The following is a 247,139-nucleotide window of genomic DNA, read 5'->3' as shown; positions in this document are numbered from 1 at the left end:
GCTCCTGTTCTGGATTTGTAGTTGGACTTTTAACATGAGCTTTACTATATAGGCAATTTTTTCTGACCAAGGTTGAACGTAGGTTTGTATTGAAAGAGGGACTGCTTTTTACCTAGAAAAATTATACGGGTGAAAAATAACTCTATTTAAATAGAATTTAATCTCTTATTTCTTAGAGCAATAGGATGTTACTACATTCTTCCCTCTGCTCTCTCAAGTCCAGGGCTGGATAGTAAGCAATAAATCCTTGCATCACAACTACATGGACTGAAATACATGAAAAAAAAAGATCACATCCTCATCCTTAAACATACTACTTGTGCTGATGTTCCAGTACAAAGATTCCTAATGTTAATTTATTTAACATTATTTCTAGTTGTATGAGTGACAGGAAAAGGGTTAGGAAAAAAAAAAAGAGTAAAAGGCTTAGGCACATTGGTGCTATAGGTATATTTTATGACATTACAGTCGAGCCTTTGTAGTGGTGATTAGATTTTGTGCGATTTTTCCAAACTGGGGAAACTCCAGGGGACACCAGAACAATGGATACGAACATGTAGAAGCCCAGGCATGGGAAGCCGAATACGTTTCTAACTTTTTTCCTGTTTCACAGCCCATTTTGTGTTTACAGTTGTGTTAAACTGCTGGTATTTATCTCAAGGTGCTTTGGCATTTTTGAACTAAATGTCCTACAAACAACCAAATGATGGTGAGGGCAGCAGAGAATCAATCTAAACAGAGCAGCACAAGCAAAACTGAGCACTAGACATGGGAAGAGAGGAGGATGGAAGCCTTAGCTGCATCACCAGGTAGAACATGAGAACAGGAAAAACACTTGGTGGGGTGGGTGATGAGAGACGTACATTACTGTTTTCTCAACAAGGAACACGTTTCCTAATAATTAGTCAGGTTCTACCTTTTCAAGCTGGAATTCATTACTGCATCTAAGGCGATGCCTTGCTGCTAACAGAAAAAAAAGTCTCTATTTAGAATGTAAATGAGAAAAATGTATGAATTACAGGGCATGTAAAGAAAAGTGAGTGGCTGGGTGGAAGGAGTTAGTCTTATTTTAAAAAATGACTCCGACATAATTTGATAGTAAGCAATAAGCTTAGTTTCTCGTTCTCTGATAATTTGAAATGTAGCAAATTGTTATTAAACGTGTATGCTGCATTACACGTGAAGCGTACACAGTTAAGGGTGGGGGTGTGTGTTGTTGTTTTGGTTGCTTTTGTTTGCAATCTGTCCACCTCCCTTCCCACCCTCCCGCTGTAATAATGCGGTGCGCTCGCTCCCTGGCAGACCACCGTGAGGGAAGGCTGAATTGTGCCAGTTTGAGGATGCTGCCCTTTTCCAGAAGAGTGTGGGAGCCCTTCAGGGATCAGGAGACGCCCGTAACTAGAAGAAGTTACGTACCTCCTGTGTTCTCTCCATCTCCTTCTGCCTGGAGGAGAAATCTGTTCGAAAAACCTGTACTGGGCAATTCTTGGAAACAGGCACCTGGCTGGCAATGCGGCCTCATCAAAAGAAAAACCCAGAAAGCATTTGCACAGATGTGGTTGACACAGGAGGCCGTGATCTCATTTCATATGTCACTGCTTAATCTTAGCTGAGATAATTACATACATATGGCTGTCTAAACATGAAGTCAACAGGAAGGTATCCAGCTACATGTGGGTAGTACCAGTAAATCAGATTTAACTGCAACAGCCAGCCACGGAGGATATTAGGTGAATATCAGATGTTCCCTGAAGTAATTTATCTTTAAAAAAGACAGCAAATTTACTTTTATTCTTTTTTGTGTGTGTCTGTCTATGGGCTGATACCAATATGGATAAAACTCATGTTAGAATCTTTTAATGTTCAAGTACTAAACGATACAGGATTTAGAATGAATGATATAGTTCAAAACATGACAGAATGAATACTCTCTGTCCAGGAAGAGATGTAACATACCGCCTGAACCACCTGTAGTGCTGTGTTGATGTTGGCAAGCCGTGGATACTCTACAGATGATGAGGTGTGGAGGGTTGTTCTACTGGCAAGCAGCCCGGTAAGCGTTTATCACTAGTTAAGGCCCTGAGCAGCTGCTAACCCCAGCAGCGCAGCAGCTGTCGGTGCAGTGAAGCCCTAGAACGGGGGCCGTTTTGTAGCACCCAGAACCAGTACGGACTGCCCCTGATGCCTGCTCTTGTGTTGACCCTAACCATTTATTTTACTTTCAGAAGGCCTCGCCTCCTGGCCGCACCACTCTCACGTTTCTGTGCGAGTGTTTTAATAGCGGCTCACGTCCGCGGCAGTACAGCTCTCGTTCTGGTATTATTGCTTCTGGGGACTGAGCTGCTCGGGAAGCCCGTGGGGTATTTTTGCACGATGCTGCCTTTGCAGCACGCCGACAAACCTCTTGGTTTGTTCCAAGCTCAGTGGCAGTTTCCTGCACAGCCATAAACAGACACCACGGTCTTAGTTTCCCAACCTTTAAACAAGAGGATCATCTTGTCATACCCTGAGGGTGACAGAGCACTGGAACAGGCTGCCCAGAGAGGTAGTGGAGTCTCCAACTCTGGAGACATTCCAAACCCGCCTGGACGCGTTCCTGTGCAACCTGCTCTAGGTGACCCTGCTCTGGCAGGGGGGTTGGACTAGATGATCTCCAGAGGTCCCTTCCAACCCCCATCATTCTGTGATCTCTCTCCCACTCCCCCTTGCTGTGCTTTTAAACCATTTGTGAGATTTTTCTTTTTTGTCCTACGTGTAGCAAACTGAATGAAGTCGAGCTCCGAAACAGTGTACCAAATCAGATTTGTCAGATTCCTTGCTAGGGTATTTTTTTTTTTTAACCAGGTCACAAGTAGAGACCTGCGTGACGAACCTTTGGAAGGTTCCACCTGCCTACCGGGCACGTGCTTTTCTCAGAGTGAGTGCTTATGCTCTCTAGGTCCCTACCCTCTGGTCCATGCGAAGGCCCACACCCCCACACGCAGCCCCCCCAGCACTTTGCAGGACTTTTTGTCCCAGACTCCAGGGAGGCTCCTTTGCAGGATGAGAGTCAGCAGCAGCGCGAGCTGGAGGTAAGTGCCCTCCCTTGTGTCTGCACGCCGCCTTCGAAACTGAGATTTCAGACATGCGAGTGAAGACATACTTCAGTTTTATTGTTGTTTAGGCATGGATAGAAACATTAATTCTTTTGCGCTCTTGGTTCTTGAAACGTGCCTATAGTGAACTCGGAGCAGTGAAAAACCCGGCTCCTAGGATTGACGATTTAAAGTGCATAGGAGATCTGGCAGAATCCCAAAAGGCGAGGAGTTGGTTTTATTCCTTTGTCGTCGCTCTGGAAGTTGAAGGACTCTTTCTTTTTTTTTTTTTTTCTCATTTTCTCCTCTCCCCTGTGTTCCCCAGACAGTGGTATGAAAATTTTCAGCCCTTCCCTATGCTTTCCCTTATGATCTTTGGAGGTTTCTTCTCTGTGTTTAAGAACTATTTGTAGTGTTAGAAACAAAGACAGGTGATGTTTGCACACTCCTCCACAGGACTCTGTTACAACTTTTCCTGTTTAGAGTCACGCCCACTGCGGTGTTTTTTTTTTAAAAAAAAAAACATGTATCACTTGGCAGTGTTCTCGCACCAAAGGAAAAAGATATATTTGTATATAAAGTAACTTTTTTTTGTGTGTTCACGTTTTATTTTGGAAAAACAGGTGTTTAAAAATTTTAGAATTTTTTTAACAAAATTCTAAAAAGAAAAAAAATCACAATATTTACAGAGATAACAGAATGGCTTAGCCATGCAAAACAAATTACTTTGGTTTTTTTCCCCCATTTTACTTTGGTTTAAATATTGACCAAGATCATAATTTTTTTTCTTTTTGCCAAATAAAACAGTAACAAATCAAAGTTTAGAGGCATATAACAGGATTTCCCTCTCATATTTTACAGAGCATAGAGTTTATAGGACATCTTATGTATTTAATCCATGCCAATGCACTACAGGAAGCTTTTATTAAGACATCAGTCACTACTGCCCAGACATGTAACATTTTACAAATTTACAAGTAACAGTGTTTTCTTCCCCCTAAATAATGCAAAAGTGGCAAAATACATTTCCTAACGTCCATCTTTTTCTCTTTTTATTTATTTATTTATTTATTTTTGCCTACCAGTCTATAAAAACTTACTTTTTCCCTGGATATTTGTAAATGGAAACCTGATGTTCTGCTTACCCTCCTCTTCCTCTCCGTCCAAGCTGCCTGATACTTTCCTCCAGAAACTCACCTGCCGCATAAGGTTAAACTTCTCTCCCTTACGTACAACTTTCTGTTGGCCATTTACCCTAAAACGTTTTCTTATCAGTACCATTCTAAAAATTCCCTCAAGCATAAAACATGTTTATAAAGTTACAAACTTTGAATGTAACTAAAGATACATCGACATTTCATTGTTACAATTATATGTACTGTTTGATAAATTAGGTACCAGTTAAAAACACTAAAATTATCTCAAGGTGCATTCAATATCTGTAGCATAGTTAACAAAAACACACAAAAAATATATATATATTCTATTTTTGTGGCAAAAAAAATGCAGCTTTGATATGACCACTTTTTAAAAAAAGTTTCCAATTCTGACTGGTATCTTTTTGAAATGAAGAAAAGGTACAGTACTTTAAGGCAGCAGATGACATAAAGGAATCAAAATTAACCCAGAATTCCAGTTCCTTATCCTAATTCTAACACGAAAGTCGACTGCTAATGTATCAATAAAATGTGTGTCTTGCTCTAGAAGAAAAGGATTATTAGCCACCGTCTGTACGTAGGCTAGGAATTTTTCATTGTGTTCCTCGCTCGATACCCAGACTTCTCCGTAGAAACTCTTTATTCCCTTTCTGGCTGCTTAGCTTTGCATGGTTTTTTAAGTGTTCGCTTTTATTACCAATTTAGTTTATTCTTGTCACAGCTGTCACCCTTCCTCTCTACTGTGATTGCAAAGAATGAAAAAGGAGTTTGACATTTTCCTTTAAGACAACCTTACACTCTAGGTACTCGCTACAAAGCGGAGGCTTCACTGATAACAATCAGAATTAGACATGTACCTGCTCAAAGGGTGTCATAAAAACAATTGAAATAAAACCATTACACTATACATCAGATTAACAGCAACTCCCAGAACAAAGCCTTACAGTGTATAAAAATAGCTACGTAAAAAATTTACATAAAGGCAAACAAAAAGAAATCTTCAGTGCAGACATTTACAAAAAAATATTTCAAACAGAACACAACATGGTGACCTATTATCACGGCTGTCGCCAAAATTAGTTTGTGGGGTTTTTTTTAGCTTGAGATAATTGTGTCTAAAATCCTTTGAAAACTTGGTAGTATGATCTGTTTAATAGTTGAACCATGAATAGCTGTCACTTCTTTGTATATGTTTAAATACAATCCACGTTCATGCTTCAATTGGTCTATATGTATTCTCTGAAAATATGAAAGATAAAGCCAGTTAAACATTTTTAAATACGCTGACCAATGTAACTACTCAGTATCTAACCTACAAATAAACAGCTACAGGAATAGTACTTTCTTCTGCCGTTCAATGATGAGAATACTTTCTTTCATGGTAAGAATAGCTGTTGCGATACCGTTCCTGGTAAATCCACTAAGTTTATGCGGTAAGTAATGGATTTACTGGGTAAGTTGTCCTTTATGTAGATCTACTGATCTGAAGAAATAAAATAACTAGAGTAAAAGATTGCGCTGAAGGCACACGATGCTATTTGAACCCACAAGTTCAAAAAATACCCTCAGCTAACTTCAGCTCCACCTAATCACCTCAATATTGCAATGCTGCAGAAGGTACCAGGCCCAGAAAATAAATAGAAAACAAGCCCTAACCAAAAAGATTACAGAATTTTCCCACAGAATGGCACTAGAAGCATTTCGGGTATTTACACCGCAACTTTTCCAAGATCCAAATTCATTTTCCACTTTTAAATCACTCATAGGGCATAATTTTGTTATTCCCAAATCCCTCTTTCAAACTGGTAAACCAGTGATATTGCTAGCGAAGCGCATACAGCCATCTCTTTGTAACTATATAATCAGTCTACCCAGTGACTTCTGAATATTTGGTACAAAAATAATGCCTAGTACTTAAAATTTTTGGACAGCACTACCATATTTTAATTATTAATAAGGAGAGCTGTCTTTAAGGAAGAAACTTTTTTGATCTAAATATGAAACGTGGTAATTCCACTCACAACGCACCACCACTGAACACTTACTATTGTCATTTTTAAGAGGACAAGAAACCTCACCATGGCTATAGCTGGTTTCCACACTGTTGTGCTACCACAGCGTCAATTTAAAATGGCCTCATTTGGTCAGAAAAATGGTCTCAACCCCTACTTTGGGTACTAAGGGGAGAGATGCAGCAGTGGCACGTATATATGCAGCAGTGGTGTATATATATGTGAACACCGGGTGGTGCTGTTGGTGCTTTGGAGTGCTCCTGTAATTCCTGACTGAACTGCACCCACCTAATTATTTGTATGGAGTTTATTTTGTACGGATCACGGTCGGGGAAACTTTCCTACCTGTTGCATTGTTACTAACTGAATATACAGTGTCTCTTCCCACGATAAAATCGATAATAGCATGAGTACGTGAAATCTTGAGCAAAAGAATGATTTTGTTCTAGGGAAAGTTTCATGCACTGATGATGAATAAAGCTGACCAAAGACTTAGAAACAATTGCTTTCAGTAAGGGAAGAAGGTTCCCATGAACATTTAAAGTCATAACTCAAAACCTTCTAAACTATGCCTAACCATACTCTTCATAAACATATATATGCACACGCACACATATACCACAGTGATATATTACACAAATTTGTATTTTAGTTTTCCCAAGTATGTGGATTAAAATAAAGCCAAGTACTAAGTTATGCCTAAATGTCAGGCTTCTTGAATACGTGCATATGCAGGTATGACTTCTTAACTGGCCAGGGGCTGAGTCTGTCCTGATAGTCCGCCACCCAAAATCACTGCCCTGCCTCACCTCTTGACAGGGAGCAACAGCCTCCGAGCTACCACTGTGATGGCCACACTCAGATTGCTGGGGAGAAACGGTGGACAAAGAGGTGATGTGAAACACTGCAATATGAAATGCTTACCTGGAATATGACTGACACGTTTTGCCTCTTAAGTTTCAGATTTATGATTGTTTTCTTCTAGTTTTTTGTTTTCTTCTATATTTCCAAGATCTTTGTCTACATGTTTTGATGCTGCCCTATAACGAAAAAATAAGGTCACTTTTGCATGTCTAGAGCACTTTGTGCCATCCTCCCATTAACGACATCTCTCCTCCCCTCTCAGTACTACATAAAATTCTTACAGTTCTGTTCTGAGTGGAGCAACAGGCGTGCATATGTCTGTAAAGAGACCAATGGCACCAGTTCCTCACTGGCGTTAGGAAGTATTCCAGTAGGGCTGTGTATGTGTTTTTTACTTCTTGAGGAACTGAGAATTGTTCCGAGCTAGCAGACATTTAGTAAAGTTAAACCAGTTGTGCAGATCCATGTTTCTTGGCAAATTAAGTGTGTAGCTTGTTTCAATAAACAAGAGCTTGCTTTAAGGCGTACTAAAATGTTACAAGGGTGGCTAAGATATCTTGATCAACACAGCAATCTTTTGTGTACTTGTAGTAATTGACTTTCAGAGCCTGTGCCAAATGGGAGCTCTTTAACTGTGAAGAAATTAATGAAAACTCCAGCAACACCGAAAAAACCCACTCTGGCTTCTGGATCTGTGCTGGCTATGACTGACAAGCTTTGGGTAAAGAAGAGATTGTGTAAATGTTTGGAGGGGGGAAAGAAAAAAAGAAGAGAGGAATGCCTCGTTTAAAATAGCAGGTCTTCCTTAATGCAAGTAGTGGAGATGAATTAATGAGTTAAGCGCTTAGTTTAGCTTAGCACAATAAAACCACTAAGCCATTCATTTAACGTGTGAGAAGCCTCACTGTCTGCCAAGGTGAAAGATTCCTGCAGTGCTGCGATAACATTTTGAAGGCCACAATTCTTAAAATGTAAATGGGCAAATGTGTTTGAGCAGGACAAAGTAAATCCCTTGTGTCAAAGCAGATTATCGTAGACGCTTTTTCTCTACGGGTAATTTGTTTCCCCTACAGAAAAGTAACGTCTGTTGTGACAGATTCATGCATATGCTCACCCTTGCTTCAGGGTAAAGACCCGCAGTGACACTGACTTGCAAAATACAATGAAGACACAGGTTCGCGAGATAGTGTGACATGTCACGCTGACACCATGCAGGTATGTACCTCCCAAAACCCCTGTTCTGAATTTCCGCTGGTGGAGTGTTTCTGTGCGCATCCTCCATCTGAGCAAAGGCCGCTGGCAGTGGCTAAAGCGCTACGTGTGCCCTGAGCTGAAGGGGGCCTGAACAGAACTGTTAAGAGAGTTAGTCTAGTTTTTCTTTTAAGTTTAGTTCTTGTCTCGGAAGAGCTTCTGATGGGAGTGCGAACGCACCTCACCCTCAATGCCTCTGGGAGCGCTGCTGAAATGCTGCGCTCTGGGCTGGGGAGGTAGAGGTGTGTGGTGGAGGGCCGGGGGGCCGTGGGATTCTGGGCCCAAAATCACACACCGAACGGGACCATTCTAAAATCTGTGGTTTTAGAGTAGGTTGTTTCCTGAGTGACTATAAGTTTTAAGGCTTCGAAGCCGCATTTACCTTTCACTATTGGCTTTAGAGTGCCTCTGTTACGTTTGTGTGGCTGACAGGGAGGTGTCTGTGCTGAAAACCCACCTACTGCAAAGACCCAAACTTCTGCTTATCGCAGGCAAAGTTAATTTTTAAAATGCTGAGATTATATCACAAAGTAACTTGTTCTACAGTGGTAAATTTCTACTGTTCACAGTAACTTTCTACTGTCTTCTGGTATTCAAAACCTGAAATACGTGATGTGCACAGAAGGAAAGGATGTAAGAGGCAATGAAGATTCAACGCTTTGGTAGAGATTGACCTTCTGTGGTCATAATAACCTTTCACAAATCTCTTTAATCCTAGTGAAAAAGAAGCAAACCTCCAAACAAACAAATCCCTTAAAAATTTTAAAAAAAACCTTTCTTTTTTAAATTAAAAAAAAAAGAAGTTTGGTTGAGGTAGAGCATGGGATTTGGCTTGTCATGTGGCTAATGAGTCCCTTCCATAAATAAGTCTTACAAAATTGGAGACAGTGGGGAAAGAGATGAAAAGCCGAAAGAATCTGGACTCGGGCAATTACCTGAGTTGAAATGAGCTGGAGGGGAGAAAGTAGTATCATGCCACGTCTGCCCTCGTATAACCGCTCACGTCTGCTCTTGGAGACAACAGAGTGGACTGGATGGCTATTGGCATGGCTCAGTATGATCCTCTTTTTTTTTCTTTTTTTTGGCCTCTTATTAAGAGAGTTTTACAGTATGCGAAGCAGACTGGATTTCACATGACCTGACACTTAACAGCGGAGGAAACTGTAACTAGCATTACTGGTCTTTGATTAGGTTAAAATTGTTCAATGACTAAACCTGGGAGGTTCTGCAATGCGATCAGGTTTTGATTTTTAAAGTGTTCTATTTCAGTTCTGCATTCAACGAAGCTGTTTGCCTCACTAAATGTCACCTCTATTTTCCTAAAGCCAAAATGAGTGAAAATGGGAGATCTGAAAGGCAGCACTCTGACTTTGAAAGAGGCAGGCAATCCAGAACTCTTTTGGAGTATGGTGTGTACACTGCTTGCATGAAATGAGAGTAGCAGCAGTTTTTCATGTCTGACAATCAGATGGATTTAGACTCTCAGTGCCTGAGACTGAAATACGGCAGTTTAATTTTGGTGTTTCGGTGATCTTGCTGACTTTTTTTTTTTTTGGGGGTGGGGGGGTGGGGGGGGTGTCCCTAAGTACTGATACCTAAGCAGATTCACCACCTCAGCACAAGCAATACTGCTGCCTTTTTTTCAGCGCTACCTAAATAGTGTTATTAAGGGACAGAAGCGTAATTTTGCACTGAGTGGCAGCAGTGTGATCCATTGGCAGTGCTGTGCCGACGGCAGAGGAACAGGCGACCCTGGCATGGAACCAATCCTCAGGGCTCGACAGACGTGGCCTGGGTTTGTAACAGAGAAATGGCTCAAAACATGGCTTCCATCGCTTCCTGAGGTGACTCGAGGCACAGGACAAATGGTCCTTTGCCAGTTTAACATTCAACAACAGTTGCTCCTTACTTTTTGTGTGCATTAACTCCTGTCAGCTGCTCCATTTGCAACTCAGGAGCGACTTCCTGATGATATCTGAGCAGCTGGGCAACGCGGTCCGGATGGACAGAAATATTCCCAGGGATTTGCCAAAAAGGGCAAGACTTTGCCCAGGCCATCTCGCACACTTTAACATTATCTACAGCTCCACAAACAAAGCCCACACCTTAGCGTGCTCCGGCCATATTCTTCTGAAGAGTGAGAAGTTAGGTGTACTAATATGAGTTTACTTATATGTCTCATCTGTTTTTTTTTTTTAAATTCATTTGTAAAACATGGATCATTCCGAGCTCTTGCTAAAATTATGACTCATATTTCACATTTACCTATGCCTGCTCCTCAGGAAAATAATTATCCTCAGGGAATCCTAATCAAAATCTCCCTGCAAGTAGTACCTAAGTCAGGTTTTTAGTTTTCTTTAGAGTGTGTGTGTATGCGTGTGCTGAGGGCCCAATATTTTCATGGATTTTGTTTAGATACTGTTCATAGCATTGTTTTTAATATAAAGACCATTTTCCATCTCAAGTGCTTTTCCTGCTGTAGAGTAAATATAGACTTACATATAGATGAACCAGAAACTGTTGTTGGGTTTTAATTCCTAATTTCTTTTAATCTCACAAGCCTAGGCCTCACCCTCAACACTGTTTAAGGAAGAAAATCTGCAGTGCTCTTTGTCCTTGTTACCCAAGCTTGTGATAATGATGGATAAGAGAATACACAGGGGTGTAGTTCTGGGTGCTGAAGAAGGAGCCATAAATTTAATTAAAGCTTGCACTACTTTTGAAAGGCATGTTAGATGTTCAACTGCACTGTTGCAAAAGATCTTCTAGGAGCTAATGGTTTTACACATCCAAATATGGATTATCTGCAACCTCTTTCTATTCACCCCAATCTTGCCTTCCACTTCCTCCAATTATTTTCAAATGTCCATCAGCAGGGAAAAAGGCAGAGATATTAGAAAAATATTCCAGTCATCGAGAAATGAATGACTATTTTTTAATTTCTGCCACTTTCATAGAAGTTTTGTAACATGAATTGACAGTTTCAGAGATGTTTGTAAATTTGTCTTTTCTCTGGAAGGGAACTGCACAAAAAACAAGACAAGTGCTGAGTCTTGTTCAAAACATACAGCAAGTTTCCTATGTATTTGGGCTGCCACGTTTGGACTCATATGTTGGTTTCCTATAAACTATCAGAAAAGCAGAATTGTTATGCCTCAAGTGTTCAGAGACACTGGTAACATTCTTGATTACTCTGATCTAAGAAGAATTTCAAGAGTCTGGTGTGCTTCAACTTGCCCAGCTGAATTTCCCCTCATGGCATTTTAAACAACTTCAACCTTGATCTAGCTTCACGGGACTTGAGATTTGTGTACCTCCAAACCCAAAGAACAAAAACGGGACAAAGGTCCAATCCACATGCAAAACTTCCGTGCCTAGAGAACAGGGACACAGAGTGCTGGGTGCGTTATTTTCTTTCTAAACCTTTAACTTCTACTGTTTCTGGCAAGGTGAAAATTCCATCTATGAAGGATTTACTGCAGATGGGTGTCCTAGTAATCACTTGACTGAGGCCACACAAAAATTTTAGAAAGATTCTGAAGTGCTGAATTATATTCTGTTTGGTGCAAATTACTTTAAAATATCCTTTTTGGAAAAAGGAGAAATCTGTAGAAAACAAATCTTTGGCCTTCTGCTCAGATGAAGGAGAAACATAGCATGCTGGGGTGGGTAGCCTCAACTCTTTATTCAAGAGGGGGCTGGTTGCAGGATGTGGAATACAGATGAGTCCCTGATTTATGGGATAATATTCATTGTGAAAAGAATATGTGGCAATAATCAGCTTTTGCATCAAGTGGAGCTGAGGCAGTGAATAACTATGTAAGTGATTTATTGTGAATATATTCCAAGGCTACAAGTATAATTCCTACTTAGTGTGGATGACAAGACAATAGAAGATTATACAAACCACAACACCGATAATGAAAAAAAGTAATGTTTTTCTTGCCTCGGCAGACTTGGAAAGTTCTGTGCTGCTGCCTTCTCAGACTTTCCTTTGGCGTCACTTTGGGGACAGAGATTAGGTGAGTTACTGTTCAAGGGTGGGTTCAAAAAATAACTACTAACACTGTTGGCCTGTACAGAGATGGAGGGGTTGTGATTACACACACGTTGTGTCTAAAGGTGGAAGGTGCTTTTTGCAAGGTTGACTTTCATTCCTAATGCTGAAAACTTTGTCAGAATAGGTACTGACACTTTGCTTGCTCTTGCAAGTACAGGGTGCAGAAAGCAGGGAGGATAACAACAGATCAACTTAAATATATGCTGAGAACAGGAAACTGTCAGTGAAGATGCATCAATTAAGGGTTTCAGAGGCCAGCAACCATGTATCAAATATGAACACTATTATTTAACTACACAGGGATTTTTATTTTGTTCCCAATGATCCTGACTAATCAATTCTAGCTCTAATTTTTACTCTAAGCTTGTAAAAGAGAAGTTGAGCATGAGGAAAACAAGTGTTGTGCATTTAGAATATGCTGTATCCTATCTTTGAAGCTGAAAAAGTTCTCTTAAGTCATAAACTCATCTCAGCAAAGGACATGCTCTGTTCTAAGATTCTTCTTCCATCTCCCCACACTACATAATGGTACAAGAAAAAGATATGTCACCTTCTCTGCCCTCCTTATACCCAAACTACCTCTTCCAAACAAACCTCAAACCAGTGAATCACAGTTTCATGATTCTGCATTCTCATATTCAAAAGGAAAGACAAAAGAAAATGATTCTAGACATTATTACACAAGTAGCAAAGTGTGGGAGGAGGAGCCAAATTTTATCAGTACTTTTTAATTGCTACCAAAAGAAGCATAAGCTTTGCAAAAGATACTTTTTTTCCCTCTGTATAATATCTACTGTGGTTCTGTGCCTGGATAATTTACAGCAATTATTTACTTGATAAACTTCCAAAACCTGCTCAGTTATGGCTGGAGTAAAATCCTTATGTATTATCCAAAAAAAAGGGAATTTGCAAGCAGATGGAGAATTCCTTGTTGTACTTTCACATCAATGAAAACACATTTGTTCGTAGTAAAATCCCACTGGTATATTTTAGATCTCATTTGATCTAATTTCAATGAAAGGTCACAGAAGGAACAACTGAACTTTAAGACTGCTCCTATATCTGTACTGATTTGTGCATGTTATGCATAACTACCTTGATCTTCCCTGTTAAGAAGCAGCCATAAGACACCCTTCAGAAAGCAAGCCTGCCCTCAGTTCTCCCTAAAGACAAATGTATGGGGATAAGGCCAAACAGCATACAGTCATGGCCATCTTTATAAGGACGGAGAATCACAGTTACTTTTTGAGATCATCCAGTTTTCCAAAGTGAGCCTGTGTGATTAGAAACTTGTAAGCAAGCAGGACTCACTGTCAAATCCTGTTCTATGCCTAGCAAGGCTAAAATGTATTGATTTGGACAATAGCTTCTAGTTTTTCAGCAACACAAGGTCAATCTTTATGTATTTTACTGCAGAGATCTCAAAGTACAGAAGAACAAATGAATTAAGGATCTTTCTTCTCCCTGAGATGGTTTGGACTTATTCTGTAATTTATTCCATTTTTAAAGCAAATGAGCTATCCAACTTCTAAATGAAGACAGTTTCTTGTACCAGTGAAGCCACAGAGAGGTAACATCCCACAATTAAGCAGGTATTATATTTAAATGCAAGAATCATCACAGATGTGGCTGCCAGGAAACAGAACCTCATTACAGGTCATGATCTATGAACAGTCTTGGAGCCCCACCTCCAAGAAATGTGTCCTGTTAGGCATTAGCACAAGCTGATCAGAGGTACCAGGTTTCCCTTCTCTATTAAAATGCACCTACTGTAACAACTTTTCCCCGCTCAGACTACTGGAATGCTGCAAGAAGAAAAACAGGTAAACATACATTTCCACTTATAATTATTATTTTTTTTCAATTTAGTATCAAGTTTTACATAAATTCTTACTTTGATTTCTTCACATAGAGCCAGTAGACAACACCTGCAACCAGAGCAGCCAGCAGAAGACCGACTACAATCCCCACTATTAGCTTTGCCTGGTCATTAACCTTTTCGCTATTGTCATCTGAAGCAAAGAAGAAAAGTTAATGAGGTGACCTATGATAAAGTAAAGCATTACACCATTTCTAAAGAATTTCCATCAGAAACAAGAAAAGGGGTCAGAAAGTAAAAAGTCAAAAAAAAGTAGGTGTTGTTCTTAAAAACACATTTAAAGCTTCAAGAAAGTCACATTCTTAGTCAATCATGGCACCAGCTATTACAAATCAAGTCCAACTTTGAAGGACCGTGGAAATTGTTCAGTGACATTAGATAGGTCTTGAAGTGAGACAATCAACAAAAATGGTTATAGAGATAGAAAACCATACATACCATTTCTATCCTCTGGCTCATCGTATTCTGGAATACTTACTGAAATGAAAAATGTTAAAATTAAATTAAAGACAAAATGTGTTATACCGGAACATCACCTTTAATTGCCTATTTACAGCAATGACAGAAACACTGAAACTTAATGCAGTGCTTGCCAAACAACAAGGTAATTAATCTTATCTTTACGCGGGAGTCTTCCCTTTGTAACCATAATATATCTAATTGAAGAATCTCATTCAGAACCTGTAATATTAATCTCAGAATTAATACTCTAAGTGAGTATTTCTGTGCTACCCTTCCACAAACTGTAGCTTCTCACCATAGACACTGTAGCTTTCATCACTGAAAAGTGACATTTGATTAAAGCCCACTATGGCTGATTCCTGTTCTGAATCAAGTCATACCAGTAAATAATAAACTGGAATTTGGGGACTAAAAGATGATACTAATTTAGTAATAAATAAATATCTTCGTAACTAATGTATTATTTTGCAATATTTTTGCACTACTATCTCACAATATTATTTTGTAATATTATTTACAAAAGTAAATAATATATTGCACGCATGAGATAGCTGGCCAAGAAATTCATGAAGACTAAGTGATTTCACCCAGATGGCGATCAATAAATTTTATGTGCTACTGATCCAGACTTGATTTACAATTGCTTGACTTAAGACAAAAAGGTCTTAGTATCAGCATTAGTATCTCAGTATCAACATTACTATGCAGACCTAACTCTTCATATAAGCGTTAAGTGTGGGTACTTTATGTGAATCTACAACTTTAAGGAAATGGTCTTTAGAAGACACTCACTAGCAGAGACATTCAGGGAGGTCACAGTCCTTTCTAGCTGATTTTCTGCAATGCAGGTTAAAGTCACATTTTCCTCAGGAGCAATTACAATTTTACTGGAAAATTTGCCATTAACATATTTGGTCTCCTCTGTCTGAAAAGGGAAAAAATGAAGATTAGTACCCTTGAAAAATGCAAAAAACAATACATGCATTGCAAATGTTCAGAGGGAAATAACTTTCAACTAATATTTCCGTTTCCCAAACGATAACAATAGAAATAATGCATTATTTTAGTAAATGGTAACAGGAGTATTTGCAAGAAAACACTTTGGCCAAGATATCCAGATATAGCTACGTTTTGTATAGTGTGCACTGTAAGCCCACTGATAAAGACGCATTTTTGAGGAAGTTAACCATGCTCTGTATTTGCTTTTGTTTCTTTCAACTATTTAAAAAATATTCCAAGTGATGAAATTCTTAAAGAAAACCCCAAACCAAACTTCTAAGTTATCATCTCTTTCCATCTTGCTGTTTTTCATTTATATCTTTATAAGGAAAATAATCACTGTAAGTTTTCCACTTTCTGGCATTCCAAGTTGTTTCCACACTAAGCATTATTTTGCCAAGCTACGTATATCTAGTAGTACCTGCAGTATCTGCACCGTGATAGTGAGTGAAGTTGTTCCTTACATTTGCTGTACATCATTCTTAGATTAATACAACGTCCAGAGAAAATTATTTTCAATCATTTATATAGTTTCAAGAGAATTCCTGCCCTATAACTTCAAGTAAATGGACAAAATTTGACAGCTATACATAATTTCTGTAGGATTAAAGCAAAACCTAATGGAGTAATGAAATCTACAGGAGTACTGTACGTTGTACATCCAGTCTCTGACTGCTTGTATAGACGTCTCATTCATTTTTCCTGCTAAGGCAAAATGGGGCAATGCTTTGCATGTGATTTGGTAATCAATATGAAAATACTTCAGTTTGCTTATTTTTCCAGGTATTCTTCCTGCTGCATATGGGTACTCCTTATTTCTCCCCCAGGATGACTGCGTTATGGTTGTGTTTCCAGTGAGAAACAACAAGTACAAACATACAAAAACAACTATAAAAATTAGGATAAAAACGGAAAAGCCTGTAAGGAACTGTATTGACGGTACTTTCTGACTTGTACTTGCCACATTTCATTACATTTCACCCAGTTAATGGCTATATCAAGTACCCATTTGCTTTCTAATGTAAGTTCTATAGTTCCATCATTATTTGTAAATTCTTTATGCAAGGCAAAATTACCACAATATCCAGATAAAATGACTAAGTACCCTCACTTAAAAATGCATAATTCATTTGTAACCTTTTCTTTTTCCTTCCAGCTTTGGCTTGTAGCCAGTGGATCTTCTGTGCCTTCCCATGCTCTATTCAAAAGAGCTTCTCATCAGAAATCATCCATGTAAGTACAATGTAGCTACAGCTACCACTTAACCTTCTCTTAGATAAATGAAATAGACTTAGTTTCTTCAGTCTCACTGCCTGGAAAATGTTATTTCATCTTAAATCGCATCCCCTATGCACTATCTTTTGGTGAATAAAATAATAAGAAGATACTTGCTTTATTTATGATGCTTCCACTACCAGTAACTGTCCATTGCACTGCTGGTTTGGGGAAACCTTCCACATGGCAGACAATTGTTTTAGACATTTTGTTTGTGTTGGTTTTCTTTGTCATTTTGATTTGAGGTTTTCCTACAAGAACAATATTACAGTTAACCATTTTGTTTGAAAAGGACAATTAATAATCATAACTATATGCTCCCTTACCTTCCACAATAAGTTTAAGTGTCTTTCTTTTCTGTAACCCTTCAACCTCCTGTAGAGTAGTTGCACAGATGTAGTTTCCAGCATCTTGATACTGAAGACTTGAAAATGATGGACTTGTTTGCATTCTGGTATTGTCCTGATAAAGCAAGGAGTTAATCTCTGAATTCTAACTCAGAATACATTAACCTCTAAATTACAAAGGTGCATACTACCAAGAGAATTTTTCACATGCTTTGGCAGAGTAGAGCCTCACTCTTTAAGTGTTCCCCCATTAATAACTACATTTGAATAGCTGACAGCAACGTAACAACAGGACAAGTGGAAACTACTGGAGATTTATAAAAGTCACCTCCTTTCTTCTTTAACAAGTTCGCTTTCAAATCAAGGGCATAGATGCGATCAATTGTTAGCCCTGAGTTTTTCTAGTGGGCTACACAAAAACAGGAGTGGTACAAGCTGTTGAGACACAGACAACTTTCCTCTAGGAATCAGGCTTTATGAGATCAACATATGCTACTAAATAACCATCAGGTATCATTATTTTTAGTTTCCAGCAGTACAGGTTTAAATTAAAACCCACCATCTATGACATCTACCTTTTTCACCAACCACTGAACACCAGTTGCTAACGTCCGATCTCTCAACCTGCCTTGCTCTTTCACTATGTTTGTTGGCACCAAGACCAAGCTTGCCTCTGAGAAAGCGATTACTGAATCCAAATTTCTCCAAATGGGCTTTCCTTCTTAGAGGGATCTGATTCTCAAAGGGCCTTATACAGACCATTTCAAAAAAGTTATATTTGTTTTACAGTAGGCAGTACTTCTCTCCATTTGAAAATTGAGCTGATAATTACAGTAACTGATTTTCAGTCAACAACTTGAGTCAGTAGCTCTCATTTTAGCCATATGTGTAAGACTCATTTAAAAATATTCTTAAAAAAGCCCAATGAATTTCTTCCTTCCTTCTTTCCTTCCAAAACACTGAAGTAGCAGCAGAAATACGAAGAGGTGAACGCTCAGATGAAGTGTGAAGCAGATGAATTACTGACCTTTATCCAAAACACAGTTGCATTTCTACTAGAAGAAATAGTGCATGACACAGGCAGGGCCTCTCCGATCTGTTTTGTGACTTCTCCGCTAGGAGTCAGCTGCAAATCCAAATCTGGGAGAGAAGGAACATTTGTCAAAAGTTCATCTCAGAATGCCTGGCCAATTTCAAAGGCTTACCGAGGATAGAAAATGTGACTAATTGCACTCATCACATTCAAGATTTCAGTTCTTCAATAAAACCTAGATCAATTTTACAAGTAAGAGAGAAGAGAGAATGTGAAAATAGGCACTGCAGAACATTCACGTTTCTACTGTAATTACAAGCTAAAAGGAAAAGCAAAACCCCACTAATCACTAGACAAATGGATACATTTTTTTTCACCTTGTACTGCTGCAAGAATGACAAAGGAGGTACAAGAAGCTAAAGGAGTACTTCACATAGCAGTACGTGCATCTTGAAAGGGGAAGCACAGACTGCTGTGAGGGTAGCTTGCTGTGGGCCAGGCAGGCATGTACCTTCAGGGGAGGACTTGTGCAGGTGGGGACAGATTAACTTAAACAGTAAGTGTGGAGAAGAGGACAGGGGACAAGGGTAACTTTCTTGAATCTGATAAAACAAGTCGATCTTTATCCTCAGCATCTGGAGAGGATGAGGACTGTCAGTACAGGGCGTGTGAGACATGATACGGACTGAAGTGGTGAGGGGGTCTGAATTAGAGGGTTGGGGGAGCACATATGAGGCCCTTTGATTTATTTGTTTTCATTTTTAACTTTAAAAGCCATTTTTGTGTAACTCAGGAGTCCAAGCTTTGCCTGACCCACTTTGGCTCCAGAGAAATTACAGAGTCAGTGATAGCTGTGTTTGACACAAGGCAGGGTGAGAGCCAGTAACAGAAAGGTCAGGAAACACTGCTCTAGATTTTTCCTCCTATATGGATTTGGCCAGCCAGCAATTTCTTTTTTTAAAAAAAGATCCTAGACTGAAAGAAAAGCAGAGTTTGCCAAGCTAAGCCGCTATTTCGCTTCCCCTCTCACAGTGCCTTGCTTGTAAGCCAAGTTGCCTGGTCGAATGACTATCACAGACGCGCACACACACACAGACTCAAATGGCAAGCACACATGATTTCATCACAAATATAGTACTTGCTGGAAAAGGACTGCAAGACATCCTTTCAGCTTTTAAGCAGAGTTTAAAAAAAGCTTGAGGCAAAATCACAGTTGGTAGGAGAAAGGGAAAATAGTGAGTTTTCCTTAACAAAACAGTGAACTTAGCTACTGGCTTCATTCAGTGGTTGCCCTGGGAACACCATTATAATTAAAGGCAGAACTTCAGGGAACAACTAGGGTCCGTTCAGTACCATCAGTCTACAATATTATCTGTGTTATGAGTCTAATGCCTAGTCCGAAAGGTCACAAGAACTGTACTTTCATCTGTGCATGAGTAAAGCAAAGAACTTACAGAAGAGACAAAATGGCATTTTGTTTCTGTATTCCCATGGGGATTTCTCCCCCTGCCTCCCTAACTAGTAAATGCAACCAAACTAACAAGATTCTCCCGATCTTACTACTGCTGGCAAAAGAAAAAAAAATAAATTAAAAAAACCCACAAGACTTGGCCAGTGAGCATTTGTATATAGATTCAGAAGGTGCATGGAATGTGTCTCTTCCTGCTCTGTTACTCTTGAGCGCATACTACCAGGGCAGAGGGGTGGCTGAAGAAAAAGCTAAGAATTATTTCTGTTTTTCCTCAGTGTGACTCTCCTTCAACATCTACTTAAACCTTTTGTTCTTTGAAGGAAGCCAGCACCTCAAACCCACGGGATCACCAAAGACCATACAGGAGGGGTTCCTCTCACATACACCACAGGAAGCAGAAACTTACCCATTTTTTGGCCTTCATCTCAGGCATGACTGTCACTGAGCCCAGAGCAATCCTTTAACCCAGTCTTCCTCCAGGGTACCATGCCTGCATCCCCCACCCCACCCTTTTTATGGTATAACTGAGACTATAGTCCCTGTCACACAATGGTCTCGGCTGCTACAGAAGTTCAGGAAAATTTACGTTGTGCAAGATGAACTGCACAGCTCAGAGCAGTATTTGTAAGGTGATTTATGAGGCAAGTATAGAATTAAGCTACTATTTAGCACAAGATTCCCTCTAGGAAGTCTCCATAGAGCAATTTGATTTGGATTAATATTCTGCCAGTTTATCTGTAGGGTCCACAAAGAAGTGTTATGTAGATAGTTTTACCTTTTAAGTTATATGCTCCATTAGTAAATAATCTCTTCTTGGTACAGAAGTATGAGGAGGAAATATTTCTTGCATACAGAAAACTGCCCAAATTCATTTTCGTTGCCGTTGAAAGAAAAACTTTGTTGCACGAATTTTCCATACATTTCCTGTTTGTCTTTGAAATGTTCTTCATAAACAAACTTCTCATCAGGCACCATTTCCGATATATGCTAGCTTTTAATGTGGTCTCACTTGAAGTCTTCCATTGATTTCAGCGCTATCTTTGCATACCAAATAGCACAGGGAAGAGGCAAACAGCGCATTCTGCATGTATTACCACATCATGTGAGCGAGGTATGGAATTAATGTGGGGAAGACTGGAGCAAACATTTCAGTTTTGAAACTCTATCGCACATATAGGACAGGCTCCCAGCATTTAAAGGAGGCCTCTGATGGAATACTGTGCTACAACTGGGAAAACTATGCACAGAACTTGCCTGTAGTCTGAACTCTCCAACTATACCAGCAGACAACCAGAAACTTTTTCTAATATACTGAGAATAGAAGATTTTTTTCCATGCAATTCAAAAGGTTATTTCTCCTATATTTTCAATGTGTCTGTAAGCACAAGAAAAGACTATAAAAAATATCTATGGAGAAACACAAACGGTAAATCTCTAAAACCTTTGAATTTACCGGAAGGTTTGCAAATCCTTTTCCCCAGAAAACACACTTTAGCAGAAACGTAAGCATCACTAAGAGGAAGTTCCAGAGCCCTACTCCATACTGGGTTAGACGTGCAGAAACAAGTCTATCAAGAGATAAAGAAAAATGACTCTGGGTGGAAAGTCACCTGCTTCTTCATAGCTGAGGGAAGGTATACCCGTCCTCTATTGCTAGGTGCTTTCCTTACCTTCCACAGGGCATGATTCTATAGCAGTTTAAGTGGTTGTAAACACGTTCTGCCACAGCCCCCTCCTTTTTCCTTCCTGGCCTCTGCCAGTTTTGCTCATCTGATCCTGGGCAAACTCACTCAAGAGCTGGCAGAAAATTAACAACCTAGTGTAAAACCCACCAAATCCACAACATAAATCCTGTTCTGTTGCTTCCTCTCTTGAGGGACAAATCATGCCAACCACAAGCACTCAGCTCTGCCGGACTTTAAACTGGGACCTGGGTGCACAGACCCCGCACCTGCTCTGTAGAGCCAAGACCCCAGGTTGTCCAGTTTGTCCCTTATGTTCTATGGATAAAGAAAAGACTCTTTCTTCCCCTCTCTATTTGCTTTATAAATAATTTCCCTAAACATTATGGGTAACCCAGATGCTTTAATGCCAATTTTCAGCTTTCTACGACTCTCATAATTTACATTCATCTTGGAAAAAAAGAGCTCGGTATTGAGCCAGAATATTTTGCTAGAAAAATATTTAAGGCCTATAATGTGCTAATGTATTTTCATACCAGTGAGAAGCTTTCCCTATGTAAACACTGAGAGGAACCAGTGTAATTATAATGCTCAATAAAATCTGTTTGGGGAAAAAGCACTACAGTTGAAATGTAACAAATTACTATAAATGGATGCATAGGCTTAAACTAAAATTGCTATATTGCCTGTTTTTTGCTGTGTGGTTTGTGTTTTTTTTAAGTGAAAATTAAAAAAAAAAAATCTAAAGTTTCCAGGTCGGATGTGAAGAAACAAAAAGCCCGGACTCAGAATGAAGACTCTCTCAGTGCAACAGCATAGACAGAAATATTCATCCATATGTGAAAAGGTACGCAATAAAGAAAAAGAGGGTGAAAAAGCAGGATTTGATAGGCATTAATAAGTAGGACTTGAAGGACAAAAAACATCATGGAGGCAAAGAAACTAATCTGAACTTCTAACACCAAAAATATTTATGTACATTAGAAGGAGAAAGCACTAAAAATTAGCGAGTTATGCTGGAAAATTAATATAAAGCAAGCAACTGAAAGATGGAGGCCTTATGCCTTTAGACCAGCATAAGGCCAGACACTGAAGTAAGCTTAAAGATAGGGCACGGTCTGGGCATTTAAGAATTACAGAACTATTCCAGGCCGCTGTGCCTCACTTAAGCAAAGGCTTTATTGCAGATAAAGGTGTTTAAGAAAAACAAAACTAAATGAACCTAAGTGGAGTAAGGCAGCAGGGTACCAGATTATTCCTATGAGTTCTGAGTAGCTGCATGAGCTGCCAACACTGGAAAGACTTCTGTCAAGAAAATACATGCTTCTGTCGTGTAGTAAGCTCTTCTGACATGCAGACAAAACAGCAGAGAAAGGAAACTCGCTTGTTATAAATAACTTGGGAACTGAGGAAGTCATTCTTTAGAGTAAGTATTTATGGAAGTACAAGTAGGCATGCAATCCCCTTGGAGTAGAATAAAAGGGTCAGTTAGACCATAGTGAACTACCAGCAAGCTACCTTTGATATTGGGCAGCTAGCGGCAGTAGTACAGAGCTCTCTTCAGATCTTACATAGCCCGACTCTCGGCAAAGAGAAGAGGTGGGCAGCAAAACAGCAGATGACCTTACCAAATGGAAAATATTCATTAAGTGGAATAGCATAATTATTCGTATACAGATATTTCCTGCATGCATTGTACCTCTTCCAAGAAAAAAAAAACCAACACAGCACAAAAAGCATGTATACAAACATGAAGTTTCTTTTTATGCAACGTGTAACTACTGTTATACTTTATATATATATATATATATATGTGTTTGTCTTTAAACTTCTTTATCCATCATGTCCCTCTGAACCTGTCAATTATTAAAGGTATTTATGTTACTGTGAAGACTACCGACTATCAGCGTTTCCAGGGGAAACCTAGAACCATTGGCCTGAGCCTCATTTCACAGGCTGTGATAGTACAACGAAGTCTGAAAGAGTCCCAGCTCTCGTTTTCTCACCCAAACAGATTAAAAGCAACCACTGAAAAGCAACCATTGCTTCAATGGTTCAACCAGTTCAATGGCTGCTTTTACAGTGGTGCTGATAAAGTGTGAGTAAATACCTTAGTACCCAGCTGAAGAAACTTCATTGAGTTCACAATTCTGGGAAAGGTGAAAAAAGCAACTTGCCCTATGTGAATATAATGAATTCCTAAGTCACTTCTCTAGACTCCTCACATGTTAACCTCATTGAGGTAAGATGAAGGAATAGCAGACTAATGTGAATTTGACTATGAAGCATGACCTTCAGTGATACACCACTGTGAGCCAGCTTGTGTGTTTGAGTACATTCTAAGGCACAGCTGGAGCAGAATAATTTGCCATATATATGTTCACGAGTGAAACATAAACCGCCAGAATTTTCACTGTACGTGACGCTGCAAGAGTATCATATGCTACACAAAAGTTACATAAAGTGAATCTGTATCTGAGCCAACGAATTGAGAAAGTTAAGGTTTTTAAACAGATAGAAAAAGTAAAAAAAAAATAAAAAATACGGAACTATTCTACCTAAGTAAAGAAGAGACAGACCATCCCAGAAGGTGCAAGACAGCTTTGTATCCTAACTAGGAGTACAAAATGCAATGGCTTACAGTGCACAGTGATGGTGGTTGAGTCCATCATGCTTTTGTCGGTCAGAGAGCACTTGTATTCTCCTGTTGCATTTCGTCTCACATCTGTCATTGAGTAAGTATCTGAGCTTCTTATACCTTCTGTTTCTCCCTGTGGATGGAAACAAAACATTTATTGTATATGGGCCTGATAAAAACATTTATTTTTGTTGAGGATTTTTTTAGTATAAGGACGGTGAAATACTCCAAAATACGTATAGACACGGCATCATTGAAGTGTAGTTACCTGTTAATAATACTAAGGTTTATTTCCTGTATGACACCATAGCTTTAAAAAACACCTACGATTAAAAGCTTACTCTTTTAATTGAATGACTAACTTATTTTAACAGGACATTAAAATACAAAATTTGAAAGCTTAGCAGAAAGAAAAAGGGGAGAAAACAAAAAACTGAAACAGGCTACAAATAAGAGTGTTGCAGAAATCACAAGAGCAAAAGACCCCGTATTTCTAAATCTGTATCTGAAATGATACATTCAGTTTAGGAAAAATCATGATGTGAAGCATACTGCATTTTTAAACAGCACAAGCAAACCTTGCACTATCCACATCGTGGTATGGAACCTGTTAGGGTCTACACTACTTTACATGCAGTTATCTACAGAAACTGGTGTTTTGAATTAGCCAGCAAGCGATGCTTTCTGCCTGTCCAGTTCCCAATTTTCACCTGATTACAAATGACTGACTTAGATCCGCTTTGAAACAAGGACAGAATGAAACTTTAAGTTGTATCTCTGAATCCAGAAAGATTTATGATACCCGTAAATCTTCCAAAGAAATCACCTATTCTAGCTCTCCTTGAGCAAAAAGACTAGTATCAGGTAGCAGGGAGACTGAAGACAAGACAAACTGAGGTGGTTTAAGCTCACTCACTGTGATCGTGGAGCAAGGAGAGATACCATAAACTTTTTCCCTGGCATATAGTGAGTTCCTAGGATGGCTCACTGAATCTAAATGGCCGTTCTGAAATTAGAGGATGTCAGCTCCTAGTTTCCCTTGCTGCTCTTCAGCAATTCAAACATGCCAGGAGTCCAAAGTAGATGAGGATTATGTTCAAAGGGCGACATGCATTTTTTGAAATATTTGAAAGCATGCCACTGCTTTTGGCCTCTCTCAACATCAGCTCTGCTCACTACTGCAGTAGGAACAAAAAAAGGGATATAGAATAGGAGAGAGAAGCAGGACACGGGAAGCAGGACTAGGAATCTTAGAATACAAAGCCACATCTGTCTGCGATTTCACCAATACTAATGGTATCAAAGCCTTTATTTTTCTCAATCTGCATCTTCTACATTTGACAGATTTGTTCTACACTTTCTCCTGTGCCGTCACACTTTTCTTTTTTGTGTTATTATGCCACCAAACAATTAATTAATTAACTAATGAAAAGAAAGTGCACAAAGATTCATCTGTGAAGGTCCAAAAAAGAGCTGAATTGATTTCCTGTACTTTCACTGCTGGAACTTTGGCTGTTATGACAACAGATGAGGTGATTTAATTCAAGGTGCTAAAACCCTTTTGTCAAAACTGCTTCTTATCAAAATATCTGATGATGGGAAATGAAGCCTAGAAATGTTTAGTAGGTCCAAACCCCCAAAAACTTCATGCGGGGTGAGGGGAAGGAGAGGTTTTTTCAAAATATTTTGCCAACTCAGTTGAGGCATTCTCAGAGTCTGATATAATAGTTGATTGTCTATCTTCCGATTTAGTCACATTGAATCCATTCCTTCATTTGTTATAAAATCACGTATACACTGACATGCAGCAATGGCTGTAGGAAGGGATGATACAGAATATTTCACTAGGCAGTGACAGCAAGGCAGGACTTACCGGAATGTAAAACAGGAACTCCTGCGGAGGAGGGTTGCCATTTCCTGAGCACTTCAGAGTGATGTTATCGCCTTCTTTAATGGTACTACTTTGTGGCAACACTTGAATAGTCACCTTCTCCGTTGGATCTGTGAAAATAACGTACACATTTAATAGCTTCTGCAAAAAACCACACAGTAACACTATGCATATGATATTAATGGCCGAAGAGTATGCGATTTTATCATCAAGCAGGTGAAGGTATTTGCATGTGTAGATCTTTTTATAAAAAAAAAGTGGGTTTTTTTTTGTATTTTTGCCAATGAAGTGAGTGCAAAGAAGCCATATGATATAAAATTCATTTTTCTTCAACAAAATACCTGTAACTGAACCAGCAATGATTACAACCATGTCATGTGCTTGAAAGAAAAAAACCCTGATCAGTATGAACAGTTTCATGGTGTGATTTCATTATGAGGGATTAACTTGTCCTCTGTGAAGCTCGCTGTTTGGAGGACTGCAGCAATCAGAAAAACAACTGAAGCTCTCAACGCCTTGTGTTAGTACTAGATAATAGCCTTCTTACATTAAAAAGAAAGAAATATGAACTAAGCGACTATGTTCAGCCTATTCTATATGCTGATCACAACGGGCTTTCAGAAAGATGAATTTGGTGAATGTAATAGGACCCTTAACATAGTCAACAGAACTGTAAATGTAACACACTTCTGTCATGTTCAGTGAAGTTGAACTATAACTTACATTTCACTTTGGTAATTTTTTGAAGACAAAGACAGAGTACACTTTAGACGCTATTCTTTCTAAGTAGAAGCCTAAATTTAATTTTTCAAAAGCAAAGCGAAACGAACAAAATTAAAAGAAATAATATGGGCAGATAACCCTCACTGTTTTAATGAATTTCAGTGAATAAATAAAATTCTACCAAAGATGCCAGTCTTGCATTAAGACATAGTACAATGCACGTTATTAGACACTAAAACACTCTACACGGCAGAGAAACCCTTGCCTGACAGTTGATTTCGGGTGTTTAGCGAAGCGTGTGCTCTACAGCCCTCCCAACCCTTAAGGCATTCATCATGTCTGTCTTCTGCTATGGGATTTCTCAATAACAGGAATGGCATTCCGCTGTGGCCTCTCAATGACTGAGAGCCCTAACACAGCATCTCACTCCTCATCATAGGAGGAGGGGTACCGGGCTTCAACAAGCCACGTCCTCCGTCCTTCAGGTGCAACAGCGTCGGCTCCCTTCCACGTCCAAACAGCTTCCCTTCTCAGTACCCGCAATGCTGAAGCACAGCTTTGCCTGCTTAGGAACGGGAAGTCCAGCATGGCTGCTGGTGTGGAATACAACAGATGTGATGAAGTAGTGGGCCAGGAATCACATGCATGCCTCTTGGCGGCTGCTGGGCCAAAAACCCCAGTTTCAGGCTGTCTGGTAAGCTAGCCTGCTGCAGAAACTTGTCTCTCCTGTCAAGTTTATGTGAAGGTGACCAAACGTGAAAAAGTTATTATAAAGGACGTCTAGATATACGCTGGAAGTGCTCAGGCTTTGTCTCAAGACTGAAAAGGGATGAACTATAATGAGAAGGACTTTAATTTGGAACAGGTTTTTCCATCAGAGATGAACAGAACTGGATTAAAAACGGACACAGTTAAACAAGAATGACATTCCTGCAAACCATCAGTCTTTCCTGTAGGAATATCTTACCCTTGCATCTACTGCAATCAACCAGAAGCACATTTTTAATTTCACTCTCTAAACTGGAAAAGAAAAATAAAGTAAATATCAAAAGACTACATAATTTATTCTCTAAGCTAAACAGGTCACCCTTCTGAGGAAGGCGCAACCTGATGACAGGAAGACACAGTGCTCAATGCAATGCTGAGTGCTGCTAAGCATGAGTAATGTACTCCCCCACTTTCACTAATAAACAGGAGCAGCCTGGTGAAGGTATATATTGCCTCTCAGCGACACGCATCCCTGGCCTAGCCCATCTTAACTTGTGCTTTTGTAAACCTGAGACTTTGTACCTGCTTTCTGCAAGAGCAAAATTCTAGGAGCCAGCACGAAGAGGCAGTTATTTAGTAAATGAATGCTGCTATCCCAGACCAGCCACAGCCAGAACTGACATAATTCTGCATAATTTCAAGAAAAATACCAATGCTGGAAGCAGCATGAGTATAAAGTGTCTTTGAGTCTAATCTGTTATGTAAAGAAGTTTATCCATAACAAGACAGACGCTTAACAACAGGGCATGATTAGAAAGTTCGCCTGACAAATGTTATCTGTTTACACTGATTAATGCTGAGCAGAGCCCAACACAACTGGAGTCCAGATAATTTAGATATCTGAGATACCATCTAACCATCCAGCTCCACGAGTTCTCTTGTATTACTCGTGTTACTTTTGGTAGCTTGCTTGCTACAGCTGCAAACCAGAGCCCATGGTTAACTACTGCTAGCTGAGCTAGGTTATTAATTTCCAACTAGCACCCAGCTTGGCAGGAACTAATTCACTCTTCTTATATTAGGTTACAGTGCCTGGCTGCTTCCAGGATGTCAACTAGCTATTAAACACTTGAGTAGCAGAGACTGCACTAACCCAGAGCTAAAAACCCAGTAAAACATTTCTTCAATCCTGACTGAACAGATCTTTAAGAAAATCTTCTGCAGGCATAGTTCTAAGCATGCACTCCCCATTTCTTTATGATAAATGGGTAAGTTGCAAGGAATCTCTCACTAGATACCAGAACGAACAGCGTATTTTCTTTATGAATTTTTTCTACATGCTTTAGAGATGCAAAACATGATAGTTTTGACAGTCAATCTGAAAAAAATGACTGAAAGGAAGACTTCCATTTCTTATTCCATTTCTTAGAGTTGGAGCCTGCTATCATTTTTCATATGCATCACATTTGACTCATAAAAAATCACATTTATTGAGAAAGAAACTAATTAGGATCACTGAATCAAATTAAAAAAACAAAAACAAATCAGACATGTCATCATCGTCAACTAACATCAGTCAAGAAATCCATCTGTTGAAGCTCTGGACGTCTATTAATAAAGACTTTCAGAAATTCATTTGGAGATGCATTTGAGCAGAGTAAGGAATTGAAGTTACAGCAAATCAAAATACTCAGAAAGGAAATTGGGTAACCCCATACTCTAAAGCTAAACAAAGTTGATACTTGAGGCCTCGTCAGTACTGAAGGGGTACTGAAGGGTGTGCCTGCCTCTCATTGTTGGCTAATTAGCAGTACAATCATACTACTCGTCCCTGGAGGAAGAACTATCGTAATTAAATTGTGTCTTACTAGACCAGGATTAAAAGAGCTAGTATAGCAAACATGAAATTTTTAATACGGAGTGCATGTGATATCTGGCGCAGTGACTATTCTGCACTGCTCTACAGCCTTCTTTTTCCTTCCTAATTGCAAGTGCACCTAATATGGGCATCACAGACATCTGCAAGAGCCTCATACTCAACAACTGCAGTAGCCTAATACATGAAAGTGGTGGGGAAATGGGGACAGCAGAGCATCTCTTGGCAAGTAACAGCAACAAGTGCTTTCTGGGCATTACAGTTATGTGACATTAGTGTGAATATCTGCCATTCACAGCATGAGTTATTCATGGTCACAGATGACAGAAAAAAACCCCACTGAAATTTGGTACCCAACTTTAAAACAAAAACAAAACCTAAAAAACCTCCAGCTTTAAAGCGATGGGACTGAAATTTCTATGTTATTTCAAAGGATAATGGCTACTATCCCAGAGGTTTTCTTCTCTGTTAGTTCTACCAGTTGTCATTCTGGAGAAACAGCTGGTGAAAAGGTGCCCTTAATTTATTCTTGTTTCTCCAGGTGAAACCAAAAAGCAACTGCTCCAAGGTTTGATTTGATTTGACCAAAGTCAAAAGTGATCCCCTATCTTTCTGCTCAACAAACTTTACACATGAAGGAGAAGTAACATCATCTAGGAAGAATGTACCCTACCACTTTGTTTTGAAGGCAATGGAGCACACCTGCTGGCTGCAGAAATCCACTCTGCATTACTAATTCCCATTGTATTCACTGGATTACGGAGTTGTTACACAGAGTATACTAAGGCCCTATTAGATGTCTGGACTGTATTCTTAGATCCCATCATTCCCAAAACAGGGACTTTTCTTTTATAAGTTGAGGTATTTCCTGAAGGGTACAGAAAGATAACATCTGACTGGGCATCTTGCATATCTCCTGTTCCTCTTCATTCTTCTACGATCTGCTGCCTTCTACAGTCCTTCTGAAGTGTCATTTTACAAGACTTTGAAATGCTTCTCCCACCTCCTCTAATTGCTACTACCCTCTCTGACCTTTCCTCGCTAACTGTGTGTTTCCTTTACTCAAAGGAGAATTATGATTTCCACATTGGTCAGTAATACAGTAAGGGAGTTGCTTTAGGACTTCAGCCAGCTGGAAGTAATTATTTGCACCAATCCTGTACTACCAATATATCCAATATTCAAACGCTACATTTTAAAGGTAAAAATCAGCATCTTACAGCTGTAGAGACGCCACTATATTTTATGCAAGGTAGTTTGCCAGCATTAGCTGTTGTGCGCTGACTCTGCAAAAATGAAAAACATGTGAGTATACTAAAAATTAAACTGTGTATTTATTGCATATTTCAGGGGGCACAGAGAGTCACTCTAACCAACCACTCTAACTTCTGTTAAAGTTCTGAAAAGCCCATTTCACTGTAACTGTTTGTGGTTGCTGCTTCCCTTTTGTCAATGCAATCTTGATATTCAGTATTCCACTGTTAGACAGAAAGAAATCTCAGGTAAATGTGAAGATAACTAAAAATTACACAATGTACTTGGACCTTCTTGCTGCAAACCAGCTTTGGAGAAATGACCTTGACAGCCAGGCAGCAACGTCTCTGTAATTTTGTAAAATGTCTCTGATTTTGCTTTTCCCCCTGAGGTAGGCTTTGTGCAGCAATAGATGCTTTTTTAAAAACTTACAGTGAACATCGAAGACAACTGGTTCAGACTGTATTGTTTTCTGGCCAGATGGTCCATAATACGTCACAACGCAAGAAAACTTGGCATTTGCATCTTCCTTTGTTGGCATGTACTGAAGAGATGATGTCATGGTGAAGAGTCCAGTTGATCTGTTCGCAATCTTTTGCAAATTTATGACCACAGCTGAAAAGGAAATACTGTTTCAGTGTCACACAGACAGAATTTACAACCTTTTTCCTACATATTGTTGCCTGCTCTGTATTTGTTATTTGTTTGCAGGCTGCAAACATGCAAGCAACATGACAAATTACCCAAAAGACTGTACAGTTTTCCTCTAGTATTGCCACTGACATATACCAGGAATGTTTTATCAACAACACACTCCTAACATATTGTACATTTTAAATCAAATTAAAAAAAACCCAAACCAAACCAAACAATAGACATATAATTGCAAACTAGTGTTACAGAAAGAAGGCCTCAAAATGCTGGCAAAACCAATTTTTAGGATCACATTTATAACTAAATTTTGTAAGCATTCGCTATTTTATCGAATGGTAGAATACTGTGGTCTGATCAGCCTGTCAAAATCAAAGTTGAAAAGGAGGGTAAAAAAATTGTTCTTCCTAAATACCCTGGAAAATAAATACCTTTATAATGAGGTGATGATCTACACGGTCCAAAACACAATATTGGACAGGTGTGAAACTCAAGACTAGCTTTGCAATAGCATTAACAAAGGCAACTCTACACCCCTAACGTGGTTTTAAAGCTGGAACTGAAAGACAGAGATTTAATGGCATAGCTTGGGTGCTCTGTAAGGCCTAGAAGTTTCCTTCCAGTTTCATCTTTCCATATGAGTAGTCTTCCTCAAAGGAACAGTACATTAGAGTAAAGCAAAGTAACTCTTATAAGAACTGTTCTGCATGCATACACCTGTCTGTGCAGTAGGGACATTGGCCACTACTGAAACGTACCTTCTTCCACGGGCTGCAAAACTCTCCCATTTTTGTACCACGTAACATTGCCTTCGGGATAACTATCTCTTGCAACACACTCCCCGAGCTGCAAAACAGATAGGAATTAGTCTCTGTTTTCCTCCACTGTTTTAACATAATTTTATTTTTGCTTATGCTGCTTTGGCTAAAGATTTCCAGAAAATTCAAATGCTTAGCCCCAGCTATTTTTTAAAAAATAGGACAAATCCCATCAATGAGGCTTAGGTATGATTTGGAAGAGGGTTTGGTGGTGGGTCTAAGATCAGGATGGACCCTGTTTGCACAATCAGGCAGGGCTAATATAGCAGTGGCGAGAGAACTGCTCTGCGCTCAGCCTGGCTATGGACCACAATGTCTCACAGGCAGGTGTGCACGCATGAACATGCGCCCTCTCTGAGCCTCAGTCCATCACCTCTCTCCATCTTGACTTTAAAGGGACTTCAGGCAGCCATCAGGCACGTAACTTTGAGGGAGAATGCTGCTCTTACCATTTGTAGCTTCTCTGTTTCTAAGAAGTCTGCTTGATGTAAGATTTCTGGTTGAGAGGGTTGTTCTAAAACACAAATAGGATAAAGGTACTAGTGAAGGGAGCACAAACAGCTGTTTGAAAAACAAGAACTTACTAAAAGATACATGGACTTTGAGACTAAATAGAACAATCTGGCCTGGTCTAGTCTTACCTACCCTTTGCCATTAAAAGAAGAAAAAGTGAGATACTTCTACCTCAATATTAGCAAACGGATTAAAAAGGAAAATCCATCACATTATAATTTGTCATACCTTCCATAACAAATTCCATGCATTCTGACAACATATATTTTAGCCAGGCAGACTAGCTCAGCACCTGGGAAGAGAGAACCTGATCTGATCTATCTGATTTATATGATACGCGTGCTGGAGAAGAAACCAGTGGTACAGGAACTATAGCAACAGAAAAGCAGCTTTACTGTGGATGCTACTGTAGCTGAGCTGTCACATTATAAAGGAACAAATTCAACCTAATCATTCTTCTAATGTTTATTTTTCCTAACTGGGATTGTAACATTTAAGAAATTCAGATGATAGAGATAAGTGTAATTACTTTAACTAATTCTGAGTTAGTTATGACTCTCTTAAAAAAAATAAACTTTTTCTTCAGTGCCAGTATGTCTTCTTATTTACTTTTATTATGGTAGATGGACCTCTTAGCTTGCCAAAGTGGAGGATCTATCAGTGTTTCCATCATAAAAAACTACTTTCTAGAGACTATATAACTTGTCTGTTAAAATAGTTTGGCCTGAAGCCTGGAATGCAAATTTTTATCTCCAAAAGAGACAGTTTTCCCCACAATTTTAAAAGAAGAAGGGAACAGTGAGAGGAAAAAAAAATAACCAGTGTTCATACAGTCAAAGAAAGCCTCTACACCCTAGCTATACTGCTTAAATAAGCATACATATTATATACTTTCACAGACTGAAACATCCTTAACCATGCCAGCTTACAGACCCTTTTTCCCAAATCAATCTCCCTATAAAATAATGAGTATATGTCAGCAGTCCCAGCCCAAGGAGAACTTCACACCATCTTGCAAAATCTCTACACGCTGATGAAGTTACTAATGCACAGGTGTACTGTTCCTGCTGTCACAAAGATAGCAAGCCTACCTGTTTCCACAATAAACCATTCGCTCTGTCTGTCTGCACGTATGTGTGTGTATGCACGCGCGCGTACGTGTGTTTGTGTGCACATAAATGCACAGATATTCTTTGCTTGGAGGACTACGCCAGGATGGAACAAGAACAGCTCAAAAGGGAAATGAAAGGCGACAAAAGAAGCTATTCATTTGACATTTTCAAACATCCTCGCTTGTGGCAAAAACCAAAAACAAACAAAAGAAACAGTCAAAGCTATACACCAAAACCATCAGAATTTTTCCAAAGGGCTAATAAAGACTTTTATTTTTATTTTTTTACAGATACATGCATGTTTATGTCCCTCTTATTAGTTTTCAAGGACAAAGGTTAACCTATTTTCTGTAAGAACCTGACAAGGACAAAACATTGTCAGGTCAATTCAAGCAAATGACATTTTACAAAACCATTAACAGGCCTTCTGGTTCAAATTTTTGGGTCCCGTAAACGGGCATGCTTGGCTGCCTGTCACAGTCACCAGCTGACCAAACCACAATGCTGTCCCCCACCTCGGCTTTGCTTCCTTTCATCTCTCATCTCCCCCCCAGGACTGCTTTGAGAAGACGTACTCCATGCTTTGGATCCCCCCCCCACTCTGAGGGGAGGGGAGGACCTGACCTCCCGTTTGGTGGTCCCTCTGCGGCTCTCCCTGTTTTGAGTGCTCTGGTGACCGAGCGGGCGCTCCTGTGAAAAGTCCACCACCTGCTCCCTCAGAGCAGCCTCCAAAAGGAAACGCCTGCTGCCAGATCCCCGCAGCCGCAGCACCTGCACCCAGGTAATTCACTATAAAAGAGTCATTTGGCATTTGCTAGCTCAGCGTCTGAAGCGAGAAGAAATTTTAAACTTGGCAGCAGCAGAGCCCACTTTGGTGGGTTTGCAACTTCAGCACACTGCTTATCTCTCGGCTTAAGAGCTTGCCAGAGTACTGTGCAACTCTATATAGGCCCTATAATAGAGGGGAAAAGAGCTCACCGCCTGCAAAAGCCAAGCGTCGGTGTAGCAGGACAGCAGCTCATGTCTGCTGGGCTGCACCGCTTTGGAAGCTGGCCATTTAATTCCAGAAAAAAAGATGCTGACAGGATCCATCTGGAAAGTGGGTAGAGCTTGTTTGAGTAGTCCAGCAAGTGAGACTAGCAGGTGGTACCTGTGCAATGAGCCATTTCAGCTCGTTAGTTCTGAGTTAATCAGGTAGCACAGCTGAGGACGTGACAAGCTGCAGTGAAACCCAGCTTCAGTCGCGACTTCTGGGGTACAGCTGACTTTCAGGTACACAAGACTTTTGGTTTATGAGGGTTCGCGCTGTTGCAGCCTAGCTCCGCACCTGTGATTCAACGAGGTAGAAACTCTACTGTTTAAATAAATGAAGCTTGCAGGCTACTCCTAACTCTTTTGTAATTAAGACAAGCAAGCAAGCAATAACAAAAAATGAAACCTCCAAAACCAGACTCAAGAAAGTTAAATGCAAACAAATGTTAAGAGAACCCTAAATAAAGTTGTGAACTCAAATGAAAAACTGCAAAGGTAATTTTTTCTTGCAGTGCTATGTTTGCCATACTACATGTGTAGCATCCTCTATTCTTATCTTCCTTAGTAAATGGAAGCTTTCTCTATTAGTATTAATGCATACAATAAACCATACAAGCTGTGCTCCATGGCTGAGTTAGCATTGTGTTAATATTTAGTACAGTACACAGTAATTCAAGCAGTTAGCATTTTGTTTCACCATATACTGCCGTCTCATCTACATATTTACTGCTGTGCGGTAAGTAAACATGATAATTCTTTATCATTTTCTTTGAAGCACTGTGTTTACTATGTGTGCTCTGAGCACGCTCCTCCCTGTTGTCATTAATTCGATTGTTCTTGCAGCCCAATTGAAAGTGAAACGAGGGAAAGGAATTACTGTTGACTCCTAATCTAGCTTCAAACTCATTCATGCCACTGACAAACTTCTGCCCAGACAACACTGACCACTCCCTGACACCTTCTCCCTGAGAGAAGAGTAAAGGTGCCCTTCCAAAACATGAATTCATGTTTTTCAAGCAGAAGTGTGATCTGATGGAGACTGCCCATCCCGGCAAGCAACGCATGCCCACAACCGAGACTTACTTTGTGTAAATCTACATCTGAAGAGCAACAAAGGCCAAACAAAGCCATACAAGAACATGACGCTGAGGACGATACCCACTGCAGTCACTGGGCAGCATTTACAAACACTAACCTTAGCCTCAGTGGACCTGAGACCCTAAAAAGGAGTAACGGATGCCTCCACAAACTAAGGGAGGGTTTGAGGGATTACGTGTCTGCTCTGAACCAGCACCGGGAAGAGGTCGGGTTTGTCCATGCTCTTGTGCAAGCTCAGAGCAGGACTGTGCCTCAGAGCCCTGGGGTTTGCACTGCGGATCACCCTTGCGATTGGTTTGTAGCAATATCAAACGCGAATAAACTTTGCTGTGCTCTAAAACAGAACCGCAGACTGGTCTTCCTCCTGATAGTTCATCAGGGGGCAAAATAAGCATTTGGGGCTAGCAACTCGTTTTCCAGCCTCTTGCTTGCTCGCTCACTCACAGTTCGTACTGTTGTGTATCAGCTGCTCAGAGCTGCTTTAAACCTCTCCACTGATCTAATCCTGCAGACCGCACACAGTTAATGCTTCCCTCCTGCAGAAAAATTCACTCGAGAACAAATGGAAAATAATCAGTGCTAATTTTACATTTTTCATTTCCAAGGCCAAATGACATCATATAAGTGAGTCATTATCAAAGCCTAAAATTCTCTTTGAGACAGCACTTATCATGAATAAACTGCAAGTGCAGGCAGTCCTGTTACGTAAATGCCACCAGTAGATTACATTTTTGAAAGCTGCAGAAATTTGCTACTCTTAGTAATTTACTCAGCCAAACTTACTTTCTTGTCTTTAATCTTTCCCTTAAACAAAAGTTTCCATAATTTACAATTCAGATGCTGATGAATGTTAACAGTAGTAACAACTAGATGTACTTACTGAAAACTTTGACTATCGTTGGCTCTTCGGAAACATCATCTTCTGTAACTAGCATGCATACAAATCTCTTTTCATCACTGATTCTTGCATTCTTGATGGATAACGTATAGTTTTCTGACAGACTCAACCTGTCTTTGTAGTCTGGTACATCATCATACTGTACATTTTTTTTTGTCGATGATCTGAAGGCAATAAATACTGGAGATCCATTCGGCATTTCCTATAATAAAAGCATAAACACCTCTATTTTGCATAAACACTCATTTAGAAGTTCCTGAAGATCTGCAACTGGTACAAACCCATAATTTTAAAAAATCTGACAACTACATCAGATAGCTTTTTTCACGATTAATTTCTGCTGTACAAACAAGAAATTCAGTGTAATACGAGAGCTAGTTTAAGACTGCCACGGTACACATTAAGAATATCATCAGTAGAAATAATTTCAATCCTTTGGCTCAAGCTCAGCATAGCACAGGGCTTTCTCTGATGAAGGCTGGCGGTTCTGGCACCACCTGCCTCTGTGTGTATGAAAAAGTATTTGAAATAGAAGCATTCATGAGCTAGGCTCAAAAGCTTCAGTTTCTTTTTTTTTCATGCTTGTTTTACATATTCATATTGTTTGTCTGGGGTATTCAGACTTCATTCCAAATGCAGGATTTAATCAGGCATAACTGCCTATTTCATTCTAAATTAGTTTTTAATTTTTTTTTCTTTGTTTTTAAAGGATCCAAGAGCTTCTGGCATGCGACTATACATACAATCAAATATTGTTATTTATGCATCTCAGGATAATCTGCAAAATATCATTTTCTAGACGTCCTGCTTATATTAATAAGTATGCAGTTGCCATCCTAAAAAGGAATACAAAGTTGACAGCCTTGCACAAACCTGCCGTATCAAAAACCTGTTTTTACGAGACACAAAGTTACAGGCTGAGTTCTGCAGGATTCCATTCCCTCCCGCCCCCGAGCAGGGACAGACACTGTCTGCCTTGAAATAAAATGAGGTGAAAGGTTGACTCCATCTTTATGTTCAGTATTGTGCTGGGGGCTGGAAGAGGCTTTCGTTCCCTTTTATCCCTTGGACCTTGCAGCACTGATGCGAGTAGTGTTCGCAGCACAATACCACAGCTTGACTGCAGAGCCCACAAAAGCATGACGATGCTGTGACAAGAGATGAGTGGTGTCAGAGCCGGGCAGGGAGCAGGAGGCAACAGCTAATGCGAAGTTTAAATTCCCTGATAGTCTTTCTCCCTCTCCCACTTTTAACTCTCGGATTACCCTAGATGTGGGTATCCTGTCACACAGGAGAGGAAGCTTTGCTTTGACTTGATACACGCAAAGTTGGCTCTCAAGTGCAAACGAGCTCTTCACTCTGTAAGCCTACCCAGCGCGTGAGCACGCACCGGTAGATGCTGAAGGGAGCAACACCTGCTCCTGACACGGTGAAAGTCTCCCAGTGCTCCCAGGCTCCCAGCAGCAACCCAAACTGCTACTCCTAATGCAGCAGCGTAGAAAACAGAGTTCTTCCTTCTTCCAATGAAATAATAGTCCGACCAAAAAAACCTAAACCAACCGTCTCCCTGTAAAAAACAAGTGTTGCCATGCTGGGAGCTGCCCTGGGAGAATGGGTATCACTTTCACTTGGTTACGTGGGCTGTGTCAACAATTTCATACACTTGCAACTGGATGGGTTTTTTGCATGTTGGGTTTCATGCCCCTTTCCATTCAGAAGAAGCTATAACATCTCCATTTGCTGCCTGGTACTTGTCCGAGATGAGCAATCCAAATGCACTGGAAAGAGATAATGCATTTCTTTTTCTCCAAATAGCCTTGTATCTTCATACAGATGGATTTATATGAACCAGTTTCACTGCCCCTTTTAGGGACATGTTCTCCACAAACTTCTGACTTCATTTCCCAAAACGTGTTTGCGGAGCAGGAACTCGAGTGGATGAGGGCTGCAAAAGCTGCAGACTTCTAGGTACATGGGAAGGAGCCGGGGAGGGGATTACAAAACACCCTCAGTGGCAGACCAGTCTGCTGTAAAATAGGCCGGTAGATGCCATTTAAAAAGAGAGAGAGAACTACATAGTTTTAAATCCACTGTCAGAATAGAAATCACCTGTTATTGCTGGTAACATTTTGATTTGAGCACGAGAGGAGATTTGGATGAACTTCAGCAGGAAAGCAGGAAAACCAGTTGTCCCAACATCAGTCTGAGAAGCAGAAGGGTTTTGTTCACCTGGCACTTTTTTCCACATATGCTTCCAGGTTTCATTTGACTTTGATATGCTTATTCTTCTTTTGTCTTGGGATACTGATCACAAATAGAAGCAGCGCATCCTGTGATGTTCCTACTCCAGGCTGACCGAGACGACCAAGACAGCACCAGCATTTTTGCGGTGCGCCTCTGTTCTCTGTGCGCCAGAAACGCCAGAGTGAAACCACCAGCGACTCTACGAAGGCTGGCTCTGCCCTCTTCTTTGCTGTGCATAAAACACACTGAAGCATGAAATAGTATTGAGTGACTGTCAGATCAACCGGAGCCGGGGACAGCGCTTTCCCAGGGATGAAGCGCACCCTGCTTCAGGCAGCCTGCTTCCAAAGTATTCAAATGTACAACGATGGCTCTGTCAAGCGAGCGAGACACCACTGGGTAACATGCCAGGTCTCTAATACAGGTTGGCAGAGAACTCCCGAATAATTATTTCTCCTGAACAATGAGATTAATTCCTCAAACCTCTAATCTATGCTTGGCAGAAATTATGCAGATTGGAATCTTGCGGTCTTACAAACACGGGAATAAACGTCTTTGTATCCAAGGCAGAAATCCTATCGATTGGAGTCTTGTAATCTCACACACAAAAAATACGCATCTTCTTATACCAGTTCTAATGAAAGTAAAGATAAGATATACTTACATATTTCCATTTCCCAAACATGAGACCATCTGGTACTTCTAGACGACAAGGCATAGTAATAGTGTCTCCATATACTGCATTTACTGTGTACAATCCCAGAGCTAGAGGAGAAACAGAGGGAGAGGAAGCAATTTTAAGCGTTTTCTTGAATTCCCATATGCTAGCTAATGTCTAGTTCATAGCTACTACAAAAGCAGAGCCACCTCCTTTGCAAATAGTTATTTTCCAGCATGCAGGATTTATCCCCAGACCTCGAACAAAACATGATTCCTGACACTAAATTTGTTTACGTAAACATTATGACTTTTTCAGATCCACGTTTCCTGCTGGTGTCAATGGGAGACAAGTGGATTTCCAAACGAGACTGTATCCACTCAAGTGGATGAACACGTATACTACAATCAGTATCCACAGCTATTGTCTCAAAACTTGAAAAGGAAAATCCCTAACCCTTTATTTTCTTCAACTGAAAAACCGGCCACTTCTGGCTGGAGAGGTTATGTTGCAACACAATGTTGTGAGGAGGCCAGCAGACAAGTGATATTCTGACTGCTGCACTACATTAAAAACTTAGAAAAGGAGGAAAGATAAGAGAATGTTATTTAAATGCTGCGTTCCCTTAAACCTGGGAAACAAACTAGTCCACACATTTAGATTTGGAAAAATGAAGTGAAATGTTTCTATAAATTATTTAAGAATAGCTTTTTTGGAAACCTCAGCACAATGTTATTGTGCTAATGCATACAAATTTACAGAATAAAACTGACCCACTTATTTTCATTGTCCAAAACATGTGAACTGAACAAAAACAACAGATCCTAAAGGGATGAAATATTAAAACACAGGGAAGTTTAAAGGGGAAGATGCTACAACTTGGTGCATTTGCTATAATGCAACTTCGCTTTACTCCTATTGTCCGTAGCTCAATTGTCCACTCAATTGTCGTACTCCTATTGTCCAGCTAGAGCTGGAAAAAGCAAACCTGCTCCCGTGTGCCCCCAAAGACATGAGCTGCAGACCCCTTCTCTTTTCCTGAGTCCCGAGACAGCCGCTGGGATGACCTGGCAATTCTATAGAGTATATACGTGCACTCAATAGGGAGGTTTTCCCAAGGGATTTTTTTTTTTTCCTTTGAACAAAATCATGTCTTTTCAAAGAGCCAAACACTGAATTCCTTGCCTGCAATTTAAATTAGAAAGAAACCACAGCATTTTCCTTGGGTGAGGACGTCACAGCTCACTGTTAGCACCAGCTCCTATTTATCATGTTTATCACAGTGACAAATGAAGCTGTGATTTGTGCCGTGTGGTACTGCACAAAGAAATAATATTCCAAAATCCTTCCTCAGAGACGCTTACAACCTGGATGGCACCACACGGTAACACGCAGAAGCAGGCAAGCAGGTTGGAGCTTGATGGACTAAAGGAACACAGGAGATAACAGGCACCACTACCTGCACGTATATTAAACTTCCTTTCCTTCACACCTCTCCTTTTCAACTAAAAACTGCTAATCTTCTTCTAACTCTGGTGTATAATTAGTGACAAACATACCTTAGGTACATCATTCACATTGCAAGGACTGTATGCTCTAATTTGCTATACGGTTTATGAAAACCAGCTGTTTTCTAAACGACAAAAGCAATCGGTCCACTAGATGGTGCTGAGAAAGTGCAATCTTTAAAAATGAAAGAAAAATTTTTTGAAGAAATCAGCTAACTTCGATTTTATGAAAATAGGACCGATATTTTACAAAATCAAACTACACATGGAAGTAAAATTCAAAACTGGAACAAACTCTTCCCTTGGCCTTCTCTTGCACTCATCCTCGTTCTGATCTGCAGGAGAGGGACGATGCACAACTTCAGCTTTGCAAATTGAATCCTAATTTTCATTTCTGCTAGAGCTAATAAAAACCGGTCCTTTTTGGTTCCTCTCTCCTATGGGTGCAAAATTACAGGAGACTTGCAAATATATATTCAGTTAGTAAGCTGGTTACTATCCATTCAAATTCCAGTCAAGTGTCATTTAGTAATCTGAAATTCTGGCATGGTATTTTGCACTGCTTGGAAAAACAGGAACTGCTCCTCCTGCTAGGAGATATTCCCTGTCATTAGGGGAAAACAAAATGGCCCTGTGGGACCTGTAATGTTCTTCTCTCCTAAACACCCATTTAATGCCTGCAAGTTTCTAAGGTAACAGGTATACACTACGAAAGACTTGACAGACAGCCTCATGAGAGTGAATGAAACTGTTTCTGGAAAGGATTTAGTTTATAGCATTCAGAGCAGGTAATCAATGAATGGCCTGATAAAGGAAACTGGCCTCTGATTTTAGCAGAGCTCTTCCATCTAAAAGGCATTCCTCAAGATGGACACCCCCCCCCAAATCATGTCTCACCATAAATTCTGCCTAAACTAAGAGCATACATTTTTCTAGGAATCTGTTAACATACAACCAGAAAGACATAAGTTTTACTTTAAATATAGAAAAAGGGTCCTTACAAGAATACAGGAGGTCCTGCTGTAAAATTTTCCCCACCCACTCTTACAGCAACAAATCTAGGACATTTAAGGAGTGCAAACTAGTTGAATAACTGCAAACTTTCACTGCAGCATCTGCAGTAACTTTGCAAACCTATACATTTAAGAGATAAACAAACAAAAAATCACCTCAACAAATTTGGAAATTCCTTTCCCTGTTGCTATTAGATATGTCTGTAAAACAGTGGGATGAAGAAGAAAATGATTGCTTAACTATATGACAGTGCTTACCATCAATCATCATTTTCTGATAGCCTTTTATATAGTTTCCAGCTCTTTCTAAGAAAAAGAAAACGAAAGCGGGATGTACAAATACGTAACAAATTGCTCCATGCCCTAACACAACATAGGGTCAATGTCAAGGCCCTCGTATCTCATTAACTGCAGGAGGGCACAAAAGCAACTGTAGGGATTAACACTGCAAGAAGTCATCAGACATCACGCTCTGCCTTGATGTATTTCTGATGCACCTTTCTGTAGCTAATTAAGAGCTCAGCCAGCTCCCCTGCATGGTTTTCAGATGTTGCCTTCTAAAACTGAGCCAGAGCTGTTAATAACAATGCTAATTCAGAGGCAGGATCTCATCCCACGCGTGCTGGGAGAAGCTCTACTTGAACTAGTTATGAATTACACCTATGCACCAGGTTAATCCAGCTCTGTACAGATTTGAGCAGGCTGAGGTTTAACTCATTTCCCCCTCTTTGATCCAGTGCTGAAGAAACTCTACTTTGAGCCACATTAAACCTTTCCATGTAGGTTCAGACATGGGAAGAAAGGAGCAGCATCAGGAAGTATTATGACTCAGAGAAAGATCCCAGCAGGACACTGTTAAATTGAGATGGCATTTGCTGTTGAAGCTGTTAATTACAGTACTTTCCATGTCCCCGTGGCAGTGCTGACTGGCATCCCTCTTTGTCCCCCTCCTCTGCCTCACAGGGAAGAACGAAACAGTACCACGTATTTGGGTGACAAAACAAAAAATCTGACTACTTGGCTTAGAGGCAGAGAAGGTGCTGTTGTTATTTTAGATCCTCACCAAGAGTGCATATGATGCAGGTTATAATTTAGACTAACTATTATTTTTAAATCAATAGGGTCATATAAAAGGAATGGATAGAAGCTGAATATCTAAAAATCAGGACACTGATGTTTTTTCCAAGGAAACAAGAAAAGCTGTAGGAAGCGTGTGGAAAGCAGCCATGTTTTCCACCTCTATTTTCCATTTGAAATACTAAATATTTTTCTTGCCACAAACACCTTTTTTAAGTGCTAAGAGTAACATTTTTTGTGACAAATGTAAAACAGACCAAGGGCTGTTCAAACACCCTTTAGATGCAAGATCCACTGGAGATTATGAACCTGTGTTTGAAAACTATGACTAGCAGAGGTACTGCCCGAAATTCATCTTCACCGGCCTGCTTGGCTGCCTCATAAGCACAGCTCACTTCCAGTTACTAAAGCAATGGAAAACTGGGCAGTCGAGCCTCCCTCAGTACCCCAGAGTCCACCGATTTAAACAATGTTTTACATCTACAAAGGTGTCCCGTATTTTCCTTCCGCACCTACTTTTTTACTGCTAATGCTTCTGCCTGGCAGGTTCCGCAATGATGCCTTGTATTACATTTTCTGGACCCAAGAATCAAGATCTCATTACCAAAGAACAGCAGGACACGTTGGCCACTACGGTTCTTTGCAGCAATCAGCAGCAGTGGGCAGGGGGGGTCAATTAGCAGCTTCTGGAATGAAAGTGTCCAAACCCAAGAGCTATTATGTCTATTTAGCATCTACTTCGGAAACTGCAGATAACTTCTTCGGAAACTGTAAGTTAGCCTTGGCACTCCAATCTTTACTTGAGGTTTTGGTCCTCCCATCTTATCTTCAGATAGCCCAGATTAGCTTAGACATAATATGTTGTGGGAGGCTAAAAAGCTCTGCCTAATGAAATAAATATTAAGTTGCTTGTTATCAGCTCTGAAGTAGCAACAGGTGGATTTTTCTTTCTGCCCTCCCCACCACTTCCTGAACGGATTCCAACTATACAGAAATACACAGAGGGCTTCTTGAGCATCCATTTAGGTACTGGCCAGGAAACATCAACATTTCATGAAAACAACAACAGTGTGTTCTTAAGATCAAAAAGTCAGCTTTTACTAAGAGTACTTTTTTTCTGTTTTTTTTCTTTTTTGAGGACAAAGCAGTATACAAATGACAGCTGGGTGTTGGTCCAATGCAAAACACGCTACAAAAAAAAGGGTCCAGCTTTGAATGAGACAAGACTTGGCAGCAGGTATTTACTGTCCCGACTACTGATACTGATAATGCCTTAAGGTGGATTTTAACACTGGAAAATATTTTGCATTAAATTAAAAGCACTATTTAGAGAAAAAATTAAGGGAGTTCACAGGATCACAGACTGGCTGAGGTTGGAAGGGACTATGGCGATCATTTGGTCCAACCACCCCTGCTCGAGCAGGGCCACCTAGAACTAGTCTCATTCCAAGGAGGGAGACTCCACCGCCTCTCTGGGCAACCTGTGCCAGTGCTCGGTCACGCTCACAGGAAAAACATCAGTGTTTCCTGATGTTCAGAGGGAAACATCTGTGTTTTGGTTTGTGCCCATTACCTCTGGTCCTGTCACTGGACACCACTAAAAATAGCCTGGATCTGACTTCTTTGCACCCTCCCTTCAGGTACTCGTACACACTGATGAGATCCCCCCTGAGCCTTCTCTTCTCTGGGCTGAACAGTCCCACCTCTCCCAGCCTTTCCCCATAGGAGAGATGCTCCCGTCCCTTCAACATCTTCGTGGTCCTTCATTGGACTCTCTCCGGTATGTCCATGTCTCTCTTGTAATGAGGAGCCCTGAAATAGACACACCAGCACTGAGTAGAGGGGAAAGATCAAGACCCTTGACTTGATGGCAGTACTTTCCCTAATGCAGCCCAGGATACCATTAGCCTTCTTTGCTGCAAGGGTACATTGCTGGCTCATGTTCGACTTGGTGTCCCCCAGGACCCCCCGGACTTTTTCTGCAAAGCTGCTTTCCAGCAGGTTGGCCACCTTCCATGCTGCATGGAAGTTGGACTTTTCACACAGGACTCAACTTTTAAATACTTTTTCTCCCTCTCTTTTCCTTGCCTGACAAAAAGTAACTTTTCCAGTAAGACATTCAGTAAACTTTCAAGACATCCACAACACTGATCATGGGAGCAGAGAAAAGAAAATACAACAAACACGTCACAGACCTCATGTTTCCCTCCCTGGGCCTGACAAAGTCATCTGAAAAAATCTTAAGTCCTGTATAGGTATGATGAGATTTTAATTATCCTTTCTGCTGAGCCACACCACCATGGGCAGCCAAACACTACTCAGCCTTGAGCCCATAGACCTCAGCAGCAGAGGCCCAGGTGACATTTTTTCAACAGAGAAAACACAAGATACACTTCAGGATCTCAAAAGACTGGTTAAAGCAAGCAAAAAAAAAAAAAAGAGGCGTGTGTTATCAAAATTCACACATATGACAGCCCCCATTTCGGCTTGGTGGCTACAATCATTCCTTGTTTCATATGCTGGGCATCAAAATAGGGAAGCAGGGCAAACACTTCCAAGAAAATTCAAACATTGATTATCTTAATCATACAAATACGATTAAAAACAAAAGAGTGTGTGTTTGTGGATACAGGTTACATAAACAGTATATCGTTTCTTATCTCTACCTGTTTAAATAGTGAAACAAATCCACATGTGGGTGACTAGGACTACAATAGCACAATTAGTCACAAGAGAATCATCAATATTATCCAAGAGGGAAACTAACTGCAGATAAGCATATCCAACAGTATTTAATATAACGTACACTTGTAAAACAACGTAACAGAACTTGCTGAAGGGTTTCTTATACTTTATCACAGTATTCCTTCAATGAGTTTTAAACCCTGTAAAATATTAGAGCACCGGCAATTTTAACACCAAAGGAAAAAAAAAATTCTTTATCATCTTAAAGCACTGATGCAATGGACAGCAATTACCCTTTGGAATTATCACTGCTAACTTGAGCTCTTTGAAGATGAGAAGTAACTGAATGGGAAATACACATTTGGGGTTGGGGTTTTTTTTGGTGGTTTGTTTTGGTTGGGTTTTTTTTGTAAGACACAACTCAAAACATGGTTCTGACTCTGGAAGATGCTGAGTTCCTTTTGACAAGCTGGTCAAAGAAACACCTACTTAACTCCAAAGACACAAGTAGCCAAATCCACACAAATGGGAGCACTTATATGCTTAACACTGATTCTGGCAAGTACTTGGTCAGACTGGGGAGATGGGGCTTGGCATCCAGCAATATCAAGGCATCAGGCAGTACACGTCAGGAAACAGGCAGGATATTTAAAGCTAAAGATATACTGGAAACACCAGAGAGCAGGCACAAAATGCCAGCAGAACTGAGCTATCATTATCCTACAAGAAGCATTATGCTTGTTTAAAACACACGGAGTTTTCCTTATGAGTGAGGAAAAAAACCTGAAGGAAACATGTCAGCACTTCAGAAATCATCTCTCCTATGAATGTTAACTAATATGCTCCTACTCTTTTCTAATTCCATATAAATCAAATGTTTTCCATGTAAATCATATGTTTCAGTACAAATCAATGAGCTATAATTAGAAACTAGCTGAGATAACCTGTCCCATCTGACCAAGGCTGCATGGGCTCTATCACCTTATCAATAAAGAAATCCTCAGCCCTCTCCTTCCAGAGCAGGGAGGTCAGTGCACGCTTCTCACTAGCGTTTTGCTCTATAGTTCAGCCAGTCATGCACTGCACGGGACGCACAGTTTTCCTGCACATGCACACAGCTTGGTTTTCTATGTAACCCTAAGTGCGAGCTCAAAGCTGGGACCTCCACGAGTTTAGGTCCAAAATCCCATGGAGCACTTTAACCATAGTTTTCAAAGTCCTACAACATGACCAAATAGAACTCTGGGTGCTGTGTGCCTGCTTACCACCAGACTACTCAACGCTGTTTATTTCACTGAGGACTACTGTTCTAAGATTTCAAAACATTCAGCTGTTTCAGCATTTTGATGGATATTTTTCCCCACTTCACAAAGCGGAATACAGCTTTCCCATCTGTATGCTCCCTTCCTGTAAGCTTTACTTGTAGCTTGATTTGGAATGATTTTAGCACAAGCCTTTGAAAAGACTGAGGAAAATTTCAATATGCAAGGCAGAGATCTTAGAAAGTTATGTCCTTCCAAGAGTAGATGTTTTTGTAATAGATGCTACTGTGCACAGTTTATACAGGTTATCATTACTGTAAGCTTTACTCTAGGGAGGTTCACACTGTGCATTTCTCTGAGCATTTTCTATCATCATCACTACTAAAGGAGTATACTGGAGAACACACAGAAGAAAAGCTTCTTCGGTCTGAATGTACCAAAACACCTAGATTGCATCTAAATGACGATGACTAATAACCTTTTGTCAGCTTAGGAACTTCAAATGTTATATACAAAGCAATAATCATGATAGTAATCATAATCATCAGAAGTTTCTAGAATTTTTGATAGGTACGCGAAAGAAATTTGTACACAGTCATACTGCTTTAAAATTCAAATGTCCATCAAATGCATTCTCGTTGTCACTTAAAGTAAACGAGATACTGCTTTCCAAGTCAGTAAACTTTCAAACTACACAAAAAAAGCTGTTGCTAGCATTAGCTTCTGCAACGTTTGAGACCAAATGAGCAGTTCAAAGCTCAGTAACTGATGCAAAACGCTACCACAAAATGGATTGCTTGTGTCAGCAACCAGCCTTCCTACCCTCCCACCTCAGCCTCTGTTCTGATGCCCGGCTCCAAGAAGACAAAGGAAACTGCTAAGACCAATAGCTCCGAAATGGGACCAGTAAAGCTCTGGTTTGCTTGGCAGCACTAAGTGCTTCTCTGCTTTTTAAGCCAGTCCCTTTTAAATCAGGATGGCTCCAAAATCTACTAAAGAACCGGAAAGAAAACCCATGAAAGCCACTAGAGCTCTTGTACCACACGGGCTTTATTATAGCAAAATTTTCCTTTCAAAGGGAAAAGTCCTAAGCTTCTTTCCACAAACCACCATCCCAAAACATCACCTGTGATTTCAATGGCCTTCTAATCACACTATTTTATAGAAATCCCTGCTTTTGGCTCAGAATTACGTAACTATTTCTGGATTCGGTGCTAATCCAAAACCAGTCAGATTTGTTTTGCAGGCTGATTTGCGGGTTTCAATTTTCAAGTCCTTAGAGTAATTCTTACAGGTTTTAGAAAGTTACACATATAGTGGTGTTGATATACGTAGCAAAAAGTGTAGTGTAATTCCAAGCAAATATTTATAAATAGGACGTAGGAAAAAACCATATACCTACTTAAAAACGCTTGAATTCATATAAGGCTAGCAGAGTCTTGTGTTTCCACAAGATCTGGGTGGAACCACACCTCAAAAGACATGTCCAACATTGGCAAATTGTGGTCAGCATCAGAAAACCCAGCTGTGTTTTTTATGGGCACCGTGCAGTGGTAAAAAAAGCTGTCTTTCCCACAGTGGGTGCTGTAGCTGAAAGGCCACCGTTAATGATTTACTTCGATGCAAATTTTTACAAAACTTTGATTGGGATAGTTCTCATAATTCAGAGGAAGAGATAAGATGGCCAACATACCTTCTTATAAATAGTAGCCATGACTAAAGGAACTATGATTAATTTTATTTTTTTTAACATAATGGAAAAATTAAAATAATTTATTAAAATAGTTACCAACATATGGTGTGATTTTTTACAAATGGTCCAGTACATCTGCCAGGGAAGTGAGTTGTAGCTTACTAAAATTTGTCGATACAAGCTATCTGCCAAGAGATGAGCAGCAAGTGTGGGAAAACAGTTTCTCAGTCAATACTGCAATGAGTTTCAACTTTAAAGGGTATACCTAATCAATATAATAATAATCAACACAGCTTTTGTAGCTTGGTGAAACTTCTCACTCTTTCTGAAGTTATCCTCTGGCTGCTCCTGCAGCATACTTCTGTTACACTTCTCAGTTGCCCTTCCAAAACACTTTTCCATTTGCTAAAACAACCCCAATTGTTTTTTATCTTCTCGTTATGCTAGTCAGCAGTGCTGATGGGTATGCAATAGCTTAAAGGGACTTGAAAGTTTCTATTAAGTCAAATAAAACCTATAGCTCAAAAATAATTATCTAAAATCCCCCATAATATTTTGCTATGAATCCTTTCTTTTTTTTTTTTTTAAAAAAGTCAATAGCCAGCATACTAGAAAAAGAGCTGGCCCTCTTGCTTTTTCATAACTTGATATTGACAATGTGGATCAATATACCCCACAGGCTAATAGTGCAGAAACCCCACATAATTTATACATAAATGCTGAATAAAAGGCTAAACAGCATATGTTTTTCATATCAGGACTATGAGAAATTCTCTTTTGGTACTCTAAGTAAGAGTATATTGCCCTGTCATCCTAGATTTTAAGTCGATGTCAAGTTGGCAGGGCGCCAAGGGAGAAGACCTTCTGAAAAAGGCGGCTAGACTTTTGCCACTTTATCCTTCCCTTTGGGCGCGCTGCTGCTTCGCTGCAGCGAGAGGCCTGGGAAATGGGGCTGCAATCGTGGTGGCACTGCAGCGGAGATGGCAAAAGGGGTCCAAACCTGCCGGCTCCTTCCAGGGGCACCTGGAAGTGAACAGATTGCTTCTTATAGGGTGAGACACTTGGGCTCCCTTCCTACCACAGGCACTAACCCTCTTCCCATCAGCCTGCGCAGGATTAAACCAACGAGAAGAAGCAACTGCAAGATGACAAGGAGGTGGTCACTGCACCCCACCTGGTTAACTGCTGTTTCTGGAAAGGTGCATTCACAGCACCGTGTTAAGGCTTCACTATGACCATCATCTAACAAAAACCAGTACTGCACCTGACTCCCTGACCCAGGCTGCTCCTCTCCAACTGTGGAAAACACAGGGAAAAAAAACCTTTTCTTTCACATACGTTACGGTCCACATATGCTAGTAAAATATATGTTAGCTTGTCTATATAGAAGTACCCTTTGTAAGTACATTCCTTTAGATTTTGGTCTGTGAGGATCCATAAGCAGGTAAGAGGACAAAGAGCAGACGGACTTTCCATATAAAGTTGTTTTAGGAGTTAGGCGCTAAGAAATGCACGCCTTATCCATTTTTACTTATTGACCTATACTCCAACTCTTGCATCAAAACAGAGGAAAAATAGTTCAAGCAAGCCCTTAGCTTTGGAAAAGCAGTAAGCATCATTTCCTTCCCCCTGGCATTGGCCAGATGCAAGGAAGCACACCAAGCATCACAGGGAAGTCTGACCCTGAATCCACCTACTGCCCATCAAATACATGGAAGAGCTCCGTGGCCACGTCGGCAGAGACAACAGCAGCTTTAACACTACTTGGTTTTCTTCGCTTGCTTTCTGCACCTCTGCTGCTTCCACTTAGTGAAAATTGTGTGGTTAACACACCTAAGGTTTGGCAGTGCAGTAACAGACGGGAATTATCCACACCTTCCACCTTCCAGTAAATTAAAAAAATACTGAATTTCTTGATAAGTGAAAACATAGTAGCAATTTATATTTTACAAAATATGTACTTCACAAAACTTGTATAAATTTCTTACATTTCTTTAAGCATGAAGGAGTCTCAAGAGAAAAATCAAGGTACCAGAAAGCAAATTAGAGGATCATTTTGCAAAGTCTGAGGGGGAAAAAAAAAAATCACTGATCACTCTAGTTAAAAGCAAATAAATTAAAAGGAAACAAATTAGGAATTAGGAAAAACAAGGTAACACAAAAAATTCGAAAAACTAGTGTAGTTAAATCAATGCCACCGCAGTCCTCCTATGCAAAGGAAGCTGAACAGCAGACACTGTTCTAACCACTTTTCCTGTTGTGAGTTGTCTGCGTTCCGCCTATAGTCCTCCTTATAGGAAGAGTTACTTCCCTTGTGCCTGTCTAGGCTCCTTCCAAGTGCCTGACAGTTTTCAATAATGTAATTTTTTTAACTGTGCTTGTTGTTCCTCTACCTCAAATCATGATTTCCTCTGTCAAGTAATCCTAAAGCAAAGAAAAAGGTCAGATCTCTACTATCCAGTATGTTCCAGATCTGCAAACCTCACCCTCTCCATTGCCTGCACATTCACCTGGGCACTCGTCTACTCACGCAAAGCAATCCTAAAAGTTCAGCTCCCTCGCTTCTGCTGTGGGCTTGCTATCTGCTAACAGCATTCCCCTCTGCAGCAAACAGGGTTTCCAGCAAGCAGATAAGAATCTGTGTGGAGAAGGCTTCTCTCTCTTTATCAGTGCTCTGAAACATTTGCAGAAGCTCCAGGCGTATTCCTGTAATACTCCCATACAGCCCAGTAAGTAAGAAAGAAAATATATGGTGAATGCAAGTTTGATTGAAACTGCCCAATGCAGGTTCCACTGACACTCTGCCAAGACACACCTGAAATCACGTGTCCAATACTGTGTATCACAGAAACATGTTCTTCCTACCTGCCCTTCATCAAGGCTGCGGGGTCCACAGCTAATTAACAGGCAGTGTCCTGCCACTCTTCCATACTGCAGTCACACTAACTAGACCTGCTGCTTGCTGGTTTTAGCAGTGTTTATTCCCAAAGAAACCAGCTAGATTTCAGCAACAGAGCAAACCATACCCTGCGCCTGTAATGCGTACAGAATATTATTTTCAGTGAATGAGCTTCATTTACTTGTGGTGAAAACCATGTGCTAATCACTTCAGAAAAAAAAGAAAAAAGCCTTACAGAAATCACAACTCTAAAGGGCATAGATGAAGGACAGATTTATCCTTCTGTAATGCTGACTGGGCGGAAAAAGCTGTGCATGCTTTCAACAGAAAACATCCAGCCCCTCCAAGTTAGGGACATAGATTCGTTTTATGTGCCATCAGGTGGCTCTGGCTGGATGGACACCCCCCCAGCTGACGATAGGCTGCTCCGTCTGTTTTCCAACTGCGTTCCCTACTGATAAGGGAGAGGACAAAGTGGCGCAGATGAGATGAATATAGCCTCCTGAATCATCAACAGGTCTTTGTTACCTGCAGACAAGACCTATCATTTCACTGATCGCACAATAACATAGGTGTGAAGGGGGAAAAGCTCATTGAAAGTATAATGCTATAAATCCTTATGATTTATGCTAAAATAAGTGACTGACAGCTCCTCTAAGGCTCTCTTTAGATTTAATGGGCTCCTCACAGACACGGCAGTTTAAATTTCACAGATGCCTGTAGCCAGCCCTGGTACTGGCAACTGTCTCCTGCTGTTGGTGATGAGCTGAAGCAGATGTGCACTTTCACCAACGGGAGAAATCAGCATCACCTTCATTTATGAAAGTTTTGCCTTTGCCTGCCTTTCTTAACCAGTATGCTGAAAATTAACAGGTGTGTCAGCAGCACAAACTGCCAACTATATATAAAAAGAAAGAATTAACATTACACAGGCTCTTATTCAATGGTGAAACATAGACATGTGGATATGGAAATGTGTAAGGCTGGTGTGACTTCAGTGCCCATCATTTCTACTTGTGGATATTACTGACATGTGTGATGGTATGAAACGCTGCCAAATATCAGAATCTGTTTCCACCTCATATGTATTTATGTATGTATGTGCATATATAAGCTAGCATCTGATGTGCTATTACTTTTCTTCTTTGCATGAATTCTTTATTGTTTTTACAAAAAAAACCTCTGCTTAAAATAATGCTGCACGTATAAAACAACACTGGAAAGGATCACACAACTGCAGCTCAAATCTGGTGGATGGGCTCACAGCTTACATTGATTTTTCCAATATAATATAACATTAGAACATATAGGTACTGTCCAGTTATTGAACAAATTGCTGTAAGTCTCAGCTGCCCTCAGAAGAAAACCATGAAGATTAGAAAATGCAAAGTATGGTTCCTATTCATTTTTTAAATTAATTAAATTTTAAATTAATATATGAGTTACTTTCTAGAATTTTAAACTGTAGGCATTTCTTTCTGCAAATACAGTGTTGCTATAAAGTTTAAAAGCAGCAGCATACCTTGTAAGGCCTATCTGTAGTTCCAAAAAGGGTACCAAAGAGTTAGTATAAGCGTGTGCTTAAACAGAAGCAATACAGAATTTCAGTCTTTCAAATATTTATGCACATATTTATCTTCAAGAACCAACAGTCCCACAGCACGAGGATGAGGGCATAAAACATCAGCATCACTACTAGAAAAGACTTATGCTGACTAGGCTTCCCTATTGCTACACATATTGTGGTAGCTTCCTGCAAGTCCATCATTCATATCTTATTTATAAGATAATGAAGAAGCACGATCAACCCATTGCTCAGGAACCCAGCCTAGACCAACCTTCGGTGGAGCACTTCAGGACCGCCGTGGAGCCACTGTTACTTCCAGGGTGTAACCTCTGCCCCATGAGCCGCCGGACTCCAGGCATGCAGTGTGCGCCTCTGCCACAAATAAAACCTGGTGAGTGGTTTGCAGGAACAGGGAAGCTTTGACCACCTGGGTAACGCACTACACCGGCTTTAGGGAACGCAATCGCCACTCGTTTCGACATCATCCTGAACAGCAGTATCAGACGTGATAGCAGCTGCACGGACTTGGATGCTTGTAATTTTAGATTTCGATGTGAATGGTTGAGTAAACAGCGATTCCTTGAGAGTAGCCCGCCTCAGTTAGATGCCTGGCTTCCAGCGCAGAGCGGCCACACTTACGCTGTCATTGAAACTCTCTGTAAACACATATCTTGGTGTGAAAGTGGGCCTCTTTCTCTAAATGCCTGTCAGAAACTCTTTGTGGAGAAGGCAATTGTGGTTTAGTTAGCATGACAGCTTCTGCAGTGCATTATGCTCTTGTCAACTGCATTAATGCCCAACTGCACTTTTAAGTATGGTTCAACATGCTGTTTTGACCTACATATTTGAGCCATAATTACCAATTTTCTTATCTAGGCACTGCTGCCACCCATATCGCCTCTTCTCCATGAGCAGGAACACAGAAGAGAGTTCTCCTGACTTTTTAATTTGATTTGTGGCAGGAGCTTTTACCTCTACACCGCTAGTTATCAATTTTTTGACACTAACCACGTACTGAGAGCATTACCATTTTGCAACAACCATCGAAGTCAAGGCGTTTGCTACGGAGCCCTTATGTTGGCCAAGCGCACAAGATACTGCGGTGCCAGGATGAAGCAAATCACCTACTGAAGGGCAGAGCCTTCATGCCCATCTTTATACCACAATACTGCAAAGTAAATGAGAGGTACCTTACTTCTTTCCTAAGAGACGTCTTGTGTTTTCTACAGAGAAACAGTATTCATGCAGTGCCCGGCCAGGGACTGCTTCGGCTTTTGGTAAGTTAAAAGCATCCCTGAGCCAGTCAGTCACAAGTCCTCCTGCCGTGCTGTGGCTCTCAAAGCCATCATGCCCAAGGGGACTCCTGGAGCACCCACTACCTACAACGCCAACCACCAACCACTACTCAGTGTCACACCAACCACCACTCTGTGTCAAGAGGAATGTGACTGTGCCGGGTACCTGGCAGAAAACACTTCCGAAAGGACAAAACAATCTCACAGCTACTTCAAGCCATCTCTTAGTGCCAGGAGGGGTGCTAGGATGGCTCAGTAGGGCAAAGGATCTGGCCCCCAAAGACAAAAACTTGTTATTCTGTCTTTTTTGAAGAAGCAGAATGATTTTTAATAGTCTCTAGCTTCTGTAAAAATATGCACTAATTAGCACACATATTTTAAAAAATGATCCTATACCTAATTATTCTGAAGAAATCCTAAAAACTAATTATTAGTTCTGGAATCCTGTTTCCTTTTTTGAGCCAGATGGTGCCCTCCCTAAAATACCATGGCTAGAGAATTATTTATGTGAGCTTTGACCATGTCTGAACAGCTCCAGGAATGATGTATGTTTTTAATGCCCTGATACTGACAACAAGCCTTTTTACTCTAAATTAATGGGAAACAAATGTCGCACGGTGAAGATAAAAGTGACTTTGCAAAGTTTAATCCTTTAGAAGTTGCCTTTTTTAAGAGACCAGAGTCCTTGCAGAAATGTCAGTATTGGCTTGTCTGACAGAACAGAGGGATGCCATGGCACACGCGCGTGCTCATGACACGTGCGTAGTATGGGTTGTGGGTGCATGGGAGGGGAATTCAATAGTATTTGGGACAATGTATCTAATTTTAGGCTAGTCTTAATTGGGTCTCACGCAAAAAAACCCAAACAAACTACCACCCCAAAACCTCAGAACACAAAACCAACCAACTAACCAGAATAAACCAAGCCACCCTCCAGCAAAGTAGCAGCTGCCTTTAGTTTCTCATAGGTAGAAATCAGCTTTTTAGGCTGACTTGCTTTTTAAAACCTTTTATATGCTTTTCCCCCCCCCCTCAAATGCATCTGATATGCAAATTTAGTCTGAAAGATAGATGTTCACAGCCTAAACCAAATCAGAGAATTAAGCGGCAGAAGTGAAGAGGCTGGGTTTTGAGACCCGATGCAGGCGCTGGGTGTAGCCCCCCCGGAGCAGGACTTCAGCTTGATTTAAGGTGCACCCCCTGCTCACCAGCCCATCCCCCATTGTTCCTTCCTGACAGAGCAGGACGGGGACCTTTGGACAGGAACCCAAAGCTTCTGCACACAAGGGCTGTGAACCTGGACCTTCAGAAACAGCATTCCAAAGTATCCTTTTAAAAGAAGTCAGTAAGAGCCTGAAAATATCAGACTTCCCACTTGCAGATTACCGTTTTCACCAATGGATCTGAATGCAGTTTCCCATGAACATGCTTGTTTTAAAACAGCAAAGCAAAGGCCCACAGACACGCAAGGCCTTGCCCACTGTGGGTGAGGAGGGCTAGCAGATGCAGCTAGGCGGGTTGGAAGAAGCCAGGGACAGTTGGCACAAAGAAGCTTTGAATCCAGTGACAGACCACCAGGCTGCAGAGCTGTAAGAGGGTTTCGGCACCATCATTCACATTATACCCTTGGCATTATCGTAAGACACCATTTAATAAGCAACACATCTCTGCTTTGAGGCTGACATACCAGCAAGTCCCTAAAAGCACCTTCACATTTACACCTGCCTCCTGTGCACCAACAGCTGCACCAAGACATATTTTTCCTCTCTAGACAGTCCATATATGTATCTGAAATTGGCTGCTGCAGTATTGAAATGAGTCCAACATAAAATTAATATCCATCATAGCTATTTAAAAAAATCCCTCAATATATTAAGTACTCTACAACCACAACAAGGCACCTTAAATCAAGCTGAATGCACCTGAGTAGGTTTTAATTATATAGATTTATCTTAGGTACACATCGTTTCTTTCACATTAAATTGTAATATGAGCCATTTGGTACATATAAAAATATTAAAACATATTTTCTTCTCAAAATGACTAAAATGTGATAAAAGCCCACACAATACTTCCCTTGCCTTGATGTTTTCAAGAGAGTACCATATGGCTTGTCTGAATCTCTCAACGAGAGGTTTCCTGAATTCAACGCTAATTTGATTTGGCAACTCCTTCTTTAGAAAAATGTAAATTCCCATAACATATTTTAAATTATATTCTATCTAACAAAATATTATTTCATTGTCATAAGCACGAGTAAGCTTTTACACATTTTTCATTTTCATGATAAAGGTAAATTGTTCAGATTTTAGAACTGGCAGTAGTATTATTTTCAAACATAGTATCTCTGCACATTATTAATAAAGTAATACTTCATACGTGCCTCCGTGCCTCCCCTATATCTCACTATATTAGGCACTCCAAAGATCTGGAGCACGTGGTAATCTCGTTCTTAAACAGCCATGCAAACTAAGAATGAAAAGCAAAGGAGGAGAAGAGCCTCATTGAAAACCCTTTCCTCTACAGAGGCCAGGCAGGCAGCATTTGGCAAGATGACTGCTTTGGGTTGGGTTCTCCACAGTCCTGCTACAGAAGACCATCTTTCCCAGGACTTGACTCACAGACCAACCAAAAGTAAGAAAATCAACAACTAAAGGCTTTTCTGAAGAAAATAGATTATGGGCCCAAATGAAATGCAGTAAAATATTCTGGTTTTGTCCTCAATTTCACACCAGGACTGAAATCACTTCTTTATTTCTCAGGATGGACACAATAGCTACAACAGAAATTGCTATTTAGTTACACTTCAGAGAACAAAGTAGTTTGTCATCATAGGATGCTTCTGTACTCCTAAAAATAACTGGAATACAGTTAGTACGATGCACATTCTTTAGAGCTATGTTAGAGGATTTTCTTTCCACCTAAAGAAAATGAAACTTGCTTGATTGTGCTGCTCATGGGTGCCCCCACAGGAAGCCATCGGATTAAGAACTTGACAATTTCCATCAAAGTTTCACAGGGAAATAGGAGATACTTCATATCCAGAGGTGTTGCGAAGCTGGGAAGGTGGTAGTGGTGGTGGGGAAGTGGAGAGCTGAGAAGGCAGCTGCAAAACAAGCTTAAGTTGTCAGGCTACCAGAGCATCCACCCTGCGGAGAAGTTCGCAAGGCTCCCAGGAGAAGACAAGCTTCCATGGAAACATCCAGCGGCTTCGTCTCCAGAGGATGCACCAACGGGCATGAAGCCACGGAAAAAAAAGCCATTTTTAGCTTTATTGCCTCTCCTTTACTTAGTTATCTCTCTGTACTTCTATTTTCAGTCGTTTCTGTGGAGCAGGGTAACCTGGCACCAGCCGTCAGGCTGCACAAACGTAGCTCTCAGGGGAGTAGGCGCCCAGGAATGTCACTCCCAGCATAATGGACAGGCGGCAGGAAGATACAAGGGAGCATCAACCCCCTCCTCAGTACTTGAAGAAGTCATCCAGCTGAAATGATCCTTAACAGACAAGGTGAGCGACGATTTAGACCCTTTTTTCTATCCCTGGCTATTAAGGGACAAGATAGTGGTATGCTCTGCTGGCAGAAGTATCACTTCGTTAACACTATTATTTGAAAAGAAGGAAAACAACAGGAAAAACAGTCTTTCCACCCCAAAAAACAACGTTCAGGGAATTCAGAGGGTGCAGCAGATTTGCCGTATCAAGGCAGAATCCTAACTAATTTTACAGAAGCAATTCTAATTAGGCAGGAAATGAAGAACAGTTCCTTTCAGGCTGGCTGAAAGAACAGTGGATTGATTTAAATCAAATCACTGATTTTAATCATGGATTTAAATCAACCAAGCAGGACACCTTGATTTAGCTCATCAGCTTTAATCTTGTACTTTTTATTTTTTTCCTAATGAAAGCTCATTCATTTTGTTAAGATAATGTGGGGAATTGTAAAAAGCACACTTCATGTTAAAATGGATTAAAATTTTTATTCTCACTCAACATTGATGACTTGTGACTACAATGCTTGAGCTAACTAATTTTTAACAGAGTTAAAAAGCATCACTTTTAAAAATCATTCAAATTTGAAAGCTCATACATGAAACACATTGTAAATTATTTACAGATTGTAATAAATCTAGGCCTTGATAAGTATAAAGGATTTCTGATTAGTTTTTTTCTAAAACTATTTAGGTAAAACACCCCAAACTTGCAACATCATAGCCTTCATTCTATTTGTGTTGAAGAACATTAGAGCCCGGTAAAAGGTAATGTATCACATTATTTAGGGACGCCTATCGATAGTATGAAACGTGATATTACTCAGCATTCTCTTAAAAAAAAAAAGTAAGAAGTTGTCCACATACTATTGTGGTCTCCATTAATAAAAAAAAAAATTAAAATAAGGAAAGCGTTGGTGTTGGGATCACAACGCTGAACTATTCAGAGTACTTCAAATATGAGATAGAAATCCTGACTAGGCACAACACAGAAAAAAAAGGCTTCATAATGTATTATGGGGAAAAATAAACCAAAGCAAGCATCAGCAAAAAGGCAGAGGACACTTACGGACAGTACTCATGCTGGAAAAGAGCCGGAGGTGACAGAAGAGCAGACTGGATTTCATGTGTAGGTACTTGTAATACAATGTGGCAGCAGTGCAGGGGACAACAAAGTGTATTGATAAGAATGAAAAAAGAGATATTAAAATGATTTAAGGGGTGTTTCAGGAGAGTGGGCTGATAAATACATCACATCTGATACACCCAAGCATTACCACTGTACAAATGCATCAGCATTTCATTCAATATTGTTTCCCTTTTTTCCTTTATTTAGAGGCTTGCCAGAGACAAAAATTATAAGAAAACACTAATTTTGTACCAACACACACCAAGACAAACTTCTCCACGTAAAACTCTGCAAACCATATACTAAGTTACATGAGCTAAATACAAGATAAAAAGTGTACAAATTTTGTAGCCAAGTAATATCTCATTTTATTGTATGTACAATTCTGACTCTTTTTGTTAGGGAAAAGCTCCTGATGAAAAATATCAACTCTTAATCCTTGTGAGCTACTATTTAAATCTTTACCAGAGTTCTAAGGCTCTGCTAAAAACGAGCAATGAAAAAATGGTGATGCTTTTATTCATTAGTCCTTCCCTCCATAGGCAATTCAAAGCAGCGGACTCAGAGCTGCTTATTTCCATGTCAATGTCTTAAGCGCCTTTCCCTACTCCCGGTTAGCTCTGCAAAGCTTTGACAGAAAGCTGGGGATGGAGCCCATCCCAAATCATTCCCAGCCAAAGCAAACCTAAACAAAACTTACAATCCCCTCCAAAAGATTAAGTATGTTTGATTTGCGCAGCCATATACTACCTCAGCAATCTCTGAGGATAATTTTTCCCCTTTTACTGACAATGTTTTTGAATAAGAAAAGATTTACATATGAATTTGAAATGTTACGATAACTTTGTGGTACTTTTCCTTACAAACTATGGGAACCCGAAGCACAAAGTGGCAATCTGCTAACCAAGACAGATGCAGTGATTCTGCTTTTTTGCCTTTTTTTTTTTCTATTGACCCATAAAAGGAAAGAAGGACTTTTTAAACACCACTTGGAAGCATACAAGTGATAAAAACAGTCAATCCAGAAGGAATATTCAGAAGAAAAAAAAACAAGCTACAGAAGGTAAATGATGAAGATTTAACAAAAGCTCCAGATTGTTGGCCTTCGGCATACACGTGTCAGATAAATTAAAGTACAGCTTAAACGGCAATGCAGAAGTTCTGCTTTATGATTAGCAGCTTCAGATATTTAGTTTTGTGTATTTGCTTGGGAGATAATTTTCTGAGGGCCAAGCTACATAATCTATGCACTAATGGGACTCCAGATAACTGAAGTTATCGACTTGCAGCTCCAAGAGGTTAATAGAAGAACACAGCTGCGCGTTGATTTGTTGGGTACCATGGCCTTGGAGGGTTGAAGACTATGCAGATGTACAACAGAGAAGCTTTGCAACATATTGAACAGGTCCACCTTTCACATAACAACAGCACATAACTGTGGCAAAAGAAACACCCTCCAAAATCACAGGCGTGATGCCAGTTAAGACTGAAAGTGGTGGCACTAAGAGATAAAATAAGCTGTATTAACTACTAACTGTGCTAGTATATTAGTCTTGAAGTGTCTTTTGCACAGTATCTCCTCTCCCCTGCATCCCAGTAGGATTAGATGTTCTCCAGATGTGTTTTTGAATGCTGGATTTGTTTATGTCACCCTCCGAAGTTATAAACCAAGGTCATATAATTTGGTGTGGATCATTCAACCGTGGTTTCTCCTTCCAGCAGAGGGGAGAGAGCACGGACAGAAAAGCTCTCTCAATGTAAGCACTTCACTTTCTCCGCTCAGTCTTCACACCTGCATCTTTTCAAATTACATGTTTCAACTGAAAGTAAATACTCAATGCATTCAAAATCTTGAAAAAAAAACATGCTATCTATCCTAAGAGACCTTCCATAAATCACGCTATTAGATCAGGACAATGAAACTGGTTCAAATGCTATTTCGCAGAGCATTGAAGACATCTCGTGAGATACTCTATCATCTCATTTTAAACACAAATTTATCATACAAACAGGAAAAAAAAATCAGAACGCACACCTGCTTCTGATGCTGCTTACAAACCTCAGCCTGTACAAGCTCCTCTGACAGTAGAAAAGCTGCACAGTCTTATAGCTGATGAATGCATCTTTTATAATTCATGTGTTTATTTTTTGAAAAATCATTAAGCTTGCTAAAATTACCTACTAAAGAGAAAAAATATCAAACCTTTTGGTAATCAATAAAACCCCAAAAGATAAAGAACATCTATTGAGTAAAATAATAGCTATTCCAGCTGGTTTTAGTATACCTAGCTGGATACACCTATGCTAGCTGCTGTAGTTAGTGCAAACCAAGGACGGACTTTTCCCCGTTTTCCATCACAGCCAGAACTGCTATGCATAGTCACTTATCATAACAGAAACACATGCTTAGGAATAATTACTAAAAAACACCTTACTTTGTACTTTTCACCAGATATTACTTTGCAGATGAATTCAAAGCATAAAAGCTAATAGTAAGATAAACTACAGACGTAGCTGTTTACTCTGTAGACGGACATTCGACCTGCTTTACTGCCTCTTCCTTATTTCTTCTATTCATTGACCAAAGAAACAAACCCTCTCTTGTCTTCTGGATACAGCCACTGGAGAGGAGTGAAGTATATATTACCAAGCAGCCTTTTGGCTCTGTCGTAGTCAAAGGAGCAATATGCTAAGCATAACACTCATACAATTTTCTTTCCTACCTAATTTCACGTTGTAATTTTAATGAAGAACACATTTAAACAGGTATCTTCACTCCCATGTCTTTTTAATCCTAGGTAATTTTTTAACGTCTACATATTTATGGATTAAAACCTAGATCTAACAAAAAAAAAGTCTTCTGAATAATTCTTTCCTCGGACTTATGGTTCATCACCTTAACTTGTGGTTTGTCTTTCACCAAACACAGAATGCATCATTTCTTATCTTCATTCTTTACAGAGGATATGCCATCTTAAACAGAGTTTACATTCTCCTGTGATAACAGTTGCTTCTAAACAAGCGGATAAAATTATTTCCATTTATAACTTGTTTTGCTGATTAAAAAAAACCCACATGAAAGGAGCTGTATAAATATGAAATTATATTAAAGCATTCATTACTTCTAGCAGGAAAAACAAAAACAAAAATCCAAAAGAAAATTCAAGTAGAGCTAATTAGCATTAAATTAAATATTTTAGGTCAAATACTAGATCTTTGATAGTTGATTTTTGCATAAAGAACAATATTTTTAATTATAAGATTTACCCATTCTGTTTTAAAACAAATACACGCGTAATCTTTTTCAATATTGAAGTTCTAGCTATCATCTTTCTGGAGTGATAACTTTAAAATTTATAGCTGGTATGAGTGGCAGTCAACATATCTGATTTTAAAATAAAGTTACATTGCAAAGAATAGGTTCAACATTTCGTGGATACATATGAGATATAGTCCCAGATTTTGAATGATTAAAATATACATGCCATTAAGCGTACTCTTCCTTCCCTGGTTACAAAATTTTATAAGCTTACTATCCTGGAACAAAAACTGTTGCAAAAAAATTGAAAATTTAAATTTTGGCATAATTCAGTATTTATGGGCTGGAAACCTAACAGCACTTATGTGTATTCTGTAACTTGCTCTTGCTACTGTTGAAAAACCATGTTTGTGACCAGGTTGCAACTTCTCCCCTCCCTGTCACCAGTGTAAAAAAAAGAGAAGGGATTCAATTCATCTGTCCCAGGGCAACCAGTCGGGCAAGTGGATTTTCTGATTTACGAAGAGCTTTATGTAATTCTGCACAACCCTACATATAACTAAGCAGAGGCCTATAAAGATGTCAAATCTTTGATCTATTAGGATTCAGTCTCTGCATTATTCTTTCAGCTACAAATTCCAGTAAGATATCATGGAAGGAGTAATAAAATAATATGAAAGATTGAAGCCAGCAGATGAAGATGGGACTCATCAAAATACTAAGAAGCTGTTGTATGCACTCAGCTAAAAAAAATTAGATAGAGATCTTATATTTAGGCTTTCTGGAAAGAGAAAGTGGGCTAAGTGTAGGGTATGTATGTTCCTGTTTATGTGCATGTACAATCACACTATAAATATGAACTGATTTCACTGGAAAATTTCCTTTTCTGTCTCACACTCACATATTACTGAAGCTTCAAGTACAATAGCGAAAAAAAAAAAAAGGAACAGGTTAGTGAACTCATTACAATTTCTTGAGATTTCAGCCTTCAAGTTTCCCCTCTTTAAATGCATGAAGAGAAGACAAAATGCAATAGTTGTGGCTTGGGTTCTGATCTCAGTTACAGCTGCATAAATTGCTGAAATTTAAAAACTATTCCAGATCCATACTAGAGCAACTGACTCTACATTTGGAATGTCATCATGTACATTTTTAAAATCACAGTGGAAAATTTTGTTACGGCCACCAAAAGAAAACATTAAAAGCCAGTCATTTCAAATCTATATGCCCTTGCCTCCCTCCCTGCTCAAGCCAGCGAACCCACTGCAGCATTATCTTCCATGCTGTTTCTAAATTAATTCTCTTAAGCACCAGTCAGTTTTCATGTAAAGCAGGGAGAAAGACTTCATGTTATCTGAATACCTTAATTTGAAAGATTTACTGCTAGGAAAATTATACATTCTATATGTAGAGTAACAAGCAGAGTATCAACAGAAAGCCCAACCAATCTATGAATATTACAGAAAGGAAGGTCTTTTGGCTAAAGATCTGAGCGAGGAACAAGGACGCCCATATTCTTGTTCTGCCACCAAAAAATAAATCATTGTGCATGCAGCACTTGGGGAAAAATGCTTTCAAACCTATTTTTTTTCAAAACCAACTCTGTAGTATTATGTGATTAAATAATAATACATTCTATAAAAAAATCATTATTCTGTTAGTACAGTAAAATGATCTAACACTTGATTACTTATATGCGTGCTGTTCAGGTTTTCATGAAATATCTAGTTTTAAACTCTGCTAGATTAAACACTGAGGCTGCATACTCAATAAATGATGACAAATTATTCTGGCATAAAGGCAAATACTTGTATTTTATTAATGTAAGACAATTACTGTATTTTCTATATCATTAGAATTTCAGTATGAAGGGCACGATAAAACCAACTCATAACAAATCATCCATAACATAGTCAACATGTGAAAAACAACATATCCCCAAAATTAAAAACTTAGCAGCAGTAGTAGAATGGTGACAGCCACGGTGCATCACAAAAATGGAGGAGAAATAAGAAAATAAAAGAAGTCTTGTGTAAGAAGTAATGTTTTAATAGGGTCAGGAAAATGGAAGCTCCTTAGCAGGGAATCTCTTCGCTACATTTAAGAAAATAACTTTTTAATTGCTATCCATGAAGAGTTTGCTACAGTTCAGTACATCTACCTAATGTAGTCACCTGTGTCTTAGGTCCATCTGCTTTTGACTGCACACACTTCAGATGCTGTGCATGTCATCTGGCAAAGTTTCCAGTTAGGAAAGCAGCTCTTTATACAGCCCTCTAGGCTCATCTAAGTGTAGCTCAACGGTTAAAACTCAATGGTTAAATGTAACTAAATGGTTAAATCTTCCCTCACAGTTTGCCTGCTATGCTCACAGCTTGCCTACTATGCTCATAGTTCTTCCTACCTACAGGGGTTTTAGTTACCCAAGCAACATATGGAGTTAAAAGATTATTAACTATATAAGGAAAATTAAAAAACAAACCAAAACCCCAGTCCTAAGTATTTTACAGTAAGAAATTTAGGTGAACCTGGACGCACGACCAATTCTTATAAATCATGGAGCAGGTTGGACCTTGTCCTGTAACATTCTTGAATATCAAAATGAACTCTAAGCCAGGATGGTTTTAAAACATAATGACTACCTAAATGTATACAATAAAAAACTTGCTAATGCCCACATGTTTTGGGAATAAAAGAAATCTTGACAAACACACACATTTTTGCCCAAGGTTTCTTCTGCCTTCAGTCTTCACCAAGCAACTCACGTGACACTCTCTGTTGAGACCCTCTCAGATTAATGAATTACTTGTTTCACAACAAACTAAAGGAGATAGAAGTGATTTTGTTGACTTCTGCCAAAACAGGCCAACACATTCAGGTTTAAATGGAACAACGCAAGAAGCAATGTCAGATGCCCAGATCCACCGAGGCTCATCAAATTTTACCCAACCCTTTGTTACTGGATTACAACACCAGTGATCCTTGGGCTGATTTGTATTTCCACTCTAGGGACATATACTACAGGAGTAGCTGCCTCTGAAGTAACCACAAAACATGCTATTTAATTCCGCTTCTAACGGGCACTGCAAAATAACCTCCTGCCAATGCACAGTCAGTATAAAAATTCACCAATTTCCACAGAAAAATCTGAAATTGGTCTGATAATGACAACTCTGCAAGATGCGTTTGGGGGTTTATGACATGTCAGCATTATGTATCTGGAGAATAAATAAAGTGAACAAACATAACGATAATTTTCCGAGTGGTTCTTTAAGTCATTGCATATGTATTTTAAGTTGAAATACGAATTTCTAAACTGATCCTGAGATTCTATCCTCTAGCTTTAATCGCAATCAGTAAAAAAAAATATTGTTATAATTTGGCACCAAACTGTGAAAACAAAAAGCCATTTTCTCTTTTGGAAAAACAAAACTGATCTTGCTTTCAGCTCATTCTTCATGAAGCATGAGGTGGGAAGAAGCAGCTTTAAACTGGTGTTTGTAAGCGTCACTTGGAAGCATGGCTACTTAGAAAATTAAACCCATAATACTTTATATTACAAATGCAATTCCAGGCCTCCAAGGTATTAGCCTCATGTTCTAAACACAATTTAATTTGACTGGGCTGCCTGTCACAAAACTACAGAAAGCAAGATTCCATAACTTTTCCACTTGATCCACTTTCCACATTGATCAGTTCTTTTAACAACTTATTGCTATTCCACTTACACATAAAATCACTGTGTGCAAATATCAGAATTACTCCTCTTCAGTTGCTCTTATATTTTCTGTTCAAAAATTATGTGACAGCAAAAAGCAGTCAGCAGAGTAAGCATTAAAACACACATATAATCTACTTGATTTTTATAGAGATGTCAGCATATTTTTTATCCGTTATTACGGATTTGCAATTTTTCATACTGCTCAGATAAAAGATACTGCAATTTCTCTCTGCATTTCAAATGTTGGCATTGTTAAGACTTCTATTATAGCGACACCAAGCAACTGGAAGGCTCAGCCTCCACTGTACCAAGTGCTGCACATCTCTAGAGGCAGACTGCCACAAACACCTTACAAAACAAGCAAAAAACCCAGAAAAAAATGGAAGCTAAAACATTTCTTCTTCCCTTGCTCCTCCCCACACCTTCCCCACCTGTAAAGCAGGCATGGAAAGCAGGATCCAGTGAGCAGACACCAGTCTGCTTTTGAAGCGCGGAGCTGTACCACGGAGCTGGGATAGGCACACCATGTGCCACTGCGACCAGGCTCTTGGGTTTGCCAAGAGACCTCACATCACACCTTTGCAGAACAGGTGACACCTGCTCCTCACAAGCAGTCTCAGCTGCAGAAAGGAAGCTGGAAACCTCACTCTTTAAGACAGTCTTCCTCAAGTCAAGACTTGAAACTGTGGAAAGGGCCAGAGCCGCCTATTACAAGGGGCCAGAGATTGAAATCACCTTCTTCAACAAGACTGACCCAGGAATTAAATTCTAAATATGCTGTTTCTGTGGTACCTCAGTTCGTTTGTTTTAAGCGGTGAAAAGGTGTCTTGAGGGAGATGGGAAGGGGTAAAAGGCCAGGACAGCCTTCTGCCTAGGGATAGCACATTTCAGAGATTAAAGAGAAAACCCGTTATGTTCAGAGCTTGCAGCCACAAGCTCTGCAACAGCCAGACAAAACAGACACTAAGAGCAGTAGCTATTTCATCCTTCTCTAGGGCTGGCTTACACGAATGACACCTCCCCGTAAGGTCTCCTGTTAGCAAACCCCCACGGATGCTACCATTGAGGCCTGCTGAAAAATGAAGCATTAGGAAGGATGCACAATCTGCATCCTTTGGTGCAGGATGATCAACCATCAGGAAGTGATTCAACAGAATAGCCGGTGATTTACTGTTCTGCTCCACAGGTCTGAACATTTACCACAGGTACCTAACATTGTTTTTAGGCCACATTTGTCTCAACTTTATGCTTTCAATCTGAAAAGTGTACAAAAAGGGAAGCACAGTTGGTAAAGCTGTTCCTAGACAATAACATTATTGGTTTTTTAATAGAGAGGAATAAGTAAAAGTAGCAGAAACTACAGAACAGGAAGACTTAATAAGCCACAGATATATTTTAATTCAGTTAATCATTATCAAAGAACATTTATAAATCAGATTCCTTCTCAAAAATGTTAATTCAATCAGAGGTATATTCTGTATGAGCATGACAGCACAGCCACTAACATAAATTTAGAGAGTCAGTATTGGTTTTTGTGTGATCAAATTGACATACAATGGAGAAATCTGATTTCCTGAAGTCGCCTCTCCATCGCGCTCTGAAAAGATATCCAGATCAGCATCCCAAGGTTAAGCACAACCAATTGCACAGCTACTTATGATTATTATGGCTGTACATAACATAACATCCCCCCAAATTCCACTGTCATGGTTAAGTGAAATTCTGCGATCTGTTGCAAACCCATGGAATCCTCTATTAATTATATTAAAATTGCAATTAATATATTTAGATATAGGAAAAAAAAACAACCCAAACACCAAAATCCATCCCAACTCATCAAATTCAAAGCTGCAAGTTGTCAGAATAAACAAATACACAATTTTTTCTTACTATCTGAAGATATCTCAGATTCCTAGAAGGACAGAAAATAAAACCCTTCTACATATTTAGAAATTACATTTTTTTTTAATCAAAACTTTTGAACAAGGATTTGCAATAAGATATTTAAAACATAGTTTAACCTTAGTTGTGGATTTCTTCAGCTTGCTCCAGGAATTAAGGCCCCTCATCTTAGAAAACAAGCCAAACAGAGCCAGCTGAAGAGCACAGGCCCTTCGGTGTATGTCAAACAGACACACGTGCTGTAAATTAAGAGCATTTTCACCAGCTTTTGAAAGGTGCTATCAGGCAACTCCCCATCCACCACAGGATCCACAAGACAAGTAAGTTGCTGATAACTACAATCCCCATGTTTCCCTCACTGTTCTTCTTTTTCCTGCCCAGTTGCAGAAAATTGTAGAGTGCCAAGCGTTCCCTCTTTGTGAACATAAAATAAAAGTACAGCATTTAACTCAGCCTGCATTTCCCCAGTTAAAAACTAACCTGAATTGGGCTCATCTCCATCTGGAAGGAACACATGACAGGACATTACGGGGAAACAAAAAATCACATGGGACTCATGACAGATGCAACCCATGTGCCTTTTCACCAAAATCAGTCTCCCCACATAATCCCACTGCTCTAAAAATGGAGTGTTACAAAGATAAACTGTATAAATAGATATTTTTTTTGCTGTTAAAACATGCCAGAAGTCCTCCATGTCATATTAAACAGTCTGAGTCGAAGGCCCATCACACAATTTTTAAAAGGAACAAAGTAATACATTATTTCTTTACCCCACTTTGCTATATTTGTTGTCACGTCTGCCAGGAGCACCATTAATGCTCCCAGTGCTCCTTTGGTTTTCCACTTGTTCCTTGCAGGCCTAAGATGCTAACCGTAACGTGCTCCAAAAAGCTAGTCCTCACCAAGTACAGAAGCAGCGCTCCCCATTCTTTCGGTGTGCATCACTTCTGACATTGTTTTATATTGAGGTTTTTAGAAGAGGTGGGAATAAAAAGAAGCATAAGCAGAAAGTTAGACAAAAATACATCTTTAGGATTAGCCAGCTCTGGGTGGATACATACCTGCTATACACCTGAAGATACTGCAGAATCACAGACTCAAAAAAGTCCAGGTTGAAGGGGGCTTTGGAAATCACCTACCCCAACCTTCTGTCCAAAGGAGGGCCCAGGTCAGGTTATTCATAGTTCTGTTAAGCCAGTTCTTAAATGTTTACAGTGAAATACCGTGTTTTTATCTAATTCTCCTCTTCAAATTAGGTTACAAGTGTAAGAAGAACACTTAAATACCAGATGGGTGTTGACTTTAATGGAGGCCTTTCATTTTGACTGATTTTCATCTAAGTCTTTTCACTTAAGGAACAACAACTTATAATAGTTTCAAAACAGGAAGTAAAAGCAAGGTTAAAAAGTTGCTTCAAAACAACCCAATATCCTCCTGCTCTAGAGTTTTATAATAATGCGGCAATAACACCACCAATAATGACACAGGCCCACAGACTTGATCAAAGCATCCTAACAAAGCACCTGTATTCCAGGTGCCACTTGGTGCAAAACACAAGCCACCGCATTGTTTTCCAGTTGGAGACAGAAAGAACCTGCTGAGCTGTTTTGTAGTTATTGTGAGACAGTGGAGATGGTACTTGAATACCACTTGCACTAGACTTGGGTCTGTCTGAAGATTGCTGACATCGATCAACTTCAATGAGTGTTGGATCAGATCCGCACCTGAGAATTTAAGCAATTTAATTAAGGCTTTGTCAATCTCAAAATTTGTTCAAGAAGCAGCTGGCCACTAACTGAAGAGGACAAGTTGTTCTTTTAAACTTGTAAGGCTTTCCCTCCAGGACCAGAACAAACATTTTAGGTCCTTAATCTACAGTTAAGGTTAATCTGTTTTAACAATTTCCTAATCAGCTAAAATGCGCCGGATATTGATGAGAATGGAAGCAGAACACAGCCTTGATTAACTGAAGGGCAAATTAACTTTTCATCTGAATCCTGGGACACTAGAAAAAGAACAGTTGGGAGAAGTAGGAAAATTTGTCTCCTGAAGAGTAAGAAAAGATCTGAAATACTAACTCTCTGAGCAGAACAAGTAACTTCAGGAAGGGCATTCAGAAAGAGAAGAATTACAACCAATCAAGACTGGAAGGCTCAGAGGGTGGTTCCATTAAGAGACTCAATGTCAGATTAAGACCACAGGGAAGAAAGACCTTCTGAATGTCAGTTTTGTTAAAAGGAGTATTTTAAGAAAAAAAGAAGAGACAAGAAAGAAAAGAAATGTGACTTCAAGACGTGAAAGAAGTTTTTGTTTTTCTCCCCCTAAACTCTGCACCTGATTGCTAAAGTAGGTGCTATTTACACTTTAAGTAGTCACCTCTATGGATTTTATCAAAGACTTTTAGTGGGAAACCAGGATCACAATCTACTTGTTAGGAAGAATTACACCATTAGTGTAAGAGATGCCTGGATCACCCGTCTCCAAAACACACGAGCACCAGCTGGGAGGGCACTTCATCTGTTGAGACTGTGATTCACTATTCTGAACTTGATGCTGGGAAGCAAGAGAAATAGACTCTGCAGCCAAAAGTTTAAGTCAAGAATTTAAAACTCGATCATGAAAGAAATCATTCTCTAGCACATATGAGGACAGGATCCAATCTACACCATCAAGTGTGTATGAAGAAGTGCCTCGCTTCGTTGGTGTCATAACTTATCACTAGCCGTAGCATCTATTATGCTAAGAAGTAACACTTCTTGTAAAGTGATCTGCAACAAATCAAATGAAACACATCTCCAAAATCATTATGAGGAAAAAAAATACTGATTTACTATTTAAGTAATATCACTCTAGAGCAATCTGAAATTTGCTGTTCCTGTTACTCGAGGTTCCTCTAATAAATACCACTGAAGGAAGCAGATACAAATACAGCATCGGGAAGAAAAATACCAGTTAAAAAGGTGAGGAAGTGGAAGCAACTGAATAACAAGAGGTTAAATAGCAAAAAATTTTAACTGATGATTTTTTAGCTGAATTGAATGTGATTCAACACCAAACATGAAGGGTCCTTCTTGAGCTGTACAAATAAGTTGTTTCTACCAGTATCTGAAGCATACAGAAAATCTACAACAAAAATGCAGCTGAACACACTACCGCTCTTGCCTTTTCTATTCATGCTATAAAATTGCCATTTTGGCTCCTCAACAACTGCTTTAAGCTACACCTCCACTTTTCTCACTTTAAAAGGTAAGTTTTATCAGGGTTAAGCATGCATTTCAAAAATTTTAATTTTTTTTTTTGTATGCTGATTTAAACCCTACCAACTAATTTGTTATTAAAACACAGAGAGTATGAACTCATAAACTGAGGATATTTATCGCACTGTGTTTTTGTAATCTCCAACAGAACCATCTACAATCATTTTCTTACTCTAAGAAAATTAATAGAGCAGTAATCTCAGGTACGACTAATCTCACCTAACTGTAATTACATTCAATATGGGCTTTTATACCACTCTAACATCACCTTTATGCTCAGATCCGAGAAAAAGGCACTTCTAGGGAACTAATAATGAATAGTCTTATTTATAGTGTCATGCACACTCTATTGTGAACAAACACCGTTTAGACAGCTAGCTCAGATGTACACATCCCCAAGGGGTCAGACAAATTCCTGTGACTATTGTACTCAAACTATTGGGGGGGGGGACGGACACACAACAAAAAACCTCAAACAGACAACAGTCATTATAAAGAAGTTGTCAACAGAAGCTGACAGTCAAATACACTGCATAACCTTGCAACTGTTCCCAGCCCTGCCTCGGAGGGTACCATTTACACACCTGAAGCTACCAAAAGTCCTCCCTACAGAGCAGGGCTACACAGTGAATCCACGCTTGCCACTGCTCCAGGTCTACTCGTGCAGCAGACCTCCTCCCTTAGCTGTGCAATCAAGTGACTTTGGGTATTCAAGGAGGTCCACATACACAAAATAACAACACAGTACTACGGAGCCTGAAAGACTGTTCACGTATTTATCAAGTTTTCGTTCACATGCTTGTAAAAAAGCACCCTCATTTGGAGGCTGAAATGCTGAATAGGCAGTTTCAGTATTTTACAATTTTTGCAGACAAAAAGTAAAGGTTTCTAGTAAAAATGCTGACATTAACTTGCTGCAAGTGCTACCAATATCTTTAAAGTTATACAACCAGGAAAAAATACACATTTGCAAAATCATGTAATAAATCAGCGTTGAGAGTATTACTTTTCACAGATAACGGGAAGTGATGGATTTCTTTCCCCAAAGGCCAGCAGATATTTCACAGACATTGAATACAGACGAGAACACTACATAGTGTTCACGCATTTCATCTAGTCTACAGTATTAAAACATTCGAAGTGTTAGGAAGATGTAACAATGACACCAACGTATAAAACTTTGTCATTGAGACATCCATATTGGCATTCTCTATATAAAGATTCTCTAGATATCCCAGTTTAAAACCTTGAAACCTTCTCAGTTTAAAGATACTGGTATTACTGTAAGTCACCGAGATTAAAAAAAAATGCAATGGCTTATATTACTTCAAATTAATTTAAAAGCTTCAATTAATAATAACTAGATTTAGTAACACAATTTTGCTGTTAGCAAATATGAAAGAAATTCTTAGTGAACTTCTGTGATACTGCAGCTTGGCCTTAGAACAAGTAAATAAATGTTGTAAAGCAAATGAGAAAAAAAATCTGTTCATAGTTCTAAGACTGCAACAATTAACAACTTGTGAACAGCTGATTTTTCAAAGGAAAGTATGTTCCTGTGAGAAAGATAGGATTAACGAAACAAGTCTTTTCTCCCATTCACCGCTCTCCAACACAGGAAAAAAGATAGTATCTTTTTGTCTATAACTCACAGAAAGGACAGAGACAGTTTCTGTTTCAAAGGAAGAATCCGAAATTTTTCTCACTTGTTTTTAGACAAAGCTCATCCAGGAACATCTTGGTGAGACTAGCAATTTCAACAAAATAGTTTAATATTTATCTGTTTCTGTCTACCATCCCATGCAACATAGTCATCCTCCACATGCTCTCCCTTGAGCACTGTAAGCTGCTACTCCTTATCTTTTACAGAGCTGTTGGCTCTTTGCAATTTCTTCGTGATCTAAGCTCTCTTTCCAATACACATGATTTTTCAAATTTCCGAGTGTTTCTTCGAGAAAAGATCACCCTAACTGATTATAACTGAAGACTATCTCACAAAGTGGTGAAGAGCTGAGGGAACTTGCTCTGAGACACAGACAAGAAACTTCTAGTTTCAATGTTTAAATGGCGCTACCGTCTCTCTCAGATTGATGTCTGATTGTAACAGGTTCTTCTTTGCAGATTGCGCTAACACAACACCCGAGTACATATTTGTTTTGCTAGTGAATCAGTATTACTTGAATCAGCATCCCTTGCCCTTTGGGGAAAAAAAAAAAAAATGAAAAAAGAAAAGATCTGCATTATTTACTAGCCAGCTATTTTGCCTCCTCAGAATATCAAGATTAGATATTTGGATGGATATTCTCTCCACTCTACTGAACAGGGAAACTAGCTGATACCTACTGATTTGGGGGACACTTAGAGGAATTTCATTTTCTCACATATCTGCGCTCACTGACTGACTATTGGCACTGATACCAGTAACTTGATGAACTTTATTAACCAATATGTGAGCCCTCACAGGGAAGGATAAATGCTGCCACTCTTTTTCTTTGGGGAGATCACAAAAGTAACATACAGAAATTATTGTCTTTCCCCCTGATACAAGCAAGGATAACTTATGTGGTACCATGTGTTGTCAACTCTGTTTAACCTGATGGTAGAGAATAATACTGCTGGGATGAATATGGATTTTGTACAAGCCCTGACCAGTGTCTGCATTTTCCTCCTACAGCAAAAGAAGTAACAATTGATTAAGATTATTTAAGCATAAGTTGTACTACCGTCCAAGAATCAAGGCTGGAAAAATGCAGAGTTGGTGCAGATCATGTCAACATATTGTATTAAGTTCACTGGACACATACTCTCTCCAGAGTTTTATTTCCCTCTGCCCTATAACTTTGCAGTCATTTTGTGAGAACTGCATGTAAGCCAGGAGCAAGCAAATCCTTGTTATGACCGTTGTATTTTACATCCCTTCTGCAGTATGAAAGCTGTCTCTGTAAGGTACGTGACAACAGACTGTAAAGGTTTAGGGGTGTGACTTTACCCTGGCTGTCTTCAAATGCCACATTCAGATTTTAAATTCGGTAGCTGAGGTGCAGCATAAAAGCAGTTTCTCCCAGAAGGGTTAGGTGCACAGAGAGGAGCTGGCCGTTTCTTCAGTGTCTTGGACAAATCTCTTGAGTGCACAACAGAAGATAATCACAAAGGCCGCCAGATTGGGATACAGTGGGTTTGCACAGGCTTTTATTTTTTATTGGGTAGATAACTGTTTTGTAGTCAATTCTTTACGGTCATTAAAATAAAACACTTTATTTCAAAACAAAGATACATGCTCTTCAACATGAAATGAGAGCAAACAGACTGGAGGCTAACTGTGCCGCTCCCCTGCCCTGCACTGCCAGTACCATGGGAAATGCTTAAGGAAGTCAGAGGAGAGAAGAGACAGTATTCTACAGAGACTTAGGACACGGTTGTATTCCCTTATCATAAGCACTCTGGACTAAAGGAAGTCTAACTTTATGTGGCAATTTTAAAAAATATGTTTTGGGGCAATTTTAAGTGCATTGGTTTCTCCCTGAGAGATGCCAAAAAATCAAATTAAAAAAAACCACTGCATACTTACTGGCTCACTAATATGTGATCTGGTCAGAATTCATTTTCTCATGCAGTGGGACGGCTTGAGTGATCAATTCTCCAAAAGACAGCTGTCCAAAAGCCCTAAGGGTCTCCTGCTGGTGTACTTCAAAAGCATAACTAATCCTGGCTCTGTTTCTGGTCAAGAGACGCTTACCCTGCTAGCTCTATCTGGGAGGAAACACAGTAAAAGCATTAGGTCACAGAAGCATCAAGAGCTTCAGCAGGGAGTCCTTCGTTCCCAGTCTTACTTTCCAACTCTTTGTATCACATTGATCTATCCGCTACCTCTTCTCTTCTCTGTGGATGAGCCGAGGCCATACTGCCTCACCATAAAGTTTCCAAAACTAGACTGGAAAAGGCAAGCGAAACCAAATAGCTCATCCGACCACATTCCCTCTTCCTCTTGCCCTTTGCCCTCCCCAGGCAACAAACTAGACGCTCTGAACAAAATGAAAGCTGCTAAGTTTTCTGTAGATGTCTGTGTTTCACCAGCTGAAAGCACATACACACACATTTGAAGCAGAGGACAAGGCCAGAGGTTTAACCTGATCTAGAAAATCGCTCTGGAGAGATTAATCTTAATTAATTACACCCTGCTTTATAAATCCAGCAGAAAACATGACACATGTGCTACAGTGGTTTCAACAATGCTGGAGAAAATGAATTAGCTGACAAAGGGGAAAAAATTGCCTTTTCATCCTTTTTCCATCTGAAATTAATTGCAAAATGTGTACCACTGTACTGTAAAAATGCTGAAGTCAATATAAAAATTGCACACATAAGGACCCCCATGTATTTGATATTTATTTCATCCCATTTTATTTTTAAATAACTAAGATTTTTTTGAATGCACTAGTTTACAGGCATTTTTTGCTACATCTACGTAAGCTACCTGGGAAGAGCAGTATTACAATTTCTATTTTTCAGGCACAGAAGTTGAACAAACTAAAAGAGAAAAATCAACCATTTAACAGAGGTTTGATCTTAGACAGTCTGGACTTCGTATCCACCAGAGTAATGAACTTGCAGCCAAACATGGAACGGTAAAGGTCATATCAGACCACAGTTCAGGGTGTTCATGTCCAGGGTCACCCGCCTGACAGACACACAAACATTCCTGCAAACATCTCAGGTCACTGGCCTGACACCCGTGGGACCAGCAAACAGGAAAGAGAGGTGCAACTGAAGGACCTCAGGAGTGCCAGGCTACGCACCGCAGGGAGGCAGCATCTCTTGGCAGCCTGGGTAGCCCCCACTCCTCCCATTTCCAAAGCAGCTGGAAGAGGAATGCAAATGCTGACTCTCTACCCCTGTAATTACCAATAGGTAAGTGTTAATGATGTTACTTAACAGACTGAAATTCCTAAAATGAAGGTAATGGGACCTGACCTCACTGCATTAGTTCCAGCAGTTATCAGCTCCTTCACATTCTGTTTCAAATGGACTAAACTTGCTTTCTAAATGGGCACAACAGTTAGCCCAGAGTATGTGAAACTTCATTTCAAAAAGGAGAAACAAAATGACAACCCAGAATATTTATGTAACCTGTCCAGATCACATAATCCCTAGATTAAAACTCATGAATTTGAGAACGCAGTTTCCGTATTTATGATAAACTACAGATCTCTGAAAGCAAGGCTGGTATAAGACTCCCTGGACTATACATGTCCATGTGGCAATAAATACATTTACGGTGCCAAATTAGTTTTCCAGTTTATGCTGCTGAGACCTCAGGAAAATCCTGCTCCAGTTATGCAAAATCCTCAGGATTCAGCTTTGGCAGATGTTTAGCAATGAAGTACAACACTTGGTACCTTCTTTTGAGGTTGAGTCCAGGTGAGTGTGGGATATAGCAACTGAAATGCACAATTTCTTCAAAGTAATACCGTTGAGCAATAAGGTAAAAATTACTGGCACATTTAGAGAACATTGAGTACTATTGTCTTTAGTGATGGTGTTTCTTATTGTTATTACCAACAACTTCTCAGGAAGATCCTGAAATAACAAAAGTTTCCAAGAGTGGGAATCAAACAACTGAAAAATTAAAAGTTTGCAAGTAAGACCTGTCAAGCTTTCTAGCATAGAGACTTTCAAACTCTACCCCTAAATGACTTTTTCCCAAAGAAGAAAAGTCCAACAACAGAAGTGTTTTGGTCATGAACCCACGGAGAAAAAGACACCACAGAAACAGGCAATTCAGTGTACTTTTTTTTTTTTTCCCCCTTAGAAGGACAAAACACATGATACCTGCATGGGTAATGGCTTCTTTCAATTAAACTACTGGGACAATCTATTCGTCAGTGAAATACATCAAAAGGCATACACGGTTTTCCTTATATTGATGTTTTCATACAATGTTGTTGGAGAGAGGTACAAAGAAGTGATGGCTGGCTAGAAGTGACAACGCTATACATTCATCTGTAAAATAGAGGCCACACTGAAAAAATATCAACAATTTAGAGCATTCTCCTACAAAACACAACTGTCTTACATGGTATATAAGTATATACAGTCTGCCTGAGTTCTCTGCCTTGTCTGCTTTAAACGATTAAAGTGACATGCCTAAGTTATTCCTTTTCTGAAAAAAAGGATAGCTGAGAAATGGTTCCTGATAAACGGGGGAGAGGGGACGGGGGGGACTTGCTGAACATTAAGTTCTAGTGCCTAGCATTGCCATTCATACTAAACCTCCGTTTTATGAAAGTGGACTTGTCTATTTTGAGAATTCAAGAGTCACATTACAGCTTTCTGCATAGAGCACACCCTTGGAGGTTTGATTTCAAAAGCCAGACATCGTATTGTATACTCCCTGCTGAAAAGAAGTCAGTCAGAACCTATTACATCACTCTTCAAAGAGCGGTAAAGCAAATGCAGGAAAACCCCTGAAGTGATCTGATAAATGATTTTGTTAGTTAGTTTGGCACCAGTGTGTCTGGTATCTAATATGTATGATACACAGCCTACCAAGTACGCGGTATTAGATTCCTACTATTTTGTGTCAACAAGAAATGTATGCTGTGACACAGGCCTTTGTAGTAAAGTATGGGAGGAGAGAAAAGTCAGAGGGAAACACAATACATTTCCCAAATACATAAGGAAATCACTGAATTGTGCTGGGATTGTATATTGCTAACAGGCTGCCATCAGGAACAAAGAATCACAATTCAGACTACTAACTCCAAGCATATCATGTTGCACCAGCATTACCTAGATTTCAAATACAATTTACTACTGGACAACCCCCCCCCCCCCCCAAAAAAAAAAAAGAAAACCACAACAAAACACCAGGGTTTCAAAGGATCTTTTTCTCCTCTTACAATATGTTTCATGTAATCTTCACGTATATCCAATATCAAGACTATGACTGAAGAAGGGAAGCAAAAGAAGAACAATAATCCAGAGATTAACCTATTTCACAGAAACATCACAGAGTAATTCAGGTTGGACAGGATCCCGGGAGGTCTCCAGTCCAGCTCCCCGCTCAGAGTAGGGTCAGCCATGAGATCACATCAGGCTGCTCAAGGCTTTATTCAGGCAGATCTTTAAAAATCTCAAAGGATGGAGCCTGCAAAACCTCTGCAGGCAACCTGCTCCTTCCCAGTGAAAATATTTTTCTTTGCTGTCCCGTTTCAATTTAAGACCACTATCTTTTATTCTCCCCCTCTGAACCTCAGTACTGAGCCTGGCTGTCTTTTCTGTAGCCTCCTCATAGGCAAGAGGCTGCTGCCGGATGCCCCTAAAGCCACCTCTCCTCCAGGCTGTACAAAGTCCGCACCCTCAGCCCCTCCTCATACGGCAGGTCCCCCACCACAATTACTCGTTTATCCATGTCTGTCTTGTATTGGCAGGCCCAAAAGCAGATGCACTATTTCAAATGTGGTCTAGTGAGTACCAAGTAATGGGAACAACCACTTCGCTTGACCTGGTGCTGTTCTCCTGTTAATGCAGCCTAGGACACTGCCCTCTGCTTCAAAGGCACACTGCTGGCTTGTGGTCAGCTTGTCTATCAAGACCTCTGAGAGACCCTGGGGAAAACTGAGGGAGAAAAGGTTCTGTGCTGTTCAGCAATATGTCCACATTTTCCTTGTTTATTATTTTACTGCTCATGCAGTGGCAGAAGCTCACCTTGTTCCCCTTGATGTCCCTTGCCACTTTCAGCTCCAGCTGTGCTTCGGCTTTCCTAACACAATCGCTATGTGCCTGTGCAACATTTCTAAATTCCTCCTTTGTAGCCTGCCCCTCATCCCACCTCCCCAGTAACGCCCTTTCAAACTGAAGCTCAGTTGTGATCTATCTAGTTGTTTCCTTGAATAAGAGGCAGAAACATTTTCATGCTTGGAGGAGGGGGGGATGTCAGCTTTCAGGTCTTGACAAGTCACTTCAGATCCCCTCAAGATCTTGAGCTCCATTATTTCATGGTTGCTACAGTCATTGATTACATCACCAACCAATTTCTCCTTGTTCATGAGCCACAGATCAGGGAAATACTACCCCTAGCCAGTCCATTAGTGTCCATGTTAAAAAAAAAAAGTAATTCTAAGTCTACTTCAATATCAATTTTATAATTCTAAGGGTATTAAATCTTCTGTAAATGATGGATTTGTGAAAAATGCATTTAAGCTGCCTCTAGACTTTAAAGTGTCTTAGTATTTGAGTGATTTGTTTTAGCTACTTTGCTCAGTCATACACTTGGGGCCATAAGCATTCAGATACAGAGCTGCACTTGATAGCAGTGGTCACTGTATTCAGACTTCCAGCAATAATGAGCCTTTCAATGTCTTGAGATTAGTCCACATATTAGAAAAATAATGTAATATGAACTTCCAGGCTAAGAAATAGTTTGATACTGAAGCTTACAGCAAAGCACAGGGAAATAAAGACTAAGCTGAAAAATACTATCATCAGTATTTCACCTCATTTTACTTAGTTTATCTAAAGCAACCAGATGCGTGCAGTGAATAAAAATGTCTACTTTGCAGCATATCAGTATTAGAAAAACATACACTTGAGTACACAAGTTAAATATTGGCAGAGGGAAACCCACATTTGAATATATGGTAGTTTTGTAGGTCATGCTAAACCCAAAGGAAAAAACACAAGAAGTGCACGATTCTTCTTTTTATTAAATAACACACTTTGGAATGAGGAAGGGTAAAGGAGAGTTATTTCCTTCACAGTTGAAGCACTCTATAACTAGTTTACTATAAGTAAAAGGCTTCCCCTCCTGAATGCTGTCCCCCCCCAGACAGCATTGTTTTTTTGCATGACAGAGAGCAACCTTTCTACTTCAGCCCAACCCATCAGGCAGAAGGAGTAATATTGGTCTTTTACAGTGGTGCCACCCGTGATACTTTTTTTGGATGAGTCTTCCATTTAACACATTCAGCTGTATCTGATGTAGATGACTGCGAGGAAGAAGACAGATGACCCCTCTATATTACCCTGTGAGGGAGCTGCATTGATTTTGCAATACCAGCTTTTCACTGTTTCAGTTCACGGTCTGGCATTTTTGTCAGTACTGCCACTTATTTCTCATTCTCTTCCTGTGAAGAATACCCATCTATCGTTCCACTGGGTGAAAACTACAACAGGTTTTGCTCACCTACAATAAACACTGTCATATATGGAGCCTGGTGTCCTATGCAAACAAAGCTTATGTACTTATACTGAGCTGTGTACCTGTCCATCCATCAGCTGAGCCTTATTCCATTGGCCTGAAAATGTCTCAGAGTTGATACACACCTACCAGCCTCAAGGATCTTAAGTTTTCTCACTTAACAGGGAAGAGGACTATATTAAGCCCATATCCATTTTAATTTATTCCCCTTTGGAGAAACTAAGTCACATCTGGTGGATTCTCCCTGAAAGTGTGTCAGGGTTACCATGGAGAAGACCTCAAGGTTCCAGCAGTTCGAGGAGGTAGAAGGGAGGCATGGGATAGACAATACAAAGCTGTTTGAAAAGAGACTTCATTATTTCTTCTGCCTGCAGATGAACATGTTAACATGGGAATACATGTTAACTAGTGTATTCTGAGCAACATGATCAAGATGTACTGTATCATGTCCCGAGTTGTAACTTCTGGGAGAGACCACCCTTGCCAAGTACTTTGTAAGAGAACTCTATGGAAGAACATATGGAAAAGGAAAGTGGTATTTACTTATCATATCTCTAAGTTGACTTCACCTGCCTCATTCTCTCACAGATTTCATTCACTCACACTCTTGCAATCACAGACTCGGAAGTATCAAGGCACACAATGCCCAAGTGGTCTGGCTAGCACCTCTTGCGCACAATATTGATAATACAGGATGCTGGCTATCAAATGCTCCTCATGTAAGCAGTTGGGGTCAATACTTCTTACGATACCGTCCTTTGCTTCAAAGTGTTGCTTACTTCAGCCTCCACAAATCTTAGAACAGGTCGTTGTTCGCTGGTTGTTTCTCATTGTTTGTTTGTAATATGTTTGGTTTTCCCCCATGAGCTAACAGGAGAGAAAAATCATATAGGTGATATGCTCCAACCTTATTGTCATTGTCCTGTTGGCAGCAGAAGACACTGTTCTGAATAGTCATCTATGTTGTGGCCTTAGCAAGCCTTCTGGTCTCGATATAAACCATATGTTCTTCAATTTTACTACTGGAAATGGTGTCCTGGGAGCAGTATCCTCAACCTGTGCCTGTTGTTGTCAAGACAGGCTGTTCTTAAAGTCCTCATTCCGCTCTTTCTTTTGGTGCTTTCACAGAAACACAAACATGTACACACAGCACTTCCATTCACACAATCTTCATAAATTTAACTGAATTCAAAGTATTAAGACTGAAATGTGCCATTTTCCTCACAAGTTCACATAAGTGTTATGAAGGAATCGAGACTTGTCGCTTTTGAAACCAGCATTTGTTACATTCATGGTATTTTGAGGGTCTGAATAATGTTGTAGGTGTGCAAGGCTTAACCTTGACAGATGGCTTCTTTGTAAAATACCAGAACCGTAACCTGCTTCCACACTCTTCCCTAGACACCCATGGAAGAATGTCAAAAATCTCTTTCACACAGGACATACACAAAGATCCAATACCCAAAAATGCACCAGTACCTGTGTTTACAGTAATTGCCTGCAGTACTAAGATGAAACCCCTTCATACTTACTAGATATGCAGATAGCTTTTCTGTGTCTAGAAAAGGTAAAAATCAATCCACGCATTGTCAGCGTTAATGAAATAAACAACTACTACAGCTATACACAACTATACAACATAACTAATTTCACTTTGGTCTTTACCTTGTACTGGTGCTTAATAAACATGTGATGATCAGTACACTTGAAAAGACTTATGATAATGGTTAAGGCACAAAGCCTTTCCTGCATTTATATAACATATTGTTTCCATGTTTTTTGTCTATTTTTTAGAACTGCCTCTAGAACTTGCACCTAGACCCTGAAAGGCTGATTAGTTCAATTAAGCTAATGAAGAAAAAAAATAAAGCGTATCTCAACCTTCACTTGACATTAACAAAAGTGTTTACATGGCACAGTTCCTGGCTTTCTTAGCCAGCAGAGCCTCTGCAACACAACCGATTAATTAAACAGTGCTGAGAAGTTAACACTGAAGGTTACTGATTAATTGTATGTTAGAGCTGTCTAATCAAGTACCCAAGGCAATAAACAAATACAAAGATAAATTATACTCTGAATAACACAATTATTTATAGTTTTATTTTTAACTGCTTGCTTGCCACACAGTAGACTTCACCCTGAATAAATAAGGGGGGAGAGTGATCAGGATCACTTAGTGTATTTCCCATCTGGCTATTATGGCTGTTTTCCCTTGAAGTGAAATATATTATTATAAATCCTACTTCATGCATGGCCATCACATAGGCATATACGCTGAATGAGCAGCCACAAAACATTCATTTATCATGTATTTTTGAGTACTACTTCTTGCTAATGCATGTCTCCAAGGGCTTAATTCAGCATTGCAAACAGCTGCTAGCCTTCATTAAGAGAAAGCAAGCCATCTACTCTCAACACTATAGCCTTATAAGAGGACAAGATTCAGACCCAGACATGATCAACAGCTTTTTCTCTAATTCACAAGCTCTTCTGTCTAACGGCAATTCTCTCATTTCAGGGATCTTTGCTTCAGTGTTTGCATTTCCAGTCCCCAAACTGCAATACTTCTCCATCTGGTAAGGCTATTTTCATGGCCCACTCTAAATCATCACATAACCAATTTCTCCATTTGACAGTATCAAGAGATGAATACTAGAACGTGCCCTCACTCCATAGTTCCTGCATTGTCCTTATACACCACAAAATAAATCTTTTCCTTGTAAGTTTATTTACCCTTAAGGGTAAACTTAAGGCAAGTTTATTTACCCTTATCATGGTTCAGATAGGTCTTTTAAAGAAAATGCTTCAGGAAGGGCTCGGAAAGAAGGAAACTCCAGAATCACTCTTATTTTCCCCCAAGTCACTGAAAACAGAAGTTTGCCTCCTGCAGAAATGTCATCAGTTCTCCCAGATTTGCTAACCCTATCTGATTCATACCAAAAGGTCAATGAAATGACTCTGCCCCTTTTGTGTCCACCATCCACCTCTCTTATCTGAAGAAAAAAAAAAAAAGAAGAAAGAAAAGAGAAATCTGCACCTCACAGAAGGCAACAATTACTTACTGAGAAAGTCCAATGGCTTTTACCCATCCCCTGGTACTTTCCCTGGGATTTCCACTGTGCCATAGAAAGATTTATCAGTCATTTTAATGGGCAAAGCCCTTTGTCAGTCTGCTCTAAATATAGTCAGCACAATAGTCCAAGTACAAATGTTTTATTCTTGTCCTGTACTTCTCTTTTGTTATAAGCCACTGTATATCCAATACAACTGCAATCAAACCTGCCATTAAACAACTTCTCAACTATGAGAAAGACACATCAAACATTCCTTCTGTGTCTTAATAGACCCATTTCCCATCTCTATTGCACTAGTTTTAAAGGACCCCCTGCCACAAGACTGGATTAAGACAAGAGGCTCAAGCACGTTGTGGCAGCTAACCCTGTGTCCTCTCATTACACATCTTCCACAGCTTGCAACAAGATCCACAGCGACCTACGAATCTCCCTTTTCTGTGGAGTTGGCGTGCATGAGATCTGACAGCTCCAGCATGCTCATCTTCCCCCACCCTCAAATCACTGCTATTTAAAGCTGCCCAGAGGGACTGAAAATACAACAGGCTCAGAAAGAGTGAATCAGCATGAAGTAAAAGAAAAGGTCAAAGGATAATTGATGTCATCACTGAATATTGCAACAAAATATTAAGATTTGGTCAATCTACACTGATAAAAGTCATGAATTTCATATTAGTGCCATGGTCTAATTTTTTTCCATGTTAAAGTTACCTTTAGAATTTCTCTTTGGCTTTTTTTTTTTTTTTAAACCTGGTTGCAATTACAATCAAGAACAAACAACCCCATCCCTTACCGCCTGAATTATGGATTCTGTGACATCAGTGTAAATTATACATTCAAAAATCTGTCTTTCCTTGTTTCCAAAAGTGGTTAATTGTATAACATTTGAGAACTGTCTTTCAGAACACTAATTTTCATAAGAATCTTCAAGCGTGCAACAGCTTGGTTCCTTTAGAAAACAATTTTCACACAGCAGAAAAGAACATCCAAAGAATACTGAGCTTCATTCATGTATTTACCAACCCTAGAAAGACAGACCTCACGCTCACGTACTAACAACATTTCTTCAATTACAAAATCTAAATCCCACTATGTGACCCACGTGAGCACAGTTCTCTTTGCCGCCTTGGATTTCCAAGGGTTACCAGTGCGTGTACTCACACGCAATTTTTGCACAAGCTTGAATCTAGAGCACCTATTCTGCACATGCTAACATACATGCAACATGCTAAAGCAGGCAGCCTACCTTCAACAACTGTTACCACTCGCTAAAAGAAAGCTTATTCAGTTAACCAAAAGGCAGGCAACAGCTACTTGTAAAAGATGTTGAGTGGCCATCAGTGTTATGACAGGAACGTATCAATCCTCTGCCATTTAAAAAAAAATAATAAAAAAACACCTCACTGTACATATGCTGCAGGTCCAGATGCAGAGAGTAAATGGAGGGGGGGTTTTTTCCTCACTTTTTCCTCCCAGATTAATTTAGCATAGATAATTAGTCTCTTACACTGTAAGTGTAGTGGCTATCGTTGTATTGCAAGTTTAAGTGGTTTCCTTAATTCTGACACAGAAAAGTAAGCTGATTTTATGCTCTCTACCACCTTCTCCCATCTTTTCCATGATGCTGTGTTACAACACCACAATTCTTCCATGTAGCTTTCCACTTAATTTGTCACAGAGTATTTCCAAAAACTAAAAGGAAGTGGGCTTCAGGTAATCATTCAAACTGTTCACACAACCAAGGCACTTTTAAAAGCCTATTTCAAGATGCCATACAGCCGATGGAAGTTCTCATAGCATACATGCCAAAACAACAGTATCACAAAACAGCCAGGTGAGAGTTCACAGCTTCAGCAAACAACATGCAGAACTGCAGAAGCATACACCTTCAGTCAGGAGACTAAGTTTAGAGCAGAGCTCTTTCCCCTATCAGTACAACCCCTGAAAAAATGTGTCAGACAACGGCTCCTTTCTATTTCAAATATCTACTGACAGTCAGAGGTTTCAAAGCACTTTGTAAGGGCTTTTTTCCCTAGGGGGCATCACACTCCTGGCGAAACAAGTAAATGAATGCTTTTCATATGGGTAACTGCAAATCTCCATGCATTTTCCCATTCCAGGGACAGAATGACTCTGAGCTCTTAAGCTACCCTGTTCAACTGACTTGCCTTAAATTTCTCCATGAAACCTGTCTGGACAAGCCTGTAACAAGAAACAAGTTGTGTACACGTTTTATGACGCATGAAGACAGAGCTGCACAGTAAGCATTAAGCAGATATACATTACTTCTTGACTAAGCATCTGAAAAGGTTTTTATCCCTGTAGCGTATAATCAGGAAAAAAACCTATAGGTAAAATAATCCCCAGCTTCGAGGTTTGTATTAAGAAGATGCCCTGGTATTTAAGAAGCAACACAAGGCACAGTTTAAGTAATCTCAACAATCTTAACAGTACACACAGACTCTCCACAATTCTCATTTGAGAGGCAGCAATGAAGTTGTCACTGTTCTTCAACAAAGCCATACCTTCTTAATAGTCTCCAACGGCAAAGCCCAAATACTAAATCCGAGACACATTCACGATGACATTCACATAGATCAAAAGGCAGAATTTTGTGTGAGGCTGTTTATGCTAAAGCATGTAAGTTTTGATGTTTCCACGCAGGAATTTCAAAAGTGCGTATCTATGGGTGTTTTTTGACAAATTATGTATCATAAAGAGCAGAGAGTTGTTAAGAAAAAGCTACAGGTGAGCTCAAGATTTGTGTTTTTCATTAATGAAAAATGACCTGAAACCTGAAGTTATTGAATTCAGTGTACTGTAACCTGGTACTACCCTCATAACCTTCCTCCTACAGTAACAGATCTAATTACATGTCATGCTATGAAATTTGATTACTTTAAAATACCCTTTGAACACAAAATCAGTTTCATTGTTATCCTTATTGTATCATCGTTAAATTCCACCTGTGCAAGTGCCTAAGTGTTCTAATTGTAGGTTTGTAGGATGAATGCCTCAAAGTAAGTATCTGAACTACATAAAGATGATTAGAGCAATTACTCTTGGGTAAAAATGTTTAACGCAATGTCAAGGCCATACAGCATCTGCGTATTTGTTAAGTGTGCTTTCCCTGTGGTTGCCTACAACTGTCTTCCAACCAAACAGTGAAGTTACTGTCAGGGAATTTAGAAAAGCCTTCTAGCTCCAGCCCCCTCCCCTCCCTTTTTTTTCCCCCCCCTCCCCTTTTTCTAACACTGGTGGATAGACTCCCACTACAACTTAGAAGGCATTTGCAATTTGCGAAATAACATGTAAACATGTTGCACGAAAATCCAAAAAACATGGCATCTTCTGTAATGGTGGATAAAAAAAAATCATAAGAAAAATCCTACTATTCCCAATAGAACATGCTTAATTTTGAACTTTGAGCTATGTTATTTGTGAGTGTGAAACTTCTGTTCATCAAGGAAGTCTTCGCAAAGCTCTTAATGCCTTAGGTAAGAGACATGTTTATGAGAAAAGTGTGTTGTTTACATCTTTAGAAATATTTTAACTTTGTCTCAGATTTTCCTTTCTTTTTTTATGTTGACAGGACTGCATACTGATGGGTCTGTACGAACAAAAAATAGCGTTCTACAACAACGTCACTACTGCAAGCAAACACCAGAAGGCTCATGTACCTCTAATTCAGTGGTCACACTGAGAATTCAGAATCTCACCCTGTTTTTTACCAAAATGTTTTTCCTGAATAGTAGCTTACTGTTCATGTGTGTGAGGTTAAATACTTGAATGGAGTCACAAAGCGATATCCAAATTAGATAGTCTAAAAACACCGGGTCAAATCTTTTGAACACTAAAAGCTTCTATTTCAGAACAGCTTAATGGAGAGACATACTCCTCCATTTGCTCCCCAAATGTAACCCCCTGATGATAAATAAGGATGGGGTGGTGTAACATAATGCAAGCTACCTCTACACCCAGGAGCTAAGTGGAGCTAGGGCACAGGCTCCCACAGCTCCCACCACAACTGTGTAGTGGTTTCACACGTGCTCCAGCACAATGTGGCCATGCCGAGGCACAATTCAGGCAAAACTACACAGCGGTCAGATTTTACTCCCAGCTGGACATTGGGCTGTTGGATTACACCATGCTCTACTGCCTGCCCTTTTCACCGGCTAGTATGGATGGTGCTGCAGGAGGGAGTGCAGGGAGGTTAGAGACACCTGCAACAACCCTAACAGGGGGGCAGAGTGAGGAAGCAGAAAGGCAGATGCTGGGAAACACCATGTCTCTAGGAAAAGAAGAAGAATAAGAAAGAAGGGGAAAAGAGGGGAACTGCTGGATAAGAGAGCTCAAACATTTAGTCTTTGAGATTAAAGATCATTAACAGCCTCCCCCCCCTTCCCCACCTCTGCGCATTAATGCTTTAATCCAGTTTTCAGAAAAAAAAATTAATCTTACAGACTTTTATGCATGGTCATATGATCCACCTGGGTCTTTGACTTTTAAAATAGAAAATGTAGGTGTTATCCCACTTGAGATCACTACCACAGTAACCCTCTGTTTTCATGGAAACACGAAATGGCTTTGGTTCTGGTTGGTTCAGACTTGGAATGGGAGGACTTAATAAAGAAAAAACAAAGCTCTGAAACGTAGATGCATTCAACTACACTTTTTGTAATAAAACATAAGCTAAACCTGCATATTTACTTTGCAATTTAAATTACTGCTTCGTAAGTATAACAGTGAGAACTTCTTAGCAGGACCACTTTATCCTTTGTGTATTCCCATAAGTAGGGCTTATCGAACTTCTAGACTTGGCATAAATTAACACGGAGAAGATTTACAGGCTTAGGAGATTTTTTTTTCCAATTTTTATAGACTTGTTAATAATTGCACTTCGTTTTTTAGAACATGACATTTTTATTTACTTTTCTTTTACAACACAGTTTAAAAAAAATTTTAAATACAAAATACGTCACTGGGCCGCGATTACAAACTCAGAAATATCAAGAGAGCTATGTAACTCAAAAATTTAACCTGTAATCCCACGTCTTCCAGAATTAAACAAAATTGCCATCATGTTCCAACACTCAGTTCACATATTACCTTTAAACGTTTAACAATTCCAATTAAGTGTTATGTTGCTTGAGCACTTCTCTTTGTAGCTATACTAATTACTGTCCACTTTTTAACAAGGGAATCGCAAAAACACATTCACAGCTTTATCAAACAGTAAAGACTCTCAGACCTACTTTAATTTGCGTGGTACAGGAAAAAAAACCACAAATCTGCTTATTACCAGTCTATCTTTCTTAATAAACCAAGCTCTTCCATATACTTGTAATTAGCCAATTGCTATAACACACTGAATTACAGTGACTAAACCCAGACATTTGAAAATGCTGGACTAGGAAAGTTCCCTCTCAGTGCCTGGGCTAGCCCATGCCGTTATGCAATAATTCTCATTTCAGACAGTATATAGAAAGGCACTGAGAATCTGTTTAGAGCAACGGCATAAATATATATGTGAAGTTTTACCATGCTAGTTGATGTGAAGTCGATCATCAAGAAGCACATAAGAATTTATCCTGAACCGTGTTTTGCATCACAAAACATACTGCTAAATAGGAATTCTAGTTATGTTAAACAAATGGTTTAGCCAGATAAAGTTCTCTGCCACGTTTCTTCTGAAGTCAAGTAAGGTTGAATAGCATTTCACTATGGTTAACATCAAAAAGAACATATCTATTGTCAGAGACACGCAACCTGTTCAAACGGATGCTTATTCAGGGTCATTTGTAGTTACACTACAAAAATCACAGTTCCTTTTAAGAAAGTCAGCCCCGGTTTAAATGGTGGTTTTGCTTTTGCTTTTGTTTTGGTGGAGGGTTCTTAACACGTGGTGGGATAGTTTAAATCCCAGATTTATTTACAGCTTGTAAATTTAACAAAAAGCAACTTGGGGCAGAGAAGTTAAAGAGAGCAAGGGCAGCACTTTATTGGGTTGGAAGCCCAGCAACAGTGTTTGAGAGTTTCACCCCTATTCCTACGTCACAAGTGGCATCTCTCACTAAGCAAAGATTTTGCTCCAACTTGGTCCAGTAGAGGACACAAAAGCTGCCACGCTTTTATGCTAGAAAAGTGACTTCTAAGTAAGAGAAGGTGTTTCTCTGTTGGTCTCTGCCATGAAGTTCACTGGATTCTAGATGTGCTCATTTTCAGAGAGAGAGAGAAAAAAAAAAAATCAACACAAAAAACTGTCCCCATCTTTTACCGCTGTTGTAAAAAAAGCTCTTTGAAAGGGCTAATCACTTCTGCAGTCACCATCGACCACACAGCTATATATTCTGCAAGGCAGACAATAATGATGACCACTAAATGAACACTGACAAAATTCTGATGGTAACGCTTCCAAGAAGAATTTCACTAATCAAATTAGGCATTGCGCACATAGATGAGATTTTATGTTTAATCAGTCTTAACCATTTGCATTCAAGAAACCACCTTTTTTGCAAAGCCTTAGAGAAGTGAAGCCACTTGTAGTTACTGGGATACACTAGAAGACTAGTGACATAAAACATGTAAAGTCCCAGCTTCTCAAATGTTCTGCAGGGTTGTCAGGATCCACTATTGGCATCATCCTCACTCTTTTTATTTTCTTTTTAAACAGACTTCTTGTGGCTTTCAGCACATTCTACCCAAGAAAGCCAGTAGGCTCTTTAAATATTTGTCAATCTCAGTTTCTTTGGTTTATCTTGTGTATGTATGTGCTAAGAAAAATCAGAACACCAATAACTAGAAAGAGCCTAATTTTTCCACAGGTATGTAGTTAAAAAACAAAACCAAACAAAACAACCCAAACCCCTTAACTAAAGCCAAAGTTGTGCATTTCTTAACATAAGGAGCTTAGATGACACAATCCAGAATTCCTTGTCATTGTGCAAGGTCGCAGCTCATCCCTAAGGAACCCCCCCTGCAAGAACACACAAAGACACATCCTCAGAAGGAAAACGCGCCAAGAACTGCTGAGATACACAAATCTCCTTGTTAGCCAGATGTTATGTGCTTTCTTTCATGTCTTGCTAATTCTGAAGTCGTTTACCAGGTAGAACTGGCTAACGCAATCCCTGTTCAGTCCAATATAGACGTTGAGGGGTCAAACAGAATGCTGCAAATGTACACCTGTGATCTCCTCCTCCCCCACCATTTTTCATTGACCTAACTTTGAAGGTTTCAAGTACTTCCATTCACAGTACACAGCATACTTTATATATTTGCACACCACTGTCCGTTTCCTCTATTTAAAAATATATATTTTACATTTATCGTAAAAAAGGAGAAACGATCTATTAAGAAAACATTGTATTTTACTGTTTTGGTCACTGGTCTGAAGAGATCCATTCAGATTCAGTATCTTTCACTACACCAACATCTTAGATGGTACTAGAGAATTCAAAATGCATTTGTAACCTAAGCACACAACATTTTAAAAAAAGCTATAAAACTTAACCTTTGTAGGATATGAATAGTGCTTCACAATAGCTTTTAAAATGGCTATTAAATCTTCACACTTCAGATAAAAAACAGCCTAACACTTCAGATCCTGACATCACCTTTATACAATGGATTTCTTCCCACTACTCAACTGTGTGGAAAAAAACCAAACCTATATTCAAAAGATTACATCTTTGGACTTTTAAAAAGTAATCTAAGCAACTCCTGAATTTGAAGTCTGCCAAAAAAAATATAAAATAATAATCCCCAGCAGTAAGAAAATAGCTTTATCTAATTCCTGCCTCCTCTGCTCACTAATAGAGATGGTTGTCAATTAATTAAGACTTTAGTGGTTTTTTAATTCTATGAAAAGCTTTTTCTGCAACTTTGAGATGGCAGGGAAGGAAATATCCTCCCATTCCTTCATTGGTTTGTAACAGCATCCAAAAATTAGTCTTTGCCTACCCACTGAGAGGAGATTAGAAAAAAAATTAAGTGAACAGGGATTTCTTCCAATACATTTGTGGGCTAGACTTCCAAAAGCTTTTTGTTTAGAAAGCACAGCCTAGACAATTAACTGACACTGAACCAGTAGATCAGAAAACCACAGCAATCGTTAGTCTAACACTGGTTGTAACAAACTATTCATTTTTTAGGTCAGACTGCCTTTCCATATGGGAACATACAGGGACTTCAGGCTCTTCTAGGGGGGAGGAAAAGCCTCCACATTGTATTGTCAGAGTAGCGAGCAAAGAATCATGCTTTTCTCTTCATACAGCAAAGCAATTAAAAAATAAAAATAATAATAAAAAACAATCAAGGCATACGGCTCATGCCTCCAAGGGTCTTGTCTTCCAGCAGAAATCTCTTTTCTCATGTCAGATTCATGCAAGTGTGCTGTACACCACAGCCATAATCCACAATTTAGAAACAAGAACAGTATATGTGTCGGCACACACAGAGGTTTAAAAGGCAGGAGCTATGGCCAGGCAGTAACTAGCTTTGATAATGCTTTGAGAAGAAGCCAATTCTAGAAGTAAACATTCCCCCTCCCCCAAGTCAAATTTGCTGGTTTTGCTAAATGAAAGGAAAAAAAAACCCAAAGAAACACCCCAAAACCCCCACTAAGCACGGAGGGGTTTTTTTGGTTTTTTATTTTTTTTACAGGCCTATTACAAAGAATATCAACCACAAAACAGGCAAAAGCATGCACTTTAATTTCTCCCCCAACTCTTGGGAGTGTTTCAGATACTCAGGTTCATTTTCTTCAGCTCGTTGGAGCAATGCTAGCACATCACAGTAGCAAGCCCATCCTCGAGACCAAAAAGCCACAAAAGGCCATGACCCTCTCAGTCTTTCTCGTTGACACACTGTTTCTGTATGAAAATGACTGCTTCTGGAGGCTGAGATGTTTTCCTAGGAGTTGACACATGCAGGCTCCACTTCTGCTCTGGCGAACACTTATGAATATACATGGATGGCTGTTCAGATTCCCATCCCTACCCACAGGTTGGGTACTGGCTAAGGGGACTCAGACTCCCATCTCCAGTTCCTCAGAAAATTAAGCCACAGCTCCCATGTAAAACAGCAATCTCCCTAATCACTGAGCTGCTTTGTGAAGTGAGCAAGTGTTTTGGCTCACTTTTTTTGAAGTGTTTCATTTCTGGTGTATCAGGTTTTATTTTCATAAAAGTACTGATTTTTTTCTTTGAGTTTCTGGGTTAGACAGGTGAAGTCCAATACATCCACACAGATGTATTCTTTTTAGCAGACAGATCTTTAACACAATTGTGTTACGTATGCTTTCTACCAGCTTTATTTGATCACTATCTCTTCTTTACATCCATGTGCCTCCCATACAAGGTAGGAGTGGGAAGAAGGCAGAAAGACATGCTATTTATTCTTGTAAATCTCTTCCCACACAACCATAACAACACAATTTATAATCTCAGTATTTGCATATGACTTCTCAACAAATTCTTGCAATCATGTTAAAACATGAAAGAGATGTCCAGTTGCAGCCCCTCAGGTTTTTAAGCTCTATTTGAATACAATTTTGGAAGCTAGATACATTAACATTACACTTATTTTACAGCTAGATGCTATTTCAGTATAAACCCCCTCTTTCCATCTTCTCATGAAGATTTACTTCAGCATAAGGAAAAACGCCAGAACGCGGTTTATCAGCTAGCCCAAAAACTGAGAAGTCATATTATATAGCTCATGTTGTAGCTCAATGTCTGAAAGAAAAATACAGAGATATAAGGATTATTTTTTATTTTTGTATTTTCTTGATAACCTATTCTCCTGCCTTTTCTCTTAAACTGTTAGCAGGAAAACAAAAATCATCTCCAACACTGCATAGTTCTTCTATGAATAGTGATATTTACTACTTCCCAGGAAAGTCAGTGCAGCAATTCTCAAAATACTTCTACACTTCTTCAGGGTTGTCTTTACTATTTAAAAAAAGAAAAGCCACACCAAGCCAACAAAAAAGTAAACTGACTAAACAAGATAAAATAAACCAGTTTAGCACTCCAAGACTGCACATTCTCTGCTTTATCAGAGAAACACTACATGCATCAGCTGCCACTGCCTGCTGCTGCAGGAAACTGGCTTTCATACCCAAGGAGGCTGAGATTTCAGCAGGACTAGCCATCACTTAAATTTTACCATCTTACCACCAATTTCCTCCTGCTGGAGAGAAATGAATACAAAAGCAAGACATTCTCCTTATCGTCCATATTGCTTTATGAAAAAACAAGAGTTTTGATTGCTAGCTCCAAAGTCAAACATCAAACTCCAAAGCAGTAAGCCTCACAACACTGTTACAGTACTGACTGGGTTTCTGGGCTTTTTTAGAAATCTGGAAGAAGAAATTACTTCCTCTGCGATTTTTTTATGTCACTAAAACAGCCACGGTCAGCTAATGTTTAGTAGAAATAATATATGGTAACAAATATTTGGCAATAAACTATAGATAGGCAAACCTAAAGCTAGTCTGAGTCTCATTACAATGCCATCTTTGTAAGTTAAGTCCACCTGCATGTCACTCCAAAGCATTATGCATATTCCCTATTCAACTCAATTAGTGGCCAGGATTTTATTTCCCCTCCCCCTCCTTTTTCATTTTATCACTGCATTTACACTGTGTGGGTAGTGTCCAGAAATGACTCATGTTAAGAAAAGGAAAGCTATTAGTCCTAATTTCATAATTACAAGGGAGTAGACCCTGACTGGAACCAGCTCTTCATGTTGGTTCACGAGTTCACGAAATGAGCAATCTTTCTTCCAGCTAAGTAAGAAATTGCAAGGCATTGCTTTACTGACATTCAGAAGAATGACTGCTTATTTTCAGTAGCACCGAGGACAAAATAATTGGTGAATATACAGAATATCAGAGGAAATACATTCAGGATCATTCTATTTATAAGATGCTGGTAGGGAATCGATATTCCTCCACAGTCTTTTAGTGTTGTTACTTCCTCAAATATTCTCCCTCCTTAAAAGATAAGCAGCTATTACACATACTTGTACCCCTATACTTCTGGAAAAAAAAAAAAGAAAGAAAAAAAAAGGAGTAGGCAGACTCTCAGGAAACTGGGCATCCTTCAGTCCAGCCTCCTTGTGGCGAATCATGCAGCCACCCTGTCTCACATCAGTACTTCATCGCTCTGCTCCCTCAAGGTCTAGTTATGCAGCAGCAAAAGGAACAATTTTTTTTTTTTTTAAAGGTGTGGGTGGGGAAAGCTGAATGTGTACAAAAAAAAAAGCGCAAAACACCCCATGTCTTATCACAGAAGTGTTACTGGATACTGGAAAGATCAAATTTGCTTTCTTCACTGAAGTCATAAGTCAGCAATAAATCAGAATCTCCAAACTGCTTAGATCCCTTCTCCTGTATACTTGAAAAAAAATGCTGTATATATATGACACTGAAATCAGCAGATCTGACATTGATAACAGAATATAGGAAACTACATCATACTGACTTTTCATGCGGTATTTTTCACCATTCTCTTATACCTTCCTTTCTCATTTACCTCTCTCACTCACCGTATTACTTTTTCTACAGAGTTTACACTCCATAAAACATTAATGCATTAATTTCATCCCTTAATATAACTGATATTTTAAAATACTTAAAAAAATAGTTTTAATAATTTCATTGCTTTCACTGTATCATTTCCTACTTTTGAAATGCTGTAAAAAGTGATTACACATTTACCTTCAAAATTCCTCTATGTTCTTTGTCTCAAAAAATTTCCCCAAACTTTGTACCTCCAACTATGTGAATTCTCCTATTTTCAATGAATAGAATCATAGAATCACAGAATTGCTGAGGTTGGAAGGGACCTTTAAGATCATCGAGTCCAACCTTTAACCTACCCTGACAAAAGCCACTTCTAAACCATGTCCCTAAGTGCCCCATCTACACTTTTTTTAAACACCTCCAGAGATGGTGAATCCACCACCTCCCTGGGCAGCCTATTCCAACATTTAATAACCCTTTCAGTGAAAAAATGTTTCCTAATATCCAATCTAAACATCCCCTGACTAACTTGAACCCGTTTCCTCTCGTCCTATCACTTGTCACCAGGGAGAAGAGGTCAGCCCCCATCTCTCTACAACCTCCTTTCAGGTAGTTGTAGAGGGTGATGAGGTCTCCCCTCAGCCTCCTCTTCTCCAGGCTAAACAACCCCAGCTCCCTCAGTCGTTCTTCATAAGGTTTGTCCTCCAGGCCCCTCACCAGCTTTGTAGCCCTTCTCTGGACACGCTCCAACACTTCAATGTCCCTCTTGTAGCAAGGGGCCCAACACTGAACGCAGTACTCGAGGTGAGGAATAGAAGTGGGGTTGAGGGGGAAGGCCGTCTTGGACATTGTAACACCAAGGACAGTGAGCTGAATTGTGTCCTAGGTTGTCATGTATTGATTCTGAGATCTAAGCCATCCTAGATCTCAGGATGTCTTTGGGTAGAAAGACAGACACTCTTTCCTCCTCCCCTAAGTCAGCTGTACATTTATAGGTTCCTCTCCATCAGCTGTAGTAAGCATGTATTCTTGTATGCATGCAAACTAATAGAAAAAAAATTACTGGTGACAAACAGAAGGGAAAGAATATTCCCAGTAACATGGGAATTAGGTTCAGTTCTGCAGAGCTGTAAGAAAAATCATGTATAAGCAGATATGACTAAGTCTTTAGAACAAAAGTCCAGCACTTCCACGTGCCTTAACAAATACCCACCAAGCTTCCTATGCACATCCATTTTGCTACATTCATGACATTTTCTCAGATCAGCCATCTTTCTCCTCTAATAAAATGTTTTGTCCCCAAAATCCACTGCATTTTTACTTATGCTAGAGAGCGTCTGATACTAGAAGAATGAACTAACCTTCTGAAGTTAAGTATGCTTCAGGAGTTAAGGCAAGAAGAAAATGCTGTATCAATTACCACAACTTCAGTCAAGACAACAGCACTAAACAGCTCATAACCAAGTCAACAGCTCTACTACACCTGTCACTATGTTCATTCTCAAAGCAAGTTTTGACAAGGATGAATACTACGTTAGCCACATAGGAAATGAAGCCTAACGACAAGTGAGAAGTTATCAGTGGACTTTTCAAAATACTTGTCTTGACACCAAAATGCTTTATTTCAATTCTCACCAATGCTCTTTGCAGTGTGCTAACGAGACCTGCAGGCTGAGCCGAGCAGAGACGTTGTCAACAGAAAAAAGGAGAACATCACATAGAAAAATCTGGGATTGCCTTAAGAGAGGAGTAATAGAGACAGGATGGAAGTTACAGAAATGCAAGGTCTCCAGGACACCTCACTTGGAAGCGCTGTATAAGCAGACAAACCTAGTCATGACAGACCATGACACAGAGTCATGACACAGCAACAATGAGCTCAATGGGAACAGAAATAGAAACCTAAATTATACCTGGGGACCTAAAGGATTAATGTCATTGTATAATGACCACGGTGAAGCCTCATCTCAACAGCACACTTCTGTTAATGTATTTTCAAGAATAAGTTACTGGAATAAGTAAAAAAGATTGTTTACTTGCAGGAAGGGAGAGTCTACCATATGAGAGAAGACTTTGTCTGTTCTTTAAACATACTGGGGACAGACCTGTTTAAAACTACAGTTTAAATACTGCCACAAAATTTTAATGTATTATCGCCACATTCTACCAAGCCAAAATTTTCTAGCCTTCTGAAGAGAAGAAGCAATGGCAGAAAATTTCATCGTTTTTAAAAGGAGTCAGTCAATTCATAAATGGAATTTATATTATCCTCTGCAACCATGGGGCATGGGCTTAGTGACCCAAGATGCCCCTTCCAGTCTGAAGTGCGCACCTCTTTCTTACTAACGTCACTATAAGTCTTACCAAAGAAATTCCAATGTGGGTATAAACCACTTGCTTCACTCGAACACGCCATGCCCTCTGGCCTGAAATTAGCAGTGAATGCTTGAACTGGAAAAATAAGACTCCTCTGAGCCTAATTCCATTTTCCGGCCTGCTGAATTTTTAAACAAATTCCCCTGTAAGGAACTTCCTGCTGCCTAGCCCCATATAAGTTTAATATAGACCTACCAAAAAGTTGTTTCTGTATCTTCCTGCTCTCCCATGTCTTCCCTATTTACTTGCTTAAAGTATCTATTTGTTCCCCCCAAATTTATTAGGCCTATAACAACATACTCTAGCCTAGTGCTTCAAATGGAAGCTTTAGAGGCTTCTAGGAGCTTCTTGTATGCCTGAGAGCCCAGCACTTCTCCGTGCAGCAGTGAGGATGCACCACCAGCCTGAGAAGGTGTGGATTCATTTTTGGTCATGTTTCACACTCGGCCTTCTCCTCCCCCTTTCCTGTTCTTCATTCTTTATCTCAAAATACGTTTCTGAAAGAAAAGTTTTCTGAAGTGATGTTTTAGAAGTTACATGCTGTTGCTGTTTTAGCATTTAACAAACCAGTTTAACAGCAAGTGTTTATTTGCCTGCATCTTCCACCTGCAATTTGTCAGTGATGATGCTGGTGTTGCCAAGCTGTGAGGTTTCTCCCCAAAAAGTGGTATGAAACTAAATTCAAAACCACATACTTACATTTTATATATCTTCTCCTACACGTTCTAAAAATATAAAGAAATATTTATTTTGCTCAGTTGGAGTAAATTTAATCTAATTTTATTCTGTGGATTGAGGCTCATCAGTGCATCATCTCTGCTTAACTCACACATCCCATATACCAGATACTACTGTTTTTCAAAACCACTACAAATAAAATACCAAACCTGTTACTCTCCACATCAATGCAAAGGAAAAAATCCTAACACTTCCAAAACAAAGTCCTAATTCAAGTCTGGAAATTCTAGATTTGAGATATGTAGAGAAAAAAAACAAAACAAACCCCAATGACACTTTTTAAATATAAACCTAAATTTTTAACAAGAAACCTAAAACTTGGCCTTCCTCAGATAAATAGCATGTCTTTGGAGGCTGCAGTAAGGAAGACTGTACCTGCATACCATTTTCCAACTGAGTATCCAATTCAAAGTTTCTACTTGTGCATTCAAATGCAAATTAAACTAGCTAAGGCACAAATGCCCAGTCTGAGACAAATTCAATTATAACAAGGCAGTTGTTGAATTCTTAATATAGATGCTTTTCTATACTTCGTATTTACATTTTAATCTAGACAGAAAAAACAACCCTGACTAGGCATATGCAAATTAGACTTCATGGTCCTTGATGTATATGATAAATTAAAATGAGAAAAAAAAAGGGCAGAAAAATAGGAGCTCTGGGAATTTTTTTTTTAATATATACACAGATGCTTTAATAACATCTTTAAGGGACAGGCATGACCACTTTTGTCACCTTTTGTGAAGAGCCTTCCTCTCACCAATAGAATTGCAACCCCAGATGTCAGCACAAGAGCTACGATCTCACACTGGTATTCCTGGTATGAACACAGGTAGCTAAAATGACAGAAAAGGTCCTTAATTCAAACTACTGCAGCTTTTACTCTACTTCCAAATTACTTCATGCTCTTAGCTTCTGTAAGCATCTTTCAAATTTCAACTAATTAAGAGCTGAAGTTCTTCAAACAATCTCTCCTGCAGACACCCAAGTCAAAGGGCCCTGGAAGGCTTGTTCCCTGCACAGAACCAAGCAGCCTCTGCAGCAGTTTGTCACACCGAGCCAACCCAGGAGTTAACCGCCATGCTCAACGGCCCCAAACACAAGCCATACCTCCATTTCTAGCAGATGCCTGCAGCGCAACAGTGAGCAGATCCTTCCCACAGGTTACACGGATGGTCCACAGAAAACCAGCCCTCTCCAGGGGAATACTTCTCGTCCTACTTAAACCAGCATTTCACAGGTGTGCACATTGGCACTACCAATCTGAGGTGCTGGTAGCCCACTTCAGTGACAGGCAACAGAACTCTCACACCACAGTGACCTGTGTGCTTTGACAGTAACAAGCCTAGTTAACACAGTAGCTTAAATAATCCACTATTGCCCCGTCTCATAAAAACCTGTGAATGTTGTTTGATGCCATGTGCTCACAGGTCACCAGGTCCCCAAAGAGATGCTCTAATCTTGTGTTGGAAGCATACAGATGTCGTGTCATTTTGCTTCAGAAAGGGCACCTAAATCAAAAGCAAAATACATGCATCCCTTCCCTTCGCACGCAGATACACATACTGATCTTATTCGTCCTTACAGTGTTATCCAAAAACTGAATTTAAAGGACTTTAATACAGTGGTCTCAGCTGATCTATAGCCATGGAAGCCTAACGTTACGGTTTGACAGATTTTTCAAAGGGTTAAACCTAAAACAGAAAAGCAAAGAAGAAATTCCATTCAGCATTTGAATGGATGGCATTTGACCATCCCACCATGAGCCTACATTTAGCTTTACATCATCTAAAAAAAAAAAAAAAATAAAAATCTATCAGTAGACCTTAGTAAAGATTAAACAGATAAATGCAGCCTTCCATTTAGCCAAACACCATCACAAGCCAAACTCAACCCTATGTTGAACACAAGCTTTTAGCAAATTATACTTTGACGGAAGACATTTTTATATGGTCCAGATTTCCCATTGAACAATTAGATATACTTTGTCCTATAAACTTTCATTTATGTAAGTAGCAGTTTCATGAATGCACTTTGAGATATTTTCTCCTGCTCTTCATACTTTACGTGGTTGCATACCCCCCCACACTTCGTTTCTGTCCTTTTATCCTTTCAACCTTTTATCATAAATCTTCCTGTATAAAAATCTGCATCTTCTTCCATAGCTCCATAATCTGCTCACACCTTTTTTGGCATTAAAAAACAACAGAAAGACTTGAGATGTTGTGATATATGTAATACGAAGTGGTGGAGAAGAAGTGATTAACTTAAGTTTGTTACCTTGTATCTTTCGGTTGGGTGCTTTCTGGAGAATTAAAGTGTGCATTAAGCTAAGGGTAAGGCTTTTGAAAGCATACAACTATTCATAAAGATCTCTTGTGCTTAGCTTTATTTTTTTTTTTTCCCTAACAATATTTAGCACAACTTGGAAATATCAATAAAGAACACAGAACCTAGGAATATCTAACACACCCACTTAAGGTACTATATTGTCACTTACAAACTAGCCTAGTTAAACTTCTGGGGGGCAAAACTAAAACAAATGCTCACAAGAATGCAAGAGCAAAGCATAGCAATCAATCTTACACAAACATACCAAGCTTTCATAGTCACCAAGACATTTTCTTGAATGTATTAGAGCAGGCTATTCAGCTCTAAGCACCAAAAAAAAACTAAAAGGGAACTTTCAGGCCAGACTGGAAGAAAGAGAAACATTGTACTAATTTATAATTTAGAGTCATTTTGCATGTACAATATACCAGTACATAACTTCACTACTATAATGTTTTGTTTTAATGGCGAAGTTACATGTGCAACGCACAAAGCAGGTATCGGGCCACAGTGATGTCAGTGGTGCAGTTGCCACCTTATAACAGGAGAGAATTAGTTCGCCAGCATTAGAAATTCTCAGGGACTTCCCTGTTTATTTATCATGCTTAATAATACTACTAAATAATAAATACAAAGAACCCCCACTATTTGCGATGGTGAAACTTAACTGACATGTTTGCATGAGTTACTCCACTGCGAGGATTCGTACTGCTACAGAAATTAAATACTTTGTAAGATCAGCAAAAGGAATTAAGATAAAGATAAGCTCTTCCTGGGACTTAAAAGAAACAAAGCAAGCAAGCAAAACCACAGCAGGCAAGGTGATTTGATTTCAGTTGTCAGAAGCTACACATCACCTAACTTCCACTAAGGACACCACTGCCTCCAATAAACAAGCCCTGCAATTTGACATCAAAGTAATTTTGAAAGAACAGTACATTACATGAGGAAACCACTATTTTTCTTCACTTTCTGAAGTTTTTCAATGACTACCAAAGGGACACGAGAGACTTTAGACTTAGCCAAATATAAATCTGGAAAAAAAATAATTAAAAAATCCTGTTTTACTGATGTAGACGACTTAATTGGAAGAGCTGCTAAAGTGACCTTCCAAGTGATGAGGGGTAATTAGGATGTCCCACTTTCGCAGCATGCAAATGAATTAAAGCAAGAGAAGGTACTGGACAGCTTCCTTCCTGCTTAAAACACCCAAAGGTGTTTTTGAAAGCCGTCTGTGAAGGGACACATAGTCCATCTCCGAAAAATTCTCTTAAGAGGACAATTCAAGAGCACACAATTAGCTGGAAACTGTGCATCCTGAGAGCAGCCTGATGCGCCTCTTCATTACCTTGCCTGATGAGGCAAGGCTGTACTGAAACAGGGGAATGAGACAACAAGATTGTCAGGGGCTGAGAGGCGAAGAAAGGGAATGGAGAGGAAAAGGGGAAAAACAGTCAGGCATCAGTTTCCTCAAACTGTGGAAAAGAGCAAGACGACTGAAGCACAGGTATGCGATTAAAGAAAAGTGTCTTCAAAGCATCAGGTCCAACTTTGGCAACAAGTCACTTGGTAGGAGGAAAAACGGCTCAGGACGTCAAGTGGTATGCTCTGCTTCATCACATTCCAATTCAAAACATCATCTAACTTGTAGTTTCAATATAAAACTGCAGATAGGAACAGTAAACTATAAGTAGTATCAGGCATGCAGGAAGTCACACACTATACAAAAATACAGTGATCAGGAGTCCACTCATACCACTATGTTTTTCCTGTCCATAAATCTTTCTGTTGTACAGTAATAGACACTGGATAGTTTCATTAATATGGCAAGAATACAGCTGCTTTGTCGAAGGCTGTGTAGGTACTAGATGAAGGGCACAATGAAAGAGGACAGTTTCTCTGTATGCATATCTTGCTATTAGCATACGAAAAACATTCTCAAACATATTCTTATCCCACATGTCCCACTCATTGGACAGCAGCAGGTAACAGCAAAATTAATGAACTTTTGTAACGGTCATGCCTCTCTCCTCAGGCATTTAGGTACGTTATTCTCAGAAGGAAAAAACCTCTAGATGAAACTCGATTTCTTCTCCTCCAGCTATTTTCTTGCAATAGATCGCTATTATACATCTACAGGTAGCTGACACTATTCCTATACAAATAAATCAAAATTAAATCATCCACAAGTGGCTTTTGATTTGGTCAAAAGTAAGTTTTGACTCTGTGATACTTTTAAAGTAAAAATAGTTAAAATAAGAGGTGCAACATCTAAAACTCTGAAGATAAAGCAACTTCTTTACTATTTACCCAGAAATAAGAAATCGCTCAAGGAGTTATTCCCGAGAGGCCTATCCCAAATGTGGCACTTGCAAAGATCTTTGAGAAGCACCACTGATGGCTGAAACAGAATTTAAGCTTGTCTTTGCATGGTTTGTGCAATCCCTTAAGTATGACTGTTGAAATAGCCTTCCAGCTCTCTAAGCTGACAGAGAAGTGCCCAAGCATTTTGTCACTGTCCCTTACTGCTTCTGTCTGATCACCATCAACTAAGAAATCCAGAGCTACAGGAGAAGGAACACGGTTATTCTAGAAACAAGCCATCCATAACTGTAGATGAAGGCCAAGTTAATAAGCCCCTACTCATTCACAGAGATGCTCTCCAGCCAAGGAACAGACTGTTCCACCTGCTTGAGAGAGGTAGTCTAAGATGCCTTCATGCCCTCTCACATCAAGACGAAAGGGCAACTGACAGATGAGACTTTCAGTCAATTGTGATGCAATGTGCAACACCAGACCTGTCCTTTTTGTTCAAGGAAATCTATGAAACTGCTGAGAGCAGCTCCCATCTGCAACATCATCCTACAGCTCTGCGAGCTGTCGCCTGGCTGTCAACCCATCAGGCCAGCCGCTTTCTTTTGACCACAGAGTGAACCACAGTCCTTCATAATTGCTGTTTGTGGCTCAAAACGTTCGAGCCATTGCACTTTTTGGCCTAACTCTGACACATGGTAATAGAAATAATCTCTGAAGGAGGAAGCATGGCTACACCTGGGGAAAAGCTGCAGCAGGAGGGGAACAGCACGGTTCTTCCCCCACGCTCTCCAATGTCTAAAGTCAACCACAGCAGAACACGTTGCAAGGCACATTGCATCCAATACAGACCAGAGACTGTGAGCCCAGCTGTAGCAAATCCTCCCCGCTGGAGGATTTTATCACAAATTTGAAATGGTATTGAGTATAACACCAGCAGAACCCTTTCACAACTGCATCCACACCAAGCGCTTTGCCTGGTAGAGCTCTTGAGCTTAAGCATGTATGTTTTTCTGTCTGTCATTCTGACTTTGCTATGCTAAGAAAACATTCAAGCACAAACTAGGCAAATGGATCAGAAAGTTCAAGAATAACACAGACTTTAGATGATAAATTTCTACATTATAATTTACTACTACATTATCTCCCCGTTCCAACTTGTCTTCCTACAATGACATCAAAACTACTTCACCGTGACTCAAAAAGTGACCTTACAGTGAACAAAAATTCAGAGATTAAAATATCTGCATTTCAGTTATGCTTACTTACACACATTGGGGATTTTAAGTGTAACATGGGTTTCGTTCCCCTACCAAGACTTTTTTGCTTCCAATTGCAAATTCTTTCTTTAGATCTATTCCAGATTTATTGTAATGGCAATGATCTGGAAATTTTTTTGAGTCAAACTGTCAACATTAGACCATAGGCACATTTTTCTTGCCAACCAGTTAGTTTCTTTCTTGGTTTTTAATATTCTGAAGAAGGCAGGTATATCTGTGTCTCCTTCATAAACCTACGGAGAAATTAACGAGTATGAGAAGAAACAAAACTCAAAAAACCCAACCAACCCCTACATATTTTAATGCCTGTTAGAACATTAATGTCAAAAGAAATTGAAAGTTTGGAAAAATATGTAAGTCAGCAACCAGAGTGTTTTTGATTGAATTATCCTTTTAAGGTGCATGACTGCCTTCCTAAGCAGTTTAGTTGGCCATTCAGTTATTTGAAAAGCATCTTTCATCACTCCCTCCCCAACAAGTTACCCTGCATCCTAAAGGAAGGATAAGAAAAGAAGGCATCTGCAGAAGTACATGTTAATCTGTAGGCATCAGTTTATGGAATTCTCCAGCAGAACTTGCTTTCCTTGCATTTGAACTTGTGCAGCTTTTGAGGAATAAAGGAAAACAAAGAATTTGTATGTAGTAACAACAGAGAGTTTAAAACACAATCTGTCAGCACACCTAAATCCATGTTAAAGGTTTAAAAAAAATTTCTGTTTCCTTAGTGAGACAAAAAAACCAATGGAGATGGCATAGCATCATGGTTTAATCCCAGCCAGCAACTAGGACCACACAGCCGCTCACTCACTTCCCCCCACCCCAGCAGGGTAGGGAGAAGAGGGAACCAACAAAAACCCCACACCTTGTAGGTTAAGATAGTTTATTAGAACTGAAGAGGCAAAAAAGAAAATTGAAAAAAAAACAACACACAAACAAAATAAAGTGATACAACACAAGTAACTCTCACCACCCAATGATCAGTTGCCCAGCCCATCCCAAGCAGTGATCACGGCGCCCTGCCTCCCGGCCAACCCCCATTCATGTACTGAGCATGATATCTATGGTATAGAATATTCCTTTGGCCAGCTTGTCCTGCCTATGCTTGCTCTCAGCTTCTACGGGAAGCTGAAAAAGTCTTTGAGTAATGTAAATATCACTGTCATTGTTTCAGCTGGAATGAAGTTAACTTTCTTACTAGCAGCCAGTGTGGGGCTATGCTTTGGGTTCGGGATGAGAACGGTCATCCGCTCTCATATCACCATAACAGACTGGTGGTTTTGGTTGTAGCTAAGCAGTCAAGGCCTTTTCTGCTCCTCACACCACCCAACAAGTGAGTAGGCTGGGGGTGCACAAGAAGCTGGGATGGGACAGCTGACCCCAATTGACCAAAGGGATATTCCAGACCATATTACTTCATGCTCAGTATGTAGAGCTGGATGAAGAACGAGGAAAAGAGGGACGTTTGGAGTTATGGCATTTTATCTTTCCAAGTAACCGTTACTTGTGATGGAGCCCTGCTTTCCTGGAGATGGCAGAACACCTGCCTGCTAATGAGAAGCAGTAAATGTATTCCTTATTTTGCTTTGCTTGTACACGAGGCTTTTGCTTCACCTGTTAAATTGTCTTTATCTCAACCCACGAGTTTTCTCACTTTTACTCTTCCGATTCTCACCCACCTGTCCCAGTCAGGGATGCTGCATGGTCCTAGCTGCTGGCTGGTGTTAATCCACGACAATCACTTAGCAAAAACTAAAATAAAATGAGTTATCAACATTATTCTCATACTAAATCCAAAACACAGCAGCTACTAGAAAGAAAATTAACTGTAGCCCAGCTGAAACCAGGACACATAGTGTTCGGATCATCATCTCTAATGTATTGCTCTCTTGTACTCTGTATTCTGAAAAAAAAATGAATTGCCAACAAAATGCTTTATGTCATTGATTTTTAAGTTTAAAAAACACTTTCATAACTGATCAGGAGAAATCTATAACAAAAAATGGGCATTAATAATACTGACTACGCACAGAATCACAAGGGGTTTATTGGTAATAAAAGCCTTAATTACAGACTCAATTATTAATAGACATAAATGAAGTACAGTTATATCATCTTTATAAGCTGTGCAAAATCAAAACTAGAAAGCAAAGAAGCCATTCCTGGGCTTTATTGCCTAATGCCGGTAAGAGATTTATTTTTTTTTTATTTTCATTTATTTATGGGGCAGGGGGGGGGAGTGGAGAAGGAGTTCTACAACTACCCTGATTCCCTCAGCTTTGTCTTTCCTTCACCTTTCACTTAGTTTTTCCATTTCCATCCAATCTGTCCTTTCATCCAGTAACAGAGTCTTTCATAGGCCCCTTAATTTCTTTCATTTTGTCATTTTAGATGATGACAGGAACAACTTCCATTGAGTTTTCTACCTGGCCTGAAGCAAACCAGCTGGTTAGTTCTCCCCCAGCCCACCTTGTAGCAGCACTGCTTCAGGTGCAGCAGCAGCATTTCCTAGTGGGACAACTCCACCCAGCCACAACAAGGAGATGGTGGTGCTGCCACCAAACTGCGGCAAAATCCAAACGCCTCCTTTCATCTCTACACAGGGCAGAGCTGACTCTGATGTCCTCCTCCTGTCCATACAAGACTTTGAGAAAGAGTCTTATAAGTCTCCAACCACTTCTGTATAGCTCAGGCACCTCTAAGCTGAGGTTCAACAAGGCAGTAACAGAACTAGAAGAAAAAAACCACCTCATTGACAATGCAGCTGTGCAGCCCCTCCATAAACCAATCAGCCCCTAGCCTTACACTCATGCAGCTACCATCTTACCACACCAGGGTGCTGTGCTCTGTCAAGGATACTTGCACAGCCCCAGGCAGCTCTTAGCACCCCAGAAAACCACTGACAGAAGAAACTTGCTCTACCCTGTAACTCCCTGTTCACCAAAGAGTTTGTTAAACCACCTATGTGATTTGGATTCCCTGCCATAATTTGTGCAGAAAGTTGGGGCAACTTGAGACGACTTGCATCATCTTGGAGAACAGAGAAAAACAGCCCCACTAAATATAGATATTGAAACTGGAACTAGATTAGAGTCAGGCAGGCTAGCAGAGGCTGCTATTATTAGCATTGCTTCCAGTTAAATAAAGACTTTAGATTAAATAAAAATATCAAGTGTACCTAGAAAATGCTTTCACTTTCACTGCTGCTGCAATCTTCAGCTAGCAGTCGAGTTTCCTAGTGAGGACCTGGGAAGCAAAAAATAAGAAAGAAAATGCTACAAGCTTAGAAGGACTTATCGTTGCCACAGAGATTCAATGTTATCTTTCACTTTATCATTCAAATGTTATCTTTCACTTTTAAAAACAGAGGAGCAGCCAGGCCACTTTTGAGTCAGTTAAAAAAACCAAAAATCATAGTGAGACAGAAAATGGAGTTAACAAGAGCCTGAATACTGCCAATGAAACACTCTTTGAAAAATAGGAGGCCAGAATACAATGGGATTCAGAAACTACATGGTGTATAAAAGCCCGCTTTGAACAAGAAATAACAAATAGTTGTAGTAAATAACTATAAAATTAACATAGAGCAAGAAATCTTTTTTCTTCAATTAACAGAAAATTCAAAATGAGCAAAAACTCAACAGATTCAGTAGGCAGTAGAGTTTACAGTGCTCATGGAGAAATAAACATTAACATAAAAAAGAGGTACAAGACCACCAATTTCACCCTAAGCAAAATAACTGAGAAGTACAAACAAATTGAATATCCTACTGGTAAATAATGCCTGACCTTATGGCCTGGCTAGCAGACCAAACCACTTCCAATAGCTACAGTTTCAGATACTAGGAACTTTAAAAAACTCATGATTACATTGCACACAAGATCTTTTTTAAAAAATTCCTCAGTGAAAGAAGCTATGCAGAGGTGTGCAATTTTGACAAGATATGCTGCCATACAGCAGTAAAGCAATAGAAACAAAGCCTGCAGAAGCCTCCATGAAATACAATCATAGAACCCAGTCAATAAGCAAACAACCATGCTAGATCATTTGAACAAAAATAAAGGAATGTTTGATAAGAAGGTACTTCAAGAATTGAAATATGAAAACTTGCACATGAACAGCGAATGCTGGCTTGAATGGGCTAGTGAGACTGGAAGATTGGCAATTTTCTGGCACAATGCATTCATAGCCTGTCACCAGCACTTCTGCACTCAAAGAATTTTGGATTCATGTTGAGAAAATCAGAGGAAAATAGAAAAAAAAAAAAAACAAAAAAAAAGAAAGTTATCCTTTGTCACTATTCCCCTTATCTGTAAATCCTGGCCAATGATGTGCATAAACTAACACCACAGTGATGGAAGCCTCCTTTAAACTCACAAATCTGAAAGTAAAGTAACGTTTCTCCCTCATCTCCCTGAAACACAGTGTGTAGAAATACACTGAGATAACATGTAGACATTTACTGAAAATTATTATAGCTTCTAACCTTTGCTAACAAGTTCCAGGGCTAGGTAATTGATTATAAAAATGAAACTGCATTTACCATTTGCTAACTTCTGATAAGCAGCAGCTATATAATTGATTCTCACTTGCAGTATGCATACAATTGCACTGATATGAAAGCCTGTATGCAAAACGTTGATATTTTATCTAACAGTTCACCTGTTTCACTGCCTCCTTTACCTCTATGAACGAAGACTGAACTAAAATCAGCACAAAAAAGCTGATATTGACTGCTTCAGTGTATTTGGTGTTATTACTGGGTAAATGACCCAAGACTAAATGAGATGCAAGGCTATCAGGAGTTACTGCTTCCCTGGGAGGGACAGGAGTCAGGAGCAATCATCAGTCATCGTCCCACTAGTTTCCCAAGCAGATCTGTGTCACAGAAATCTGGCAAATCGTGTTTCTCCTGGCACCACCACTGGAGGGAGCACAGAGAGCTCTGGCAGGACCAAAAGGGAATGGGCATGCTAGTTCCACAGCTCTGAAGATACAGGTAGATGTCCACCTTCCCACCACCTTTCAATGACTTCCTCTCAGAAGACACACAAAAAACACTCCAGCCTTTATTTTCTTCCACTTATTCTCTTAAAAGTTTTCTGCTTTCCCTTGTCATTTCTTCTTGTTTCAACTGCTGTTCTCATTCTTCTCTACATGCTTAAGGAAAAAGAAAAGCCACAACTCCTTAAACACATTTCTTCTATTAAGCATCAGTAACAGCGAGAATCCACCCATTCTGTTTTCTCCTTCGACACCTGTGAAAGGACTATAATCTCTGAGGCATAGTTTGATAGACAAATTCTGATTAATTAGCTGTATCAGAACAGTCTGCTAATATAAACACAGCTCGCATATGCATGTGTATTCCTGCCAGCATAACAAGTAATTCTCCCTCCTTCTTCCTCTCCCTTGCTTTGCTTTTGACAGTGCAGTCTGCTCACGTAAGCGCATCCATGCTGGTGCCTGGGCTAGTAATAGAAGCTTTAGGGAAACATACATTATATTCTTGAGCAATGTGATCCAGAAAATACTCACTTTAAAGTCTGTAAGATAATTAGCCCTGATTATTCTACCCGATACTTTATCTAATATTTCCTCTCTAGATCTTCACAAAAAAAACAAAGCTTGTGTTTAATGACCCACAGGGAGAAAAGAAGAGCATCCTCCTCTCCTTTACATAGTCTCCTGCTGGCCTAGAGCACAAGGCTCTCCACATGATCACTCACACAAATAGGTCAAGGCAAAGGACTTTGAATCCCCACCACATCCACTGCTGATGGACTCTGACTTCCTTCACAATTTACAGCTGATCGCTTTTCTCCATGTCTTAATTATTCCTAGACTGGGAAATTCTGCAATCAAACAACTCCGAGGTGTTGTCTGAGATGACAGATGAGCCTGTGGTTAAGAGATTCATGTTGTCATGCTATTATAGGCACTGTTAAAGCAAGGCCAAAAAAATACTTTTTTAACCCCATTCAGATCTTCACTCCAATTGTTTCTTTAGCCTGAGCACAAGTTCAAGTAGAAAGTACCATGCCTAAAAAAAAAAATAATAATAATAAAAAAAATCACTCTTCCACCAACGTGTCTGTCGGCTGCAAAGAGAACAGGGCATACACTGGTGTTCAATAACTCCCACTTTTTCCCAGTAAGCTTTCTATAGGTCTTGCTTCCTATCACAATTTTATGCACTGTGAGCAAAGATGTTACAGGTTTCCACTTACGTCAAGACTTTTTTTAATGATTTAAGTCTCTTGTAGCTAATCATGGTGATCCTCCCTTCACTTACATTTTACAGTCTTCCAGTCTGATGGAAATGGATTTTCAGGAGTTCAAACAACCTAAATGGTCATTATTCATAATAATCTAACAAAATATGCTTCATTGAAAGTTAATATTGAAAAAAAATTCAAGCTCAAATTAAAACCATTCTGGGAGCTTATTTTAAACAGCAATAACAATAAAGCACTACAATATCTGGTTGAAAAGTGGGACACAAACAACACATGAATGGGACCATAACTGAATTAGTCTACACTGCAAAATAAACAAGTAATCATCACAGGATTTGATAGCCATGCATTTGAACATATCTTAACCTCAAAACTAATAAGAAGGCATAACTATAAAAATAGATCTCTCACATTAAGTCTCATAAAAGTCTCAAAACTGCAAATCTGCTCTCAAGGATTTCCTCACATTTTAATTAACAATCATAAAAATATTGTGATGAGATAATCTCAGTTTATATAGAAGCATTTTCTTCATTTAAAATTATACTGAAGAAAGCTTAGTAAGCTGCATATTCCCTGCTGACAGGCACAAAAAAGTACATCCTGTCTCATATATTATATTTTATATATGGAAAAACCATGTGTGTGCAATTTAAAAACAGAGGCTTAAAAAGTCAGCCGAAGAGGTGAACTTGCATCATACTCAGGAAGACCGAACAAGATCAATCCCCCTAACTAAACAGTTTCTCTGCAAGCCACGCTAGCCAGACATCCTCTGCAAGGAGCAGAAACATGCTAAGACTAACAGACACTACCCACGACCTTTACAGCCTCTACGCCATCAGTTACGGCTTACCGTGTTCTCCTGAGCACCATCTCTAGGGACCCTGCTACCTCTAGCCTAAAAATTAGGTCCTTAGAATATATTTAAGTACTTGAATCCTTTCAAAACTGGGTGTTCAAATTAAGCATTAGCTTAATTTCTGGATTTTGTGACTTAGCACAATTGGTGGTGTGACAGGCTTACAGTGCCTGTCAACTACCAGTCTGATGCTCCCCATCTCAGTCACAGACACAGCATGAAAAGGCTTGGACTAGAAGAATGCCTGACAATTGCAATTTCAGCAGCAGTGGGTCATACAGCTATATGTATTACAGCACTCTTATTAAACAACTAGCATTACATTTCTTTGGAATTGGCAAAAACTCATCGTAAGAATACGGGCTGCTTCGTTACAGAGATGAGAGTTTCTTGACCATCCTGAACGACCACAGTGTAAGGCGAACATTATTCTGGAGAACATCGCATGGCTCAACCGGACAGAGCCACTTGGGTCACCCAGTGGTTATGCTCCGCATACGACACCCTTTTCCTGACACACTGCCTCATTCACCAAGCCTCTTATGAGGAACAGAAGAAAACATTCAGGGTTCCCCCCACCAAAAAAAAAACAAACCAAAACCAAAAAAAACCCTGATAACCTGAAAAGCTGTTCATGCTATCTCTACTGACCTAAGAAAAGAGAGGTGAGGTTGTCCAGGGATTAGTGCAGGCAGTCACCCTGCAAGCACAGGCCATGTAAGCCCAGGGTAGGAGCGCTTGAGCTCTGAGAAATCCCTGTGGGGATACAAGTCGTCTTCTGCAAGCAGGAAATAACACTGCAGTGTACGGCTGACATGAAGGGAACATAAAGAGCCGAGCATGGTGGCATGGCAGTACACGGCCTGGACCAAGGGGGACGGGCTGCTCGTTACGGCAGATGAAAGGGAAGGGAGGAACTGCCCGAGAGCGTGTGGCGATACAGACAGGGAAAAGCTGGCGCTGCGCATCTTGAAACTGGGTTTTCCCCTGCTCTCTGGTGTCTCTTCCACCTGCTTCAGCTCCTCTCCCTCAAAATACTCTCACCAAGGGTTCTCCTTAACCCCGCCATTTTCCAGAAAGCTTTCTGTCCTCCCTCCGCAACTCGTTTCACTTGCAAGCAAAAACCCAGCTGCCCTTTCTGTGCAGATGAGTTACCTCCTCCATCCAGACCTCTGCCTCCACAGGCCTGCTGGCCATGCTAGGGAAAGAGGCGGCACACACCGGCTCCGCACAGCTGTGGCCAGGGGCCCTCAGCTTCCTTCCTCCTGCTGATGCCCACTCTCTAACCCCTGGGCTCTCTACCGCAAACGCCACTTCCCCTTAGCGTCAGTGGATGTGATGAGCCAGATCCAAGAGCTGGGTTCCCCTCTGGTTCAGCCGACTGTTCTCTGGAAACTCACACTCACAAGACGTACAAGTCTCTCACGTGCCAGCGACAGCCCCTCCTGGTCATCAAAATGGCTGCCCCTGCCCCCATCCAAGCAGCATCCTTCTACAGGCCTTCCCAAATTGCATGTCATCCTTCCTGGTCTCCATTGCAAAGACCCCTTTCAACGATTCTGCCATATTATTGCTTTTCACAGGCTTTAGGGATATGCAGGGTTTAACATGCTGGAAGTAAGCTATTTGCCTTTTATTTGTGTATGCCACTCCCTGCAGAGATGCTGATACGTGTCTTTGGCCTGATCATCAGTTACTGACAGCAAACTTCTTTCAGCTAGTTCATATGTTCTCCAGTCAAAACCATTTGCTTACAGAGCAGTAGGAGAAAACCGAACTTTTAAGTATAAAACCAATCCATCTTCCTTTTCACATTAATACACCTGCCAAGATTCAAAGTGCTGCTCTTGCAATTCTAAATACTCCAGCTTTCCTTAATTGTTCTCACCTCTAAAGCCTTCACTCTCTGAAACCTACACATCATAGAGACATAGACTAGTCAATGACAGTGCAGTTTAGAAAACAATATGCTAGCAAAAAATATTTTCTATTTCTCAGCCTGAAATGTTACCAAATATCTTCTGATGTTCAAGTGCAGTTAATAAATCAAAAATGCAGCTATTATGTTATGTTGTTTTAAAACAAAGATCTTATACTTTTTTTTCCTTAATCATCAGATGCTAAAAGAATAAAACTCACCGGGTAAGAATTTCAGTGTTCCATTTTTGTATCTTTTTCCCTTTCCTATGATCTTGGAAAGATGAGTTCAGATCCCTGCCCCCAAATAAAAAGGCACAAAAGCAGCAGCTTTTTCAATGTGTGAATCTGCATGCTAACTCACTTCACAAAATTTTAAACCTCCAATCACGTGTGTCATCAGTAGAAGAGATCACACCTGGTGATACACAAAATACAGCACCCAGAAAGGATAATTAAAGCCCACACGAGGGCTCAGGCCCAGGGCTAAATCATGCAGCCACCGATGCTCCTCAGCTGCAGCAGTAGCTGCTAGTGCTGGCAGACAGTGCCAGGCTGCCTTAAGAGTTGCTGAACATTCAGCCTACTCCGTTCCTGTAACAGAGGAAAGAAATACCCTCTCAGAGGAACCACTGCTCCTGCTCCAAGTCCTGGATGGAGCTGGACCTCCCTGGGCTTTCTGACTCGGGTACACGCTGTGCAGGTTCAGATCACACGGCAATTCCCACCCTCCAAGCCTTACAGGGTGAAGTTTAGCTACTCCTGAATACAGGGAGAGCTCTTTAACTTACAATTCATCTGGTATATCTGCAAATATAATTTGTACAAGGCTAAGTACCATGGACTCACAAACAGCGTGCTGGCAATAGCAATTACCAAGGATGTATGTGCACTGCAGAAGCAGCTCACGTAAGATTTTCTAGCCTTGCAGTTGCAACTAAAGCATTACCGAGCAGCCAAAGACTGAAAAGTGCTCACTATGGTTGAAGTTTAGCTCAAGCAAATGCCACAACATAAAACTCAATCATTTTTTTCACCACTGGAGTATCAGAGTTTAGGTTAGACCGCTAAAATCCTCTTAACATAAAACACATACTGAGGTACTTCCACCCTGGCTTAACAGCTGATGAGCGCCAACATGTCCAAGGGAAAAACCAGCCAACTTGCAAAGTGACCTCTCCCGAGCCACTGTCAGTCCCAATTCACAACAGTTTCATTCTGCCTACAAACATCCCTGTTTGAAAAGCTTGGCATATACCACCACTTACTTCAGAAGCCATTGATCACTTTCCACCTTCGTGAAATGATATCTAAAAAAACAACTAGCCAATAAACCCTTAACTCACATTGAGTCCTCAGTCTCCCCTGAGCAGAGGGAATCAAAGAACCTTTTATTTTTTTCTTTAAAGTTACTATCGTGGAAGATACTGGGAAATTGCTGAACCAAGCATTTTATTAGCAGATGGAAGATTTAGGTCTTAACCTCACACCTGGAATTAATGCAAGCCTAAATAAAATTTTTGTTTTTCTAATACCTATCCTTCCCTCCTTTCCTAAAGATAGGGTAACGGTCCATCTTTAAAAAAAGAAAATACCAAACTCGAACAACAAAACTCAAAGACAAAAAAAAAACCACACCCTGACTTTACAAAAAGTTTTAGAAAGAAAATAAAGGTTTTCATTGAAATACTCCCCTTAAAGCCTCTATTACCAATTTTCAATTAACAGGGTCCCTCAAGATTTTTGTAGCATTTACAATGCTCTGCCACAGAACTTCCAGACTATGAGCCACCAACCTCCTTCTGTGGTTATGAAAAAAGTCTGTGCTGTACAGTATGTCCGGAGAGGTAACAAATATTTAGTCTTTCACATGAAGAGAGCCTGCTTACACAGAGTCATGGTCCCCAGCACGCTCAGCGCTCTGCTCTTTCACGCTTACATGAAAAGCTTCTCAGAACAATCGTTGCTGTTTACAAATGATGACATCATGAAGAAGGACTAGCAGCTAGTTGAAAAGCAAGAAAAAGCAAAGCAATTTATGAGCTTTTGTGAATTAGAATGCACACCTAAGACAGAGTGCCCTGCCATAACAAGAGGGCTAGGTTTTTATACACAGTTATGCAAAGCACTTTCCATGTGAAGCTTATATGTGGCCCTCAAAGAGTAACCATATATAAAATCATAACAATATTTCAAGAAAACAGTTAAATGCACTACTTCTGCCCAGGAAAATTACCAAGCTTTCGGGCGGAACTAACAACTTCAGTCTTCAAAACTACTCCCTCATCTAATAAAACTGGACTGCAAATTCCAGCTAAAAATGATTCACCTGCCTCTCCTCCCCTGTGTGAGGATATCACCCCTCACAACACCCCGCTTCTTTCTGAATAAAGCTTCTGGCAGCTCACACTCACCCATTCAGCATTCACTGAAGAAACACACTGCGTTATTCATTCCTCTGTGCCCTGTGCTGCTGATGCAATGGAAAGAGCGCCAAAGATCGTGAGCATACCAAGTATGCTGAAGCCCATCTTTCCTTATCGCTGCTGTACTCGCAGATGGACACGATGATTAAAAAGTAACCCACAGAGTGCTTTGCACACCGTTCAGAGCAGGAGAAAAAACTGACGCCCTCCAAGTGAGACGATACCTTCCATAAGCATGCCCCCAGCAAGAGAAGGAAATTCCTCATTCTTGGGAGGAATACAGACCCTTCCCTTCCCCTCTTATGCAGTGGAAAGGAAGCAGCCACCATGGACGCTACAGTTTGCCTTCCCTGGTCCTACTGCAGTTTTCTGTGGCTGCAAACACCAAGACCTTATGGTTCTTTTGAGATAAGGAGAGAACTCACTTTCTAACAAAGCAGGCATTCACTATTGTAAGGTGCGTAGCAGATGCCAAATAAATTGTGTGAATCTTAACTAAAAAATGGTTAACCTGCTTCTTCTACACCCATGGTTACCACCTTTGCAACATGCCACTGATTTTCCACTATCTCAAAAGCTTTAGACTCCTTCTCCTGCTGCCCCCAGAAGCTGTGCAGAAGTTTTGGATTTAACACTGCAGGGTACTTAAGAAAGCGATAAGCAACGACAAGAAGTGACCTGCTGACACAACTGAGTCTGGATGAAATACCAGACCCTGACCCTTACCGAACCTGCAGGCAAACTTTCAGAAGCCCCACTTTGACATCAGAGATTCACGTAGACGCTTAGGAATCTGACGCTGTGGGGCACCGCATATTAACAGGGGTTAAACCTTTAGGGTAAAGGTTATAGTAAGGACTTAAACTTCAAAGCTAAGACAGAACCTGTTGCATCATTCAACAGTAGTGCAATGAGCAAGGTCAAACTAAACTGCAGAACAGTTACCCCTCCTAAAGGCAAAGCCCTGTTACAGAAGCCATGTCAAGAGCTAAATTACAAGAGCAAAACATTTTCTGGAAGTTTTAAATATTTAACAGAAAACCCCACACTTATATTGGCAACTAAGATGCAAAAATGTAAGTTTATGTAATGTGAAGTCACTGTCATTATTTGCTTATATATTGGTGACTGTTTCAAACCATGACACTGTTTGCACAGCAAGCTCTGCATTACTAAGAGTTACTGTCTGTGCAGAAACACAATAATAAGAAACATAATTCACTTATATAAACTGGAAGCTGGTGGGACATTCATAATATTGACTTCCTTATTGCTTCTGTGTGTACGTAGGGTTTAAGATTAGCAGTAAGTTGTCCAGTAGTTTGATAACTGAGAAGTAACGTTAAACAAACTTGATGAAAATCTCAGTTGTGAATTAAAGTTGGAAAAATTATCCCCTTGCTAACCTTTCAAGCTGTCAAGCGTAAGATGCAAATGTTTTCTTGATTTACGTCACCAGTTGTCAGCACACCACTTTGTCGGCAGTGTCAGAAACTTTCAACTTCCCCAATGTGAGAAAGCAAATCCCATAATGCTGAGTGAATTTTAAGATAATACTTACCTTATCATCTTCTCTATATGCAAGCACTTGTTCTGCAACTTGATGTGCAGTATCAAGAATGAAGGCATCGATTCAGAATCCTTCTCTCTTCTGAAGTTACACGGCTACACTGAAGTTCCCCAAAACCTGCCTAAATATTCCGTTCTTGATCCTTCTTTTTCTGTTCCATGTACGGCTTTGTAGGTAAAGGCCATTAAGTTCATCTCTGCTCTCCAAAACAACTAGAATAAGCCAACAAACATGATTTTATCTGGATAAGTCACAGAACTCGCTTTGCTAAATGCATGCTGGTTTCTACATTTCATGAAACAAAATTCCATGCCAAAATGGAGTAATACCTAGGCGAATACTCTAGATAATGAACAGCAAAATAATTCAGAAACTACAATTAAAGAACTGCACCTCACAAATAACACTAAAACCTCACACTTGCATTCTGCTGCCCATTTTTAAGCCCAGTTCAAACGAGGTATTCTCTGTAAGCTACCCAGTCACAGAGCCTTATTTGAACCACCTCACAGATAAACTGCATCAGCTCTCTCTTGTCTTTCTAAAATATAAGCCTTAGCAATTCTTCTGGCCAGTACAATAAACTCCTGCAACCCAACAGCAAGTTCTTGAAAAATAAGTTGTTCCACTTTCTAAAAAAAAACCCAAAACCAACAACGACAACAGTTAGTCATATAAAATGCCACATTTAAATCTAGCTGTATACAAGCTACATCTATTTTGTTATCCAATATCTATGTTTATTTTCTCTAGTTAAATTGAAAAATTAGGGAAAAACGCATGCAACTTCTGCAGCAAGTCAAGTGATAAATGACATTTGTGCAGGATTCGTCTGAATGAAGAATAATGCTGAGTTCATTACAAGTTTACTTGAAGGTGACTCAATTTAAACGATTTTTTTTTTTAAGGGGCTGCTCTTTAATGGGGCTTCATAATTAGTGTCAAAATAGTTGAAATACTGGTTTTAAAAGTAAAGGATCCAAGAAAAATATGAAGTCCTAGGTTTACAGAAAGCTGGTAACTGTTCTGCACGTACCTGTTTCTGTATTAGAGACATGTAATGGGTTAAAAGCATTCCAGCACATACCTAAGCTGGCTTTCTTTTACAATAGCACAGAATCCAGACTCTGTTCACAGAATAGCAAACATATTCCAGTTTTCCTTTATCATCCTAGAAGAATTTGCTGAAAGCATTGGTTTTGTTAAATAGAGGTCCTACTTAACATATCTTATTGGAAGCGTTCTACCTTTCTCTTGACACAACAGTCTATCTAGTGCACTCATTCCCTTATCGTCTTTGTTATTCCCTTAACCTATTTGATGCAACACCACTCTTGGACCATTTCATCCCTGGAAAGTACCCTCTTTTTATTCTATTTCTTTCTGAGTTTCTCCATAAACACAAAGCACTCCCCCCCCCCCATCAAGGAAAGGTCATTTAAAAACTTTATTCTGTAAGGTATCCATTTAAAACACAAACAATGCCTTGCTGCAAGAGAGAAGTATCTCTAATTGAGTCAACTTTTGGGTTTGCCTGTTACGTGATTGGGATTTGTCCTTCCTTCTCCTTCATGCAACGGGAAGCCTGTGATGAAAGTAAGATGCTTTCAGAAACAAAGCCTGACACCACAGAACACTGCGAAGAAACAAAGACTTCTAACATAACTTTTAAGCTGAAGCCAGAGGTCTGGGAAAAGCAGAGACACACTGTTTCTACAGTAAGGTAGCGGAGCTCCCTCTATTGAATTAGCTGCCAATATCTCTTCAAGTTTAAAAGATGCCAACTATAGTCAGAATCAATGTTCTGTTAAAAAAACCCAAGACTTTCCAGCCTGGACAGCTGGGACGCACCCATCAGGTACACGGTATGAGAGAGCTAGCCGAGGGATGGGGACAACCACCGCACAGAGCTTCTGACCCATGCCAAAATGTCACCAACCTGCCAAGGCTTCAGCCCTGGGGACTTCTGCTGTCCACGAGACCTAAGGAGATGTTTAAAATTTGACTGCTGTTTGAGCACGTTCCCTCAGGGGTGAAACTGCTGTGACCAGTACCCATCTTTAACAATGCCAGGAGGTTCTACAGATGGGGCTACCACAGCACAAAACACAATGCATGAATGTGGTTCAAACATTTGAACCACAAGCATTTGAAGTTTCTCTTCACAATAAGGGGTTAACTATACAGAGTGCAACCTTATTGAAAACAGATGATATGGAGATACACAGAGAGAGACTGCTGAAACACTCATTAAATCACCAAATGCACTTTTTGCTTTTTATCAAGGGAACAGCTTAGTATTTCCATTGCTATTGAAAGCACTTCTAATGCTTTCTAACCAAACATTACAGAATTGTTCTAACCCCTGATAACCTCTAAAAATCATACCCTAAAGCTGCAGGCGCGCTCTCTCCACTGTTTTATCACTTTCTCCCTTTTTTTACCTCCCAAAAGAGGCATATTTCTTATCAACAAGAAAAATGCCAGTTCAGTAGAAGCAGCAGTTGTTTTAATAAGTAAATATTTATTTGCCTTTCTGGAGACCTATATACATGATAAGAAAAGCAATTTAATCTTAAACTAGGCAGATATTCCTCAAAAGAGCCACCACTTCAGAGCAGTAAACTAATATCCACTGGTGTAGGACCAACTGCAATTTAAGTCAGCCTCAATAAAACACGCTGGGGAAGAAGAAAAACAAAACAAAACCAGAGAAGAAAAAAAGGGAAGAAACTCAATCCAATCACTGCCCGCAATGGATTGTCAGCATACTAGTTGGTACTGCGATCTCCTCTGTAAATGATGAGATTCATTTTCAAGTGTACTAAAGACAGGAACGTATAACCTCCTTTAATATTCATCCTGTTCTTATTAAAGAAGAGATACCAAGATAAAGAATGTGTAGGTCAAAGCCTTGACTTCAGGGAAGATAATGCTCAACAACTGCAAATCAAGGGGAGTCATTAATGTTCAGTTTTTCCTGGAAAAAAATCACATTCTGCTCCAGTCAATTCTAATTATCACCCTACAGCATTTACAGTTCTTCAAGATTCTCTCATTTGAGCATCAGTGCATGGAAGCGTAACTATTTTTCTTGAAAGCAGAGGAACTCGAGAGAAAACAGCACATTGCAACAGGTCCTCAATTCTCTTACAAGTGTGGCCTTGAAGTTTACATATATTTTCTAATAAAAAAGAAAATGGATTCTATTACCAGAGGAAAAAGCTACACACTAGCCAACGCAAAGGAACCTTGAGGAGCACTGAACAGAGAGCCTGAAGATGATGGTTTTTAGATACAGTAGATTCTCTCAAAAACCAGTACGTAAAGTCTGGCCCTGTGTCAGAGTTTGCAGAGCTGAACAAGACCATCCTAAAACCCCATACTACTAGTGACGTGAAAAAAACAGTTTCCACAGTCAGCATGGTAATATTAAAAAAAAAAAAAAAAGCCTCCCATGTGTGAAACAAGCACTGGAGACCAGACCTTGAGGCAATTTATCTGTGATCATCATGCTTATAGTCATGTAGTGCAAGTCACAAAAAATGAAAACTGAATATTGATCATCTAGTGTTAGGAAATCAAATTAGAAATTATACCTCCTACAAAGTCAGCAAATTCAGCCTCTCAGCTGTTAGTTGGCTCAAGCAGATACAGGTAGGCCTGGCTCCTCTGTAGCCGGTTTCCTATTCTGCTATCTGCCTTGTTTCACACAACCTGTCCAAAACTGCTTTGACAAAAAATACTCTCTGGAAAGTCCCTGTGGTAGGAACCTAAGAAAAGCCCATGGTGGTGTGATGTGGTATGACCAGCAAACACATTAAAGCTATTGCCACTATAATAATGTTTGGTTTTATACGATATCATTCTTCACCACATGTAATCAGATACAAAGTTATGGAAATCTTCAGTGAGCACTCTTATAGCTTAAGACTACAAACTACATTACAGAAGTTGGCTATTTGTAAGAAAATAGAGAATATAAGTTTATCCTGATCACGCAGATGTAATTTGCATTATGTAAAACACTTAATGCTATTTTCTTTATTTTCCCCTTCACACGTCATCTTGCATAAATATTTAGAGATTCTGTTCCCCACAACTTTCTGCTGGATATAAGCCGAATAGCTTAACTTCTACTTACAAAGACAGCCGAAACAATTTACCCTGGGATTACGCATTCGCATTCTAGGTTACTTTCAGGAAGAAGAATGGATGGTACCGTGAGGAAGGGTATTGCACAGGTTGGAAAGTGGAAATAAGATATCTCGGAATTAAATATGACTTACGACAGAGACATTTATTTCATGAACATAACAACATATATTTTCTCCAGTAAAAATCAATGGTCTGATACTTCAGAGATTTACAGACCTGGATGATTTCTGTTGTTGCCCTCTGCCTTATGAGAAGTGCTAGAAACTCAACAGAAGAAGGGAGAGCACAAGAAGAAAAATAATTTATGTTGCAAGACTTTTCTAGCATATTCACACCAAAAGAAAAAAATAACAGAATTTTTAAACATATCAAACACTTCCCAAATGCAAACGGTTTAACAACTTATAGCTCACTTAAAAAATGAGTCTGGCTTTGCTACCTGCATATTTGGCCTCAGACACACAGCATATCAAAACATACATGGTCCAGACATTTTCTGACTTCTGTTTCAGAAAAACCATGCCATGTGAACTTCGGATCTTAATAATAATGAAAACCAGTTTCTCTAGATCAATGTCACACCAGATAAACCAGGAAAGAAAACCCCATGTAGTAAGGAGTGAGAGAACAGTTAAGCGCTATGTGAATGACACTACATATTACAGTCTCACTAACTACCCTTACGCAATATAGCAATATATAACAAGTCTTTAGTAATAAAACATAGTATGAGACACTGAGCTTCACAGTTATAATTCAGCAGAAAGCAGGGGGGAGGGGAAAACTTTACAAAGGTCGCGATTAGCTCCTGATTAAGACTTGACTTTCTTTTCACATACAGTCATTTCCTCTAGAAAAGTATGGAGATTTTAATTGGTGTTCTGATTTAGTCTGACCTAGACTTAGCCTCCTAGTACCAAACACGGACTTGGACCTCCTCCTTTTTATTTTTTTAAATGGGTTTCTCCCCAGGTAATTTATTCTGTGAAGAAAGAAACTCAAAACTTCTCATAGAGATCCCCAGTCAGCTTGAATATTGCTGGAGATATCTACACTTAGTGCACATCAACTTTTAATATGCTTTTAATAGCTTATCTATTGCTTTCCATACACAAACCTGAAATGGAACTCCCAAAAGCCAAGCACCATGATAGAGTAATATATCCAGAATTTGTGGTAGATGATAGCAAATCAGCTGCCATCTGAACTAGCTGAGATAGCAAGGCGAAAGAAATGTGAAGTATACAGTAATGTGAAGAGCTTTTTATAGAGATTTTTATATTAAAGTATCTTTTATACTCCACAGAATAAACAGAGAACTAGAGGCGTAAATCTTGTATTAGGCTTTCCAGGCATTTTCAGTACTGCGGGGAAAGTTTCTGAGCTGAGATGGGCTGGTTTCTCCCGCTATGTATTTGGTCACACACTTAGTCTGAGCTTCGCCTTGAGGGAGCAAGGAAGAAATGAAGAGCAAAAAGAACTAGGTATATTTACCTCCAACCTATTTAGATCATAGTCCCATCTTTTTCTACACCTGCATCAACACAACCCTTGAGATAAAATATTGTATGGTTTCATGTTTCCTTCCATGGGAAAATGTAGACAGTCACACAATCAGCGAGATCATTTAGTATTTACTGGGATAAATCTCTCCACAGGGGATAGGTCTTGCTTCTTAGAAGCTGAGGTGCTTATTTCTCCGGATACTCCACATGCCTTTAAGATCTCGTAAAATGAACAATCTTTCCTGAAGACTTTCTCTACATTGCAGAATTCAGTATTAAACTCTGCCTCCAAGACTGGTATTTTTTATGTCCTACAGTGATTATACACTGTATTTGCAAAGCAAAAGCCCTAGCAGAGCAGCCTGACGTATTGCTTACGGCTCCGATAATGCTTTTCGTTCTGTTTGGAGCTTTTTTACTATTCTAACTGAAATTAAAGCTTCTGCAGCCTTACTTTATTGGTATAGCTCATTTTCTACTTCACTAGAGCTTGTACAAAACAAACATAAATACAGCCAGTGAAAAAGGTCTGTTCTTATCTTCCCTTTCGATGAGAACATACTGCCTGTAAATGGTTAACCGGAGAGCACGTAATAACAAGGCAGGGGCCAGGAATGAAAAACCACCAACTCCAACACTTCTGCAAACCCTTAGTCGTTGCAGGCACATAAATGCAAAGCCATTTCTTAAAAGCAATACAAAATGTTACCACAGGCTGACGCTCTTTCTACAAGAATAATGAGACGGTCTCCGCGTTGAATGCGGAACTCCTCACTTCACAGCTTCTCCCTCAGACTTCACTTTCACGCTCAATATTTACAAAATAAAGCCTACAAACACCTCATGGCCAAAATATTCCCAGAACAATTAGGGCATTTAGCACTCCCTGCGCCTTCCCGCTTCCCTAACGCCTCAAGACTGCTTTCACGGGGGATGGGGGTGGGAAGAAGTTACCCACGCGAACCCGCTGCGCCGGGGAGCAGCCGCACCCCACGCGGCGCTGCCCCCCACGCACGGCACCCGGCGCTGCCCCACGGGGAAGCCGAGAGCGGGGCCGCTTCCCCCCGCTTCCCGCCCGGCTGTCGCGCGGCACCACGCCGACGGCGATCCCCGGGGCACCGCCAAAGCGGCAAGCTGCCCTCGGCCCCGCAGGCAGCCGGCCACGGCCACGGGCGGCACGGAAGGCGGGGAGAGGGAAAGCGGCTTGGCACGGCCGAAGTTGGAGAGCGGCGGGCTGCGGGGACGTGCCGCTCATTATGGAAGTGAAACGGGAGCCGCGCCGAGCCGAGCCGAGCCCCGGCGCTCCTGACCGCCCGCTGCCCGGCGGCCGGTGACAACGCCCCGCAGAGACCCCACCGCCCCTTCCCACGGGAAAAAGCGACACCAACGCCACTCAGCCCCCGCACCGCCTAGGCAGCTCCTGCCTCTCCCCTCAGGAGAGGCGGCATCAGCCCGCCCCGCCGGCCGTCTTCCCCGGGGGCAGGAGGGGACCAGCCCCCCCCCCCCCCCGCCCGCTCCCCGCCAAGGCGAAACGGGGTGCGGAGGGAGCGACCCCGGCGCTCGGCCGCGCAGAGACCCCGCGGTAGGTGTCAGAGGGCTCCGGCTGAGGGAGGGAAAGAGGGAGAAGGCGGGCGGGCGGCCCCGCCGGCAGCAGCGAGCCGCGGGCGGGCACCGCCACCTGCGGCCCCGGCCTCTCCTCCGCCAAGTTACCGGCGGCCGGGACGGGGCGGTCGCGGTCGCCCCTTCCCGCGGGCGGGCGCTCACCTGGCGGCAGGCAGAGGGCTGCAAGCAGGAGGCAGAGCAGAGGCGGCGGCAGTGGGCGGCGGCGGCAGGAGGCGCAGGCGGCGGTGGCGGGGGGCTCCATCATCCCGCCTGCCCGCGGCGGGACCGGGAGGAAGCGGCGGAGCGGGGCGGCGCGCCCGCGGGGGCTCTTCCCTCTTCGCAGCGGAGCGGGGAGACGGCTTCACCCCCTCCGAGGCCGGGAGGCGGCGGCGGCAGCTTTACCCCGGCGGCGGGAGGAGCGGTAACTTCCCGGGCGCAGGGCGGCGGGGCGGCTGCTCTCCCTTCTCGGCGCGCAGTGAGGAGCGACTCCGCACCGGAGCAGGTGGCGGCTTCCCTCTGGCAGCCGAGCGGCGCTCCAGGACTGAGAGCTGCGGCGGGAGAGGCGGAGCCGGGTGGCGGCGACGGCGGTGGCGGCGGCGCCGTTGGCCCGGCCCCTCCGTGCCCCCGCCCCCGCCGTCCCGGCGCTGGGCGTGCAGGCAGCTAGCGGGGCCGGGGCGGCAGGGGGGGAAGCCCCGCGGGCAGCCCGAGCCGCCGCCCCGTCGGGATGCAGCCGCCCGCGCTGCCGGGGACGCGATTCCCCGCCTGGCCGGGGATGCGCCGCTGGCCCGGGGTCCCCTGGGCAACGGGAGGGGACCTGGGCGACGGGGCTGGCGGGCATGCGGGGCAAGCCCACCCCTGCGTCGCCCACCACCCCTTTGCATCTCCTCGGGGCATGGGCTGCTGTTCTGGTTTCTGTGCTCGGGATGCATGTTAGATGCCGGTATTTCAAATCAAGAGCTAAAAAAATTAATATTAATGCCCGTTCCGATATGTGTTTAGAACCCGTGATAGGTCCTGTGTTATCCTCTGCCTAGCCAAAACCAAAAATAAAAAAAAATCAAAGATAGTAACAATCAGTTTAATCTGGTTTAACTAATTTAGCAAAGGACTGGGTAAACGGAAGGGAAAGGAGCTCACAACAGTTCGTTGAATGGAGAAATGCGCTGAAGGGCAAAGGAGGAATCATTCGGCACTTCTGGAAGCCGGCTGCCCTAAAGGTCAAAAAGATTCCTCATCAAAGTAACGTAATCCAGAAACAGTGCTTTCCTGCACAGTGCTTTATTCTCCTGTTTCGGTCTGAGTAAGTGGTGCTGTTTCACATAGAGGGAAATAAGCAGCCTGAAGTCACACAGCAAGTTTCTTAGCTAACAGTACACTGTGATCAACACGTAGCCCACGCTGTCATATGAAGTAAGCCTGATGTCCAAAATCTAAAAATATGATTAATGCACATCATGTGGTATCTCCAGAGGGAATTTCTAGTAGTGAAATCTGAAGTGTCAAGTGCTTTATCTCACTTCACCACGTGATGATGTGAATTCTTAGACGGGAACTTCCCCAAAACTCCTAGAAATCAAAGACAAACTCAGCCAGTCTGTTCTGCAAACATATTTGCTATTCTCAAAACAATTTTCCTCATGGTTAACAACTAAGAATACTTAAACATTACCGCAATACAGAGCAGGTTTAGAATAACACAGCCAGTGTATTTTTTCTTCATGCATCATACTTATTTTCTGTAAAGTAGGGTAAGGATATTTCATTTTTAGAACTCTAAGTCTAAAACGTTGTCTTCAATTCAAAACATCCTTCTATTCTTCCACTTTTTTATTATTATTATTACTATTATTATTATTATCATCATCATCATCTTTCTTATTGTATAAGGCATGCTACGCAATGAATTTTAAAAATATTTTACTTTCTAGGCTTACTGCTCAGCAGAGCTCTCTCATCCTTTGTTTGCTCAGCAGATTTCTCACTCTGGGTATATTACTAAGCAGATTCCAAAAAAATTCTACTTTAAAGACCAATAATCTTTTTGTCTTCCTGTTGAAGCTGATTAGTTTTTCCCATTCACTGTTGGTTTTGTTTTTGGTTTTTTTCTTGCATGTTTAAAGGCAGTAGAGTAATCATTAGTAGGGATATTTAGAATTTTTATTGCTGTAGAGCCTGGAGACCCCTTGAAAATCTTGAGGCAGGCATTGTGTAGGACTGCATTGAGATGACCACCTAATCCAGTCCAAAGTTGTATTCCTACTATGTTTTTTAACTTCTAATGCTTTTAATAGTATGTGCTGGTTTTGCAACAGCTTGGGCTCCATTACAAATTAAGGGCCTAATCCTGCCTTCTTTATTGGTATGGGCAAGCCTGTTGAAGCTAGTAGGATTGTGGCTGGGAGAAAAGACAGAAAAGCCAAACTCTAAAAATTATCTGAATGCAAACAAACATAGAAGAGGAAGGAGTTTACAGGCCAGAATTCACTGTGCATTTAGTGTATCTTTTGTTTTAAACATGTCAATGGCAAGATCAATTTGTACACATTGCCCAGGTGGCCAAGAAGGCCAACAGCATCCTAGCCTGTATCAGGAATAGTGTGGTGAGCCGGACTAGGGAAGTGATCATCCCCCTGTACTCGGCACTGGTGAGGCCCCACCTCGAGTACTGCGTTCAGTTTTGGGCCCCTCGCTACAAGAGGGACATTGAGGTGTTGGAGCGTGTCCAGAGAAGGGCTACAAAGCTGGTGAGGGGCCTGGAGGACAAACCTTATGAAGAACGACTGAGGGAGCTGGGGTTGTTTAGCCTGGAGAAGAGGAGGCTGAGGGGAGACCTTATCACCCTCTACAACTACCTGAAAGGAGGTTGTAGAGAGATGGGGGCTGACCTCTTCTCCCTGGTGACAAGTGATAGGACGAGGGGAAACGGGTTCAAGTTACGTCAGGGGAGGTTTAGATTAGATATTAGGAGACATTTTTTCACTGAAAGGGTTATTAAACATTGGAATAGGCTGCCCAGGGAGGTGGTAGATTCACCATCTCTGGAGGTGTTTAAAAAAAGGGTAGATGGGGCACTGAGGGACACGGTTTAGAAGTGGCTCTTGTCAGGGTAGGCTGAAGGTTGGACTCGATGATCTTAAAGGTCCCTTCCAACCTCAACAATTCTATGATTCTATGATTCTACATACAAATACATGGTTTGCTGGTTTAGGGAATTAAATAATGCCTAAGCACCTTGTTTTTAAAGCAGATGATTAACTGCTCCCTCATTTGCATCAAAATAATGAATAGTATATATTTTCTGTCAGTGGGAGCAGGGATGAGGAAGTCTTTGTGAATATTGCAAATAATTTCCAACGGTGTGCTGCAGAGACTAAAAAGCAAACTATAGAACTATACATTTCAAACAGGCAAAACATACAGAGTTGTTTTACAATTTATGCTTAAGATAGTATTCAGAAAAATTACTCGTTAACTATTTTGCTCTCATGTCAATACTGAATGTGTTGTTTAAAGTCTGTAAGAAATACGAGAAATGCGGAAGATTACATTAAGGACATAATACTTAAATCAGAAATATGATTTGTTTAGGGTTCCTCTCACTCCTTTGTCATTTCTCTTCAAAGTTATTATTTCTACCTTTCACTTGAAAAGAGCTCTTTGAATTCTGAGTAAATAGAAAACATCTCAAGCTCAGATTACTTAAATGTTTTGATAACTTTACAGGAATTTAAACATGATTAGAAATTGTCAAGATAATTATTAAAGATATCTTTGTATGCTATGTATTTCAACTGTCCTCAATTCTGAGATTTGTAATTATTTCCTTTAATGTCTATTGGGTTAACAGAATATAGATTTGGTTTTTTACAGATCATTTTCTTGGGCCATGCTCCTCTTCCCATTGAAGTTAATGGGAGTATGAGTGAGTCACTGATCTGTTGGAAAAGTGGCGGCTGCCTGGCTTTAAAGTCCAAAATAAACATTTATTTTGAAGAAGTTAAAACACTTACTAGTACAAAAAAAAAATCTGTAGAAAATAACTCTGTGTTTGAAAAGCACAAATAATAATTAAAAAAAATCTTTGATAAATGCTTAATCCTATCAAACCATAGATTTCCTATTTATGTGACAAAGTGGATTAAAAGTGTAATCCATTAATAATGGCTGTGCATCATAATAAAGAGTTTTTGTTAAACTGAAATACCATTTCCCACTTACAACATATGCATAAAATAGTTACTTTTTAAGCAAATTTATAGCAAGAATAGTAGAGAATACTGTTGAATAGAGCACTGCTCAACACTCCTGGTAATTTAATCCGTTGTTAATAGTGAGTGAATAAGCTTTAATACTATGTCGATGAAACTGTGCATGTTGTTTTGGCTCAGCATCTGAAGTGCAGTCTGCAAACTGGAAGCCTTCTGTTGTTGAAACTGCCCTTGAATTGTATGACAACTATTGAATGCAACGTCCAGCCTTGCATTTCTGTAAATCTGATTCCGTTAGTTTTGCTGCACCCTATTAAGTTAAAGGTGTTAATTTGGAAGATACATACACGGGTATATATTCTTGTCATTTGTATTAACTCATTGCAACATTATCTAACACCAAGGGTTAAGCATGAGTGTAATCCACACTGCCAGTTACAACATTACTAGAGGAATTGTTGGTGAATCATCTAGGACTTGGGTCATAGAACATAGAATCTGTTAGGTTGGAAGGGACCTTTAAAGGTCATCTAGTCCAACCCCCCTGCAGTAAGCAGGGACATCTTCAACTAGATCAGGTTGCTCAGAGCCTCATCAAGCCTGGCCTTGAATGTCTCCAGGGATGGGGCCTCCAACACCTCTCTGGGCAACCTGAGCCAGTGTCTCACCACCCTCAAAGTAAAGAACTTCTTCCTAATGTCTAAACTAAACCTACCCTGCTCTAGTTTAAAACCATTGCCCCTCATCCTTATCGCTACATGCCCTTGCAAACAGCCCCTCCCCATCTCTCCTGTAGGCCCCCTTCAGGTACTGGAAGGCTGCTATAAGGTCTCCCTGGAGCCTCCTCTTCTCCAGGCTGAACAACCCCAACTCTCTCAGCCTGTCTTCGTAGGAGAGGTGCTTCAGCCCTTGGATCATCTTCATGGCCCTTTTATATTGTCATATGATATTGTCATATTTTATGACAATTGGAAAATCCACAAGGTGCTTCCTGCTCCTTAGGCGCCTCAATACCTTTAAACACCAGGCTCTGCAAATCTCAGCCAAAGCATGGTGAAGTCAAGCAGAGTCTTTCACTGACTTTGCTGGATTAAAGTACAAGCCGAGGCAGAAGAATACTCGTGTTCGTCAGGAATTATTTTGCATTGCTCAGTATCAGCACATGAAGGTAACTGTTAGCAACATCTTTCTGAATTAGATCAACTGTATATGGTGGAGCATCTCTAGGTTGTAAGGTATTTCAAACAACACATGCAGGACAAATAGAAAATGGTCAAAAAACAGACAGGCTAAAAATGAACTGTGACCAATAGCAGCAAAGAAGAAAGCCTGCTTACTGGGGTTTCTGCAGCTGTCTGCAAATTTGTCTGTCTCTGATCTAAGTAAACAAGACCCACATATTTGGAATAAATAAAAAAAAAAACAACCAACAAATTGCAGTGGAAGAATACGCGGAATCTGTGTTTCCAGTATTCACTGCAAAAATGATCCTACTAAAAAAAATCAGCAAATGCCTGTCAGTATTGTTACTATAGTCATCAGCATAGCAATTGGGCTCCTGAAACAAACTTATTTTCCTATTGCCCATTTCCAATGCACCTGTTTTTACATAATTTAACTGGAGGACTAATACTGTACAAACATTCATTAAAATAACATTACACTTGAATTACATGCAAAATACCCAGAATGCCTTCAGCTGAGACAAAATGTTCATAAAATATGAGTGGAAGATGGGAGGAAGGAGTTTGAAGAATAGAAGGTGGTTATTGTCTTTAAAAGTTTGTGATTTGCCTCTAAAAAAAAAACCAAGAAGAAAAGAAAAATATTGGACTTATGCACAAAAAATACAAGAGCCACAGTGGCTTGACATGTTAACTGAGAAGTGCATAAAGAGTAAAATCAATCCAATTCTTGAGTCTGGACTAGTAGATGTCAATTTTGCTGGCCACCTGCTTGCCTTCTGAGAAGGCTCAGTTGCCTTTTCCTGCCTTTTTAAAAACAGGTTTGAGTCACGTAAAAGCAAACAGTTTTCAGATTTCAGGTCTCTTTTTTTTTCATTACAAAAGCTGCTTTTGAGGGCAAAGAATTGTTTTTGTATGAAAATCCAGTGGGATATACAATGGCAGAATGTGAAGTGTAGCACTGATAATATATTGGCGATGTAAAATAGCTGTAATACAAAGAAAGAGATTGTTAACACTGCTAAAATGATTACACTCTGTTTCCCCTTTTCTCAGCATTCATAAAACCAAATTCTTTGACTTTCTGTACTTTCTACTCCTTGATGGTACTTGACTGTAGCAGGAAAACACCTTAATGCTATAGGAACTGACGGATCCGCCGTACTAAGGAGCATCCTTGACAAGACATGTCGCATTCTGCCAAAAATGTCCTGCAACATCTGGCTTGCAATGCGGGCATGCTGTGAAGGATCAAGAAAGAGCATAGTGTCATGTCATTTATTAGGATGTCGGCAGGTTCCTCTGCCCTGTTTGGTGGGTTCAGTCAACTCCTGGTGCTTACCCATGTCTAGTCTGCCTGCATGCAGGCTGGACGTCCATGTGTCTCAAGTGTTGCAGAGCTTGGTTCTCAGAAGGGCTAGGCTGAGTGAAGGTACTTCTTGGACTGAGGAGCCTTTCCACAGGACTGTTCATAACTGAGTGGAGTGGGGTTGGTCTTGGCGTCAGCCTTACCTGGAAGCATCTCCCTATCTGCTCCATTGGTGTCACTTGCAGCTAAAACTTGGACTAACTTGATTCTTTCAAGGTCAGCTCTGGCATAATGTGGGCCAGCTACCAAATCTGGGCCTCTGTTGCTTGGTTCTACCCATGCTGCCAGTACAAGTGCAGACAGCATCCTGGCAGAGCAACAGAGGAGACTGGAGGCCCTTTCTGGACAGCATCCTCCTTTTATCTCCACTACCATGCTGTCAGTCAGGAAGCAATCCATAATCCTTTTGGGATTATGTGACATCAGATGAGCTGGTGTAGGAGCTAGTGTTGTAACAGCATTAGGAGTGCCATAACAGTTTCTGGAATGTGGGATAGTGCAGATGGGGGCTCTGGAGGCATCAAGAGGTGGGTCTTTCCTCATGGCGTGCCCTCGTTGGGGTTCTAGCAGGGAGCAATCCAACAGAACAGCAATGGACATGACCACAGGTACTCCCTCCTGTGTCAACAATGGAAGACCATTTAAGTATCGTTGTATTCAAAATTATTTTAACTTCCTTTTCACAGAGGCTATGCCTGGTTTTGGCGAGAATTTTCAAATTCTTACTTGAATCACTGATTTCTGTATGAGCTATGTAATTTTAAAAATCTTCTCGATCAAATCTAATCAGAATGCTGATACTGAGCAATTTTTCATCTGGAAAAGGGTCTTACACTGATTAAGCCTCAAATCATGACACCTGTGTAAGGTAGGCACTCAAATAGCTTTCACTTCTGTCCTGCCTTTCATCTGAGGAATTCAGATGCTTGTGAGAACATTAAGTGCTTGGCAGCATGTGACATTAGAGAAGATACTGAACCCTAGAAAGATGAACAGATTTACTCTGATCTATTTAAAAAAACAATGGTGATCTAAGGACAAAATTCAGAGTCCCTGAGTTTCCATCCTCAATCCCAGAAGTAAAAACATTCTCTGTTTATACTTGTGTTTCATAGAGAAAGGTAATAAAAGCAAACATAAAGATCAGAAGTAAGGCTGGGAGTCAAGTCGGTGAAATACACCTGCCTGTAGTAGTTAGTGTGCCCATGTTTAATTTTCAAACCTAGCCAAGGGAAGGAAAGTGGAGATAACTCATTCAGAGCAGTCATGCATCAGGGCATGTTGTGGATGTTCTCCTTTGCATTATGAAAACAAAAATGAAAGGAAGGATGGAAAGAAATGAGGTATATTTAATAGAAAGTTTGGAAGGCAAGAAGTGAAAGAAGTGAAACAGAGTCTGGTTTATAGGTCATGCTGACCAGCAGACTATTGCCATGTCCATAAGGGAAAGCAAGAAAACAGTCCTCTAGTCACATCTCATCTCCACATAATTCTTAGCTATGGTAAAGAAGAAAATACACAAGGACTTAGTGATAAGAGAAGCAAGATCCAAGAGTAAAAATCTGAAAGGGAAAGCAGGAGAAAGGAAACAAAAGAAGAAAGGTAAACTTAGAAAAAGAAATGGTTTTTTAAGGGCTACTTATTGCCACTTATTCTCAGTGTGTTGCAGCATCTTGCATTACAAATAGTACAGTTGATACAAGTGGGATTCCTGACAGAATATAATTTTATAGTGATGGAAAACTAGGTGACTTGGGACAAATCCTTGGCTGGTCTGAGCCTGCACTTGATCCACCCAAGTCGAGACCAAGTGGTTTTAAGCCACAGTGAAATTCGGAGGTACACATAGTGTGGAAGACGGACAGGACAGCAGAGAGCTCGGAGCCTTTCATGCCTACTCAGGACGTACTTGAACCAAAGGAAATTTGTTACCCCTTCTTCAGAAGCAAGTTTCTTCCCTTTTTGTCTTGGGTGAACCAAAGAAGCTGGATCAAGCATTGAAGACTGTTGAGTTAGTGTTGAGTAGTGCAGATGTACTTGCTGCACCACACTGCAGGGTTCAGCTCCTTCAAAGCACTGCTTCTCTGAGTGATGCAACAAAATAAGGATTGAAAAAAAGGAATTAAAATAAAGAGATAGTACCAGACTCACACAGGTTTTCTATGCTAGCACACTGGATTCTATACATCCCAAACCTGTGCAGTTTCCTTATGTGACAGGTATTACCTTAAACCCTGCTTATCAGTTTTTCCTTCCAGTCTTGATGGTAATAGCAGACCTTCTCACGCTGCACGCCTTTTAACATGAGTAGCTTTCATTCATTAACTTGGAGGAGAGGGTCAGCAGGAAATCAATGATGCTTTTTTTATCTAGCCATATGCAGAACCATTAAAATGAATCCACTGACTATGTTCCAGCATTGCAATTTCTTCCTTGCAACCTTTATTGCAGTGTATCTGCCCCTGATTGTGCTACATCAGCACTTGCAGATTAGAAAGAGCATTTCCTAAGTAAATGAAAGGAGTTGCTTCTTCCCGGTCTGCCCGTTGCCCAGGGAAGGAATAGGCCTGCCTCAGGGGACAAAAAGGCCATCGGTCAATTACATGTTCCTTAGAGCCGTGCTGTTGTCAGATCCTTGGAAAAATGTATTTGATCTTCTGTCCCTTAACTAGATACCTGTGCCAAGGCTAAATTTGTAAATTAGTTTTTACATGCATGAAGATTGAAAGGCTTTTAAGACCAGACTGTTTGGATTGCAGCACAGCTTAGGGGGAAAGTATTGGAATATCATGTACATACACAGTGCTGGTTCCTCAGAAAGTAAAATTAGCCCTTGAGAAGAAGGATACAATGATTACAAATGTTGAAAACAGTTTTTTGTTATCAGATCTGAATATCAGATCATATCAGAAATATGCCAGCATATTTGAAGGTGAGGAGGGATAGGAAGTGGGGTGTGAGAATTAGCCACGTAGGAATGATGGTTATTATATCACATATATGTTGTATTAGAACAAAAGGGTCTGAAGCGATTGGACTCCTTTTAAATAGCTTTGCTATGCCGGAGTAAGGAAGAGCTGCTGCTACAGGGAATTTACAGATTAAGTAGACAGGATGAGCAAAGGGTGGTTTAAGGGAAAAGAAAAACGTTATTCTTGTTTTACAAATGGGGCAATGAGGCATTGTGAGATTGACATGATTCTCTGGAGAAAGAAATTTTTAAACTTAAATGGCCCTAAAGTCTGCATTTTGCATATGTCAAAAATCACAGGAAAGATATTCTATAAAAATTTGCAGAACAGTTCATCCTTAAAAAAGAAGATGGTACGATCCATCTAGAAAGATTTTTTAAGACATTACCAATCTACTATAGCAAATATTTCAGGATTAAATAAAAGTGCATGCACATTAAAATATGGCCAATAGTATATCATCCTGGTTCAGTTTAATAGGTTACAGTATTCTGCACATTACATTTTTATGTTAAATCAAAAAACAATTGTAGAAAAAAATCAAATCAAACTTGGAGAAACTTTTGATTTGCAGAAATTAAAGTAGGAGATGTATTTTCATAAAAATGACCTTTTCATTATCTTCAAGAAACTGTGAAGATGTCTTTGGGAAGAAGATTTATGACACGGAATATATTGGCAGAAGATGTAAGTGCAGGTTGTTAGATAAGGGAGTAATGTTGAGTTACGTCCTAGAAGGTAATACCAATGGTTGGTGCATCCTTATTAGAGAGGCTAACTGGGGTGGCTCGCAGTGGCTAAAATAATCAGTGCAATTGTAGAAGCAATGCTGCAGGGGCATTTTTGTTGTACCCAGTGCTGAAAGTTTCTGATAAAGGTGGATAACTAATAAACATATTTTGCCAATTCTGTTTAGATTCTGCAAATCAGAGATTGAAAGACAGTTGTTATCAGCTGTCTCAGGATCAGGCTCTGCACAAGGTGGCACATAGTGGATTGAAGGTCAGATTCACATTCTGTCAGTATGTGGGAAACAGTTCTTTGCTAGGGATGACAGTCAAAAGGGTTCAAACCTTCCTGGCACTAATGTTCTGAAAATTTGCAGTTAGTAAGAAGAAAGGGAGTCTGCCTGTTTTGCTAAGGGCAGACTTATCAAGATCTCTCTGCTTTTCTGGCTTGTGTTTGAACTAACTTTTTTAGTCCATGACATTTTTCAGAGGGCAATTTATTCCCTTGATTCTGCTACCCAGAGTTCAGATTTATTTTCAGACTTGCTCTTCACCCTGTTCTCCCATTGTCAAACAGTCTCCTGTGTCTCATATTGACAAGATGCTCCTCCTGCATCCCATTATTTCTGTTGCTGTTCTCCGCCAGTCTTCGTCCATATGTGTGCCTATTTCTTGGTTCCCCCTGCACTTCAAGTCATTTGTCTTAGCCCACCTGTCTAGGTGGGCTTAGTCTACCTGTCTGCTTGTCCACAGCCCAGCGACCTTCAACGTGCCCGTCAGTTCTTCTCCCCTCTCTTTTCTGTGCACCTTCTTCTGGCTTTCACCATGAGCAAGAACCCTTTTACTCTGTTTTTCATTTCCACCATAAATCGCCTACTTACTGAATGCTGAGCTCAGCATTATGGGATTGTCCTGTTACTTGCAAATTTACGTATAGTCTTGTACTGGTTTTGGCTGGGATAGAGTTACTTTTCTTCATAGTAGCTCCTGTGGTGCTGTGGTTTGGACTTGTGACCAAAGCAGTGCTGATAACAGAGGGATGTTTTAGTTATTGCTGAGCAGTGCTTGCACAGTGTCAAGGTCTTTTCTGTTTCTCACCCTACCCCACCAGCGAGCAGGCTGGGGGTGCACAAGATGTTGGGAGGGGACACAGGTGGGACAGCTGACCCCGACTGACCAAAGGGATATTCCAGACCATATGATGTCTCAGCAGTAAAAGCTGGGGAAGAAGGAAGGAGGGATGTTCGGAGTTATGGCATTTGTTTTCCCAAGTCACCATTACGCTTGATGGAGATGTCTGAATACCTCCCTGCTGCTGGGAAGCAGGGAATTAATTCTTTGTTTTCTTTTGCTTGCATGCACGGTTTTTGCTTTACCTATTAAACTGTCTTTATCTCAACCCATGAGTTTTTGCACTTTTACCCTTCCAATTCTCTTCCCCATCCCAGTGGGGGGAATCAGTGAGCGGCTAGGGGAGCCAAGCTGCCTTCCAGGGCTCACCCACAACAAGTCTTGTTCCTTCTGGCCCATTCTTTGATTTTCTTTTCTGTTTTGGACTTTTTTGATTCACTCTGTGCTAAAGGTGCTATGTAGTCAGTGCAAGTGAACAGGCTTATTATGGCTTTATATAGCTTTATTAATAGATAGTGACATACACAGAATAGCGGTCATGCCACATATTCACCAACAAAATTGTATATTCAATATGTAGTTCAAGATATGAAGAGGCATTTGTACAAGGATAAGGATGTTTTCAAGTGTAAGGTGCATGGTGAAGATCCATTTGATCCTCAACCTAAACTTTTTAAACAATGGCATATCAGAAAATGGATGCATTAATCACAGTTGTGCACCTTGCACATGTTGACTCACCTGCTCTACATGTATAAATCTTTGAGCATTATTGCTTTCTTACATGAATAAAGGGTCAAAACAAAAGAAAAAGAAGTTGGAACTGGCAAGATGATGCAGACATTTAATAACAGTCCTTTTATGGGTTAGATGGGGAAGGAAATTAGAATTTGCTTCAATGAAACAGAGCATCAGTGTACAAAATTTTGGTTTTTTGAGGATTCAGGTGAGGTTTTAAAGAGGCATAAATGCAGTAGTAGATTACCAAAGTGAATGCTGCTGTTAAGCAGAAGGTTTCCACTTTCTTTTGAACCACTGCAACTAATCTTTGCATACATTGTGGGCTCTTTGCAAATCGTATCACTTTGGAGAGGGATGAACCCCTTGAAAAGCAAAATCCTCTAACAAGGCAACCAGAAGGATTTGAGTCTCTAATCGAGCTCATGCTGAATTAATGTTGCGTTTTCAAATGCTGCTTGATGACATGGGGGATGGCACAGCCATGTCATTCTTATATTGTATGAACCCGTTTCTGGGGTCTTAAGAGGTTCTTAAAGATGGCATCTATCTCACTCAAATCTAAGTGCCTCTCAAATTAAAATAAAAGGAGAATAATAATACTTACACATGGCTTCTATGAAGTGCTCATCATACACAGTTCCAGCAGCACTTTAAGAAAGGATGTCAGTATCATTATTCACACTTTGCAGATTGGGAAACTGAGGCAGGGGATGCAGTGTGTTTTCCTAAATCAGCCAGTAGGTCTGTAAAAGATTCAGGAACAGCTACAATGTCCCATAAATACTAATACTGCCCTGTAATCTTTACCATCTTGTTTCTTTCTCTGAACATTGCTTAAGAATAAGCTGTCCTTGAGAGAAACTCTTGAAGTGAGCCACTTGACTTCTTTGAGAAACCTTAAGAAGTCTGAATTTCATAAGTTTTAATCCAATGCCTCTTTGGTAGTGAATCCTTCATGCCCTTTGCAAAGTGTATGTGGAGCCTTTGCAGAAGCTATGGGTAATCTGGAAAACAGTCTTATTAGGATGTAGTCAGCATGCTGATTTATTTCCTTTGCATTCAATTCATATACTGTGGTCTTTGTTATTTCAATAGCTGCCAACCGCAAGAAGCAGAATGAAGAGCAGGGGGAAGGCTGAGCCAGATATGACAGAAGGAGAGCTCAAGGTGTTTGTAATGGGTGCGTTATCCTCCTGTGACAGTGGATTGCCCTCTCAAGGTATTTGTTCAAAGACATTACTGAAGACAAATCCTACTGAAACATGAAGGTTTAGATAGTGATGGTTAAATGTGATTTTTATCTGTGTGCAGCGTGATTTAGATTGGAGTTTGGATGGATGGATAAGTGATTTGATTTTTTTTATTTTGATAAAAACATCTGTGAGTTCTCACGTGTGCAATCACTAGGACATGCTATTAACCTGTAAACAAACTGGCTATAGACAAGGCTATCTGGAAACCATGGGGCACAGAGGTACTTTTCTTGTTCAGGTACTTGTTGGGTGACTATTACAGTTAATGTAATAGTCATTATAATTGTCTGCACTTGTTCTGACTTTTCATCCCGAGGCCCTGACTCCTAATCAGAATATGGGCAGTACCATCATCCTGATTGAACATTCATGGGAAAAGGTGGATGGAAATGTGTGACTCTTGGTGTGATTCAGAGTGTTGAGGCTGTTCACGGATGAAGGTCTGTAGGAAATGGCTCACGGTTTTTCAGAAGAATACCATCTTCGCCACGCAGAGCAGCTGCTGTTACTGATGACTCCTACTGTTTGAACACATGGATCACAGCAGCAGTGGCTACACATGAATGTATATGTGTGTATATAAAGGAAAGTGTAGATGGGAACTCATTTTGGAAATTCCTTCCCCGTCTGATCAGCAATACGTTAACTTCAGAGCTAAACCATTCTTTTAACAAGTTGGAAAAATGATTCAGTTACAGCTGGTAGGAGCCTGAATATACAAACACAATAGAGAGAATGAGTTGCAGAGATACATTGTATGACTGTTAACTCACGTCCTTGTTTTTGGTCTTTTTTATTATGAGCTTTAGAACTATTTTATTTTAGTATAGTTAATTTGAGAAAAAATTATCATTTGGCATGAAACTTTGCCTAGTAAGATAATCTTTGCATAACTGCTGTCCAGGGCAGCAGTTTATTTTGGTTATTCAAATTTACTCCAATGGCATGTTCAAGGAGCAACCGTAGTCTTTACAGTCTTGCACAGGATATGCAAGCTGATTTTAATAAACAGAGTATTTTACAGTTTAATATGAAACTGAGATTTTTACTTGTCATTAATTTATATCAAAAGGCACCAATATTTTTGCATAAATTACTGCTGACCTGAGGAATTATTTTTGCATTTACTTAAGTCCATCCTGTTTGTCTTAAAAGTGAGAGAACCATCTTAATAGCTGATTCAGGGCAATAGCTTTTTGGAAGAATATGTAGTATATCTTCATTGCCTTTTAGCCCAGATAGAACTATCGTAGACTGCAAAAGCTCTTAATGAAATTCTGTAAGTACGTGGTGAATTAACCTACTCTGAGCTCTTGTTATATTGCTCTTATTATATATGAGCTTCTCATAAGCTTCTATGAGCTCTTATTATATTGTACCCTAACTAGTACCAGCCATTGCTGCTCTAGACAAACACCGCATAACAGCATTGGTTTCCTTTCCCCGTATTCCTGTTGGTGGCAAGTTGTTGTTTCTGTCTTGAGTACTTTAATTTCCAGAAGTCTAAATGGTATTCACTTTAAAGTGATGTCCTTTTGTCAGTACTGTTGGCAGGCCACAAGCAAGTTCTTGTGGAAGTTTTTTTTGCACAGATTACTTAGCATGCCACCGGTACCCCAGAAGTAATGGCTGTATTTTACTGTTTTTTAACCAATTAAAAATCCTTTTAAATAGGATTATAGCTTAATTAAGATGCAAAGAATTTGATCTAGTATTCGTTTTGGTAACATTTCTAGTTTCAATTTTTTCCCTAATTTTCCTATGCTATCACCTTCTGTTTGGGGAAAAAAAAAGCTACAGAATATAAACAAAGAAAAGAATTTATATGAATATATGTCATAGTAACTGACTAAAATCTCAGTTTTCCATTGAGACTGAAACTTTATTTGAACTCTCCACTAAGGCTAAATCCATGGTTATCAAAGTGTTCCACAATACTGTGGGAGTGAATAAGGCAACTATTTTTTTGAGATATTGCTTGTAATTACTGGAAAAGATAGGGATATTAGTAACAACATTCAGAAGATTTATAGCTTGTTTGCTGGTGCATGAGAGAGTAAGTGCAGATCACTGAGGGTTCTCTGTTATGAGGTTTATGAATTTAAGTTGTTATCCATAATTTATTATTCTCCATGTGCTTCTAGTCTGCATTTAGTTGGAGACAAAAAGTAGACAGACAGAGTAGGGAGGAGTAACCTTGAAAGAGTAAGACTTGCTTCATATAATTACCATCTTCACCCTGTCCCTGAAAACAAATAGAGAAACCTATTGTTATTTAAATACTTGATTGCTATCTTGCTGTAAGAATTGGAGACCCATTTATTAAAACAGAAAAACTGCAGCCGCCCTCTTCCCCAGCTCCTGTGCCTTCACTGTGGAGCTCCTGTGGAAATTTTGGAAGATTAGGAAAAGTGACAATGAACTCCAGAAAGAGTTCAAATACAGCTACCAGTTTAGTGGGATCAACTGCTTCTATTTTTGAAAGTATTTACATACATTTTTCATAAGTGGTGCTCCTTGGATATAGCGCACTGGTCAGATTTAGTGTGCTTCCACATGCATTTCTAAAGTTGGATAAGAAGAAAAAGGTAGCACTATTTTGATAGATATACTTTTGTTTGTTAAGTCCTAGTATATATTTCTCACTGATTATATCTGTACTGATATAGACGTATGTATTTAGAGAGAGCGAAAATTGTACAGTGCTTCTCAAAAGAGGAGGAAGAAAATGTCTATAATTTCTTTTAAACTGAGTTCAGGGGAACTTCATTATCGGAATACATCTTTTAATGCTCTACTATGTAGACCTTATATTAGCAGCACATCAGCTTCACTCCAGTACATCTTTCGTTCCCACAAATTTTAAACAAGTAATAGTTTAATAATTGAAAGAAAATGTTTCCTGTGCATCTTCTTTCAGTGTCTCCAAATTAGCTTTTAAACTCGTGCCCTTGAATTACATGGTGCAAGTTCTGTAGAAAATGAGTATCTATCCACATATAGACGTGTTAACTGGCTGATTTTTTAGGTAATCAAGATTTAATTAGGTAACAGAATGGTTAAGTTAGAGTCTGCCTAAGTGGATTGAACCTCAACATTTTTTAAATTGTCATTAATGTTCATAAAATGGTGATATAACATTTCATGGCCTGGCAGTAATTTGCTTTGCATTTATTTACTGGTTATTAATTCTTAAATTTATAAAACAAAAGTAACAGGAAGGGACCTGTCTGAGCGTTCTAGATATTTCTGACAAATACATGAAAATGTAATAAATCTCCACCAAGAGCAGCATCCTTGTAAATTGAGAGGAAATCATCAGGTAGATCAAAAAATAAATCAAAAGGCTTATTTTCTATTTCAAAAGATTCCCAGTGCTTCTATAGCAACTCTTCTAATAATCTGAATCTTGTGTCAAGTCCTGATGCACAAAGGAAAGGGGTGGCTTTCAGTAGTATTGAGGAACTTGTTCAAAAGAGGACCCGAAAGCCATTGCTAATGTAATGCCAAAGGACAGAGTTCATGTCCTCAACTCCAAACACTTAGAAGCCAAACAACTAAGAATAGCCAAGAACTAAGATTCATCTCTCCAGCTGGTGGCTGAAGTAAGAGTCCTCCAGAGCGGTTCACCTTGTATATTGTTTAGCACAATGCAATCACAGAAGTGTCGACGTTGCTTCTTGATTTAGTCTTGAAATTTAAAAATGAAGTTTCTCACCATCACAGTACTGAGATTCATTTGTCAGACTTGTTAACACACTAGAAAAGAAAGTAGCTGGTTTTATTATTAAAATGTATTCCCGAGCATCACGTACACATCCTTTGTCCCTGTATTCGTTGCCTTCACAGTTTTTTCTTGCACTTTAGGTACTAGTCTGAAAATACTTATGCATGTGCTTATTGTACGTTTGAAAGTATTCCAGATGTGGCTCCTCACATGCTTACAGTAAATTTTTGTGTTTGCTGGACCTTTAAGGGCTCAGGTTGTGATGACAGTAATGTGTTTTCTTACAATGTCGTGGCTGGATACCTGAAACTGTCTAGACAGCTGCCTTCCACCAAATCTAATGGAAATTAGCTATCTTAGGTACCTTTGAAAATATGCACCCTCGACCATTTTGGGGTAGAAACATTGTTTCCCCTATTTAAAAATGGAACAGTACACCAAGTTACGCTTGTGTTTTAGCAGCAGTAATAATACACCTGCATTCAGTGTTACTATTTTTCTACATATATAAAACCTTTTTTCTTTTATGTTATTACTCCCGGACTTGCTCAGTCTGGAGAAGAGGAGACCTAATCGCAGCTTTATACGGAGAGGAGAGGAGGTGATCAAGATGTTGGAGCCAGGTTCACCAGCCATGGTGGTGCATGGTGGGAGGGCAAGAGACAGTGGATAGAAGTTCAAACAAGAGAAGAGAGGTTCAGACTGGGCACAAGGAAAAACTTTTTCGCCATGAGGACAGTGAGGCAGTGGAGCAGGTCGCCCAACAAGACTGTGCAGCCTCTGTCCTTGAAAGATTTCAAGACCTGGCTGGACAAAGCTGTGACCAACCTGGTTGGCCCTCGCTAGAGATCCTGCTTTTCACTTCCTGAGGTCCCTTACAACTGAATCTTTGTGTGGTCCTGTGAGCCTACCATTTTAATCACAGCAGTTTTAAAATAATAATACTGGATCAGCTAAAACTGGCTGCTGCATTCAGATTGCGAAAGAATTAGTCTAACAAAGCAGTTCTGTATGAACTACAGAATCAAACCCTTCCTTGATGCTGTATGTACGTTTCTTTATAACTTCTGAATCATTGTAGTGATGCCACATCTAACGGCATGCAGGTGCTTGAATATATTTGCTGGAAAGACAGGTTGATTTTGTTTTCGCTGTCTAGCTGTTGAGATAAAGAGGTTGGCAATGCCTTCATATACCATAAGAGAAGGAAATTTAGGATTGCTGGGGTTTTAGCTGTTAATAAATTCTTCAGTTTTTGGCAACTAGCAAATTTTTTTTGGAAAAGCAGAACTTAGTCAATATAATTTTCCAAATGATTCTTCTAACACCTAAGATGTATTGCACTACAACATTTTTTTCCACATGGTGTTTTCTTTAAATCACCTGTCATGGCAAAAGCCAGATATACCTTTATTCCACAGTATAAAGCAGTATGTGTTTATATTATACCTTGAAAAAATTCTGCTTCTATCTTTCAATTCAAAAAGCTCCATCAGAATGTGCTTGGTTTTGCTTTAGATAAAAATAGAGAGAGAGAGAGGGAGAGAAGCTACAGCTTTTAGATTTTTTTTAAAGACTCTGATTTCAACAGATGCAGAGAGTAATTATTATAAAGGCTGTAGTCCCAATTGTTTTGAGTTGATGTTGTAGCCATACTGTAGCAGATACTCAGCAGATGCAGACTGAAGCACACAACTTGAAACATATGGCAGGATAAAATCTGAAAGCTATGCTAGCTAGCTACCATAAAGATTTTGTGAGGGAAGAGTACCTTAAATCAACATCAACTTTTAAGGCAGGACAGCAAAAACGTTATAGGATAGAAATGATGATACCTCTCTATCACTTCTGCATCTGTAGCTGAAATCACTAGAAATAGGAGTTGCTGTGTTTTATTCTAATTGAGGGAAGTTAACAATAATTTTTTCAAGACTTCCAAATAACACTCATAATCTCAAAGCTCAATTATTGCACATTCTATTATTTCAAAGTCTTTCTTACTGTAGTGATATTCCCAAGAAGGCAGAATAAAATTACAGATGGTAGCAACAAGAAAATAGATTTCAACTGAAATAGATCTTATTAGCTGAGTAAACTGCTGAGAAAATTTCTGCCTTTTGGAAATCGTTTAGGTGATTTCCACTTGAAGCATGATGTAAGTAATGTAGCACCTGCCTTTTTCCCTGATGGACATGTTTAGTTTTAATTTCTGTGGTAGAATACATCACTGGAATATAATTGTCATTCATTTCATTCTAAGCATTCCAGGGCAGAAACAATTGTATGCATCTTAGAAGGCTTGTAAAAAATTATATTTTATAAACAACATATATTTTAACATTGATTATCATACCTTAAAACTGTGACCATTCCTTTCACATATATATATACACACCTCCCCCATGTACAGGCATTAAATATAATAACAGACAGTAAGAATCTGTTAAATGTATTTTTCTGCCTACTATCTTGGTTTTCCATGGGCAACTACTTAATACTGTGTTCTGCTAATCATCATTATTACCCTGGTTTTCCATCTTTCACCATTCTACCACCCATCTTCTGTAAAAAACTTCCCCGAGGAGCCTAGTCATATGGAAGCAGGTATGACCAGTATCAGCGGACATCACAGAATTACCTTAACATGTGGATCACACTTTACTGTAGAGTATGCATTTATGTTTTCTCTCATTTATTTTGCTGAATGTATTTCTTGTTTCAATAAAATATTTACATATATAAAGTAAGTGCTGAGAAAATGGATGCTGTTGTGTACAGTACATTTTTTTCTGTTTCGATACTGTTTGTATCACACTAATACTCATAGAACTGTGTGGGATGATTACAGCGTGGTTTGCAGCAACATCCTCCTTTTGCATCTGAGCCTTTAAGATCTTACTTTTCTGGTTAATGTTAATGGCACATGAGTGGGGAAAGATCTTATAATGCAATGCACTGTCCCTGTCTGCATATATTAAGTGCCTGAATGCATCGTCTCTTTACTACAACAGTTCTTATGGAAAAAAATCATTTCACTATCCATTGACCTGCTAGCCATTGCCCTTTTCAGAAGATAGCAGCATTTTGGCTGTGTACATCGGAAACACATGTTCACATCTTCAGAGATGAGAAACAGCACGCATCATGACCAGCAGATATTTCACATTGGCAAAGAATGATTTTATGTCAGATGGGAAGCTGCTAGATGCTATGAATGGCAGAAAAAAAAGTAAACCAGGAAATGCATACACACCACGTCAGAAAGACTTACAACATTCCGGGTGTGCATGTAATTGGAGTGAAAGGCACCTCACACCTGCTGTTCAGTTGAGAGATATACCGCAAGATAACAATGACATGGCAGAATGTGATAGCACGTGGAGAGCTTTTACTTCAAAATGTTGTAGTCCATGCTGCTTACTCTGTAAACCCCTTGACGACAGGGAGTGCGATTTGACTGAGGCATTATATAATCTTTGACTTAGGTGAAATATCTGGCTTTTTCGGAATATGTAGTCAAGGTTTTGGATGAATCACTCAGATGTTCTGTTAAGACATTTTTTTAACCTGAGCAGGAAAAAAAATGTGCTTCCACAAATCCCGTGATGTACAAAGAAATGGTCTTTGCAAATGTAGGTAGAGAAACTGGTGAGGACACTGCTCTGTGCTTGACTGAGTTCAGAGAGGAGAGTTTGGGTTAAATAAGTGTATGTGCATTGTCATTATTAATATTATTTTTGTAACTATTATACTTACCGCATTCATTATAATAGTTTTTAAGGTTACTAATAGATGTATTACTCTAGATATATTTACCAAGACATCCTCTTTGTTAAGAATTTAACTACTGTACAGTTTTAAGGGGGGGAATAAAGCTTGTAAAGCAGATGAAAAAGCAGCTGGGGAGAAGTGAAATGAATATGGATTTTTTTTCTTCATAGTTTGATCCAGGCTACCTCATCCATGGAATTTACAGAGGCTGCAGATGTCACATCTGACTAAGAATTCAGTTCAAACTATCGCAGAAGGCTGGATCAAGCTTTTCATGAAACCGCAGTCCCACATGTAGTACTTGCTGTGGTTGGGAGTTTCCTACATGGTGTTCCAGGGCAGAAAGCTGAATCCAGCACTTCCCGTTTTTCATTGCTTGTAATTTACATCTCTCTGAATTTGAGAGGAGAGCCCATGTGTTCCTGCGTTGTGCATTTCTATGCTCTTTTGCAATTCTACTTTTGATGTAGCTGCAGTATTGAAGAAAGGGCTTTGGAATAAGGATTAGTGCCCCATCCTGCGCAAATAACACAATACACATATCGGGACCTGGTTCGCGGTCTGTGGAAGTGAGTGGGTAGAGTCCTAGTGACTTCAGTGGGTGTTTGGATCAGGCTCAGGGAAGTAATGGCAACTGTGTTTTCTTTTGCACGATTGAAAACAGTATACCATAGTCAGTAAACTCCTATTAGTTAACATATGTATACAGAAAATGTTCAAGTATTTGAAGTTAAGAGCAGTGTTCACTTTTTCCCTTCCTGAAAGTCTTGCTTTCTTGATGTCTTAGAGAAAAATGTCAGTCAATTAAAAATGAAATTAGTAAGCCTTATTGGAGAGGTCATTTTAAGCAATGCATGCATTTTACACATATTTTTAGAGTGAGTAATGTCTTTGTCATTTACATAGATAGGTAATTTCTGTGTTATTTCTGTCCTTGTTTTCACTGATGGTGAGGACCATACAGCCTTGTAGCTCAGACCTCATTTTCAGAAAGAAGTTCAGGCATAGCAAGATCAAATCTAGTCATGTAATCGGCATGCTCTGCAATATTACTACTTTAGGGACACTGAAGTTTATAAATCAGCAAAACTTAGTAGTAAAAAGCAGTGCATTTTGAAAAGGGAAACAGTGTTTAGAAGAATAATGATTAAGTGAGATGGAAATGATGTTACTCTTAACAAAACAATTTACTGAAACATTTTGAAAATGGAAATGCCAGCAGGCAATTTGTTTTGTTTTGAAATAGGCTTTAACATTGCCTTCTGCCACTGACGGTAGGATGAGGGAGGCATGCATACAAACACATGCATATATACAGATAAATAAAGGTGCACACACTCACACATCTACACATATGCTTATGCGCGCATACACTTGTGCATAGAGATAATAGTGCTTTCCTTTGCATCATTTATGTCCAGCTCTTTAAACCTGATACCTGTTGTAGTGTAAGCTGTCTTAGAATCTCATGGCAATTGCATAGCGGAAATAAGGCTCTTCTTAGAAAAATTAAAAGTTTTAAAACATGATATTAAAAGAGTCAGCAGTACTGAATTTAGCTTGACAGAGCCTCTTCATAGCTCTTTTTCTACATATGGAGCTTCTCAGGCAAATAGCAACAGCAAACAAAACCTTTTTGTTGCAAGTTGTACTGTAGGGGCTATTCCAGACTTTAGTCAAGATATTTGATAAATTCATTATTGAGGTGGGAAGAGGGAAGACGTGGAATAGAGATTAGAGGACATACAGCATAAAATTGTGTGAGTTTCGGTGGAATACTATTAAAAGTAAGGTTTTCCAGCCTAGAACTTATGATCTCATAAATTCACCCTTGTGTGCTCGTCCCTTTCTTAATTTGGCTAAATTCACTTCTTGCACAGCTTTAGTAGTAAATACTGAAATCCTTTAATATCAGTTTCTCCAGTTTCCTATGTTATGCTCATGCTTACAGGCTTTGGACATGCTGAATTTGGCACAGCCCCGTGGCTCGAAAGGTGTTCAGAATATTTTGGAAAGAAACCAAAACACATATGAAAGTGCTTTTATATGCAAAATGCACATGAAAGGTTTCCCTGAGTGTACTGGGGATGTGTGTGGGAGGCCCTTGGCAGAAGCAGTGGAGGAATGGGATGAGTTGGAGATGGCTCCTGTCGAAACCATTATTCCTGCTCGTCTTCTCAAAGCTCAGATTTAGGTGCTCTCTGAGCATCTCTCCATGCTAGTATTTTGGAGTTTACGTGAGGCATCACAGGGTCTTGTTCTTAACCATCTGAGCTAACACTCTGGGGTCTCATACCCACATGTGGATATCTAAAAATAAGATTTCAGAAGCACACGAGCTAAGTGGAAGGAGGTTGGCCAAATGTACATCATATGCTTTCAGGCCCTAGAAAAGCAGAAAAATTGTGTGCTGTCCTACCATGTATGCATTTCACCCAGCAGAGCATGTCACTCTGAAAAGGCTACACTTCCTCTTGTATTCAGGAAAATCACTGCCGTTTAAACTTGATATTATTCAGGGTCCCCTAAAATCTTTATCTTTTTCTTGTTGCTTGGGCTGTAGTAGCACATTAGTGAGTTAAAGCCAGAGGCGGTGGTCGGAGTGCAGGTTGTTTGAATGAGAGGTACCGAAGTGGTAGGACCAGTACAAGAAGGAAGTTGCTGCCTACCTGGTGTGCTGGTTTATGATCTACCAGGTAGAGAAGCATCCGAAATAATCCCACTATGTTTCCTCCTCTGACACTCAGTTAGACAAGACATTCTACACCTTGTGTAAGAAAAACTACATTATGATAAGGTAATAGGTCATCTTTAAGAATATCTGTGCAGATCCTGTTGCCTTTATGGCATATAAACAACCTACCAAAAATACTTATTTCATTGTCAGTCTTTACATCTTGAAAGAACTGGAAAAAGATTAAATCTCATAACCCAACTGGGAGTAGGAAGGGAATGTATTATCCTTATAATGTCTTGCTTTTATGAGTGAAAATATTAAAGCAGATTGCAACCCTTCTTGCTCAAGCAGTGTAACATGTCACTTCATATCTCCTCCTGTTGGAATCGATATAGGGCTGTTTGCAGAATAAGGAGCTATGCAGCATGAATCCAGGTGGTGTAACTTGGTACTGCTTATTGCCTCGCCAAGGGCACAAAGGGAATCAATGTCAGAGCCAAAACAGGAACTCAGATGTTCCGGGTGACAGTTTCAGAAGTATTGACATGATATGTTTATTTTGCTCTTGCAGAAGTTTCACATAAGCCAATTCAGATGGAAATTAAGATAATATCTTTGGGTCTCATCCTATGCACCTTGCCTGCTCCTGGCTGAAACCCTCACGTCTATACCTTGTTCCATTTAATGCTAAGCTTTTGTATTTGTGGTTCAAATGCTATCTACAGAGTCAATAGAGTATGTAATTCCTGCCAGCGCAGGCAGCTCTGTTACTGTGCTGTGCAACTGTCACTTTTCATCCTTTGTCAGCAGCAGCTCGAAGAGGCAGTCCTTCCTAATTTCAGCAGTTAGTGACATCAAAGATCAGGATATTAGATACAGAATATTAGAAATCAGGACACCGAGAATGGGTCCCTCCGACACCAACTCCTCTGCAGTTTTCCTAGCTGACACACACACGTTGGTTTCTTGGATTCACCTACACCTTCAGCAGCTTGAGCTCTCTTCTGGACTAGAAGATTCCAGAGCCACATTGTGGGGAAGTGACTGCTTATGGCATAGTTCCCCTGAAATTAGGACATTAATTCTGGTTAGGAAGCCCAGGCTGCTCACTGACAATGCTGCGCAAAGCATCTGTGCAAGCTGAGGATTCTGCCTGCGGCATTTCAGTGATAGGGACAAATTTACCTCACCAAGAAATGACCCTTGGGACAACAGGAATCTGTCAGAACCTTCTAACACAGCTGTTTCTGATGTGGACATCATATTTTGCCTCAGAAAGTGAAGTTCTTTGTCACTTCATAGGCAGCCTGCTTTAGCTTTATGAACTTACTGGAAAATTCAGAACGTTATTTGAAGACGTGAGCAATATTGATGCTGCACTCAAGGCAATAATTGGGCTCTGTACCAACTTGTTCTTTTATATTGAAACAGTGAAACACCCTATGTGATAGACTTTGGAGATATTCTTGATTTATTTTTTCTCCTATTATTTTATCAATACTTTTAGCATGGCTTTTTTTGTAAAAGTATGGAACAGATCCTCATCTTTCACTTCTTTCTGTAGGTCTCTGGTTTAAAACAGAAATAACACATGATGGGCTGAGAGACATTTTTGGTAAATCCTATTACTATTAAAAAAACCTAGTTATCTGCTGCCATCATAGAATAGATATTAAAAAGAGGCGGAAAGGATTTGTAGTAAACCACTGTAAGAATTCTTTCTTATAACATCAAATTAGAAGTGCTTCTTAGAACATGAAATTACATTTACATTACAATTTAGCTTACATATCATCCTAATAAGAGGCTGAACGTAAATTTCTCTAGTCAGTGAGGAAATAGCTTCACTGCATGTTGCACAAAGCTCAGAGAGATCTGAGCTAGTTTTAAACTCTCTTGTCAGACTAGACACCTGTACTACTGTACTTGGATTGCTTCTATACTAATTCACGTATCTCTACAGTATATAGAATTATTCTGTAATGCCCCTGAGTTATAGGCTGCATACATGGACACCCCATACCAGATGTATTTCCTATATTGTAATAGTTTTCCCATCTGGTCATAAAGGTTATTGTGTAGATTTTGATTTTTTCCCCCAAATAATGACCAACATTGTAGCGTGAGTCAGGAAATTAATACCAGACAAGTCTCATGAAAATACTTGGGAGTTTTTGCCATTAGCATCAGTAGAGCTGTGATTCCATCCACTGTGCTTTTTGGTAAAGCTACCCCTGGATAAACTGCAAGAGCAAGCATGGGCACGTCCAGTGGGACTTCTGATCAAATCATGCTACTCAAAAGGAACAGGATAAATCTTCTTAGTCCCCTTAGACATTACACATCTCGCCTTGCTTCCAGAAGGTTAGTGGAAAGGTCTTTGGCCCCAAGTTACAAATGAATACTAAAAACCTGGGAAGCCCCTTCAAGTCTTACCCTGGGCCAGCCACACAGATCCTCCTCATTAATAAAATCCCTCCCTTGAAGTAATTTCGAGGATTAATAGGACAAGCTTTTCCAATGAGTTTAATGTTTTTCTCAGATAAAACATTGCCAAGTATCGAATTACTGTCAATGCTGAATGCTTTATTCCATGTTCCAGCTACCCTAGCTACATGTTTGAGCATCAGCTTTCATTCTAAATTAAAGTTTGCATTTTGCATGTTTTTCACGTTTTTCTTTGCAAACATCACCTGATGGCTTTTTTAAATGGCGAGGCCAAAGCATGAAACAATTCTATTGTAGGGAAGCCCTTGTAGGGCTTTTAAGACTTCCAGAGCCCTTTTTGGTGGGGTTTCAGCAGCTCTGTACATTTTCTGGTGCTTAACTCACTTTTGAGATCTGAACAGATAACACTGAGTAACATAAAAGGAGAGAGAGAAACAGTCTGGAGAGATTCTTCAAAGCACAGCTCTAAACAAAAGAAATATGGGGGCCTCATCCTGTCTGCTTCGCATTCCTGTTGTAACGATTTCAGTTCGCTCTGGTTTCCTTATCTCGGAAAAGAGATAGCATTGCTTGCTTACCGCACAGAAAGGCTGCGGGAATTAATTGATTTAGACGTGCAGGCTGCTTTTGAAAGCCTGGAACATTATTAATATGAACCACTACCCGCTGAAGACATGACCAGCTAACCACCGCACCCTCTGTGACAGTGCTCTACGGAATCACTGCAATTATTTCCAACCTGCAGAGGATTAAGGAGGACAAGCAGAGCTTTCTGTTCAGCAAATTCATTTTCCATTTTAGTCCCAAACTGTATCCCTCTTCTTGCTTTTGCTCATCAGCATTCAGTTTCTAGCCAGGGTGCCTGTGGGATCTGCCTGGCTGGCCCAGGGTGAGACTTTAAGGGGCTTCCCGGGTTTTTAGTATCCGTTTGCAACTTTCTTGGGGCCAAAGACCTTTCCACTAGGTGCGTTGTCAGAGCAGGAATTCACGCTGCTATTTTTAATGTCTGTAGAGCAGTTGTATTTCCCTGGGGCTCCTGGAGGCATTTATCCATCTTAGGCTTCCTTCCACAAACCACTATTCAAGCACTGCTTTCGAAATGGCAGCTGGCCGTGGCGGGCGCCGATTCTCTGTGCTTTAGTCGTCACTGTTGCTTCACACTTGTAAGTAGCACTGTACTGAGGCGGGTTTTTTTCCTAATTGCTTCCAGCTCACCCCTGCACAGCAAGAAAATATTTCTGCACCTTGTTGATCTTCTGGATTGTGCAGACATTGTGACATTGGCTTTAGTACCATATTTTCTGTGCCTTCAAGCTATTTTAGTATTTTTTGCTTCCTCTTTTTCCTTCTGCTTCAAAGCTCTGCAGTTATGCTTTGTTGGACAAGTCACATTCCAGGAAGAGTTAAAGTAAGAAATAAGTCACTGGCAAAGATGTGTATCTTTTATATAAAGTAAGTGTAGCAAGCCAGTATGTTGCTTTAGCTTTCGCGTGTACATTTGCTGTTAGCAGTTGTTAAAATAGTTTGGGATGGACTATTTCAAATATTTATGTGATTGCATAGAAACATTTTGTAGGAAAAAACAGTTTAATCAATGTTCTGAATTGAAAAAACATTTTGTGTTATTGTTTTGGGAAGATTTTTGCTGTATTTTCGCTTAATGTTAACATTTTGATTCTGTACTGTTGTATGCACATTTTATAGATTACTGTGTGTATGTATTTGATAAAAAATTGAACAAACCGAGTGCTTTGATAAGCTTGTGCTACTGTTCAATGAATGTAATTTTCATCTTTTACATTACTTGGGGTGGGGAAAGAAAACCCCAAATTGTCATTCTTCAGTCTGAAGGTACAGCAGGAGAAGGCACCATGGTGCGATTTCTCACGGACTAGAAGCCATGGTGTACCAGCGTGTCCTGGCACATGGCTCTTGAAGAGTATTTTAGTTTTCCTGCATTCCACTGGCATCTCTAGAAAATTCCTGCCCTTTTCTCTATTAACCAAGACTTTACAATTTCAAAACACCACAGTGTTCTAGAAAAGTGTAGCCGTGTAAAAATGTGAAGATATTTTATTTAATCATAAAGTGGCTTGGGGATAGACTGATGTAACTTGGCCATCACTAGTCTAGCACTTCAATACTCTATGACATTTAAGCTCCAGTAATTTATGTTTTTCTCTACCATAGTCCAAACGGAGAGGTGTTTCAGGGATTCAGTCACACTCTGTGTTGTAGACCACAGATTTATATTTTCACCTGAAGCTCCTTATTTTCACTAGGTAAAGGCTGGAGAAGGGGTTTTAAAATGATGAAACTCAGTCTGGGTTTTTCTGGGGAAAATATTTCCATATTTTTTCACTCTTGTATATATAATATTAAAACTCATCCAAAACACAGGAGGAATAGGAAGTAGGAAACAATCTTCCACCAAAATTGTGTTTGTAATTGGCAGAACACCTTTTGGTATGCGAGGGAAAGTGAAATTTTGTGACAAACTTCAGTTTTGCTTTATCCCCCAAAGGGCCATCTTAGGCTAGCCCTGTATACAAATCTGGATGCGTTTAATCAAAGCTGAACTTCTGCAACATGTTAACTCAACAGGCATACTTCTATTCATGATTACCCTCTGTCACTTCTAAACATGGACTGCCTCAGCTTAAATTTCTATGCATAAAAATCAATTATCTACAATTTTGTAGATTCCGCATAACAATTCCACGTAACAATTCAATCCTTTTCAGAGAAATTTCAGGGATTTCATTCAAAATCAAATTACCTGGGTGGAATTTTGAATGGGGAGGATGGGGTGGAAGTGTGATCTTTTGACTCTCCACAGAGTTGTAGGAAGAATTCAGACATTTTGTAATCAAAATATTATGTTGAAATATTGCGGACAGTATTACACTATTTTGGAAAGACCTTTATTAAAAAGTGCAGTGGCTTTTCAACTCTGCTTAGATGTTTAACTGGATTTCAATGTATTAATTTACTTGGAGCTTTTAATAAAATCTTAGAAATGTTATTTTATTATTTTGTCATGTTTAGGATTTTTTAATTAAGGATTTCTTCAAATTACTTTTTTGACATTGTTAACACAGCTCTTGTTCTGTGAACAGTAAGGTAGAGATAAGGAAAAGATAGTATTGTTATATTTGTTGCTTACATTTTGTTGCAAGTAAATGCTTTATTTCAATCCTTAGTGCTTAGCAAGAACTTGTAGTTAAGTCTGATACACATGTGCATTCAATTTTTTTTTTTGTGTCTGCTATATTAAAATACAGCATGTAGCCTTAGAATCCTTTTGAAAATGAGAATGCAATTTTTTTAGACATTTTGACCAAGATTTCAGGGTATGATAATTGTTTGTAACCATTGCATATTTTATAATAATAAATTAAATATAGCAGCTTTCCCTTGGGAATTTAGAAAGGCTCCGTGAATTCTTAGTTCTATTCACACCATTTGGTGGAAGTTATTATTTTCTCTGTTTTAACATGGGGACTGCAAGTGGTAGAAGAAAACGGGGTAGTAGATGCTGCTTCCACATACCTTTTCTCACAGGTGCTGTCACCCCTAAATATTCACAGAATCACGGAATGGTTCGGGTTGGCAGGGACCTTAAAGATCATCTAGTTCCAACCCCCCTGCCATGGGCAGGGACACCTCCCACTAGACCAGGCTGCTCAAAGCCCTATCCAGCCTGGCCTTGAACACTTCCAGGGATGGGGCATCCACAACTTCCCTGGGCAACCTGTTCCAGTGTCTCACCACCTTCACAGTAAAGAATTTCTTCCTGATATCCAATCTAAATCTACCCTCTTCCAGTTTCCTTCTCCTCCAATGGGTTTCTGAAGTGAAACAGCTTTCAGTTCAGAAAATTAAAGCGTTTTGCACAGAGAAGTCAATGACTAAGGCTATGCCCACTTCTGAAGGCAGCAGAAGACTATTTGGGTGACTAGTTTCATTGCCACTGCAGCCAGTGAGACTAAAATTTAGGTGCTGAGAGGCCGGATCCCAGCCTCCGTGCCCAACCTGTTGGTGGCTGAGAGCTTACGGCTGCTCTGCGCCTGCTCTTCGGGAGTGGGGCTGCACTCTCCGTCCAGCGGAGCTGCTCGTCTGAATAAACTTGCTCATGTGTACGAGGGCTTGCAGGGTGCAGCCTGTAAATTGCAGGCATCTCTTTCTGTGCTTTGCTTCCTGTCTCGGTTTCGTGGGCTGAACAGGGGTCAGGTGTTCTTAAACTGATAAAGGAGCTCTTGAGAGAGAAATTACTTGACCATCCGTGTGATGAATGGCTGAAGAGAAATCAAGAAAAGCTGAGCTTCAGCTTGGCATCCAATAAAAACACAAATGTGTGTTTTGTGCCAGACATCTGTGTTTGTTCCAAGGAAAGCCCTAGGAAAGAGACTCTGGCCTTTCTCCACCTGGAAGCTATGAAAAAGGCATGAGAACTCAGTTTGCTTTTTACTTAGTGTGTACTGTGTTATGTCCCAGGATACTGGAAGCTCTTAAATGTGGAGCACTGTATTTCCATTCAGACCCTCAGCTTTACTGATCACCAGGTGCACCATGTAGTTTCCAAACCACTATTCTAAAGTGTGCCATGGCCAGTATTTCTTTTAGTATTTCTTGCCTTCTGTCTGGTAAGAGAGAGGGGTATGCTCTCATGGCGTTGCACAGTAGAACATTTACACATACATGCAATTCTCAAGGGGTTCTCAAGGAGTGCGTAATGTTTTCAGCATATGCAATTAAAGGTTCTCAGTGAATTCTGCAATTCCTTTAAAAACCTACAGCCCTTTGATTTGATACGTGTCATGTTCCATCTTCATTGAAATGTGGGTGAATATATGCTTCCAATCCCTTTGTGCTTTGTTGTTCTCCTAAAGATGAACAATGCCTTCCTCTTCTTGTATAAAGAAGACCTCTGTGTTGGTTGCTTTGTTTATTTGCTTGTTTGTTTTACAGTTAAAAAAATCCAGATCTTGCCTATTCTGAAAGACCTCTTGATTGAGTGAGAACACAGTAAAATTCACATCACAGATCATAGGGTGTTCACTTTAAAGTATACTTTGGTTTGTTTTAGTCAGCCTCTTAACAAAGAAGTAGATGAAAAATTGCCTTTGATAAAGCATTCCTTTCTTCAGTTATCCCTTGTAGGAATTCCCAGTTCACATCTCTTTATCATCCAAATGATTCTTCTACTAGAAAGGTTTCAAGCTCATTTTTTGTCTTTGCTAAATCACATTTTATTTCCCATTGATATGAATGGAACCTTGAGACCTGTCTCATGTTTTGGCAGTCTGAGTTGTTACAAACCCTCTGGACGAATCAGAAAAATACGGTAAAGATGATTTATTTAACCATTTTTAGGGCATGTATAACAGTTTGCTTGATCTTGAACATACAGAACTTAAAGATGTGCTTACATTAATCAGGTTGCTAGAAGAGGAGCAAGATTATGATCAAATGATAACTGCCCTCAAGAAAAAAAAGGATAAGCCTAGTATATGAAGAAAATGGTGGGGAAGAGGCAGAAGGAAACAAAGCGGATGATATTCCTTGTATTTTTTTGCATATGGCATTTCAGTAGATTCTGTTTAGCTCTACAGAAAGTGATAAATTTGAAAAGTGAGGATGTCCCCCAGATTGCAGCTGGGTTCTTGCAGCCCTGCAAAGGAGTTCCAAACCAGGTTCTGGTTGAAGAAAAGACATCTTAGCAATAGAAACAGAGCTGTAGCTGAGTGGACCTTATTTTCCTGTTTTAATTTATTCTGTGTAAAACTGCCAGGCTATTTCCCCAGGCATCCTTAATAAAGTGAAAAGTGGAATTTTTCCAAAATTATTACATCGGCCTAGATTCTGCTGAGTATATGCGTATGGGTTGTCTCATAAGAAATCAATAGGTATGCTGCAGTCACAGGACTGCTCAATGTAGAAACGGGTGCATTTTTTTTCTGAAATTCAGGTTTAAAATAAAGATGGAGAGTTAAGTGAAAGGTGCCAGTAAGTATTGGGACCACGCTGGAGTTTCATAAAATTGTAACATGCTTTGATGGACGTTTCAAGAGTTAATTTGGAGGGAAGTTAGATGTGTAAGTTCAAATGAGCTTGTAATATCAAAGAAAACTCTTGCGCTGTACACAGCATGGAATGACCCATCTGTCGCTGGGTAGCCACAGCAGAATGAGTCTTCAGTGTGAAAGCCATGAGTTTGATGGAGACAGCTGAAGGCCAGCTTGAGTCCAGGATGGCCATAACCTTGCTCATTGGCATTTGTTGACTTCTGTCAGCTGTCTCCGTGGCGTTGACATAAACATGGCTATGTCAAGACATAAACATAGCTCTGTACCAATATAGTTTAGGTCACTTATTTTAGCTCTGAGAATGGCTGGAGACTGATAGCTGTAACAGGCTAGTTCCTGGCATAGTCTTTTGAACGTATTTTATAGTAATTTGAATATCTTGTCTATTTAAAGGCCATTTTTGGCTTTGGCTTGTTACAATTTTAAGTCAGGTTAGAAGCTACTGGTTAGCTAACTTAAAAACAAGCAAAGAAAAAAAGGACCTCCTAAAATTCCAGCTGTGAAAGACACACTTCCAAGACGTCTAGGCCAAATTCTTCAAATCTTCTGAACTTGTACACCAAATGTATGTATAAGGGTGCACAAGAAATTCCATGTCTAGCTACAGTTCCGGCGCTGGTGCAATGGGTTTGTATGCCCCCATGTAAAACAGTGGCCAACATTTCTCCTCAGTTGCCTCAGTGTAAATGCGGAATAGCTCTCTTCCATCTTCAGTACCAAATCTAAAGCAGTGCAAAACAGATGGACGCAGTTTCAGAGCTGCATTTGAAACAGAATGCTTCCATTTTGAGTATAAAAGTGTTTTATTTGAATGAAAGCTAATATTTCATAGCAAAAAAAAAGGGGGTTATTTTAAACAAAATTATTATTAGAAATAATTATGTCAGAAATATTACCTTTGCCTGCTTAGAGGCAAGTATATATATTTTAGTAATATGTTTAAATTATGTCAGGAAGCATATTTTTGTAACGATTATTAGGGGTTACATGACAGTAGTTATTTCATTATTCATATTCAATATTAACAATTTATTAAACTGTAATAAAAGTACTCAGCCTCATCCATTGCAGGCTGAAAGTTAGGACTGTGAAGTGTTATCCTTGAAACCTATTAAAGGTGCAGAGTTAGGAGAATGTAAAAAAGAGGAGAAAGTTAGGATGATATTTCTGAGAATCTAATGATGATAAAAGAAGACTATTCATTAGACAGTATTTTTATTTTATCATACCTCTGATTCTTTAAAGGTGCCTAGCTGGTCTTTATACTGTGCCTGAGTTTGTGCTGAAATACAACGTGGAAAGGTGAGAAGAGTTCTCCAGATACGGTACTAGAGTGAAACTTGAGTCTGCATTTTGTCTTGACCTTGCCAGTTGCCAGCTAGGTGACACATCATGTCTTTGTATCTGTGCTGAGCTCAGGTTTTGGCTGGTTTGTCTATTTTGGCTGTAAGTTCTTCAGAGGAGGATCTTCTGCTGGCTTCCAACAAGAACAGCTGGGTTATGAGCTTGGTAACTGCAGCTCTTGTTTCTTGAATACTTCTACAATGCAAATAAAAATAGTCAATTAGTAAGTATAAAAATTACATATTCAGAAGAAACCCAAATCCCAGCAGCACCACCTCATCTCTAACAGCTGTCTTCCTGCTGGCTAGTGCAGACCGTCATTGCCATCCCAACTCAACATCAATGTCATCCCTCTGCAGTGAAGTCTGCAGTCCTGTGTTCTTCAGGTTACCGCTTCCCAACTAAACTGGATTTTCCTGGACTCTGAGCATGTGGAGCAGGGGCAGGGGAGGGAGGGCTGAGCTCTCTGGAATTGGAGTCCCGTATGCTGCACTGTGTCTTGTAGAGTTGGTAAAAGCAAGGTTTGTCGGACGAAGCAAAGACATAAATCTGCTAGTCAGGGTCTGCTGTTGGGAGTGCCAGCTTAGCTCCCTTGCTACCCATTTTAAATTAAAAGATGATCAAAAGGGAGTTGGTAGTCTCTGCAAAGGCCAGATTAAATATGAGTGCATGTGTATGAGCTGGAGAGCAATTGGTCTTTCCGTGATATCGTTAGAACAAAAATGTTGACTCTATTTGTTAATGTGGATAATAGTGCCTAACTTTTCTGCAGCAATTTTGGGGCGGTGGAAATCTCCATTTTTCACAAAGGAATTTATTAGCTTTACCTTAGTTTTGCAGCTGGTGACCACAGCATGCAAAAGGGAAGGGATACACCTTAAGGATTACATTAGAATGGGGTCAATAGAGCATAAATCACCTGGGTCCCAGCCCATTGCACAGTCCTTTAGATCAGAAAAGCGATGTGACTTGAGGGTCTTATGTCTAAAACACTGTGCATTGGTTTGGAAAAAAGGAGTTATTTGCCATGCTGAAAATATCCAAAGCTGGCTATTTAGAACAAAGGCTAAAAATCTGCCTAGTTATAAAGTAATTTTTATGGCAAATAGCTTCCAAAATTCAGGGGTTACTTTTGCTTGTTTTTATTTTATGAGATTGTGTAACAATGAGGAACTCACAAACTGAAATTAATAGCTATTTATTCCTGGAAGTAGTATTAAAGTATTAATGCCCACCTCACACGGGTATGGACCAGGGCAGGGAGAAGCTGTGAAGGCCAACACTGCTCAGGATCAAAACTTGGTTATGCTTGTGCCCAGGATCTTACCATGACCTATGGTACAACTCCTCCTCAGAAGGAAAAGGGAGGAACACCTCTGCCATTTCTGAAAGTACTGTGGCTAGGAAAATTGGATACATTTCATTTCCATCTCTATTAAGCTATGTTGACAAACCAGACTATTGGCCATTGTTGTAGAGTATTAGTAATTAACTAGGTAGCCTAATTATCAGAGCTACTTTGGCCTCCCAGGAGAAAACGATTAGAAATCCATTTCCACATATTATTTAAAATAAAAGTACTGCACAAAGACAGATTTTATTGGCTTGGCCAATGGTTTGCAAATGAATAGTAGGATACAATGCATTGCTGTTTGAAGTTGCACTTGATGGCTTTTAATAAGATCCCAGTGTTTATGGATCAGATGGAGCATAATCTGTTTATTTACTTTTTCCTGCACAAAGTGTCACTTTAATGCCAGTCTGCTGGGACTGTCAGAGACTGGCAGAGTCACGGTTGCATCATTAGAGCAAAGGTGCCAAAAGGGATGTTTGGCTCTTTCAGATCTCCAGCTCTTCAATCCCGTTGCCAACAGGCAATATTTATTAAATACTCTGAAAACCAATTCAGCCGACTTAAATTACACTGGCAGCATAAAATTGTATGTGATTAGCAGAAAGAGCTGCTGGTACAAGCAGAGGACAGCTTACAGGAATCCTTAAAGTCTGATTGCCGTGCTAACTGCGGGTCTCAGCACCTCGCTTTAGGCATGCCTACATGAATGGGCACGGGTAGATCAGAGCTTGCGGTCCTCTGCTTTGTCTGGATGAAAACCAGCTCTGGTTTCAGACCTTGTCGAGGCATCCTGCTGGGCTGTATTAGTCTGAAGGGCAGAAAGCTTCATCTCTGGCTAAGCAGAGCTACCCAGGTTATTGCAAGGGTGCTCCAGGGTTGTTCTAGGGTCGTGCTGGATGGGGGCTTCTCCTGTAAATCTCTGTTCGGGTATGGGATAGGACCTTTACTACCATGGAGCAGAGATGATGTTCCTCTCCCTCCTGTGGTGGAGTAGCTGATGGGGCTTTGTAGCCCTGGGAGTTCTAGCTGCCATTCAGTGCTCTTGTAATGATGGACAGAATCACGCTGGAAATATTTCTCAAGGGCTTGGAAGAGAAATGGGTCTCTGTGTTGCTTCATGTCCTTTAAACTGTTGCTTTTCACTTTTACGGATGAAAATGCAGCTTGTTGCTGCTCTTGAGGGCATCATTAATCAGGTCTGACTGAATGCTCATCAGTTTAGCAGATTTATGTGTATTTATTGTCATTGTAACATTTCATGTGCAGTTACATCCATTACACCGAATCCATGCAAACCTAGGCAAATGCAGATTCAAGGCTCGTCAGGTGCATTTTTCCTTTGCTGAGTCAGAGGCAGATTTTACCCAGCCAGGACAGAGAGTCTGGGATAGTTTTATAAATTAAGATATAGTTAATATTCATAGTGTTTGAAATAATAGGTGAGGGCACAAAGTGAAATAAGAACCCAGTTCTGCTCAGAATTGTATGAGTGCGTAGTAAGAAGAATTCTAGTCTAAACAGGTATATACAGGGGAGTGTTTGTTTGGGAAAAGTCACAGAATAACAAAGTAAGTGATGTGTGCAAGATCTCCCAGCAGACTGGTTGCAAATCTTGGCGTGAACCTGTAACTCCTGCTTTCTGGGGCTGTTCCCTTGTTTCTCTCCAGCTCTTCGTGCCAATACAGAGTTATAATCCATACATGGATACACAGAAGCCACAGCGGACAGCAAAGCCAGATCTTCAGCTCATTAAAACAATGCTTTTTCATGATGCCAATAGGGCTATGCTGATTTAACATATAAAAGGACATGTCACTGTGTTTATGTTAAAGTTTTCTAGTAATTTTTAAGACACAGAACTCTAAAGTCAGGACTTTTAAAATTCCCTGCCTAATTTAGGCGTTAAACCTTTACGTAGGCTGAGAAGTGTATGGCTTGATTTTTGATGAGCGATTCCACTGGGAGCAGTGGTTGCCTGAATCCTTTGTAGCTCAAATCACTCATGTCATTGCCTACATATCAATGTGGGTGTTTAACTTCAGGCCACCTAGTTTGAAAAATTTGTTTCAAGTATTGCTGTTGGCTGTTAGACGTTTCAGTTTAGCCAAACATTCCCATTGCCTTTGTTCAGTTCACCCATCCATCCTTCTGAGTTTTCTTCATTATGGTGCATAGTTCTTACATTAATTTGACGTTTTGTAAACAGATGACCTTTGCAAAATTCAGGTTAGCCTTTCCATAGGTTCAGAATAGGAATGGATCAGGTTCTATATTTGGGTCTTTATCCCACTGGACTGTTGCTAACTTGAATGGTACAGGACAAATCATCTATGAAAGTAAATTGATAAAAATGCCCTCACTGAATTAAGCGTAATGTTCTCAGGTTGCTTCTCATTCTCAAGTTGGCTTACTTCTAAAATCAGTGCACTTCTGAGGATGGTTACTTTCAGCTCAGTTGTCAACTTCCTTTAATTTTCCACAGTGCTTTGAAATGACCTCACAAGGTGATATAATAACTTTTTACAAGGAGATCTGGAGACTGTAGGAACATGTCAGGCTGGTATTTCACTTACATCTGGATGTACTGTGTGACATATTAACACCGTAGACACATCTGCTATTCCTAAGGGGCTAAGGAAACTTCAGTCTCGGGCAGATGCAATACGCAGAGTTGACAGAGCAGACAAAGAATCACCGCAAGTTACTATCGCAGGTGAGAGATGGATGCAGGGGAATTGAGCAGGGCTTATCGTGGTGCTGCGTGATGTGCAAAGTAACATAAAGCATGTGGCTGTGTTTAGTGACTTAGAAATAAGGCATAGACGGTGATGCCCTAAATACCTATCCTGAATATAAAGGAGTGACTACTTATGGCCTAACTTCTCTCACTGTCCAAATAGCTTGAAGTTTGGCTCACAGTGACTGTACCTCTGTAAATACCTCTATAATTCCACTGAGCTTGATCTCATCTATGAGACCAAAAGGGTCATTAAAAACATGAGCATTTGATAGACAAGTTATAGTTTTACCTAGAAGCTCTGAAACACTAAACCCACAGAATCAGTAATATTCTGCGGGGTTTTGCTTTTGGTTTGTTTTTAAACTCCCAAACAGTTGTTAGATGCAGCTGACACATGTGGCAAGGTTTTGGACTCTGGAAACAGCTTTTGATACCCTTCTTTTATAGTCATGTAAACAATCAGTATCACCTGCATTTTTTTTTTAATAAACAACTTGCTCCTCCTTTTTGAAAACTTCTTTAGAGTTTTCAGGTTGAAATGTAAATTGCCTGAGGTACAGACTAATCTTTCTGTCCTCTGCCTGTGTCATGGTTTCTAGTTCCCTTAATAACCAATAAAATAAGAGCCTCTACTCCCTTCTTCTCTTCTTTCTGGGGTCTTGTGTAAAATTCTTATTTTGTACCATATGATTGCAATTTGATTTGACCATTTACTTTAGTTTGATCATTATCTTCCTACTGTGTTCTGTCTTAATTTTTCTTTTGCTTTAGAGCTACCTAACATTGAATGAGAAGAATAAGACCAATTAACAATGGCAAGGTAGTGCTTTATCACTTACAGCAAATTTAGTCATTTGTTCCGGGGTTTTGGTGGACACCAGTTCAGCACCTCTGTACCTGCAAACCATTTCTCACTAACACCTGAACGCCGAACTGTCTGTAGGTATGGGCAAAAATAGACGGTTGCCTGAGATAGGAGATTGCTCTGGAACAGTCGTGTGGTCATGACCTTCTGATAGTTCTGCCTGTGCCAGAACGCTGCAAATCAGGCTGGCTGAAGCTTTTAATGAAGCTGAAGATAGGCTGGTTGATATGCTGGGGGCAGCACCTGTTGCTGGAGGTGGGCACAAGGCTTCTCCCCTTCCCCACGTAGCAAAAAGAGCACCAAAAGCAAATCCGCAGAGCTCTAACACTGAATCTGTCATCCCAGTTCTATCTGCATCTCTTTTCCTTCCAACAGCAGGGGAATTAGGGCTTTGTCTTGATCCAGACACTCATTTCTTTGATTCAGCTTTGCTTATGCTGCATAGAAACCTCAAGTTTGAGGAGAAAACTTTCCAGACCTCCTCAGAAACTCAAGAACCTAAAAATCACAGCTGTTTTCAGTGTGATGAGGCCCTAAATCCTTCAGTCTTTTAAAATGTCCTCCCTAATACTTAAGTTCAGTTAAATGACAGCAATACAGCTTTGTGGTTTTTGCAATTTGCTTTTAAAGTTCATTCACCACTGACAATTTTCTTACAGGAGCAGTCCCTGACATGACCGCAGGTTGGACCATGGCGTCTGCAATTTAGGAAAATCGTTCAGGGAATAAAACTAGGTGTGCTGGGGGCTAATTCTGCTCCCCTTGAAGGCAGTAATACAAACCGTCGAATGGAGGACCTCTGCCTATCCTGAGGACTTTTGACATATCTACTGCACTAACAACGTGATGGTTGGCAAATAAAGCAAAGATGTAAGCCTTTCTGCTAAGGGCTGACCTCAGCAGTGAGGTCTTTTTGAGTCCCATGTAGGAGAGCTGAAGCATGACATAATTTGAGTAGATGCTGGCAACCACCAGTTGCAGCATCCAGGGGGGGGACTGACCCCGCAGGCTGCACCAGCAGAGCTTTGTGGGAGGAAGCACTTTCTTTGGGTACCATCACATCTGTTCTGACTGACTGGACCAGAAATCCCTCCTTGTGCTAGTGTTAGGGGGATTTTCCTTTCTTTGGAGGTGACTCCTCCTCAAAGGCTGCGTTATTACTAATGGTGCAGGGCCTGTTTTCTGTCTCCTAGCCCAAATGACACAGCACATGACAAAATTCTCTCTGGGCTTGTATTAGGCGACATTGGCAGGGCTGCAGCCGTGCTGCTTCTGCATGTGCTGTATCTGCACTTAATTACAGATTAAGTTTTATTTTTGACGGCTGCCAATCTGGCACATTGTAAAAAGCTAAATTTAAATAAAAACATGAAGAAAGAATAATCTCTGACAACTTGCCAAAAGAGCTGTTGCTTTGCATTTGTTGCATTTGGCGGGGGGGATATGTCCAGTGTTCCATAATGGCATATTAGCTATGCGGCAGTAGCAAAATATGGGTAGCCTTTTGGCTAGGAAAAGTATAACAATTTTGGTAGAAAAGGAGAGAAAGCAAGGGTTTGGAGGTGGCTTTAGGATCAACTGTCTAGAGGCACGAGGGTAGCATTAAATTTCCCAAACTGCATTGATCCAGATTGCTGAAAATAAGTCAAAGAAGGGATAATTTTTGCATTTCATTTAAGTTATAGGAAGACCTTGTAAATTAATTTATTGGTACTCAGGTAAAGTTTAATTACACTATTCAAAGAGAAGGTGGCATCTTTCTCAGTACTGCTCCCCTGCGGGTACCTTTCAGAAACAGATTCAGAACATCGTTAAATCATAGACTCTGGAGATTGAGTTGGCTCTGTGACCATTTATAATCCAATTAACAAGAAATAAATAAACAAACACACAAACAATTCCCAAGCCCCATCCAAATTGTAAACACAGACAAAAAAATGCATTAAAGTTTAACTTCCATAAAGTTCTCTTTAATGAAGAGGATGCACTAAAGTAAAAGCCACAAAATTGCTCCTTTTAGCAAAATGTAGGTATTAGCATATTTAGGATTTGAGATTTTTTTTCTGAAGCGCCTGATAGTCCCCAATATCTTTCCAATCAACTCTCTGTTATTGTTCTCTTGTTTTTTGCAAAACACAAACAAGAAAATAGAAAGCATTACAGCATTTCATCATATGCAGCAGGATTTAAAGCTGCTTTGAAGAAATTGCACCTCGTTATCTGGAAATACAGCTATCCAGTGTGAAAACAGCCCAAGATGATAGAATGCAGCAACTTGTCTATTTAGAAACACAAGCAACCGTAAGTTTATTTCCCTAGTGTTCTGTTCTCCCTTGGTTCCCCACTGAATACAGAATGAACTTAAAGATTTCTGCCTTCTGTTCAAAGCCCTACAGAGGATTTCCTGGGTTTTTTTCTTAGCTGTAATAAGGACCTACTATATTAGGTGTTTTGCAAAGTCATACCTGGACAGTCCATCCCCTGGCACCATTGAGGAAACAAAATAAGAGGACTAGATTGAGTGATGACTTTTGGGCAAGTTCACAAAACAAGCCGGGAAATGTGCCAAATCCTGTGACATTCACACTAGTTTCATAGCAGCCAAATCACACTGGCTGCCAAAGCTACTCAAGTGAGCACATCTTTCTCTACAAGCATCATCTTTTATAAGAACTTCTACTGTAATAGTGAACTTTCTAATCTCAGGACACAAACCAGGATATTCTTCTCTGTCAGTTGCAAAATTTATTTTAGCAAGCAATTAGAATATCAGCCCAGGAAGGTGTCAGATGTGCTTGTTCCTTTGATTTAACTTTCCAATAACCAGCACATTTTTCCAAATCTCAAGCCTAAGAAGGAGAAGAAAAAAAGAAGAAAAGATGCAGAAGAAAATCATTATTTCCATAAAAATCATCCAGCATCTAGACAGCACGGAGTTGAAAGTAATATGCACAACTAGATTAATAAGAAGGAACATGCGGGGCAAAATTTTGTTATATATTACTTATTGTTCCTAGAATGTGTCACTTGTTCATCTTCAAACTTTTTACATTGTCTTCTCCAATTTGAAACTCGAACCTGAAAAGCTTCCTGTTTACCTCTTGGTTTTGTGTTTATATTTGACGTGCGCATCTGCATCTGCATGCCCGTGTGGGCTGGTGGCCACTTGGAGGCCTACTTTTTCAAATAGGTTCCCAGCTAAATGGATGCATACACAAACTTGTTTTGCAACTGTACTTCTAGAAGATGACCTAGGAGATCAAGTTCTTAGTTGCTACAAATTTGGTCAGCAAATGTTTACTGAGCAGACACCGGGCATCCTTCCCATGTGGCCTGGACTGTCCACAGAGCCCAAATCGTGTGACGCAGTGTTCACCATTGACACAGGGGCTGCATCTGTCTCCATGATTGTAGAAAAGTATAAATATTTGTCTTCCATAGACTATGTTAAAGAGGTAAATGCTTACCATAATTATGAATGAAGTGCAGCAGCTGAGTGTCTGTACAGAGGTACTTTTAAAGGGATGTACACTTAAATCTGTCTTTGAAGCTTCAACCTAGCTGTTACTTACCTTTTTTATTAACCCATTATCTACGTTGCCTAGGTGTGTTGACGAGCTAGTACTTCAAAAATAAAAGAACTGTGATTATAACCCGTATTGTTATTAATAAAAACCACATTTGACTGAGACAAAGCTTGGATCACCTGAATATGTAACTGTATTATAAGAGATCTGCCAAGAGGTTTGCAGGATTGTAGACACAAGATGAAGTAATTAATTAAGGAATTACATCCACAAGGTGAAAAGTCCCTAAAGATAAGTATGTCAAGAGCTATTTTAGGGAATGGATCTAAGGTTTCTTCATCTGAATAATTTTATGCAAATCTTCAATGGCAATGCTTGTGTGTGTGTGAATATATTTTCCCTCTTGTATAAGTGCTCTCATTTCTAGGGTCTCAGATTTTTTGTGACAGACTCTGAAAAACTCTGAGGTTGTTCCTAAACGATGCTCTTCATTGAAGTAGCTTCATACTGAAAAACTCTGAGGTTGTTCCTAAATGATGCTCTTCATGAAGTAGCTTCATACACATCAACAATAGGCCAGCAGTCGATGTGCCTAAAAGTTGCATGAGAGGACCTTTCAGGTGGTGAAGATCAGGGTGAATGTTCGCTCAGGGAAAGCAGGACTGAATGTAGGATGAGAAAGAGTAGGACATGGAGCCCTTGGCTAATGCTTAGGAAAGTCATCTCTTTCCTGAGCTCTGCTTAAAGGCCCCTTTACATCACTAGAGCGGTTTACATAAAAAAATCTAACCCAAGCTCTCAGAGAATAAGACCTACCAGACTGTGGATTTCTGGACTTGTTCAATAACCAGATACCATATTTTGATGTCAATTTGACAAAAGTTGCTCCAGTTCTGTGTGATGCTTTCCACTCTTCAGTTGTGCCGGTGTGAGAAAAAAGTATTAAAAAAAAATTCTTTACTGTGTGGGTATCCTTTCCTCCTATTAGTTATTTTGAAATATGCTATTTGTTCTTTTTATATGATTGAATGCTTGGCTTAAGACAGCTAAAATACCTTGTCATCTGCACACACGCACACACACAGACACACATTGTAATCTCATGTAATACATATACAAATGTTCTCATTATTGTTGCTATCCATTTTACTAACTTCCATTGTTATTAGGAAAAATCTGTCTCTGCACTAGCAGTTGCGTGCTTAGTATATTTATTCTGTAAACTCTTCTCTTTCATTTATTTATTTTGATTTTTAGAAGGAAAATAGATTTCTTTTAATTCGATGACCACCCTATTATATTAAACATGTATCTTTCCACTCCTTTTTCATAGCAGATAATACCTTTTAGCCACGAAATTAGAATAATTCTACATTCTAGTCTATTTTAAGTGACATTAATAGTGATTTGTGGTTTTAGATAATGACCAGGTTGAGAGGAACTTTTAAAGAGGATTTTATACCATTTGTAAAGCAAGCAAGGAAACAAACACACAAATAAAACAGAACAAAAGATAAACAGGAACAATTTCCTGGTTTCCTTTCACTAATTTCTTGCAAGCTGAAATATTTTATACTTTTGTGGGTATTTCAGTGAAGGCTTATTTAGGAAATAACTTTCTCTTGATCCTGAGATGGATGAATTAAGACAACAGAGACAGCGTATGTTGCTTAAACACGGCAGGTGAGAGAACAAGTAGTAGTGACCAAGCACTGCAATACTAGAAGGCGGAAAAAAATAATAATAGCGATTCTTACACGTATCTCTTGAAGAACACCGGAGACGTTAAAACATTTGCCAATCTTACGCACCTTTTGTATAAGATGTTTTCGGAGCACTGCTGCTGTCGATGATTTTTTTTATATTTGGTGATTTGCAGCACCCTCGGGTCTGAATCAGGAAGCACTGCTGTGTAACACCATGAACCATCGTGGAAGCACCTCCTTGGCATATGCTCAGTGATCCAGGACCTGTGATCAAACCCAAGCAGAATGGCTCTATCAACAGAAAATTACTATAGATTATCATCTATGTTTTCACACATTTTTAATGGAAGTTCCTGACGTCATCCAAACACACTTTTTTTCACCCCAAAGAGTGGAAACCCAGTCTTGGGCTTACGGCCCGGGGTGGGCTGTGAATGTGACATCTCCCTGTATCCCAGCCGACCTAGTTCCCTGCGGTCCTTCGCCCCAACTGTACCTCATTCCCTCAGTAAGTTCTGGCATTTTTCCCATGAAGGTGAGACAATCCGCTCTAAGTCTCAGCTATGCAGTTCAGATAACAAAAGGTGAATATTAAAATCCGAATCAACAACCACAGTCAGAAAGCTTAGGAGGCGTTCTACAGGCAAAAAACGCAGGCAGGTTCATCCTCAACAATCCGAGCAGCCAGCGTTGTAAAATGAGAGCGTGGATTTCTGCAGACCACCACCTAAGCACATTTTGTCCACCAGACTGTCATAGCTAAATTCGAATCAGCTCCGTACATGAAAGTGAGCTGTGTTGCCTCCTAACACTAATTGTAAATGGAGCTCTTACAGAGCCAGGGAAGTCATTATGACGGCTCTTTGTCTAAGTCATCATGCAGCCTGTAAAACACGCCATGTTTATGGCGGTAAGTGTTGTATGGCTGTAAGAGCTGTATATCATGCCTGTCGCTCTAAGAGAGGCACCTGCTGACTGCTCATATGCCAGCTTGTAAAAAAGGCATGCAAACAGCTTAGCTACAAAATCTTCCTTTCAAGTTTAATGCAACCAATTTGAACTTTGCTCTGTAAGCCTGCAAGTAGTAGTTAAAGTGGCTGTCCTTTTAAGAATGTCCGCCAGAAAAAGAAATCCTTTGCCCAAGGTGTGATTGGTTCAAGGACTGAAAATTTTAGGCCCACACTGCTCTTAAAAAGCCATGCTGTATTTAGATGTAAACCACTTTTTGGTGCTTTAAGCCCCAGACCAAGCCCCACAGAACAGTATTACTACTGCAAGTGCGCATGTAATGAGAAGAGGCAGTGCAGTAAGCCAAAGATATGTATCCCCTGGCATACCAATGTCAGTAGCGGTTCTAGCTTCCTGCACAAGATGCTCGCCTTTTGGCCCCATAGTAATTAAGTGGATGGGCGACAGCCTGGCTGCTCTGGACCTCCCGTCCTACGCCTTTTATTGTGTGGCCCAAAGAAAGCGCTGCTTTACCTTGGATCTCTGCTCTGCAACTCTGCTGCTGGTGCTTCTCTTGTTCTTGCCCACCTGGGTTTCTTGGGTCGTGACAGCATTCAGAACCTAAGAGAGCCAACACTTTTTGTGCAGCAGAAGTGTTTCAGGAAAAGCGGTAAGTGTCCTTGATTCCTGTGTTTCATGTAGAAGTGCTTGAGGACACATATAAATGTCTGCAAGGAGTGTTTATGGGATGCATAAAGCTCTGTCCCTGGCTTTCATGCTCACTCATCCTTAACCCCTCTAGAATTAAGAGATATACATAATAAATGATTCATTATGAGCGATTATCTCTGGAGATTTTTTTTAATCTTATCAAAGCATAAACTATGTCAATCATATGCAAAGTCTCAAATGGAATTACTTCTCATAATCAGCCACTCTTAAGTTTGTATCTCATTTTTACTGTCTTGTTTTAAAAGGAGATCTGATTCTCAGTGCCTCTTTTGCAAATTGAAAGAAAGAAATGATGTATTTTTAAATCCATCTTCAGGACTGAGAGCCATCAGCTGAACAGCCTCTGGAGTCTTAGGATTTCCAATAAACTTTCATCAACAGAAAATCAATCACTTCAGGGAAAAATATCTGTATCCCAGTGGCTGCATACAAACAGAAGAGAGGTAACGCGTATTAAATTAGATGCCTCATAATGTGGCACAGTAAGAAGAACAATAACCTGTGACACAGCAAAGTGCACCATTTGCTTTAATAAATGATAATATTTCTGAATGTACAAGAGACTATCAGATAGCCTTTGAGAAAAAGTAAGAAAAAAAAAAGTCAAACTTTGGAGGCTAAAAATGGAAAAGACATCCAACAATTATCAGGATTCATGGAAACTGACTTGAAAGTTTCCTCTGGGGATTTCCAATATGCATGTAGGGACCCTACTATTGAAAACTTGATGAAAAGTGGACAAAAAGGATTTTCTAAAACAACATTAGGGAGTAAGTACGCAGCCTGAATTGTGCAGCTTCCATTAAAGGTAACGGATCTTTCAATGCGGATTTTTTCCATTAAAAATGTGCCCTTGGTAGCCTTATTTAATCTCACCAAAAGAAATTTCAAACTTCAGACAGCAACGTGCTAAATACTATGCTGTACAAGAACAACTGGGCACAGCCTCAGTTTTCTTCACCTTCTCGGTGTGTAAGACTAACGCAGAGGAGCACAGCCCCGCAGACAGCGTTGCCCAAGCTGGGAGCTGCCTCCTTGCTGAGCCACATGCCCGTGTTTGCTTGCCCCGCCCTGGGTTGATAACACATCACCGTAGCCCAGGAAACACTCTTGGATCTTTAGCTAGAGGCGAGAAGGACAGGAACGGTTGTACTTGGCCCGGATGGCTGGGGCTGGGTATTGTACTCGGCCAGTTTCTCTGCAAGACCAGTCCCACTCTAGTCAGCCCGTGGGCTGGTGGCTCTGAAAGAAGAGGGGAAAGCCCCCTCTGGCAATTTGTAAAGGAGGAACCTCGTAAGGTGTAAAAGCACCCTGCACCGGTTGGAGACTTGTTTCTGTTCCAGCCAGCAACTTCTAAATCTTGTTTTATTTAAACGAGAAGTGTAGAAGGCAGACATATTAAAAGCAAAACCAAAGATTTCCAGTATCATCTGGTGATTGAGCTGGAGTTTTCCTTTTGCACTCTGCTGCACAAGAGACACACTGAAGGCTATTGCTGCATTTTTACAGGCGTGGAGCAGATCCAGAGATAGGGTCTGTTGAAGGGTAAATTGTACTGAGGGACAACTCCCTTGAGTCTCTGCAGAAGAGAAACGTTTTTCTCCTGCAAAATTCGGATACCATTTATAGCTTAATGCATATTCCTGCTCAACCTACAGCCTATTATCATGACTGGAAAAGCCCCTCCTGATTTGGCAGGACTTTGAACCACATGTGTTGAACAGTATTCCTGTGTAAAACTGTATGTACTCTATGTATGTTCATAGAGCACTGTTTACAAACAGGTCCTACCTACATCAAGATCCTCTTTTACAAGAATATGGATTGAAAACATTTGTCATTTTTTTTAGCTTTACGTCTTTCTGGTGCCAGAACTCATAAAAAAGGAACAATTTTTTTTTTTTTTGTAAGCAAAAAGAGTTCATTTTCTTTTTGTGTCAACTCCCCCTGTGGTAAAGCAATGTTTGAAACATTCCTGTTCATATTGTCAAAAAATAAAATGCAAACCCAAAATGGGCATGCAAAAGGTCATCACAACTGGAAAATTGTAGTTCAAAATGTATTTCCTTAGAAATTTATAAGCAGATCAAAACAAGGTGTCAGAATGACAATACATGTGGGCTATTAACTTTCAGTATAGTAATGGTGTTCTAGCTAGAATTATATCTCATTTTTCAGTAGTTCATTTAAGCCTTGGTACTTTAAATAATTAAATCACAAAATGAAGAAACTAAAGTGGATGTGATTTTGACCTATATTAAAAAAAAAAATCATCTCTTTTATACCAGATGAGTATGTCAGTGAGGAATCAGATAGCAGAGCTCAGTCTGTTCTTGGGGCACACGGTGTTTTCATACATGCAATGAGAGCAACATCGAACTCTGTGTCTTTTTAAGAGCTGTGATTTCGAGCCAAGATCCTGAGTAATGCAGGTGCAACTGGAATATCCAGTGATGATTTGGCCACATGTATACGGATTGCCAGAACCTAATATTGGCAAGAGCAAAGGAAAGATCCCACCTGCATTCTGTATGTGACAGGTGCGACTCAGTCTGTTGACTCACAGTACCAAATGTCGCATCATTATAAACTCTGCCATGTTCTTTGTTAAGAGTCGGAAGGCTGTGCTTGCAGGGGAGGCTGCAGTGCACAGGCTTTTGCCATTTTCCTTTGTACTAAATACCTTCAGTTCTCTTCCAGCAAAGGCAAAATGCAAGGGGCTGGGAGGTGAAAGATCACAGCAAGGTTTTAGATCCCAAAGTCCTCCACGTGGATACATGTTCTTAAGTCCTGGAATGACCAACTCCCATTCTACACAAGTGGGACCATTTTCAGGGATCACAGTCCGGAAATGCTAGGAGCCAGCGTTTCAAGGGGGCATTTCATAGAATCATAGAATCATAGAACCATAGGGTTGGAAGGGACCTCTGGAGATCATCTAGTCCAACCCCCCTGCCAGAGCAGGGTCACCTAAAGCAGGTTGCACAGGAACACGTCCAGGAAGGTTTTGAACATCTCCAGAGATGGAGACTCCACCACCTCTCTGGGCAGCCTGTTCCAGTGCTCTGCCACCCTCAAAGTAAAGAAGGTCCTCCTCATGTTTAGGTGGAACTTCCTATGCTCAAGTTTGTGCCCGTTACCTCTTGTCCTGTCGCTGGGCACCACTGAAAAGAGCCTGGCCCCATCCTCCTGACACCCACCCTTTAAGTATTTATAAGTGTTGATAAGGTCCCCCCTCAGCCGTCTTTTTTCCAGACTGAAGAGATCCAAATCCCTCAGCCTTTCTTCATAAGAGAGGTGTTCCAGTCCCCTCATCATCTTGGTAGCCCTTTGCCGCACCGTCTCCAGCAGTTCCCTGTCCCTCTTGAACCAGAGAGCGCAGAACCGGACACAGTACTCCAGGTGTGGCCTCACCGAGGCAGAGTAGAGGGGGAGGATGACCTCCCTGGACCTGCTGGCCACACTCTTCTTGATGCACCCCAGGATGCCATTGGCCTTCTTGGCCATGAGGGCACATTGCTGGCTCCTGGTCACCCTGTTGTCCACCAGGACTCCCAGGTCTCTTTCCACCGAGGTGCTCTCCAGCAGGTCAGCCCCCAACCTGTACTGGTGCATGGGGTTATTCCTCCCCTCAACACTTGCCCTTGTTGAATTTCATAAGGTTCCTCTCTGCCCAGCTCTCCAGCCTGTCCAGGTCTCTCTGTATGGCGGCACAGCCTTCCGGTGTGTCAGTCACCCCCCCCAGCTTTGTGTCATTGGCAAACTTGCTGAGGGTGCACTCTATCCGCTTGTCCAGTCATTGATGAATATATTGAAGAGGACTGGACCCAGTACTGACCCCTGGGGAACACCACTCCTCACTGACCTCCAACTAGACTCTGTGCCCCTAATCACTACCCTCTGAGCTCTGTCTTTCAACCAGTTATCTATCCACCTTACTGTATGTTCATCTAACCCACTCTTCCTAAGCTTCCCTATGAGGATGCTGTGGGAGACTGTGTTGAACGCCTTGCTGAAGTCAAGGTAGACCACATCTACCACCCTCCCCTCATCTATCCATCCAGTCATTCCATCATAGAAGGCTATCAGATTAGTCAGACATTTTAGGATTCCTTTGTAAGGACAAGGTATAACTAGCTGCAGCTGGTGGTCAGATGAGTGGAGCACGAAGCATTAATGAAATGGAGTGACATTAAAAAGCCACTGTCTTGATAACTGTTGTTCATTAAAGGTCAAACTGTGTGCTTCTAACTTACGGACCATGTAGAAGTGACTGTGCTTGCCATCACAAGAGTGAAGTGAGACAGATCCTTACAAGTCCTTCTTGAAGAGTGGTACTTTCATACCATAGAGAAGAGCCACCCTACAGCCCTGTCACTTTTCCACTTTTTCCAGTAGCACTAGAAGGGTACTGAGAAAGAGAAAGACCTATTTCAAAGAAGGTCCTATACTTCCCAGAGCCTGTGTAGTTCCACATCATTCTCCATAGAGGCTGTTGCCTCGGACATGTCTGTTAACTTGCTATGTTCTGGTTATGTTACTATTATTATTATTATTAATCTTGAAATTCTGATCTCATCTCTCGTGGATGATTATTTTTCAACCTGTAAATTGCCCATTCATTTCTAGTTTTCTGTGTGATAAGGCTGTTGAACAGTTGGCAAATTTCATGACAGAAGTGTCTGAACTGTAGTGGTAGATTAAATAATCCCTGCAAACCACATTGCTATAAAGGATTCTTAAGCATATTAGGACCTTTTAGGGATGAAAAGCAATTGTAAACTGCAGCTATGATTATCATCCAGCACTTCGGTGTTATTGTAACAGAATGAAGAAAAAAAAGAGCTATATAATGGCAATCGACATGATTATGTGCTATGTTGATCTTTGGTAACAAACACAGCTTCTTTTTCATGTGTGAAGGTACAGAAATAGTGTCTGAATCAAGATTTAGTAAAATCTCGTTGTCATCCTCTAGAGGTACTGGCTTGTATTTATTATTTACATTTAACATTAATAAAGACCCAGGAGCAGAGCAAGTGAGAAAGTAGTATCCCACAAGATATTCTGGAGTTTCAAAGTTTGCTTTCTTTCTCAATTACAGTGAAAATCTCAGACTAGAATTTCTGATCTATTTTATTCTGAAACTCTGAACAGCTTTATTTTAATAATGCTGAAACATAATATTATATTAAACCTGAAGTTTTAAGAACAATATGTAAATAATATGAAATCTTATAAAGGTGATAACAAAATTAAATTAAATGTTTACAACTTTTCAAAACACAGGGTTTCAGTGTGACTGAATCAAAGCAAAAGGTGAAACATGATTCAATTTAATACCTTTCTCTCAATTTTGGGATGAAAATTGTCATGTGTCTATTTGAATTCAACATTTCCCAATGTGAAACAGTTCTCTTGAAAATGCTTTTGAGCATATGCCATTTGTTAAGAATAAGTCTTTGCTTGGTTCCTTTACTCTAAGTAACAGTGCACGTTTGACTCTGCCCGGCAGCGACTGCAAAGCCTTACTGTTGGCAGGTCTTCCGTACAGGAGAGGAGACCTGTCTCAGTCAAATTCCTGAGGGCTATGTGCCGGTGTCAGAAACTCTGTTTGGCTTAGATGCAGGTCTAAATGAATGACCAAGTATTAAAGGGATGTAACAACCAAGCTCTTTTCTCATCCTGAGGTCTATTTTTCATACAAAGTTAGTACTATGCAAAGCCAGAGTATGAAGTCACAATGTGGTGGTGTACATAATTATCTACAGTAGGGAAGAAGGAAATGGTTGTGTGTCTTTGTCTGGTCATATATTTTGGAAACGCAAGTACCACACTGAGTGATATTAGCAGAATGGGAGTACAGAATAACAAATAAGAGTAGAGATGCATTTTCTTACCAGTAAATCCAGCCTTAAGCTAGGTCCTCCAAACTACCTCCTTATGTAGACATTTTTATGAGCAGTAAGAGAGGTAGCTTACTTAGAAATATGCTTTCTAAGCTGTTTGGCTCTCCAAGCTATTTTGAAAAGCTTAATGTCTTTGAAGATGGGTTGAAATACTTCATTCATATTTGTGGCATTAATAAACTCCCTGAAAGTTATTGCGGAATGGCGTGTGTTCAAACCCATACTGACTTCCTAACTTGTACAATCTACCAATCTACTCTTTAGACCTAATTCCCCCAGCTCAGGGTTGACTTGGGGTCACTGGCAATATATTTTCTTGTGGCTACAAGTACACTAATGCTTTACATGCCATCCCTCTGCAAATCAAAAGACAGACTAGTATCAAGCAGCTGCCACCAGCAGCTGTGGGCATTCAGCACCTCTGAAAATTAGCTGCAGGGTATCTTGAGTCTGGTATTCCAAAAGTAGTGAATCATAAATTAGAAGCTACAGTTGAAAACATAGCTGTAGTTCTTGAATTTTTCATAAGAACTACTACAATTAAAGCCTTATAGTAGATAAAAATAAGTGGGAAAAATCAAAAGACTTGCTGTACCCACTTGAAAAGGAGAATTCATATGAATGATACTCACTTTAATTGTTTCAAGTAACATCTTAAGAGTGATGTCGATAATTTTGAAACAATAAATATTAGTAAATTACCAGTTAAGTGAAGCCACAGTGCAAGGTCAACAGCTAGCGTGGCATCGCATTAAACAGGAAAATGAGCAAAATTGTTGGTTAAAAGTTAGATAAACCTGCTGGGGGTTTGTCAAGAAAAGCTGAACATCAGTAGCAGTTAAATTGGGATGAAAATATCCGAAAAAAAAATGAATGCAGAAAACTAAGAACTGAAATGCCTCATTTACCCAATTTCACCTTACAGTTTGTTACCCAAGATCCCACATGCTTATCACATATTTTACAGCCAAGGTATCTGATTCTACTCAATAACACAGTTTAAACAGTGAGACGTAGCCTCCCTTTCTAAATTGATATAGGTACTTAATTTGGTGTCAGATATCATCAAGAGTGTTGGTAGAGTCACATTGCATATCACGAACTATGCCTTGCAAATTGTAAAACAACAGCTCCAGGTCTAGGAAACCTCCTTTCCTCCAATCAAGCTTTGTAAATAGGAAGTACTTAGCCTGACGGAGTCAGTGGGACAACATCCAAATCAGTTCATGTCACTGAGCTGTCTTAAAGCTCTCTGACTTCTAAAAACTTCACGGACGTGTCCACATTAACGGTTTACTTTGGACTGGTTTTGGAGTTAATCTCCTCATTGGCCACGCTTAGCAAGCTTTCACATCATGGACTAGTCTCAAAGTGTTCATAGTGGATTTCTTTTGGATGAAACTAAACAAGGAGACGTCATCCAGTCATGCTTCAAATGCAACGGGCTCAGTGCTTGAGGCCAGACTAGAACTAGTTTGAAGTAACAGCTCTCTGAAGTGCAGCTAGTGCAGATATTAGTTCCTAAGCACCAGCTGTTTCTGTCTACAAATCTTCTGTTATTGGCCTACATTACTTGATAATGTAGACATAGCTTGTCTGTCCACCTGCATTGCTGGCTGGAGATTGTGAGCCAGGCTGCCTGTAATTCCTGTGCTGCCTGGCTGCATGCAACACCAAGACCCTTCTAAGACTTGTTTGCTTCTGCAGGGTTTGCAGAGGATAAAATGAGCTTTGCAATAGCCTTCCCTTGAGCCCACTTTGGATACAAGTCAAACTGGGGTTTGAAAGGCAGTAGGGTTATGATTGGGAGTCTTTGTTCTGGCTCCACGTGGACTTTGCACCCAGTTTTTAGGACCTGTGTGTTCCCCTTGTCCACTGGAGCTGAAGCAAAGGAATGAGAGTGACTGCTGGTCAGCTGGTGCATATCCTGAAAGAGGTGCAAAATGTAATACAGCTGTTCCTCATCTGTGTGTTTCACAGGGTGCACAACATGAGCTTCAGGGTGGAAGGACTTTCTGGGAATGAATCATAGAATGATTTGTGTTGGAAGGGACATTCCTGGAGTTATTCTTCCTGCTCTTTTCGTTCCCAAGCCCAGTTTCTTCCTTTTCCTTCCTCTTCTTGGAAAGAATGTTCTCCATTCACTCATAGGTTTTTGTTGTCCCAGAAATGCTGGAGCGTTCTATTTTCTTCTAATAAAAGCTTTAATATCTGTAGCAAACCTCACCAGTTTCTAAAAAATCCATATGGTGTCCTAATATATCGGAACCAGCATGTAGAATCCACGGAATGTATCCACCCAGAGACTTAAGACTGCACTGAGTCCTCAGTAAATAAATAAAAAAAATACCAATTGGCTGCAGAGTCAGAGGGAAATGTTAGTGATTCCTCCTCTCTGTGCTTTGAAGGCAGAGGAAGGTAATTCTCAGGCCTGTCACCAGGAAGAAGGAGCTTCACACTTCACACTGGTGGCCTCTGGTGTCTGGTACCTGTCTAGTGGAGATGGTGATTGTGGTGATTGTGTGCAGACTCAGTGCATTTGCTGAACTTCCTCGGATATGGTCTATTCATTTTGTGATTTCTGCTAGTAAAGAGATTTCTGGAGACGGTTTTTTAATATGCTCTTATTGCATCTTTCTGGGACCTGCTGTCTATGAGCAGCTACTAGCCAGTGCAAAAGTTGTCTTCTTGATGAGAAGTGCCCTCTGAGAACTGACTGTTGGGTTTTTTCTGTCACTACAGCCCACACATCACCAGTGCACATTTAAAACATGGTGGTGGTCTCTTCCTGGTGCCTGTGAATTCTGAGGAATGCGAATTACTGATCTGTTTTGCTTATTTTATTTCTTGTAGAACATTAAGTCTTGGTTTCCTTGGGTTTTTCTTTTGTAAGACAGTTGCATTAACAGACTGCACCTCCTTCTAGCAGCCCATGAATGTTAATATTTTAATGTTTATTCTTATATCTCACTTGACTGTCAAAGAAGTAGTATTTAGCAGTACACTTCATTTAGCGCAACGTATTAAAGTAGTACTATCTCAGAATAAATACATTATGCCTCACACATGATATGAAATTTAGAAAGGAACCAGGTGCTAAGAAGAAAGAAAAGAAAGGAAAGAAAAAAAAAGAAAAAAAAAGAGAAGAAACAAATAGCCATGGACACACAGAAGCCAGATCGGTGCAAATTGGTGTAAACTTAATTGGAACAAAAGGCAAAGAAGTCAGTTTGTATAAATAATACTCCTTCTCCTTGCATGTTCGTATTGTTTAGATGAGTGTTTATAGGACTGGATGGTGCTGTATTTCATTTCTTTGGAGAGGGAAGGTTGTGCACACGCTGAAGAAGAACAACAGATAAAAAATAAAACAGCCTTAGTGGAATACTAGGGCCTCTACTGGTACTCTCTCTGCCCAAGGAAACTGCAAGCAAATGCATCAGAACAAATGCACAGTGTTTGCAAGTTTTCTTTCCCCGTTTCTCACAGAATTAGAAAACAGTGGGTTAGGAAGGACCTCAAAAGGTCAGACTGAGAAATCTGCTGCCAAAAATATTTGGTGGTTCCTTCAATTGAGAATTAAAAATAAGGGAATGGATTAATAGGAGAACTGCTCATGAATGATTTGGACATAATTAAACATTCCTCACACTTGTAAGTGTTCCACGTGCTTGGCACTGATACCCCAGGACAGTATGTACTGGAGCCCTGACCACTGCAACTCAGTGTTACACCAGTGCTTGTCCCTTTGTTTTTTGCAGAGGGAGGTAGCTCACTAAAGAAAGAAGCACCAACATGGACAATTGGTGGACAACCTTGTGTTTAAATGATTTAGTTCTTTTCAACAGAGTACAGTGCAACATTTACTGCTACATGGCGTGCAGAAATTAATTTTGCTTTCTGCCATCATAAAAAAAATGAAATATTCTTTCTTTGGCTTTTTGACATTGTAGCAGAAAAGGACATGATACTAATATTATCCTCCTGCAATCAGTTTGTTTTACATTGAGGAGATCAACAGTATGTATGAACAGGTGGGGCAAGTTGTAAAGCCTCTTCAAGCTAGTAAGACATTTTTCGAATTTCTTACAAAGAAATGTTGACCCATAACACTTTTCCTCAGAAAAACACTGATGGCAAAACCATCACACCACACTTATACATTTGGTATTGTTTTATTTTGGAATTCGCAATAAGTGGGACTCTCAAAAGCACTCTGTGTTGACCACATTCAAATCCTGCTGGCATTTCATGGCTGCAAGGACATGCCACTTTGGAAAAAATTCACGTCAGAATCACTTAAGCAGTCTTTCCACATCACAGTAAAACTAATTTTAGGGCACGCTGTAGAGAATCAAAACACCATGGCCACATGACATAAAGCACTGAACCTGTACAATGTCTCCCTGTCAGTCCTAGTTGTTCAAAAATATTAAAGGGGAAACCTTTGTTCCAGTAGATTTTATATCAGAAAGGCACTTTTTGTCTGCTCATAGCTGGGAGAAAGCTGAAATACAGCTCAAGACATAAACTCCATGTTATTGGGTTGTTCTGGATAGCTGTAGAAACATGGCTGAGTCCTTGCATTTAGTCCTATGAGAATATGGACTCATAGCTGGGTGAGCAAGTACTGACCTGTAAGAGCAACTGTGGAGCCAAACCTCTTTGCAACAGGAACAAAGACATCGTTGTTTTCAACACAGCGTATCAAGTTCGCCTATTACCTCACCTGTCAAAAAAAAGAGGTCTTCATAGGTTTATGGCAGTGTCACGTGGGTGAAGAAGTGTCCTTATGTGATTTCATTTTGGGGCAAAACTGGGAAGAATCACACTGTGACTTCAGTGGTGTGTTGCTGTAGACGCTGAGTGTGTCTTTAGAATTTAATCTACTTTACTCACTACAAAAGGATCATCTAATGCAGTAGAGTCATGCCAACTGTCAAAAAATATCCTGAGTAGTCAGTGAGCTAGAGTGTGATCTGCTTCATTTGTCAAATTTGTGAAGTTAGGGCACTTCCTCACATTCCCTCTGCCTAGATCCATTGTAATAAATTTGGATTGCATGTCAATTACTGCAATTTATGACTACCCATCTCTCCATTCTGAATATGTATGTGATTTTAATTTAAGGCTTCCTTACTGTACAATATTTATTATCAGTTCTCTATTTTAACCAGCATTGAGATAACTGCTATTTTACACTCTTCTAATGTCTTCTCTTTTCAAGGTCATCAGTTTCGCGACATCGCTGAAAATGAAGTAGGACGTATGGTTCTGTTTAATCAAATTTCATGCTCTGTTGCCTCCTTCTTATGGCCTCTGTGCTAATTGATCAAGTTTTCAATTAAAGTCCTCCATCTTTGTTTTAATTCTTTGTTAAGGTTTTTATTCCATTACATGGTTTCATGAGATCTAAGTTGTTACAAGTGCAAACTGTCTCTGCCTTTCCAACTGTCTAGTTACAATGATTTAGCTATATAGTTCTTCTCATTTCCCCTTTCTTATTATTAAAACCCCCGGTGGACTAGCTTCATCTGTTGGATTTAGACTTAAAGTCCAAAAATCTGGTTCATCCATCAAGGAGAGAATAGTTTACCTCGTGAATTGTCATGGTTAAAAATCTTTCTGTATCTCAGTACCTTCCAGCCATCTTGCTCAGCCGCAATTAGGCAAATTGCTGTTCCTAAAGAAATATTGAAATGACTCACTAATAAATGAGGCCATGTCAGGCGTGTGCAGAAAACGCTGCCTTATGGAGAGGTTTTCCTAACAAGCAATGATTCTGTTTTCATTCTTTTATTGTGTTGATATGGATCAAGTAAATATTAATATGGCAAATATATATTGATGCACAGGGTTGATTATTCATTCTGCAGTTTGTAACTCTATGTTTCAGCCCCTAAGTAGTACTATATCAAATATGTTTTGAAATCCACTACCATGTTCCTTTTTAAAAATCAAATAATCCTTTGAATCAAAAGTTTTTTAAAAGGCCAAAGAAAAGGTGCTGACAGAATCCATATAAATACAATTTTTTTCAGGGAAGTTTTGTTCAATTAGGGTCAGTTCTTCATTTTTTTTTAAACGGTGGTGGGTTTTTTTACTTAAGATCTGACACTTTCAGTTCTGAAGAAAATATAGACCAGATCATTCTCTGAAAAAATTGCAATGACTGTCAGCAGTCTTAAAAGGTTTACAGTTTAGAGTCTTTGCAATATGAAAAATCTTACTTTAAGATAATCTTCAAATAAAGCATGAAAGCCTATAAAACATTTTCCATTTCCCTATTTAAGATGCAAAATTGGGTTTGTTTTCCAACCTCGGCTATCTGAATGTTAAACCAGAGACAATGTGTTGATAAGGGTGACTGTGGCACCAATTCCGCAGCAGCTGTGCTAGTACATTTTTGTATGCTGTTTTAGTACGAAATCCTGTAGTCCCTAAACTCTTCTCTGAACGTCGTGTTCAAGAGCATGCTACAAAGCTCTGTGCTTTGAAAATCTCTGGATCATATCATGCTGAATATTTAGACAGGCACCAGGAGGAACCCTCATGTGTCAGGGAGTACTTGAGCCTTGGGACTCAGGTAGCACAAAGTGAGATCCTGCTTCCATTGCAGACAGTGCCGAAATTCGTGCTGATTTCAACATGGTCAAGATTCCATCCTTCCATCCAAGATGAAATCACTCATAGATGATGGCATCGTCTGTGGCATCAAACTCTGTCAGGTACCCATTGGGTTTGTTTGGGCAAGCCCACTGACCACAATAAACAACGTTAAGTGCCTACATCAGCACAAATATTTTTATTTGTAGAGGCCATCTTCAGACCTCTGAGGCATTTTTTGAGGGATGGAAAAATCCATCTAGCCTGTATGTGGATTTTGACAGTAGTCAAGTACTGAACACCTAGGGAAGATGTAATAATGGGGCAAGCGTACAATGGTGCTTCCCTGGCATATTCTCCCAGCTTCCAGCAACCCATAGTTTAGCAGATTCCTTGGTAATAAATGTTATTTCTGGGTTTAACAGCCTTGGTGGACTTGCTTCCATGAATTGGCCCTGTTGATTTTTGAACTGGTAAGAATTTACAGTATTTAGAATACCCTTGGGCACAGATTTTCCCGGTTTAACTGTGCTGCTTGAAAAAATGCCTTCTTTTGTTTGTTTTCAGCCTGTCACCTGATGATTTCATTTGTTGCTTGTACTTATTGCACTGTGAAAAATCAAAGCAATAATTCCCTAATGATCTTCTCAATGTCATTGATGTTTCTATTCATTTGTGTCACATCTACCCTTGGTTGTCTCTTTTCTCTGCAAAAGAGTCTTAATCTGGTTGTTTCTATTTTGGACACTATTCTTTACTGTGTGATACTTTTATCTGTATGTTTTTTCTTCCTAGTACAGCCTTTCTGACTAGAAATCCAGAACTGCACGCAGTCTTCAGCAATGGACACAACGTGGGTTTATACAAAGGCACAATTACATTTTCAGCTGGGTTCTCTGTTTCCTTCCTGATAATTCCTAGCATCCCTGTTGTTTTTCTTGGGCCAACTGATGTTTTAATGGAACCAGCTGCTGTAACTAGGGGTTCTCATTCCAGAGACACAGCAGCTATTTCACAGCCCATCCTTGCACGCATGAAGTTAACTTTTGTCTCCTAGGTGCACCCCTGCACATTTACGAACACTGCATTTCAGCTTTGATTTTAATCCTCCACTACTATACCATCTTTCTGTATGTTTTTATAGCATCCTTTCATTTCCACTCTTCTGAATAATTTAGCATTAACAAATTTGTCCTCTCACTCCTCCCTCCTTTTTCTGGGACATTTTTGAATATGTTTATTAAAAGCCTTTTGAGAGGAAGCTTGTCGAAAGCTTTCTGAAAGTCCTTTCACTGTGCTGTGAAAAGCCTTTGAAAAGGCTTGTACTCTCCACATACAATGCCTACGAGTGGAACCACCTCAAATAGGTGAATGCTTTTGCCTGAGTGTCTCCATCCTTCGCTTCTCCTCCTCACAACAATATAGGTCAATAATGCCCCTCCTTTGAAAACTTATTTTTTTCAGGAGTTTGGGGAGTAAAGATCATATAAGTGCTATGCGTTAGTATTTCTTAATTTAGCTGTTTCAATAACGTCTTATGTGGTGAATGGTTGAAGGAAGCCATAGGAAGAGCCCAGGCTCTTCTTTAATTGTATCTGGCAGCCATAATAATTAATAATTGTAAAGCAAATGTTGCCTACATTTGAATTATGCAACTACTACAGTGAAAGATTATAATGTCTCTTTGCTTTTAAAAATCCCTCAAAGCCATTATGTGCTTTATTAAGCATATTCTGGAGTGTGTTTTCTTATGCAAGTGAGCAATTCAAGAAGTGCAGAGATGAATACACTGCAGTACACATTTAAATCAAGATTAAAATAAATTCAAAGACAATTCAAATTATTACTGAAGTTAGTAAATTCCTGTATCCTTCCCATGTTATTCAATACTGCTGGGCTTGCAAGAGAAAGATTAAAAAAACCTACCCCACATCCCAACAAACAAAGAAGGCAACAACAAACCTCTTCTATTAAATGTTTGATTGTTTTAAGAAAACCTGCATGTTTTTTAAAATGTATGCTGTGTTCTGTCTTGACACAGTGAGCCACAACATGTAATAAATTTTAAACCAATTTTGTCTCTGAATGCACACTATTAATCTAAATAGCATTTATTCGCATTGGCTTGCTTTAACAGGACAGTAGCTCAGCAAGTGGGAAACTTTGCAAGCCTCCACTTGCTATCTGCTGAATGCTGGACCAAACAAGAGCTGGTCTGGTTTTTCTCATTCCAGCCTGAGTAAAAGGGAGGGTTCAGCCTGTTTCAGGAGCAGATTTGGCACCAGGCTGATGTGGGAGTCATAACCTGGAGGATGCTCCCCAGCACCCATTATTTACCTGTAGAGGGCCACTGCAGTTTGCTTTCAGTCCTACCTCATTTCTTTACCTGGACTCGCATGTGAGCTGGAAGGTGCTCACTTCTACTATTATGAGCCATCCACCCTACAAATCATAAACAAAGTTCTCCTTGAGTCTTGTTTGACAGCCGTTAATATCAATACCAGTTCTGCTGCAGACAGAGCTTGGACAAACTCGTGTTTCCTTCTTGGTTTCACCCCTAACACTGTGATCACTCTGCATTCTGTGTCATCTAGATCTTCTAGGCACTGTGCTCTGATCGTGATCAACCAAAGCCTCAAGGAGAACACAGGGAATGAAAATGTTAATTATGCTGTATCACTAGTACATCCACAAAATAGGTGGGAAATTCAGTTGACAAGGAGAGGAAAGAGAATGGTGTGTGAAATGTCCAACCGTGTATTTCCTTTCCAGACATTATAGTCAAAGTCAGTAAATTTGTGGTCAAGCCAAGAAAAATATTAATTTGTCCAGATCTTGATATGACGACTTCTTTTAGACTGCTTTAAATTTTGTTTTCAATAGACATCTGCCTAATTTGCTGTGTGCCAGGTCATGTCTTCCAGACCATGCACTGCATGTACCTGCACAACGGATGCTGGAAGGTGGAAGGAGGCACAGGACTCCTGAAGCTGCCACTTTCTGGTTGGAGAGACTGCCAGCTTCCTGCCTCGGGGAGCACACCTTACTCTGCTCAGTCTGGGGTAGTACGCCAAGGCCTTTTACTCTGATAGCAGCGCTCCTTAATGTACACACATGGATTTATTTTTCACTAGAAAAGTAGAATTTATTTATTCCTTCCCCTTTTCATTGTCCATGCTTTTCGTGCCACCTGGGTTTCCTACCTTCTTTGCAAGATGATGACAGAAAAATAGTCATTAACCTTTCAGTGCCCTTGTTATCTTCAAGGGTTTGGTTGACAATAGCCAGAGTGCAGTGCCTGCGTGTCTTAGATGATACAGAATGCAGAGGTCTCTGAGATCTAGCCCAGTTGTAACAACTAAGTGCCATTTGCAACAGTGACTTTGTACGTGGGCAAGAACTCATATTACATTTAAGGTTAATGATCTCATTTAACCTAATAAACACATTTAGCACAGGCTACTCTACATTATCCTTTTAAGGTGACTCTTCTAAGCCAATTTGCCACTAGTAAACTAGCAGAAGAAACCACGATTCTTATTAACAGCTGAATGATACACTTGTCATCTTTGTTTCAGAAGCTGCCTCATAGCTTGTTGTTTCTTCTGCAACCCAACTGACTTGCGCTAAACTGATGGTTGCTATATTAAAAGCCTAAAATTGCTATTGTTAAATTTAGGTTTTATTGAATTTAATCATTCTATTTTAAAAACTGCATTGCAGTTAATGATCCAAACAGATCAATATTTATAACTGGAGTTGTGTAAACTAAATACATTAATAAGTAAAATATATATACTGGTACTTACGCATAAAACTTATTTAATCTGATGTGAATTGTAGACATTTTTAATTGGAATTATCAGTTAAGGAAAATAAAGTGTTTACCTGTCTCTGCAAAGAAAGAGAAATTCTGGTTCTTTCCAAAGAATAGGTACCAGATTCTGATCCAGTACTGTTTTTACATAAGTGAATTAAGCTCAATCAATCGATCAAACCTTCAGGCAATACCTTCATTTTAAAGAAGTGAAAGAGCAAAATCATGCCTGTAGGGGACAGTATCAGTGAAGGTGGTCCTTCTGGTAAGGGTTGGCAAAGAATCAGATGAAGGTACAGTAGCTTTGCTTCCAAAAGAAATATATTGCACTGTTCATGAGAAAATAAGCCTAACCACTCAAAAGACTTAATTAGCGAGACTCAGGCCCTTGGTGGTTGTGACTATTTTGGTTCTGGAGTTAGCTAGATCACGCTTGGCTCTGCAACCTTTGCATGGTGCTCCTCTGAGCTGTGTAAAAACTACTCCAGAGAAAAATTGCCCTTGATATGTTTGTATAGGCACCCTCTCCATTAAGACACATCAAGGTCTTCCATAGACATGACAAAAGTGTCAGTACACTTTGCAGTCTAAAATAAGTGGACATATGCTATATGCATTTCCTTCTTCATGTGTATGCGGAGAATGTGCCTACCCTTTTGGTTAGCTGGACAAGAGTCAATTTCTGTGACCTTTCTATTCCTTTGTTTTTGCTCCCGGAACAAATCTATCTAATCCTTGGGCTGCTTTATTTAGGATAGCGATGACTGGATTCCAGATGGATCTCTGATTGTTCCAGACTGTCAGAGGTTTATCTGTACCTTGGGAAGAGGGAAGCGAATTCAGGAACACACAGTGTCATGTCATCGATGCTGGTTTTATACAGTCAGAAAATCTTCTATCGAGTGTAAAGCATGCTAGGGAGGAGGGTCTGGTCCCATAAATAGGACAGGAATAAAATATCTGTATACTCTATAATAAGACACAACTCATCCATTTTTGTGCCCAGGAAAAGAAAAAATCCATTTTTGTGCCCTGTTTTTTCTCCACTTGAGTTGTTAGACCAAGAACCTGACAGCAGTAGCTGCCATGTTGTACTTGTCCATAGGTACTAGTTGGTCAAGGCTGACATTTTTCTAAGTTGCAAGTGCAGGTGTCTGTATGAAGAGATTTAATTTCTTCCTAACTGCTTCACATAGACTTTGGTCCATGCTAAGTTGGTTCCACACCAAAAAAAAAAAAAAAAATTAAAAAATCCATTGTCAACAGTAATTGTCAACAAGAGACTCCCTCCCTCCTCACATGTCCGCAAAATTGGTATTAAAAATAGTTGAACTGCTAATGAAGTTGAGACAAACCCCTGAGAACACTTCTGAGAATACATTTGTCAAGTGGAGTTTTAGTCAAGCCAGTTCATGAAGGACCTAACAATTATGCAGGGACTTGCTGTTGTAACACACACACAAAAAAGTATGCACACTTCTCTCATGTCTGCAGAGCTATCAATATATTTTTCCATTCAAGAGGGAACATGGACCCCCCACATCTTATTTTCCTGCAAGAATAAAGCAGTGGTAGGTTATTGGCTAATTAAGTTTTAGATTTCCCAGGCAGGAACAATCCATACATTCTAAAATTCACCCTCATCCAACTCACATTCATTTCTCAAAAAGCCATGTCTGAGATGCTGGTAGATGGCTAGACACTGTAAGGCTTTTTGCAGTTCTGAATGGTGCATCTGGTGTTGTCAATTCCGTTTAGACAATTTTAAAATACCTGAGAATCCCCGGGGGAAGTTGTTTTGAGGTTCAGTAGGGTTGGCAGGGGTGGCAGTCCTGCCCCTGCCCAGGTTGCCAAATTCCTTCCTTTTGCTTACTCATGGGCAAAGTGATGTCCACGTGTGAGGAGTAGCACTTGATTTTTCACCTTACTGGCTAGATAAGCAATAGTTACAGACCGAGCTCTGCAGAGCTGAGCTTTGCCTCTAGGACTGTCAGCCCACTGCTCTGTGGCTTGTCTCCATTTCCCAGTCTGAACAAAGAAGCCAAAAAATTGGTTCTTGAAATCTTGCAGTTTTCAAGATTTTGTTTCCAGTGCTCATATTCTCTTCAGGAAAGTCTGACTCTAAAGCTTCCCTGTCTCCGCTTTTAATCCTTTATTCCCATTGTGTTTAAATCCAGAGAGGAACCTGTGGCACCTGTGGATTTCAGTGTGACTCTGACTTAGATGGCAAATGGGGCCATCTCTGTCGTTGGTCCTTCATAACAGTTACTGCTTGTTTCTGGAAATGAGAAATGAGTGCAAGAAATGAAGAGGTGTGCAAGGACCAAAGTCTCCCTACTTAGTGCAGATTTCTGTGGGAAGTTTGCGAAGACCTGCAATGTACTGCTCTCTGCGTGGCTGTCTACCTTCTGGGATTCTTCAGCTACCCAGTGACAAGAGAATCTGACCCTGTTGCAAAATTTAGCTCAGAAATTAAGCTTTTGTGGTTTTGATGAAGTTTCCACCTTTGCTGGTTGCACAGTACCTGATCTTTGTGTAACCCAGTGCTGTATTATCCTCCCCAGCCTACACTCTGACAGCATTTAAGAGGCGTGAATTTTCTCTGTTTGTCTCTGTGGGATGTGTAATGCCCCACACCTAAAATACAGCTTACTAACTATTTTCCTCCTGCTCATTTCAGCTAATAGAGCCAGCTAATAAGATTCTTTTACTGTATGTTCCCAACTTATGTTACATAGCCTGTGTTAGAGTCTCTGTATAATTGTTTGATGCACTAACAGGTATTGGAAGAGTGGGAGTGAAAGAACAGGTTGGGAATTCCAGCCTATTTAACAACCTCTTTTTGCCTTTGCCCAACAAAGGAGGTAGAAGGAGAGGCTATATCACAACTGCTTCCTGAAGATCAAGCCACCCACCTTGTTCTGTTTTGATTAGGCTGATCCAGCGTTTCACTTTCTGGCTTCCAAAATTGATTTACCTATTTTTCATATGTCATTCTGCAGCACAGTGGTGACAAAAAATAGATTGTGCTAAAATCCTCAAGTTTACTCCATTTCACAGTAAAATAATGAGAGACCAGGTGACTAATTAGAGGGCCTTTCTAAGAATATTTCTAGAAGAAGCCACGGATGTCACTGTTGCTCCCGACAGGGTCTTCTCCCAGAATTTAAGTCGAAAGACTCGGAAACACCACCTGCGTTTCCCATACTGTAAAAACCTGCAGATTCGTGTTGCCGTATTAGACATTGGTCTTGTCTTTGGCTCCCTCAGGTGTGATAATAAATAACACAACGACACAATAAAATAATGATTACTGCTGGGTGTTGTGTATAGGTGTACTCTTGTTGCTACAACCAAAATAAATCATAGCAAACTCTATGACTCTCTAATCTAGTTATACTCGATGTTAAAACTGACAAAACCCACAGACTTTTTACAAGTGAAGGAAGGCCCAGTTTGCTGTTTCCACCTCTTTTTTTTTTTTTTTCTAGAGATACCCAACTCAAGAATCAATTGGGTTTTAAGTGAGTTAGGTTACAATATTATCACATCACTTGCGGTAGAGTTTCCAGAATTATGAAGGTGCATACTTTCTTTTTAATTCAAACAGTCTTTCCTTGTATGCAAGGAATTCCCAGATGTCCAAATTGAGGAAAAGGGTTGGAGTATACTATCTACATTTACCAGGAATTTTTTACTTTCAATCAGTGTACAGAGCTGAAATATGAAGTCTTCAGAGCTTACTTGATTCATCTCCAGTTGACTGGTAGCCTAAGTAAATAAGGTGATTTCACTCCAGGTTTTAGGAGATTAATTTAATTTCATCACCATTGTAAGGATTTCTGAGGACATGCACAGGCCATTTTCTTTTTACATCACCTCTGATCACAATCTCTTTCCAGGAGAATGAGAAGAATTTGTATTTTATGGTGTTAGTTGCATCGTGATCTGGGTGGCTGAGAATGCAGAGCATGCCTTTGCTTTTGTCTTTTCTTGATAGGAAATTGCCTTTGTAATCAGATGCTTACTCCCATTGACTGTAAGGGAAGGAAAACAGTCCTTGACACACAAGAAAGGGCTGATGAGAAAGGTCAGGTGAGTGAACAGCTCTTTGGAGCAGAAGCTGTGTTTGAGGAACAGGATAAAGCGAGCTACAAAGCCAGGGCAGGGTGAACATCCCAAGTGGGATTTGGCGTCAGCGTGGAGGCTGATGCTGCGTTGTTTTGCTGTTCCAGGCAATGCATGGTTGGTTGCACAAAGGAAAGACGTCCAGCCAAATGATCCCACTCAGTATAGAGGCCTTTTGAGTCAAAAGTCTGAGAGACTTTTATTTCCTCTCAAAGGGAAGAACTCAAAGCAGGAACAACATGGCTTCATCTTCTGATTCCTGTAGTTGTTTCCAGATCCTAAAAAACTAGTGAACATTTTCTACCCAGACTGAGCATCCTCGGGGTAAGGAACTGACTGACTCAGCCGTGTATCAACTTACAATGTGTATGTCCCTGCAATACAAGTCAGCAGGCATTTGTTTTCTGTGCCATAAAAGACCAAGCAAACATATCATTATTATTACTATTATTTTTATTGTTTTGTATTTTAGGCTTGTACTGGGGGACTGTGAATATTTATTTTTTTTAAGAAGGAACAGGCAAAGAAGATTAAGTGATCTAATAATTTGTAATAATGAGTACTGCATTTGTGAGTACTGCAGAATGTTATATTCTGGCTTTTGGGACCATGCATACATTTTATAGAGGGATAAATAAATAATCACTTGTGACTTCAAAATGTAACAGTCTTCAGAAGGGAAGGGGAGAGAAATGAATGTTGACTCAGAAGGGAACTACTGTTCCAATTTGCCATAACTTTAACAAGAAGAGATCTGTTGAGTGCTTACAGGAGAACAATGTGTAGTTAATACTTCAAGTTAAGTACTGGCTTGATTTTCTTCCTCTTTATTCTTGGATCCAATTATGAGCAATCTACAGAAATAATGAGAAATTATTGAAAGTTTTCCAAATTTCTGACCTTTTTTTAAGGTAATGAGAAGGAGCCTTAGATTTTAATACCTTTAGATCTTGCTTCACTTTTCAAAACTGGATGAACTTCCCTATGCAGTTCACCTTTGAACTATCACTGTAAAATCTGATCTATTGCTACAATTTATGGCCAACTGAATATTGATTTACTCACAACAAATGATAACATATGCTGAGAGCAGTCTCATAGGATCAGTGGAAATACTTGGGCAGTAAAATGCAACTTAAATTTTCAAAGTCTGGCCTTACAGCAATAAAATGGGTTAATTTGAAAAGCTTTCCAGAGTTTCACAATTATTGATATTACCCATTTTGAGGAAAACCAAGTCAAATTATTCATAACGAAAATCTGGTTGGAACTTTTGTTAAATATGAGAGCTTGCTATTTGCTTTGGATGTGAAAAGGGATTGTAAGTGTTTTATCTCCCTTACTGAGAAGCAGTAATTCACATGAATAGTCAGTGATACTGCTCACAAAGGGGAGTTGAATCCTCTTCTGGCCTTTAATAATTATAGGTCATGTTATGCCCCTGGCTGTAAAACAGATCTTCTCACTTCAGGAGGTACACTGCTGACCACTGGTATGAAATCCAGCTTCCAGCTGGTGTACTAAGCTGCGTAAGGAGTGAGTGCAATTATAAAAGTCTTCTAAAAGATTTTTGTGGCGTTTTCTAGGCACAGAAGACCCAACCTGTCATGAAATGAATTTCTGGACTTCCAGGATGAATCACAGTCCAGATTCTTTGGCCCAATAATTGTTCCTAAGACAGCCAGAAAATCATAGCATAGTCTATGAAAATTATATTGTCATCTTTCTAGTTCACATTAACAAAACATCTGTCTTTCAGTGAAGTTAATAACACAGGTTGAGCAGCAAATGAGTACACAGCTGCAGCAAGTCTTCTCTGCCATGAAAGGACCAAATCACACTCAGGTGTCGTAGAGAAGACATTCCGTAGAAAAAAGAGGTGCGAAAGTGCCTGGACCATGGATGTTGACATGGGAAGGTCAGTTACCAGTGCTGCAGCCACACTGCCTTGCCTGTGCTGCAGGCAGGGGAGTTGTGGGGTGGTGTACCCTGACTGCACAGGGAGCGTACTGCAGGACAATGCCTGGGGCTGCACCATCCCTCAACCACATTCTACCTTCCAGGGTAAAAACATCTGGATATCTGAGCTGGGGGAGAACCAGTATGTCCTGCAAAGGATCCTCTCATGTGAAGAATAAAGAATGAGGAGTGCAAGATGTGCTCAGAGTACATCTGTCCTGCATTTGAGACCTCGACAAAATTGCTGTAGGGACATTATCTTTCTGAACACTTCCAGGCAGAGTGCTCTGAAGCATGCATGCAGTCAGTCTGCTCTAGAAAGGAAAGCCATCTGCAGAGGGGACACGGGCCAGTCTGCATTATTTGGCTTGTGATCCACGGACTGCTGTCTGACGTGGGTACTTTTAGCCGTGTGGATGCAGCCTTTGGCACTTCCACTGATGCTAGATTTCAAGTGTCCGGAAAGCCTGCTAGCAAAGGTTCTCATTAGCACCACAGAAAACTACTCCTGTTTGGTGAAAAACTATTAACAACTGAGCAGATACAAGGAGTTTCTACCACTGGTGGCTTTGTGTGGTTTATATTTAGTTATTTAGCTAATGCCTCATTGTAGGGTTGATCTGTATTTCAAGAGGACATTGGCATTTTGTGGTTAAAGATTAATTCACTGCATGGTTGCACTTGCACATGTCCTTCCCTCTTCATAATTCCTTGTGGGATATTTATTTCCCACTTCTGAAGTGTTATGTCACCTTCTAAGAGAGAAGTGCTAGGCAGAAACTGGTAATACAGCCTCCAGATGACGTATTTATCATTTTAGGGTATAGAGAGTGAGGGCAACATTTGTTGAAAGTACCAGATACAAGCCATTGAACAAGAAAATAGCAGCGACACTTCCAGGGGGGTAGGTATACCAGAAATACAAAGATTTTGTGGCACCCCATACACAGAACTGAGAGTCTGAGCCCTAAGCTAATACCAGAGTCCATGGCTCTTTCCAGGTGTCAAAAGCATGAGGGAGTCAGTGGAGACGCGTATCGTAAAGCAAGAGACAAACATACAAATTCAGCTCCTCTGTAATACTCTAACTCAGAGTAATTTCACTCACGCCAGGGGAAATATTTGTGTCAGTATTATTAGTAGCAATATTTGACTCAAACTTTGGAAAGTAAGGTTGGTCTTTGACACATTAAATGTTCAGTTTTCTGTTTACCTTCTTCATGCTAATGTTTTAAAGTTTATGCTGTAGTAAATAATACAATAGTACATTTTTATTAGATTGAGTAGACATTTTTACGTTCAGTTATTAGCTGCTTAGACATTGGTAAATGGGCTGTTCTCAGAGATGCTGATCTTTGGATATCCCTTTTCTCTCCAAATGCACATTCCAAACCAGAGACCATTTCCCTTCTTTAAATCTTACTTTTTCAGTCTTCTTCCTTTTTTTTTTAAAAAAAAAAACTTAACAGCATATTTTATTTGTATCTGCAGTTTTTTAGTATTTGTTTTTGTTGGGGATGGTATGCATGGATATTTTATTAATGTTCAGAAGCAGTGTTCTTTATGATTCCTAATGATTCTTTCTCCCTTCCCTCAGAACAAGATATATGAATTAGCGCAAAGTAATATATAAGGAACTTTTTTAATGGTTTATGTGATCAGTAGAGAGCTAGCACAGAGCCTTCCAGAAACTCTTGGCAGGACCCTGAAATGATCATCACAGATGAGTGGCTGATTGCAGAGCTGAATCAATCTGTGATTACATTACAATATAAGGGCCGGTTTCTGCAACCCTTTATTCATGCAAGCAATCCTAATGGAGCCGAAGTTAAGAAGAAGAAGAAAGCTGAAATCATCAAATTCCTTTCAAGCATAAAAAAACATCCTGAGGAGTGAAGGGGTTAATGCCTCAAAGTCTGCCTTTTCCCCACATTTTCCACGAGCGGTATACAATGTGAAATGAAGAGAATTAATTTAATAGTTCCTAATGGCTTAGGCGAAAGCAACCTCTGTAAAGCCGAGTACTGAAAAACCTGTAGGTATTGCTGACTCATTCTGCAATTCAGAGAGGACGTTTCTTCCAGCAATCTGTTTAACTTTGAAAGGCTAGTGAAAAGTTCCTTAACCAAGAGTGCTTTCTACAGATGGATAATTTGTGGCATACCCATCTGAAGCTTTTACTTGAAAAATCAGTGTATTCTGTTATTATCCTTTGAATGCCATAAAAAGTGTAATTGCAATTAGCCCACGTTTCCATTGTTATCCCTAGCCCAGCTTAAAAATAGGGAAACATAACATGATGTGTTCAAAAGACAGAGGAATACATGATAAAAATGAGGCACAAGAAAACACGGTGGGTTGGGTAACATCCCTCCAGCATTGCTTGTTCCATGGTTCTGAAAAGCATTTAAGAATCTGTGCTTAAATTTAAACTGTGCACTTAATAAGGTCTGCCCCTATGCAAAACGTCCAAGCTTATGCTCAACTTGAAATCTGTGCTCACATTGAACTGCTGTGAGTAGAAAAGGTGCATCCAAACTGATCAGCATGACACAAATATGGGCTGATGCAAAGCCCACTGATAAAGGAGGTGTATCAGACACTTAATTAGAGCATTTGCTATAATGGGGTCATTTATTTGTTCATTCCACAGTGCTCTAATGTATCCCTAACATGGATGGGGCAGTGTTCAGGCGAAAGAAAGACAGGGGACACAGCCTCTGCCCTAGCCAACCTTAGATTTTGCACAGGGATTGGAAAAATTTTTTAAGTGTATTCCAGAATAAGTATCTGCCATTTCCCCCCCTTTCTTGGTCCTATAGTGTAGAGACTCTTGTTTCTCTCCAGGTTCTCTGTATTTCAGAAGACTGTCTCTGGGCACCCCTAACTGTTGCCACCAACAAGCTCCGCATGTGGAGTTAAGGGAGCAATGTCGAGAGCATTCTTGGGGCCCATGAAAGGTACTGAGTAATCAGGAGATGGAAGGAAGGTCTAGGAAGAGCAGGTTAGCTTAAAATTTCTGCTTTTTTCGTTGATAGAATCTGTATATGTAAGTATGGAAAGATTCAATTTCAGCTGTAACGATGTTATTTCAGTAATGTGGCACATATCAGAGTTGCCATGAGTGCAAGGAAGAGTACAGCTCTGAGTCTTTCCAATGCCCTTTCCTTTTAGAAACAGATGAGAAAAGAATCCTACCAGACATTGGCCCCAGGGTATGAGGGGAATGTGTGTATTTAGGGATTTGTACAATAAATGTACCTGAGGCTGCATGTGGTCTCAGTTTTGGTCCTGCAAACTCCAGGGTGGAAACGTTATAAAGTTTCCAGTCTGTTTTTCAAAGAGGCTTTAAAACAGACTTTTGAATGTACGCAAACTGAAGCCTTGTTGCTGGGTATGGGGGGAACAACAGGAGATTCAGGGGCACAGGGCTCTGGTATAGATGACATTTTTTGGAGCAGAGTACAAGGGGTTAAACAGCAGTGGTACATTTAAAGTAGTTTCATGCTGGAATGTTGCAAGTCCTGATGTTTGTCTCAAGGTCTGGCACACAGAGACAGATATGAGATGCACAGACTGATTGATACACAGCTATGCAGCCTGGCCAGGCTTTGGCAGCCTCAGGACTGGCTTTATATACTATTTTGCATTTCTATTCAAATAAGTTCTCCTAAAGCTTTAGGCATTCCTGAAAAGCTACAGCGAAAGGGACAGCGCGTTTTCCACAGGCTCCATGGCTCTATGGGAGAACGGACTATGCAGCCTGTTCCCTGTGGAGGGAAGTCTGTCATGAGTGGGGAGAAAGGGAGAAAACTCAGTGGGAAAATGTCACAGAAACAGGCTGCTGCTTTGGCTTGTGTAATTTTCTATCATTGCCCGGCGATAGGGGGACGTTCCAGCAAGGATGACTTAGTGCTGTGTCTGATCAAATGTAGTAATCTTGGCCCAGGAAATTCATTCAGATGTTAATAGAAACGGAAAACTGTGAAATCATGGCATTTGCAGGCTAGTAGGGAGGCTTTGTCTTCCTTCCTGCAATTTGCCCTCCTTCATTGCTGAGGCCCAAATAACAATGTGGATAAATGGTTATTATCACAGGACCTGGCTTTATATGCCTTGTGCAATGGTAGGAGGAAAATTAATACCGAAGCTGCGCCCTGATGAAAGCCATTGTAACAATAGCCATTCTTTGTGAAGTGCTGCATCCTAAACTGATTTTCACTAAATGTTTACAATCATATATCTCTGTGTCTGTGTGCGAGACATTCTTGTTTACTGTGTGATTTCATCAGCTCCTACAGCTTGAAACACCACAAGGCACCCTGTGCTCTAACACACAAAAGCTGATGGATTCTTAGTGTAGGGGGATTGTACAAGAACGCCCCCCCCGCAGCGCCCCCTCCAAAAAAAAACCCCAAACTTCTCAGGTTTCTGGAATTCATTTTTTTTCTTTTATTTCCCCACTGGAAAAAAAATAAAAAAAGGATATGCTGCTGAAAACGACACTGAAAGGAGAGAGCGGCATGGGGAAATATGGTCCTAAAATATTTTGAAGGATAGAAATTACCTGCTTTTTGTGAGCTGTGTGCAATGAATTTAGTCTGGGCATTAGTTATCCAAATTACCTCTTCCTTTTATCTAACATAAAAAACACTGTCACACTCTTAACTAATGTTTCATTTTTGTGTGTAGATGCAGTATCGGATGCTTAATTAGGCCAATAATTATTCACGCATTAGTGTGGACTTTTTGAAGTATAACGGTAACTTGTTAACTTGTTAAATGTATAATTATTACCACTGGTAATTAGCAACCTTTTCTTTTTAATGTGCTTCACCGGTCCTCTAGAAAAAAATACCCGGTTTGCAATCCTGAATGGTGGCATTCAGTGGCATTCACATCTCCTCACACAACCTGTGTTAAGGCTGAAGACTTGACCTTGCTCAGGTAGAAGTCCCGAAGTATTGTAGTCCTGGAAACTCAGTCGTACTCTACATTTCTAAGAAGCCGCTATTTAGAATTTCCTGCTAATTTAATGCCTTTCTATTGTCTTTGCAACAGGAAAATTACGTCCTTTGTGTCATTGTTATGAAAGCCTTTAACTCTCCTTTGACACAACTAATTCTCTGTGCATTTCTCGCTATTTTTTTTTTTTTTTTTGCTTTGGAAATTCAAAAAGCAAGCTTTTGATTCCACAGCCGAAATTCTCTGTGAGGCATATTTTCCATTTCACTTTAGAAATTTCAATGACAAAATACTTCATCAAGCTTGAAGATAAAAAGCTCATTCCTGCTAAATGCTTTGGACGTACTTCTCTTGCCTGACCTATTCTTTTTATTACTGTTTGTGACTGTGTGGCATATAAATTTTTATGTGTGTGTGTCCATATATATAGGTAGGTATCCATCTATATATGCTCCCTATATATGCAATTTATGCACACACATTCTTTAATATAACAATAAATACAGAACCATATGTTATATGACATTATGGCTTCACTGTTATTCACTCAGGAGTTAAACATTTCAGAAGCTGAGGTACATTATGTAATCATAACTCTGGTCCTACGTATTTTACTGTCTTTAACTGGGTGAACACGCAGTACTTCTCAAATAATGCATCCATGTGCAGCTTTATCTGGATGCTTAGAAGTTAAGTATTTTAAAAATAGACATTTCTCAACTCCCTCCCTCCCCGCCCCAGGAGCTTAATCTTATGTTGTTCGAAGTCAGTGAGAGCATTCTTACTGACTTCTGTGCTGTAGGATGTGGAACTCCACTCCCTAAGCTAGTCCCTCCTGTGTACAAATGTAACTTGAAATGTACTTCAGACCCTGAATTGTCAAACTTTTCCTTCATTGTTTCACAGGTATAGTAGCATTTGCATGAGTCTTATTTTGAACTGTTTATTATTTTTTTTAATAGAAAATGATTTATGAAAAACATTTACTGGGACAATCCCATTCAGATTGTATTTTCATATTGTATTGCGTTTCATCGTGAGGAGAATCTATAGCATATCAAAAAAGGACTGTTAAACTAGAAGTCCCAATGTCTGAAGATACCTAGATTTAAGAAATAGTTTGGACCCTTAGAAAAACACCAATTATAAATTTTGGATCAAGTTTCAAAGTTGGATTGCTGATTTGAATGAAATGTAAAGGACTTTAGAGGGGGCATCTAGATTTAGTTCTTCCCTAACCAAGTTCCAAAGCAGATGAAAAGAAATAAACCAAAAAAGAATGATCAAGAAGAGCAATTAAAAGCTAAATAGTTCCCTGCTGTATTAGAGTGACAATAACCTTTTGTTGCTTTGATTTACTGCTTTGTAAATTGGGAATATCATGGCTGTTTCTGATGTTTACACAGCACTTAACAGATAATTAGGATTGTCTATATGCTAAGTATTTCAGCCATACGTGGTATTTTAACGGCAATACCCAGACCTGCATATCAAAGCAGTGTAAGACCAGTTTTTGCATACTTCATCTGGGACAAGAAAGGATATTTTGTTCATTTCCCCATAACCCATTTCCTTTCCTTTGCTTGGACAGTACGAACTTAGAAGAGCTGGTACCTGGACCCATAATGGGAGGTTTTGGGTGTAAAGATACCCTCACATAAAATTGCTTTCTTTCTGTAACAACTGGGTATAAATCCTGATGGTCAGTGAAATCAGTCCATTAGAACAATTGTCAATATGTCAGCAAAGACTGGGATGCGCAAGAAAGTTGTTGAGTCTGCTGCTCCTTTGATCTCCATTTGCATAGATTGTCCCAAAAACTAAAATCATGTTTCTGAATATAACAGGGCTGGAATATAAAATACTGTATGTAACCACTGATATGCATTTCCGTCTTTTTTTTTTTCCATACGGGTGATGTATAAGGAAAGAGATAGCCTTCCTTAAAAGGAAGATACCTCCCATTTAACTCCTTCAGCCTTGCCCATTCTTTGGCTGACAGGGTCATCTGAAAGACATTGTGCTTTAGGAGATTATTGTCTACGCAGCCTTGGCTGGAAGCACATAGCCCTATCACTGTGCTGAGCTCAAGTTAATATACGCTGCCTCTTGGTAAACCTTGCTAATTTGGGTTCAGCACTGATCTAGCTTTAATTAAATGGCTTCTAATTCAGAGCTGGCTCATATCTTGGCTCGTATCCCCATTCATGGGAAGAGTGAAATTTCTCTGCCGACAGTGATAGGACAAATCCCCACAGTTACCAGTGAAGTTCTTTGCTGAGTTGGTACAACTTGGCACTATGACTATAATGGCCTGATTTACTAGAATCAGTGTGAATGTTTTATTAGTATTTGCCATCAGATGTTCAGGGAGTCAGGGAAATGTACAATGAAACACTGCGTCCTTTAGAAACATAAAGGAAAGTATTTTAGCTGTTCCATTTTTTACCTTCAGAAAGGTGCCACAACAGCAACAAAAACTTTCAGAGTAAATAATGTAAACATATGAGAAAAACAGCCAACAGTGTAATAAAGCTAATAAAGAATATATTTTGATTTGGATTGAAAATCATGTAATCTTCCTTTTTGTTTCTTGCAGCTATAATTTCTTTTCTGTTTTAAAATAATGATGGGAGTCAGCTTACCATAAATTCAGTATCAAGTCTGGGCAAGTGTAAAAATGCTAAATGTAACATTAATTTACCAATTTAACATAGCAGAAAAGCTAAATTACACCATATGATGAAAATTCTCATTTTTGCCATTTTCAGAATATCCTTTTCAACTGCAACTACTTTCCCACTAAACAATGACCAGGCAATGGAGATGAATTTCATATTCATTGTCCATTCTTGCAAATTATTTTAATTACTTCTGCAAAGGGTAATTGGCACAATCAGCAGAGGTTAGCAGATTATTTCTTTTTGCCAATTTATCCATTCTTGAAATGTCAATATTAAATTATTTTATTTTTTGCTACAAATATTATATATACACAGTTCTAGTAAATGTAAGTGTTTTCTAGGAGAACTTGTGACCCCAGGGTTCCTGAGTTAACACGTTTTGTTCTGGCTACTAAAGCTAAACTGAATGTTAATGCAACATTTCAAATACTGTCATCTGAATTCTTCTGTAAAAAACAATCTGTATTGTAGCACAGGACTGTATTTATGTAATGAGAAAGCATAATATGCTCAATAAATATTGAAGTTCTTGGCCTCCTGCTGAGCATTTGATATTGAAGTGTACCTAGTTACAGACTTTGAAATTGATGCCCCTTTTCATCCTGGGCTGAATTTGCACCTTTGTTACACATCTCTGCACATAATTATTGTGAGACTGATTCAACAGGGGAACAATAGAGGGATATAGAGAGAGTTCTGCCTGAACAGCAGGCAGTGTTGTATTATTTAAATGAAACTGGAAAGTTATAGGAACTAAAACAGTAAACATTGCAAAATATCCAAAACAGGACTTCAGGCAGTTGTTTTCTGGTCCTCTGCTACCCTCATAGTATTTGGAGCTAAATTTCTGTGAAGTGAGCTATAAGTGTAAAAGAAAACAGATTTGTGGCCTTTGGGGTCTCTTCCACAGTGGAGAGAGGAATCCTGTATTGAACAGCCATCACCTGTGGCCTTCAAACACTTAAGTGCTGATATGGATACCTGAGTAAGGAAATGCAGCAAGGGTGCAAGATAGGCTTATATATCTTCCTGACCCTAAACTCCGTATCAGTTCCTCCTTAAGTATTAGCTCTTCTGAGAACTCTTAATTAACTCCCTTGGCAAATGGACTCAGGAAGGCAACTGGCTCTTTTCATTCTGCACCGACTCATCACAGTTTTAAGTAGCTATAACATTTTGCTTGGTGAATGTGTTTAAATTTTTAATGTTCATGTTTGTCCGGGATAATGTTAGTGCTGAAATCTCCTCAAAACATGATTATTTTGCATTGTGATAAGGAGCATCTCAAGGAGACATTCACAAGCTGAGTAGATTCTTAGCCCTTTGGAAAAGGCTGCAATACAAGAACTTTGAGGACATACTAATTTAGCAGCACTCCCAGTTTTGAGCGGATGGTGGTGGTCCCACAGAGGGCATTTCACTTTGGTGGCATCCTCTAACAGCAATCTGTGTAGACTGTGCCCACGGGAGAGTCAGACCCTTGGCAGAGTCCTACTGAGAGAGTCATTGACATGAAGCAAGTTCTTGCAATCAAGTTAAGAGAAGCACATTTCTCATTCATGAAATTTTGGCTCCTTTGAAGCTAACAGGAGTTCTGCTGCTGTCTTGCAGTGTGGATGGTGTTTAAGCCCTGAATCTGCAAAAAGCTAAGTGGCTGAGTTCAGAAAGAAGAATGAGAAATGACTATTTCACAAAAATTATTGGGCACGTGGGAGTAGTCTGCGTTTTTGGGAGGGAGGTTTTCCGAGACACATAGGAAGTTACCCCTGTTTCAGCTGAAAATAGCTACTGAATTTCTCCTTTGTGTAATAGCAGATCTCTCCCAGTCTCCTTATTATGGTTCATTCAATATAAGAGCAATAAAAGTGTACACAGAGGCCCAGCTAGTCAGGCACTGTAGATCCATTGACTTCAAGATCTGCTGAAAAATCAAAACAAAAGCATGCACAGAGGGGTCTTCAAACTTGATCTGTAATTAACTAAAAAAAAAAAAAAAGGGTCTGGGCCAGTTCAAATCCTCATACTATATGGTATGATTTAAACTGACACACCACCACTGATGTTGCCAGACTTGCATCAGTCACCAACCTGAGAATCTCATGCATTGGGACAGACATTCCGGACAGCGCGGTTTTTCAGTGTAGTGAAACCAGAGCCTTTTCAGTTCTCGTCAGCTCAGTTTCTTAGGACACATCACCTTCTAAAATTTAACTTTATTTTACTACTTGGCTCAATAAAGGGACAAAGTGGCCAACACAATGATGAAAGATTTTTATATTAAGTTGGTATCACTTAAGGTTATCGGTAAGTCTCACACCACTTTAGATATTCGGGTCTCCTACACATATTTCTCTGGGATATATCTTCTTTAGACATTAGCACTCTCCATGTTTTTTTACAAAATGTTTCCAATTTTTTTTTCCTAAGCAGCAGAAATATTGCAATCAACTTTGTATGGAAAAACGCTATGGGCTACATTCATTTCAGAAGTTGTACCCCAGCAGCTACATCTGTGATGTGTGCTGTCAGTGAGAGAGTGGGTTGTTGCATTCACTGGTTGTTGGGCTTCGTTTGTTCCTCTGACTCACAAGGAACTTTTGCTATGGTTGTTTTCAAATTGCAGTCCTCCTCTGTCCCTTCTTTTCCCACTGTACACTTGTCTCTTGATTTGCCTCTCTTAGATAATTTTCCTTCTGCAGGAATATAGGGTTTTATATTCCTGACTCATTTTTCCTGAGTTTGCACCACTGTCTTCACTGCCCTTTACTTTGTTGAACTCATTTACATCTCTGTAAGGAACGGGAGAAAAATAGCACCCTTCAGTGCTTCATTTGCTCCTCTCATTGCACAGGTGTAAATGACAAGATATGAGATTGTCAGGAATTAGGTCTGGCTCAAACTACTCAGGCATTGAGTTATGCTTGCAATTTGAGGCTCAGAAAACATTGTGAACCATCAATTTTCATGTTGTGCGGTGGCGCAATGGTATAGAATAGCATAAAATCTTACTTTTATCCACAGTCACTAAATATTTCTGTGCTGTAGCAAACTCGGAACAAACCTGAATTTAGATGCAAGTTCATAACCCCTGGATTGGGCAATATTGTGTTTGAGATATCAGGTTTTGCTGCAAACAATTCATGCTACTCTGTGCATATTCTTATGCTTGTACACGATTCAGCCTTCTGTAGGTTCCCAGCCATAGGTTAGTATTGTTGGTATGAAAAAGTTTTCACTTCAGCTGGCCATTCTGCCCTCATTACAAGGGCATTCATTTGCTCACCTACCAGTTTCTGAGCTGTAGAAGTAACACCCTGATATATCAAGAAAAGTGGGAGCTTGCTTACTATGCTGTCATGGAAACCAAGGTCACACAGCAACTGCTTCAAGAGCAGCTGAGGTTTGTGGGGCCATGGAGGATTGGGACCTCAGAGAGGTGGTCATGGACAGCTGAGGATGGCAAACACCACAACTCTTTCCTAGCAAACCCTCCTGCTTGCATATCATCCCTGCGTGCAGGCCTGTTTTGAGTTCATTAGTTATTTTGAATTAACTAGTTATTCTGCCCATTTACCCAGGCTTCCATTCACAAATCCAGTGCGTCTCAAACTTTTTGTGTAATGCTAGTTTATTAATAAAGTTATTACACTAAATAACTTACAAACTGTCAGAACTTTGCTCTAATGCTTATCCTTAACCATGCTCTTCTCAGAAAAAGCCTGTGCAGTGGCCCGAATGACATTCAGTGTTTTACCCTCCTTTTAAAATAAAACAATCTTCATTCTGTCTTTGGAGACACATTCAGACCTGGGTCCTACAGAGTTCACAAAGTGACAGAATGGTTGAGGTTGGAGCGGAGCTCTGGCGGTGATCTGGTCCAACCACCCCTGCTCGAGCAGGGCCACCTAGAACCAGTCTCATTCCAAGGAGGGAGACTCCACCGCCCCTCTGGGCAACCTGTGCCAGTGCTCAGTCACCCTCGCAGGAAAAACATCAGTGTTTCCTGATGTTCAGAGGGAAACTCCTGTGTTTCAGTTTGTGCCTTTTACCTGTCCTGTCACTGGACACCACTGAAAAGAGCCTGGCTCTGTCCTCTTGGCACCCTCCCTTCAGGTACTTGTACACACTGATGAGATCACTCTGAGCCTTCTCTTCTCCAGGCTGAACAGTCCCACCTCTCCCAGCCTTTCCCCATAGGAGAGATGCTCCCGTCCCTTCATCATGTTCATGGCCCTTCGCTGGACTCTCTCCAATAGCTCCAAATTCACAGTCACCCATACAGTTTTAAGCGTAAAATTTAGTCCTGTGGCTTTCTTGCTTGTTTGTTTGTTTGTTTGTTTTAATCATTCTGGCTATTTCAGGAACACTTAAAGTGGAAAAGTAATGAGCAAATAAGAATATCTAATTTACTCTCAATTTCTTTTTTCCTGCTAGATCTGCTTATGAGGCTGTGGTCTTTATCTAAGTCATCTATGAAATGAACAGAGGAACAATTTATACAGGAGATTAATGAGTGTGAGGGGCTTTGGTAATATGGCAGTAAGTACCATAGAAATGTTATAAATACCTAAAAATTCAGCACAGAGAGGTATGGGCAAAACTCCAAATGGTTGTCACTATTGTAAGATGGAAAATAAAACCCTTAATGGGCAAAACCTCTGCCTGTTATTGGTAAGAAGCACTAAAAGTAGCCATTCTTAGGAGCACTTGTGGTTGACTAGCACTTGTTATGCTACAAGAGAGGAGTAGTAGTCCTGAGGAAGAGGTTTTTCTTTGTCATATCAGCAGTTTTAAGCAGAGCGCAGATGCTTTATGCTTCCAGGCCTGGTTACATTAGACGATGTATTGAGCATAGTGCAGAGGATATCTTTTTTTTAAAGTAAGTGATGTGCGAGGAATTAATGGCGTGATTAGTGAAATTTTGCATCTCTCACTTGTAGAAACTACAGGCACTTTTCACTTTTGCATGTGTTTCTAATTGAGATAGGTGTAAAGTCAGATATTTTCACAGAAGTCACACAGGCCAGAGTGTACAATAGCAATTAAGTATCGAGAGTGCGTGTGACTAATTAATTAGTGCCATAAGGAAACATATGTTTTGGCTCCTTCCTGGAGCCAATTACCACATGCCTGTGTTATAAGGCAGAATGAGAAGCGGCCCCATGCTGAAATAGAGTTCATTACAAAACAACATGACAAAGAAGGAAGCAAGTATATGCTGACCAAGCCAAGTAGTACAGAGCCACAACAAAGGAAAAAATTATCAAGGAAACTTCTGCACTGAAAAGAGAGCTCTGGTTCCCTTCAAGGGACAACTTCAGACCACAGGGGCACTTGCACAACTTGTTTTCAAATCCATATACAATGCTTAAACATATTGTAGGGCTGAATATGGCCCGTGGCTGAAAAAAGGTTATAACTTAAGTCTAATGACCGCATCAAGGTTGGAAGGGAGATAGGTTTTGGTACTTCCTTTTTTTTCTTTGCTTGGTTTGTGTTCATATTTCCGTATTTACAGTGTCATTTTGATTCATTCTTTGCTTCAGCCCTGAGCTGTGGTTCCCCGGGTTGTCTTCCCAGCCTCAAAGCAGCTCATTCCTCTTGAGAAGGAATCTGAGCAAAACTGAGCAAATAGTTTGCTTCAGCATCAGTATAAAGACATGCAATGGGCTTTGGGCCAGGCTGCTTCTAAAGAGTTGGTAAGGACACAAGTCCAGGCTCACCAGCTGACGCAAGGGATGGGTTTTGCTCCCTGCTGCACTTCCTAAAGGCAGCAGAGACTTCCCAATTCTTCCTCACTTTTAGAGTCCGCAGAGATGGTCCCTTCCCCACTCTTCATTCTGCTGGGATTTCATTATCCTCAGAATAGTCTCCTCGAAAGCTGCTTCTTCAAATGATGTACTAGGCTTTAAGGTACAGTTGCAGAAGTCAGGTACAATTATACATCTTGGTTATAACTGCCACGTAAATTATTTTTCAAGCAGCATTAAAAATAGCATGCTCTCAGTCACTGAGAACGTGGACAGAGTTCAGCTGCAGCTTGGCAACTAAATGTTGGCAGAAACTTTGTACCATATTCTTTGAATATTTGCACAGGCAGGGATTACATCAGTGACAATAGTACGAATTTCTATGTTAAATACAGGAATACGTTCTAGCAAAATGACAGAGTGACTGGTAATGCCTTCTAATTCTGTGATTTGCTGCAAACTTAGCTTGGGTATTATTTTACCCAGCTCCTGACACAAAGATGTGGCAAGCGCAAGTATGTTTAAAATAAACGTTTTCAGAATTCTTCATACTTCCATTCCCACCTTGCATGAATACACCTCACCATTGCTACTTTATGATACTTCTATCAGACCTAACTGAACAGGATTTAAAAATCTTTAACATGGCTCTATGGTGAGAACATTCATGAATACAAATCCATAGTTTGCTCACACTTAACATAATCCAGGTACACATTTTTCCTGTGCACTCATTCATGGGAAATGTAACACAGATGAAAAACCCATATAGGCTCATGTTTTATATATTTGACCATCTGTGCTTCTTGCTGCCAAGAAAAAATCCTTTGCCTTTGCTCCAATCATTTTAATGACACTTTTGGCAGGTGGAGGGTTTATTAGCTTTTTATTATTTTACCTGTTTTCAGTCCTTGTCTCCCCTCTTTAGGTTCATGGCAGTATTTTAAGACTATGCCCACTTCTTTCCTACTGTTTTTTTGCAACCGAGCATCCTGTTTAGTCATTTTGTTTCTCATCTTGATGACTGTTTTCCCCTCTGGCTTTTCTGTTTCCACCTTGTGGCATGTTAAGATTTCTGCTTTAAACCTGAGCATTTCTCGTTCACCCCCAACTCCTTTGTGTCCACTTTGGGAATCTGCGCGCCCAGGCGTAGGCCTACTGAAGCCGTGGATCTTCAGTTGTCCAAGCTCTCTGATCCACATATCTGTACTCTTTCTTGGGACATCTGTAACCAGAGGTATGTAACAAATGGTTAAACAATTTATCACATCTTTGTTAAACTGGACAAAGGAAAAGTCAAGATTATGTTCAAAACTTATTTAAAAAAACCTCAGCAAATAAAATTATTTGCTGTAATTGTGTCTCCTGGATTTTGATTTGTTACCAGACAGTATTATTTAATACACTCAGAAATGAAGAATCGGCATTCCAGTGGCACAGCATATCAGAGAAACATCAAAGCCATTTATAGCCTGCGTGGCTCAGTTGCACATGAGATTTAAGAAAATACGCTATTTAAACACACTTAGTTGTGTTCTTTTTTATGTTAAGCATTATCAGGGATAACAATATTTCATTGGAGGCAGATGACTATCCAGAAACATAATTAATCATGATTATTTATGTCATACCTAATTATCAGGAAATAGCCCCAGGGATACACTTCAGTTATATTTCAGAACCTTCAGACTATAATTACTTTGCTTTGTATTAAATATTCTTTCCGTACTCTCGAGAAGTTTAGAACATATTTATAAGAAATAAGGTCAAGGGATAGAAACAAGTAATATACATTCAAATAATGAAAATATGTGCATTTGGAGAAGTGCTGGGTTATTATGAAGAAGTATATTAATTTCATTCGCTTCATAATTAGGTAAAAGAAATGGCTTTCTACTGTAGTTTTTAATATGTGAGCACACTAGCAAAACAGCAAGGGCCTTAAAACATAGACCTTTTAAAATTCTGTTAATGTAGTGTAAAGTGGATTAAAAGTTTGAAAAAAAATACAATTCTACCTAAGGGCCTGAATTCTCAAAGACTTCTCATTTGTAAATTTTGAAAGCTATTTTTCAGTGAGGACCTTTCATATTCTAAGAGTTTCATGGCTTCTGGTGTTGCTGTAAAAAATATTTGGATGCATTTCTGGCTTATTATTTATAACCCACTGTGTGTAATTAAAGCATTTAATAGGAGTTGTAAAATTAGGTAGGCACCGTACATGAGTATGTATGTATGTAATTTACATTCCTGGTTGTTAACAGTATTGAATACCTTTAAAATGAAGAAAGGATAAGACTGAATATAAGACCTCAAAACATGCACACACTCGTGGACCTAAGCTATAATTTTATTGAAGGGCATACCACACAGCAAAGTCATTCACGTATAAATGAAAACCTGGACATTTATTTTTACAAATAAGGGTTTTTTCCCCTTGTTTTTGTTGATAAAAAAGACAACAACATATTTTCAGCACCGCTGTAACCAGAGGCTGTTTTTGGGAACACGGCTCTTGCATAACAGATTTGCAGAACTATGCTGGAATGCATGTCATTATGCCGTCTGGGAAAGTAGGTTGGGAAGGTGGGCTGAGGCATTTTTTTTAGTTTGGGTTGTGCTTAGGAAAGTTATGTATGACCAGGCCCAAAATTCAAAGTATATTTGGTTATTTTATGAGCTGACAGAATATGAGCTTAGAGGTACCCATTCAGTACCTCTGTGTAGACTCATTGCTGTGTGCTTAATGTTAACGTAAAGTTGGAATCTACTGACGCCCGCGCACGTGCTTACAGCTATGCGGATGGTTAAACGGGGTTTGTAGCGGGACCAGAAGCCTCAGTACAGCTCTCGTTGAACAGAGTTATGCTGGCTTCAGTGAACTGCCCTGGGATGAAACACTCCCATCCAGTTGTCACGTAGTGAGCGCTAAATCTCCTCTTGGTTTTGGCAGGAGTGCATTAGGATCTGGGTAGTTTCACTCTTTAGGCCTAATCTTATACAGGTCCCATTGACTTTGGAATCGTGTTTCACTAAAGCTCTTGTGACTTGTCCATGATTTAGTTAACCGAAAGTGAAGTGCCTCGGCAGCCACATCATTGCTGTATTTAATGCCCAGGCCCTGGGTTTAATGTCTGTGTATTTCATGACACGGTTTTGAAACCTCTGCAGGGTTTGACTTTACAAAACCCTCATTAAAGTGAAACTAGATGATTACTCTCCTTGCAAAATTATTCAACCTGCTTAAATATTAAGGAAAAAATAGTAAAGAGAGTTATTTTAAAATGCTAAAAAGGAGTGCCTTGTGTTAGGGTTCAAAGTCAACAGTCTTCTCTTAACACTGGGGCAGGCAAATACAGAAATTGTTTGCTGGTATTTAATGTAGAGACAGCCGTCAGATAGGGTCCGTTATGATTTAATGACAGCGCCATGTTTATCTAAACCAGTGATGAAAAACTATGTGTAGATTTGAACTGCCACCCTATGTCTTCTGTGAGTAATCATATGCGAAATTGAACGTTACTTGGGGAAATAATTCCTTAACAAATGTCTGATTTTTTTTCTACCTCCTATCCTGAAAGGCATTTTAATTTTTTCTTCTCTGCTTGCTTCCTTGCCCTAGCTGGACATATTTTTTTTTTTTGCCCATTATCTGAAACACCATTAGAACAGAAGGCAAAGTGTTTGGGTAATTGAACATTCAATTAATTAAACCAACAAATTTTGAAAGCTGGTGTTATGAATTGACCACTTTCACTTGGCATTTTCCCCCTCTATTTTTATCCACTTCCCTGAGATTTCTGAGCATCAATGTCTAAGTGGTGCGCTGCTTGTTGCTGCTGATAGACAGGAGCAGCCTTCCCTTAATAAAGCACTAAGGTGGAAACAGTGATCTAGTGACTTTTTAGAGAATATTAAATGTTTCACCTTAATTTTTTTCTCCTAACTTACCAGCCTCCAAAGGCAACCTCTATGTAAGACGCAGTGAAGCTTATATATCTGATGTTGATTCAGCTTACACTGAGGTGAGCTGAGGCATCTCCCTGAGCAAAATTTCCTGAAGCAGAGAGTGGTTGAGGTGAGAAGCTATCCATCTCCAAAAGGCTTAGCGGAGTTCAGCTACCAGCAGCACATGGGAAATGAGGAAAAAAAAATAAAAAAGGAAGAGAATACTTGAAAAGGGAAAGTGCACTTCATCTAATCTAAATATGCTATTTTTTTCTAGAAGGAGCAGTTTTGTGCCTGGGTCTGAACACCCTCTCCACCTCCCAGTGGCTGATTTGATCCATGGGTTCTCCTTAAGCTCCTGGCCCAGGCCAGACAAACACCTCAGCTTCCACCATGTCTGATTTTCCCCGGGTTGAAAGCTATTCCTTTCCTTTCCTAAGCACCCTCCACTGGTTTGAAATGTGTGCCATAGCCACTAGAAAGCTGCAGCTCAGTTCTGGCTGGCGAGGAACGGTGGGCAGGATGTCTGCAAAGGAGAAGGGTCTGCAAAGCTGGGAAATGAGCAGGTTGGAAGTCTGAATTTTCTGTAACTGTGATCTAGCACACAGGGAAAAATTGGAGAGGTCCAAGGACACAATGGAAGAAGGGGGATTATTATTATTTTAAGTATGGTGCACATGAAACAATACACAATAGAAGTTTTTGGCAAGGTAGACATACAATTCTTTAAATATACGTATTCTTCAAAGAGAAATCCTCAATGTTGTCCTAGAGGTGCTGGTAGGAGCCTATGGCACATCCTTAGGTGTGCACAAATACACACTGCCTTCCACTGAAGGTTTTGAAAGAAAGCAGGCACTTTTTTCCCCAAGAAGCTTTGTTTGCCTGTATGTTGCATTGTGAAGGCTGTAGCAACTTCTGCGTTGTCAGAAGTTATCCCTTGACCATTTATTCTTCCCAGTACTTTCATTCTTCTTTCACTTGTTATTTTACATCTTCTCTATCTCCCATGTTTTTTTCTGTAGGAAGAGATATCTGGCTCATGGCATCCATCCTTTGTTACTGGTCTCTGTTGTGGTAAACCCTGGCCTGTGACTTCAGTGAGAAATTCACTCAAAGCATAAGATGGGAAAATAATCTCTTTTCATTCTAAAAACTGTGACCTCAGTAGGGAAAACAACAAAGTGCTGGCAAATAATCTGCTGTTTGTATACATATTGTTTCCCGCTTTTTTATTTCAAGCTTTTGCAGACAGAAGCCCACCTTTGATCAGACAGTTCTGTCCTGCAGTCTTCCCAAGCCACAGCAGAACAGAGGAACTATTTTAAAATTGCCATCTATTTGGATCATTTGAAAACCTAATAAAACGTTACATATACAACTTGGAGACAATTTTAAACTCTTCCTGGAACGTATTTGCAATTGCTGAGACTCAGGAACAGTGCAGGTGGAAAATGCTTTATATGGTACCAAGTTACATGCTTTTTACAGCAATATTAGCCACTATGGATAATCTCCTAGTATTTGAATATTAAGTGCATGGAAGACACATCTGTACAGGTATTCAGCTCTACATCTACATTGTCCAAAGGAGGGAAATAGGGAAGCTTACACAAATGAACACCTGTGTGCCATTTTTTAATTATTCTACATTGTCTTAAATACTTTTAGGATAATCTTATGGAATTAATTAGATTATGATAATAGCCTGGTTTTATTTGCATTAGTCCACAGAACTAATGACTTTCAACTCCAGATTCATCCCAGCTACCTTTGGTCATTTGGGTCATGTACGTTCTCCTGGTATTCAGCGTAGAGAGACAGTGAGGTCCAGAAGGTTACGCAGCTCCCCTGTCTTAGAAACCATGGCTATAGGGCCTGTCGTTAGAGGGCCTGAACACCTCCAGGGTCCCCTAACATCACTGTTTGTGTATCCCAAAACTGTAGTGTCCACACCATCACACAGCTTTTCTGCAAGAGAATGGACTATGCGTCCTTTAAAAAAAAGCTTAAACCCCTCTGTGTGAATCCTCATTTAGTGTGTAGCAGTCCTCTGGTCCTATAGAATTTCTGTGTAATTTTCTGTGTCAAGACTTTTCTGTAAGGATGTTGATGCACTTTCATACTTGATCATTTTTCCACTTATTTGCCCAACACTCACCTACTTACCTGGCCACTCCAGGCACCTCAACTGTAAAGAGAGAAGAGTGGCAGTAATCTCTACTAATGGCACCTGACCCTTTCTACAGGAAATTAACAGATAAAGGGACCATGAATAATGAAGTTAAAGGCAGCTTCCTCCCTTGTATACCACTGGAAATCCAGCCTAGAATGTAATTTTGGATGACCTCTACATACATGCTACATGTGTGCATATGGAGACATAGATGACACCCATCAGTACTGCTTTGTAGTTGAGGAGACTCATTTTATGACATCAAAAATGCTTGGAAATATTTTTTTAATTTCAATAATGAAAAGAGCATATTGGAAAAATCTAAACACTTATTTGTGACATTTTTAGTCAATATTTCCCTTCTTTTTAAATTTAGAAAATTAATTTCCATTTAATTCCAGTTAATTTCCATTTATTTTTCATTTAGAAATGTTTTATAAAAATCTTTTATAGAGTTCTCAGACTGGAATTTAAAAATCTGATTTGGGTAAAATGAAACATTTTGTTGAGTGAAAATTTTTATTTTTGAACTTGATTCACTACAAATTATCAAAATGGCAAGACAAAGCAGCTAGAAGAGTTATTCATCAACTGTAATTGCTGAAAGCAGTTTAAAGACAGAAAAGTGTCTTTGTTTCTAAGATGTCTAGATTAGCTTTTTTACTTTATCTCCTTTTTCTTACCTTTTATATACTCATTAATAGTTGGATATTTTGCTAAAGAACTCCAAATGGGTGCTTTTTTTTATTCTTAAATGCAAAATAGAACCAATCAATAATTCTGTCTGCTGTTAAGCAGACCTAGGCTCCGGATGGTGTTATCAGTAGAGAAAACGAGCAATAAAGGATTAACAAGTATTTTGATCGCATTGCTTGTTTAATTCACCTAAAATACAATAGTATTTTGTAGGATTAAACAGGAATCTTTATTTAAGAAAATCCACATCAAAGGGTTGGTCTCTGGTTTTTGCCTTTTTTTTTTTAACCTCCTGTCTTTATTTCAAACTCTTTGCAGGTGTCACACCCTTTTTCACATATCTATTGCATTCATCCATTTTCTGTATTTATTCAGCGTTATATATAGCGAGTACTCGGGTAGCCAGAGCAATAATTTTGAAGCGCCTCATCAGAACCTATTGAAGTCAAGAGAATATCCTTCACTGACATCAGCAAACATGTTTAGAAGGAAGTTTCAGATGGCAGTTGAGCATTGCGATAAACTCCTTCAAGTGTAAACTTGGTCGCTGCATAGCCCCTTCTCTTTATGTCACTTCATTACATCTCATTGCAAAAGGTCAAAGCGATAGAGAGCAATACATTTCCTTTTATTAGGGAGCAATGGCAAGGAGTTCTTGCTTAGGTTTGGTTTCTCCTGACTGTTCCTCTCAATGTTACTGAAACACAGCATGGAAATTAACACATTGAAAGGAAATGTAAAAATTGTGAGTTGCCATCCTTATCTACTGAATAATGGCATCTTTTCTAGAGGCTGTGTTCCCCGTCAGTGGTGACAAACTCTGGCTGAATATGGTTGAACCTTAGAAATGTCATTTTTTTCAATCTGGATCTTTATATCTGAGTAATTATGAAACCTCCCGAGCAGAGAACGCTTCAAATCAAACATACGCATCAGAACAAAATGTTAATTCAGCAAACATTACACAAGAGAGCACATCAGTCAGTTCGTAACTGGCTCCTTTATAACTCTGCAGTATTCTTTTTCTGACCCATAAATGTCACTCAGGAACACAAAAGTATTTTCCTGTTCCTAAAAGATAGAAACTTTATATCCCCACATCCAAAAGACTGAATTTTTATAATTCTATTCCAAACTGCAGTAAAATGCTGAAAATTCAAAACCCCTGATGAAAAGGGGCACTTGCACACAGTTTAATGTTAAGTTAGGCACGGCACTGTTCTTTTTGCTAAAACGGAAGCGTCGTGCATGAATTTGGACCTTTTTGTTTTAACTTGTGTTACATTTTTATAGCATATGATAATATGTAATATATTTTGAAATATGGACTTGTTTTGAAACTGAGCATCAAAACATTTATTCCTGGGAAAACTGAAACCATCTACTTTTACTGTGCCAAAAAATTTTTTTTTCTGAAATCAAAGCTCTTCTTCAGAACCTGTCAAGCTTACGGGATCGGCACATTCCCTCAGGCTGTTTCCTAGTAGCTCTAGTTGTTCGACTGCAAGGGTCTTGCACAGCAGTTGCCCCTATCCTGATTTGGGTTTTAGATGCTGCCACAGTGTAAATACATAATAATAAAAAAATAATATTGGTAAGTGGAAAAAGAAAAAAGAAATGAGGAAAATATGAATTAGCGTTAGTGTAGGCAGCAGTGTGCCTCCAAACTTTCAATTCCCCTGCGGTCAGGTTCCATTTAGCACTTACTCTGCTTTCATACATATATGTGTTTTTCCTGAGCTAACAAATATTTCTTCTTCTCCTTAAGGATGAATTTTAGGTACGAATGAACATGAAGACAGTGTGTGTGAGAGGTCTGACTTCAGGGGTTGCTGATCCCTTCAAAACATTTTAAAAGTAGCTTAGATAAGTAGAGGTAAAAAAGCAAGGAAAGTAATGTGACACTGGCAGGAGAGAAGGCTTTGGGGGCCTCACCTCAAAAGGAACAGTCAGCTAAAATTCACTATTGAACTAGTGGGGAAAGAATGCTAACAAGAAAGAGCAAACAAACCCTGGCTGGTTTGCTAATGTCATGATTTATGTACTGCATCAGGGCTCTCTTTTTGCTTCCCCTCATTTTTCCAGATCTATTCAGAAGATTCTAATCCAGAAGAAGATTTCTATAGAGGAAGTGAGCGGCTGGAATTAACCTTGTGCCCAAGAATTAAGCAAACATTTCACTGAAAATGGAAAAAAAGATGAAAAAGAGAGAGAGCACAAGAGAGACAAGGGAAACAACATGCTAAGTCAGTTGGTAGACTGTGGTCTTTATTAGCCAGAAACAACAGTGATTACTTAGCTCCTGGATTTTGTAATGGAACAAACTAGTCCTCTACAGATCAGAGCACCAAAGGGAGAAAAGCAGCAAGGAAAAGAAATGTTCATATTATCTAGCTAGTTAAAACACCTGCATTATCTGAACACCTACATGAAGCTTGAAACTAGCAGCATTACAAAACCGGGAATAGGATTCGTTTCCCATTTAAAATAGACATAGGTCTTTCTGATTGCATGTAACTGCTTCTGCAGCCAGCTGATGGGGGGCAACCACCACCTGATGAGTACACCTGGTGTGAGACCACAGCATGACCACGTGGTGCTGCCAGGCAGTGTCGACTCACGTGGCTATCTCATGCCCTGTCATCGTGCCAGCTCCACAAGTATTTCTGAGCTGTGAATTGATTAAAAAACACCCCTAATGACCTACTTCCATCAAATCAATTGAAATACATGTTAGAAACTGTCATAGATTTTCTTAATCACTCCCTTGGATTTCCAGTTCTTTGGTACTCAGGCATGTTCAGCTGCTGAGCACTTGGCAATACCTGGGTAAAGTGCGTGAGCAGAGGTGTGTCATGAAAAGGTGCAAAAATATTTCACACTGATTACTCAACAGGCAGCTTCTACATTAAAAAACAGCTGGCTGAAAACAGACAACGTCGTGTTATGCTACACATGGTGGCATACTTAAATGGCCTGCAAAGCTACGCTAAAAGAACATGTAGACAGGTGCCACTGACCTGACCTCAGGACATGGTCCCTGCCTGCGTAGAATTTACTAATATTGAGATAGTGATGGTTCTGTCTTCCTTGTGTTTTTCCTGGACCTGGTGATGCTGATGCCTTCAGCTCTACCCAAGTCAGTAGGGAAAAAAAACATTGAGGAGTTTATCCCACTTCCTCCTTTGAATCCAGCTTGTGTCATTTTTTCTTATTGTTGGTGGTTGTTGTCAGCAATCCGTCCAACTTTACTGAGGTCCCAGTGCTCACGGGGCCAGAAAAAGCTATGCTTTTCTTTTTGGTCCAAAACTGAGCTCCCTTTACTAGACTGAGCCGTTACTGGATGCTAGCAGTAGTTTAAGAAAGCTGTAAGTGAGAAAAGGGGTCTAGGAATTGGGAATGAGTTTGGGAAGGCACTCAAAAATACGGGGGAACATGAAAACAGAACAGGATAAGAGGTAGAGAAGAGTTTAGGTAAGAGAGGGGTACACAGGAATGAGCAAGGAAGTCTATATGTGTTTGAGGAGCGTAGAGCTATGTGTGTTCCTGAGAAAAAACAGGGGACTGCTTATATGTGTCCAAAGATCAGGACTGTATGGAGACAGCTGGAGAAGGTTTGCATGGCCTAGGATGGAAGGCTAAGGAAGGACAGGCAAAGCAGCAGAGATAAGCTGAGTTCCTGGCTCTTTTATGGGCTCTTGGCATGGCCCAAGACGCATTGTTTAGTCTTTTCATTACTTTCCCACTTCTGATGTCCCTGTTTTGTGGAGTTGTTGGGCCAAGAAATATTCATCCAAGATTCTGAGGTTTTCAAAGGGCTTTGATGATAAGACTCATATATATAGCAACATAGGTAAGACCTGTCTATCTGCTTGTTCCTGTAGCATCTGTTAAGTATGTACGTCTGAGGAGGAGCAGGGCACAGAGGCACATGTACCTCGTGTCTTGGCTACCAGATCTGGAGATTGTAGCCCAGGCAGCAGAGGCTCAGAGTAGAAATCTCCAATTCTGAGGACCTAACCTGGGTCTGTAATTGCAGTAGCAGAGGATAGGATATGATAGGATAGGATAGGATAGGGGAAAAGGATATAAGTCTGAGTATGGACAGGTCATGTATGTGCATGAATAGATTTGGTGGAAAGGGAGTTTGCAACTGTGAGTAGATTCTGGGACAGGGCAGTAATACATTTAGGAGAGGTTTGGAGAAGAAAAGACTGCCAAGAGAGGAAAGCGTGTCTGATGAGAGGCTGGAATCAGCAGTTTTGTGGCTACGGAAAGGTATTATGTGAGAATTTTGGTGATAGAGAAGATGGAGTGGGGCAGAGAGGTGGCGAACACAGGGAGCCGCAAGAAGAGAAAGCATGAAACCTGTAAAAGGAGGGAGAAGAAGTGCTGAAAAACACAGGACAGGACAGAAAGAAAAGGAAAAGTTAAGATAGGAAAAGAAAGAAGAAGAACAAAGGGCAACCATTTCTGCACTGGATAGAAAAAAAATGACCTTAAGGAAAAATTAATTAAAAAGGTATCTGGAAAGAGATGACAGAGAAGAAAAAAAAAACAGAACAGAGTGAAGTAGCAAAGAGAAAGAGGGAGACAAAGTACATGTAAACGAAGTCTTTAATTAGCTCAAAGGATAGAGATATCTACAGAAAAAGAAAAAAAAAGCATATGGATGAAATATCAGAGACACTCATTTCTGTAGGTCCCTTCAGGCTCAGGTTTTTATGCCTCTTTTTCACTACTGACATTTTAAAGTTGAACACAGTTCTCCCCTCTTGGTCGTTCTGGCCAATTTTTTTCCCCTGTGACTATGTCTATCACTGCTCCAGTAACACAGAATGATGTAATACACATTTTCCACGTTTATATTTATAGCTTTGCTCATTTTTTATCATTGTTTTCTACTGACACTGATTCCCTTGTTAAAACAATCTTTTTATCTGTACTGACTGCTGGTTTCTGGATGACAACTTCTCTTTCATCTAGGGAATTTCTTTTGGTAGAACTGTTGGCACCCAGTCACTGTGCATTTGCTCTGCAGCTCTCAGCACCACTTACCATGCGTACCTCTCAAGGAATGACATATTTTTCTAAGGAAGCAGCAGTGGTGAAAACTTATTCAGGCTACATTTGCTATGAGTTTGTTCATGGACAATGTTGTATGAATACTGTTGCGGTTTATTTTTCGCACAGATGACTCCTATGAATTAGCTTTTGTCAGAGAGACATAGAGTCATCAGTTCCCATTGCAGTCCCTGACACTAGCACAATCTGTGGCTTTGAACTCTTCATTAAAGAAATTGGATTACAAAATACATCTCTCTCAGAAACAGGTTTAGTTAATGGTGGTAAAATATAATGAAAATCTGAAAACCTTGATAACTTATGTTTTGCTGTTTTGAAAAGCTTGGCATGCTGTTTTGTGTTGTAACTTCCTCCAATTCCTTGTTCTTGTTAGGGAAGCTAGTGCAATGAGGGAGGCAGAAAGGTGGGTAATTGTCTTGCCTTCAGCACCTGGGTGGCAGCACGGGTTTGAGCATTGTTTTAAAAGGGGACCACAGGTTTGCTGTATGGTTGTATGTTATGCTTTTGCAGGCTCTGAGTGAATTTGATGTGCGCCATGAAAAATTTCTAAAGCAAACTTTGCATGGAAGGAGTATAACGAAGGGACCATTTGTCCCATCTCATTAAACCAAATGATAAACTTGGGATCATAACTGTGTAAATTTCGTATGTTGTTGCTGAAGGGATGACCCCAGAACGGCCATGTCCACTTGAACGAACTTCAGTCTAGCTAGCACAAGAGCAAATCGCAGTGGAGACGCGGTAGTCCAAACCTCAGCACCAAATGCATCCTGGAAACTTTGTCCAGCTCATAGCAAAGCTCATGCCACCTTGTCTTTACTGCATGGGTGATTACACATGGGGGAGAAGCTGTAACTAGTCATAAACAGGAGGCAGGATGTCTGAGTGGCCTGGCCATTCCCAGTGCACATTTTCCCCTCACCCTCAGAGGCAGTGAAATGACACGAACCTGAATCGCATGTCACACAGAGCAGGCCCTGCTTCTGCCTGGGCACTCTGCCTCTGACAGTACAACGGGAAGACTCAGCCGAGACCTGGGTTTTCAAAGGCATGTGAGAAACTGGGCACCCACCTTCCCTCAGGTTTTAACAAAAATGAGGCACCTTAGACTTGAGTTGTGAGAAGTGCTGAGCTTATGCCAATTCCATGGTCTTCACTCAGGGCAGAAGGTTCTGCTCACTTGGCAGGGTCACTCAGGATCTCCCATGGGAAGACCTCGGCTGTAAGACCTGTCACCTCCAGCAACACTCATACATTGTTTTTTTATGTGATGCTGCTGGAGTTTTCTTCCATACAGGCTCAATACCTAAGTTATGGCCCCCAAATCAAGACGAAGGAGCCCCTGGACTGCAGTGAAATGTGGACAAAGCTTGAAAGGAGTCATGTCTTCCGAATGAAAGAAGAGGACCATGGGGATGGAGAGCAGATGGAAATGAAAGGGAGCGCTCCAACTAGACAGTTCACGGTTCAGGTTTTGAACCATTATCAGCCAAAAGAAAATCCTGGGAACACAATCTTCCATCAAAACTCTCCTGCATAAACATGGTTTCAGGCCTCCTTGTCAAATCACAGTAGATTTTTGTCATGTTTGAAAGGATATAATTTCTTTCTCTACTAGTAGACCTGTTCTGTATGGGACTGGTAAGAGAGGGAAATACAGTAGAGGGGGGGAAATGAGTGTGTTAAAACTTGTAGCACATGGATGCTCTTTCTGTTTAGTGTTTAGCTACTGACTGTATTAGGTACTGTTGGATTTGCAAAGAAATATGGACTTTGCAAAGAAATATGGACATCACCACAGGTAAGACGATACATGAAAGCTACTTGAAGACTGTGAAGGTCTGTAAAGGTAGTTATGCATGTCACACAGATGACATCCTTATATATCTGTGTACATTCCATTAATTTAAAGTAAAGGACTAACTATTTTCCTGTTTCCACTCTTCTAATTGTGTAATTATATTTCCGTATAAAGGGAACACTAGGTAAAGCGAAAAATAAGTGGGGTTTTTTTTACATATACACATACGTATATACGTGTGTGTGTATGTGTGTATATATATATAAAGAGTTCTATTACAATAAAGCCAGCCTGGCCAAACTGTTTGTCTGTCTCTGGGAGATTTTGTATTAAGCCTTGTGTTCTTACCAGCCTCACAATGATCTCAGATAAGCGAACTACACCTTTGTGAACACAACAGAAGAAAATCTATTGTTCTGATGTTTATCTATTTGCATATTGAGAAAGAAGCGTGATCTCATTCTCCATTCATTGCCCTAATTTATTCTTCAGTTTATCTCTGAATACATTTTCTTTGACCATCTCTCTGATGCAGATACTTAGTGTAATCTTAATGAGTGGAAACCCACTGGTTATTATTAAAGCTGTTTAAGCGGTGTAAGGTTTCATTTTCTTGTGTAGGCTCCTCTTCTTCTTAATTGTAATGATCTAATTCCCTAAAGTGTCTGTGCTTCCATTATTAACTCCTATTAATAACTTGTATTAATAATACACCATACAAGTCCCAGTCTGTGCTGAAACACTGCAAAACAAACCTCAGGCAGGGAAGAAACAGTCTTCATGTTTTGTTTTAAAAGAGAGCAGAAATATTCCACTTGAAAGTAAAGCCAAAGATAATATTGCACTGGATTCTCCATTACGCTGATACTTCAGTCTTCTTGTCCTACCGAAAAACACTAAACATGTCCTTAATAAACACTGAAGAGGTCCTAGCTTGAGAGGATGACCTACTTGTGGCACAAATTGGGAGTTAAGGTCCGATTGCCCTTGTGCAGTGCAATGCCAAAGCTGGAACCCTGACTGTGGTGTCTTTAGTTGGAAAAATTCTAAGTCTTCCCTGCATTTCTCAGAGATCACTATAGAGCCGAATGAACCCACAGAGCTGCAATCCATGATAGGCAACTACACCATAAGGCAAATTGTCACTGGCACGTTGTGGTAAACAGAAGCACCGGTGGAGTGAGAGGCATCACCAAGTCGGCACCCACCTCACTGCAGCTGATGTAAAAAAAAATATGAAACACGCTATGGTGCCATCTATGTGGTTCCTCATGCAGGGGCTGGAAAAGAGGGGCGGGGAAAAGGGAAAGAAGGAAGAAACATGGAAGCAGCCACAAACTCACCGCTATCTAGCCATGCCTTAAGCCTCCATCGAGGCGTGCATGGCCGGGCAAAGAGGCCAGGCAGGGCTTGCACCACGGGCAGGGAAAGGACAGCTGGGCTTCGCCCTGCAACCCCCAGAGCTCCCCAGCCCTTCAGGGTAGCCTGGCTGGGGTGGAGATTGGGGCAGGAAAGACATATTGAAACCAAGTGTGCAGGGGACACAGTAGCAGGAGGAACGCTGTGCTTAAATCCTCCTGGAGTGCGTGGGCTGACTTTTGTTTTAGTAGGACTTAAATTATCCTGTTTATCATTGTTTCTGAAATTAATGTTTTTCTCTTTTTCCCTATAGTAATTTCCCAGTTCTAAATATATAGGTTGACCACTTCAACATGTTGCCTTTTTTGTAGGGCACTTGGTAGTGCCTAATTTTCCCATGCTTCTTGTGAAGACTTAAACCTGCATCTTAGTTAATTTTAAGCAGCACCTTCTAGACATCTGACCCTTTCAGCACTGCCACCGGTGACGCTGGGCAGAGAGACACAGGGACCGATCCCACGCAGAATTAGTGTGGAGGAGCTGAGCCCTTGTGACGCTGAGAGCTGAGCTGATGCCTTTCTCCAGGGATGTCTCCCTGCCACGTCTCGGGGAGCCTGGCTGGACGTGTCCTGTGGGGTGCGTTATCAGCGCAGTGCCTCTGCTTCTTCTGGCAGCACACAGAGAGGACAGGGATGAGCAAAGTGCCAGCCTGTCCCTGGTGCGGAGATGATCCTCTTGGCTCTCCTGCTAAATATTTCGTTTGAACCAAGTTCGGGGCTCAGTCAAACTGGCTGCAGGGCCCCTGAACACAGCTTGCATGAGTGAGATGACAGACTCAGCTCGGCTCATCCCTGTCACATAAGCCATCGCTTGCTACCCCAGCCCTTTGGGACTGGGGGACATGTGAGCAAGGGATTGCTTGCTAGATTTACTGGTGTCCCTGAAGAAGGCATTTCCTTCTATTGTATCAGCTGTTGCTTCTCCCGCTTTTTCCCCTCCCCTACAGCTTTTCCAGCTTGCTTCCTCTTGTGGCTTTAATAAGAAATGAGGTTGAGGGAGGCAGAGACAAGAATGATTGCACAGAAGGGATATCAGGTGTCTGAATTCTCCCTGTGTAGATAAGTACTTCTCAGTAGATAAGGTCAAAAAATGTTTGGTGGAAGCAGCTTTGTGTTAGATAGTATCAGCTTGTTATAACTGGGACATTTTGCAGGAAATATTGATTATAAAGATATTTCATTTTGAACAAAATGGAAAGTAATGAAGCGATCTCCTCACTTTCTGTAACGCAATGTTTTCAAAAGACTGAAGCTGGTCAGACTGGAACCCCTTGGCCCCATTTTGGAGTGGCTTTCACTGCAAATTTTGCTTTTAAATGAAAAATTATAAATGACATATGTCAAAATAGAAAGTAACATTTTAATTAAAAACATTCGTGGGGCAAATTCTGAAAATAAACATTCTGTTCTGATCTAATATGGAAGATTCAAAATTCTGGGCTGTCTCTGAGACAGGAATTCCGGCTCCTGCATAGCTCTGATAATATCCAGAGCTCGAGTGTAGCATTGATCCTGGATTCCTTGACCAGTAAAACTGCTTTTGTGTGTGTATGTGTGTTTTCTGCAGATGGCTTCCATCCCCCTTTATCATAGCGGTTCCCAATATCAGCCAAAAATATCTGCACAAAAGCCTCTGTTATGTCTCTGGGCTTGAATAGTGGCCAATGTTACATATATGGAGAATAGTAACTCAGTATCTTGAATGGCTCTCTCTTTCTCTTGCATTATATACTGACAGCCTGAGCTGGATAAAATGCAGTGTGTAAACTGAAATTGAATGAGCCATAAAGACTTAAATTATTCATTTGGGAAGTATGTTCTGAGTGTCACCAAAACCCTAGAGATCAGGGAAAAATAAATAAAAGCATTTTCTCTTTTGTTATTGGCTTGTATCTTTGCTTACTGAACCCTGCGCTGGGCAGCCAGAAAGGTCCTGCAAGGGGCAGAGGACTTGAAATTTCCATTATGCTGTTGCCCTGTGGCAGCGTTCGGTATAGGTGAAGTGCCTTCTAAAAGCAGCCTCTGCACAGGGCATGCAAAATTTGCAGCAGCTTGAAAGCGTCGTGGCTTTGTCTCTCATTACTGAAGAAACAAAGCTTCCTTTTAGACTTTGCCACAACAATAGGGGTTCGAGATGCAATTTTCTATTACAGACCGGCAACAACAAAGATATGTATTTTCTAGAAGTGAGTGCCATTTTCCATCCCAATAAGCCTATGTAATTCTATGGCTCTACATGTTCCTTATTTTAGGATTAATATATCTGATAAGAGGACTGCTTGTACGGATCCCCTACAATGCAAGGGAAAAAGGGTACCGGTTTTTAGAATAAGATGTCAATTGAAGTACTTAGACTACGTGAAAGTATATGTATTAGTATTTTTTAAAAACCGTTATCTGGTAGTCACCATTCACATTGCCTGCAGTTCACAGAGCGGGAGAATATACAGCTTGAGAAAATAGAGCTGAAACCATCTGCTCATTATTCTATGGATTTTTACCGCCTTTCCTTACAACACAAACAGGTTTTCTGTGGCATATATCTCAATAGTCTCTGCTAAGAAAGACTTGCAGGACTGTTCCGGCCCGGTGATGGAAGGTGGGCTGCTCACAGCGATAGTGCAGCCTGCTCAATACAAAGCTTCCCCGAATGGCTGGGTACCCTCGTGCCGCAGGACCTGGCTGTGTATTGGGGGCCTCCAACCCTCCCAAGCTGTCCTTGCAGCTCAAACAGGTTCTCCTGGCTGCAGCCCAGGCAGTGGGATACGGCTAGCAAAAGGGCTGTCAGGGCTCAATCGTTGCATTGGTGCATTAGTAATGACTATAAATTAAACTCTACGTGGTATTTCTAGCATGTGTGGGCTCCAGCTGGGAGATTCTTATCCCTCTCTTTCAGCTAAGCCCAGGGGATCCCTAATCATGCAAAGGATTGCGGAATTTAAAGCACTTTTACACCTCTGGGGTATGTTCGGAAGAGGACAGTCTCACACGCCTGAAGGCTTCAGACCACTACAGAAGATGGCGGTTTGGGCCTGGCTGGGGGATGTGTGTGTGAGGAATATTTGGCATAAGAAATACATCCACAAGCTGCAGAGTGACCCCTTTTGCTCCATCCAGATTGCAACGCTGCCACACTGGGAGTGCCGAGCTGGGGAGGGCGCACAGCCTGCTTCCCACTAGTCTGGAGCTGGGCAGGGGAGACCAAGCAGAGGAGGTGGCTTACCTCTCTGCTCCAGCACTGAGAGGAAGAGGCTGAAGCAGGAGGGGATGGGATGAGACAGGGTTGTCAGACACGGCGTTTCAAGCACACTGTGGTGACAAGGGATTTTTCTCTGTCATGGGATCATGCGAGCAGCCCTGTTCCGCCCACCTGTATCATTACCGAAACAATGGATGGTATATCTTGCCTGCTATTGTCTGGGTGGCAAATACACTTTAGGGAGGGAATGAAAGGTGGGTGTGAAAAAGCTTGACTGCTATAATTGTCTCCTATTAGCTTAAACATTTCTCCCTCTTTTCTACACTGTTGGTTGATCAAGCCTTAACACAAGGGAGGGAGGAAGGAAGGTGTTATCTGGGGTTGGTTCACTTCCTTGTGTTGTGTTTTGTTTGTTTTTATTTTTTAAACTGGAAATTAATACTTAGACTATCCAAGATTATGTGTAGCTTTAATGAAACAAAACCATACAACTCTTTTCTCCTCCTTTTAATTTCAACCAGTCCCTAGGAAGCTCCCCTCAACAGGCTAGATGCTTAGATTTAAATGACATTTCCCTGTTCACAAAAGCTATGATTTCTTATGCGGTCCATGTCACTGGGAAAAGTGACATAATTCTTGGGAGGGATAGGATCTTGTAGGTTAGGTTATATGAGCCTTGAGTTACCACACGAATCTTTTTATTCTGCGTAGGTTCCTCATCTTTTTTTTATGTTTTCATCATATTCCACTGGAGGCTTTGACATACATTCAGCAGCAGATTGAACTGCGACGGGCAAAACAATTTTTATCTCTACCTTCTGCCTTTCCCCTTTCTGGGAAACTTCTGGCCCTGCAGTATGGACTGTGGGCCCCCTCCTAAACCTGTCCAGTTACCAGCCAGGCTTATTAAAGTAAATCTTAATCCATTTCGATTCATGGCAACATACCATCCTGCAAAATGTGTTGGTCAAGAGTTGACTCAAAAGCCACCCAGCCACCTCAGCTACAGGGTCAGCATCTTTCAGGACAAGGACGGAGTGGGCAATGAGGGAGTGGAGATCACTTCACAGCAGGATTTTAATCTGACAGTAAATGCATGGTAAAATCCTTAAAGCTTCCCAAGGAACAAAAGTTACAGGACAGCAAAATACTTGTATACTTGTTCTTCCATAATTGCAATGTTTCTTTCTCCCTTGTGCCTACACAAGTTTTTGGTCTGACGACAAGGATGGCGTTGAAAGCTTAAGCCACCTTCAGCTCTTTCTTGAATTTTCCAATAACATTCCAGTACGAAATCTGAAGGAGGGATAGCAGTGTCGTCTGTCATATTTAGCTGCTGTGAAATTGTGTGACATTAAAGCACAGGGAGGAAAACAAAATCTTGAAAGCTGATAATCCCTGCACTTTGTTGGCTATAGAAAAGCCAGGTTAATCCCAAAATATTGATGCTGTTTCTGGTGCTGACATACCATCTGCTCTTCTTCATGCTAGACGTGACCGGATATGAACTTTAAAGCCCTTCTTGTAGTTGACACTTATTTGCATCTTCAGACATTTTACCTTCATGTAAACATGCTTTTAATTTCCCTTGTAGAAACCCATTTGCTTTAGTGATGTTGTAACACATGGCAGCAGAGGCTAGGGGTTGGCCTGGGGTTTTTGCATTCTTTCTAGAAGGGTTTTGGTAGACCCTGATGCCTAGTTCTCAGGTGCAGCAGTATGCTCTCCTGCTCTTGGCAGTCTGTTTGCCTTGTTCCCAAGTGGTAGACAAAGCAAGCGAGGCTTAATTTTGGCAGCTATGAATAGGAAGGGGAGAAAAATTCTTGCTGAAAACTGGCTAACGTGCTTAGAGAAGCTGGCCCAAGAACCAATGGGTAAATCCCCAGCAGTGGGTTGCCTTTTACAGAAAGAAGTTGTATGAGGATAGTACAGTGACATTTTGAACAAAAGCTAATATTAAGTCTAGCCAGACTGCAAGCAAGCCGTAAATTTCTCTATTTCTGTAATAGGATGCATTTTGAATGCAGCTGCGTGACCAAACTTGAATGGAATTAAAAAAATAAATAAATTCTTTTGGCTTTAAGGAAAAAAAATAATGAATTACTTCCTGAGAGCAGTGCTGCACCTTTCGTTAGACAGCATCTTATTTTTGAAGTTTCAATAGCTATAAAACAATCTATTTAAACTCCTTCTAGCAACCCATAATCCAATTTTCCTTTCTCATTACAAGTGTTTACGACAAACGCATCACCCAGGACTTTTCTGTGTATCGAGACATGAATACAGCTTCCTTAACTAATGAGATTGCCTGTTTTATGCTAGATACACATTTAACACATACATTAGTAATACTATTATTGATGCAATGGATTAAATATGGGAACTACAAAACCATACAAGAAATTAATTCCCAGTCACTCATCAGGCTAGAAGGACTCATATGCACTAGGAGGAACTAGTAGAACAAATAAAAAATGTAAACTGTGACAGTATTCCTTGCTTTAGCAACATTATGGGAATAAGGCTGTATGCCAAAAATAGACCTGTTTTGGAGCCATATTAAACTACACTGTTTTAAATAAACATACATACAAGTGTGTGCAAAAATGATGTTAAAAGAACGGTTTTATGATTTTGGAGTCACTTTGCCAAAAACCAGGAAATGTCAGAATTAAAATCATGTAGGAGCTGAATCTGTCCCCTCCATTGTGTCTATGTATTATGACATAGCTGTTAATGACACCGTCACATATAGATTTTTTTCCAAAGGACCATACCTCATTCATCATGCAGGATGGATGCTGCTCACTTAATCAGCAGTTATTCAGTCTCTTGTTTACTCCTTATTATAAGATGAGAGGCCCCAAGCCTTATTTACTGCACACTATTCAAATCCTTCTCTAAAGACAGAATTTTCAGTTGCCTCCTGGGCTTTTCTATTGAGCTCATCCCTGTGGTATCTGAGCACTTTGCAATGAATTCATTTATTTATACAGGACCCTTGTGAGAATAATTATTAGCCCTATTTTACAAATATACAGACGAAATTTTGGTTTTCCAGTCTGAGGCACCTACAGCCAGATTTTTCCAGTGTGCTCAGCTTTATCTCTTTAAAGCAGAGTTCAGGTCCTATTGAGCTCAGTTGCAACTGCAATACTCAGCATTTCAGCAAATCAGGCCTCAGGGTATGAAGTCGGATACCCAGAAAATAAAATACGCAGAATTGCTTAATGCTTAGGGAAAGTTTGCGTTTTGCTGCTTCTGACCCCTTGTCCGATCCATTCCTTCTCCCTGACTCCCTCTCCCATCCCTGACTGCTCTCCTGTCTCCTCCTCTCAGGCCTGGTGAGGGGACCCAGGGTCAGGCACAGCCATGAGATTGCTGGGCAATGCAAAAAGCCACTATGCAGAGGGTGGAGGGCAGGAAGGGGTTCAAAGGAAGGATTTAGAAACTTTGCCCCAGTGGGTAGGCATGGTGTTAGGAAAGCCAAAGTTTAGCTGGAGTTGATACATGTGAAGGATGTCAAGGAAAACAAAAGGAGCTTCTGTTCTAGGTTAGCTGTAAAAGGCTGAACAAGAAAAATGTGAGACCATTGCTGAAGAGGACGGGTGATTTAGTGAAAGCAGCCAGAGATTAGTCTGGATATAAGGGAAAACTGTTTCCCAGTGAGAAAGTCAGGCCATGGAACTGGTTGCTGAGAGAGCCAGAGCAGGCTCCATCCTTGGAGGTTTTCAAGGAGGTTAACTGGATAAAGCCCTGATAAGCTTGGTCTGACTTTTTGACTGACCCTGCTTTCAGCAGGAGGTTGGACAAAGGAACTCCCTAGGTCTCTTTCCCACTGAATTATCCTCTGGTCCTGTGGTTTCATCTCTGTTCTGTTTTACAAGCATGTTTTTTCCCAAACAACAACTCGTCTAAGATTTATTTGGCTGTGGTCTTTTTGACATTTGAGCTACACTGCTTTCTCAGAAATTTAATTGCTAGAAACCCACCTCAGTCCTGGGCTGGCTCACGCGCAGCAAGGCAGGCATTTGAGAAATGAAGTGCTGAAACCTGGGCATTTACTTAAATTTTCCCTGCCCAGGTGAACTGAGAGATTCCCTTCTTCTCTTCCAGTGGATGACAATGAGGTGAAATTTGGGTGGTTTATTCATGGGGAGAGGAAACGGCGCATCCCTGACATGAGGGCCACAGTTTCTTTGAAATACAAGGATGCTGGTGCTTTTCAAAGTGAGATTAGGAGAAAGTGCCCAAAAGAGAAAGGGAAAAAAGAGAAATTGTTGCGTTTTCCCCTAAATTCATTCTCAGATAAAGAGTAATTCTATTTCCCCACAATAAAGAAAACCACTAACCACCACCGCCAACAAAAGACAAACAATTGACTACTTCCACCAAAATAGTTGTAGTCTCACAAAGTTGTAAGCAATGCAGGTATGGGCTGGTGTGGAGAAGAGCCTTAGAACAGTTCATGATCTCCAAATCACCTAGAACAAGGGGCTTTCTAGAAATGCTTCTGCATGTTACCTTCCCATGATAAAGATACAGCAAGTAGGAAACGAACTGCCAGGAAAGAATGACAAATCTATACTGGTCTCAACTGTGGTTCTCTTGGGTGCACAGCCTGAAGCATCTCCCACTTCTCACTCAATAAATTTCTGCATATTCTCTTTTTGTGTGCAATACTGTGGATCGCATGAAAATTAGAAAAGTCCTCAAGAGCTTTTCTGTCTATAAATGGATTTCAGAAACTTCAAAGCGTATTGCCAGTGAAGATGTAGTTTCAAGGTTGCAAAATACGAAAACATTGTGTATGTGTAAAGTTGTCCCCTCTCAATTTGTTGTTCATTTTCTTTCAACCAATAGAATAGTTTTCAGCTTCTGTAAGGACAGAAGACATTATTTCTATATGAGAGCAATTTGCTTCACTGGTGTATACATACACATATACACAGTCACACACACACACACAAACACAGATGAAGAAGCAGCTTGAACTAAACTAAGAGAAGCCACATCTGACCTGGGAAAAGGAATATACATGTGCACACAGATTTGCATCATTAACTAAGTCAATTTTAAACCCTGGAACGCTTTGCATCCTTCACTAGACGCGGTGATACAAATATTATTTCCTTAGTTGCATGGTTATTGAGGCCAACACTGAAATTCACATTGGGCAGTACGTCACTTCCAGAGTGGAGGTCTCTGCAGAACCAGTGTCTGTGCTGAAAAGCTGAAATCCTGCCGTAGTGGCAGGAACTTGTACACCCTCTCTACATCCCCCTTCTAGCACGAAACATCCTTAGCATTAAAAATTCTTTGCATGAGCAAATGGGTTGCAATGCTTTCAGAGGGTACGTGGGTGTGAGTGCAATGAGATTGTTGGGATCTAGATGGGGCTACTAAACCTCAGCTGCTCAGCAAACAACCAAAGCAGTCAAACTGTGGGCAATACAATCTTCTCCAACAGCCTCAGGTTTTAACGTTTTCATCTCTGGTCACCATGAGCAGTGCTGGCACCCTTTCTAGCCCCATGCTTCCCACAGGTAATAACCTAGGAAACCACTTTGCCCCCTTCTCAGACTGGTTCCCAATTTCATGATGAGCTATGCCCTGCAGCACGACTTAAGTTCAGTCAGGAGGTGAATGAATCCATAGACGGCACACCAGGCTTAATCCCTGTAACTTTAATTTCCTTCACCTTTATGGACTGGCAAAAGGAAGAGGTAACTATTCTTTTTTTTTTTAAGGGAATGAATCCTGTGGCTGTAGGGGATGGGCTTCATTGAAGTAACTTTCTATTTACTATTGAAAAAAGAAAGCTTTAGGTTTATTGGAATCATTCAGTGAAAAGGCACAGAAAAAGCAGGTCATCCTCCTATCTCTTATTTCCTCTGCTTCTTTCCTACCCCTTCATATGGTTTGAGGGGGACTTTTTGACATCTGCTCTTCAATTTGGGGCTGTTCTTGGCACTAATTTTTAGTTTCACTGGGAGCATTGAATAGCGCTTCTCTTATCATCGCCACACCAAGTAGTTATTGCTACAAAAGAGGTGAGAGATAGAGAGAGGCGGCTGATACTTCCCAGCTGAGGCAACTGCTGCTACTAACCTGCTTTTTTACAGAACAGTGAGTCATGCATTAGGGTTGAAACAAGATTTATTTGTCCGAGTTAGAAGAAATAAATAAAAATTGAGAACAAACAAACAGTAGTCATTGACAGTCAGTCGGTACCTAATGAGTCATATTCTTGGGTTAGCAGAGATTCGTATGTTTACTGGGTAATTTTTCCTAAGTGCAGCTGCTCTTGCAGACTTCTGGGCTGGTACTAATTCTGTGGTTATAACCCTCTCTATCTCTTAACCCTCTTTGCTTCCTGCTTGGTAATTTTGCTTGTTTAGAGAAATAAAAATAAATAAATGAATTCTTTTTATAACAAGAGGAAGCATCATGTGCATAGTGAGAGTCCCTCACTGACGTGTGTCTTCCTAAAGCTGTGGCCTCCTAACCAGCTGATGATTTTGGGTGGGACACACTTACAGTTTGGCAGACCTTGCTGGTGACGGTGCTGACACTTCTTCCGATTTTCAGTTGCTGAAGTGCACTAAAAAGATGAAAGCATTTAGTGAACATTTCTCTGGTACAACTTTGCTGTGCTGTGTTGCTCTGCTTGGCTCAAGGCTGTTACACCAGGGACAGGGCTGGAAGATGTGAAGATGGAGGTGATGGAAAGTCATCTGGCTCTCTGCTCTGATAGAACCCAGGTTGGGGAAGAAAAAGAGGAAAACCCTGTTTAGGAAGCTGCTGTTGCTTTAAATGGGAGATAGAAAGCTGAGGAAAGGTTTTAGGCAGAGGCTCTGCAGTGAAGAGAAGAAAGATTCACGGTAGTTCTCAGTGGTAAACTTGTTCTCCTTTTTCTAACACACTCCTTTGTTCAGTTCAGAAGAAAAGATGAATAAAAAGGGGCAGGATGGAAGTATAGAAAGCAATGAAAGCTAGATAAAAGGTAAATCAGTTATGCTTACTTACTGTAGTAAAAACATGTAAGATAATAGGATATTGGGAATGTGTCTGTCACAGCAAAGGAACCAGGGAGAAAGGGCAAATACAAGTGAGAGTTACCTATTTTCTGAGTTCAATGTCCACAACAGGCATTCATCAACAAGCCTAGACTGTTATTTTTAAGGTCTGCAATACAGTTGTTGCATTTCATATTGATGCCAGGGCAGAGGTGACTGGGATTTGTAAAGGGACAAAAGTGCACCAGCTCGAAGTGACAAATCAGTTGTCCAGATCCATTCAAAGCCCATAAATGCTATAAAGGCAAAGAGGATATGAGTGACGTCTTTGTAACCTGGTAATCCAAGGCCCCTCTGTAAATTCTTGCAGTGCACAGGGAAGCCCCTGGGCCTTGGCTTTGAGAGAAATGTGTGCTTCAAGGGGGGCTGCTGTGGAAGCTGGAAACCCACTCTGTGCAGTCAGCACATGGTCCCCATGAAAGGTTGTTCTTGGGCAGAGAAGAAAAAGGTGCCTAACCATCAACAGGGAGGGAAGGAATCTGAGCATTGAGATTTCTGTCTTGGGCTTGGGCTCTATCTCCATGCTACCTCAAGTGTCAATATAGCCCTCATGGGGTGCAGCCAACAGCTTCCCCAAAGTCCTTGTGCAGCTTGGTGGCAGCAGCTGATGACGTGCAAAGGGCCATCGAAGATCATTGCCTCTGCAGACACTTGGTGTGAAGGAAAGTGAGTGAGATGCTGCCCAGAGGGCCTAAAGGGAGTGGAAGTTTATAGAGACGACATTTCATTTTATGGGAAGGATAAGGAAGGATATGATGTAATTACTTCTGGACGTTTTCTTACGGGCTTCTGGAGTCCAACTAAATATAGAAGAATGTACACTGTTAGAAGTATGGCTGCGGCATTTAAGGTATATCACTGAGGAATATGAATGGGGGGCAGATCAGCACAAGCACTGTTTTTTGAAAACCTTGGCCCAAGGATGTTCTTGAAATGGACAAGCAGAGATGTGAAAGAGCACAGAAATGATGCTACCTGGGAGCTGTGACTGGAATAAATTACAACTAGTATCTCCTTGTAAGACAACCTCCTCTTCTTTTGGTTCAAACCCCTTGTGTTACTTGTGAATCATCAGAGGGCAGTAGAATTACTGTGGTGTAAAGTTATTTACTTCAAGACATCTGGAAGGCTGTAGTGAATTATAGTTACTGAACAAGCTTTTATCTAAGGTTCCTGCAACTGAGCAATTAACTTTCTGACTCTTACACTAAGGCAATTCATGTAAACAGATTGTGGTTATGAGGCAAAACGCTTAAGAAGTCATAAATTGTGAATCAGTTGTTGATTTGTCCTTTTTTGTTTCTTTTCTTTTCTGTACAAAACGTACATTTTCTGCCTGTAGTGGGCTGTTTTTTCTAAAACATTGAAATGTCTTTGGGATATAGAAGAATCCCCAGAAAGAGTCACAATTCCTGGCAGTTTACCATGTAGGGTGAGAAGATTCCTCTAAGGAACAGACACCTGGGGAATCGTTACAAACAAGACTCCACCAGTTATGATGGAGTGTGAATTTATAAATTTATAAGCAGGGAAAGCTTGCCTTGCATTACCATGAATAGAAACATGTGGCTGTGCAGCTAATGTGAGGTAGGTCATGCTATACAAATTATTTTCCTTGCTTACCCTTCCTACTTGTGTGAGTAGCCAAGACTACAGGATAAGTAATGCAGCTCCTTTGCGTGATGATACTTCTGCTCCTCTGTCCTTGCTTTGCAGAGCTCAACAATGTTGCCAGATAAAGTATCATCACTATTGGAGAAGATCACCCCATTTGAATACATGGGTCAGCTTCAGACCCTCTGCAGCTTCAGGATTTGTTTAATGTAGACTTCTTTGGCTCCCAGCTGTAAGACCTACCTAGATGGTAACTTTTGGAGAATAATGGTATGCCTGTCTATTTCCTTTAAAACTAGTCCTTGCACCTTCACTGGAAGATATTGCACTATGAAGATTATGGGGCAGAACATGACAAGAAAGGACTTCCCTGATTCCTTCAACTGCTTAATAATGAACTACATGGCCTCTGTTTAGAAGTAAAACCAAGCGAATTAATACATACTTCAATAGTTTATATTGACTATAATATGACTATGATTTACAACGTAAATTTAGGAAATACGAAGATTGAGTGTGGATAAAAGGTTCCATGTACACTATGACAAGGATTATAAAAGCATTTCTCTGCAAATGTCTTCCCTCATTCATTTTATGGCACTTTGCATCACTATGTAATTATGTATAATTGCTTGAAAAAACACTTAGACTTCTGGCCCCTTGGGGTGCAACTTAGTCAGAAAGAGACAAAAAAGGGTCAGTGTTTGAGTAAGGAATCAAATTTTCTGCACTAGTACAGCGTGTTCCCTGGAAGTGGAAATATTTCTGCAACACCTCCCGCAGGAGGGCTCATCCTAGTGGTCTACATCCTACGTACTTTTAATCCAAACTTGAAACATTTTCTGCCACCTACTGCTTTTGCATCATCGTTCTCTCATTATCTGAAAAAAGAAATGTTTCTGATCAATTAAAACTCAGAAATGTCTTCTGTAAAGTTTGTGAAAGTGATTTTTAAAAAATCTTCACAATGTCCTAGGGAGTCAAACGAGTGTGATTATCTCCATTTTCAAGGTAGAGATATGGAAGGAAAAGTGGATTTCGGCTCCTCTGAGTGCAGGGTTGTAACAGGACTGATGATGGTCTGGTGTTCTTGAATCCTACTGTGGTGGATTAGACAGACAGACACGTGCTTAACCTCCCTGGCAAGCTTATACATTGTCTTAATGGCAGGTTGGGCTTTTTCACCTTAGGTACGCTTATATGTACAGAATTGACTTTCTGTGATGGTCAGCTAGAGCCTTTCAGCAATTAACTGAAAGGATAGTGTGGGAAGAGAAGATAGAGCCCTCCTTTGTGAATCCTTTCACGGGTATGGACTATCTCATTAGTTAATTTGTTATTTGACAGTTGTGGAAACTGTCATAAGGTCTGAATAACTGCAATTACTACTCGCTTTGTTCTCTGTGCCTTGACTCAAAGCCTTTAGGTATTTTGCAACATCCTAAGATAAAGACTGATATGAAAACAACATCCTTGAGATAAATGGCAATAAATGTTCTATGACATACTTTACTTGTGAGGTGCTCAGATAACACAGTGGTTGACGCTTGCTTACACAGATGGGGTTTTATTATTTTTCTCTGATCCTTGTAACATCCAGTAGGACTGCTTAGGCTGAAGGCTTGAGAAAGGTTGCGCTATTCCAGTGTCACAAAGGCAGGCAAAATGCAGAAGAACAGTGGGGGCTAATTTGCCCTTGCCATGAGGAATGGGAAATCGCATACAAACTCTAGACCAGATATGGGCTGAAAATGTCCTGTCTGGGTGGCTGAGTAGTTAAAAGCGTCTGTTTCTGGGCTGCAGGACCCACCAGCTGGTGGTGGTCAGGGCTACGCATCAGCCTTTGGGCTCTTGGCTTTTGCCTTCATCGTCAGCAGGAGCCTCTGGGTCTGCAGCCCTGCAGTGTTATGGTGCGGGCAGCGACCCTGAGGCTGTGCACAGGAACCATCCTGGAGGCTGCAGAAACGCAAGGGGGAAATCAACACTAACACAGCCAAGCCTGACGTCTGGCCAAGTTGCGTATCTGCAGTCCCAAATTAGAGCACTCTGTGCAAATATGGAAATTATTTCAAGGCAAAATCTTAGTTGCTGTTATTACTCACAAGCATGCCATTCAAGTCAGCATTGTGGTGAGAGTTAGCTGGATCTCAGATCTAACTTCTTTGCCTTTCTTCTTCATCCAGCTTTGGAAGGCATCTCTACAAGTGGTGTTTCTGTTGTGAATTTTCGTTCGCCTTTGGAGTGACATACCAAAATGAAGAAACCACCTCTTAAGTTATTCCTGGTCAATGCTTACTTTTCTTTCTAGATTAGCAATAACGCCATATTCATCCCACTTATTCCTTTCCCTGTCCCCAAGGAAGAGTAACCTCTAACATAGTGGTTGCAAATCCAAATCTGAAATCTGTGACAAGATCCTTTCTCCACCTGGCAGTAGTTGGCCCTTGTCTGTCATAATTCAGACCTGTAGGAAAAGCTCCATGTTGCGTGATTTGAAGAAGGAAATTTTCTTTCATCCACAAGATTTAATAGCCTGAAGAAGCTGGCTAGGTCAGCAGTAGTAAAAATGCTGGAGCCATCATCTGCTTTGTTTTTGGTAAAAAGTTCAGTGGTCTCAACCTAGATTTGAGGGGACAAAAAAACCTACATCTCCAGTGCTGAAATTACAACTGGATATTAGAACTACACTGTAAGTACTTTTTTCTTTTTTTAAAAAAAAAATTGTTGTCAAATTAAGAAAAAATGTTTGTGTTGAACAGAAATACTTTCATACTTTCAGTGAGACAACGTGCTTTTTTTTCATATCAGCCTACACTGTTTAATTCAAGCAGAGTGACACAATTTGAAAGGTCACACCACTGAATTTCGGGCAACTGAGAAATGTCGAATTTCGTTGGCCTGTCTACACAGGGCTTCTGAACAACCAATGGGGGCAGAGAGGCTTTTGCAGGGGCACCTGAAATTTGGGTCATCTCCTGAAGGAGTTGTCTTTCTGGGTTAGCTATGTTGAGGCTTATGAACACTCAGTGCTGGTCAGTACTGGAGTACCCCAAATTCACCTGACCAAAACCATGCTTCTAAGACTTTTATTCTAGTTATTTGAACTTTTTTCCCATCCTTTTCTAACATTTTGGTCAAATGGAAAGGCAAACTGTCATAGTTCAGAAATACTGATATACAATATTTCAATTTTTCTGCATTTTTTATTCTTTTGGATAGAATTATTTGCTGTATTTGATGAAATTTGTGAAGGGCTTTTTGTTGCCTTGGAGCAGTGTTTTCTAGCAAAGTAACCATTTTGTTGGAAAAACATTCAAGGTTAAAGCCAGCTATAGATTAATGCGTATAGCTTCTGTTTTTCCCATAGTCTTTGGATAAACACAAATTCCAGTCTCCCAGGCTGTTAACTTGGCATCTTTCACCAGTGTGTAATTCAGAGAGCATATGAATAAGATTTAAAATAAACAGATGAGTATCTTCCCCTTTTTAGGATGCTGACTCCACCTTCCTCAATCTCCTTCTGCTGATCTCCTCTGGGGGAAGAGAGTTGAGTATACTAATGACAAAATGGCAAATGTGCAAAATCCCTCAAGGAGCACTTAAAAAGCTGCTTCATCACAGCAGTGTGACACGGACATGAATAGAGGATTGTTCTCTTACTTCAGATTCAAAGCAAGCATCAACTTTATTGCGTATTTTCACCTATGTGAGTTACAAATTAGTGACAAATATGTTTGAAAGCTAGTCATTACCTCCATCAGTCAATTATTCAAAAGATGTATCAGTGCGATTAGTTGCTCTCAGTTAATTATAGGAACAATAATTAGCTAATAAGAGAGTCCCATCATTCATACAATACTGATTTTCATTGTTTCAGAGACAATAATTTTAAAAAGTCCCTTGAATCTATATATTGAGAAAACATACAAGATAACTTTTAAAATAACTTTATCGAGTTGCAGGAAGTGCTTTACCCTATTCTAGCTCTTTTGGCCAAACTTATACTTCTGCCATCTTAGTACTGTGTTCTGTTGGAATTAATGAATGTATCTTCAAATGATGACTTAGTAGTGAATTTCCTTGAGAAGGTTGAGTATCACACAGATGATTAGACAACTTGCTGCTTTTAATTACTTCACCCCTGGACAAATCTAAAATGATGCCAAACACTGACAAAGAAAGATGGGTATGTCAAAGACATTATATCTCATCCTTACAAAGACACATTTTGCTCTGAAATTACAGATGCAAGACCATAGGATTTCACACTTATCCTCCCTAAAATTAGCACCTGAAGGAGAAAGTATGGTACAGGCATTTTGTTTAAACAAGATTCTGCCTGTTTGTTGCTTATATTTGCACTTCCATCTCAGGACCTTCAGCCCCAACTTATTACACCTTTATAGCTCAATCATGTTCCCAAGTTCTAAAAATGAAAAGGCCCAGAACCTCATGGGCAAATAGGGACCTAACTCACTGTGACACCCCAAGATGCATTTGCAAGTACAGGCCAGTGCATCTTTGCTCACCCCCACAAGGTAAAGCTAAGGACAATAACCTAGCACTTGGTGCTGAAGCCCCCAGATGACCAGGGTGAATAAAACAAGTCTGAATGAAGCTAAGAGTTTTCCAACAGCCAAGAGGATGACTGTAAGGCTAAGAGTAGAGGTCCCTACTTGTGGTTAAAAAGAGCAGTTCCACATTTTCCCATCTCCACAGGCCATAGTTGCCTGACCGCGTTTAACTGGCACAAGCAGCTAAACCACCAAAAGCCTAATGCCATAAAACCATGCAGGATGAGGGGAGCACAGCCCTCCAAGGACACAGGGAGTTGGGCAATGGGGTCATTGCTTTCTTCTGCTGTGGGCTGCTGCCTCTGCTTGCCTGTATTGTCCATCTGAACCGTAAGTGCAGGCTATTTCACTTCTATAGAGTGGCTGAAAACTCTTCAGCCACTCCAAGAAAGATACTAATCTCAGAGCATAATACACTCCTCCTACTGCTTATCTCTAGCTTGTAATCAAAAGGGACCTTTGCGGGTTGTCTTTGCAGCCACCCACAGATTTCTCCCAACACCCCTACTTGGTGAATGCCCTAAATGTTTTTATCATATGCGAGAGACAATCTTTTAGAAGACTCCCCCTTCTCCCCAGCTCTCCTGATATTTTAAAAAGCATATGGTTATCTAAGGCTTTTGGTTTTAATCTTTTTCATTTTCCTTTCACCTCGATCTTTACTCTGAAAGTCTCTCTTGATTCCTGCTCCAGTTTTAGCTGCCCTGGGCAACAATTGCATTAACATATCACTAATATACCCCATTTATTTATTTAAAATAATTAAAAAAAAAGATTGATAAAGCCCAGTTAGGCCTCAGTAGACTACAATGGTCTTTAACTTAGCATAGTCTAGTGGTCAAAGCAATAGAAGAGAAGCCAGGAAAATCTGCATCTGACAAAAATTCCCTCAGAAAATCATGTAAGCCCTGTATCACAGATTCTGTATATGTGATGTAGGATTTACACCTGACAAGGTGTTGTGAGACACCTATATATGGTATGCACTATTTTGCAGCTCTCCACTTCCTTATCATAGCTCCTAAATACTAGTTACATGACTTGGACTCACAGTTTTGGCAAGCTCCTTTGCATGCTTTCAAAACAAAACCACCCTTCATTATCTGTTTTACTTTCCTTCTTGTACTGGATAAATACAAAAGGTTAGAGGAACACAAAAATTCTGTTGTATTGAACTTATAGTACCTAGGCCTGTTAATGCTTTAATCATCAAAAACATAGTTTATACATAGTTTTAAGACTGATTTTAAGGAGGTCTTCTCCAAATAGTGAGAGGAGTAAGAGCCCTTGGACATTCAAACCAATGTTCTTCAATGCATAGTTCAAACCATGGCATTGCACTTGTTTCTTTGCAAAAATCTGTAAAGGTCTGCAAATTTAATCTGCATATAACACTGCAGAAAGGTGAAGATTTCAGGACCAATTTATCTAAGCATTTCTGATTATTTTGTCTGGACCTATGTGACACTCTCTAGCCAAATCACACCACCTCTGATTTCTCATTATTGCTGTAGTTTCTTTGCAAGACAGCTGCAGAGCCCCTTCTTTCATCGTATTGAAAAAGGTCCTGCTCTCCCTGGTGCAATTTCACTTGATAACCTGATACCTATTTTGTCCTATCCGTATCCCTGCTGCCTTCCCTGTCTCTTCCTTCTCATTCTATCTGGACAACTTCCAATTCATTCCTCCGTCCTTTTCCTCTCTCTGTTGTGAAAATCTTCCTCCTTCTTTCTTCAACTTTTGTTTGAATCTTCTGTTTCACGTGGCAGGCATGGAAGGAGGCTGATGGGAGGTATTATTCCAGGGAGGTGTCACTGCTGCTGAAGGGAGAAGATAAAATAGGTGTCACTGCTGAAGAGAGGGACTGACATAGATGTTATGAGTGGATATGTCACCATCTCTGGTACTTGGCAGATGGAACAAGACCATAAAATGTGCCAGCTACAACAGCTATCGAAAAAGCTACATCAATAGGAGGGGAAAAGACTAAATTAATTCTTCTGGAAGCTGATGACTGGCAATATGGACAAATTGGGGTAGTCACAAGCAAATACACCCCTATTGGCATTCCTTTTATACAGCACTTCAGGAATAAAGAAGTTCTTGCTTGAACCTACAGCGGTGAGACTCAACAGCTTCTTTGTGGCCAACTTTACCATCTCTTCATGGTCCTTCCTGCTGGCACACTCCTGAGACAGGAGTAAATCATCTTTGAGTAAACTCAAAGCTCAGTCAGTGCACTTGCTGCCTTTGCTAGCCCCGTGGCCAGGCTGTGTGCCTGTGCATGACCAAGAACCTCCACCTGCCTCACTCGCCCTTCCCACAGTGCAGCAGGATGGACATCAGACACCTGGGGCACACCAAGACCCTTCCTCAGGGGAACATGGGTTTTCTAGGGAAACCTGAAGAGGAAGTAGTGTGTCTTGGGCATGCCTTCACATCCCTGCAGCCCTGGGAAGTGTGGACATAGCCCATTTCACCAGTGCAGAGCTCTGGTGGGGAGCTACTGATGCTCTGCAGGGCAACAGCAGCCCACAGGTGTTTTATGAAACCAACCCAATAAACCCTGAAAGCTCTCATCTGGGCATCATTTCTTGCAGAAGATATCCAGTTTCCCCAGGACAGGAAAGGGTAGTCAGCTGTCACCTAACTACACCTAGAAAGGTCTGAGGTGCTGAATATTACGGTCTCTGAGATTATAAGTCTGTGCTGGAAGAACACGTCTAAGCCTTGGTATAAAGGGGAGGCCAGGGGAAATACACTGGGAGAGGGGATTGCCAGTAGTGGTGGAGGACCAAAGGGTGAGGATGGGAATAAACAGAGCATTTCAGTGAGGAAATGCTCAGACTTGTCATGACAGTGATTCATACTCTGAGGGATTGAAATGGTGGTATACTCTGAGGTCCCTGAGCATTTGTCTTGCATAGGCACTGTGACCTGGCACAGGCTGGTCCTACTCACTAATCTTACTGTTCTTTGCCCAGTTCTTGAAAAGTTTACATGTGTATGACTGAATGAGCTCTTTGTTTCTTTTTCTGGAAAGGCATACCTTCTTATCCTGGGAAACAGAAACAATACAAATGTTATTGGATCAATCTGATTCAATTTCTTTGTGTAATCTTGGATTTAATCTCATTGATGAGAATTTAGAGAGTTTTGTCATAACAGACACAGTAAAGCTCTAATTTTACCCCTTTCTCCCAACAACTATAGCAAAAAACCCTAAGTTATTTTAAATGCATTTATTGTGTTTTATCAGAAGCTCCTCTTCTCCTCCCCAGATGCATACAACTACATACAAACCCCCATGCGCTTAGTATGGACTAGACAAATGCTTACTACATAATTTTCCTGTGCAAAAGGTTCCCTATAAATCTGACCCTTCTTGGATATTAGAACAGGCTCTCCAGTAAAGAGAAAAGAAAATAAGGAAAGTGTGTGACATAAGGAACTGAACAAACAAAAATTCTGGCATGCTAAAAGACGGAGGAGTGAGGAAAAAGCAAGTCAGAGACCTCTGTCTTGAGATCTCCCCTAATTGGCAAATCTCTTCTGTATCACCATGGTAGTGTAGCACGATGAGGAGACAGATGCTCTTTAAAGCAGTCAGCATCCAAACAATTCAGTATATTTCAGGCCAAAGCAAACAACCTGAATTATGCTAGCAAGCTATCCAGACCCCAGAACATTTCATGGTAAGTACATGTCATCTGCTTCCTCTTAGAAGCACTATGAAACAGGCTGGAAAAAGAGGAATTTTTATCATTTTTCAGGGAAGAACTGTATAAAATGTAGAAGCTAATCAACTCACACGTTTGACCTGAAAGAAAATTTTCCTCTGACACAAAGAGAAGAACTGTAAGCGCCCTTCATCCCTGCTGGCTGCGCATGGCAAAGGAGCAGTGCTCCTCCGCATCATTACGGTGTGCACTTGCACAGCAAAGGACAGGCTAGGTGCCTCAGCTGAGGGGTCTGGGACAACCATTGCTATTTCTTTCCTCGTTACCAACATTTCCCCAGTCTTAATTCAGCTTTGCATAGCAAGGCAAATGCGTATTTTTTTTTTTTTAAACACAGGACATTTCCTGTGTTGAAGCTTGTCTAGAAGAATTTCAGCAAGCTCAGTGAGTGCAAGACACCTTTGGAACCCGTTCAGCAGCATTCATGTGTTTCTCCATGCTATTTAATTAACTGCTGTTGTCTGAATGTTTTAGTCATCCTGGAAATATTTCTGTGTGTTGATAAATTTTGGTGGTTGTAATAATTAATGCCTGCTGGATAAAAGGTGTGCCTATAAAGTGCTATAAAGTTCTATATGTTTTTGTGTAGGTAGCTGCATATGGATGCAACCACCGGCATTCAATAATCGTAAAAAGAGTATGAATGCTGAATTCAGACCCAATGTGCTTATTGATTAAGATGCCAATAACAGCTATGTATTATAAAAACCAGGGACGTATTACAAGATTATATACAGAGCACACAAGTAAATGACTTGCTTAGATTATGTTATTATCCCTGATGAAAGTAGTTCACATAATTGTTCTGTCAAGTAAGTTTTTTACATCGCAAGTTAGAAAAATGTGGGGAAACCTGTTAACCCCACTTGTCTGACCTGTTCCTGTCAGAACTATCTTTAGTTGGAGTTTCGGAAGCAACAAACCACATAAAGTCTACGCCCCCTTTCTAACATTATTATCCCCCCTGCTGTTTTAATTTATGTGTTTAATTTTGGTTTGCTGGGTGCAATATGGCTAATTGCTTGAGAACTGTGCAACCTTACAAGTGAAATTTTGCTTTTATAATTTGTAGCACATCAAGTGTAATAATGTACATTTAATTTCTCAAAAAGATAATTATGCTAATAGAATTATTTGAATAAAAATTCACACTTTATGCAGGATAATGTCCTCTACCTCTTAATTTACACTAATGTAGGTCTCTAAGGAATTTTTAATAAGCTACTTCAACCCAGGGCCAGGGAAGGCTAGACAGGAGCAAAGGACTGACAGGTCTTAAATGGGACAAAAAGGCATCAGAGGGCTTTGTAGCAAAAGCTGTCACAAGCGATGCAGGTATTGGATTTGGATAGATGCTAGAAGATGCAGTGAGCAGCCCTGGTCATGTGGGAGGATGCGGTCTTGCTATGTTTATCTTACAGAGGGAAAATAAGGAAGGAAAAAAAAGACACTGCAGGTGAGCAACTGTATTACACGCAAGCAGGGCTTGTGAGATGCGACCCTTCATTCAACGGCCCATCACCTCCCCAAAATGCATGGCACCTAAGCGGGGCCAGTGCCTTGTAGGACTAACCCTCAGCAAGCCGGCACCCAAGGGGGCAGGGCACCCGGCCTCTTCCAGCAGCCTGGAGAGGCTGCAGCTGGATAGACAGAGCAACAGCAGGGGAGGAACAGAAAGAGCAATGGCAGGAGAGGAACAGAACCTCTCTCAGCCCCAGGGAAATGCAATTTATTTTTAAGGCCATTCATTAGGCACCGGTTAGGCATGAGGGCTTGGAATTGGCTTGAGATAAGGCAGCATGCATACTGCTCTCTGATGCCCAGACAGCCCCCAGGCCAGACAAACTCTGTTTCAGCATTTGAGCAGTGTCCACAGGAGCGTTGCTGACCAATAATGAGGCTTCTAGAGATGGGAGGGGCCATACAGAGGCCGGGCTACCCAGGGGGCTGCCAAGCTGTAGCCCGGCACCATCCGGTGTCTCATCCCACCATCACCATCCCAGGTGATGCACATTCAGGCCATTCCACGCCCCCAGGTCCTCTGCACACAGCTGAAATACCCGAAGAGGTGCCTCAGGGCCTTTGCTTTTCAAGGATGGGCACCACATTAATTTTTCTGGAGACGTTAGGATTCTTGCTGCATTGGGCAGCTCTTTGCTTGCAACTGGGAAAGCCATGCCTTCAGCTAACCCTCTTTGCATTCAGTCTACAGGAGCCCTGTGCAAGTGTGGTGTTAAAGCAGTGTAGCACTGTTTTCTGTATTTTATTTTGTAGGAAACCAATTATCAGTGTGGCCAGGTTTAAAAACATGTGTGTGATCCCCCTCTCTTCCCAATGTAAACTTCTGTCCCCTGCCTCTTGCACGCATTGCTCGGCGAAAGGCTGGCCACTGGTCTCTGTGAGCATTAAAACACATTGAAATCCTGAGCAGCAGTATACAGTTATTGCTTTTAAAATTGCGCTGTTGGGGGTTTCCAATGTTGATTATTGCATTTATAGTAATTCCCTAGCCTTGGAATGAGGAAACTATTGCAAATCCTTTGTGAACTGCTTAAACGGGGAAGTATGATGAATGAAAGTTTATAAAGGTGATGGCTTTCATACTAGATAAATACAAAATACCATGATTAATGCCCAGACTGTCAGTTCATATTTTCTCCCTTAATTATTTCAGGACTTTTTTTTTTATATGCCGTAAGTATATTTATAGGTGATAAAAGAGCAGGATTGGCAGCCTAAGAGCTTGACAAAGTATTTATCCATGGAAAGGCTGTAGTTATGAGCAGCAGGTTTTGCAAAACTCCTCTGTGTTTCTTCCCTATACCAATGTACTTGCCTTCCTTCTCCTTCTGCACTAAGTTAATCATCCATAGGGCAGGTGATTTCAAGGTCGCAAATAAGGAGACACTTTTTGCAGTGTCTCCTTTTTGCTACAAAACAGGGGGGCCTGAGGTCAAGCCTATTCATTTCACAAACTCTGGCCAACATTAATATCTGAATACTTTCTTGATTTCCTTCTTTAGGTACGGGAAATAGCTTTAATATCTTGGATACCACAATGTGGTAGCTATTGCCTTTTAATGTTTATCCCTACAGGCCATCAATCCCTAACTAGAGTTACTACTTACTGAAACTGAGGTGGTTTCAAACTGAGATTTATAGGTAAAAGATTCCCTGTCTTATGACTAATTCCTCGACTTGTATGGTTCCACTTCATTTTTTAAATTCCTTGGGCCATCGACCACCATTGATTTTTAGGTAGAACTCTTCACTGATTTGATTGGGAAGTACTTAAAACCATTATTGGATGAAATGGCCTCACACTTTTATGGAGTTGAGTTACTTAATGATGTCAGAACATATTTTTTTAGAGACTTTCTCTTTTTTTTGGTTTTGTTTTCCTTTGATAGCTTTACATAAAAAGAGCCTTATAGCTGAGGAAGAGAGAACAAGTTTGTATGAAATAAAAATGGGTATAGATCTTCACTGAAAACACATATCGAGGCTATTTTTACTTTCATTGCTGAGTTTTGCAGAATAAACAGATTACAATAAACAGAATACAGAGAGGTGATAGCATTATTATTATTATTTATACAGCACCATAAATGTGCATTCTGCTTAACAGACAAATAAAAGACATCTCAGGAGATCACTTCAAGTTCAACTTCAGCATAAAGTACAACTTTCTTCTGAACATCTCCTTTTTCACACTTGCAAAGAACAAATGCTTCAGACTTCAGCGCATTAAACTGAGGAACCGAAATCCTTACCTAGGTTCAAAAAGGAAGTGATTTGATCGCACTGCTTAAATGTATAGGCCAAAACACTCTGTCTGATAAAAATTCTTCTGACTGCAGTGGAGGCCAGAGCTGACCCAACATTCCCATCAAAGCTGCTGGAGTGCAGGAGTGTCCTGAACTTTTAGAAAATTAAGAAGATTTTTTATGGTTTTCAGGGTGATGCCTCACTATAGGTCATAACACCTCAGAAAAATTGTTGCAACACATCAAACTCTGCATTAAGCACAGCACTCACTTTCAATCAAAACTGTACTCCTTTAAAAAATGTTATTCTTCAATTTTTTAAAGGGCATAAACACTGAAGTGGCCCAGGCCTACAGAAGCTCTGTGAAAAAGGAAAATCTTGGAGACTGAATTGATTTAGAAACCCCAATTGGATCCAAGTGGTGAAAGACAATTGTGTAGGCCTGTCTCCCAGGGTGTCAAGAAGATGGACGCTCACTGCTGTTGCCCATAGACATGATCTGGGAGCCACAGAAGTGCAGGGGAGAACCTGCTCCAGAGGAAGAAAATATTCCAAATGAACAGTTTCAAAGAAAATTTACTGAAAATATTAACCAAATAACACTAAAAAATAATTAAAAATAATGCATTCAACATACTAATTAAAATAAGTGCCTATCTTGTATAATGTTTATGTATTTCAGTGGGAGGAAATAAAGTTTGTCGGAAATATTTGTAAATTGCAAGACAATAAAGAACACTGGCAGGTGTCAAGTCTGTTAGGGATAAATCATGGCCAAACTTCAGGTGTTAAGGAAGGAGCATGGATTTCAGTGTATCTGCAGCTGTGATCTTTGGCAGGATGCAAAGCATTTGTGTGGCAGAGGGACACCTCCTCAGAACAAAGTCTTTCTTTTATAGTTTAATAGTTAATGTAAAACCACATTCATACAAATATGGCAAGTAGATTTATCTCGATTTAATCTCTGGGTAAACTGGGTAGTACTTCTAGATAGCCTTTTTCCATACCTGTGGGAATTCACCTCACCAAAAGAAACAACTTTTCTGCCCTTTCTATAGTCTATGGGGAGAAGCAGTCAGCTTTATAGTACAGTTTGTCTCATCTTGAAGTCAACATGTGATCAAATGAACAGTGTGTTGAGAGTGTCTATCCCTCTCCACTGCGCACACAAGGTCTAGCTTAGATGCAGACATTGGCATCAAAGATGGCTAATGCACAAGTGAGGAGGATCCTCCACTTTGTGCCTGTGGAAAGATGTCTCCCTTGTGCTGCTCTTGGGGCACTGAACACTTACTGCAGCAAAAAGCAATGAGAAATAGTCTCCCCATAAGAATATTGCCCTACTCATTCAGCTTTTCATCCTTACACAAAGATAAACCCAAGTCAAAACTTTTCCCCTGAATGCAAATATTAGGAGCAGGTCCACAGAGCCACGCTTCTTCTGTAGTCCGTGTTTACTCACACGTATGCCACAAGAATAGAGGCACACTGCATGAATTTTTGTAGCTCCCCTAAACATGAAATAATGCTATTCTTTCTAATTTTCAGTGTCAATTAGCTAAGGACTTCCAAAGTCCCAGCTAAGCAATGATGGAGGATAGAGTTCCATACATTCTATATCTGTACTGGAGAACAGAATTACTGTATTTTTCTGTGCAAGAGTTTGTTTTGAACATATGCACCATCCATGTCCTGAACTCTCCGTAAATTTTAGGAGTAAACAGAGGGTGCTCCATTACGGCACTGCAAAAAACTTCCAGAAACCCATGCTTGCCTATAGGCCATGAACAAAAATTCATTTGTGAAGTCTGTATCAAATGCTTCATTTTCAGTAGAAGCGTTTATTTTTTAAGAAATGGAAGAAATAAGGGCAAAAGTCACATAATTCTTACTTCCAGCCAAGTTAAGACCTGACACACTTTCAAGTATGAATGGTAACAAAGATGTTCTAGCACTGCATTATATTCTTAAGTTGCAAAAATTAGTAGACTGGAAATGTGCATCTTTCCAGATCTGTACGGATAATAGGGCCTTTGGCTCTCAACTGTTTATCCATAACAATTCAGACCGCTTTAGTGTTTGGGAATTTATCCTTTTCTATTGGTTTGACCCAGGTGTTATGAAATGACCCCACTGGAAAAAACTCAACTCCTAT

General features: G+C 40.2%; 1 protein-coding gene across 3 annotated transcripts; it reads right to left on the bottom strand.

The window, feature by feature from the left end:
- Window positions 1-3,980: 3,980 nt before the first annotated feature.
- ALCAM (activated leukocyte cell adhesion molecule) lies at window positions 3,981-125,189 on the bottom strand. Of its 3 annotated transcripts, none has more exons than XM_074596466.1 (17): window positions 124,717-125,189; window positions 39,687-39,787; window positions 36,761-36,980; window positions 32,575-32,639; window positions 32,066-32,153; window positions 31,089-31,271; window positions 26,078-26,205; window positions 24,208-24,337; window positions 18,408-18,520; window positions 17,360-17,495; window positions 17,147-17,284; window positions 15,552-15,680; window positions 14,736-14,774; window positions 14,313-14,430; window positions 12,305-12,361; window positions 7,168-7,283; window positions 4,151-5,470 (listed from the first exon to the last, which is right to left on the bottom strand). In XM_074596466.1, exons 1-16 carry the CDS (start codon window positions 124,817-124,819, stop codon window positions 7,196-7,198), a joined length of 1,836 nt encoding a protein of 611 aa, XP_074452567.1. In that variant the 5' UTR covers window positions 124,820-125,189; the 3' UTR covers window positions 4,151-5,470; window positions 7,168-7,195. The 3 variants fall into 3 exon arrangements, with proteins under 3 accessions (XP_074452586.1, XP_074452567.1, XP_074452577.1); XM_074596476.1 differs by having other exon boundaries at window positions 15,552-15,684; window positions 17,151-17,284; XM_074596485.1 differs by lacking the exon at window positions 12,305-12,361 and having other exon boundaries at window positions 3,981-5,470.
- Window positions 125,190-247,139: the final 121,950 nt, after the last annotated feature.

Source organism: Larus michahellis, chromosome 1 (genome assembly GCF_964199755.1).
Source record: "Larus michahellis chromosome 1, bLarMic1.1, whole genome shotgun sequence".
NCBI lineage: Eukaryota > Metazoa > Chordata > Aves > Charadriiformes > Laridae > Larus > Larus michahellis.
Note: the sequence above shows the minus strand (reverse complement) of the source record. Positions and strands in the feature narration are given on the sequence as shown.

Coding starts and splice junctions, on each gene's coding strand:
- ALCAM (XM_074596466.1), bottom strand. CDS start 124,819: ATGATGGAGCCCCCCGCCACCGCCGCCTGCGCCTCCTGCCGCCGCCGC. Junction 15,681..17,146: donor AAGCATCATAAATAAAGCAA/GTATCTTCTTAT, acceptor CTTTTCAGACAG/AGGAGACCAAATATGTTAAT. Junction 14,431..14,735: donor TGAGCCAGAGGATAGAAATG/GTATGTATGGTT, acceptor TCTTTGCTTCAG/ATGACAATAGCGAAAAGGTT.